The sequence below is a fragment of the Trichosurus vulpecula genome, chromosome 4, assembly GCF_011100635.1.
Source record: "Trichosurus vulpecula isolate mTriVul1 chromosome 4, mTriVul1.pri, whole genome shotgun sequence".
NCBI lineage: Eukaryota > Metazoa > Chordata > Mammalia > Diprotodontia > Phalangeridae > Trichosurus > Trichosurus vulpecula.
This window is the reverse complement of record NC_050576.1, coordinates 198,152,699-198,412,239: the sequence shown is the minus strand read 5'-3', so window position 1 is coordinate 198,412,239 and position 259,541 is coordinate 198,152,699. Positions and strand designations below refer to the sequence as shown.

The 259,541-nt window shown below is 40.8% G+C and overlaps 2 protein-coding genes across 3 annotated transcripts; both read right to left on the bottom strand.

Annotated features, from left to right (window-relative positions):
* Window positions 1-55,141: 55,141 nt before the first annotated feature.
* FOXJ1 (forkhead box J1) lies at window positions 55,142-59,112 on the bottom strand. The gene is made up of 2 exons (XM_036757549.1): window positions 58,627-59,112; window positions 55,142-56,335 (listed from the first exon to the last, which is right to left on the bottom strand). Exons 1-2 carry the CDS (start codon window positions 59,110-59,112, stop codon window positions 55,565-55,567), a joined length of 1,257 nt encoding a protein of 418 aa, XP_036613444.1. The 3' UTR covers window positions 55,142-55,564.
* A 4,478-nt stretch (window positions 59,113-63,590) lies between these two features.
* Window positions 63,591-213,194, bottom strand: RNF157 (ring finger protein 157). Of its 2 annotated transcripts, XM_036757343.1 has the most exons (20): window positions 212,799-213,194; window positions 160,947-161,065; window positions 102,311-102,399; window positions 87,765-87,911; window positions 87,229-87,346; window positions 84,265-84,331; window positions 83,896-83,939; window positions 82,463-82,510; window positions 80,603-80,674; window positions 79,016-79,175; window positions 78,672-78,784; window positions 77,616-77,854; window positions 76,411-76,519; window positions 75,643-75,754; window positions 74,605-74,792; window positions 73,908-73,973; window positions 72,875-72,923; window positions 70,745-70,855; window positions 66,320-66,360; window positions 63,591-64,153 (listed from the first exon to the last, which is right to left on the bottom strand). In XM_036757343.1, the coding sequence occupies exons 1-19, from the start codon at window positions 212,884-212,886 to the stop codon at window positions 66,320-66,322; spliced, it is 1,980 nt and encodes a 659-aa protein (XP_036613238.1). In that variant the 5' UTR covers window positions 212,887-213,194; the 3' UTR covers window positions 63,591-64,153. The 2 variants fall into 2 exon arrangements, with proteins under 2 accessions (XP_036613238.1, XP_036613237.1); XM_036757342.1 differs by lacking the exon at window positions 66,320-66,360 and having other exon boundaries at window positions 212,799-213,177.
* Between the last annotated feature and the right edge of the window lie 46,347 nt (window positions 213,195-259,541).

The following is a 259,541-nucleotide window of genomic DNA, read 5'->3' as shown; positions in this document are numbered from 1 at the left end:
AAAGACCCCTGATAAGGTTTTGATACCCAAGATCTCTTGGGAACTAACGCAAACCTAAATATACAGCGTGTGTCACCGTGGAAGCCGCTTTGGCTGGGGAGGACCTTCCCCCTCCCGACGGAAAGGGGCGGGACAATCTCTTGGCCGGTCCCTGCCTCTGCCCAGGTGGCTTCGGCTTGGGGATGGAGCCGTCTCCCGCCGGGTTCTCCGCTGGGGGTCCAGGTGTTTCTGAAGGTGGCGATTGTTTGGCCTCAGCCGCTTGAGTTCTCTTTAGGGGACCAGACTGCTGCAAGCATTGCCCTGCAGAGGCAAAATCAAAGTCTCAATGCAGTTTACAATCTTGTCTTTGGGACGTTAGCTTGTTCCTTTAAAATACAGATTATTAATAAAAAACCTAACAGTTCGCCAAGAGCCCATGCCACCTCTGATCACCAGACCAAAGGAGCTTCGGTTTATAAAAATCTACGTGTTGAGGTAGTCACCGAAGAATCTTTGATTTACGAAAATTGTGTATTCAGGTAGCTACTGCTGGTCCCCCCATTTGTACTCTGTCTGGATGGCATCAATATACCGATGATGCAATACAGAGCTTTAATGATGGAGCGTAAGCACAGAGAAAGGACATCTGAATAAGGAAGAAATTTAAAAAGAATGGCAATATATGTTTGGGTTTTTTTTTTTAAGTGGCTGTTAGCGTAGCTAGCACAAGGAGACAAAGTTGAGGAGAGAAAATTTAAACCTTTTGGCAGTTTCCCACCGTTCTTACAGGACTTTTTGGCTGCCTGGGTGCCTCTCTCCTCGATCCTTTGAGCATCCATCCCAATGGTCCTCTTCACAGGGAGAGCGGAGGGAGAATGTCAACATCTCCATTAATGGTCCCGCTCAGGTCTTTAAAGTCCCCTTTGGAGACCAGTTTCAACATCCCAGGTCAGCATTTTATTTTTGTTCAATCATGTTTTGTTTTGTTTTGTTTTGCTCTTTGTGACCCTGTTTGGGGTTTTCTTGGCAAAGATACTTTAGTGGTTTGCCATTTCCTTTTCCAGCTCATTTTACAGATGAGGAAACTGAGGCAAACAGGGTTAAGTGACTTGTCCAGGGTCACACAGCTAGTGTCTAAGGAAGAATTTGAACTCAGGTCCTGACTCCAGAGCCAACACTCTATCCACTTTACCACATAGGTGCTCAAAATTGTTGTTTGGTCAGTTTCAGGCCAGCATAACCCTGCCCAATTCAAACATATGGAACCTGACCCTTCACAAGTCGGGAAGGAAACTATCTCTATGAAACACTGAAACTGAGGGATTGGGGAAAGATTGGGGTGTTCTAATACACTTGGAGTTGTGAATTAGTCCAAGCATTCTGTTGGTATAGAATGCAAAAATATTCATAGCAGCACTTCTTGTAGTATTGAATGTAGCCATGGGGTCCTGGACTTGTAGCCCAGTTATCACTGCCACAGAGACAAGAGACTCAAGCATATGTTACCCAAGAGTTTACCAACTGCTGCTGTTTTTTGAACTTGGCTTTCTAGGACTTCATATGTTATGGAATTTTGGGAAAGAGAAGCTAGAAGAAGAGTTTATTTTCTATCTTATATGATGTGGGTGGGCAGAGTTGAGCAAAGTGGTGATGTCCTGATGCCCGCTCTCTTCCCCACTCTCCTACCTACCCCCTCCCCCATCTTCTGACACTTTGGTATGTGGATGTTGCTGTAGAGAGTGATTGGAATTGTAAATTCTCAAGAGCTAACAGTTAATAGTTGGTGAGGCAATGCAGGCATCACAAGGGACATCTCCCTATTCTCTTGTCTTTATTCCAGGTGAGAGATCGGTTTCCCATTAACTGCCAAATTCATCCAAGTTGCATCTCCTCCCTTCCTGTGAGGAAAAGCTGATTCTGCCTCTGCAGCTAACAGCCCAAGCCATTGACTTTTTCCTATCCGATGCATCATTCCCTTTCTTGTCTCTCCATCCCCGCATCCCCTTCATTGCTTAAAGTCCTTTCATCATGCTTACTTCCTCCCTAAGGAACTTTGGAACCATCCTGGACTCTAATTGGTGACTTTTCACCTTATATTTCCTGGAGCCAGGCTTCTACTCTACTTCTGGAAATTCACATGCCTCCCTGTGTTTCTTTACCCCAGCCCTTCATGCTTTCTAGCTCCCCTTTGTGATATCTTCCCCAGTTAGAATGTGCGCTTCCTGAAGGCAGGGGTTATTTTGCTTGTTTGTTTCTCCAGTGGTTTTAGCACAGTGAGCACATGGTAAGCCCCTTATAAGTGCTTTATCTCTATCTACGTATCTACCTATTAATTTCCCTTTTATATTAAAGACAATGGCCAGTAAATCCCTCTGTTATGATTAATGTAGGTGGGGGAGCAGAGCCAAGATGGCAGCTTGCAAACAGGGACTCACTTGAGCTCTCCCCCAAGTCACTCTAAGTACCTGTAAAAAATGACTCTAAACAAATTCTAGAGCTACAGAACCCACAAAATGACAGAGTGAAACAAATCTCCAGCCCAAGATGGCCTGGATGGTCGCTGGGAAGGGTCTATAGCACCCTGCTGGGAGCGGAGTGCAGCCCAGTGTGGGCCTTGCCAGGACAGACTGGGCCGGAGCAGATCGGGTAGAACAGGCCTCAGGGCCCTGAATCATGGAGCTGTGGCAGCTTCCAGACTTCTCAACCCACAAACGCCAAAAACAATGCAGCAGGTGAAAAGGAAAATTGTTGAACCTGTGTGAGAGAAGGGCATGATCTGGCCCCAGGCCTGGGGCAGTGGAGGTGGCTGTAGCTACAGCTGCTGCTTCTAGAGCTCCAGGCCCATGGATAATGGGGGGAATCAGGGGATCAGAGAGAGAGGGCAGGGATCGCTTTGCTGGCACTAAGGCAGCATTCTCTCGCTTTGCCCTGCTTGGATCTGGGTTGCAGTCCTGGTTGTCAGTCCTTAGGGGAGGAGGAGTTCTGGGGTGGCAGAGCTTGTGGTGGCTGTGGAGAGAGAGTCCTATTGGTAGTTATATGGCATAACTGACAGACCAGAGCACAGGCCAGGAGAGGAGTATCATACCACCTCAGAATAGAAGTAGCTCTGAAAACAGCTGCGCAAAACCCCTGAAGCTTGGGACAAAGCACTCTCCACTCTGAAAGCATTCATACCCTGACAAAGAGCTCAAAAGTTAAGTAATTGGCTGGGAAAATGAGCAGGCAGCGTAAAAGGACTCAGACTATAGAATCTTACTTTGGTGACAAAGAAGATCAAAACATACAGCCAGAAGAAGTCAACAAAGTCAAAGATCCTACATCAAAAGCCTCCAAGAAAAATATGAATTGGTCACAGGTCACAGAAGAGCTCAAAAAGGATTTGGAAAATCAAGTAAGAGAAGTAGAGGAAAAATTGGGAAGCGAAATGAGAGTGATGCAAGAAAATCAGGAAAAACGAGTCAACAGCTTGCCAAAGGAGATCCAAAAAATACTGAAGAAAATAACACCTTAAAAAATAGACTAACTCAAATGGCAAAAGAGGTCCAAAAAGCCAACGAGAAGAAGAATGCCTTAAAAGGTAGAATTAGCCAAATGGAAAAGGAGGTCCAAAAAATTAGAATTAAAAATTAGAATGGAGCAAGCAGCAGCTAGTGACTTTATGAGAAACCAAGAAATTACAAAACAGAACCAAAGGAATGAAAAAATGGAAGATAATGTGAAATATCTCATTGGAAAAAACCCACTGTCCAGGAGAATAGATCCAGGAGAGATAATTTAAAAACTATTGGGCTATAATTAATGCAGGTGAATATCAGATTAGGCAAGAGGTTTAGATTTCTTTAGAGGGCAACAGATACATTCCCCATTCACCTCAGTGGAGGTGTGAAAGGAGGAGACAATGACTTCATTTTAGTGAAGCACAAGTTTCCACAAATGGGAGAACCTTTAAGTAGAGAGAGAATAATGTGTGCCCATAGACCTAATAAAGGTAGGCCCTTTAGGCAAAAGTGAGCAAGCCCACGTGCTACTGAAAAGGCCACTGAGGTCCAGGGGATTACAAGCTCGTTGCTGCAACAGCCCTTGGTTCTGTGCAGGCCCTAAAGACTATATAGCCTGAAATCACATGACAAATATGTATGCCAAAACCTAGAGATGCAATATGGTGGTGGTGAAGCTTTTTAGGAAGCATATACTACATTTACATATTCTATTGATCAGCATAAAGAAAAGAAACCTCCTGACTTTAGAGTCAGAGTATATTCTCAATTACAGAGGATAATTTAGAGAAGTATGATAGTGTCTAAGAAAGAGGATAAGATTAGTCTGCAGTAACCAGAAAAAGGTAGTACGTAGCTCTGAGCTCTGTCTGCTTATCACTGGTATTGAGTCTTGGCTGCCACCACTATAGTGAACTGAGGTGAGGCAAATGCTAATAGATATGGAGGAATGTGGTACCTATGCAAAGCAGAGCTCAACTTTCATTGACCTAGGAATATCTTCTTGAATGTCAGTAGAAGCAAAGCCAGAAAGCTACTCTGCAAATGCAAAACCAAAAGCAGAAGACCACAGAAGATTTGGCAAGATATGGAAAAATGGACATTCTTCCTTAGAAAGATAAAGGACCAAGATAATGAAAGCCATGAAGAAGGCTTGATACAAGAATACCTCTATCAGGACATACCAAAGAATAAGACCTATTTTTTGTTACAGTTGTGGATTAGACAGCTAGATATATGTGGCATGGTTTTAGGGTCTAATCACACTCATGTTACCGTATTTATTCCCATCATCCCAGGTTTTTAGGTAACCCAGAGGTATGTTTGGATATCTCCTTTATAATTTCCCATTATTTCATTAGGCTGATTTGAGCCTCTACATTAGTTTACTAAATATTATTTATTTAATAATTAAATTAATTATTTAGTAATTCAAATAATTAAATGATGTAAATAGTTAATATTTAGTAAACTGGTGAGACTTATTTTCCCATAAGTCATTGTTCACATCTTTATAAGAACTGCTAATCTACTAGGTTTAAAATAATATCAGTTACTAAATATAGTTTAACAAGGTAACCATAACTAAACAAAGAAATAAAAAATTATTTGTAATATTTCAGCTGTGAGAAAGATCACATCCAGAATCACCTCTATTACTACTTTTCTTTGCTTCTCATTTTTGAAACATAATCCCATCATTCAATAACTCTAAGGATAATTGTACTATAAGAAATGATGAGCAGGTTGATTTCGGAAAAACCTGGAAAGACTTACTTGAACTGACACAAAGTGAAATGAGCAGAGCCAGAAAAATGTTGTACACAGTAACAGTAATATTGTATGATGATCAACTGTGAGTGATTTAGCTATTCTCAGCAATACAATGATCCAAGACAATTCTGAAGGTCTTATGATGAAAAATGCTGGCCACCTCCAGAGAAGGAACTCATGTAGTCTGAATGCAGATCAAAGCATATGGTTTTTCACTTTATTTTTTGTGGGTTTTTTTGTGTTCTGTGTTTTCTTTTATAACATGACTAATATGTAAACATGATCACACATAGGTAACCCATATCTAATTGCTTACCATCTCAGGGAAGGGCGAGGGGAGGGGGAAAGGGAGAGAATTTGGAACTCAAAATGAAAAAAATAATGTTAACAATTGTTTTTTACATGTAATTGGGAAAAATAATAAAATATTATTTTAAAAAATAACTCTCAGGACAGGAGTCAGCTTTTCTAGAATTTTCTTTGTCATGCTTTTTTACAAAGTCAGTCACTCAACATGGATTTCTCAAGCACTTACTATGTGCCAGGTGCTAACTAGTTCTCTCAGGAAATATTTTAATGACAGTCTCTGAAGAATCTATTGCCTCTAAAATATATAGTAAGTAACACAATACTTATAATTGTGGTAGAGGCTATTGAAGCTCACGTTATACATATATTAGATATGCTGGTGAAGATAATGCAAAAAAAGTTAAAATCTACACCACCATGGGAAAAAGGATAGGGGGTCAGGGAAAGAGTTCATACTGTGTGGGTCAGAAGACCGCCAACTCAAGTTAAAAAAAAAAAGGGGTTTCTCAAGGTAGGAAAAACAGAAGTTTTATTTGATCAAGTCTTGCGAGAGTTGGGCATCTCCTACTACCAGAGCCAAATGGCAGTGATGAGAGGCAGAGTACAGAAGGCAAGCAGAGAGTTATATACCCTTGTAAAAACAATTCTAAGAAATCCCACCCCAGAGGCTGGAACCCCGTCCCCATTGGCAGGACGTAGCCTCACAATCTAACCAGGAATAAAGAAATAAGTTTTTACCCAATACGAGCACAGAAACTACAGAATTACCTTATAGGGAGACTCCTGTTAAAGTGGCAGTTTGTGAAATAGGCAAAGGGAGGGGGAGAGGGGAATACCACCTGGTTTCCCTGAAATCATGTGATTTACAGGAAAACAAAACTTAGGCCTGGTGAGGTTCACAGCCTAATTAAATTTTTAAGTACTATCTCTATTTTGAATATTGCCTTGCCTGAGTTATTCATGGGGAAGCTTTCACAATCTTGTATTCCACTCAATAGTGAAGCCTGAGAACATATTGTTGAGTGAATCATTGATTCCTTATGGGTCTATTCCATCTGGACTCCTGGGATCTTGTGCAGAGATGATGGTGAAGACTGAGGATGTGGACAGTAATACTGGACTGGACAGTGATTCAATAGTCATCTTTAAACATGTGATTTTTAGATCTATATATCCAGTACTAATCTCTCTTTTGAGCTCTAGTCCTGCATTACCAAGTACATTTTATACATCTTGAACTAGGTGCCCCAGATTTGATGCTGAGGTATCTCAAACTCAGCACGTCCAAAACAGAATTCATCATCTTTTCCCCAGACCCTCTACTCTTTTCTTTACCACTGTCTTCCCAGTCGTGTAAGCTCTCCACCTCACCATCATTCTCAGCTTCTCACTTCCATTCCCTTTACGTATCAAATTTAATGTCATTTTATCCTTGTAGCATCTCTCATCTACATCCTCTTCTCTCCTTTGGCAATGCCGCCATTATGGTCCAGGTAATCACCTCTTGCCTGGATCATTGCTGAAGCTTTCTAACTCATCTCTCTCACTTAAGTCTTTCCTCATTCTAATCTATCTTCCACTGAGCTGCCAAAGTGCTCTGACCCTGTCACCTCCTTACTCAATAAACTGTAGTAACTCCCTATTACCTCTAGTATCAAACATAAAATCTGTTTGTCATTTAAAGATCTTTGCAACCTAGCCCAGGAAAAGTGGGAACCTTTCTAATCTTTTCATACTTTATTCCCCTCCACACACTCTGCTATCAAACTACAGACAGCTCTTGCTTTATATAAATGTAAATTTGCATTATGCAATTCAACTTTACAATAAGAATTCTGAAAAAACACAAAAAAGTACCAAAAAAAACACCCCACCTCTGTTAACTTTACTGTACAGTACTGTGCTCACTCTCTCTCCACTCCTGCCCCCTTGGTTCCATGCTCCAAAGCCTGTCACTCCCAACTCCCAACAACAACAAGAACAACAACAAAATGTTAAAAAAAAACCCAAGTGAAAGTAGAAGAGAGACTTGCCACTGCCCAATCTTGGAATTGGCTCCAGATCTCCAGTGCCCAGAGAGGAGACCTAGCATGTCCAGCCACCCTTGTCTGTTTTCCACCCTTTTGAGCTCAAGAACCTAAAGTCTGTCCCTGCCCCTGCGCATTCCTTCTCCTGCTCTTGATTCTCTGTTCCCAGCTCCCATGTATCCTTGAATTGTTTACCAGTCCCCTCCCTCCACTTGTGGGAGGCCCCCTTTCTGTCTCCTTCCCTCCTTCCTTCACCTCTGCAGGCAAATTACATAAAAATTGCTTTATGTAGAGGTCTATGGAATGCTGTGGAATGGTCCACTTATGTAAAGTGAGTGAGAACTGCCTTACCACTCCCCTACTTACCATCACACACACACACACACACACACACACACACACACACACACATACACACACACACACACACACACACACACACACACACTCCATCTCCTAACTCTGTGCCTTTTCACTGGTGGTCCCTCTGAAAGGCTCTCTTCTAACCTCAGCCTCTTAGCATCCCGGGCTTCTTTCACACTTCAGCTCACGTTCCAACCTCCACAGGAGGTGTCTTCCTTGCTCCCAGTCCCTTTTTTCTAAAATTCTCTTTTCCTTACCCAGTATATATCTCGTATCAACATAATTATTTTCATTTGGTCTCCCCCACCAGGATGTGTGCTCCTTGAGCTAAAGAACTATTTTTACCTTTTCTTTGTATTTCCAGCACCAGTAACTGGCATGGAATAAGTGTTTAATAAAAGCCTATTGACTGACTAGAGCTCAAATTACTGTCATATTCCAATAAATCTATGAGATACTTGAGGAAATTACTTTGCGCTTAGATTTGATGCACTGAATGCACTCATATCTGAGATACCTCCCAGTGAGCTTGAAATTCTCAACAGGCAGGTGGACATGATGGCTTTGGTGAATTTAGACCCAGAAACTTACACTGAAGGGTCAGCATGGGTTGAACCCAGTCCTACCCTATTTGAAATACTAACAGGATACTGAAAGCTGGCATCTAATACCCGTACATTTTTACCATTCATGTAACCTGTGCAGTGGCCTACAGGAAAACAGAGAAAAACTGTGGCGCTGTACATCATGACAACACTGGCTTTTAAAATTCAGGAATGGGGCCTGAGATATTTGACTTCAGTGTGGAAAGAACTAGAGATCAGTTGAATCAAAGGCTTAGCAAGATGACAGGTGTATCCTCCATGCATGAGTGGGTTGTAGGATGTGCTCACAGAACGACCCACAGAATCCACCTCACCCACTCCCAACTTTTCTAGAAATGATCCAGGAAGATACTCTTATATCTGATAGAAGACTTCAGAAACCACATGAAAGAGCTGCTGGTCAATGGATTTATCACAGAGTCTAGAAGCCCATAGGCATCATCTTAGAATACTGGTACCAAAGAAAAATGGAAATATGTAAATGATGGGGCATTGAATAAAGTGGGCTTGCCTACTATGTTACAGGTTTAAAATATGTGGACTATCTGGTAGGCAAATAGTAGACTTTCAGTCTTGGGTTTACCCAGTGGATGTTATCAGATTCCTATCCCTGGAAGCTATGTAGAACAATGGATAGAGTGTGCTGGGCCTGAAGTCAGGAAGACTCGATTTCAAATTTGACCTCAAGCACTTACTAGCTGTGTGAGCCTGGGCAAGTCACTTAACCCTGCTTGCCTCAGTTTCCTCATCTGTAAAATGAGCTGGAGAAGGAAATGGCAAACTACTCCAATATCTTTACCAAGAAAACCCCATGGCTTTTGGACATGAATGAAATGACTGAACAACAACAACAAAATGCCTGAGAAAGACAAAGAGAAAACTACCTTCACATGCCCAACTGGATTTTACTAACTGGAGCATGTGTCCCAAAGTATCTCAAGGGCACTTACCACTTTCCAACAACTGATGAAGAAAGTACGCCAAGATGTGATATGGAAGTTTTTGGTGGCTTCAGATGATGTTATTGTCTTTGGAAAGGCAGTAGAAGAACAGGAGAGATAATGAAAGTATTGTATGAAAGCTGATATAAAATTGTCAGTTGGGATGTGCCAGTACTTTTCTTAAGTATATGGGTCTCATAGTACCTTAAAACGATGAGTGAGCCAGAGAAAATGATTCAGACTACTGACAGAAACGTTGAGATTTAAAGACTACTCCATTATTTGAAGATTTATTATTGAAAATTTGTTCGGAATCAAACGCCTGTCCTGAAACCACTGAAAAGCTTAATTCATCCAAATATGACTGAAGAGACTCAGGAATAGAAGGAAAAAATGCCAAATTTCCCCAAGAACTACAGAGTCATTTGGAGATAAATGGACAGATAATTTGTAAGCAAGCTTTCAAAGACTTAATCATATGCTTTATTCGTGTACCTGGTATAGACCTATGCAGATCCAAGCAAATCTTTTGTCTTGCACACAGATACCAAGCTGGAGGACTTGGGAGCAGTCCTGTACTAAGACAGTGATGATCACTAAAAACCACTTACATTCACCAGGAGAGGTTTTTTTTCGTTGTTACTCACTTGTGTCCAACTCTTCATGACCCCATTTGGGGTTTTCTAGGCAAAGATACTGTAGTGCTTTGTCATTTCCTTCTCCAGCTCATTTTACAGATGAGGAAACTGAGGCAAACAGGTTTAGGTGACTTGCCCAGGGTCACACAGCTTGTAAGTGTCTGAGGCTAGATGTGGATTCAGGAGGATGAGTCTTCCTGACTCCAAACCTAGCACTCTATGCACTGTACCACCTAGCTGCCCCAGGAGAGGTTTGACTGACAGCAATAATCATATCCCATTCAAAAGCTGTAGTTTTTAGACTTGAAGCAGGCTGTAACTGAAAAGTTCAAAGGCTACATATAGAATAAAAATTCCAACTGTGCATTGACAGCAATCAGTGACATATTCTCACTATTCCTAAATTGTTAATTTAATTAATTAGTAAATTAGTTAATATTATCATCCAGCTATAAATTAAACTTTTCCTATAGGCCAGGGAAGACCAATGTGAATGCAGATGGTGTCCCAAAGACCATGTGACAATGAACCTACAGTGATGCTTGAAAAGTGGTATGAAAGCTGTATGTTCAACCCAAGGATTTGGATTCCACTTAAATGGAAGCACAGCTAAGAGCTTAGGACTAATACCAGCAGTAGGCTAGCAGTGTATATGATCTTTGTTTCAGTGAACCAATCTTGTTTGCCTCACTTATCTTTAAATGACTGGCAGTGATCACGGATAGCTGATGAAGGAGTAAGAGCAGTGATGCAAACTAAAAAGCAAAGAAGTGATGCTAAAGAACTCAAGTTCTAGTCGCTTGAAAGCATCATACCATTGGGACAATGGCAAGAGTTAGAGCTCTACCCTTATGGATTTAATGATCGTCTCTATGCAGATGAATTTCAGGTCTATTTATCTAATGCTAACTTAGGTGGCTCAATGAATAGAGCTCCAGATCTGGAGTCAGGAAGGCTCATCTTCCAGAGTTTAAATGTGACCTTGGACACTTACTAGCTGTGTGACCCTGGGCAAGTCACTTAACCCTGTTTGCCTCAGTTTCTCATCTGTAAAATGAGCTGAAGAAGGAAATGGCAAACCGCTCCATTATCTTTGCCAAGAAAACCCCAAATGGGGTCACAAAGAGTCAGATAGGACTGAAAATGACTGAACAACAAAACTTCTCTCTTGACCTCCACTCTCACATCTCCAATTGCCCATTGGACATCTCACATTAGATGTTTCATAGACATCTTAAACTCAACATTTCCAAATCTAAGCTCATTACCTTTTTCCTCAAGCTCTCCTTTCTTTCTAACTTTCCTAATTGTTGAGGGGTACCACCATTCTCCCAGTCACCCAGATTCACAACCTTGATGTCACCTTCAACTCCTCATTTTCTCTCACAGCGCCCCTCCCCTGCCAATCTGGTGCTGGATCTCGTTAATTTTGCTTTCATAGCATCTTCTTTCTGTCCCTTTCTCTCCTCTGCCCTGCCCCCACCCTAATCACCCTATGCCTGTACCATTGCAATAATAGCTGGCTGGTTGGTCTCCTTGCCCCAACATTCTCCCACTCCAGCCCATCCTCCATTTCGCTGTCAAAATGATCTTCCTAAAGCACAGGTATGACAGTATCCCTCCCCTATTTAAAAAACAAAACCAAAATGCTCCTTGTTAACATTAAATTCCTCCAGAATTAAAAACCCCTCATAACCTGGACCCTTCCTACCTTTTGAGTTTTCTTATACCTTACTCGTCTCCATGTACTCAACAATCCAGTGATTCTGGCATCCTTGCTGTTCCTTGAACAAGATGATTAATCCACTAGCTGCTCCCCATGCCTGGAATGCTCTCCCTCCTCATCTCTGCCTCCTGACTTCTTTCAAGTGTCAGCCAAAATCCCATCTTTTCCAGGAAGTCCTTTCCCAATTACTCTTAATTCCAGTGCCTTCCCTCGGTTGAATTATGTTGATTTATTTGGTTAATTTATTCTGTGTATATTTTATTTGTGCACAGTTGTTTTCATGCTGTCTCTCCCATTAGTTTGTGAGATCCTTGAGAAAGGGGATTGTTTTTGACCTTCTCTGTATTTCTAGCACTTAGCACATTGCCTGACATATGGCAGGTGTTTAATAAATGTTTATTGACTTGACCTGATTTGACTTGTGCTGGCCTAATGACCAGTCCCGTGCATGGTATCAGGATGCAGTTGGTGCTACCCAAAGTAAATCTCTATGGTCATGAAAACACTACATGATGACTTTGGATATATGAATCAATCCTTATTGGTAAAATGATGTGGAGAAGGAAATGTTAAACTGTTCTAGCATCTTTGCCAAGAAAACCCCAAATGGGGTCACTAAGAGTTGGACTCAACTAAACGATAACAATTGCCTTTAGGACAAAGTTTATAACCTAGCAGTAAAAGTCTTCTATAATCTGCTTCTTTCTTCCATCTCCTCCTCTAATTCCTTCTTTATCTCTAATCCCTACCTATTCTTTTAAGCTTATAGTCTTCTGTTTTTCAACTACTCTCTGAATGAATAAATAAGTGAATTAATGAAAAGTATTTATTAAGCACTTACTCTACACCAGACACTGGGGATTTAAGTATAAAAACTGAGTCAATCCCTGTCCTCAAGGAACTTATATTCTGTTGGGGGGGCACTCATATAGGGTAATAGTCATCATGGAGGGGTGTTTCAGTCTGGGAAATCACAGGTTTCATGAGTGGAGTTATAGGGCTTTTTTTAAAACACACATCTTTTCCAAGAATTGTAGCATGATTTGATTATTAATCCCAGAGGTGGAGGTGGAAAGAGTAGAGGTAGGAGGTTGAGAGGAGAAGATAGCATGAAAATAACTGGTGAGCAGCATGCTGGGTCTGGGTTGAGTTAGAAATAAGTAACAACAAAACAAGCAAACAAAAAAAAGAAATAAATAACAATCATTTGTCCCTGCAGGAGCTGGAGTAAGGGGTGAGAAGCTGAGGGTGGGTGAGGTGAGGTGGCGTGATCTATCAATGGCTGAAAAGCCTTTTTCTTACAGCAGTGCTTGGGGTTAAAAAGTATTTGACTGAGGAAAAGAACTAGCTACTCCTTCTTTCTCAGGGCCTTATTCTTGTGGCGGCTCTGCCACTCATTCCCATCTTTGACTTTCAGACATTACTATTAGGTTTGATGCTTCCCTATGTCAACCTCCTTACTTTGCTTCTCAGGAGGGATGAGGTCTTTTTAAACCTTGCTTGGGAGACAATGGAATGAAGAGAGGTTGCCTGAGTGCGCCGCTTCATAGTGGTCTCACTATTGTTCACATATCAAATCTGCCAGAGAAAATTGCTGCCTCCTCTTATGTCTCGGACAGTCTGGATTCACTTAATGGTCTCTGCTTTTGTGGAACTATAATAGTATGTATCAGTAAGACGTCTTTTGTGCAGCTCCAGCTCAGACAGAGAACCTATTTCTCTCTCTTTCTTTGTTTGCCTGACCAACAATAGCCTCCCTCTCACCTGCTGTTAATTCCCCAGAGACACAAATGATGACTGATGTCTTAGAGAAACTGGTTTCTTTTCTTTTTTTTTAAATCATATGGCAAATGTAGAAAGTAAACAGACTTTTAAAGAAATAAAGACTGAGTATATAGGCTTTGCGTCAGAGCCAAACCTGTGGGAAGGACTGGGAAGTAAGAACCTAAGCAATTTCATTCTTGGCATCAGGGACAGTGACACCCTCCATGCATCCACTCCCTGCTTATTCTGCACTGTTTAGTTAAAGTCTTTGTTCTTTGCATCTTGTTTCCAGTTTGGACAGCAGCAGCAGCAGCAGCAGCAGCGGTGGTGGTGGTAGTGGTAGTGGTGGTAGTGGTGGTAGTGATGGTGTGTTGGTAACCAAAAATGGGCTCCTTAGCACTTAGTTCAACAAGTGCCCTTGAATAGTTTGGCTTTTGTTCCCTTTGAGTAATTCATTGAGCCTTACTAGGTGCTAAGCCCCAGGCCCAAACTGCTATTAGGTATAAAACCTTAGTGGGTGTGGATTGGCAACTATGGTGGGGCCCAAGGTGGGGCTAACTCCAGGGAGGTCCTAGTTTATACGTCTGGGAGAGCAGAGGCTCTTAGACCACGTGGGTTTAAGTCTGCCTCTTTGTGACGATTCTAGGTCACGTAGGTGAGTCATATGTGTGACCCACCCCTGATGCTGAAAAAGATATAAAAACCAGGGGTTGGCTGTCTGTTCCTTGGAGCTCTCTTACTCACAGCAGTGGTGGCGTGAGTGACTCTGGGCCAGCCCTTGTTCTGAGCTTCTGGGCTGAACCTAGATGTTGGTAACTATGAATTGTATTGGGTCTGTCTGTTGATATTAATTTGTTTGTATTTTGCTCTGAAGTTCAGGGTGCTGGTTTTTTCCCCTGAACTAAGTGAATGCTATCTGTATGCTGGATTAAAGTAAACTTGTTAACCCCTTCACCTTGCTTTCCTTAGTTAAGCAGATCAAAAGAACCTGTGCTGTTGGCAGCTTTCCGGGCGCTGGCTGTGGGTGGATCTTACACCCCCACAGAAGCTGCTAGCCGGATTGTTGAAACAGATGGTAGTGGTGGTAGTGGTGGTGGTGGCAGCAGCAGTGATAGAGACCTCCCAGTGTGGTGGGCTTCCCTTATCACATGACCCCCTGGGCCTCTTGATGATTCCCACTCAGCATGCTTGCTCATATCTCAGTTTTGCTGAGATCTTGGTTCTCTCCCCTCCCACAGGACTGGGAGAGTGCCATCTTCTCAAGAGATTGTGGCTCTATGGCCCCCATGGATTCAAATGGATGGGCAGTGAGGAATTTCTGTCTTCCAAAAGACATTTATCTCCAATGATCCCCTAGGTATTGAGAACAAAACAAAATAAAACAAAACCAACAACTAAAAGCCTCCTTCCTGTTTTGGAAGGAAGGAAACAAGTATTTGTTAAAACACCCACTATGTGTCAGGCACTGTGCTAAGTCCTTTACAAATTATCTGATTTGCACTTCATAACAACTCTGGGAGGCAGGTGCAATTGCTATCCCCACTTTACAGCTGAGAAAAGTGAGACAAACAGAGGTTAAGTGACTTGCTTAGGGTCACAAAATAACAAGTATCTGAGGCCAGCTTTGAACTCAGATCTTCCTGGCTGCAGGTTCAGCCCTCTATCCACCGTACCACCCAACTACCCCTAGGTGCAGGAGACACCTAGGCCTATAGTAACCTAAGGATCACCTCTCAGTGTTTGGTTAACTATTTAAAAAGGACATTTCTTCTATTGAGCCAATCACTAGTTATGAATTCTTGGGGGAATAATGGATCTATCAACAAGCATTTACTAAGCACCTACTATGTGCCAGGTACTGTGTTAGGTTCTGGGGATACAGAGGCAAAAATGAAGCAGTGTCTACCCTCAAGGAGTTTACAGTCTATTGGGGAGAAACAACATGAACACACACAAGTACGCTTAATCAAACACTCAAGTGAATTTGTGATCCCATCCATTCAGGAGTTCCCTCTAGGATATAGATTGCAATTCATCCATGCCTATCTGTCCTTCTTCACTTTTGTCCTCATTCTCCCAAATGCTTACTACAGGGGGTCTACCCAAAGTGCTGGGGGCTTATTTTCACTATGCCTCTCCGTTTCCCTTTGTGTGATATTCACCTTTAATTCTCACTTGTTACCCTATGATATCTAGTAAAATGTTAGTATTTAAAAACTTGGCCTTTCCTTTCATAGGAAGCTTGGGGTCAGTAAAAGAGCTTAGCAATTTCCTTTTTTGGGTGGGGGATGGGGGAGAAGGAGAGGCCAGGTGGAAGAGACTGGGTCTCCCTATCCTGTCTAGGCTGGGAGTGCATTGACCCTTCATGGGCTGGATCCCATCACTGATTGCCATGGAAGCTTTGACCTCACTCTATTTCTGACTAGGACTAGTCTGCCTCTCCTTAGGCAGACTGGTGTTTTGCAATTTCCCAAAGACATTCCAGCCTTTTCTCCTCTTCCTTTTCTGCTCTGGGCCCAGCTCCCAATCCATCTGTACTATCTGCCCTAGATACACAAAATGTTGGGCAAGCTCTATAGGGCGCCCATCCAATTTCATATTGAAATCTAGGCAATAGATATTCTACTTGACCCTTCTAAAAGCCAAATTCCTTTGAGGGATTACAGATCTCTTCTAGGAGGTTCAAGCTGTGGGGCTTGGTGCAATCAACACAAATCGCATTTGATGGCCTTCATCATCCTCTGTGAATCCCTACTTGACCTGGACTTACATTAGATCTCTTCCATTACAATAGCAAATACCTTTGATGAGCAAAGACATCTTCCAGTTTATCATCAGAGGGTCATTAAACAGGGTTATTTCTGTTGTTACATGTATATGTACATATATTTGTATATACTTATATGTATATACATATGGTAGTAGGTAGCGCAATGGAGTGCCAAGCCTAGAATTAGGAGGACCTGAGTTCAAATGTGACCTCAGAGACTTATTAGTTGTGTGGCTATGGGCAAGTCACTTAGCCCTGTTTGCCTAGTTTCCTCATCTGTAAAATGAAGTGGGGAAGGAAATGGAAAACTACTCCTGTATCTTTTCCAGGAAAACCCCAAATGTGGTCATGAAGAGTCAGACACAACTTGAAACGACTCAACAACAACAAAAAGTCATTGCTGTTGTTAGTATTAATAAGATAATAAATCAAGCCCTGCTTTGTAGTATTTGCCAATTTCTAAGTTGTAAATGTTTGTGCTGAAAATTTAACAATCCACTCTTTTAAGCCATATGAGCAGGCTCCAACATACCCTTGTTTATGAATTTCAAAAGGTCAAAAGAGTGAACCAGTCAAGTCCAAAAGTCTGGAAGTTGGAGTTGGAGTCAATACCATTTATTTCAGCCAACCCAGCATCGATGTTCCACAGAGCAAGGACCTTAGGGATAGCTGAGATAAGAACTCTTCCCACAGCGATGTCATAGCTGGACGTGAATTTGGTGGGATCGGTGCTATCTAGGAATTGTGCTAAGCCCACCTACCTCAGATGAAGAAGGTATAGGAATATGTCCCAAGGGGCTAGGGAAAGGTTTATGCTTCTGTCATTTCTATATATCTTCTAAACATCCTTTTGTAAATATTAATTGATGTTAAATGGTTAAACAAACCTCTGACTTTAGTCAGTCACTGGCACCTAACATTGAATATTCTTCCAGCTATTTAATTTATTCTTTATTTTCTTGAGGAACGTCTTGTAATTGTATTGACACAAGTACTGAGTGCACGTGGGCAGATTGACTCCTGAATATTTTGTGCATTTTAGAGTTATTTTAAATGAGACTTCTCTATTATCGCCTCCTGGATTTTGGCATTAATTTATAAAGATTCTGGTATTGATACATATAGAAGCGGTATTGATTTTTGTGGGTTTGCTTTATAAGCTTGAAATTTTTCAGAAACTATTGTCTTGAGTAGTTTCATTGCCGATTCTTTAGTTTTTTAAGTAAATCATTAAGTCATTAGCAAATAAAAATAGTTTTGTCTCCTTTTTGCCGATCTTTGTGCCTTTAATTTACTTTCTATTTTACTATTGCTAGAACTGTTATAGAAATCTTATAGGATGTTATAGAAATGCTAGCTAACTAATCATGGAGAAGGAGGGCATCCTCGTTTGATATCTATTATAAAAGTTTCTAGTGCTTCTCTGCTAGCTTTTTCTTTAGATACTTTTTATCCTACTTTTGAAAATAATAGTTTCTCCCAATTACATGTAAAAGCAATTTTTAAAATTCATTTTTATTTCTTAAAATTTAATATTTTATTCCCCCAATTACATGTAAAAATAACTTCTTTACATTCATTTAAAATTTTTTTTTGAGTTTCAAATTCTCTCCCTCTCCCCTCTCCTCCTCCTTCATTGAGAAGGCTAGCAATTTGGTATAGGTTATATACGTGCAGTCATGCAAAACCTATTTCCATGTTAGCCATTATATTCATTTTTTAAAAAAAACTTTCAATTCCAAAGTCTCTCCCTCTCTCTCTTGTCCCCTCCGTGAGATGGTAAGCAATCTGATGTAAGTTATACATGTGCAATCATGTAAAACATTTCCATATTAGTTGTTTTATGGAATAAAACTCAAACCAAAAAAAGAAATAAAGGAAGAGCAAAATAATATGTTTCACTTTATATTCAGACTCCACCGGTTCTTTCTCTCTAGGTGGATAGCACTTTTCATCATGAGTCCTTTAGGATTGTCTTACGTCATCGTATTGCAGAGGATAGCTAAGTCATTCAGAGTTGTTCATTGTACAATATTACTGTTACTGTGTAATGTTCTCCTTTATGCCTATACTTCTAGCATCTGTGAGAGTTGTACTTCATCAAAGACTTTCTTTTTTTCTTTCTTTTTTTCCTAATGTTCCTTTCTTTCTTTTTTCCTAATGTTGAGTCATCCTTGCATCTCTGGTATTAATGCAACTTGATCATAGTTCTTGAAAATAAATTACTGCGATCTTTTTGTTGGGATTTTATTTAAAATTTTAAATAAATACGTAATAATATCGGTCTAAAATTCTCTTTCGTTGCTTTATTCTTCCTTAGTTTTGGAAATCACACTATATTTGTTTTATAAAAGGATTTTGGTGGAGAGTTTTCTTTTTCAGTTTTTGAGAATAATTTGTGTAGCCTGGGCATTAATTTTAAAAAGTTTGATGGAATTCTCTAAATACATTTGGATGAAGTTTTTTCTCCCCCTTTGATGGTTCCTTGTTTTAAGACTGAATTCTATTCCCTGGCCCTCCACATAATTATTTTCCTTCTCCTGCAGGGGTGGGGGACCTGTGTCTTTGAGACCACATGTGGTCTTCTAGATCCAAATTTTACAGAAAATTTGGATTCAGTCAAAAGGCCACACTTAAGGCTCTAGAAGGCCACAGCAGGTTCCCCACCTCTAAGCTATGACATCTCTTCTCTGGGTACATTGTTCTGGTTGTCAGCTGCTCCTAGGAGTTAGCTTTTTCCTTCTACTGGGAGCAGAATGTTACCTATGGAGACATAGTGCTCTTTTGTCAGAGAATTTGTTTTGCTTGACCATGTATATTTGTTACGAGGGCTTTAATTTTCTTTATTTCTTTAAAATTGGGGTTGAGAGAGAAAAAATGCTTGTTAATTGAAAAATATAATAAAATGGAAAAAAAAGAAAGTGGTCTCCCAGTGAGTCAATTCTGCCCAGATTAAATTCATTCTAGGGTCCCAATCTCTCATTGCATACATGCACTTTTTCTCTCAAGTGCTTTTCTTTGGGCTCCCTTCTACCTTCCTTTCATCCCCCCAATTTCAGTCCCTGCTTTTCTGCTGCCTCTCCCATTCTCCAGTAGCCTTTCTTCTTGTTGAGACATCAGAGGAGTCTTGTTTATTCACCCATGGACTTGATAAGGATATAGAATCCATTCCCAGATGTCTAAAACCTCAACTTTCCCCATTTATACATCCCCCCACTCTGCAATTGTGTCTGATAAAATGCCTTGGTTCATTTGAAGGGGGATTATAGGATTTAATTCTGTTCTTTCATTTTCACATCTATTTCTTTAAATTCCTCTTACATCTTTATCCCTTATGTGCTTTTTTATCTCTTAACAATTTTTTTATTGTTGTGGTGGTTGCTGTTGTTTTTTGTACCCAGGTCAGTCTTTCTCTCTATTAAAAATAAAATATGGTATAATTGATTTTATTATTTATTCTTTTCTTGGTAATTGCACTTATTTATCTTTCTTGTATTTCAGTTGTTTATTCTGTTTGCAAATTGAATCTCCTGTGCATCTGTCTTGGGGGACAGGAATCCCTCCAACATCTCTTATGTTGAACAACTGTCATTTTTTTGTTGACTAGGCTCAGGTTTGTTGGATGTCATTTGGAGCTGCAGCTTGAGCTCCTTGGCTTTTCAGGATACACTATTCCATTCTCTTCTGCAGTTTGTAGTAGATATGGAATAATCTTGTGATATCCAAATTTTCTTTATTTGTTTTTTGAACATGGATTGTGTGTGTGTGTGTGTGTGTGTGTGTGTGTGTGTACTGTATGCATTTACTGACATGAGATAAAAATCAGGGCTTCCATGCCAGGCTATATTGTTGCCCAACTTCACTTACAATCTGAACTCCAAGTTTGCCTTGACTCCACTCCAGGCCCTCCAGTCCCTGAAACTGAAGACAAACAACACAGAATAGAAACAGATAGCCCCAGACCCATTTCTTAGAGCTGGGGTAAGAGAGAGGGAGCAGAGTAAGGAGAATACTTCCTCTCTCACCAGTTTAATTCCTGCAATCCACTCTGGGTGCAACAGATAATTGATAAAAAGAGCAGCAGAAAGAGGATGTGGGAAAAGAAGGTAGCCAAAAAGGCTTGATTGACTTCATCTCACCAGTTTTAGAGATACAGCAGATGCTACCCCCACCCGTGTGGTAGAGGACAGTGTGGGCTCTGTGTTGGGCAAACTGGGCATGCTTCAAGGGTGGGCATGCCCAGAGAAGCCCAGTTTACACAGTCCTTTAAGGCAGTGCCTTAAGGTTTGCAAATCCCCTTACATGTGTAAAAAAAAAGCCTTCCCATACTCTGTGTTTGCTTGCTGTGCTGGTCATGTTATTTGGCGGGACTTTTGAAAGAGAAGATGTGGGACTTTGCAGAATTTGCTTTCTCTTTGACTGGTGGAGTGTGCCAATTTATCTATGGGAAGGAATGCAAAGAACACTGCACCTAGACTAAGCTGGGCAGGCACCTGTAGGGTAGCCTACCTACAGCTACCCTGTAGAAGCAGCTAACAGATTTGCCCTGCAGGCACCCGGGCACTGATGCCAGTCAATCACTCCAGAAACACAAAGAATGTCCAGCTAGCTGGAAAATGGTGAAGGACCTTTGACCAACTGAAACTGAGACTCCTTGATAGCATATTTCTACAAATTATCTTTGGGAATGCTTATTGTCATGGTAAAAGCCAGGGACAGAGTCGAAAGTGAAATCTTAGTAGGAGTGCTTTGCTCTGCTGCTTTGGAGTTTACGGTTACATTTTATTTTCATTTTTTATTATGGTAAATGCATTTAGCTAAAAGCTAAACGAATGATTCAAGTAGGTGGGGGATATGAGCCAAGAGAGTTATGAGTTATTTTTTGGAAGTAATCCATTCTCCTAGACCAATAGACCAATTTTACCAATTTCCTAGACCAATTTTACCAATATCCAATTGAACAGGTCCATAGCAAAGTGAGCTGACATAGTTCAAGCTTTGATCGCCCCCTAGTGGTTTGCATAGATACAACAGTCCTGATTCTCCAAGCCGCTTCAATCAACAACACCCACAGGGGACCCAAATGCTCCTATGTAGGAACCAAAGGATTCCACGTCCCCCCCCAGTGTGAAGCGTGGTGAGGAACAAGCATTGCACACATTGTAGTTCACCTGATCGCTCCAATAGTCACACGAGGGAAGTATCATAGGTTCTGTCGTTCAGTGGTTTCGGATTCTTCATGACCCCACTTGGGATTTTCATGGCAAACGTTCTGGAGTGGTTTGCCATTTCCTTCTCCAGTTCATTTTACCGATGAGATAGCTGAGGCAAACAGGATTAAGCGAGTTGCCCAGGGTCACACAGCTAGGAAGTGTCTGAGGTCAGATTTGAACCCGACTCCAGGCCTGGCACTCTATGCATTGTGCCTCCTGGCTGCCCCAGCACAACCTACACATGAGGAAACAACTAAGTAGCTTTGCCCATGATCGCAGTTAAGTGCCAGACACGGGAACTGAACCCAGGTCTCCTCCGACTCTCGGCCCAGGATTCTTTTCACTATGGCACACTGCCCCTCAATTCTTTGGAATTCAGGAGGCATTTTCCTTATAGCCACTTTACAAGGTGCTTAGTGTAAACAGTATTACCCTCATTTTACAGAGGAGGACACTAAGGCACATTGTTATACAGCTCGTAAGGGTCAGAACCTAGCTTTGAACCTTCATGTGGTTGACTTCAGGCCCAGTTCTCTTTCCATCATGCTACATGTTCTGTGTTAGCATCAAAAACATTTTTAAAAATTAAACAGTAGAGGCTGCATTAGGCCAAAGAAATGACTCTAAGGTGGAGAATTTGATTGGGGAGTGGTACGTGGGAAGATGTTGGTCCTCCTCGATCTGTATGAGGACTAGGTAGACCCTACTTTCAGTCCCCTCCCCGGAGGACAGGCACCAGAATTCTGCAGATGCAGCCCCCATAGAGCCACGAGGGGGCCTCAGGCACCATCCTAGAGCTCTCCAACGGGGCCCAAGGAGTTAAGACCTCAACAGAGCTTCCTAGACCTTTGGGATGACTCAGAATAGAGACAGACAAACTGACACAGTTGAGACAGAGTGAAGGTAGAAAGAAGAGGGAAAGGGAAGGAAAAAAACCTAAAGCAAAATACTAGAGCCAGTAGAAAGAGGGGAGAAAGTCATAGAGTGTAAGAGGCGGAAGAAGCCTTGGATATGTAGGTAGCCCAACCCTTTCCCTTTACAGATAGGAGGGAAGAAAGGATGGGGTAGAGGAGGGAGAGAAAGAAGGGAGAAAGAAGAGAAAAAGAAAGAAGGGAGGAAAGGACAGAAAGAGAAAGAAGGTGGGAAAGAGAGGCAGTGGGAAGAAGAAAAAAAAAGTATGTGTGTGGGAGAGGACAGAGAAGGGAGAAGAGAGGGAAGGTAGGAGGGAGAGGAGAGAAAAAAGGTAGAAGGCAAATGGGAGAAAGACAGAAGGTAATTGGGAAAACAGAAAGGCAAGAGGGAGAAGGAAGGAAAAAGAAGGGAGCGAGAGATAAACAGAGAAAAGAGGTGAGGTTAAGCAGGAAGACATGGGAAGTAAGAGAAATAAAGGGGACAAAAATGCAGAGAAAGTCATTGGGGAAGATAGGAAAAACTGGGAAGAGGTAAGGAGAGGAAAGAGGGTGTCTATGTGTGTGGAAGGGTATTATTTGGGGGAGGAGCTTCCTGTAAAACCAGACTGAAAACAGCTCTGCTTTGGACCAACTTAAAGGTGTTTGTTGCCCCGAGATTCCTTTCTTGTGCCTTCTGTAACATCCCTTTCCTTTCCCAACCTTCCTCAGTCCCATTTTCCTAAAATGATCCTGGAAATGAACATATGGTTCTCACCCTCCTCACATCCCTCATTGGTCAGAAAGGACTGGGGGTTCTGGGCAGAGAGTGCCAGGCAGAGGAGGTGGTCAGGACGGACCCACGATGATGTCATGCTGCTGGCACCAGCCACATTTTTGGTTCTAGGGCTCCTAGCAACCAAGAATGCTGCTTCCAGCAGGGAGCTGCCCTTTTCAGAGGACAATGTCTGGTCAGCGGTTACTTGGCCATCCGGCCCAGGCTTTGGTAGCTGTTGTTTGTAAAACTCCGAGAAGAGAGCTGGCTTAGCCAGCTTCAACCCTGCACTCCTCTCCAGCCACTAAGCAGCTGGCCTGCCTGCTCAGAGAGAGGGGACTTGGGCCCTGGGGAGGTGGGTGGTAGGTGGTGAGAAGTGCCATTGGGCAGGAAAGGGCAGAAAGAAAAGAAAAACCCTCCCATATCATAGTGCCCAAGGCTTGGGATCAGGTCAAGTTAGGCCTGTAGATTCCTGGTCCCAGGGCAGTAAGGAGCAGGAGATGAGCAAAGTCCACATCAAAATCTCACCCTGGTCTAGCTAGATAAGGGGGATGAATGACCAGGAAGCATCTTTGCCCCCTCCCTTCCCCTTCTTCCCCAGGTTCTTCTGCTCCTTCTGCAAAACCCTGAAATGAGGGAAGCCATGGGGATATCCGGCTCTGGGGAGCCTCAGGAACAATAAGTCAGCATTTTCCCGGAACATGCCTTGCCCATGGGACCTGTGGGGTTCTTTGCAGAGGGTTCCCTGGTGACTCCTGGAGGGTAGGGAGAAGGTGAGGGGCAGTAAGAGTAGAATAGAAAAAAATTCCTACAGTAACACTGATGGGGGGTTGTTGGGAGGGTCCCCAAAATACAGAACAAGGAACAAATAGTCTGCAAAGATCTCTGGGTTTGGTTCTTTTAAACCAACCTGTCCTTTCCTCATTTTGTCTATGCCCTGGTCTATGTTAAGGTTTGTCTATGCCCTAAGTACAAACCCCTCCTCTTGCCTGTTACTGTTAAGGGGGTTCTATCTGTTCTGCCCCTTCCTTAGACCCTACTTCTGGAAACTTCTATGTCTGAAACCTTTCAGTTTCATAGCTGGAGTGGTTCTCTCTTTGCTCAGACCTGGGAGATCAATCAGACTCTCCCTAGTGAGACTATAAAACACCTGAACTGACCTGAGCCTGGAGCATCTTGAGCTTCCCTGATGTATGGAGTGAAGATGGCTGAAGGAGTGCCTTTGGAAGGTTGGTGTAATGGTATGCCAAGTCCTGGGAGAAGCCTCCTGCAAGACCACTGGGGGCTCCCTTTTTATGAATCCATTCCCCATTCAGCCACTAAAGCAATTTTCCTAAAGTGCAGCTCTTACCATATCTCCCTCCCCCCCTCACTCAATAAACTCCAGTGGCTCCCTATTGTCTCTAGAATCAAATACAAAATACTCTGTCAAGGCTCTTCGTAACCTAGCCCCCTCCTCCCATTCCAGTCTTCTTACACCTTACTCCCCAATATGTATTCTTCGATCCAATGACACTGGCCTCCTGGCTGTTCCATGAACAAGACACTCCACCTCTTTGCTCTGGGCATTTTCTCTGGCTATTCCACATGCCTGAAACATTCTTTCTTCTCTGCACCGACTACTGACCTCCCCGGCTTCCTTTACGTCCCAATTAAAATCCTGTCTTACTGGAAGCCTTCCTTAACCTCTCTTAATCCCAGTGCCTTCCCTCTGTTAATCATTTCCTTTTTGTCTTATTCATAGCTTGCTCTCTATATATTTGCTTGCCCGTTGTCTTTCCCATGAAAGCTCCTTGGGGACAGGAACTGTCTTTGGCCTTTTTTTTTTTACATCTCCAGTCCTTAGCACAGTGCCTGGCACATAGTAGGCACTTAATAAATGTTTATTGATTTATTTGGCTTTTTATAAAATTCAGTTTTATTTTATTTTCAGTTCTAAATTCTGTCCTTCCTCCACCCAATCCTAGATATATATACATTATATATGTATATATATATATATATATATTAGTGTTGGCATGTCTATAGAGGGGTAGCTAATAGGTATAGTGGACAGAGTACAGAACTTGAAGTCGGAAAACTAGAGTTCAAATTCTACCTCACGCACTTAGAGACAGTGAATGTAGAACTTAGTAGCTATATGACCCTGGGCAGGTCACTTACCCTCTGCCTGCCTTGTTTTCCTCATCTCTAAAAAAACGAGGATCACGGTGGCCCTTCCCTTCCAGGATTGTTTCGAAGATCAAATGAGATCATATTTAAAAAGTGCTTGGCAAATTTTAAAGTACCATATACACGTTGGCTATTATTCCTATAATTATCATTAGTGAATTTCTAAAGGACAGTGACCGGCTTCTGTGATTTTCCTCGCTCGGTGTCCAATACCACGCAGCAGAAGTAGAGGCCTGGGGATCTAACGAAGCCGGCAGTGTAAGTGAATTTCATTAGTCTTTTAATTTTGTGTCGTTGTTCGGGCGTTTTCAGTCGTGTCCGACTCTCTGAGATCCCATTTAGGGTTTTCTTGGTAGAGATACTGGAGCGGTTTGCCATTTCCTTCTCCAGCTCATTTTACAGATGACGAAACTGAAGCAAACAGGGTTAAATGACTTGCCCAGGGTCACCCAGCTAGTTAAGTGACGAATTCTCCGGACTCCAGGCCTGGAGCTCTGTGCCCTATGGTGTCACCCAGCTGTTTTAATAAAGCTTATAAAAATAGTGATGACAATATGCGGAATAAACAAAGGGTTTATCACCCCCTTCCCTGGAAGGAGGCTCCCAGTTCAATGCGACCTGAAGCAATCTTTCCTTGATCTCCTGTAGGGGAGGGAAGACCTTCCCAAAAGCGGGTGGGGGTAGATTCCCCACTTGCTAGGCCACTTACCTGCACATGAATAGGTCACATTTCTCTAGTGTTTAGGGTCTACTGAGTAAAATTTCACTTATCGTAGAACACTGTGAGGTAAGTGGTAGAAGCATCATTATTCCAGTTTGATAGATCGGGAAACTGAGTCTCAGAGAAGTTCGGCGTTCTGTGTCACACAGTGTTGAGACAAAGCCAGGTTTCTCCTGACTCCAAGTTCAGCACGCTTTCTACCAGGTTGCCATTCTAACTGGAAGGGCATTTTCCCCCTTCTCATTGTGCAATATTTACTTTTTTTGTGGAGCAATTACTCTGCTCAAAGTCAACGCTTCATAAATGCTTGTTGACTGGCATGTTCTAACACTCTACTGTTACAAAAACTGCTCTGTAGTTTCCAAAGGGCTTGACCTACGTTATTGTATTTGATTTTTTTCCTTTTTAAATGTTTTATAGATGTAAATCAACAAGCATTAATTAAGTGCTTACTGTGTGACCTGACCCAGGCAAACTCCTGGGGTACAAAGAAGGGCAAAAACAGTCTCTGGCCCCAAGGATAGCCAAAGGTGGGGAACGACGGTTAAATGACTACATACAAACAAGGTGTACAGGATAAATTGGAGACGATCTCAGGGAGCAGGCAGCTATGGTGGGGTTCCTGCAGGGGAGATTTAGGCAGAGATCGAAGGAAGCTAGGAAAGGCAGAAGGTGGAGAGGCGGAGGGCCTTCCAGTCATGGAGGGCAAGTGGTGAAAAGGCATGGAGAGGGGGAGGGAGGGCAGCTAGGAGTTGAAGTACGTAGAGTGCAGGGTCTAGACTCAGGGAGACCTGAGTTTAAATCCAGCCTCAGACACTCACTAGCTGTGTAACCCTGGACAAGTCACTTAACCTGCTTGCCTCAGTTTCCTCATCTGTAAAATGAACCAGAGAAAGAAATGGCAAAGCACTCCAGTATCTTTGCCAAGAAAACCCCAAATGGGGTCATAAAGAATTAGATACGACTGAAACTACTCAACAGCAACCAGCGCCTACTGTATGTTAGGCACTGTGCTAAATTCCAGGGATACAAAAAGAGGGAAAAGACAGTCCCTGTCCTCAAGGAGCTTAGAATCTAATAAGGAAGACAACAAGCAAACAACAAAGTACAAACAAGCTACCTACAGGATAAATAGGAAATTACCTTACTAGGAGTCCAGTGTTGCTGGATCTTTGAATATGTGAAAGGGAGTAACGTTTAAGAAGACTAGGAAGGGTCCAGGTTCTGAAGAGATTTAAGAGCTAAATAGGGGATTTTATATTTGATCAGGGAGGTAATGGTGGAGCCCCTGGAGTTTGTTTATTTATCTATTTTGTTTCTAAATCAGCTTTATTTTTTTCTAATTTTGTGTTGTTTTAATTTCCCATAGAACCTTTGCAATGTCAAAAACAACAAAACAAATACATCGACGCAATCGGTTTAACATTTAAAGCATGAGCCTACATCCTACTGTATTATTTTGGATGGTCTTGACAAAAGGAATAAACCAGAGTAATAAGACAAAGTTGAAGCCGGATAGTTGGTTCTGTGTTTCTTCCCCAAGCGCCTTTTCACCATTTTGTGAAGAGATGTGACTGCCTAGAGAAGTCTGAATCATCTGAGGAGAAAGCTGATGGGCATACACACAGATATATGGAAGTACATATACATATGTACCTATATATGGAAATATACACATGTATATATATATGTGTGTGTGTGTGTGTGTATGTATTCATCTATTTTGAGTTCAATAAAACTGAAAACAAAATCCTTTTAATGCCTGAGATGTACTTTTGGAAATTATCTGTAATTGAAGAGCTATTTTAAAAAGTTCTCAGTTCTTCAATGCATAGTTTTAAATTGTTACAGGTTAATGATCACATGAATTTCCAGAGAGGATTTACTCCCCACTACACATTAAAACAAACCCTTGTTTGCATGGAACTCCTAAAGTATCCCAGTTTAATCAAAATTAAAACAGAAACTACTATGTACCTTCTTAAAGGAAGACCAGACTATATATAACATACACAGTAAAGCATAAGGTATTTAGATGAATGGCAACCAGGTTACAAGGAAATACATATAAAAATCCCCCAAAAGATCTATTGCATGTCTGTTGTAGTTATGAATTTACAAAAACTATTGCCTCTGGAGTTTATTGAGGGGTGGGTGACCTAGTGGGCTTATTCGCACCATTTGCTACCTTCATTCCTATTCAAGAGCTGTTGAACAGAACTGGAAAGAACCATGAAACCATGCTGACTGGATCCACTACAAATTTAAACGACATGATCTCAACTGGGCCCTCACTCCAGCAAGGCAATCTTTTGATACCTCCCTAATTGAGCCATCATCCTATTCACCAAACTCTGTCATCCCTCTTTAAATCTCCCATGGCTGGCTCCTCCTCCTTACTTCACTTCCCCCGTGTTAGTAGAAAGTAAAGCAATCCTCAACGCCACCAACCCTCTTGTGGAGATGAGAGGTCCGTAGTTTAGCACATTGCACATATATTTAGACTTTTTCAATGTATTAATCAATTACGCTGAATTTTTCATTTTTTCTTTTGTCTTTAAGAATACTATTTGTTATATGCTTATACTATATGTTAGATGTTTTCTGGGAGTGGTAAGGGGAAGAATACTGGGGAAAACTATGATGATAAAAAAGATATCAATAAAAACAAAATTAAAAATTAAAAAAATGTCGAGTAAAGCAAAGCACCTCTCAATAATTCTGTCTCCTGGTTCCCCAAAAGCACTTTCTAGGAAGAAGTTGTCTGCACTATCCTGAGGGAAAGGACACTTGCCAAATAAGGGGACCCTTAATCCTTTCTCCCAGGTGTAGAACCTTCTCAGGAGGGCAGTAATCCTCAAGATCTGGGTAATGGAATAAGGAAGGAATGGTGGTGGTCAAATGGGACTATGCCTAAAAGCTGTCTGTCCTTATCACATAAGTCTTCTGGAGGAGGGATCTAAAAACAAACAAACAAACAAAATCTCTGGATTGAAGCATCCTTCCTCCTCCCCTTCCCTCTTTCCTAGAGCAGTGCTAAATTGTCATAGACAGCTTCTGGTAGGTGGGGACATCTAAGCTATCGTTTCAATGGTCCATTCTAGCATTCAACAATGGCAGCTGCCTGAAAATGGTACCAGAAATGGAAAACCAGAAGAACCTGAAGGTGGCAATCTTAGATATCCTTCACAGTAAAATGGGTGCCCTCATCAGAGGGAGGTCTGTAAGGAAGAAGACTATGTTCTGTAAGAGCTTTGGTGTTGGCTGTTATGACCATGGACTTGACTGGCATGGTAGTGCTGTATCCAGAATAACTATCAATGCAGTAAAGGCAAGCTATCTGCCCTAAGATGGGGGAAGAGGGCCAATATAACCAATTTGCCAGTCCAAGGAGAATCAAGAATCATTTGGGTTCATATATGGTCCTGATCTTTCAGAGGCAGATGTTCTGGTTGGCATAATGAGCACCATTGAACCAAAGCAGCTGCTTTGTCCTTTGTCCTTAAGGGGATCACTTGGTCTCATGACCATCATAACATAGCATTACAGCCAGATCAGTTATAGCCCTCGATCTCTGCCATTTTCACAAAGGGCATCACACTGGTTATTCAGTTCAGTTTGAGAGGGCATATGTTGTTTCTGTGAGGCACTAATATGCCCCATAGACAGATGTATATGATGGGAAGCATTAGCAAAATTCTTCCACTGGTCCTATCCCCAAATGGGAGAACCTTTGATTGTCCAGTCCTGTTTTATTCAGGCCTCAGATTGCTCAGACAGACCCATGGTTACCACCTAGAATTCAGAACCCACTACTTTTGAGGTGGCTTATTCTACTTTTAGCCAGTTCTAAAGGTTAGGAAGTTTTCTTTGTGTTTAGAGCCCAGATTTGCCTCTTTGTAACTTCCACGCATGCCATATTGTCTTGCAATCTGGGACCAAATAGATCAAGTCTGAGCCTTCTTCCATGTGATAGTACCTCAAATATTTTGAGACGGCTATCATCTGTCTTCATCCATGAGTCTTCTCTAGACTAAACTCACCCAATTTCTTCAATCTGTCCTCAGATGTCATAGACTAACGACCCTTACCCATCTCGGTTGCCTTCCTCTGGACACTTTCCACCTTATCAACATTTTTTTGTTTAGATTGTGTTACCTCCGAATGGGGTATTGCAAGAACAGAATACAGTAGATCTGCCACCTCTCTGTTTCTGGAAGGTATGTCTCTTTAGATCGCATGAGCTCTTTTGGGCCTCCTCGTCATACTGGTGACTCATACTGAGTTTGCAATCCATTAAAATCCCTGGGTCTTTATCAGAACTGCTATGTATCTGTGCCTCTCCCATCTCATACCTGTGAAGCTGGTATTTTATACCCAAGTACAAGAATTTATATTTAACCTTATTGAATTTCATTCCCACGATATATTTACCTAGATTAGCTACTACAACTGTGACCCAGACAGGCGTCTGCTATCTGAGCAACGGTGTCCCTTCTCCTTATGGTATTACCCACCTCCCCCATAATGTCTACCCCAAGCATGTGAAGACTTCCCCCGCCAGAATGGGTGAATGAGAACAATTTATTCCAGTGGCCCTGGAGGCGACTAAAGCAGGCATTGCAGAGCGCTTAGAGCTTGGTCGGGCATCGAAGACGACGAGGTCATCCACTGCATCCCAGGCCATCACCAGTCCTCTTGACTTTTGTTCTGCCACTGGACTTTGATCACTCTGGAAGAGAGTAAGGTTGGCAACTTTATGAAACTCTGCCTCGCTTAAATCCAGTTCACAGAAAAGTCATTACCTGTGATGTCACTGGTCCTTTTTGAGAATTAAGGACGAATAGCAACAACAATTACACCCCGTAACTCCAGTGAAAACAAATGTACCCTTATGGACTCATTGAGGTCACTTGGTATAATAGTAATCTAGCTGCCAGTATCTAGCGTTCCTTCATATACATGGCAGCTCCTCCTCCTGTTTCCAAGACACCATGGCTTGGGCGTATAGAGTCTGGTCCTCTCATGGCCCTGAGTTCTGTGGGAATCTCAGCCTTTATCCTAGCATAATTTGTCCTAAGTCCCTCAAGAGTATATGCAAAAATGTGGGTGGTGCAGAGCAGCCAAATGAGGGTCTGGATGTCCTAAGTTTGAGTGAGGCAAAAGGCTCTTTCTTCTGTATAGTATGATAGTTTTACTCTCATCACACAGCACCCCCACAGACTGATTAATGATTAATCGTCTTTTTACCCCAACATTTCAAGAGCCACATCTGAAGTTCCTTAATAGAGAGGGTGTCTCTGTGCCTCCTCCCATCATCCCCAGAAGGCCTGTTTGTGTGGGCAGCCCTATTTGCCCAGATAGCTACTAGGGAACTCCCCTACTCAAATTTCTTCAGTTTATCACCCAGGCCCGTGCGGTGATGTGGTAATGGTGGAGGCCCATAGCTGTAAGCCTGAGGCAACTCAAAAGAGACTCTGCCCAATACAGAAGGGGAGTCTAACTTCTTCTGACACAGGCTGGTCACAGAGAATGGAGGCCGGTGGGTGGGGGGGTGAGGTGGGTCCAGTCTACCCAACCTATGTCTCTTAGGAATTTCATCCTTTCCTTCGCTGACCCTTACTGGGGAATTGGCTGCAAAAGGAATTCAGATTTATAAGGCTAGGTATGCAGAAAGAGGTGAAGAGCCCCGCCCCCCCCCCCCCAATCTGGAGCCACTAACTGATTTAACTAGGTTTTCAAAAGAAAACCTTTTGTGAATTTCCCAAGCCCACGGAGCTCTGGTTGGGAGAAGCTCCTCATTGGTCCCATTAGACTATACTCTCAGCAACCATTGTTCTAATGGCTAATTAGACTGCTATTTAAACTTCTGCAGCCTTCCAAGTTCCTTGGTGGTTAAAGCCCTCCTCCCCTCCAAACCCCCTGCGTCAGAAATCACCCCACAGGGGGTAGTAATAGGGTAAGCTAAAGCTCCTTACCACTAGCCAGGGTTCCCAGTTCTCATCCTCAAGCCTGCTCCCATTCTTTTCCCTGATAAAACCTAATATCAAGGGATTCATACCATTCTCCATCCAGACCTCTGGTTCAGAGGCCACACTTCCTATTTGCAGGCTGTTAGTACTTGCCCCCATCTGCATGGCCCTTTTCACCAGTGCTTTTACGAAGTTCAGAAATTGCCCCTCTGCCTTCAGGGCAGGGTCTTTAAAAGAAACTTCTTCCCTTTTGTCTGTAATTGCCAGAAGTATAAAGACAATTTATTTTCAAAGCCAGAAAAGCAACTTTCTAAAATCTTTAGCAACAGCCAATGAATACTAAGTGCCCTGATATGTTTGCTTTTTCTATCAAGTTCCTTAAGCACACTATTGGGCTAATCCTATAGGGTCTGTGGAGGGCCCTCTTCTTTTTCCATTGAGAAGGCTCCCAACATGTGATGAGAAGTAAGGCAGCCACAAGGTGCCAGATGACCATATTTGGCCATCTAGTCCCATTTAAGGAATATTAACTAGGAGAGCAACCACGATACCTATGCAGTCTTGCTAACACCAAATGTTCTGGGCCAGGCTAAACTAAGTCCAATGATTTAGACTTCAGATTTGGACATCAATGAAACTCTTGTGGGATCATAACATTTAGTAGGAATGCATTTACTTCCAATGCTGCTGCTGCTGTTCGGTCATCTCAGTCGTGTCTGACTCTTCGTGACCCCATTCGGGGTTTTCTTGGCAAAGATAGTAGAGTGGTCTGCCATTTTCTTCTCCAGCTCATTTTACAGATGAGGAAACTGAGGCAAACAAAGTTAAGTGACTTGCCCAGGGTCACGCAGCTAGGAAAAGTCTGAGGCCAGATTTAAACTCAAGAAGGTGATACTTCCTAACTCCAAGCTCAGCATTCTATCCACCATGCCACCTAGCTGCTCTTCCATATTGTTACTCCCAATAATGATTGCTAATTATTCATCCAAATAGACACTCTGCACAACCTGGGTTTTTAATACCTAGAGCAACAAGGAAGCCATGTCAATGATTCATATCCCAAGACTGGCCTTCTTGCTTCTTAAAGGGAAAACAGCCTGGCCTACATGAAACAGATTTTTCTCCTACCACACCAATAGATTAAAGTCACTTATCTCTGGTTCTATGGATCTGGGCCAAAAGCTAGTTGAATTAAAAGAGTAGGTTTAAACCCCCAAAGCATCTGCTGCTACCATTTCTTGGTGTCTCGGATCTAGCACCCCACCATCCCAAGCCTGTCCCTCTCCAACTCATCATGTATTCTAGTTCACCAGTGACCTTAACCCAGGTTCAATTAATCAAAAAAGCATTCAGAAGTATTCTACCCAGGGAATATCTTACAAGATTTCAAAAATCACTCTACCTGGCTAATATAGAGGGCATCCTCCTCTTTATATCACTTTGGTCTCTGTGGAGAGTGGGCTTTGACTAAAAGCGGGTTCTACGTGGTCCCAAATTCACAGACAAACATGGCATCACTCTTGGATGACTCCATGTGTTGGCTACAGCTAGGCTGGGTCGCAAAGGTTGAAGGTCACTTTAAAAAATTCAGATAATAAGGGTCAAAATAGGGTAGTGGGAAGGATAAAGAAGGGGACAGATCCATAAAACATTTCAAGAAAAGAAACTGTAAGACCCTACTGCGATGATTCCCCAGACAACCTTGCTTCAGTTTGACTACAAAACAGACTGACATTTTTCTCTCCAGGACATCCCCAATCAATTTGGAATTGCTTTAGCCAAGACCCAGGAGAAGGTTCATTTGTCTCAGGAATGCCTCTTCAGTAACAGGAGGCTTTTGATTCTCTATACTATTAAGAAGTGGTATAGAGGGAGAAGAGAAGAGAGTCCAGGTCAAAACCCTGTAGGACACCCATGGTTAGAAGGCATGATATGGGTGATGATCCAGCAAAGGAGACAGAAAGAACAGTTTGATAGGTAGGAGGAGAACCAGGAGAGAGTGATGCCCTGAAAACCTAGAGAGACAAGAGTATCTGGGAGGGAAGGTTGATTATTGGTGTCAAAGCTGCAGAAAGGTCAAGGAGAGTGAAAACTGAGAAAAGTCATTGAATTTGACAATTAAGAGATCATTGGTAACTTTAGAGGGAGAAATATTGGTAGAATAATGAGTTAGAAGTCAGATTGTGAAAAGAAAGTGGAGAACCTACTGTAGATGGCCTTTTCAAGGAGTTTAGTAACAAAGACAATAAGAGATATAGGATGAAAGCAAGATGATATTGTGCCCATCGAGCCCTGGAACACTTATTACTTAAAAGAACTTAACCATCCACACAGGAAAAATCAAAGTGGATGAAAAATGTTATGATGTGCACATTGGATGGACATCTTGTGACTCATTCTAACTATGGCACAAATTCCCTCTTTCCTTGAGTTATCAAAGTCCTTGAGTACATTGTGGTCTTTACCTGTTGACCTCACTTCTTGGCCATCTCCACACCGTGAGCCATGCGGTCTCTGTCAGTGTGTGTACACACACACATACACACACACACATTCTTGTATATATACGCAGATATATGTGATTATATGCACATGTGTATACACACATATGTGGGTGGTAGATCTCCCAAATATCCCAGGAACAGAAGAGAGATGGATTGGCAAGGGAGAGTAAGAGGCAGAGTATGAAGTCCTGGTATTTGTGATGGCAAACACAAGCCTTGCACAGGGACCTGGGAAGTCAGAGAAGGGTTTATTTGTACAGCTAGTACATAGGCATGGCATGGGGACAGAGTTGGAAGGCCTGGGTATATCTGTGGTTATTCTAGCCCAGCAGAAACCCCTCTCTGTTCCTGATGTCTCTGCTAGCAAGTGTTGCTCCTACTCCAATTCTTTCACTTACCTCCCATAGCTTCCTTGTGGCATTCTCCAAAACTATAGTGGGTGTTGGGGAGAGAAGAAAGAAGCTGGGTATCTGAAGGGGTTTGGGCCCACTGACAAGTCTAGCATGGCCCCTCACTGGTAGCGCCACCACCACCTCTGAGGTTTCAGCCTTAGTCCCAGGGCCATCTTTTTGGTACCAATATTTTTAAAATTTTATTTTTTATTTAATTCATTCTATTTATTATTCACAATTTATTTATTTAATTATTTTATTTTTTAAAATTAACATTCTCCCTCTCATTTACTTCTATACCCTCCAACCCCACACTGAATAAAAAAAATAAAATCTTCGTAATGCTAATATTCTTCTGCTGCTTTTGTGTAGTAGAGAGTCATGAATTACTCCAGTCTCTGATGATTTGAATTTGAGAATCATTCAAAGTGAGTCAGATGATGAGCATGAGCAGGATTCAACACATTGCAAAAGAGGAATTATACAGGGGAAGCCAGATAAAGGATAGCCATCAGAGAAATGTCCCCCCCACCAAAAAAAAAGATGGAACACATGATAAGAGCAAGGAATAGCTAATGGTCAGCCTGCATGCTTCATAGGTACTAAGGCCAATGAAAAGAACTAGAAATAGAATGAATCCCCTGCAGCAAATTCGTGGGAAGACCTGGACAAGAATCAAACAGGATGGACAGACATAGATGGTGTGATAAGACCCCTGACATGTTGACCAGGCTAAGGCTTTGTTTTTGTTTTTGTTTTTTCCTGCCTGAAAGACAAGGAAATTGTCCCTGAACTTGATTGGTCCAGAAGCCAAAGCTTAAGTTCTTGGGCTTCCTGGACACTTAACGGTGTAAGAAAGGACAGCCCACCAGCGGTCATCTCAGATTTGGTGGATGTTGCATTACTCTTGGAGTCACTGCACCCTGCTGACTACACCTGGCTCCATGGAAATGGGGGGTCAGGGGAGAGGGCCACTGAACCAGTGCTGTATCTTCTCTGAGTATCCTTTCCATACTACTGCTAAGTAAAGCTCCTTTTGCTAAACGTCACCTCGTCTATGACTATCCCGTTTTATTTCAGTCTCAAATTTGAACTACCAACCTAGCTTGAGTCAGTCTTGGCCTACAGTAGATGGGTTGTGAGCTGCATCATTGGAGGAAATGTATACATCGGTGAGATCACTGATACATTAGTGTTTTAAGGGTTTGCCTCACAAAACCCCCAGGAGGGGAGCTAAAAACATTGTTATCTCCACTCTACAGGTGAGGAAATGGAGGCTTGGAAAGACGTGCCCATGGTCATAGTATGGTAAGCTGGCACCTAGGTTAAGCTATGGTGTAGGTCAAGCTAATAAGGAACTTTTCTCAGATGGATGAATTGGGGTGCGGGTGCTTCTAGCCTTCCAAATAGCACATAAAAGCCCCTTGAGCTATCACTGTGGGGCCTTCTCAGACCTGAAGGAGGAAGCTGCTTTTACCTGAGCATCACCACCGGCTTCTTTACAAGGTAATGAGAAGACTGAGGAAGGTGTTGTTGAGTTGTTTCAGTCACGGTCTACTCTTCATCACCCCATTTGGGTTTTTTTTTGGTAAAGATACTGGAGTGGTTTGCCATTTCCTTCTCCAGCTCATTTTACAGATGAGGAAACTGAGGCAAACAGGGTTAAGTGACTTGCCCAGGGTCACACAGCTAGTAAGAGCCTGCGGTCAGATTTGAACTCAGGAAGATGAATCTTCCTCAATTCAGGCTCAGTACTTTATCAACTGTGCTACCTAGCTGCCCTTTTAAGGGCTGTATTCAACCTCAGTAAAACAACTGCTTGCTTGTGTACTCAAGCAGAGCGCTCCCTCGTGTCAGATCAGAATTCTGCCTAGAACATGTAGCTAGTAAGTATGTATTTGAGGGTAAAGAAGTGGTTCATCTTTGGACAGTTGATTCTTACTGCCACCGTCTGCCACTCCCCTACACACTGGGTTAATATAGTCACAAAAAGAAAATAGTACATATCAAAGGTAATGAGGTAGGAATATGTCAGTGAGGTATTAAACTTATTATTGCCTGTGACCCCTTAAGAAATGTGAAAATATTTCACTGAGTGAATTGGAAGGAAAGTTGGAGATTGGCTGGCTGAAAATTGCCCTCCCCCCAGGCTTTTAAATGACTACATCTGCCAACTTTGGAGTCATTTGACATGTATGTGTTTTGAGAGTTCTAGCAAGTACAGGTTCAGAAAAACTTTGTGGAGTGTGACACCTGTGTCTACACCCAAGGACAGAAGGGTCAATGAGGAGGGGAGCTTTTCTCCTCTTCCCATATCCATCATGGCTTCAAGTAGTAGTTTTTTGCTCAATAGGAGACGTTGCATCCAAGAACTAAGCAGAGACACTTAGTCTCTAGACAGAATTTGAAACAGAGAAGTAGTCGCTCATGGGAGGTGTCAGCTTCAAGGAGTATGACCCCTGGAAGCAGAGAAGAGAGTCAAGCATGGAACTGAGAGAGAACTAGTTTTGGCAATTGAGTCAATCTGTGGAGAAGACTCCCAAAGAAAAATACATGTAGAGTAGCTGGAAGTGAGTATCGTGATACAACCTTGGAAAGGTAGGCTGGGGTCCAACTGTAAAGGACTTTAAATGCCAAACTAAGTCAACAAGACAACATTAAAAAAAACAACAACAACAACAACTATATTTAGGGAGCAGCTAGGTGGCGCAGTGAGTAGAGCACCGTCCCTAGAGTCAGGAGGACCTGAGTTCAAATCCGGCCTCAGACACTTGACACACTTACTAGCTGTGTGACCTTGGGCAAGTCACTTAACCCCAATTGCCCTGCCTTCCCCCCTCAAAAAAAAAAGAAAAGAAAAAGAAGAGTACATGGAGAACAGTAGGTATTAAGACAGTTGGAAAGGTAAGAAGGGTCCAGGTTTATGAAGGTCTTTGAATGCCAAACAAGATTTTGTATTTGATTCTGGAGGTAAAAGGAAACCTCTGGAGTTTATTGAATTGAAATAGAAGTAAGATGGCCAGAACTGCATTTTAGGCAGAGCAATTTAACAGGTGAAGAGAGGGTAGATCAGAGTAGGAAAGCTTTGCAACAAGATCAATCAGCAGCCTATTGCAGTAGTCTAGGCCTGAGGTGATGAGAAGCCTTAACCAGGGTAGTGGCAGTGTTAGAGAAAAGAAGCAGGTTTATAGGAGAGATGTTGTAAAGTTAGAATCTACAGGACCTGGGAACTGTTTGAATACGATGGGTGAGAGAAAGTGAGTTGTTGAGGATGGCACCTAGTTTGTGAGCCTGGTGCGATTGGGAGCATGGTGGTACTTGGGCAGTAATAGCAAAGTTAGGAAGAAGGGAGGGTTGGGGCAGTCAGAGAGGGAACAGAGGGAAGGGGGAATGGTGGTGGTGAAGATGATGAGTTCAGTTTTGTCCATGTTCAGTTTAAGATGTCTAGTAGAAACTTTAAAACTTTTATTATTTATTCCTTTAAACCTTCTTTTCTTTTAAAATTTTGAGTATTCTCTCTTTTCCTTCCTCCCCTACTCACTGAGAAGGCAAGCAGTAGATCAGCTGTGAAATCATGTAAAACTTATTTCTGTATTAGCCATATTTCAAAAAAAGTAAGATGAACAAAGAAAGTGAGAAGATTATCCTTCAATCTGTCCTTGGAGTTCATCAGTTCTTTTTCTGGAGGTGAGCAGTATTTTTTCATCGTGAATCCTTTGGAATTGTCTTGGATCATGTACTGATCAGAATAGCCAAGTCTTTCACAGTTGATCATCATTACAACATTGCTATTACTGTGACAACGATCTCCTGATTCTTTTCACTTCACTTCGCATCAGTTCATATAGGTCTTACTATGTTTTTCTGAAACCACTTCCTCATTATTTCTTATAGCATAGTAGTATTCCATCACAACCATATGCCATAACTTGTCCAGCCATTTCTCAATAGATGAGTATCCCCTCAATTTCCAATTCTTTGCCACCACCAAAAAAAAGAGCTACTAGAAATGTTTTTGTACATATAGGTCCTTTTCCTTCTTCTTTGGTCTCTTTGAGATACAGACCTAGTAATGGTGTTGCTGGGTCAAAGGGTATGCACAGTTTTATAACCCTTTGGGCCTAATTCCAGATTGTTCTTCAGAATGGTGGAACCAGTTCAATACTCCACTAGCAGTTCATTGGCGTACCTATTTTTCCCTCGTCCTCTTTAGCATTTGTCATTTCTGATAGGTGTCAGGCGATGCCTCAGAATTATTTTAATTTTAATTTCTCTAATCAACAGTGATTTAGAGCTTTTTATATGACTATATATAGTTTTGATTCCTTCTTCTAAAAGCTACCTGTTTATATCCTTTGACCATTTATCAACTGGGGAATGAGTCTAATAGAATTTGAAATGTGAGAGTGGAGGTCGAGAGAAATTAGGGCTAGATAAATAGATCTGAGAATCACATGCATGGAGGTGATAGTTGAATCCTAGGGACCTGACGAGGTTACAAGAGGAGATAGTAAAGAGGGAGAAGAAAAGAGGGCCCATGACAGAGCAAGGGGGAACACACATGGTTGTTGGGTGCGACTGATGAAAATCCTGCAAAAGAAAGTGAGAAAGAGTGATCAAACAGGGAGGAAAACCAAGAGAGAACAGTGTTACAAAAACCAAGACAGAAGAGAGTATGAAAGAGAAAAGGGTGACTGATGATTTCAAAGGCTGCCAAGAGGTTGAGAAGGATCCGGACTGAGAAAAAGCCATTAGATCTGACAATTAAGAGAGTATTGCTAACTTTCAAAGAACAGTTTCAGTTGAATGAGGAGGTCCTATGGAGTTAAGAAGACAGTGTGAGGATAGTGTAAACAGCCTTTTAAAAAATATTGTTTTATTTATTTTTGTTACATTTTGAGTTCTAAGTTGTTTCTCCCCTTCCCTCCCAACCCTGCATTAGAGAAGGTCAACATTTGATACGAAGGTATATGTTGAACCATACAACACATACTTCCATATATTAGTTCTTTCTTTGGAGGTGGATTGCATCTTTCTTCATAGTTGATTTTAATGATCCTATTGCTAAGAATAGCTAAGTCATTCACAGTTACTCTTTGAACAATATTGCTGTTACTGTATATAGTATTCTCTTGGTTCTGCTCATTTTCACTCTCCATTATTTCTTGCAAGTCTTTCCATGTTCTTCTAAAATCAACCTGTTTGTCATTTCTTACAGCACAGTGGTATTCCACCACAACCGTAGACACAACTTATTTAGCCATTCCCCAATTGATGGTCATCCCCTCAATATCCAGTTTTTTGATAACACAAAGAGAGCTGCCATAAATATTTTAGAATATATAGGTTCTCTGACTACCCTGGGAAACAGACCTATTAGTGGTATTGCTGGTCAAAAGATATACACAGTTATATAACTCTTGGGACATAATTCCAGATTCCTCTCCAAAATGGTTGGATGAGTTCATGGTTCTATCAATAGTGTATTAGGGTCCCAGTTTTTGGAAGAGATATCCCTTTTGGGAGGGATGTCCCTTCCAACATTTGTCATTTTCTCCTATCATTTTAGACAATCTGATAGGCGTGAGATGGTACCTCAATGTTATTTCAATTTGCATTTATCTAATCAATAATGATTTAGAGTATTTTTTCATATGACTATAGATAGCTTTAATTTCTTCATCTGAAAACAGATTGTTCATATGCTTTGGTCATCAGTCAATTGGGGAATGACTCATATCCTTATAAATCTTATGGAGTTTTCTGTATATTTGAGATGAGATCTTTATCCAAGAAAATGTCCATAAAATTTCCCCCCAGTTTTCTGCTTCCCTTCTAATATTAGCTACATTGGTTTTATTTGTACAAAAACTTCTTAATTTAACGTAACCAAAATTATCCATTTTATATACCACAATGCTCACGATCTGCTGTTTATTCACAAATTCTTCTCTAATCCATAAATCTGTTAGGTAATGTGTCCTACATTCTTATAATTTACTTTTGATATCTCTCTTTATGTTGAGGTCATGTATCCATTTTGACCATATCTTGATAAATGGTATAAGATATTGGTTTATACCTAGTTTCTGCCAGACTGCTTCCTAGTTTTCCCAGTATTTTTTTAAATCAAAAAGTGAGTTCTTATCTCAAAGCTTAGATTTTTATATTTATCAAACATAAAGTTACTATAATATTTAGTACTGTGATTCACCATTTTATTTATTTCTTAGCCAGCACCAGATAATTTTGATAATTACCACTTTATAATACAGTTTAATATAATAATACTACTAGACATTTTTCCTTTACATTTTTAATTAATTCCTTTCATGTTATTGATCTTTTGTTCTTCCAAATTAACGTTATTATTTTTTTCTAGCTCAATGAAATAATTTTTGGTAGTTTATTTGGGATGGTACTGAATAAATAGATTAATTTAGGTAGAATTGTCATTTTTATTATATTGGCTCAGCCCACCCATGAACAATTATTTCTCTAATTATTTAAATGTGACTTTATTTGTACAAAAAGTATTTTACAATTATGTTCATATAATTCTTGTGTTTATCTTGGCAGGTATACTCCCAGGTATTTTATATTGTCTATGGTTGTTTTAAAAGAAATGTCTATTATTATCTCTCCTTGAAGGATTTTGTTGATATATAGAAATGCTGAAAATTTATGTGGGTTTATTTTATGTCCTGCTACTTCACTATAATTATTGTTTCAATTATTTTTTTAGTTTAATCTCCAAGATTTTCCAAGTACATAATCATATTGTCTATAGTTTTATTTCCTTACTGACCATTCTAATTCCTTCAATTTCTTTTTCTTATTTCTATTGCTAGCATTTTAGTACAATATTGAATAATATTGGTGATAATGAGTATTTTTTGTTTCACTCCTGATCTTACTGGGATGACTTCTAGCTTATCTCCATTATATATGATGCTTACTGATGATCTTAGGTACATGCTTCTTTTCATTTTAAGAAAAAATCTATTTATACCTATGTCTTCAAGTGTTTTTTAATAGGAACGTATATTGTATTTTGTCAATAGCTTTTTCTACGTCTATTGATATAACCTTATGACTTTTGTTATTGATACAATTACTTATGTTAAAAGCTTTCCTTATATTGAACCAATGCTGCATTCTCATTATAAATCCCACTTGGTCACAATGTCTAATCTTTGTAATATATTGCTGTAATCTCCTAGTTAGAATATTTTTTAGGATTTTTGCATCTATATTCATTAGTGAAATTGTTCTATAATTTCCTTTCTCTGTTTCTGCTCTTCCATTTAGGTATCAGCACTATATTTGTTTCATAAAAAGAATTTGGAAGGACTTATTTGCCTATTCCAAATAATTTATTTAATATTAAGATTAGTTGATCTTTAAATATTTGGTAGAATTCACTTTTAAATCCATGTGGTCCTGATGTTTTCTCTTAGGAAGCTCATTTATGGTTTGTACACAGCTTTCTTAAGGAGTTTACCCACAAAAGGGAGGAGAGATATAGGATGATGGCTGGTGAATATGTACAAAACAAGTGAAGGTTTTTGGAATGTGGGGGAGACATGGGTATGTTTATAGGTAGTAGGGAAGCAGCCTATAGAAAGGAAGAAATTTTAGAAAAGTTTGAGAATGGGGATGATAAAGGGGCAATCTTCTAGTGAAGATAGGATGGAAAGGGGTCACTTGCACATGCAGCGGGGTTTGTCTTGGCAAGGAGAAGGGCCACCTCTATGTGAGAGAAAGGGGCAAAGGAAGAGGGAATAGTAGAAGGCATCTGAGTGATGTGAGATCAGGAGGAAGGGGAAAGGGGCTCTTGGCAATCTTTTCATAGTTCAAGGTTCTCAGCTGAGAGGGTGGGGAAAGGGGAAACCATGAAGTTATGAAAAGAGATAAAAAGGTTTGGAAGAGCCATTGTGGGGAGTGGGATAAGGATTGCCTTGCAGCAGTGAGGGCCCGGTCGAGGTTAGGTAACAGATATGCTGCATGGCTTTGTAATTTCCTTCAGCTCTGTTCAGCAGCACCTGAGTAGGTAATGGGTAGTGGGAATAATTCAAGGCTGATGCATGGTGGGAGGAGATAAGACAAGGTGACAGGAATTTGAGAGAGGAGGACAATGTGGACTTGAGCCAGTTCACCAAGCAGTCAAAATGGGGAAGGGGGGGAATGGAGCCAGTGCAGGGGTGATGGCCTGGGAGAGAATTGAGGGATGGAGGAATTGGAGGCTGAAGAATAGGATTTGGGGCTGTGAAGCAGAGAGAAAGGTAAAATGATGACAGAGTATGATCAGATAAGGGAAATTATCTCTGGGGTTTGTCTTTTTTATCCTAAAAGCAATAGGAAGCCATTAAAGACTCTTACGCAGGAGAACAATGTGGTCACAGGCCTTAGCCTCCTGGAGATGTGGCTGTCTTTCTATATAGTGGTCTTTCAACCTCATCACTATCTTCAAGGTTTAGTTATTCCATAGTTCAGTCAATGGCTTTGGAGGGAGAGGGTGAGGCTGACACCTTTGTGTAGCGCTGCACAATCCAATTCATGCACAGGTCATTTAAATCCAATTCACGCACAAGTCAAGACATCGCCGGGGTGATGTCATGGTCCTCTTCGAAAACAAAGGACCAAGGACAACAACAATACAGCTCAGAAGTAGTGCTAGATTCCTACAAGAGCTAGGTGCCGGGCAGGTAGCTTCCTATATGAGAATATTCTGCCTGTCTTTGAAATCAGAGGACCTGGGTTAAAACCCCAGTTCATCTTATTACTATGTCTCTGACTTTGGGCAAGTTATTTACTCTCTCTCTCTCTAGACCTCAGTTTCTCCATCTTTAAAATGAGATTATACCAGCTGTTCCTTTCAGCTCTAAATTGATGTCCTAGGAGCCATTGACAGCAGGACTCAGATTCCTAAATTCTCCAAGTTATTCTTTAGAAAGAATATTTTGGCATCTGGGTGGAGGATGGGTTGGAGAGGGGGGGAAATGGAAGCAGGGGAGACACTGGAATGCCATTGTAAGAGGCCAGGCCAGAGGTAATGAGGGCCTGATCTAGGTTGGTGGCCACGTGAGTGGAAAGAGAAGGGAATGGATGTGAGAAGTGAGGGTGGTGGAAGAATCAACATGACTGGACAATTGATTGTGTACAGGGGGCGAGAGAGTGTGGCAAGTGGAGGACAACTTGAAGGTTTTAAGTTTGAATGGCTGGAAGGATGGTGTTGACCTCAACAGAAATACAAAAGTCCTGCAAAATTGGGAAAATCCAGAAAATATAGGGAAAATACAATACCCCGCGAAGCTGTCGTGAAGCTCAAATGCAATCATATACATGCAAGGGCTTTGTAGTACTATAGTTTACATGCAATGTTAAGCCTTTATCATTGTTATTTTGGAAAATAGACTAGTGGTCTTTAAAATATCACTTAGTGAGGACTAGGTCTGGCCACCAGCTGACTGGAACCTGACTAACAGAAAGACACAACATTAGCATTCTATGGTTCTATGATTCAAGGACTAGACGCCAAACCAAAGGTATTATCTCACCATGCCCCTATCCTCTAATCTCCTCCTTTCTCCATCCATTTATTCTTTTTTTCTTTTATAGTATTTTTTCCAATTACATGTAAAGATAGTTTTCAACATTCATTTTTGTTAACGTTTGCGTTAAATTTTTCTCCCTCCCCCCTCCCCAAGATAGCGAGCAATCTGATCTAGCTTATACATATACAAACATGTTAAACACATTTCCACATTAGTCATGCTGTGAAAGAGGAATCAGAACAAAAGGGGAAAACCATGAGAAAGAAAAAAAAACAAACCAAAAAGTGAAAATAGTTTGCTTCAACCTGCATTCAGACTCTGTAGTTCTTTCTCTGGATTCCACCTATTTATTCTTGCAGAAGCTTCATGGGGCAGAGGACAACAAAGCATGTCCCTGGGGAAGGGGGTTGCTCAGTGGTACTTTCTGTAGGAGGTGGGGCTAGTAGTGGCTTTAGTTCCTGGCCAGTCTACGTAGTGGCCTTAGCTTCCTGGGGACAGAGCTGTCTTCCTATATAGTGCTCTTTCCTCATCACCCTCTATCTTCAGGGTTTGGTTGCGTCATAGCTCAGCAATAGTGCTAGATTCCTACAAGAGCTGAGAGCTGGAGGCTGGGCAGGTAGCTTCCTGTATGAGAATATTCTGCCTGTCCTTGAAGTTAAAGGACCTGGGTTAAAATTTCAGTTCAGCTGTTTACTACCTCTGTGACCTTGGGCAAGTTACTTGCTCACTTCCTTTAGACCTCAGTTTCCCCATTTGTAAAAACAAGAGAGTTGAACCAGTTTACTTCTAACGTCCCTGTCAGCTCTAAATCTCTGCATCTATGAGCCAGGATAGTTGGACTCAGGTTCTTAGATTCTATGATTAGCATAAGATTCCCAGCACCAACCATCTCTACGAAATCTCCCCTTTACACAGTCCAACAAGGGGCATCCCTGGTGAGTGTGCCCGTCCACCCCCTCCCTCCATCAAAGGCCTTGACCTTGGGGTCCTGACAATATGAGACTGTGTGGGAACTGCGCCCAGCCCCCAACCCCCAGCCCCTGACTCCTTCAGACCAGACTCAGAGACACAGACAGTTCTTTATCCCCCTCCTCTCTTGCAGGGCCCTGTTTAATCTTTAGCCAAATGTCAGGAGCTGAGATTTCGCAGCTTGTTCACAAATCCCCTTTTCTGAAGCGCCTTACAACTTGGTCTGATGTTCCTAGACCAGCCAGGTTCTTCCTGGGACTAACTCTTCGCTGGGTCCTGTCTGTCTCAGCTGATCACAGTCTTGGAGCTTTAGGGTTAGAAGAGATCTTTGGGATCCTCTAGAATCCACCTACAGAGGAACCAGAGAAGTATAATGTCACACTGTGGGTCGCATACAGCTAGCATTCATATTACATTTAAAAATATCAGAAGCGTTCAACACCTACTGGGTCATTTGGTCCCCACAACATCTCTGTGAGGTAGGCCGTTATCCCCATTGTACCGATGAGGAAACTGAGGCCAACAAGGTTCTGTGACTTGCCCAGGGTCACGTAACTTATAAGTGTCCAAAGCAGGACTTGAACTCGGGTCTTCCTGACTCCAAGTCCACCATGTTACCTAACTACCTACCATACCACCTAGCTAACACCCTCAGAGTAATGGTGGAGCCAAGAATAAAATCAAGGTCTTCTGACTCTCCATTCCACATTCTCTCCACTTTACCAAGATTTTTGTTCTTGTCGCGTTATTAGTATACTTTATTATTTAGAGGATGAGAGGGGCATCTCTCCACTGCACTGCCATGATGGTAGCTGCACCAAGGCATTTTTTTTAGAATCACAGAATCTGAAAGTTTTAAGGAACCCTAGTGGCCCTCTACTCCCAATGATACCTAAAAGGGAAAACCTAATCTAAAAAGGGGCAGCTCAGTGATACAGGGGATAGAGTACCAGGCCTGGAGTCAGGAAGACTCATCTTCCTGAGTTCAAATCTGGCCTCAGACACTTACTAGCTGTGTGACCCTGGGCAAGTCACTTCACCCTGTTTGCCTCAGTTTCCTCATCTGTAAAATGAGCTGGAGAAGGAAATGGCAAACCTCCGCAGCATCTTTGCCAAGAAAACCCCACATGGGGTCATGAAGAGATGGACATGACTGAAAAATGACTGAATGAATCCAATAAATAGGACAAATGATCACGCAGGCTCTGCTCGAAGGCCTCTAGAGATAGAGAATGCATCCACCACCTCTTGGGATGGTCTGATTTACTTTTAGGCAGATCTGTAAGGAAGTTTTTCTTGACATTAAACCTCAGTTCATCTCTTTGAAACGTCCAATAGTCATTCCTGGTTCTGTCCTCTGGAGCCACACAGAACAAGGCTATTCCCTTTTCCAGGTGATAACCTCTCAGATTCTTGAAGACAGATCTTCTCTTCTCCAGATAATGTCCATTAACTCCATTGGCTCTGGAGGAGAAAGTAAGGCTGGTGACCTTGCACAGCCCTCCCTCACTCAAATAAAAGTCAACTGCAAGTCGTGTCATCATTTCCCTGATGTCATGGTCCTCTTTGAAAATGAAGGACAATCACAACCTGTGAAGAGTCCAAGCTGCCAAAATGGGAACCCAGCCAGTTGGGTAACTCAGCTAGTCCTCTCCCTCTCTTCCTTCTCCTCTCCATAGGAAGGTAAATTTTGATGGCCAGAAGCTCCCCAGTTAATTTGGGGTTTACTGGCTAGATTCTTGCCTTCCTTCCTTCCTTCCTCCTTCCTTCCTTCCTTCCTTCCTTCCTTCCTTCCTTCCTTCCTTCCTTCCTTCCGTCCTTCCTTTCTTTCTGTCTTTCTTTCTGTCTTTCTTTCTTTCTTTCTTTCTTTCTTTCTTTCTTTCTTTCTTTCTTTCCTTCTCTTTTCTCAAAGACCAAACCTTAAACCCATTTTGGTCTAAGCTCATAGGTTGGACCACAATAGGTCTCTGCCCAAGCGCCACTTAATGGCTGTATTTTGGGCCCTCCTGGCTCAGAGTGAATGTCAATGGTAACTGTTTCTCTTTTGACCATCAGCCCTGAGGGTTTGATTTTTTTCTTTTTTCTAATTAAAAGGTCCATCCCTTGACTCACTTCTTAAAGAGGCCTATTCACTGAGTGGGCCTTACCTCACTCTAAGTGAGTACATGAAAAGGCCTGAGCCTAAACTGGCCAGGGTCTCCCATTGCATCCTGGGCCACCTCCAATCATCCTGATGAATATCTGGCCACTGGACCCAGATGGCTCTGGAGGAGAAAGTGAGGCTGGTGACCCTGCACAGCCCTCCCTCACTCAAATCAAAGTCAACTCCAAGTCACATCATCATTTTCCTGATGCCACCGTCCTCTTCAAAAACGAAGGACAAACACAACCATTAACTCCAGTACCTTCAACCCATCCTTATTTAACACAGACTTAAATCCCTTCACCGTCCTCATTGCCCAATTCTATCCAAATCTAAGAGCGTAGCTTAGGAGCAGCTTTGTGAGCAATGAGGCATCAGTTGGTGATGGTACCTAAGACTAGGGGAGCTCACACCTCAGTGATGATGAGAGGGTAGGTCTTTGAAGGTTTTCACATATGTTATTTCATCTGATCCTCACAATGATACTCCGGAGGCAGGTGGGTGCTGTTAGTAACCCCATTATACAAATAAGGAAACTGAGGCTGGGAGAGTCTGAGTTGGCCAGGGTCACATAGCTAATGAGTGTCTCAGGCAGGATTAGAACTCATATTTTCTTGACTCCAAGTCCAGTGCTCTCTCCACAAATGTCCTCCCACCTTCCCCTCACCCCCCACCTCCAGTTAAGAAGCCTTCATGAATGCCAAGACAAAGTCCAACAATAACTGTCGCACTTTGGATGGGGAATTTCATACCTGGGTTGAGGTATGACATAATAAGCCAGTTATGAAACAATAAGCCAAAGGCACATGCTATACTGCTCTCTGTACCCCCAGCACACAGCACAATGCTCAATTCATGGTGTTTGACACCAAAGGTGATGATGAGTGGGAACAGGGAGAAGTAACTTCTAGGAACAAGGCAGAAGAGGAGAAAGGGTTTCAGAGAAGAGGCTTACAGTTGGTGGGTGGGAGCAGTGAGGACTGGCTAGGCAGGTAGGGGACAGGAAAAAAAATTGGTTGGTCCCTTTCTCAGTTTAAACATAATTCCTTGGGCAAACAGCAGCCCTGGAAGTCTGCCCAGCCCAGCCCAATACTGGAAGCTTCAGGTAGCTTCAAAGGACCTTGGGATTTGGGGGTGGGGGTGGGGTGGAAGTAAAGTCGGTGGGAATTATATGCCCCCCCTCTGATTCTTTCTTGATGTATTTCTTGTCTTCCTTAGGGATACAACTGTGGCTGCTTCTTGAAGTGCGTCTGGTTTGTCTGGGAGGAATAGCCTTGCCTCATTGCCATCCCTTCTCTCTGGATAGGGTTTCAAATCTAAAGTGAGAGAGCGAGGAGATAGCAGGGCCCTGCCCCCACCACCACTGAAGTATGAGGGCGCTGGGGAGGGGGCTGGGGGAGTTAGGTCCGGTCTGGGAGGCCAGGCTGACGCTGATAACCTGAGTAGCAATGACCTTCAGACTAAATCACATTCTTCTGGGTTAATGTGTGTCTATTGCATTCCCCCACCCCCAAAACTCCCTTCTATCCGGCTTAGGCCCTGTTAACTTGTATTTAACAGCATCCATTGAGCTCTTTCCCAAGACACATTCAGTTTCCCAAGGAAAACTCAGGGTCTGGCTCACCTGATACAGGACCACTAACCTGACCAACCTCGGGGCCCTGGAGCTAAGGAAGGGAAGAAACAATTCAGAGGGCCAACGTAGGAAGCTCACCAGTTTATTTTCAAGTCTGTGGATCAGATATGGCCATGCCTGTCTCTCTCCACTGCCCCTGAGACTGTTGCCTCTCTAGTTTCTGTCTATCCATCTCCCACTCCCATCCCCCACTCCCATCCCCAGCCTGCTGCCATCTAATTTTTCTTCTCTCTCCAGCAAGAATGTCTCAATGCGTCAGTCAGGCCGCTGGATCGCTGCTGCTGCCTCCTCCTTCTATTGTTAACGTAGATCTACTCTTCTCACCCACCCCCTACATCCTCACCCCCCATCTCAGGCAGGCCCAGGCTTGCCCCATGGGGTCAGTCTCACCCCCATTGTCATGGAGGCCACACACACCTGTTTACCTCCCTGTTTTAAAGGAAGGTACAGGTACTATCTGGGTAAGAATGTGTAAGAGGGAGGGGGTAAAATAAGGATCATTTTGACTCTATCCTCTTGACACTCCCCCCCAAAATACCTCCCCTGCTCCTGTGTCACATGCCTACTCAGGCTGAAAACAGTGATTTCATCAGCTCCAATGGGTTTAATTATCTCTATGCCAATGACTCCTAGATCTATAAATCCAGACCAGCTTTTCTCCTACCTTGGTCTCACATCATAAACTGCCTATTGGACATTTCGAACTGCATGTTCTGTGGGCTTATATCTGACTTGCTCATTGTGCCCAGTCCAGAACTCATTGTCTTTCTTCCCAAACCCACCCTTCTTCCGACCTCCCCTATTACTGTACCAGCCTCACCTTGGTTCAGGTTTACAGTCTCCTGTCATCTTTTTCTCTTTGCTCTCATTCACCCTATATATAAAACCAGTTGGCAAATCTGATTTCCATCCCCATCCCCCTCTCTCCCCTCTCATAGCCATCCTCTCTAGTATAAACCCTTATCACCTCTCAGCTGGACATCTTTCTAACTGGTCTTCCTGACTCGGTTCTTTCCCAACTCCAATCCATCCTCCACATGGTCAGTAAAGTGATGTCCAGTGTATGGAGTGTTCAGGGAGCACTAGCACCTCTGGTGTAGGCACTTGCTGAGCCTTTTTAGGGTTGCTCATTCATCTTCGGCAGTCACCTTCACCCAACTCTCACTTGTGGCTCCAAGAAGCTGTAGCATGTGCATTGACCACATCCCAGTAAAACTGTCTTGGCAGATGAGCTAACCTAGGTTGAAGGTAACCAACCAGGCCTCAAACCTGTCAATGAGTTAGGGGGATGTCTACCTCCCAGCATGTGAAGACTTTCCCTGGTGGAATGGGTAGATGAGAACAATTTGTTCCAATGGCCTCGAGGTAGCCGAAGTAGGTGCTGTGGAGTGCTTAGACCCTGGTCAAACATCAAGGATGTCAAAGTCATCCGCTGCATCCCAGGCCATTTGTCAGTTGGCTTGATTTTTGTCTTGACGACAGACTTTGATGACTCCAGAAGAGATAGGGAGGCTGACAGCTTGGCTCAACTCTGCCTCACTTAAATCCAATTTAAGTGCAAGTCAAGATGTCACTCATATTATGATGTCATTGGTCCTCTTTGAAAACGAAGGTCAGATAACACCAAAGTGATGTCCTCAGGTCAAGGTCTGGCCATGTCCCCTCTCCTTCCCGTAAACTCGAGTGGTTTCCTGTTACCTTTAGGATCAAATATCAACTCCTCTGTTTGGTGTTTAGGCTTCACCTTCTCCAAAAGTGACCAAGTAGTGAGCTAGCACATGTGGTCAAGGAATCAGAAAGGGCAGCTTCCAGCGTGCCCTGCTCAATCTCTATTACATTGCCTTATCAGTCTTGTTAAGTGTTATTCCCCTCTATACACTGAACAGATAAGTTGTACTGGCCCACTTATAATTGTTGCTTTTTTAGTCAATTAGGGTTAGGTGACTTGCCTAAGGTCACACAGCTAGTAAGTGTCTGAAGCCACGTTTGAACTTGGGGCCTCCTGATTCCCCCCTTGCTCTATCCACTGCACCACCTAGCTGACCCCTACTTTAATGTTGCATCTCTTGTCTCTCCTGTGTCTCTGCATAAGCCATGCCCTTTCTCTTAGAAACTCTGGCTTCCTTAAGAGGCCACCTTCTCCAAGGGTATTTTCTCTTCTGTTCCCTACCTCCCCAGCTGCTGGTGTAATATAATAATACAATCCCGCTAGGATAACCTTGTCAACTTGTATGTATTTGTATATGTACATGCTTTTCCCTCATTAGAATACAAGCTTCTTTTAGGTGGATACCCTTTTTTTTTTGCTTTTTCTTTGCAGGCCCAGATCAGTATAGGGCCCAGTAAAGTAAAAAAAAAAAAACCAAACAAAACCTTATTAAACCCCTGTTAGTGGTTGATTATATCCTTCTTGCCCAATGGGTAGCTATGTTTTAAGCTTTGGGGGTTGGTAACCAGTGACTCCTTCGTCATGGCCTCTTAATTCTGAACTGGGTCAGAAGGGTATCAGCAAGGCCATGCGAGGGGTTTGACCTTTATGACAAAGTGTAGGGGGAAAGCCTGTGGTGGGGGGAGAAGGGCAGGGGAGTAACCAGGCGGACTAGTATGGGGAAACAGGGGCTTTTAAAGATACATCTGAGATATCTAGAGCCATCAGCGATTCATTTAAAAGAACTGTACTTATAAGTACAGAGCCTAGGGGCTTTAGGATGAAGGGCTTGGGAAATGAGAATGATGGAAGGAAGAGGAAGAGATACCAGAAAAGGAAAGAACCAGTCTCAGCAATCCTGGCCTGCCTCCTCCTCACGAGTAGTCCAAATGCAGCCCTTGAATTCAGAGGCACCAGTGTGGCCCCTGAGGTCAAGGCCTTCCAGAAGAAGTCAAAACTGGGTAGCAAGCCAGGCATGGATTTGGAGGGGGCTCTCTGCAAATAGATGAGGCAGCTAGGTGGCACAGTGGATAGAGTGCTGGGCCTGAAGTCAGGAAGAATCATCTTCCGGAGTTCAAATCTGGCCTCAGACACTAGCTGTGTGACCCCGGGAGAGTCACTTGACCCTGCTTGCCTCAGTTTCCTCATATGTAAAAAGAACTAGAGAAGGAAATGGTAAACCACTTTAGTATCTTTGCTGGGAAAACCCTAAATGGGAGCACCAAGAGTCAGACAGAACAACAACTATGAGACAGAGAGGGAAGAGAAAGGACTATCCCAGATTGTATTTGGACAGGAATCTGGTCAAATCTGTGTTTACATTCTGTCTATACCACTTTTCCCTGGGAAGGAAGGTCCACTGTCACGGGGGTATTGGGTAAGTGGGGATCAGTTAGATCCCAGACAGAATATGGGCTGGAGCTGGTTTCTGTACCTAAGTGGTCTCAGACTTGGGAGTTCTACTTGGAGTTCTCCAGGAGATAAGAACAGTTAACATTTATAAAGCACTTACTATGTGCCAGAGGCAGCTAGGTGGCACAGTGGATAGATCGCTGGGCCTGGAGTCAGGAAGACCCAAATTCAAATCTGACCTCAGACGCTTACTAGCTGTGTGACCTTGGGCAAGTCACTTACCCCTGTTTGCCTCAGTATCTTCACCTGTAAAATGAGCTGGAGAAGGAAACGGCAAACCAGTCACTAGAGATTTTTGCTAAGAAAACCCTAAATTGGGTCATGAAGAGTCAGACACAACAACGTGTCTGACACTGTGCTAAGCACATCACAATTATCATCTCATTTAATCCTTACAGCAGTCCTGGGAGGTGGGTGTTAGTATCACCTCCACTTTATAGATGAGGAAACTGAGACAAACAGAGGTTAAGTGACTTGCCCCAGGTGAGCATCTGAGGCTGGATTTGAACTCTGATCTTCCTGAGTCCATGTGCCATCTAGCTACCCCCAGATTGTGGAAGGGGTGGCTTATCTCACTCAGTGTGGAAGAAGTGAGGGGTTGGCTTCCGTGTGACAAGTCCCGACCCACCTGGGAGTACCAGTGTTTGGAATGATTAGCCAGTGAGTTGAAGCAAGAGAGAGTAATAGCTAGACAGGCTGGCCTCCTGCCAAGGTGGAATGCAGAGAAAGGGATGTGTGTGTGTGTGTGTGTGTGTGTGTGTGTGTTCTTGCACAAGTATCATTGTGTACATGGGATCGGGATGCACAGGGATATCAATGTCATGGGCTCCCCATCTATGACACTTTGCAGTGCCCCTGGGTGGCCCTGGTGGCTGGGTGGGGAATGACTGTCATTGTGCATGCTTTAGTCTGAAGGGGAATGAATGGATTGGAAAGGGTTGATTGATAGCATCCCAACTCTTTTCCACGGAAGGATATTGGCCTGGGGTGGTCAGTGGGCACTCACTAGCAATGAGAGAGATAGGTTCTCCTCTATAAACTGCTGCATCTCTGGGAGGGAGGCTCTGTGGGGAATGGAGGGTGGGGGGGGCGGTGCGTGAAGGGCCAGAGCCTGACCTATTGATTCCCAGACTGGATGCCTTAGTCCTCTTTTTTCAATATGTTGGAGGAGGGGGATGGAGAGGCAGGCCTACCACTGAAGGACCAGGCCCAGGGCCTGACTGACTCTGCTGGGCAAGCCCAGGCAGGCCAGCTCAGCGGGGGAGTGGGGGTTCTGGCTACGACCTGGGCACACAGGAAGCCTTTGTATGCCAGTGGGAGGAGAAGACCATGGCAAGGCAGGGCAGGGCAGGGGAGCTCTTCTCTTCTCATCTTTCCTTGGGGGCCCTACTGTGCTGCTTTCCCTATGGGCTGCCATTGCAGTCCTCATCATTACCAAGATGGAGGGGCCACTTATATCTAGGCTCCTTTTCTTTTCTGGAGATGAGTTCATCAGCTCACCTGGCCTTGCAGGCAGTTCTGTATAAATCCCAGAGCTCAAGTCCTGCAGAGAGGCTTAGGAGGCGGAGGAGGGGAAGTTCTAGCCTGAGTACCCTGCTCCCTCCTCATTCTTCAAAACTCGGCGTTCCCCCGCAGGGAAATATGTGTGTGTGTGTGTGTGTGTGTGTGTGTGTGTGTGTGTGTGATTCTCTGCTCCCGAAGGCCCTAGAAAAAGCTCCCCAGCCCCACTGCAGGAAGGTCACTAGTAACAAGATGTGGGAAACCACTTTCCCAACAAAACCCTGGACCCCTCCCCTCCTTTACTACCCCTAAAGAAAGGAAAGGGCAATATCTGTTTTCAGTTCTTTTATTGTAAATAACTTTCCATGAAAAAGGTTAAATTGTCCCCGATGGGTGGGTGTGGGGCTGCAGTCCACGGGGACTCAGGCTGAGACAGGGCCCCTGCAACAGCCCCATCTCTGGGGCGCTGCAGAGACCCCACCCTCCCCCACACCCAATTCCCATACCCCAGCCCTCTGCTCCAGTTCCAGTGACTCCACTGAGTCAGGGGGTCCTATTCCCAGTTAAATCAGCCTACTCTTTCTTAGCTACAGCTACATTCACTACATTAGTCCGTTCCCCAGCCCTGCATCTCAGCTGCCCCCCACGCCCCACAGGAAGCGGGGACTTGCCTGTGAATTCCAAATGCCTCCTGGACCTAGGGTCAAGCCTCTGATTCAGAAAGTCTACAATCTGTACCCCCTGTTCTGCCTCAAGGGTTTGGGGCCCAAACTAAAAGGAGGCCACTGCTGGACCCCACTGGCCTCAGAGAGTATATATCTCCTTCCCCCTCAGCCCCAGAACCCCCTTCCCTTACTTCTGGCTCTGGTTTCATGGCTCCTCCCTGCATACTAGCCTTTCTCCTGCTCCTCCCCAGTCCTTGGCCAGGTCCCCATCCCCAGGAAGGCCTTTCGGGGAGAAGCCTCCAGGGATTTAATTTGCTTTCACCTAATTAGCATCTGTTGTACCTGGGAACTTTCCCTGGATAGAGACCTGGGGAAGAAAGAAAGAGACAGAGGCAGAGATGCCCACTGAGAAAGAGACAGAACTGGGCGGTCCAGACCTCAGGGCTTGCTTGCTGGAGGTAGTGGGGGTAGGAAGGAATATGGGGACAGCAACACTGTGTGTAAGGGGATTCCTGGTTCCTCCAGGTTCTCAGTTGGGATTGGGTCCCAGGGGCAATCTTGCCTAGGGGCAGCATGAGCCTGAAAGTTGTCCCATCCTCAGAAGACCTGCCTTAGCCCCTGCCTGGGAGGAGGAGGCATGTCCTTGAGGCTCCTGTTTTGGGGGCGTTCTGGGCCCTGATTCTGAGGCTTGTGTCCAGAGGTGTGGGGAGGGGAGGTCCCAGCCTTTTACAAGAAGGCACCCACACTGGCCCACTCATTTAGGTCAACAGCCAGGGTGGCATCGCCAGCCTCAAAGAGGGGCTCTGGGGGTAGGCAGCTCCCGTGGCTCTCATCCCAGGGATGCTGCAGGAAGGAGGTGGCCAAAAAGGTCTCATCGAAGTCCAGCCCATCCGTGGCTGGCTCGGTCGAGGGGCCCCAAGTGGCAGGGCAGTCGATGTGGTGACCATGTACTGTCAGGTCGACATTGCTGCGGTTGGCTGGGCTCAGCGGTGGGCTCAGATCCAGGGCCTCCAGGGTGCCCAGCTCCCCTCCTAGTGTGCCTGTGTCAAAAATGGCCTCCCAGTCGAAGTCTCCCTTCAGAGGCTCCAGCTCCCCCTGCTCCTCCTGGCTCAGCAGCGTGGTGCTGGTGGGCCGTGGCGCTTTGGCCACTCGCTTGGGCAGAGGCTGCTTGCGCTTGTGCCCGGCCCGGACCTCGCCTGCTCCCCAGCCCGTTTCACCGCCTGTGGCCTCCTCAAATTCTCGTAACAGCTGCTGGGCCTCGGGGTTTATGGCCAGGGGGGCTGCCCAGCTGCCTGTCTCAGGCTCTTGGGGGGTTTGGCGGGCAAAGGCTGGGTGGATGTGGACAGTGGGCAGCCGCCGCTTCTTGAAGGCGCCGCTCAGTAGCCGCTCTGCGTACTGGGGGTCAATGCGCCAGAAGCCACCCTTGCCTGGCTCATCCTTCTCCCGAGGCACTTTGATGAAGCATTTGTTCAGGGACAGGTTGTGGCGGATGGAATTCTAGGCAAAGAGAGAAGGGTCAAGGGTCAATGGGGGAAAGGTAAGCCACCAGACCAGTATGGACACAGGAAAGCAAGCAGAGGGAGAGGAGAGAGAGCAAGCACCCTTCTTTGTGCTATGGTCTCCATAAGGCAATAGATCCAAGCAAGGGGAGCCCTCTGGCCTGACTAGCTGGCTCCCCGCTCCCAGACCCCAGCTGTGGGACACTGGGAGCTGGGACACTGTTGGGGGCTTTTGTTTCCTGTTGCTGGGATATCTGCCTGCTCAGCCATCTGAGCTCTGAGCCACAGGGTGGCTCTGAGTGCCACCCGCCTCCAATCCCACTCCCTCCCTTTCTCCTGCCGTTTCCCGGCCCTTGGCCAAAACCCTCAGCTCCCCCAGGGCCTGGACCTGCTGTCACCCTCTGCCTACGGCTGGCAGGACCAGGCTGTTTGTGGAGCTTGGAGGCTGGGAGAATGAAGACATAGCTGCTCAACGGACTGTGTGTGTGTGTGTGTGTGTGTGTGTGTGTGCGCGCGCGCGCACACATATGTGTGGGGAAGGGTGGGGGGCAGGGCTGGGGACCCAGGAACTTTCACTATTTGCTAAGCCTGAGGCTGGCCCCGGTCCTTAGCCTCCAGAGCCCTCTTCCTCTCACCAGCCTCAGTTGATTATTATCCAACTAGAAACATAGCTCTCATTCCTGGTGCCCCAGCCTCTCCATGCAATAGGGTTGGGGCTCCGTCTCAACTCTCCCACCTCCCCCACCCTGTCTAAGCTCCAGTTCTTTAGATAACCATTGTCTGGAAGTCAGGGTTCAAACTTCAGCCAAGTGTGAATGGTTTGGGATGAGGAAGCTGTTGAATGCCCCTCACCCCGCTTACCTCCACCATCCACTTTCACCCAACCTCGGGAGTGTCAATATTGCTTTTGGGGAAGGCGATTGGAAGTGCCTTACAGAGACTATTGGGAAGACCCCCATACTAGCCTTGGTGGGGGAAGAGTTCTCTTGGGACCTTTGTTGCCTCTCGGGCCCTGATTCTTCTGCTGAGAGTCTGACCTCGACCCTGGTCTATCATCCTTCCTTTGTTTCTCCCTCCACAGAGCTCAGGTGCAGCGAAGCAGGACCCAGGCCTGCCTCTGTTAGAAGGTGGGGTGTTACACACTCACAGAGAACCTCAGAGGTGGAAGGGAACTCCAAGTCACCTATGTCCACAGGAGGCATGAGCCCCACCCCCCCCCACCCCTACCTCTGTAACATCCTAGACAAGCAGTTGGAATCATCAGGGAACTCACTACCCTTTACACCAGCTAATTCCATTTTCCAACAGTGAGTGAGCAGTGGCTGTCCTGGCAAGGCTGTTTACGCAGTGGCCTTGGCCCCTTGGCTGTGCTATGTCAAGTTCCAGAGCCTTGGAACAGTTAATAAGAGCCATAGGCAGATCCCCTGTGGGGAGCATCCGGCCCAGGTAATTGCCCCCCCAGGGAGAGTAGGAAGAGAGAAAGGGGAGGAGCTGAGTCAGGAAACTGGGGAGAGGCCTCCAGGGGGGGTCTACAAGCTACAGGAAGGGCACACATTCACACAGCCAGGAAGGGTGCATATATACACATCCCAGAAGGGAGTCATGGCTGTTTGTCACACCTCACCGTTTACTCCCTTGCCTGAACAAACACCCCCAAAAGTTCAGCTTGTCAATTTCAAAATGGGGCTTGGGGAAGATAGAGGCAAAAAAAAAGTGTTGGTTAGGACTGGAGATTCTTAAACCTCAGCCTTTAAGTTCTTGGAATGCTCAGACACTCATGTGACCTTGAAACAAGGTTCCAGGGCCTTGAATAAAACTTCTGCCCATTCTTGGAAGAGTGTCCCTGAGCAAACATACTGGCTCTTCCCAACTAAACACACCAAGTGACTTGGAGAATCTAAATGATGGCAAAGATTCCACCTCCCATGTTCTCTAAGGATGCATCTTCTTCTGGTCCAATTTTCCTACCACCAGGGGACCGTACTGCCCCAGTTCTGATCCAATTTCCAGATCAGAAATCTGGGCAACCCAACCTTCCAAACACCTGGAACAAAGATCCAAGGTCTCAGATATTGGAAGTTCTGCTCACTTAAAGGTGTCCTAACTAGGAGTAAGACGTGCCTGGTGACAGCTTTCCTATTCACCCTGGATTGGGGGAAGAGGAGAGAGGGAGAGAAGGAGGAAGGATGGATGTGGAGTTGGTACCACAAATGGGTTGGGTTTAGTCCCTAGCGTGGAGGGGAATTGGGGGGTGGGGGGAATGATCCCTGCCTGTGTGCCCTCCCCTACCTGCCATGTGGGGTCAGCATGGCGGAAGTAGCAGAAGTTATCTGTGATCCACTTGTAGATGGCGGAAAGCGTGATCTTGGTAGCTTTGCTGGCCTGCATGGCCATGCAAATGAGCGTGGCGTAGGAGTAGGGTGGCTTCACGTGGGGGTTGGTGGCATAGTCCACGTCGTCTGGGGGTGGGGCCTGCAGCCCAGCAGGAGCACTCCGAGAAGTACAGGAAGAGGTGGGCTTGCCTGGGGTATGTGGTTGTCCCAGGCAGGCGGGATCCGCAGCCAAGGGTGAGCCAGGGGCTGCTGAGCCTGGCACCTGGTGGTAGCCATGGGGGTCGGTCCCCCCAGGGGGCAGGGAGGGGGCCTTGGCGTTGAGGATGGAGAATTCCTGCAGCCACTGCAGGCTAGTCAGGCTGTCATCCAGACCGCTGGGTTCCTCCAGACCGCCCTCCTCCACCGCCCCGGCTCCGGAGAGACGCAGCCAATTCTCTGCCATGTCTGGGGGGCCTCCCCGCGGGTGAGCTCAACATCCAAGTGCTGAGCGCGGGGACGGTCCTCCTGCGTTCTCTGGCCCAGTGACCGCAGCTCCGCTTACAGGGCGTCCCGGGCGGCGGTGGCGGTGCTTAGATCCATCCCGGGGCTGCCTCCAGGAAGCAAGTCGGGCCAGTCAAGCCTGGGAAGTGGGTGGGTGGGTGGGACAGAGCTAAGACTGAAGGTACCCGGCAATCCCACAGGAGAGGCAGGAACCAAGCCCCGGGGAGGCGTGGGTTTTTGTTAAATAGCCTTGCCAGGGTGGGACGGAGGTGGGGGGAGGAGGAGCGGACAGGGGTAGAAGGGTTTCTCCAGTGTCTTGAGCTGGAATAAAGAAGGCGAGACACGGAACACGTCGGGACCGTCCGGGATGAGTCCAGCCCCAACTTCAGAAAGCCCACCCCGTTTTCCTCGCCTTCTCTTTCCTGCCCAGAAATGCGCTAGGGTGGACTTTCCTAGCCCAGAAAGTCCGGGGGCAGGTAGTCCAGGCCCCCGGAGCTTTCCCGCTTTCTTAGAAGAACGGGCATCCAGTGGGTTCGCCCCCAAACCACAGCAGAAATGGTGGAGAGGGGAGCAGGGAGCCAGCTATGCAGGGAGGGAGGGCGGAAAAATGAGAAGTCAAGATGAGAGAAGCCACAGGGACAGCTGGGGACTGGAGCAGAGGCAGGCAGGAGGACTTGGCCCCCCGAACCCGTGGGGGCGTCGGCCCCTAGGACGAGGAAGCCCGCTTAGGACTGGCTGCCCCCTCTGGCCCCTGCCCCAGTCCTCCCTCCCGCCTTCTACCCTCTTTATTTTTCCCTCCCCGCTCCCGCCCCTTACCTGGCTCAGAGCGCGGCCCCAGCCCGAGGAAGGTTCTGGAAGGAAAGGGCCCCCCCACCCCACCCCCCCCGCCACTCTCCGCCCCCAGCTCGTGGCCCCACCAGCGCCCCTCGTCCCACCCCCCCGTCCCGGCTGAGCTTCTCTGAGCACTGGCGGCCCTGGGACCGGCATTAAGTAGCTGCTCGGGAAGGCTTCTCTCGCTGCCATGGCGACGCCCCACCCCCATAAACAGCTTCTGCGGCGGCCATTGGTCCGCGCGTCTCCATGGAGACCGCGGGCACTTGCCACTCTCAACCCCACTACCTCGCTTCTAACTCCGCACTTCGTCTCGGTCCTCACCCCGCCCCCTTTGCTCCCGGCATTCCCGCGCCCAGCTCTGTGGGCCCCGCGCTGAGAGCTGGAGACCCGCGCAGCTCCCAGCTCCCCGCCTGTATTCCCGGGACGCGATTCTACCATTTCGCCGGTTGCCCCCTCTCCTCTCCCCACCTTGCTTGCCTGAGGGTTGATGAACTCAAAACTACGTGAAGCTCCCTGGGATTGAACTGCAGGCGCAGGCACGGGGCCTCCTCTGGGTTGTGCGGGACACACGATCAAGCTCCCGCAGCCTTTGCTGCTCTCTTGGTTCTCTTTCTGTCCCCCAGTCCCTGATCCCCAGGGTCGTCCAAGGTCGCTGGCATGTCTGTCTGTCCTGTGCCACCACCCAGGAACCAAGCAAATGAGGGAGCAGACCGAGAGCAGAGCTCAGGGACATTATCCTTTTTTGACCAGCCAGCTAGGGAAAACCACTTTTCACTAAGTACCACGGTACCCTCCCTCCACCCCCTCCCCTAATATATTAGTGGGAAGAGGGCACAAGACAGCAAACCTCAAAGAGCAAGGTTAGAGACTCCAATGTACCTGTAGTTTCTTAACCTTTGGCAAAAAGGAGCCCCCTCCCTTCCTCCTCCAGCCTCCCCCAAGTCACTAACGTTCCTGCTGTTTAATTATTGAAGGCCTCAGTGTGCTTAGAAGCTCTCCAGTTTGCCTTAGCAGAATCAAGGGCTGGGGAGAGGGGTTCCTCACATAGGCCTGTACAGGGAGAACTGGGGTCATCTGGGGGAGGGAAAGGGGAGCTGTTGCCCAGGAGGTTGGTGTCGAAGCTCTGGGAAAGGCATGTCAACTGCCACCAAGAAGCATTCCCTCCCCGCCCCCCCCCACCTTGACCTCTCTTACTCTTCCACATCTCCTACCTCCAGGGAACCTCTTTAGTAACTGCAGGATGTTTTGGGGAAATTGGTACAAAATCTCTGAGAAGCAGGCCAAATTCTCAGTCACCAGCTGCCCCTTCCTCTTGTAAACAGTTTTATTCACTTTTGAGAACCATGCAGCAATCCATAAACATTGCATTGTTGACGTGGCACCTGCAGCATACCTATGTGTGCACCCCAAAGGTCGCAGGGGATGCATACACTGTCACCAACAGCAAGCGCACGAATACACACACACAAAGTGTGCAAAGTCTCCGGGAAAACATGGTGCCACTTTTGCACCAGCCCCAGCGTTGCTTTGAAATAATCTTGGTTATGAAAGTGCTCCACGTGCACTAAAAGCTCCCAGAATGGTGGGGATTGCAGGTGGAATAAAACTGGGTTGGGTAATGGGAGGAAGAAGAAAATGTCTTGGTGAGCAAATCAGAACCATCCCATCCTAGGAAAAAAATAGGATGGGAAGAAAACGGAGGTGTGGCAAGGGAGCGATTTGCTGTTAAGCTCATCCTATTCTCCCACAGCTCCCACCAGACCTCTCTTCTTCCCCCACTGGATCCACTACAGAAGAGGGAGGTGGCCTCCCTCTGCTGGTACTGCTTGACCTGCCTTTTTCACTCTCCCTTTAGAAGTATTGTGGCATTATCCCTGATGTGTTTTCTTAGCCTGATAGGGTCAAAGCAGACCATGGTTGGTACTGTTGTTTGGGGGTGGGGTGGTCATTTCAAAGCCAGGCTGGCAAGTGCCTCATGTCTTAATAGGATGGGTTTTGTTACGTCCTGCTGAATGGGATAACTACCTGCCAAGTATCTAAATAGGACAAAAAAAAGAGGAACTATCTAGGGAAGAAGGGGCTAAAGGGCTGTTTCCCCCACATTTACATCTTTGTGGTGGGGGTGGGGAGACAGTTTTTAAACAAGGAAAGGATCACTACTGTCTTCCTTCAGGGACACAGCCTTGAGTTTCTTGTTGGCTACTTGAGGCAGAGGGATGAACTGTAGGTTCTGACACCTCAGCATCAAAAGACACAGGTAATCAGTAAAGGGAATGAGGATATTTATTTTGGTTTAAGGTTCCTGCTGCCCTGGCTACTGTTTAGCTGTTGTCTCCATTCACTCATCTCCTCCCCCAAGCATCCTGTTTAACACTACCCAGTGATTGCTAGAGGTAGGTCTGCAGGCTCCCTGATGCAACCACCCAGATTATGGACCCCCAAGAAAAGGGATCATTGCTTAACTATGCTTGTTTTAATTTTTGTTTTAGGAAAAAGTGATCGTGGGACAGGTAAGAGACCAACATGCCAGCCAATCCACTTCTACTGGGGTCTTTTGGAGGATGTTAAGAATTACTGATCCAGAACACTGCCTTAGTTATTAAGCCTTTGAGCTGTCAACCTATAACTAGGAATACTAGAGAAAAAACAAAAATAAGAAGTTGGTTTGGATCTACACCTGGATAGATTTCTTACACCTCAGGGAATTTACAGTTAGACCACTAGTTTGTACCCAGACCTCTCCTGGGGCAGAAAACCATGGGGAAAGGTAGAGGGGTGTTGTGGCTCTTCTCAGGGTTCCAGGTCTTTAATGGACGTGCATAGGCTTTCCAGTACAGGAGTACAGGAGAGCTCCCCCTGGAAAATAAATATTCCTCAAGGACTCCTGTGCCCCGTCACTGGAAGCTTCCCTTTTCCATACTCCCTGCCCATCCTCCCCCTACCACAGGAGCCTGTGATCTCCCTTTTAAATGCTATTAACTGAAAAGCATCCAGCACTTCTCCAAATAACCCTGATGGGGCAATAGGAATGATACCTGACTTAGAGGCTAACTTTTTTGGTTCAGGAATTTATTGTATGCACTTGTGTTTCAAAGCACCTCATTTGACCTAACTATATCGTAATCCATGTTCTATGTAGTAACAGTTCTGCTCCTCCATCGTACCTCTTACTTAGTATTAGCTAAGGCTAAGCAGGAAGGCATGAAAGGGGGAAGCCCTGGAGGTGGAGGAGGCCTGCTCACTCCCTTCATATAGCTCAGTGAGTTCACCAATGCCACATGCCTCCCCTCCCCTCCAGCTATCTGAGGCTCTGCTTCAGACCCTCATTCCTTTCCCCAGGGTTCCTGGTCACTCATGTGAGAAACATTGGTAAGTACTACACACATCTAGGAGGAGGATGGCAGACTTTCATTCATGTATATTGCCCAGGGCATAAACAAGGTTCCCCATAAAGGGAGTGGTCCTGTCTACAGGACAGAGAGCACAAAGAGGCAAAAGCGAGACTTTGATGGTAAGAAAGACTCACACATCCCACTGGATGCCTCTTTTCAGAGTAGGTGGAGAAACTGATTCAAGATAGCTTAGTACCAGAGGCCTAACCCAAAAGGAGAGTTGCCAAGGTAGTTTAATTGTGCTGGAGGTCCGATAATGTAACATGGATGAAGAGAAGTGAAGCAGCCAATTTTCTGAGCCTTTCTGCTGTAACCATAAGGAGAAGAAAAGGAGGCAAGGCAGTCAGCACATAGTCAGCTGTTCTACCTAAGAGGAGAGACGGGGCAGAAGTCTGTGAAAAGGCAATGATGAACCACAGTTCATCAACTTGACTTTAGCTCCAGGTAGAGGGACTTCCAGTCTGTTCCAAGCGGAGATCCAGGGAGGAGGAGAGGCCAGGCCAGGTGTAAAATGACCTCCACATCCAGTTTTACACACAAATATAAAAAGTCAGCACAGGTCTTAGTGGGAATACCCAGGAGGTCGGCAGTCCAGTGGGGGACACGCTGGAATGTGAGGATGGAAAAAGGGCCCTGTGACAGGGGCTAGGACTCTTCAGACAGCCATGGAGCCCCTTACACAAGGCTCGTTCTCAGGGTCCTCCAGGCTGCTTGATGACGAGTGCCAGCACTGGCTGTTCCTGCCACTGACAGCATTGTTGTCCACCTGCCAGGTGCCTGGGGGAGAGAAAAGGAAGGTTACTGGAGCCAAGCCTTTGGCTGGGTCCACAGGGCTTCTCCAACATGGGCAGCACAGGAGTACAGCACTGAGGGGAAACAGGGCATTACCTGAAACTCCAATGGTTGGAACAGTGGAGGTGGAGGTGTGCCAAAGAGAGGTGGGGAAAATCAGGAGTAAGGAAGAAGACAGGTGTCAGGCTTGCTCCCTATGGGAATGGTCTCTGCTACTGTCATGGAGGAAGAAGCTTACGGGAATATAGAAAATCCTCTAAGTTTGGTACATTTAACCCCAGATCCCCTGGAATAACAACAATCTGTTATCTAAAAGACATCTACTTCTTGCGGGCCAGGGGAATGAAACTCTGGGAGCCGAGATTTCCATTCAGGGCAGGAAGGATGAGAGCACAGTGAGATGGATATGTTAATTTGGGCCTGAGGTGCTACTGTTTGCAAAGAAGGCACATGTGGGGAAGGAAGTGAGAAGTAGCCATGGAGGGTGTCAGAGACAGGATGGTGTCAGTAAGTTCTTGCAGGAAGACAGCTTAATGGCTTCCAGTGTTCCCACTGACATGGCTTTGCTTCACACCACTCTGATAGCAAACCAGAGCCTGCTGTTCACGGCATGGTGTACTCCCTACCTCTCCACTGATGCAGCTCTGGGGACACCAGCCTACTAAACCTAGTTAAGTAGAGGGACACTGGTGTGGGGCTTATGTGAGCACAGAAAACCTGAGACAGAAGGAACACCGGGCTTAGGAAGATGGCCTCTTTAAGCTCTGGCTCTGACACTAGCACTGTGACCACAGGCAGGTCCCTTAATCTCTGTGAGCCTCATGGATTTTGTTTGTTTGGACTGGACCTGTGACTTCATTCCTCCCAGTGAGGAAACTCCCTCCACCAATGCAAATCCATATCTGCTTTCAATTTTTCCCCCTAACTTTTTACAGAGTTGAGGTGTGGGGGGTGGGGTGGAAGTCAAGGCACAGAAAGGCTGTGACAGGTTCAGGATCACAAGGAGTGTGTGTCAAAGGCAGAACCTAAAACACAGATTTTTTTTAACCCTAGGGCCATGTCTTTAGCTGCCACACCAAGCTGCTTTTCCTTCATGTTTCTCCATGTTGTATATTTAGCATGCATATAGTTATTTATGAGTTGTCTCCCCCATAGAATATAAGTTCCTTGAGGGCAGGGACTTTTCCCCCTTTGTATCCCTTAGTACAATATCTGGCACACAGTAAGTGCTAAATAAATGCTTGTTTATTGACTGACTGAAGCTACCTCAGTTTACTTATCTGTAAAAAGCAAGGGAGAGGGAGAATACCTCATCTACCTCACAGGGTTGTAAGGACAAATTGAGATCATGTATGGGAAAGGGCTTTGTAAATGTCAGCTGCTATCAGTGGAACTGAATCTAAAAGGGACCTGCTATGTCTGACTTTCAGGGATATGCCAAAAAATTCAGGCAAGTCCTCAAGGTCACTATGTGACCCTAAACGAGGAAGTTTTCTTAGCCAAAGAACATCGGGATGGAGCTGTAGACTTTTAGGGGCAGCTGTGATCCATTTCAACCCAAGAGGAAAATGGTTTTATTTCCCACAAAGGCAGTGTTGTACAGTAGACACTGAGCTGGCTTCAGAGCTAGGAAGGTTCACTGATCCACACTGGCTCGGTGACCCTGGACAAGTCACAGCCTTTCAGCACTTTAGGCAATGCTACAAGGCTTTTAGTTTGACCTGCTTAAAGAGCTTCCTCATTCAGGAGTTCCCTATATTAATGAAATCACATTTCTAGTTCCATTTCCCACAGAATTCCCTAGATCAATGCTGATTCTAAAGTGTTCTATGGTTTAGGCTGGTGCATCCCATGGGAAGAAAGATAGGAAGCAAAGGAAATCCTTAAGGACTCTTCACAGCTGGATTTGGGGATCTTTGTTCCCTGGGGGATGAAAGACAGGGAGTCAAGGATGTGCATGTGTGTGTGTGCATGTGTATGTGTGCGTATGTGTATGTGCATGTGTGTGTGCGTGCATGTGTGTGTGTGTGTCCCTAGTTAGGTGGCAGGACAAGAATAGGACCATACTGCCTTTTGAGAAACTTAAAAGCCCAACAATGAGTTAGTTATTAGTTATGCTTGTTCAGTTATATAACTTGGTGGATTTCATACCTATTCCTCAATGTTTATGGGGCAGGATTCCGGAACCTCGGCTGTTCAGTAGGAAAGACCAAAAGCAAATGGTAAACAAGAGAGAAGACACACAAGCATGCACAAAATAAAAAATACCAGCAGTAACACCACCATCACACTATGAGGCTTGGGCTCAGAGGCTACTGAGGAAGAGACCATTTAGTTGTGACTGGGCATCTTCACGAGCCTTAGGGACAAATTTCACTCTTTGAATAGGCCCTTAAAAAACCATACCTGTGGTTTTCCTAGGAAAAGGATGAGAAAAGGGGGTAGGCAAGATTTTTATAGTGGTTTTAAAGGATTAGGGTTGAAAATTATGATGTCTGTTTTCCCCAGCCCCTCATTATACCCTTAATATGAGGAGGAAAGATTTATTGGGACCAGTGCACCAGTAATTTCCCCAGTGACTTTCTCTGTAAACTCACTTAGATGGAGGGACACCTACAGAAATTAAATCTGGAAGGCTGATAAAAAACTTTCTCAAGAAAGGGAGTGGCCATTTTTGTCTGGCTGACATTCATTTCCTTTAGACCACCACAGACTGGGAAGAATGGGGGAACAGGGCTGCTTGCCATCCACCTTCTGTTTTCTGAATTAGAAGTGGGAGGACGAAGTGACCTCTAGAGTTGAACTTGGGAAGTACACTTACGGGAGTAAACTCCATTGATTCATTTTCTTCACACACAAATATAAGCTTTTAAAACTTTGACCTCCACAAATCCACAACTTAAGTTGTAGGGCTACAGGAATATATGGGTCCAGGGCTTGGATTCCAGCATACATATGATTCTTTTTGTATAGCTTTTCCCAAAAGAAAAACAAAACAGCACAGATTTCCTGATAAGATCTGATATGATTGTAGTCTCCAGGGATGGGAGCCCAAAAAGTAGCCGGCATACAGTAGGCATTTACTAAATGCTCATTGATTAGTTAAGAATGGTTTCTTTCAGTTCTTTCTGCTCTTCTCTAAATCTGTAGCACAGTTTTATTAAAAATATCTGTGCATTTCCACCAACAGACCCAAGTTTGCCTCCATCTCTTTCTGTAAAGATACTGCCCCCAAATTCTGGTTCACAGCTGGATTCTAGGTAGGCTGTCAGCTGTCACCTGACCTCTAACCTGCTGCCTATTTAATTATCCATCAAATCCCTCAGCACCACACCTAGCTAGTATAATCTTACTGTTCTAACCCTCTCACCATTCATGCCTCTTCCACTTAGACTTTTGCCCAGAGCTACTTTCAGGCAAAACCTCAGAATATATGCCCAAAGCCACCCTCAGTGAGAGTCAGCATCCAAGAACAGGGTTCAAGTTCTTCTGTCAAGAGAGGGCTTAGAATGGATGCAGGCTACTGAAAAGTTACCCAAAAAAGTACAGGAGAGGTGACTGATATTGGAACCAGGGCATCTTTTTTCATGAGTTCATCTCCCCTAGAGCAGAGGTTAACTCACAGCCCTCTCAAAACTCCCCATGCTACAACAGAACCAGATTAAAATATAACTAGGAAATGTTTAGCAAAGTAAACAAAATACAATATAATGTTAATTTGTGATTTTTCTAAATTAAGATGAAGCCCACAAGGATGTCTTTCTATGTGAATTTGATACCACTGACCTAGAGCACCTGTGCTTGGGAAAGGATGGTTGAGTATCCCCTTCTGACAGAACATGTCTTCTGACAGAAGGTCTTACTCTTCATCTGCCCTCCGTGAAAAAAGCAGCATCTGCTTTAAGGTGGGAGAATAGACTTGAACAGACAATGGAATGCCTAGGGAGCAGGTGCTGCATTGACAGAGGAGATGCCCTGTCTGTCACTGGGCTTACAAACAGCCAAGCCATCAAACATATGACCCAACCATAAGTAGGAGGGCTTATCTTATACCTGGTCATGAAGAGGTCCAATTTATTCCACACTGATTTCCCCTGAGAATAGCTTCTCCAGTCAATCCAGCCACAAGGCATACCTAGCACTCTAGACATGTCCCTGGCACTTCTGGGCAGAATAACTGTAGAAGGGCTGGTCCTTCTCTCCTCTACATCTCCCATAATGGTTCAGGGGAATCTTTGGTTGGGACTCCACAGACTTTTCAAGAACTGAGCATACAATTTTTAAGCGGTCTGACCAAACCCCTTCCTATTGACTGATTGTGATTTGACTTTATGTCTTTCTTAAACTGTGGGACTTGCTTAATCCTAAAGTGTATCCTCTGACTATAGCCCTCATCATAAGGGGCTCTGGGAGTAAATGGCTTCTTTTTGAGAAGCTTTGTGTCTGACCACCTCCACTAATCCCACAAGTGGAATAAATGTCAACAAATGCAGGTTGGCTGGGAAAGGGTTGGGAGGTGGGGAGGAAGCCCTGGGAAAAGCTCAATTTGCACCAGAGTTGTTGGCTAAGAAACTCCCCTTCAAAAATGGAAAGTTAAACTGCATCTCCTGAAGGGAAGCAAGACTCTCCATCTTGATCCTGATTCCCATCAGGTATGGAGTTGCCAAAGACTTCAGTGGAAAGCCAGGCAGGATGGTCAGTGCTTGCTTTACAAACTGGCTGACCAAAGAATGCAATAGAGAACAAGCTTCCTCACTGTATGAAGTTATCACAAATGAACTACTTACTTCTATTAAATTGTTCTCTATAAAAGCTCAACAGGAATGGAGTTAGCTGACCCCAAATATTTCTCTTGGGGGTAGGGAGAGATGGCCTCAAATTCAACATAAGCTTTGGCCAATCAAATATTAAAACCCCTTGTATGGCTTTGTATAGCAAGGGAGCACCAATAAATCTGTGCATATCCAGCAACCCTGGTGTAAGGGACTGAGCACAGCCAAAAAGGACAGTGTTGGCACAGAGTGAACATGAACTTCATTCCGACTGAATCCAGGTAAAATAAATGTTTTAAAATAAACAAACCAGACAGACAGATCAGAACTTGGCAAAAAGACACAAAAACAAATGGACAGACAGAAGCAAGTTAATAAGTGGAAAGGCAGGAGGTGTATTTTGGGCCCCTCATAGCACCAGTTCCAAATTAACTGAGGGATTTGCCACTTAATTCAATATTCCTCCATAATGTCCTTCTTTTAGCAGATGCCTCCCAAGTCTAGTGCAGGAGAAGCAGGTGAAATGATGTTATCTCAACTGGCCTCACTGAAGATTAAGAGGCCTTGGTGAATAATGGGCTAAACTCAACAGGAAATTACTTAAAAGCTTTTTGGAAAGCCTGGTGAATGTTTCTGCTGGGAGATCTTTTCTCCTCTGTGTACATGGCTGCATGAGGCTAGAATGTCTTTCTAACCATTTTTTCTCCTAGAGTTTGATGGCGAGTGGCAATCCACTGGAAGGATTTCCTTTCCTACTACTCCAGTTGCTCCACAGAGTAACTGAAGCACCGGACCCATGAGGATATCCCAGTAACTTGAACAGATAAACGCATCCCAGGACTCTGTAGCTTGAAAGAATATTTATAGCAGGAGTACACATATGTCACAAAGAATAGTGCAGTTGAAGGGGCAACCTCTGGGGAAAAGCAGACAGGTTGAGCACATGGACCATCTAGGGAGGGGAAGTGTTTGCCAAGACTGCTTGGGCAATCCCTAGCTCTAAAGAGATGGTCCAAGGAACGTTTAAACAGCTTTGCAGGGCAGGCGGAGGTCCGGCCTGAAAACATGGTTGGAGCAGCTCCCGTATGAACAATTACTCTACTCTCAGTGAATTATCTCCAGAAGGAAGGTACAACAAATCGATCAAATTTCTGGGACTCCAAGTTAAGGTCCCAGGGGATGCAGTCAACTTTTGCTTCTCAAATTCCTTCTTAAGGATTTACGGGTTGATTTTTTTTGGAGGGGGGAAGGGAGGGTAATTGGGGTTAAGTGACTTGCCCAAGGTCACATAGCTAGTACATGTGTCAAGTGTCTGAGGTCGGATTTGAACTCAGTTCCTCCTGACTCCAGGGCCGGTGCTCTACTCACTACCCACCTAGCTGCCTCTACAGGTTCATTTTTAAAGGGCCTGGGCTGGCTTTTGGCAACCCAGCTAGGATAGAAGGTCACTGCTTCAAGTTTCTTGCTACTGTTAGATTAAAAATCCCATGGGTCCCTGACAGAGCACTTATGAGGTCCTAAAATAAGGGGTCATAGGTACAAACAGAGAAATTCTGCCCCTTTTTTCTTCTACCTAGGGGTGGGTACCTTTTACTTAAAAGAGAGGTTGTTCTTTGTCAAAGGTTCAAGGACTCTCCTGGGCCTCATCTCTGCCTCGCCTGTTCCCAGTATCTTAGTGCACACCCCATGCCTTCTTTTCCAGGAAGCTGCAGGATAGGAGATGGGTGTGTAAAGGGGTGAGAGCAAGGGTGAAGAGCAGGGGGGATTCTCCTCCCAAGTTCATGTTCAGCAGACTGCCACTCACCGGGTAAGCAGACCTCAGAGCACAGCTTATTGTCGAGTGTTTTCACGACTGCGATGTCAATGTCATTGTTATTGTCACACTCCATACCTAGGAATGCGCAAGTCCTCTGGCCTGTAATGGAGTTAATGCAGTTAGAGAGGCGTTTTTCTTTGCTTTACTTTGCTTTACTGTCTTTTAAAACGAAAATCTTAAAGATGGAGACAAAAAATCAAATTATATATCAAAAAAAGACGATAACTAAGTGGGTAAAGAGTGGACAATAAAGGAGTCACATTGTGTAGTGGTGTGAGTGTCTCTGTTCTCAAAGCTATCCTTCTCTGAACTCCTGACCAGCTTCTTCTCAATTCTTGTTCAGTCACTTTTCAGATCGCTGAGGAGGAGGGCAAAGGAATACACAGGGATTTTGAAGAGAACAACTAGGAAGTGCAGTAAATGTGCAGGTAAAAGGCAGACAAAAGAGTAGCTGGGAAAAGCTAAAGAAAGCAACTGGGAAAGTTACCCCCTGCTCATGCTTGTGCCTGTCTCTGGTCCGTGTCAGGTGCGTTTATGACCATAGGGGAGTGGGCTCTGCAAAATGAGTAAATGATAAAAGCAAAAATTAAAGATTCCAGGTTCCATTATTTGCATGTCAAATCCAAATTGCCACATTAACAAAATTAAGATTTTGCTGATGAATATTTGTTTTGTTGTTTGGAGCATCATTTAAATGACTGACCAGAAATCTACAGACATGTAAGGGGGTGAGGGGAGTTATAGAAATCATTCTTTAAAGCTCCCCTGTTCCTTGGTGAAAAGGAGAAAGGAAAGCAGGAGTTTGCCAAATGAGCTATAGGACATCAGGAAGAAACACAACCCTGCACTTTAAAGGAACAACCAGGAATCTGGCAACCCTGCATTGTCGAGGAAGAAGACAAATTTGTGAAAGCTAAGATTTTAAAGCAAGCGTGTTTTGGAATGAGCAAGCAATTACTTGGGTAACCTGAGGTCCTACCAACATGGCTTGAGTTCATGGTTTGTCTATCTAGCTGGTGTGCAAGGGGTGATGAGAGGCACAGCTCTAAGCAGCGGTCACCAGTCTGCCTGGGAGGCTCTTGGGCTGGGCTGGCCGTGTGCATGCACACCCTGTGAAGTTTTCCAAGCAGTGGCCAGCACTCAAGCAAAAGCAACCAGGATGATCGCAGCTGAGCGGTCTATAGCCAGGCTGGGGGTGGGGGCTGGCTTAGGCCTGGCATGTGCTTTGACCTATCCCCTTTTACATGACATGTCTCATGGAGCAAATAGATTCTCAACTCCAGGACACTTAGTGTCTATATTTTCCCTAGATCCTTCCCATCTGGACTAGTCTTTTACTAACCACTAAGCTAATTTTTAGTGGGGAGAGGGGAGAGAGGAAAGAATGCCCTTTCCATTCCAAGAAGAGAGCATTAAAGTCTCAAATGTTGACAATGAATGTCATTGCAACAATTTGCAGACACATGCCTACATGGTATCGTTAAGGAAAACTTGTGTCTCTACTTTCTTGACAATTCTCTTAATGTATCAGCTGTAACTTCTCAAGGTCTTTCTTTTATAGGAATGACAGCAATCTTCTGAATTAAGGTGAATCAAACCAAGGCCCTCTCCCTGGGGTACAGAAATTATTGTAAAGCACTGTTGCTGTTTGTACCACAGAAGGGCAGCCTGAACAGCCCTGTGGCACTTGGCTGAGGAGCTAATGGGAGGGAAACAAAGCGATCAGACAACTGTCCAGCAACGTCTGGAGGTTACAACAACATGATCTGTTTTAAGTAGAGTCCTTAGCCTGGCACTTAGCACAATGCCTGCCACATAGTAGGAACTTAACCAATCTCTCTCTCTCTCTCTCTCTCTCTCTCTCTCTCTCTCTCTCTCTCTCTCCTTCTCTCTCTCTCTTTCCTTTCTTCCTTCCTTCCTCTTCTCCCAGAAAAGTCGGGAAGATACACTAGGATTCTCTTGCCCCCCCCCACTATCTGGAATACATTATATTAATAACTTTCTTTTCATCAATCACACAACTAAATAATGCCACCAAGCCAACTCCTTCCTTTGCCTTGACATCACCACCCTGGAAAGAAAATGTAAGTAAAAGAAGGCGAAGGGCCAGTCTGTTACCATCTTCCTGTGTAGGCGATCCATCCTCTTCTTCCAACACATCGTTCCCCTAGGACACAGCGAAGAGGCTATGAATGTCGACAGAACAAGCCATGACCCCAGACCAACACAAACATCTACAAATCCCTGCACCATGCACTTACCATAATGAAGACAGAGCTGGAAAAAACCAAGGAGCTCCCATACTATTGGTATGGCTGGGGTTGCAATGCCCCCTTTAGCTTAACCTGGTTAGACTCTGATTCCACTCTCACCAGGTATTTTGCTAACTACCACATGGAAGCTAGTCTAAACACCATTCTCTGTTCTCACTAGATAGCATCCCTAAATACCCAATCGACTGCTACCCCTTGTGAAAGGTTCAGTACCAATAGGCTCCCTCACACTCTATCTACCTGCTCCGTGTAACGCCTTGACAGTGGAAATATCCCTCAGGAATTTCTCTCACTCTGCTCAAGGCTCCTCAAGTACCCCATTCTGGCTCAGCACCCCATCATGTCCCATTCTTCCTGTTATGCTAACTAGGGAAATTCTGCTTGGTTAGTCTATAGGGGTCTGGGTCTGATTAGTTTTACACCAATGTGCTCTATGGAGAGGGGATGTTTTGTTGGGAGTGCCTTGGATTAGTCTTTTTTTCTCTCTCGGATTGAAATCACAAGACTAATAAATGAGACACCAAGATGAACAAGTGTACACGAAAATATCTGGCTTGGGAATCTCTAGAGGGCTTTCATCCTAACTAGAGTCTTAAGACTGAAGATCTGGCTCAATGGAAAGGTCTACAAGGATCCTCCCTCTTTAATGGGATTCTGCACCAAAGTCACCTCTGTGGAGTCTCACCCCATTAAACATTTGTGAGGGTACAAAGATGAGCAGTTTCCTGGATAACATGACTTCATCACATCTCTCCTCTGCACTGAGTATGAACAGAGCAACGTTGCCTTGAAGCAGCAGCTCCACAAACTGGCCTGAGATCCATCCTAAAAGCCTTAGATAGCGATAGGAAAGGGCACACTGCTGTTCAGGACGTTACCTCTGCATCCTGCTCTTCTGCAGGGACACCAACAAAGTCAGTATCAGGGGACTCGCCGGGCATCAACTGCAAAATAACAAAATGGGTAAGTGACAAGTTCACCAACCTCTTCTTGCTCTATTCGAAAAACTGTGGAAAACTCAAGGCCCAAGTGTGCTTCCATTATAAAGTGGGAGACATAAGACAAAGGCCAGAGAAACTTCAGAGAGAGAGGACAGTAACATATGAGGGGCCCTTGAAATGAAACTACTTATAGCTTTGCTCCTCCGTGGCATTTTTCCCAAGGAATTCACAGGGTTCTGTAGTGTCATGCCTCAGCCCCTGTCTCATCTTCCTCTCTCTCTCCATCCAAATCTGCATCTTGGAATCCCTAGCTCCCTTTAAGGCACAGCTAAGTGCCACTTCCCACATGAGGCTTTTCCTGGTCTCCTGAGGTGTTAACTGTCCCCTGAGTCCCCTAGCGAAATTACTTTGTATTTATTTCATATACATGCAATTATCCCTGTAGAATGTAAGGGGTTTATTGTTGTCCTTGCATTACCAGTGCCTATATACTTAAAAGGCACTTAATAAAAGCTTATTGAACTGAGTTGTTGAATCTTTCTTGGGGGGAGACCAGACCCCACTTATCTCAAGCTGCTTTTCCAAGTGTGTTTAGTTTGAGGAGCCATGATGATTCTGGCAGCTTTCTCCCTACCTCGCCTTCTTCTGATGGGGCTCCACTGGCGGCAAGCGGGGAAGGGAGAGCATCTCCCTCTTCTTCAGTGCCAGGGGCAATATAGGAACCAGACATAGAGGAGACTGTGTCAGTGCTGATCTGGGAGTTCTGGCTTTGCGAGGAGGCTATAGACATGACAGATTGCGCCAGGCTGCTGCTGACAGGGTCTGCAGGGAGAACAGATGAGAGAGGCTCAGCCACCTTAGTTATAGTGAACACTGGAGAGGAAAGAAATGGACCTCAACAGTTAAAAAAATAAAAGGAAATCTTCCCTATTTCCCCAGGCAGCAAACACCACACAACCTTTCCTTTTGCTCAACTAAAAAAGTGCTGGAACTGGGCTACTGAGCTTTTGCCTTATTTAAGGGCTAGAGCTCAGAATTTAGTCTCAGGGACTAAAGAGAGAAGACTAGAAGAAAAGGAGGTGATCGATTACTAAACCAGATCCTTGTTCATGGAGGGGTGGTTAGGGTACTGGACTTGGGAGTCAGGAAGTCCAGAGTGTAAATCCTGCCTCAGATACTTACTAGTTGTGTGACCATGGGGAAGTCACTTAATATTTCTGTGCTTCATTTTCCTCATTTGTAAAATGAAGGGGTTTGGACTTGGTGATCTCTAACAGCCCTTTCAGTTCTAAATCTACATATAATCCTATGAACTAGTATTAAGGTTTTTGGTTTTTTTTTCTTAAAGAGAGGGACTTTTCCTCAAGACTTAGAATGAAGCTAGCTTTAAGGTTAAAAACCCCAAACCAGAAGCTCTCCTTGTTCCCTCAGAGATGGAAGTCAGAAGAGGCTAATGGAAATGAGCTCCCTGGCCCAGGAGACAATGCAGGTACTGTCACTAAGTATTCTCTTCACAGTGGAGGTGGAAGTCTCCTGCCCACCCCTCAACCAGGGATTACATTTACCATGCTTGGGTATTAACTGATTACAGCCTTAAGGAAAAATTTGAGTCCCTATGACCTAAGCTGGAGAAAAGGTCCAGAGCAACTGGGAGTCCTATTCTCTTAAGTACCTTCTGGGGAAGAAATAGTGGAAGAGAGTGGGGTCCCTGTGCAAGATGACTGGCCAATGGCTCCTGATGAAGATAAAGTGAGGTTCTCACTCTCTGGAGTTGCACCACACTCCTGGAAAAGCAACAAAGGGAAGGCAGAGTGAGCTCAAAGCAGACAGGATTGGTAGCAGTACAGAGGGAAGGAAATCCAAGGGAAAGGAAAGGAAGAGAGTGTGTGTGTGTGTGTGTGTGTGTGTGTGTGTGTGTGTGCACGCGCGCTCGAACACAAGCACGCATGTAGGAAAGGGGAAACCAGCAGCTCAGAAGCTGAGTCTGTGTGTCCTCAGAAAAGGGAGGTAACAGGTAATACTAGTGCTAGTGTCTCTTTTGTCATCACTTCTCTTCAACCTTAGCCTGGAATGACAACTCCCTCTCAAGGGAGGAGGGAAAACTCCGATCATCTTGGCCTGCCCAGGGCACAGCACCTGCTAGGATTGTACACAGCAATGGCTCAAGTGACACAGGTCACCTAGCAGCTGTTCCATGGGAAAATCCTTGGCACTCTTGACTATGGATAAGTTCTTCCATTCTGAAGTCAGGAGTCTAAGTCTGCATGACAGGCACGGGGTAGGCAGCTCTGCTCCACCAAAGTGCCTCTGTCATGAGCCCCAAAGAGCAATGAAGCTGGAAGGAAAGGGTGCGTTCTCAGGGTGGGGGCAGGAGGGCAGGAGGTACTTAGAAGCAGGGTCCTGCGTCCCAAGAGAGGAGAGGGAGCAGAGTGCCCGTCACCTCTTCAAGCTGATGAGGAGCCTGCCTGTGGGAGAGGTGCATTTCGGACTCGCTGTAGGACTGCTCATCATCTTCTTTGTGCAACATGGATGAATTCTGGGAGATAGACCTGGGTAAGTTTAAAGGAAATACTTGTCACTCAAATATACGCTTGAAGAAACAAACCCTGTCTGCATTCAAATCAACCAAATTCCATACACAGAAGAGAAGTGAGTGAGAAAGATCTGTTAGAAGCAATTCTTGGGTAAGGAACAAGGCTGTGGCCTGAGAACTACACCATGTGTTCACAGTTTTGCTTTGGCTCCTCTGATGATCTGTTTGTGGTCTTGAGTGCTTCTATATACACAAACTCTCTTGGGGCTCCAGTATATACACCAAAAAATGCCATGTCCCCTACTCTACCAGAAACATCTTGTGAACACTAATGACTAGTATACTTTTTTTAAAAAAAATTGTTACACAATTAAAGTGTGTCATTATTATTCTGATCTAGACTCCCTCGGAGCATCGATACTACCTATTGCTTAGGTCTGGAAGCATCACGTTGTCAGAAGAGTGTGCAGGGTGCCCTCCAGCATACATTTTTCATTTCCAAAGACTACTACTACCACCTTAGGCTGCTGTGTCTGAATCTCACACAATCAATGGTAGTGCATTAGTCCTTTCTTTAATGTTCTGAAGGCACCTCAGGTGTTTGGTGGGATTGTTAAATTCTAGAAAAGTCTCAGATCACTGGGCAGGTGAGAAAAGCATTGGAAGAGCTTGGATCAATGTGATGATTAATTCTGGCTCCATGGAGCTGATGGGGAAACATATTAACCCCTCTCTTCAGTATAGAGGTGGCAGAATGATGGCTGTGCTGTCAGACAGGGTCCTTGTGGCAATCTGTGTGGTCTAACTGTACGTCCTTGTTACTAAGGAGGGTTCGAATCCTGCTTGGGACATTTACTTTCTGTGTGACTCTGGGTAAGTCATTTAACCCCAGTCTGCCTCAGATTATTCATCTGTAAAATGTAGATAATGACAGCACTGACCTCACAAGATTGTTATAAGGATTAACTGAGATGACATAAGTTCTTTGAAATCCTTAAAGTGCCACAGAACGCTATTATTATGATTGTAAAAATAAAAAAGGGAAAGAATGATGGAAACCGCCATCACTCCCAGTATTTGAGAGACATGATGATCAAGCAGTGGATACTCACTTGGAGAGACTGTCTTTGAGCTTGAGTTCTTGGCTGCTGCAGTCAGAGAGGCAATCGAGAGGGGAGACCGTTCTGCCTGGGGGCAGGTGTCCGTCACTGCCGTAAGAAGGCAACATCCCTGACAAGTGGGTGTCTCCAAGCACGTGAAGCGGGGGAGCAGCTGGGGATGGAGTGAGGGGCCCATTTAGGGCCTCCAGCAGAGATACCACTTCGTAACCCAAGGGAATGTTCTCTGAGGACTAGGAGAACCAGAGACAGGTTGTTAAACTCTAAAAATGGCAGGCGTCTATAGCAGGTGACTAGGCGTACTCATTTCCAAGTAAACTCTAGTTTCATGACACAATCTTATTTCTGGCTCCATGTGAGAAGTTCCTTCCAGATTTACTTTGAGAGTTTAGTAAAAATAATTTCAATACTAGTGATGGAGGAGAGATTCATATACCACACAGCTTCAGAAAAGGAAGGCTGTATCTATATAGTAACTCCACCTGGAGCCTGACAATGGGTTAATTTTAAGAGAGACAGTGTCCAAGTGAAAAAGGAAGAGCTGAAAAGTTGGGGACTGTCCCTAAACCTCTGTCTTCCATTGTGAAACTGTGTTAGATTAATTTGTCTTTCTGGACTTTGTTATTATACCCAGCTATGAAATGGGAGAAAGAACAGCACTCAACTTTCAGAGGACTGATAAATAGCACTGAATTACAGATTATTTAATAATATAATATAATAATAAGTTATCTGCCCCTCCCATGGTTAATTCTAGAGTTAGGGCCCTATGAAGTGGCATTTGCCATCAAAAATTAGAAAATAGGTATCCAGGAAGGAAAGTGGCTTTATTTACTATGGGACTCAAATGTTGATTTTGCTGGCCTCAAAACAACTTAATTTTGGTGGGCTTATTCAAAAGATACATAAGACATATCAGGGTATAATTTAAGTGCTATAGTGTCAGGGTGGTAAAGAAAAGGACAGTGGAAATCAGAAGTCAGTAGGGATCCTCTAAAGCATCTGTTCCCCAGTCTGAGGGTTCCTGTTTTAGACTGTGGCCCAACTTACCGAGTGCTCTTCAGAGTCCGATGTTTGGGAAGAGATGATGGGGTTAAAGTTGGTTGGGGACAAGGGGCCCAATTTCTTCCTCATGGCCCGGATCTGAAGCAGAGCTCGAAATGCTATGAAAAGGAAAGATGACTAGATAGGATATCTTGATAGAGGGGAGAGGGTATGTGGGAGGGAGTAGATGCCCAAATATCCAGAGAAGACAAAGATTCCCCTTGCCCTTTTCCCAGAGGCCCTGTGTGTTTGCTACATCCTAGACACAGCATGGACTTTGGTGAGTCATACATCAGATTCTTTTGCCCCCACTTCCTGATGGTGGCTTTCCCTCCATTCCTGGGACTTACGCAGTCGGCAGATGGGGCAGTTGTTGGCTTGGTAGCGAAGGGTGTCTGCACAGGTGTTACAGAGGCAGAGGTGACGGCAGGGTAAAATCAAGGTATCCCGGACATCCGAGAGACACACCACACACTCAGCACTGTTATCATTTACTTCATCCTCAGCCACCTGGCCAAGGGGGATAAAACCGCTGAACTGAGAGCACGAGAACCTTGATCTCACATACCTCATTGATAAGACTGTAAGGGAGGGGGAGTAGGTGATTCCACCCCCACCACCCCTCCCCAAAATAATACAATCACATGTAAACACAAGAAGATTTTAAATATGTAAACAAGAGGAGCTGATGCGGCTTGTGATCACTTTATGAGTCATGAAGAAAACAACCCGACTGGCTAACCAGACAAGATGACCGTGCATATGGGGACCTCAGAAGAACTCCAGCATCTGGCCAGTCTAGCAGAAGGAGAGATTCAGTTTAGAGTTTGAACCAGAAGTGGAGGAAAAAACAGTCCCCTGAGAGGGAGCTGCTCTGTGAAGGTGGAGGGACTTGAGGATTTTCCCCAATCCTTCCCTTTTCCCTTTCCTCCACACCACCACTGACTGTGTCATCAGAGGGAATGAACTAGTAAGAAAAAATGCATATAGCCGTGAGAAGAGAAATATATCAAGGACAGATACGGATCCTGACACAAAAAGAGAGTCATCCGAGAGAAGAAATAGCTTCAAAGAATGTGACTTCATGCACCAGAGAAGAATGCCAGCAATGGACTAAAGAAAGGACTTCTAGCTCATAAAGTGCCAGTAGGTTGTCCTTTGCTGCACACGTAGAGTGCATATGTGTCTCACTAGCACTGTCTATTAAGCATCCCATGAATGCTGTGTATATATGTGGGACAGTGAACTCCAGGTATTGGGGGAAAATGTTTTGTACCAACTGTTTTTACTCTACCAAGTTAGTAAAATGTCTTTGCTAAAAGCTAATTAAGTCTGCTGACTGCTTGTTAATGGGGAGAATATCAGTGGGGGCTCTTGAGGTATAATGTTAGAAGTATAGCCCAACAGGATTACTCTTAGAACTTGTGGTAGCAGTTGTGCCTCAGGAGATGGAACCTTTGGGTACGAGTTAAAGTTGGAAGGAATAGCCCCAGAGGGTATTACAAGATGATTAAGCAAAAGGATTGAGCCTTGTTACTTCATGAAACTGTTAGCTAAACATCTTACTTGGCCTAGAACTGTTAGCTAAACGTCTTACTTGGCTTAGGAGACTGAAGGGGACAGAAGTGAGCAAAACCAGAGCTACTGCAGGGAACTAGTATGTAAAATAGGGAAGAACATTAAACTATGTGGCTGGAGGAAAATTTGCCACAGAGTACAGTAAGAGAATAATACAAGGCACCCATTCTCTTTCAACTCCCTTTTTCAGTGAAGATAAAGCTAAAATTATACAAACAAATTTAAAGTTGGCATAAAGGCAAACATGAAAACATAAAAGGAGAAAATGTCATCCCCAGGCCCAAGTTCTTAGTTTGGGCTGTTAAGCTCCTACCTCTATCTGGGAAATGTGCCTTCTGCTCTTAGGCATTAAGCTTTACCTTAGAATCCTGTGTGTTGTACTTGTTTTCAATCCCATAGATTTCTTGAAGGAGGTAACTGACCCCATCCACCTGGAAACCATAAGGAGAAAAATTCAAAGAGACAATATTTGTGAACAATGGATGGGTTCTACTACACAGAAGAAAAAGCTTTTATTCTACCAAAAATCACTGATCCACAGGGGGTGGGGGTGGGGGGGAATCCGGAGACTCTACAAATTAATTCAGTGGAGTTTTTCTTTTGGTGAAATTATCTGATTCCCCTATATTCAAGAGGGAAAATAAAGCCTATTTTAAAGCAGACTCCAGTACAGCCAGTTAAAGAAGACTTGCCTAGAAGGAAAGAAAAAAGCAGGGAAGCAGAAAAGACGATGACGGGGAGAAAGAAACCGACATCAGCAAAGGCCGAGGAAGAAGTTTAAAAATCTTGTACTATTTTCCTTTCACGAGGTCACTGTAAATACTGCTCTTATCGCTTCTGTATCAGACAGATACTGATTTTATATATGTATATGGATTTTAAGTTTACAGTATCTATCATGTATTATTACTATAATCTAATCATAAGGAAATTTGTGATTGGAATCATTGTGATGTGGTAATAGTTGAGTATTTGTTAAATACTAATTGAATAAATTCAAAATACCCATGAAGTCTCTGCTCCCCTCAGTCTAAACTAGTTATGATCCATCCTCTCATCTAATATTTGGCCAAAACCCGAGGCCCCTTCTTAAAATCTCAACTACAAAGGATGGCCAGTGACAAACACCATCGACAAAGTGGTCCTACTTCCTATCACTATGATGCTGACTAGTAATTCATGCCTGCCCCCTTAATTCTCTATAACCCAAGAGGCTGGCCTTCCACTTTGGCTGGCCTTAGGCAAACCTATGAACTAGAGTGATGGTATACTAGCAAGATTATCAGACTTGTAGGCAGGAGATACTGGTCATAATCTTTGCTCTGCCACTTATAAAAATATAGTCACGCAAGTCACCCTTCTCTGAGTCTGCTTCCTCGTGTAAAATGAGGTTATTATCATCTGCCTAGAATCTTGAATATATGCCTGGCATTCAAGGCTTTTTGTGATATGTCTTCTACTCACCATTCCCAAAACATCTCATACTACTGCCCCACAGCAACAGCTCTAGCCAAACTGGCCATGCCTACTGCATTCAGTGCAGATCAATTCAACACATCCTCTTCCAAATTTGATCTTAGTTGTCCTCTTAGAAAGGATCTCAAACTAAGTCATACTAAAATGTTTTTAACTAACTAAGCCTCAAAGTGTTTCATTCCCAGAAGTATTTGCATTTTTATCCAGGGAAAATGCTTAATTCAAAGAGAAGAATCTCCCTAATAATTTAGTTTCAGATTACTAGACCTACAGGAGAATAAGAGGTTGGGGCTTCTTTCTCTTTCAGATGTATATAGGGTTGCATTTGTTGAGCTTAATGGTAAGGGATCTTGGTACGCAACAAACATTTCATTTTTGAACACTTGTATTAAGCTGGGGAAAAACTCCCAGGTCGACAGTTCCCAGCCTCTGTTCTACAGAGGAATTTTCCTCACTTGCTGAAACTGCCCTCTAGTCTCTGGACTCGGCTTGAGGGTTTGCACCTCTCTCCCTTCCCACACATAGCCCCTTGGTGCCAAAAGCCTAAAGCAGAAAGCTCTTCCAATCTTTTCATTCTCTGAATTTGTTGTGTCAGACCCAATAATTCTGAGCCCATAAAGATGCTAAAAACCAGAATCTCTTGCGCCAGTCTCGACATCCAAAAACCTGAGCCCCGCCCCCCCCCTTTTTGTTCCTATTTGGTGAAGAGAGCTAACAAGAGGTCCTGGCCTTCAAACACTTACCACCTGTTTTTGTTTCAGGGGCTTTACGCAGAAAGTGCCATCTGTGTGCTGAAATGAAAAGATCATTGTCATGACAGGGAAGAAAAGGCAAGAAGAGGTCAATCAACGTAGCATTTAAATAAAGGCTTGTGATGTGTCAGGGACTGTGATGGGTGCTGGGGACACAAAGACAAAGGAGATGCCATGCTCTTATGTAAGTATACCAAGAATAAACAGAAGGACAGACTAGTCTTGTGATTTCTTTGGTCCTGGCAATCATCAGCACCTTTTCTGAAATTTAAAGTCTTAAAGAGTTGCCTGAAGCTTTGAGAGCTTAAATGACTGGCTTGGGATCACTTAGCCAGTCTGTGTAAGAGGCAGGACTGGAACCCAGGTCTTCCTGGCTTCAAGGTCAGCTTTTATCTACTACAACACTTGTACGGATTAAATATGTACAGAATAAATAGAAAACAAACACTACTGAATTTATAAACGCAAAGTAGGCAGGGTTTTTTGGGGGGTACTAGCAGATGTTTATTTACTCTTACATATTCAATCTTACACATTTGATTCAATACATATTTATGAAGGCTACAAAAATATAATGGAAATTCATCATAAGGAAATAAGAATATAAAGAATCCAGAGAAACATGGAAAGACCTAGATCAGGAGTAGGGAACCTGTGTTCTTGAGGCCACAAGTGGCCCTCTAGGTCCTCAAGTGAGGCCCTTTGACTGAATCCAAACTTCACAGAACAAATGTTTTGATTTTGTTTGATTTTGACTTGTATGTAAAGTTTGGATTCAGTCATAGGGTCTCACTTGAGGACCTAGAGGGCCACATGTGGCCTCGAGGCCCCAGGTTCCCCACCCCTGACCTAGATGAACCGATACAGAATGAGGTAAACAGTATAGGAGAACGAAATGACTAGTCATATGTACTACAATGTAAATGGAAAGAACAAAAAAACCCTAAACTGAAAGCTCTGTAATTAAAATGACCAAGTTTGGCCCTGGAAAAGAGCTGAGAAAATGTCCCACCCTCCTTCTTTGCAGAGGAGCCCTGGATGGGAAAAACAGCAAATACTCTTAGACATGATGTGCTGACCGGTTCTGCTGAACTGCTTTTCTTCTTACCCTCCTTTCTTTTAAAATCTTTGTTATAAAACTTGGGGTGGGGAGGAAGAATATACTCAGAAATAAAAGTGGTATATAAACCAAATATATAAATAAAATGAGTCTAAAAGCCCAACTACTGTCCCAAGCACTCAAGACATAAGGATAAAAATGAAACAGTCAACACAACACAGAAAACAACACAGCCAGCCCCAGAGTTAGGTCTACTGGAGCTCAGAGAGCCTGGACACTGGCCTTCTTTGGGGAGGGGCAGGGAAATGGGTTATTAATACTTAGCTCAATCCAAGAAGAGGAGAGGTCTTGCTGGTTTACTTACCTTTTCAAATGTGGCGAGCAGTACATGGCAGTGTCCAAAATGCTCTGCAAGACACAAAGACATTAGGTGAAGAAAGAAAAGCCAGATTCCACACACAGGCATCCCCATCTCACTAATGATGCTCCCAACCCAGAACCTGCCAAGCGATCACAGCGTGGTAGGGTGGGGGAGAGACTAATATATGACAATACAAGTCACATCAGTCCGAGGACCTTTAAAATTCTGACAGTTGAGGGTGAAGAAAACCCTGTTTGATCTTATGACTTACAAAAGGCATGCTACCCTGGGGCAGCAGCAGCTGTGGCGGGCAGCACCCACCACAAGAGAGCACTCACTATACAGAGAAAGAGAGTCCACATCCCATCGTACCATCGCCTTCATCCACTACAGCATGGACAACCATTGGGTAGACTTCTCGGTCCAGGTCAAAACCCAGCTGCAGAGTGAGCAGAGCAAACGGATGCACAGAATGAGGAGCTGAGACACTTAAATATACTAGTCATATGTGACATGTGGCCAAACACTCTTATGATAGGTCATAAAGGGACATCCCCATCTAGAAGCCTTAAGTGTCATCATTCAGAACAAGTCCCTGTTCTCCATTTAGCTATTTCCAAGAAAGCTCTTTTTAAAATTCCTTTCTGATTTTAAGCCCCGCCCCGACTCCCTCCAGCATTGCTATTTTAAAGAATTTTAAAACATGCTGATCAAAAGATTACGCTGCAGAGAAAAAGATACATCAATCAATCAATCAACAAACATGTATTAAGTACCTACTGTGTGCCAAGCACTGTGTTAGGCACCAGAGATACCAAGAGAGAGGTGCAATAGGCCTTGCCCTCACAGATCTTACCAAGTGAGACCACATGCACATATAAGGATATACAAAATCGTATAAAAGGTAAATCTTTAGGAGGGACGAAGGGCACTATCAGGTGGAGGGAATCAGGGAAGACTTCATTTAGAAGACGGTGCTTGAGAAGAGTCTTGAAATAAATAAGGCTTCTCAGAGGCAGAGGTGAAGTGGGAGAGCATTCCAGGCATGGGGGAGATTCAGTATAAACACGTAGAGATGGGAAATGACATGAGGAACAGCAAAGTCTGTTTGGCCATTATTCAGTCAATAAACATTTATTAAGCACCTATTGTGTGCCTAGCTCCTCATGGAGCTTACAATCTAATGCACCACCAAGTCCATGGGTCTAAAGTAATACATAATAATGTTGGAAAGGTAGGTTGGGGCCAGGTTGTAAAGGCCTTATGAATTAAATAAAAGTGCTTGTATTTGACCAGAGAAGAAATAGGGAACCAATGGAGTTGGATTTTGATCATGGTCAGATCTGCATTTTATGAAGTATGGACTGGAAAGGGGATGAGCTTGAGGCAAAGAGATCAATTAAGAGAGCACTGCAATAGCAGAGGTGAGAAGTGATAAGTAGAAAGAAGAGGTTACCTGTGAAATATGTTCTGGAAGTGGAAAGAACAAGATTTAGCGACTGATATGTGGAGTGACAGAGAGTGAGGAGTTAACTGTAACACACTGTGATTGCCAACCTGGGGGACTGGAAGAAGAGTGGTGCTCTAGACAGGGAAGTTTGACAGAGGAGTGGGTTTGGGGGAAAAGCTACATTAATTTGTTTCTGGACATGCTGAGTTTGAGGTGCTTAGGGGAAATCCAGTTTGAAATATTCACCATGCATTCTACCAACCTAGAATTTAGGAGACTAGGATTGAGTAGAGATATGGAAATCACTGGCTTAGAGAAGATAATTAAACCAATGGCAGCTGATGTGGGTCACTGAATCAGATAACATAGAGAGAGAGAAGACGACTTTGAACAGAAACTTGAACAGAGCTGTGAGAATATAGCCAGAATTAGGGGGTGTGGTATGAATGATAATCCAGCAAAAGGGACAGAAAACATGGTCAGATAGAGAGGAGGAGAACCGAGAGAGAGCAATTTCACAAAGACCCAGTGGGTCTCTAGAAAGTATCTAGAAGGAGAGAATGTCAAATGCTACAAAGAGGACTGAGAAAAGATCATACATAACATTGGGCAATTAAGAGATTATTGGTAATTCTGGAAAGTCGTTTCAGTTGAGTGGTGAGACTGGAAGCTAGACTGCAGAGATTTGCAAAATGAGTGAGAGGAGAGGAAATTGAGATAACATGTATAGGAAGAGAGATTTTTCTAGAAGTTTGGCTAAGAAATGGAAGAAAAATCTAATATGATGGTTTGAGGAGATGGAAAGGTCTAGTGAGGGATTTTCCAGGCTTGGAAAAAGATATGGCTGTGTTTGTAGGTAGTAAGGAGAGTAGGTAGATATGGAGAGATTTAAGATCTGAAAAGGGATAATTGTTCGGGGCAATTTACTGGAGAAGATGGAATGGGATGAAGGATATATGTAAAGAGGTTGGCCTTGGAGAAGAAAAGTCACCTCTTCATCAGAAATAGAGGAAAGGAGGGAAGAATGAGGAATGATTCTAGGGATTTTAAAATGTAGAGAAGGAGAGAAGAGAGGTTCACTGCAAAGTCTTTTTTCTCAGTAAAAGAGAGAACAGCATGGGAAACTTGAGGAGAAAGGAGGTTTGGAACAGCCTTTGTAGGAATGTGAAAGAGAATTAATCAGGGAGAAATGAAAGGATTGTCTTGCTGTGGAGAGGGCCCAAATGAGATTAGATCACTTAAATCTGTGGTGGATCCGGTTGGTTTGGTTGCCTAATTTCCTCTAGCTCCATTCAACAACACATGATTAGGAGTGGGGGCAAGTAGACAGTGGGAGTTATCCAAGGTCTGGAAAAGCAAAAGTGGTGATATCACAAGGGATTTGAGAACAGTGGACAGGCTGGAGTTGAACTGGTTAACTACAGGTTTGAGATAAAGAAAGAAGAAAGTGAAGTTAGAGTATGGGTGATGGCCCAGAAAGGTAATGAAGGATGGAGAGTTTGAAGATTGTGAGGATTCCAAATAGGTGGAAAAGAGGTAAGAAAGATATAGGGAAACTCTGTGAAGGGGAGGGAAAGGGATATGGGGAAAAATTTTGGTTATGTAAAAAATAAAAGTTTTATTCTATCTTTTAAAAGGAAAGGCATAAAGAGAGATGGAATGATAGGATGTTATGATACAATAAAAGGATATGATATATATATATCTTTGGGTGTGTAAGTGGTGTGACATAATCCAACACATCCAAAAACACAATATGCCTTACTTGCAGAAGCCAATGCTCAAGTTTGCTCTTGGGAGCTCATGAGTCTCCATCAGGAAATGCTAGCCTTATATTCTCCCCTGTGGCTCATGTCCCCAAGACACTTAGACAAGAGACAACTTACCTCCTCTTCAGCCCACTCAGATGGGTCAACAGTATGGGAGGGCAGGCAGAACTGCTGACACACTCCTCGCTTATAGTGCACAGTCTCTGACTGAAGGCTGCTGTCTTTTGGGATGTAGCTATAGATCAGAGGAGGGGGTCAAGTCAGCATCTTGTCCAGATATATTTGACATTTCCCTCTCTTTCATTCTGCTTCTTAGTGATGTTCAGTCCCAACCCATGGAAAATAAAAGAGAGAACCTGTTTTATCACAAGCTTCCTTTGCCTTTGGCTGGTTATGTCATTAGAATTCCTCTACTCAACCTATGTGCCCTCAGAAAGAATGATTAAGTCTGTTACATCATCTAGATGACATAAGGAGCCATACTGCTACCTTGCACTGAACCAAGATGGTACTGAAAAAGAGCAGGTCTGTCAGCTCAGGAAGTAGATTTTAGTCAGGAGGGAAAATGTCCTACTGGTAGTAGTTTAAGACTTGGGCTATATCTAATTTACCTCTAGAGGAAGGGGCTCATTTGGTTTTCATCCCTTTTTTACCTGGCTATGCCATTCTGGAACTCTTCCGTGGCCTGATAATAGATGGTGATTGCCACCCGGGCATCGGTGTCAAATGTGAACTCTACATTGTAGTGGACTTTGGCTTTGCTGACCTCTTCTCCAGGGGTTTTCACTTCCTCGGTGCACCTAGAAGACCTCAGAGAATGAGAACTTACTGTGTTCCCCAGACCCTAGAAAATCCTGTGCTACATGCTTCCTAAATTGTAGGCCAGGGCTCATAGAACATCTGGACACTCGGATTCTCTCTTTATCAGTTCAGCAAATAAGTCATGTGCAACTAGAAAAACAACCAAAATCATTTAAAATGAAATTCAACGGCGATAAACATAAAGTCCTACTTTAAGGATCCCTGATTTGTTAGTGTAGCTGTTGCCACTATGACTAGACTCTAGGCTTTCACAGACGGGCTGGTGAGTTGTTGGGGCTAAACAATGTATCACTCTGAACCTCTCCAAACTCAGAGAAGCTGACCTTTTGACAAAAGGCATACAGTCTACTGCTATATCCATACTGGATGTCTTTCTAGTTGGGCAGAAGTCATGGAGAGCATCGTCTCTAAAAACCTAGAGTTACCCTTATACAACGATGAAGAATCTCAATGAAATGCTGAAGCAAATGTAAAGCTCAACACACAGGTTCAAAAAATCAACTCAGAAGTATAGGGTTGAGGGAGAAGAGGTTAAACAATAGAATTAATTTGATTTTTACTGTAATCAAAGGAGTTAATAGTGGGCCATGACAGCCAAAAGCAGTAATCAGATCTTAACTTGCACTGACATAAGCCCAATGCCCAACACAAGGAAGATGACGGTTCTATGTATTCTGGCCAGGTTAGGCCGCATCTGGAGCACTGTTTTTGGTTGTGGGAACAATATTTTATTTAAAACTTCTTTAATTATAAAAGTAACAATCCATGGAAAAAATGAATACACATATAAAACAAGGAACAAAAATTTACATCATTCTCCTTCACCCCCAGCCTTTAATGAGGAAGAATCCAAAGAATGAACAATCAACCAGCCAGCAAATAACATGCTTTTGTTCTGTGTTCCAGGCCTGCCTAAAATTCAGCTGCTTCCTTCTTTTCTTTTCTTTTTCTTATGTAGTTTTAGAAAATGTTTGGTCCTGCTGATTTCATACTACAACAACCTTATATGAAAGAACTAGATACATATTTCCCTAGAGAATTAATTTTTATTATTTTATGGCACTTTAATATTCTACTATATTCATATACTGTGATTTAGGTCCAGGGCAGGAAACTGCCTCAGGAGTAGAAAATGCCTTCTTCTCACCTCCACACCTCTACCCCTACCTTGTCTGGATAGAAGTTATAGTATTCAGTCCTCTCCCTTTGACTCCTTAAAAGAACATCCCTGGGGGCTACAAGGAGCCTTCTACCAACTCCTTGCCCCTAGGATGCCAGAGTTTCAGAAGAAACTCTTTCTTTTAGGTTGCAAACCCAGCCTTCCACCCTCCCCCCAAAAAATAAAGAGCAGCTGGTAGCCAAAGTACAAATTCCTGCCCCACCACAAAAAAACAAAGCAATTCATCTCACACTTAATGTTAGGGTGATAATGTGAAGGGGTACAGAAGAACCCAATTCTCCCATAGACACTCCAGCGAATGTCTAAAAATCATCCCAAACAGAATAGAGAAAATCAAAGAGAAACACAAGAAAGTCCCTCCATCCAATTCAGAACTTCACAAAAAGACAACCAGAAGCAGCAGTGGCTAAGAGAGGAGTTATACAAGGAATGTCAGGCCCAAACCCAAATGGACCTGAAGCCTACAAGTGCTGGGGGCGAGACTGCAGCCAAGAAAATGTGAGTAAACAGAAGAATATATCAAACAAAATCAATAAATATGATGGGCTAAAGGAAGTCTAAAAGGTAAGTAGAAGAGAGTTAACTCTACAAGAAGCACAAATAGTGCCACAGAGGGGAAAAAGGACAAGAATGGTAGAAAAATGAAATAATAGATAAAAATTAAATTAGAATTGAAATAAGAGCTCTGGGGAGTGGAGCCAAGATTGGGGCTGGAAAGCAGGGACTAGTGTGAGCTCCCCACCGAGTCCCTCCAAAAAACTATAAAAAATGGCTCTGAACCAATTCTAGAACTGCAGAACCCACAAAATAGCAGAGGGAAGCAGGGCTCCAGCCCAGGACGGTGTCTGGGTGAGGTCTATCCCACACAGAGCTGGGAGCGGAGGGGAGCCGAGGGGAGCCGAGCCCAGTGTGGGCAGCGCGGACCAACCAAACCAGGAGCCAGGCGGAGTGTGCCCTAGCGCCCTGAATCAGTGAGCTGTGGCAGTTACCAGACTTCTCAACCCACAAACACCAAAGACAACAGAGAAGGTTAGTGGAAAAAGCTGCTGGGGACAGAGTGAAAAAAGGAGTTCGGGGTTCAGCCACTGCCCCAGGGGCAGCGGAGGTAGGACAGCTACAGAACTACAGGTGCAGTTGCTTCTGGCCAAAGGCCCACCTGGTGGGAGGAATTAAGTGGCAGATCAGAGCAGGAGTGAAGAGCCTGCTGAAGATCTAAGTCCAGTCTGTGTTGGGGGCTCTTGGGAAAGGAGGAATGCTGGAGTGGCAGAGCTGGTGCATCCCCCCAAGCTTGGAACATAGTTCTCTTAATTCTACAAGCAGTCATACCCCGTTGAAAAACTCAAGGGTCAAGTTAGTTGGTTGGGAATATGGTCAGGCAGCGAAAACGCACCCAGATTCAGTCTCAGACTTTGGAATCTTTCCTTGGTGACAAAGAAGACCAAAACATACAGCCAGAAGAAGTCAACAAAGTCAAAGAGCCTACAACAAAAGCCTCCAAGAAAAACATGAACTGGTCTCAGGCCATGGAAGAGCTCAAAAAGGATTTGGAAAAGCAAGTTAGAGAAGTAGAGGAAAAATTCGGAAGAGAAATGAAAAGGATGTGAGAAAACCATGAAAAACAAGTCAATGACTTGCTAAAGGAGACCCAAAAAAATACTGAAAAATATACTGATGAAAACAACACCTTAAAAAATAGACTAACTCAAATGGCAAAAGAGCTCCAAAAAGCGAATGAGGAGAAGAATGCCTTGAAAGGCAGAATTAGCCAAATGGAAAAGGAGGTCCAAGAGACCACTGAAGAAAATACTACCTTAAACATGAGATTGGAGCAAGTGGAAGCTAGTGACTTGATGAGAAATCAAGATATTATAAAACAGAACCAAAGGAATGAAAAAATGGAAGACAATGTGAAATATCTCACTGGAAAAACCACTGACCTAGAAAATAGATCCAGGAGAGATAATTTAAAAATTATTGGACTACCTGAAAGCCATGATCAAAAAAGGATCCTAGATATCATCTTTCAAGAAATTATCAAGGAGAACTGCCCTGATATTCTAGAGCCACAGGGCAAAATAGAAATGGAAAGAATCCACAAATCGCCTCCTCAAATAGATCCCAAAAAGAAATCTCCTAGGAATATTGTCACCAAATTCCAGAGCTCCCAGATCAAGGAGAAAATACTTCAAGCAGCCAGAAAGAAACAATTTGAGTATTGTGGAAACACAATCAGAATAACACAAGATCTAGCAGCTTCTACATTAAGAGATCGAAGGGCTTGGAATATGATATTCCGGAGGTCAATGGAGCTAGGATTAAAACCAAGAATCACCTACCCAGCAAAACTGGGTATCATGCTCCAAGGCAAAATATGGACTTTCAAGCTTTCTCAGTGAAAAGACCAGAGCTGAATAGAAAATTTGACTTTCAAACACAAGAATCAAGAGAAGCATGAAAAGGCAATCAAGAAAAAGAACAAGAAAAAGAAATTACAAGGGACTTACTAAAGTTGAACTGTTTTATTTACATCCCTACATGGAAAGATGATGTGTATGATTCATGAGACCTCAGTATTAGGGTAGGTGAAGGGAATATGCATATATATATACACATATGTTTATGTATATATATGTGGGTGTGTATGTATATATGTATGTGTGTGTGTGTGTGTGTATATATATGTGTATATATATATATATATATACACACATACATATATATGGAGAGAGAGAGAGAGAGAGAGAGAGAGAGAGGGCACAGGGTGAGTTGAAGATGAAGGGAAGATATCTAAAAGAAATAAAATCGAATTAAGGGATGAGAGAGGAATATATTGAGAGAGGGAGAGAGGGAGAGATAGAATGGGGTAAATTATCTCACATAAAAGTGGCAAGAAAAAGCAGTTCTGTAGGAAGAGAAGAGAAGGCAGGGAAGAGGGGAATGACTGAATCTTGCTCTCATCAGATTTGACCTGAGGAGGGAATACCATACGTACTCAATTGGGTATCTTACCCCACAGGAAAGAAGGAGGAAGAAGATAAAAAAGGGGGGATGATAGAAGGGAGGGCAGATGGGGGTGGAGGTAATCAAAAACAAACACTTTCGAAAGGGGACAGGGTCAAGGGAGAAAAATCAATAAAGGGGGATAGGTTAGGAAGGAGCAAAATATAGTTAGTCTTTCACAACATGAGTATTGTGGAAGGGTTATACATAACGAAACACATGTGGCCTATGTTGAATTGCTTGACTTGTTAGGGAGGGTGGGTGGGAAAGGAAGAGGGGAGAGAATTTGGAACTCGAAGTTTTAAAAACAGATGTTCAAAAACAAAAAAAAAAGGTTTTTGCATGCAACTAGAAAATAAGATACACAGGCAGTGGGGCGTAGAAATTTATCTTGCCCTACAAGAAAAGAAGGGAAAAGGGGATGGGAGGGGAGTAGGATGACAGAAGGGAGGGCTGACTGGGGAACAGGGCAACCAGAATATATGCTGTCTTGCAGTGGGAGGGGGAGGCTAGAAATGGGGAGAAAATTTGTAATTCAAAATCTTGTGAAAATCAATGCTGAAAACTAAATATATTAAATTAAGAAAAAAAGAAATAAGAGCTCTGAAGGAAAAAGTTGTAGGAGAATTGCTTAAAACAGAAGGGAGAAAACTTTACCCAAGTAACACCTTGAAAAACAGAATAGTGTAATCAGAACTCATTGATTCCATTACATAATAAGAAATATTAAGAAACAAAGTGAAAAGATTGAAAAAATAGAAGAAAATATAAGTCATCTACTATCAAAAACAACTGACATGTAAAACTGGTCAAGGAGAGATAATAACTTAAGAATCACTGAACTCCCTAAATAAAAGAAGGAAACAAAAAATTTGAAGAAATCATAAAAGTAAACTTCCCAGATCTATTAAAACCAGGAGACAACATGAAAAAAGAAAGAATCCACTGATACCCTCCTGAAAGAAAACCCAAACTGAAAATATCCAGGAATGTCATAGCTAAAATCTAGAGATTTCTGGTCAAACAAAAAGAACAATTAATTCCAACATTTTAAAAATCATGTGCAAAAATAGGGAGAGAAGAGATCCTACCACAATACTTTTATAAGACAAACATCATCCTGAAACCTAACCAGGAAGAGATAAAGCAGAGAAAGAAAACAATAGTACACTATCTTTAATGAATATAAACGCAAAAATAATGAATAAAGTATTAGCAAAAGACTAGATCTAAAGTTAGAAAATCATCACCAAACATGAGCATTTCCACATTTAAAGAAGACTATAAAGAGGATTATATATGAAATAATGAATCTATCACAATTCTTTAGAAAAAGATGTGTTAAATTTCAACAGGCTGTACTAATACCCTTTCTTGTCTGCACTTCCAGTCTCCTGTATTTTATAAATGTTTCATTGACCTTTTTTTCTTTTTTTAACATCACTATTGCTACCTCTCCACTCTTCTCTACAACTTCTTCCCACCCTTTCCCAATAAAGCATATCTTTGCAGCAAATATGTGCAATAAAGCAAAAAAAATTAATCTCTCTCTCTCATTTGAAAATGCATGTCTCATTATTGTAACAACAATATTGCTAGCAGCTGTTGTGCAGGTGAAAGACCAACAACGAGCACACAGGAAGGGCTGCTAGCACACGTTCTTTGATCTGCTTTTCTAAGGAAAGCAACTTTAAGGGGTTTACAATCTCACTTTAATCAAACATACATATATCATTCACTTAGTTCAGGGGGAAAAGCCAGCACTCTGAACTTCAGAACAAATACAAACAGAAATTACAAGCATACATTATATAAATAGAGCAAATACACACAGTTATCCACAGACAGGCCTCTAGCTGCCTGACCAGGGAATTACATAGTTATCAGAGAGAGAGGCACCAACATCTTGGTTTTCAAGCTGAGCGGCTCCTTAATGGTTACCCAGAGTCTTGACTGGTCAAATCACAAGACACTCTTCCAGTGAATGACAGCCCCAAGCAAAACACTAACCTCTGAGTTTACATACCCTGTTCAGGGTCAAAGGGCATCGCAACCATGGGACTCAAACCTATGTGAAGTAGGCTTTCCCTTGATGTAAGCAGATCATCAAAGACTCCGGATTTAATCAAAGACACAAAGGCCAGACTCATCAAATGCACTTGACTACCTAAGTGTTCCAAAAGAAAAAACAGTAAAAAAAAGCCCCACCTCAATTACCACAATAATTATGCACCTACTGTCTACTCTTGCACCTCTCCACCAGACAGCTGGAAGCATACTTTAATGCTGGTCTTTTGAAATCATGACTGGACATCCTAAGTTTTTCAAAGGTCTTATCCTTTACAATGTTGTCATTAAATGAAGTTTTCCTGAGTCTGCAGTTAGATGGCACTATAAATAGAGCACTGGGCTTGGAATCAGGAAGACACATCCTCATGAGTTCAAATCTGGGTTCAACTTACTAGCTGTGTGATCCTGGGTAAGTCACTTAATCCTGTTTGCCTCAGTTCCTCATCTATAAAATGATCTAGAGAAGGAACCACCCTAATATCTCTGCCATGAAAACCCCAATTGGGGTCACAAAGAGTCAGATATGACTAAAACAACTCAGCAACAACAACAAAACAATCTCTTGAACCTCTACTCTGAGGCAGCTAGGTGGTGCAGTGGATAGAAATGGATAGAAACCTGGGCCTGAAGTCAGGAAGACCTGAGTTCAAATTCAGCCTCAGATACCTACTACCTTGGGCAAGTCACTTAACCTCTGTTTGCCTCAGTTTCCTCAACTGAAAAATGGGGATAATAATAGTACCTACCTCACAGAGTTCTTGTGAGAATCAGATGAGATAATATTTGGAAAGTGCTTAGCACAGTGCCTAGAACTATAGCATTATACAGAACTAGCACTATAAATGCTTATTCCCTTCTTTGCTTCCTCTATTCACTTCACTTTGTATGAGTTCATTCAAATCTTTCCAGATTTTTCTGAAACTGTACCTTCTGTCATTTTTTACAGCACAATAATACGCCATTACATTCATATTCAATAATGTATTCATCTATTTCCCAATCATCGGTCACTCAGTTTGTTTCCAATGCTTTGCCACAACAAAAAGTGTTGCTATGCTATCAGTATTTTGTATATATGGGTTCTTTCATCTTTTTGGGATTATATATGCCTAGTAGCTATATTATTGAATAAAAGGATTGGTCAGAAGACCAATCATGATCCCAGAGCACCAATGATGAATGAGACATACATTTTCAGATATGGATAATATGGATATTTATTTTGCTTAATTATGCATATTTGTTATAAGGATTTTTTTTTCTTTTTGAAATCTGGGGGGAATAAAAGGTTGGCAAAAAATAGAAATAAAAAGAAAAGAAAAAGGGTCATTAAAACTTTTTAAAATGCAAGGAAAACAAAAGGAAAACCAAAAGGAAGAAATAAAGCAGGACTGCTTTGAAAGTTATAGTCAAATTTTTTATATACCCTAAAAAGAAAAGCTGTACATTTTTTAAAATTTTTATTATTTTTTTTTATTTTTAGTTACAACACTAGGTTCTATATAAATTTGATTTTCTTACCTCCCTCCCCCCCTCCCTCCCCAAGATGGCATGGAATCCGATATATCTTCCACGTATAACTTTGCATTGAATTAATTTACACACTAGTCAAGTTGTGGAGAAGAATTATGACCAATGGAAAGAATCATGAGAAAGAAGAAAGAGAACCAAAAAAAAAACCCAAAAACAAAAACAAAAGAGATAAAAAAAGGGGGGGAAAGGTGAGCATAAAGTGTGCCTCCATCTGCATTCATACTTCATAGTTCTTTCTCTGGATGTAGATAGCATTCTCCAACGTGAGCCCTTTGGGGTTGTCTTTGCACCTTGTGTTACTGAGAAGAGCAAAGTCTGACAGGGTTAGTCATCAGATAATCTATATATCTGTGGTTGTGTATAATGTTTTCCTGGTTCTGCTCCGCTCACTCAGCATTATGTCGTGTAGGTTTTTCCAGGTTGTTATGAAGTCCGTATCATCCCCATTTCTTATAGCACAATAGTATCCCATTACCTTCATATACCGCAGCTTGTTCAGCCATTCCCCAATTGATGGGCATTCCTTTGATTTCCAATTCCTAGCTACCACAAAAAGAGCTGCTATAAATATTTTTGTACATATGGGTCCTTTTCCCACTTGTTTGATCTCTTTGGGATACAAACCTAGAAGTGGTATTGCTGGGTCAAAGGGTATGAACATTTTTATAGCCCTTTGGGCATAGTTCCAAATTGCTCTCCAAAATGGCTGGATCAGTTCACAACTCCACCAGCAATGTAACAATGTTCCAATTTTCCCACATCCTCTCCAGCATTTATCATTTTCCTGTTTTGTCATTTTAGCCAATCTGACAGGAAAGATGTGGTACCTAAGAGTTGTTTTGATTTGCATTTCTCTAATCAGTAGTGATTTCAAGCATTTTTTCATATGCCTATAGATATCTTTAATTTCTTCCTCTGAAAACTGCCTGTTCATATCTTTTGACCATTTCTCAATTAGGGAATGACTGGTATTCCTATATATTTGGCTCAGTTCCCTGTATATTTTAGAAATGAGGCCTTTATCAGAGACACTAGTTGTAAAGATTTTCTCCCAATTTTCTCCTTCCCTCCTAATCTTTGTTGCATTGGAAAGGCCGTACATTTTAGAGATTTTCAGTTTCAAGTATGATACCCTTATTCTGTCCACTTTGTATATGTAAATGCTCTCTCTCTTTTTTATTTATTTATTTTTTTGCAGGGAGAGTGTTAATTTCAACCTCCTCCTAATTCCCCAAGTCACAATTTAGAGAATTCTGATATAGTTGCAAATTGGATGACTGGATCATTTTAGAGTGCCAGAAAAAAATACTGCTTCCCATACTCACCCCAACAATTATAATTTTCCTTTTCTGTCATCTTTGCCAATATAATTGGTGTGAAGTGGAACCTCATATTGCTACAACAAATTAAAAAAGATCATACATATCCTCTCACAAGATTGGATTTATAACAAGATTTCAAAGTTGGTTCACTAATGAGAAAAACTTTAAACATAACAGATCATATTAATAAGAAGAAAAATACGATATCAATAGATGCACAAAAAACTTTTGACAAAATATAAAACCAATTTGTGATAAAAATATAGGAATAAAATGAACATTGCTTAATAGGATAAATAGCATTTGTTTGAAACCAAGAGCAAACATTATCAATACAATAAAGGAACAATATAGAGTCCTTTCCAACAAGATCAGATGTAAAGATGTCCACTACTATTACTTTATATAGTTTTAGAAATGCTAGCTATAAATTACCTCCAGAAAGAGAACTGATGGAATCTGAGGGCAGACTGAAGCATAATTTTTTAATTTTTCTTGTTTTTTTTTGCAACATGGCTAATATGGAAAGACGTTTTACATGATTTCATATGTATATCTAATATCACATTTCTTGCCTTCTCAATGGGTGGGGAGGAGAATGAGGAAGTGAGAAAATTCTGAACTCAAAATTAAAAAAAAAAGAATGTTAAAAATAAATAAAAGATTTTTGTTTTTGTTTTACAAGGCAATTGGGGTTAAGTAACTTGCCCAGGGTCACACAGCTAGTGTCAAGTGTCTAAGGCCAGATTTGAACTCTGGTCCTTCCAACTCCAGGGCCAGTGCTCTATCCACTGTATCACCTAGAGGCCTTTAATAGATTTGTTTTTTTTTTAAAGAAATGCTTGTTATAGTAATAAAATAAAGAAACCGAGGGAATAAGAATGGGCAAAGAGAAAATGAAATAATCACTTTTGCAGATGACATGCTTTACTTATAGAATTCTAAACATTCAACTAAAATTAAACGAAGCAATAACTTCAGTAAAGGAGCATAATATCAACATACAAAAATCATCAGCCTTTCTGCGTATTCAACAAAACCCAGCAGGAACAGATAGAAAGAAAAAATCCTTCCTAAATAGTTACAGAATGTGTAAAATATCTGGAAAACCCCCGACCAGTATACACATAGGAATTATATGAATACAACTACAAAACACTCTTTCCAGAAACAAAGACATGTAAATAATTGAAAAGATATTAATTATTCATGGTTAGGCTGTGCTAGTAATAATAAAAATAAGAGTACTACCTAAATTAACTTTCATCAGACTACTTTGTAGAACTAGAAAAAATAATAATGAAATTTGTTTGGAAAAAAAAAAGATCAAGAATCTCAAGGGAAATAATTGAAAAAATGTTGGAAGGAAGGGGCTTAGCGCCTTACCAAATCTTCAACTTTATTACAAAGCAGTGATCACCAAAACAATCACGGTATTGGTTAAAACACATAGAAAAGGTAAACACTGGACAGATTAATTTAAGACCCAGAGGCAATTGAGCATAGTGTTTATTAAATCCAAGGACTGAAACTACTGGGGTAAGCACTCAGTATCTAACAAAAACTGCTGGGAAAACTGGAAAGCAATAGGGGAGAAATTAGGCTTTGACCAACATTTCATACCACATATCACAATGAACTTCAAATTAATACATTACCTAAATTTAAAAGGACATATAATAAGTGAAACAGAGGGGCAGAAAAAGAGACACTTTCATAACTACAGACAGGGAAAGTTACATGTTTGGCCAAACAATGAATAAAGAAGATCAGAGATGATAAAATGGAAAATTTCGATTAAAAATTTTTAAAGTGCACAAATAAAATAGATGCAGTGATAATTAGAAGGGAAATAGTAAACTTGGAAAACAAACTTCGCAGTACATTTTTCTTTAAAAGTTCTGATATGTAAGTTATCAAGATATTAGACAACTCTAAGACTACATACAGAGAAGGTACGGATCTGCAGTGTAAGAGAGTTTTTTCACCCAGGAGTTCCCTATACCAAAATATGTAAAGAACTGATGCAAATATATTGGAACAAGAACCATTCCCAAACAGACAAATAGTCAAAGGCAGTTCTCAAAAGACTATAAAAAACTGGCAGTTCTCAAGAAACTATCAAAAACTATCAAAGTTATCAAAGACCACATGAAAAATTCTCCAAATCATTAATTTAAAAAATGCAAATTAAAACAACCCAAGAGTTCTACCTCATGCCTAACATTTTGGCAAAGTTGATGGAAGAAAGAAAAGTAATATTTGTTGGAAACAATATAGGAGGGCGGAGACATTAAAATATTGTTGGTGGAGCTGAGAATTAATCCTACCATTATGGAAAGCCATTTGGAACTATTCCCCCAAAGTCACTAAATTGTGCAAGATCTTTGATCCAGAAGCATTACTACTATGGATATACCCCAAAGAGACCAAAAGGGAAAGAACTCATGTGTACAAGAATTTTTATAATAATACTTTTTTATTGCAGTAAAAAAAACTGGAAACAAAGCAAATACCCATCAATTAAGGAATGGCTGAACAAATATAGTATATGAATGTGATGGAGTATTATTATGCTTTAAGAAATGACAAAAGGGACAGTTTCAGAGAAACCTGAGAAAACTTATGTAGGAACTGATGCAGAGTCAATTTAGCAAAACCAGAGGAACAAGATATATGACTCGACACTGTAAAGGAAAACAACTGTGAAAGACTTTAGAACTATCATCAATGCAATCATAATGCAACGCAATCAATGCATCATAATTCTAGATGACTAGTGATGATTCCAGCTTCCTGACTTTTGGCAGAGAGGTGTTGGGCTAGAGGGGCAGAATGAGGTATACATTTTCAGCATGTGGATTTTCAGTTTTCAGTGGCCAGAGTGTTAATTCATTTTGTTTAACTGTACTTATTTGTTACAAGAGAGGACCCTTGCGGGGAGGGAGAAGAGTTAAAAGAGGACTTGGAATGTCATGATAGTGACTAAAAAAGAAAAAGAAAACAGCATCAATGACACATTAAAAATGCTGAACAAAGAGCAGAAGGGGACAGAGACAATCAGAGCAGTGTTAGAAATAACAAGTCAAATTTAATATATACCTTTTCATGGTATCGTATATATTCCACTTTTTCTGTTCTTCATTTTGCAAGGAAATATTCATGTTTATTAATGTTTGTCAAGTTCATAATAACAATAACAAAATGTGTCATGATATACTGACCTAGAAATATCAGCACTAGGTCTATATCCTAAAAGAGATAAAAACAATTAAGAAAAGGACCTATATGTACAAAAATACTTATAGCAGCTCTTTTCTGGTGGCAAAAAATTGGAAACTAAGGGGTTGCCCATCAACTGGAGAATGGCTAAACAAGTTGAGGTATATGATTGTGATGGAATACTATTGTGCCATGAGAAATGATGAGCTGGATGCTCTCAGAAATACCTGGGAAGACTTACATGAACTGATGCAAAGTGAAGTGAGAAGAACATTGTACACAGTAACAGCAATACTGTGAGATGATCAGCTGTGAATGACTTCGCTCTTCTAATCAATTCAGTGATCCAAAAGAACTCTGAAGGTCTTATGATGAAAAATGCTCTCCATCTCCAGAGACAGAACAGATGGAGTCTAACACAGATCGAAGCATACTTTTTTACTTTATTTTTCTTGGGTTTTTATTTTGGTCTGTTTTCTTTTACAGCATGACTAATATGGAAATCTGTTTTGTATGACTACATATGTATAACTTATATAAAACTGCTTGCCTTCTCAATAGTGGGGAGAAGAAAGGAATTTAAAACTCAGTTTTAAAAAATGAATGCTGAAAATTGTTTTTACGTGTAATTGGGGAAAAAGAAAATACTAAAAAAAAAAAGAAAAACATATCATGATGTATTCAGTCACTCTCTAATTGCCAAAATTTTGCCATTACCAATAGAACAACTCTGAACAATTTAGTACAGAAGTCCTTTCTTCTTTATATTTTGGGGGTGTAATGTTTTAGAAAGGGCATTGAAAAGCACAGAGAAGAGTAATCTAGATGATGATGAGAACTCAAAACCATGTAATAATTGAAAGAATTGGGCATATTTAGCCTGGAGAAGAGAAAACAGAGTTGAGGACCAGAATGGTTTTCTTAGAGTACTTTTTAAAAAAGAGATTAGATGCGAAAAACTTCCAGGTTAGAGCTGTCCCAAAGGGGGACAGGTAGAATTCTCCACTACCAGAGGGCTTTACTTAGAAGCTTGTCAGGCATGCTATAGAGCTAATATGCTGCCCAGGAATGGGTTGGACAAGATGATCTGTAAGGTCCCTTCCAACTCTGTGATTCTATCATTCTATAAACTGAGTAGCTGATAGCTGGTAGGCTCCTGAGGCTTTATTATATATCTCAGCTCAGCCTGTTCCTGCAACTAACTCCCCTGTGTACTTTGGAAGCCCTGATGCAGTTTGTTCTGAAGCATGGCCTTGGCTCCTTCATCCCTGGAGTTGGCCCTAGGGATGGAACTGAGAGAGATCTAAAGATAGAGAAGCAGCTAGCAATATGCTTAAGGATGAAATATTTTCCTCAAAGAGGTAAAAAGAAATACATCTACCTCATGATAATGAGGGTGACCACTATTCTGATCAGGAAGTTCTGATAATTCTGTATTTGCTGTCACCAAATGATAATCGCCAAGGAAGGAGTGAGGCAGAGCTGGCCCTGTGGTGGCCCAGCCACAGCATACAAGATGCACCGGGAGCAGTTTCACTTTAGCAATGTGCTCCCGTGGACATCAAAGTGAAAGCAATTAAATGATAATATGAATGAGGATGCTGATGATTTAAATAGCCTACATAGAACATCAGTTTTCTCAGAGGAAGAACATATACAATAAAAGAAAATCTCATATGTATACATTAAGATAAAAACTAAAAACTTAGAGCTTCAAGCTCTCATTTCCACCTCTCTGTGAGGGCCCTGAACAAGCCACCTAACTCAGTTTTCTCACCTGTAAAATGGGATGACACTGACCTACTTTTAGGAGCGTAGGAAGGTATTAATTTATCAGTAAATCTCTGTGAAGTTCTTTATAAAAACGAAATACTGCAAATGTCAGTTACAAAGGTGCCTGATCACAATATTAAATGGCTGCTGTTTGTACCAGGGATAGAACATACTTGTGAAGACAGAATGAAGCACCTTCCTAAATCTTCTGTGTGAACCATCAATCCCCATTTTGTGACTTTGACCTCCAACCCTATCACATTATCTTAGAACTTACTTTACTAGCCTTAGGGTATCTTTGCGGATGTTGATTAGGCTTCTCAGTGTCTTCACAGGTTCTTGGGGAGGTGGGGCTGCGTAAGGAAACTGGATTGAAGACAAAACAAGAGAGAAAAGTTTGGTTACAAAGCTTATCTGGGTCACTGCGCATTAGTTCAAAACTTGGAGAATCAATCAAAACAGTCGCCTGAAGTTCCAAATGCCTTAGTGAAGCACCATGGCTAGGTTAATCATGAAAGGCTTTTCAATCTGACCTTAGATGTCAGAGAGCCAGACATGCATGTCTTTTCCTTCAGAGATGCCACATGGTGCCTTAGGAATTCAAGAACTGCAAATAAAGGGAACTGTATCATGTGTACAAAGCTGGGGCTTTCAAATAGTGAAGTAAAGGTTTGGCCTCAGCTGACCGTAAAAAAGCTATGTTCTTCAAAAATGTGGGCCAGTAGCTATTTTTGGAGAAGGCAAAGGTTTGTGGTGATCTTCATCATCTCCCTTCACTATTCCCTTAACTATCTATCTTCTGCTGGCCTCTACCTCTGATGTGGATTAGTGACAGTAGGGGAAAAACAAGAAAGGAAAATGTGAAGCAAAAATGATAAATTGATTTAAAACTGAATACAAAAGTATGTCAATATTCATAGCTGTGCATGTGTTAAGTAGCATTCCTAAGTTTAGTAAATCATACTCCCTCCATAACCACTGATATTATGGAACATGTTTTATATCCATCTTTTATTCATTTTAGGGGAGAGGTAAACCATAGGGTATTCAAATCTAATAAAATTCTGTAAAAAAAAAATTTGCATCTACTATATTTCATTAGTGACCCTAGAGAAAATCCTAATGGATACCCCTGATAATCAATTCTCAATTATCTTGGCTTTTTCACTTTGTGGGTTATATGACAATCTTTTAAGCCTAAATCTAAATTCACAGTAATATCCCTGAGAATAGATATTTTCTCAATTTCCCAGTGTTCTAACAATGATAATATTAGCTTAAGCATGACTAAGCGGGTAAAACATAATACCATACTAAAAACATCATACACTGAAGCCACGGGAATAATTTTTGTATTATCCTTTTCGGGTGAGGGCAGCAGAGAGTGATTGACATTCACCTTCCAATCGCTATTTTAACACAGTTTAATCGGGAGTATGCTGTAAAAGAAATATTTGTGTGCAATTGCTACTTGAGTTTTTAAACAAAATTAAGGGAGAAAGAAAAGAATTTAAAAATCCTTCCCCTAGCCCAAAGCCAGGTTTCTTTTTCCCTTTTGAGGATAAGATCTGAAGTGATAAGTAACTGACAGGGTCTCTCAAGTTACTCACTTCCTCAGGAAGAGCATAAATATGATGGATAATTTCTACTAGAATCCCATAAAATTTAAATATACTTTCAAAAAAGTGATTCTAGGCCCCAGAACAAAATAAAAATAGGTTCTCAGCTGAGAATCTGCTCAAAATTCTCTGATCCTGTCTGCCACCTTTCGGGGGGTGGGGCTTCGGAGGGGCAAGATCTTCTCCTTATGTGACTATAAAGGAGATTACTAGATTATAAAACCCTAACAGAAGAGATCTTGTCTTACACATACTTCTACATCCTCCCCAGTGCTTAGCACAATGTGCTATATGTCTATAGCAGATATCTTGCCTAAATGAATCAATGTTGAATAAAATTTCTTCACTTCTCCACATCTAATTAAGCATATGACCATCACTCGAATGCCCTACTGCTTCTCACTGAACCTGTCCACTTTTCTCAAATGTTCTTGACAAAGATCATTAGGCTAGACATGGAGCTATCCAAGGCTGAAAAATGAATTGAAACACCTATTTCTCCATTCGCTGTCTACGCTGTCACTAGAAGGACAGCTTCCAGAAGCAGGACAACTGGTAGGAGGGAATGCAGCCAGCTGTAGACTCAAGAGAGAGCTCTCAGCAAAGGCTTTTATCAAGATGAGGCGGTTTAGAACAGAGGCTATAATGCATTTCCAACCATAATCCTCCACAAAAACACACAGCACCTATAGGAATAGTGAGCACAAGGGATTAAAGTAGTAGTCAGGAAGACATAAAGGTAATACATATGGCACTGCCCCATTGGGACACTGGCAAGGCCCCAGTGTCCTTTCTCCCTTCATTAAGTCCTCACCCAGGTCCACCCTGGATGTAGCATCTGCGCTCAGCAGGGTGCTCACCGAGACTCCCATGTTATGCTCCTCTCTAAAGTTCTATTCTAGATAGCCAGGGCGAGCTCTCTCAAGCGAGCTCTATCCTCTGGAGCTGGCGGAACGGTTCCTGAAAGCTGCTGTCTCCTTCTAGTGACAAAGCAGATGGTAAGTGAAGTGTACCTCACAGTAAATGCCTCCTGGCTGACTGTTAACTAGAAACACCTTGGTGGCAGTTTATAAACTCCAGTTTTAGGAGTAGCTAGTCAGGATACCCAAGAAACTGTCATAGTAGTAACTTTCTTGTGGGGAGGAAGCCCAGGGGGAGTACTATATAGTCATTCCCCTACTAGAGACAACATTTAATAAACGTTATTTCCTCAACCCATGTTCACAGATTTTTCTTTTTTCATTTTTACAGTTTAGACATGATGATTTCACCAGTCCTAAGCGTACAGAGTAAGGGAATAGGTAGTAATGAGTTAAAACAAATATAAACTCTCTTTCTGGTGCTAGCATAGATGTCTTAGATCTAGGTTAGTAATGGGGAAGCATTCCTCTTCTCTTACTCCTTTACAAAACATACCATTATGCCCACAGATGAGTCCAAAGAACCCAGGAAAAGAGAGGGACAAGTCTTCTATAAGATAGGCCCTAATCTCTCACAATCAGCTGTATGAAGATTTATAGGATGCCTTCTGCTTCATATGCATCTGGCTGGAGGTGAATAAGCTATAAGAATGTTGCAAGAAACAAAGTATATACAGCTTCTGGAGTTCTTCAGTGGTAACCTCATTTTTCATAATAAGGGCAGGCTTTATGTAAAGACTACTGAACAAAATGGATGAAATCCACTGCTCAGTGGCTTGTGGACCAAATCCTTTGGTCGGTACCTTCATTTTTGAGAGACACTTGGGTCATTCTAATCAGTCCCATTTTATAGACCCAAGAGCAGGAAAAAGAGTCAAAGGTAGTCCTGTTGGCTTAGTGGCTAAGGCCTGCCAGTGCCTATCTGTGAAAACCAAAAACCTCTGCTCCTTTAGAGAAAATAAACAGAAAGCCTCACCAGATTGCTGCAGAGATCTTACAGGAGGTTCTGACCACAGGTGGTATTCTAAGAAACAGCATGGTAGGAAGACATAGTGTTCAACTACTTGTATGACTTGAATCACCCGAGAAAAACTTGGTTCAGTTTCTGAAGTCTCTGAAAGTCCTTAGGTATCCTTAACCTTTTCTGTGATTAAATGGACCATATGCAATTGCAAAACTAGAGTTAAGGTTCCAGAACCATTCTGACTCAAATAACCACTTCCAGCTGCAGCTACAATTGTTCTGATAACAGCACACAGTAAAATCTTTCTTTTTCCCTCCACACATTTGTGCAGGAGAGAATGACTGACTTAGTCATCTAACACATCCACCTGATTTTCTCTGTACTTAACCACTAGGGTCCACTAACTAGCAACTGCAAAGAAGAAACAAATGCACTTCTAGTTTTTTTGGGGGGGGGGGGCGGGGCACAGATATATCAAGAGAACAACTGCTAGCAGGGGCAAAGAGAGTTGATGTGCTGCTAATTGTGGTTCAAACTCTGCCAAAGATGCTCCAATCTTTTTATGGATAGATGTTTCTAGGTCTCCCAGGTTATCTCTACTACTTCATTTTCAAAGTACAAGTGGGATCTCTTAGTTCTACTTAGAAAGGGAAGTCAGGGTTATAGTAGAGAACTCGGCATCTAGTCAATAGCATGTTTCAGTACAGCTCTCTCCTGGGACTACAGGGCAGTGTCCATACTGGCAAAAAGCCCAACCCAGTCCAGATCCCAGAGACAGCGGCTTTCAGGTAGGCCCAAGCCAGTATATTACTTAGTCCAAAGAAGCGCATTTTGACTGACTCATGAGAGCCATCTAGTGCCTAAAAGTATAAATGCAGGTCTACAATTCATCATCATTATCATCATCATAATAGCGACCCACATTTATATAGCATTTAAATTAAGCGCCTACTACGTGCCAGGAACTAAGCAAATACAAAGTCCACAAGTCAACAAGCATTTGTTAAACACTCGCTGGGTGTCAGACTGAGGATACAAAGAAAGGCAAACAACAGCAAAACAAAAAACGAAAGCAGTCTCTGCTCTCACAGAGTGCACAGTCTAATGGGGGAGACAACATACAAACACAATCTATTACAAGATAAATGCAAGATGATCCACAAAGGGGAGGGACTATGATTAAAGAGCACTAGCGAAGCTTCTTGCAGAACGTGAGACTTTAGCTGGAACCTGAAGGAAGCCAAGGAAGCCAGAAGGTGAAGAAGAGGAGGAGAGGAGGAAGAGAACTGCGGGCATGGGGAACAGCCAGTGAAAATGTCTGATGAGTCTCTTCTTTGAGAAACAGCAAGGAAATCAGTGTCACTAGATTGAAAAGTACATGAGGAATAGTAAGGGGTAAGAAGACTACAGAGGTAGAAGGGGGCCAGGTTATGAAGGGCTTTAGAAGTCAAATAGAGGGTTTTACATTTGATACTTAAGGTAACAGAGATCCACTGGAGGTCAGGAAGATCAACCTGACAGCTGAGTGGAAAGTAGACTGGAGTGAGGAGACAGCCTTGAGTCAGAGAGACCAAGCAGTAGGCTATTGCAATAGTCCACAGGTGAAGTGATGAAGGCCTGTACCAGAGTGGCAGTGGTGTCAGGAGAAAAGGGTGTGTGTGTGTGTGTGTGATCTAAAGGACTGGGCGACAGATAGGAAAAGAGGGGAGGGAGGAAAGACGGTGAGTAGTTGAGGATGGTACCTAGGTGGCAAGCCTGGGCGACTGAGGGAACTGCTACCTTTGATAGTAATAGGAAAGTTAGAAAAGGAGAGGGTTTGCGGGGGAAAGACACTGAGTTCAGTTTTTGACATGCTGAGTTTAAGATGTCTGTAAGACATCTAGTTCAAGATGTCTAACAGGCAGCTGGAGATGTGAGACTGAAGGACAGAAGGGAAGTTAGGAGTGGACAAACATTTGAGAATCATCTGTATAGAGAAAAATAGTCCCTACCCTCAAGGAGCCCAGAGTTGAAGGAGGAGACAACATGCAAAGAACTACAAACAAATGAGATAGGTACATGATAAACTGGAGATAATCACAGAGGGAAGGCACTAGCATTAAAGGGGATCAGGAAAGGCTTCTTGAAAAAGGTGAGTTTTTAGCTGAAACTTGAAAGAAGCCAGGAAACCCAGGAGGAGTAGATGAAGAGAGAGAGAGCCCCAGGCATGGGGGAGAGCCAGTGAAAATAACCAGTTGCTTTTGGGGGGCCATTTTTATCTCCTGTGTCCAGAGGGTGAAAAGCACAGTTCATACATACACAGCATAAATGATAAGAAGCGAATTGGTGAGGGGAAGGAAGTACTTCCTTCCTCTGCTCTCCCTCTTTTACTCCAGTTATGAGGAATGGCCCTGGGGGTGTTTGTTTCTGTTCTATGTTATTTGTGTTCTTCAGTTTCAGGTTATGGGGGTAATCACCACAAGACCCAGAAGTTCAAGCCATGATGACAATGTTGGAGTGAGGACTGCAGGAGGAATGGGGGCAGTCAGGTGGTCTGACATGGAAACCCTGAGAAGCCTAACTTGAGCTCAAGGGGGAGTTTTGGACTTGGAATTGGGACTATGATCTATAGGAACTGATCTAAGCTATGAATTCAATCCCCTCTCCCTCTCCAGAGACTGAGGTGGCGTAACATGGAGGGGCAGGGATGGAGATTAAGCCTCCCACCTGTTGGGGGAGTAAATTTGTATGTTGTAAATAAATATTTCTGTGAGAAAGGGAGGGAGGGAGGGAGGGAGAGGGGAAGGAGGCAGGGAGGAAGGAAGAAAAAAAATAAAGCAAGCCTGGAGTCAGGAAATGGAGCAGGATAGAGGAGAAGCAGCAAGGAGGCCAGTGTCAGAACACTTTACATGCATCATCTCATCTGAGCTTCACAAAAACTGAGGTATCACCATTTCACAGATGAGAAAACTGCGCCTCAGGTTATGTGACTTGCCTAGAATCTTATTCCATGTCCAGTGTGTTATCCCCTATATCACACTGCCTCTCAAAAGTACAAGGAGTTGGTTTTTGGGGTTATACTACAGTCCTTGATCTTGCTGATACGTGTATTCCATCACCAATGCCTATCACGAATCATTTACTCATGCCTTCTCATACTTTGCAATACTTGTCCATGTCCTTCCATAAATTCTTCACAGAAGATCTACCCAATACACAGGAAACTTTCCTCTAAATCTCTTAATATTTCGTAGCTATTAAGGCTGTTCACCTATCACTCCTCTCTTACTACAAAGCTGACCATGCCTCTTTTCAGTCACATCTGTCCTTGATGATGTCTCTTAAAAGCAGAGGCTGTCCCTACCTGACGAGTCTGCCCTTTACTCAGCACATAAACTCTGGGAAAATCCAAGTGCCACACTGTGGCAAACGCTCAGCAGAGTCTGATATGGATTTGAAAGAAGCATTCTAGTTTCTTTGGGAAAGACAGAAAGAATCCTGAAGACAAGCCATTGAACAGCCAAAGAAGTAGGCCTCTACCATGTAATCCAAATAGAGTAAGAAGCATCTTTTTCTCCCTTGCCCTTTCAAGTTTCCATCTTTCCTCTCCCCTCTCCCCCAAAGAGATGTGAACCCTGGTTTTCTAACAGCCCTGCAAAGACTATGACAAGTGACACAAACCTTTGCCCCTTCAGCCATGAAGGAAGGAAGAAGTATCCAATGGCACACAGGGCTACACCCTAATACTCCATGGGATTTGATATGATTCTCTAACCTTCTAACCCCAATCCTATCATCTAATATGAATAAGTACCAGGGTAATTAAAGAGGTGGGAAAGAAAGTAATTTTTCTATTCTATCTGTACTCACATATACTAGCTACGAAGGGGTCCCCTCTAATAAAACCTGAGGGCGTTGTGTACATCTATCACTATTATGTGGCACAAAGTTCTGGGTAGTACATAAGTCACCCTAACCATGAAGAACAGAGGGCAAGTTTTACTCAAAAGTTAATCCTTAATAGCAGAATTTTAAGGCATAAGTGGAAGACATGAAGGAGAGATTTTTAGGTCAGAAACCTCTTCCAGAAACACTCAAATTAGATCAGGCTGACCCTAAAAGACAGCCTTGTCAACGGCCCAACTTGTCCAGTAAAGAACAGACCTATTTAGTCCTGACCTTCAGCCTTACCCAAGGGTAGAGGCACCAGCTTTCTTACATAGCAACAGTTGTACAGGTATTGGGGTATACTGAGGAAAGGGCTGGAATCTGTCCCCAGCACCAGGAGTTGGCAATTTTATCAATGTAGGTTATGCTTCAGTGGTACAGACAATAACTCATCCACACCTTGTCCTGTTCCACTCCTATCTGTGACTTCCCTTAAATCCTTCATATTACGTCCACCCAACATGTCAGGGTCCAGATCTCTCAACATTACATGCATATAAAAAAAATTTGTAAAGGCTTTTTTGGGAATGGCAAAGAACTGGAACAAAGTATGAATATGAATGGAATAAAACACTATTATATTATGAGAAATGGTCAAGGAGATGGTTTCAGAGAAACCTGGGAATACTTGTATGAACTGATGTAATGTTAGCAGAACCAGGAGAACAATTTATATAACAAAAATACTATAAAAACAAACAATTTTTGGACTTCCAGGGGTGGAGCTAAGATGGCGGCTGGAAAGCAGGGATCTGCGTGAGCTCCCCACCATGTCCCTCCAAAAACCTATAAAAAATGGCTCTGAACAAATTCTAGAACTGCAGAACCCACAAAATAGCAGAGGGGACTTCCAGGGGTGGAGCCAAGATGGCGGCTGGAAAGCAGGGACTTGCATGAGCTCCCCACCACATCCCTCCAAAAGCCTATAAAAAATGGCTCTGAACAAATTCTAGAACTGCAGAACCCACAAAATAGCAAAGGGAAGCAGGGATCCAGTCCAGGACAGCCTGGATGGTTGCTGGATGAGGTCTATCGCGCACGGAGTGGAGGGCAGTGGAGCTCAGCTTGGGAGGCATCAGGACCAGCCAGACCAGGAGCTGGGCAGAACAGGCCCTAGCACCCTGAATCAGTGAGCTGTGGCAGTTACCAGACTTCTCAACCCACAAACACCAAAGACAACCGAGTAGGTTAGTGGGAAAAGATGCGGGGGACAGAGTTTGCGGTTTGGCCACTGCCCCAGGGGCAGCAGGGGAGGTGTAGCTACAGAACTACAGCTGCAGTTACTTCTGGCACCAGGCCCACGTTGTGGGAGGAATTAAGTGGCAGATCAGAGGAGGAGTGAAGAGCCTGCTGAAGATTTGCGTCAGGCCCGGGTTGGTGGTTCTTGAGGAAGGAGGAGTGCTGGTGTGGCAGAGCTGGCTATACAGAAATAGCTCTGAAATCAACGCTGCATCCCCTCAAGCTTGGAACAAAGTACTCTTTGCTCTACAAGCAGTCATACCCCGACGAAAAACTCAAGGGTCAAATAAGTTGGCTGGGAACACGGCCAGGCAACGAAAACGCACCCAGATTCAGTCTCAGACTTTGGAATCTTTCTTTGGTGACAAAGAAGACCAAAACATACAGCCAGAAGAAGTCAACAAAGTCAAAGAGCCTACACCAAAAGCCTCCAAGAAAAACATGAACTGGTCTCAGGACATGGAAGAGCTCAAAAAGGATTTGGAAAAGCAAGTTAGAGAAGTAGAGGAAAAATTGGGAAGGGAAATGAAAAGGATGTGAGAAAACCATGAAAAACAAGTCAATGACTTGCTAAAGAAGACCCCAAAAAACACTGAAAAAAATATTGAAGAAAACAACACTTTAAAAAATAGACTAACTCAAATGGCAAAAGAGCTCCAAAAAGCCAATGAGGAGAAGAATGCCTTGAAAGGCAGAATTAGCCAAATGGAAAAGGAGGTCCAAAAGACCACTGAAGAAAATACTACCTTAAAAATGAGATTGGAGTAAGTGGAAGCTAGTGACTTGATGAGAAATCAAGATATTATAAAACAGAACCAAAGGAATGAAAAAATGGAAGACAATGTGAAATATCTCACTGGAAAAACCACTGACCTAGAAAATAGATCCAGGAGAGATAATTTAAAAATTATTGGACTACCTGAAAGCCATGATCAAAAAAGGATCCTAGATATCATCTTTCAAGAAATTATCAAGGAGAACTGCCCTGATATTCTAGAGCCAGAGGGTAAAATAGAAATTGAAAGAATCCACAGATCGCTTCCTCAAATAGATCCCAAAAAGAAAACTCTGAGGAACATTGTCGCCAAATTCCAGAGCTCCCAGGTCAAGGAGAAAATACTCCAAGCAGCTAGAAAGAAACAATTTGAATACTGTGGAAAAACAATCAGGATAACACAGGATCTGGCAGCTTTCACATTAAGGAACCGAAGGGCTTGGAATACGATATTCCGGAGGTCAATGGAGCTAGGATTAAAACCAAGAATCACGTACCCAGCAAAACTGAGTATCATGCTCCAAGGCAAAATATGGACTTTCAGTAAAATAGAGGACTTTCAAGCTTTCTCAGTGAAAAGACCAGAGCTGAATAGAAAATTTGACTTTCAAACACAACAATCAAGAGAAGCATGAAAAGGTAAATAAGAAAGAGAAATCACAAGGGACTTACTAAAGTTGAACTGTTTTGTTTACATTCCTACACAGAAAGATGATGTGCATGATTCATGAGACCTCAATATCATAGTAGCTGAAAGAAATATGCATACATATATGTGTATACATATATATACATATGTGTGTGTCTATGTATGTATATATGTAGGTATATATATATATGTATACACACACACACACACACACAAAGGGCACAGGGTGAGTTGAATATGAAGGGATGATATCTAAAAAAATAAAACCAACTTAAGGGATAAGACAGGAATATATTGAGAGAGAGGGAGAAAGGGAAAGATAGAATGGGGTAAACTATCTCGCATAAAAGTGGCAAGGGAAAGTGGTTCTGTAGGAAGGGAAGAGGGGGCAGGTGAGGGGGAATGAGTAAATCTTGCTCTCATTGGATTTGACCTGATGAGGGAATACCATACACACTCAATTGGGTATCTTACCCCACAGGAAAGAAGGAGGAAGAAGACAAAAAAGGGGGGATGATAGAAGGGAGGGCAGACCGGGGGAAGAGGTAATCAAAAACATACACTTTCGAAAAGGGACAGGATCAAGGGAGAAAATTCAATAAAGGGGGATAGGTTAGGAAGAAGCAAAACATAGTTAATCTTTCACAACATGAGTATTGTGGAAGGGTTTTGCATAATGATACACATGTGGCCTATGTTGAATTGCTTGCCTTCTTAGGGCGGGTGGGCGGGGACGGAAGAGGGGAGAGAATTTGGAACTCAAAGTATTAAAAACAGACTTTCAAAAACAACAACAAAAAAAGTTTTTTCATGCAACTAGGAAATAAGATACACAGGCAATGGGGTGTAGAAATTTATCTTGCCCTACAAGAGAAGAAGGGAAAGAGGGATGGGAGGGGAGTGGGGTGACAGATGGGAGGGCTGACTGGGGAACGGGGCAACCAGAATACATGCCATCTTGGGGTGGGGGGAGGGTAGAAATGGGGAAAAAATCTGTAATTCAAACTTTTGTGAAAATCAATGCTGAAAACTAAATATATTAAATAATTTTTAAAAAAAAAAGAAAAATAGGGAAAAAAAAACAAAAAACAAACAATTTTGAAATACTGAAGAGCACTGATCAATGCACTGACCAACCATGATTCCAGAGGACTCATGATTTGAGTTACAAATTTTGTAGTTCTGTAGCTGCACCAACCCTGCTGCCCCTGGGGCGGTGGCCGAACCTCGAACTCTGTCCCCCGCAGCTTTTCCCACTAATCTTCTCTGTTGTCTTTGGTGTTTGTGGGTTGAGAAGTCTGGTAACTGCCACAGCTCACTGATTCAGGGCTCTGGGGCCTGTTCCACCCGGCTCCTGGTCTGGTTGGTCCTGCCCCTGCCCATGCTGAGCTCCACACCCCTCCACTCCATGTGCGATAGACCTTCTCCAGCGACCATCCAGGTTGTCCTTGACTGAATCCCTGCTTCCCTCTGCTATTTTGTGGGTTCTGCAGTTCTAGAATTTGTTCAGAGCCATTTTTTACAGGTTTTTGGAGGGACCTGGCGGGGAGCTCATGCAAGTCCCTGCTTTCCAACCACCATCTTGGCTCCATTCCCTCCCAGAGGACTCATGATGAAACATGTTCTCTACCTCCTAAAAGAGGTGATGCACTTAGGGTGCATACAAGATGCATTTTTTTAGATAGGGCCAATGTGGAATTGTTTTTGTCTGACTCTGCATATTTGTTTCAATGGAATGGCAGGAGGCGGGAGGGAGATATAGATCTATATCAATTGGAAAAAAAATTAATTGCAAAAGAATGACATTAGTACAAATGGAGCACAGGGATACAAGTTAGGATTACAAAAGCCAAAATGGGTAACGAGAGCCCGAATTAAAATTGTGGCAATGTGAATGGCAAGGACAGATGGGTGGGAATGATATGGTAGAGATAGGCCTTGGCAACCAAATGGATGTGGATGGTGCAGGAGGAGGGAGAATTAAAGATGTCTTCAATTTTTTTACCCTGGATAACAGTGAAGATGCTAATGTCTTCAATAATAAGTCTGAAGGAAAGGCAGGTTTGAAAAGGAAAGGGGGGAGGTTTGGTCTTGGGTACCTTGAGTCTGAGGTCCTGGAAAGACAACCAGATGGAGATAACACTGTTTGTTAATTCTATTTTGTGGTATAGTACCATATATTTAAAACTCATATATTTAAAACTACCCCAGGAAAAGTTATATTTTCCTTGCCAGGTCTATTCTACATAAAGTGTTACTATATTTAGATGGCATTAATTAGCACTTATAGAGACTCATTTTCTTTTTTTTTAAAGGATTTTTTAAAAATACTAAATTTATCTAAGGCTATTATTATTAATCTGGTTCTAGGATTTAGATAATGCTAAACATGATGAAAACCATCAAGATGGGGCACCAAGAAGGAAAGTCGCTATTAGTTCATGATTTCATAAGTGAAACAGCACTTTTTCCTGTCTGTCCGTGGCTTACCTGCTTAACCTTACACTGCATTTACACATAGCTCATTAATGCTCACACAAATTCACAGGCGTCTGAGCCTCTAAACTGGAACAATCATCCACCTTAAAGTAGGGTTGGGGATGGGATAGGGTGGAGGAAGGCAGCAGAAGAAAACTGCAAAATACATTTGTGCAATTTTACTCACAAAAAGTAAAAAAAAAAAAAAAAAGTTCTGTTGCCAATAGGACGTGAAGCCTTTTGGTACAGCACATATAACTAAAACAGAAAAGATCTAATTTTATTATTTTCACAGGTGCATAGTATTTGCACCAAGGAACCAATTCACTGTTGCTGTGGAAACCAATATTTAGGGTTATGCAAAGACCAGCATTTATAGTACTACCTAAATTTAAATTTTTTGCATATAATTTCTGGTTCATTCTGATGCCTGGATAAAACCCCAGATTCTTTTTTCTCTTTTTCCATTCTCAGACGTGCAATGCAACCAGGGGCCTAATAGTGGATATTTTTAGATTGTTGATGCTTCAGAACATTTTCTCAGATCAGTATCAGGGGAGAAGAGCTATTCTCTGCCTGGCTGCTATGGAATGAATACAAATTTGCTTATTTAACCAGCTGCAGTCTTGAGATAGCCTGGATTATGCTTATTGTATACCAGAACCTCCATCATCTCCATGGAACAACACTGAAGCCCTTTCCCATTGATTTTCCATCTAATTCTCCCCATGGGTGAGTGAAGCAGGCAGGGATGGTTTCAAACAACCAAAGGAGACAAGAAAACGGCTGACAAGATAACATGACATTCCCTTTTCACCTGTGATCAAAGCTGTGAAGGATGCGCTGAGATGGTGTCTTAAGATGACCTTGAAAACAAAAGTGCTGTGTTTTCAGGGTGAAACCTGAAATGTTGCCTTCATAAGAGACTTCAAAAAAAGACAAAGCAACAACTTTTGATTCAATCAGTGTAGGGGAATCCCAGTATGGAAACTCCGCTAATGCAGGTTGATAGACTCAGCTGCTCAGCTGTGCAGTGACGGAGGTCAAGTCTGGAACCTCTCAGTGCAAGGCTTAGAGAGGTTAATGACATTGCCCAAGTCCTCACACAGCTAGTCAATGTTAGAAGCAGAACTGGGAAGCAGGTCCTCCTGATTGCAAGGCCAAACTTCTATTTCCCTTATCAGGCTGCCTGCCTCTAACTGTTGGAATTAGAGCATTTGGAATTTAAAAAAATAAAAATCATGCTATGAGCCTGCCTAGCCACTGAGTTTCACTGGGGAAAGGCACGTCATGCAAGTGGTCAGTGGCTATTCCTGGGGAGCGTGAAGCCCAACCTAGCACCGACTGGCTGGGTGACCACAAGGGAGTCAGTTCATTTCTCATTTTCCTCATGTGTAAAATAGGGATAACATCCACAGGACTTACTGTTGTGAGGTTCAAATGAGATAATTTATGAAAAGAGCTTCATCAACCTTAAGAGTATTTTACAGATGCTGGCAATTATTATTACTGCATTATCTCTCACATACATCTGACCACACGGCAGCTGGCAGCACTGGCAGCATTAGAGATGAGCCTGGAGTGAGGAACATCGGGAGTTCAAATATTCTGCCTCACACACTTACCAGCTGTATGACCCCGAGCAAGTCATTTAACTGCTGTCTGACTCAGTTTGCCCAACTGTAGACTGAGGATAATAACAGCACCCACCTGTCAGGGTTATTACGTGCTGGTCCCTTTCCCCTCCCCCCATTACCTTTTTATTTATTTTATAGGTATACTTATATATGCACATGTTGTCTACCTGAAAGAATGTTAGCTTTTTGAGGGTAAGGACTGCTTTATTTTTTGTCTCTGTATCCAGAGTGTCTGGTATATAATAGATGCTTAACAAATGCTTGGTGATTGAAAAACAAAACTTTCCACATAGTTACATACTGCCTGGACTTCCATTTGAATCCATTTGATTTTAGGTCTTCAATTCAAGAATACTCAAACTATGTTAAACTGCTGTTTCCCCACCCCCATCAGGATTAAATCAATAAACCAATGAACATCTATTAAACACCTACTATGTGCCAGATACTGTGCTAAGCACAGGGGATACAAAGAGATCAAAGACAGTCTCTGCCCTCAAGGAATTTACAGTCTAATGGGGGAAATATGCAAACAAATATATACAAAGCAACATATACAGAATAAACAGGAAATAACAGAAGAAAGGTACTGGAATTAAGAGGAGTTGGGGAAGGCTTCCTATAGAAACTGGGATTTTAGTTGGGACTTAAAGGAAGCCAGGGAGGTCACTACTCAGAATAGAGGAGGGAGAGCATTCCAGGCCTAGGGGACAGCCAGAGAGAAGGCCCTGAGTTGAGAGATTGAATGTCTCATTCATCGAACAGCCAGGAGGCCAGCATCACTGGATGGAAGAATATGTGTCAGGGAGTAAGGTAAGTAAGTAAAGTAAGAGACTGGAAACATAGGAAGGGTCTAGGTTATGAAGGGTTTTGAATCCCAAACAGAGCATTTTGGATTTGCTCCTGGAGGCGATAGGAGGCCACTGGAGTTTGCTGAGTGTGGCAATGACATGATCAGACCCGAGCTTTAGGAAAATCACTTTGGTGGCTGACTGGAAGATAGACTAGAATGGGGAGAGAGACTGAGGCAGGCAGATCCACCATCAGGCAGTAACTGAGGCATGAATTGAGGAGGGCCTGCATTAGAATGGTGGCAGGACTGGGAGGACAGCATTTGTTTCTTCATTAATAGGAAAGGATAGGGGAGGTTTAGGGAGAAAGAGAATGAGTTCTTTTTTGGACATGTTGAGTTTAAGGTGTACCGAACATCTGGTTCAAGATGTCCGAAAGGCACTTGGAGATGTGAGACTGGAGCTCAGCAGAGAGACTGGGATAGGTAGATTATAGAGTAATCAGCACAGAAGACACCATATTTTCAAAATCTGTGCTGCCTAAAATAAAAGTGACTTGGATCACAGAAGGTCTTGTCCGATGTCAGATACTTCTGAAGAAGATAAAATAAATAGTAGTGCTTTTAGTAAAGGAGAAATAGTCTTTTCCTCTAGCAAGTGAGTAAATCATAAGCAAGGCTACAAAAATTATTTCCTTTCAGACAAACTCCACATTCTACAATTTAGACTTTCTGGCTTCATCTGGTCACGAGAATCATTGCTGCGGATCTAGAAATAAGGCCCTGCTTTTGTGCTATTTTGGGATTCCTGCTGGCTGTTATGTGAAGGGAAGGCTCATCTTTGCAAATACCAATTATCATGTTAGATACGTACCATTAAGTATCCAATATAGCCTTTTTCCAAGGAAGCATTTTGTCTGTGCTGATGCCACTGAGAAGTGAAGGCCTTTAAGTTGGAGATGGTTTTATCAGGATACATGGAATGACAAGGAGGCAACAAGAAAATCTAGAGTCTAAGAGCAAACCAATCCTCCCCACTCAATTTGCAAAACTAAAAGTTTAACAGCAATATCAAATTGAGAATCCCAACATGTGAGTGGTTTTTTTGTATCCCATTGGAGCCATAGCCAGTCATCTTGACTTTTGTCCTGACACTGGACTTTGATGACTGGAAGAGAGAATGAGACTGATAAGTTTGCACAATTCTGTGTCACTTAAATACAACTCACTTTTGAGTCAAGACATCATTGGTGACTATCATTGTTCCGCTTCGACAATGAAGGACAAAGAACAACAACAACAAAAGGCGCGTGCCAACTTTCCTCTTTCTTTTTTATGTGGAACACCAAACAGAATGTAGATCTACATCTGCATAGTAGAGCCAAAGAGGATTATGCATGAAAGTGTGGATCTCTATTATGTGTAACTTGCTCTTCTTTTAAAGCATAGAAGATGTTCAACCTGTTAATTTTCAAAGCTGTCTTGCTTGTCTGAGCTTCTTTCTGGCCTTCCATTCCCTTCTCTACATTAAATACACACACACACACACATACATATACACATAAGGTGTATAAAATTTGTTGTTGTTCAGTCATTTTTAGTCACGTCTGACTCTTCATGACCCACTTTGGGGTTTTCTTGGCAAAGATACAGAGTGATTTGCCATTTCCTTCTGCTCATTTTGCAGATAAATAACAGGATTAAGTGACTTGCCCAGGGTCACACAGCTAGTAAATGCCTCATATACATGCATACACTCACAAATAAACATATCTGTATCTATCCATGTATATATGTGCCTCAACGAACCTCTTTTCTTTTAACTTTTGTTTTTACTATTCTCATTCACCTTCCTATCCCCACCCCTGTCATTAGAGAAGAAAAACAAAGCTCTTGTAAAAAAATATACATAATCAAGCAAGACAAATTCCCACATTGGCTATGTCCCAAAATGCACATCTCATTCCACATCTTGAGTCCATCATCCTTCTTTTAAGAGGTGGGAGGCACGCATCATCATCAGTCATGTGGAATCATAGTGGCCAACTTTACTTCTAAAACTATCCAAATGGACAAGCTCCAGTATTAATTATGAGTGGTTTCCTATGGATAAAGGAAGAGTTTCTGACCAAACAAGAGATAGAGAGGTCACAGTATCACAGACTTAGAGCTAGAAGGGACTTTAGAGTCCATTGAGTCCAACCTCTTCATTTTGCAGATGAAGAAACTGAGGCAGTGTAACAGCAATGTTACCTGTAGCTACTGTGGCTATGTAAGGCCAATAACACCAGCACATAGGAGGGCTGCTAGCACAGGTTCTTTGATCTGCTTTTCTAAGGAAAGCAACTTTAAGGGGTTTACAATCTCACTTTAATTAAACATACACATATAATTCACTTAGTTCAGGGGGAAAAGTCAACACCCTGAACTTCAGAGAAAACACAAACAGAAATTACAAGCAGAAATTATATAAACAGAGCAAATAACACAAATCAACAGACAGGCTTCTAGCTGTCTGACCAAAGCTATACATACATAATTACCAAAGAGAGAAGCACCAACATCTGGGTTTTCAAAGCCGGGGGGCTCCTTAATGGCTACCCAGAGTCTCCACACCAACACTCTTTCAATGAGTGAGCCCTAAACAAAATGCTAACCTCAGAGCATATATGTCCTGTTTAGGGCTCTGAGGCTTCACACCTACACCTCTCGTGACCTAATTAGGAAAAGTTTGTGGGCCTTCCTACAAACAAAGGCAAGACTCAATCAAAGGCACTTGATTGCCTTAGTGCTGAGATGCACTCCAAAACAAAAGACAACAAAAAGTCCCACTTTGTTTGCCATTACAGGCAGAAAGAAGTTGAGTGATTTGCCCAGGATCACACAGCTACTCTCAGTCAGTCAACAAGCACTTATTGAGTACTTACTACATGCCAGGCACTATACTAAGTGCTGGAAAAGCAAAAATAAAAGTGGTCCCTAATCTTAGGGAGCTGACATTCTAATGTGGGGAGACACCACCTTAGAGGAAGCGGGAAGGCAGGAACATACTCAGATGGGCGTGATAGAGAATTCTGGGGTGCAACCTGATGAGAAATGAAGAGACAGCTGGCCTGAGAGTCTTCCTTAAATGGAGGTTCTGGGAGAAGCCATCGTCAGAAGAGTGAAGGATTTAAATTCAGGTGTTCCTGACTCCAAATTCAGTGCTCTATCTACCTAGCTATCTCTACATAAAGATAAAATGGACAATTGTGATGAAATAAAATTGAAAACGAGGCAGCATGGTATAGTGAACAGACAGCTGGCCTCAGAACCAGGAAGGCCTGGGGTTTAAGTTTCACTTCTAACATATACTGGTTCTGTGACCCTCACTAAGACCTCTCAATATTCTAGGCATCTGAGACTCTAAGCTGCAGAAAAGGTACAGACTCGAATTGCTAGAGGAAGTTCCTCACCAGAGTGACATGTCCAATTTCTGTCTAATCCTAAAATTGAATGGTTTTTGCACAAATAAATACAGTTAGAATTATAAAAAAGCAGTTAATTTGGGGGAAAAAAACTTTGCAACAAGTATCTCTGATAAAGATCTAATATCCCCCCTCCCCATGTATGTATATATGTATGTATGTGTGTGCATATACATCTATATGCACAAACATGCACACATACATGTATGTATATATATGTATAAATAAAAGTCTTTCTCCAACAGATAAATGGTCAAAGGATAGGAACAGGCAAGTTCTCTTAGGAAGAAATCAAAGCTATCAACAATCATATGAAAAAAACGTTCCTTAAATCACTAATGAGAAAAATGCAAATGAAAACCACTCTAAAGTTCTACTTCACACCCAACAGAGTGACAAAGATGACAAAAAAGGAAAATGACAATTGTTGCAAAGGCTGTGGGAGGACAGGCATACTAACACAACTATGAATTGGTCCAATAAGCCCAGAAAGCAATTTGAAATTACATTTTTTAAAGAATCCCTAGATCAATGATAGAGGAAAAATACCTGTATGTACAAAAATATTCATGGAAGCACTTTTTTGTAGTAGAAAAGAACTTGAAACTAAGAGGATATTATTGAGCCACAAGAAATGATGAGAGGAAAAGTTTCAAAAAACCTGGGAAGACTTGTATGAATTATGCATAATGAAGTGAGCAGAAGAACCAGGATAACTATTTATATAATAACTACAGAACTGTCAGGGAAAATAACTTTGAAAAACTCAAGAATGCTGATTAACAACTCTGGAAGAGTGATGATGAAGTGTGCCTCCCACCACTTAGTGAAGAAGTGATGGAATGCAGATGCTTAGAAAGACATTTTCAGACATGACCAATACTATACAAGTTTGTTTTGATTTACTATGTTTATTTACAACAAGGAAGAGCTTTTGGGAAGTGGTGCAATGGGGGTGGAAGAGATAGTGATGCAAAAAGAGAGAGAGAAGAAAGAAGAGAATGTCAATAAAATATTTAGAAACACAAAGCAGAGAGCAGAAGGAAGTCCATCAGAGGGGACACAGATAAGCAAAGCAATGTTGGTAGTTTTTGCGTGCGTGCGTGTGTGTGTGTGTGTGTGTGTGTGTGTGTGTGTGTGTGTGTGTAGACACATTTTAAAAGCTATAACAGATTCATGGTTTCATACACATTCTTTTTTTGGTTCCTTTTTATACGGAATTGCTCCTGTTTGTTGATTTTCTAGTTCATAATAAATGCAATTTTAAACTATGCCTTGTCTCTTAGAGCAATTCCTCTCACATCCCTGGAAGCAAAACCAGACCAAAAAAATTCTAGCTTTCTGCTGAACTATGACTCTCACCTCTGGTGAGAGTGAGAAAACTGCTATAGGTTAGACTCCAGCGCACTGAGCTCATGAAGTAATCAAATGTGAACAAGGTCACATTAAAAAAAATCAGTTCGCAGATACACTTAGCCCTTAAGAAAAAAGTTTAATAAATCATTAACTATAAGGGGCTTTTGTTCTTTTAAATGAATCATGAGAAATAAATTGAAACTCTGCCCAGCTATTCATTTCACTTAGAACAAAATGGTATAAAGCAAAATCCTGTGGCATGTGACTGGCATTTCCAATTTCCAAGCTATTAATATTAAGATCTCCGAAAACCCTGATGGGGTGGGATGCTATTATGCAGTTAATTTAACAAGGCAATTGGACATCTGTTCCACTCTGCACTGCTCAGCTTCCAAGAAGCTTGGAGAGCTGGTTTATGCCTGAGTCACTATACAACAGCAATGGGGAGCCAATGTTATATAAACCAATCTGAATAAGTGTCCTGCTTCTGAAGAAATTTAAATTCATAGTTCCAATTTCAACAAGGTCTGAACAAAGATGATGCAACAGAATACAACAGAAAAATAATATAACCTGCAGAAAACAATACTGGGGTTACTTCCTCACTCAAACATACTTCAATTGCCTTCTACTGTCTCAACTCTATCAACTTTTTTAACATGCAGGTTCTTTGAACTGTTACAAATAAATCATCGACAGTAAAATGGTAAAGAATTCAATGGGAAGTAAAGTACAGAGGGGAAATAGGGTGAGCTTAAGTAATCTCTCTTTTAAAAAATTATGTATTTTGTGATCTGGATTAGCAAAAGATATCAAATTATTGTATCTACCAGTGATATTTAAAAAATCAATTTTTTCACAGCCTTTAACATTTCAGAACTTTTCATAGAAGAGACAGCTAGAACTTCCATTTTGATCTGAAATTGTGGGAATTTTTTAACAATAAAATTTACATTTTACTGACTTTACTTTTTAGTGATGTACTAATATCTGAAAATGGGGCATATGAGCATTAATACCACGGCCTAGTGGACTTTCTACTCCTACTTCCCAAAGGTAAGTAAATCTTCTCCATGCAGCCCTAATTCTCCTAACAATGGGGGTCAAAATTTCCCCTAACTGGCTCTGGTAAAATAATTTTAGAAAATGAAATGAGTGTGAGGAGTTTGAAGATACAATTTGCATATAGATGAGAATAAAAAATCTGACAAATGTTCTAACCTTTGAATGGTTTTTTGCAGAAATATTTTCAACAGAACTGGCCGCTGTGCATCTCTTTGAAGGCTGAGAAAGTTAACCAAATTTCCTCTTGATATATGCCACTAATAAGTATATCCTTCCCGTAAGCCCAGGGGTGTACAATGACAACAGGAAACTGAGAGTCGAATGTGTGAACCTTTGGTTTCAATACATTTCAAAGAATTTTCTAGGAAATTCTTATAGCATAGGGGTTCTTTGGCTTAACTATAAGCAAAGCAGTGACAGAAAGCTACTAAGAAAGAGCATTTAATAACTATGTGAACATTTTCAGTAAGCTAGAAGTTCAGGAGATGAGTGACATACACCACAAGAACCTGTATGACATATAAAATAAGCAACATTATGGTCCAGTGGAGAAGAGGCCCAGGCTTTCCACCAGGAAGACCTAGCTAGGCTTAACTCCAGCCTCTTGAGACATAATTGTTGTGGCTTAACCTCTGAGTAACCCAGAAAAGTCTCTAAGGTTACAAGATGAAGACCATCTGCACTAGTAGAGGGGGTTTCCTCACCAGGAGGTTTTTTTATACCTATGAGATTATTAATCCAGACAAACTGTCTACCCAACTACAACCAACTGGTAGTTGGGCAACATGGCCACTAAATCAGCCAACGAGCACTTAAGTACCTGTTCTTCTTCTGGGTACTTGGAAGAGAAGTACAAAAATAAGACAGACCTTGCCCTCCAGCTTACATTCCACTAGAGGGATATTAACATGTAGGCACAAAAACAATACCCAGTGACTGGGAAAGGCACCAACAACTGGAATAAGGGAGGCCCATTGTGGGAGGCAGCACACAGGCCGAGCCCTAAAGAGAACCAGGAGTTCTAAAAGGCAGAGGTGAGACGGGACAGTAGTGAAAACCTATAGAGACAGGAAATGAAATACTGTATGGGCAACAGCCAATGGGCCAGTCTGGCTGGAGCATTATATGTATGATGTATAATCAGCCTGGAATAATAACCCAAATTCTCAAGATATTACCTTCTTTTAATGGGGGAGGGGGGAGAGCAAGTGGAACAGTGGTATTATTAGAAGCTGCTGAGATGTAATGGAAAACATGCGGTTTCAGACCCAGAAGACATGAGTTCTCCTTTTGCCTCCTACCCCAAATGGCCCAACAGTGTTGATTCTGGTCAAGTCAATTAAGGACGTGTATATGCTCCCTCATCTGTAAAATGGGTATAACAGCACTACTGGACTATAAACTCCACAAAGGCAGGGAACCTGTCTTATCCACACTTTCTAAAATCCTGGGCCTAGTACAGGACACCCAGTAGATTCTTAATAAACATTCTCTTAATTGTCAGGAGCTAAGAATCCCTGGCCAAGCCAATGAACTATTTGTGAAAGAAAATGTAAGACAGGACATGGTGGCACACACCTTTAATCTCTGCTCCTGGAGAGGCTGAGGCTAGCAGACTGCTAGAGCTTGGGGGTTCTGAGGTGCAGAGGGCTAGGCGGACTAGGTGTTGACACTAAGGCAGATACCAATATGGTAAGACCCCAGGAGCAGGAGGTGACCAACCTGCCTGTTAAGAAACAAGGTAGCCCAGGTTGGAAATGGAGCAGGTCAAAGTTCCCCTAATGATCAGTAAGGGAACTGGGCCAGCCTGAGCAACATAATGAGGGGAAAGGGAGGGAGGAAGGAAGGAAGGAAGGAAGGAAGGAAGGAAGGAAGGAAGGAAGGAAGGAAGGAAGGAAGGAAGGAAGGAAAGGGGAGGGGAGGGGAGGGGAGGGGAGGGAAGGAAGATGTAACCTTTGTGCCATAGTGCCTTTTCTTGAAACAAAGGGAATTCTATAACTCCTTAGAATACTAGATAGAAAGCCTATAAATGTAATCTTAGCACTTAATTAAGCAGCTATTATCTGAAAATTTTCAAAGCACTAGATAGTAATAACAACTGGTACAAGTCTTACTTTGTTGAGTCACATGATATGTTACTGTAAATCTACTACAGAGTCATTTGGAATTTAATCTCTCTCTAAACAGCAAACCTCACATGGTAGCTTGTGTTCCTGCTATGGTGACTGGGAATGTAGCCTAAAAACTTTATGTTTAGAGAAGTAGATGTCATGGGTCTGGATTAGTATACAGCTAAGCAAGCTTTCCTTTCGTCTGCTGTGACCCTGGTGGTCTAGTGCCAACACAAATATGCCTCTAAGAGGACAGGAAGGCAGCAGAATGTAATGTAGGGGTCCTTAAACTTTTTATGTCATAAACCCCTTTGGGGGCATTCTGGTAAAGCTTGTGGACCCCTCCTAAGATTAATGTTTTCAAGTGCATACTTTTTTTAAAAAAAAAAATCAGATTACAAAGGAAAACAAACATATTGAAATGCCATTATTAATACTGAAAATTAAACATTAAAACAAGAGTTCACAGACATTAGGTTGAAGACCTTGATAATGGAAAGAATATGGTATTTGTATTCAGAGGTTCAAATTTTGGTTCTGGTTTTTTATTCAAGGGCAGCTAGATGGTGCAGTGGATAGAGTGCAGGGTCAGGAGTCAGGAAGACTGTCTTCCTCAAAGACTTATATGCTTCATATACCTAATACCTGTGTGACCTTTGGCAATTCACTTAATCCTCTTTGCCTCAGTTTCCTCATCTTTAAGTGAGCTGGAGAAGGAAATGGCAAACCACTACAGTATCTTTGAAAAGAAAACCCCAAATGGGGTCACAAAGAATCTAACACAACTGAACAGCTTCTTACCTATGTGATCTTGGGCAAGTCACTCTCCCCTCTTTGTGGCTTGGTTTTCCCCTCTCTAAAATGGCTTCCTTGACAACCCTCATACCAAAATATTCATCAAAGTATTTTTTGTGGTGGCAGTGGAAACAATGGGTACTCACTGATAAAAGAATAATGGAAAAAATTTTGGTATATTAATGTAATGTAATATTATTGTATCAACTTGGGTAGACTTGTACGAATTGATATAGGGTAAATAAAATAATTAAGATAACAATATGCATAATGGCCACAATAATGTAAAGAAAAACAATAGTAAGAGACATAAGAATTTAGATTAATGTAATGTCCAATTCCTGAGGGATGCTGATGAAACATTTCCCTTCTATATGTGTAGAATGCTACATAAACTATATGATGAGGTCAATGCGTCCTTTGGTTTTGCTTAACTGTTTCTCTTATTATATGGCAGAGTTCTATGTAGGAGAAGGATGGTTATTGGGAAGTGACAAAGACATAACACAAAGAATATCAATAAAACATAAAAATTAAAAAAACACTAAAGAGGTTGGATTAGACGATCTCTAAGATCTCTGGCATTTCTATATCCTATGGACTAATTGGTATCATGGCCTGTGATCTTTGCTAATCAGATCATAAGTCTGTATTCATTCAGGCCAGTGGCTAAAGTTCACAAATCCAAAGTGACCAGTTTCCTGCTGAGTTAACTTGGACTGAATGAGATTAAACTGTAGCTAGACAGCGGAGATGCGTGCTGATGGTTGCATGAGCAATGTAGATCTGGAAACCCCTCCCACTGCCACATCCACAGTGTGGGCAGAGCAACATCTGGCTGACATTTCTATCACCTCTCACAGTGATAGAAATCAGCTTTCTTATTGAGACTATACCGTCAGTAAAATAGCAGGACACAAAATAAACTCACAAAACCCAATAGTATTTCTATATAGCAATAACAATATCTAGGAGGAAATAAAAAAAAGTCCCATGCAAAATAACTTAAAAGATGCCTAAAATATCTAGGAGACAATCTACTAAGGCACACTCAAGACACACTACCTAAACCTTCCATCTCTCTCTGAAAATTTTAATCAAACCAACATTACCACTGCTTCTAGAAAGGGCTTACCAGTCTACTGCCCTATTGTTCTAGTACTTATTCCTATAACTTTCTAGATTAAAACACTCTTTCCTGGCCACCACTCCCTTAGATATATTGTCTTCTATTAGAATGGAATCTCCCTGAGGGCTTAGGTTGTCTTCCTTTTATATTTGTATCCCTATACCCTTAGCATAGAGTCTATCTGGCACATAAATACTTAAAACGTTTCCCCCACTTATTCATTCATTCAGTCAAAAGCAAATGAACTAAAAAACCCAAGAACACAAATCACTTGAGAGAGAAAAGCAGTCTGTCAGAAATGAGGTTTATTCAAACTTCTTACATCACATATAATAAACTCAAAGCAGGTAAATGGCCTGAATATCAAACGTCATACCATTAAAACAAATTAGAAGAGAACCCTATCAGGTACCACTCACATCACAGCTATGGCTAGGGAAGGGTGAGTTCTTAATTAATATACAAGGGATAGAAGTGGTAACAAAAGATAGAATGCATATCTCAATTACATGAATTTTGAAAAGCTTTTGCACAAACAAAATTAATAAAACTTAGACAAAAAGAGTAGTTGACTTAAATTAAAAAAATTTTCTATCAAATATCTCTAATAAGCATCTGATATCCAAGATACATAGGCAATTAACAGAAATAAATAAGACCAAAAATCATTCACTAATAGATAAGCAGACAAAAAGATATGAAGAAACAATTCTCCAAATAACTGCAAACTATCAGCCATATGAAACATTACTCTGAAACACTATTAATAAGAGAAATGCAATTCAAAACAACCCTAAGGTTTTATGAAGCCCAGAAAATTGGTACAGATGACAAAAGATGGGAATAGTCAATGTTGGAGGGGATGTTGAGTGGCAAAGAAGATAATATGTGAATTGGTTCAACCATTCCAGAAAGCAGTTTGGAATTATGTTAAGAAAGTGACTAAAATGTCTAAACCCTTTAAACCCAGAGATAACATTGCTGTTATATACTCCAAGGAGGTTAGTGATAAAAAGAAAGGTATCTCATATACCAAAATATTTATAGCAGCACTTTTTGTAGTAGCAAAGAAATGGAAACAAGGTAGATGGTCATTGGGAAATGCAGAAACAAATTGGGACACATGAATGCACTGGCATAGGAAACAATGTATATGATGAATACAGAGAAGTATGGGAAGACCTATAAAAACTGATGCAAAGTGGAATAACCAGAACCAGGAAAACAACATACACAATGACCACAACAATATAAATGGAAACAACAACAAAACAATGGAAACTGAATGCTTAAAAATTATAGTGACCAAGCTTGGTTCCAAAAAAGACACCTCCCCTGGTTTCTCTGTAGAAATGAGGGCTATGGAATACTACATATGTGAGACTTTTTTTAATATGTTGATTAGTTCTACTGCACTGTTTTTTTTCTCTCCAAAACTTCCAATTATCTCTTCTTAAAAATGGAAATATTTTAGTTTTTATATGACTTAGGTTTTTTTCCTGAATCCCCTCAGCTACCCCCTCCCAGAGGGCCATTTCTTATAACAATTTTTTTAAAGAAAGAAAAATGTAAAAAGATTTAAAAACTGAGCAAATCCAATCAATATATGGGGAAAAAGTCTGATATTTGCAATATTACACATCCACAGGCACCCCTCAACTCTGAAAAGGAGTAGGGGAGGTGGGACCAAGACTGTGTCTTTGAAATTCCATAACCTTTGTTTTCTATTGTATTGTAGTTATTGATCTTTCCATTTACATTGCTGTAATCATTATGTATATTGTTTTCCTCTTTCTGCCTATTTCACTTTGCATTGGTTCATGCAAATTTTTCTATGCTTTTCTGCATTCATCATTTCTTAAAGCATAGTAATATTCCATTACATCCATGCCCCACTATTTAGCCATTCTCTAACTGATGGGCATAAGCTCTGTTTCCATTTCTTTACTACCACAAAAAGTGCTGTTATAGGTCTTTGGGTATATACCCAAAGCCTTTCCTTTTGTCAGTGGCCTCCTTGGGTTATGTACCACCAGTGATCTCTTAAATGGTCTTTTCTCAGCCCTAATAATCATCCTTGGCCTATTACATTTGATATTGTTCACCTGAATCTCTCTCCTTTCTGGGCTTTTGTGAGACTACTCTCTTGGTTGTCCTATCTAACTGCTCTTTCTCAGTCTCCCTTGTTGGTTCATCCATCCATATCACAACCCATAATTCTGAGTGATGCCGAAGTAGACTATCTTCTCGTCTCTATACTCTCCCTTGGTGACTTCATCAGCTCCCATGGACTTATTTATCTCTGTGGTAATGACTCCTAGACATACATATCCAAACTCCGTTTCTTTCCTGAGCCTCAGTCCCACATCACCAAATGCCTATTAGACATCTCAAACTCAACGTGTCCAGAATTCATTATTTTCCCCCAAATCCATTCTACTTCCAAATTTCCCTATTCCTATCAAAGGCACCATCTTTCTAATAGTCTCTTAGGTTTGTAAATTCAATATTATCTTGGAATCCCCACTCTTTCTCATTCTACATATCTAATTAGTTGACAAATCTGACCATTTCTACCTTTATATCACTTCTCATTTCCAACAGCTTCTCCTCAAATAGGCCAAGTCCTCATCATCTTTCACCAAGATTGCTACGACAGTCTACTAACTGGGCAACCTGTCTGAAGTGTCTCCAATCCATTCTATATACTACTAGCAAAGTAATTTTCCTTAAACATATCTCACCATATTACTCCCCTACTCAATAAACTGTAGTGGCCTCCTATTGCCTATAAGATAAAATGCAAACTCCTCTGTTTAGCTTTTGAAGTCCCACCTGCTGCCAACCTTTCTCTCCACCTCACTGGATATTACTCCCCCGCCTCAAACTGTGATTCAGCCAAACTGTCCTCTCTGCTCCTTACACTGTACACTCCATATCACTTCTCATACCTTTGTGTTGGGTGTCTCACATGACTGGAAAGCACTCCCTCCTTGCTGCTGCCTCATAGAGACCCTTTCTTCCTTTAAGACACAGTTCAATCACCATCTTCTATATGAAGCCTTTCACGATTCCCTCAATCACTGCAGCCCTCCTTCCCAAACTACTTTGTATATAACTACTTTGTATATATTTGTATTTATTAGCTTTACATTTATACAATATATCTTTTTACTTTTAGAAGTATGAGAAGGCATTTCTTTCACCCACTGGTCTCCATTCTGGGTGGAATGGCAGCATTATAACAACAGACTTTTGCAATGTGTTAGTAAATTTTGCTGAACTGTTTTTTTCTTCTTCAATTTTTTTTTAAATAGTGATGGATCTGGGGGCAGGGAGAGGAGAGAGATATGGGGCAAGTATAGGCAATGTAAAAATAAAAGACAGCAACAGAAAGAAAAACAAAAAGAAATGAGCCCTTGAAGAAAGCAGTAGTGTTTCCATTAACCTCACCTTTTGGTTCCCAAGACTCTCTACTTTTTTTCAAACAATGCTTGACTAAAGGAACCCAGGACTCCTAACATTTATAATACAAACAGGGCTTGTTGATTCAAATTCTATGGAACACAGGGAGCTCAGCTGCAACAAAATCCTTTTTCATCTCTTAGGACTACACATGGCTTTCTCTGTAATTGCCCTAGCAGAGGCAATAAGTTTAGAAAAAAATAGCTCTATAGTGTTATAAAGTATTGTTGATAATTAAACTGATCTAAGATTGATTTCAAGCTCCACTGAAAGCACTCAGGTACTTAAGTCAAAAGTTTTAAAATTTTAATAAAAGTTAAGCTACTGCCTGAACTCAAAGACAAAGAATTTATGCTTTATATCCTCACAATGGAAATACTTTCCCATCACTCCATATCATTATCATCATTAACAAGGCATTTATTGAATATCTACGTGTTAGGCACTATGCTAGGTATTGGGGACACAAAGATAAAGTCAAACAAACAGTCCTGCCCTCAAGGATCTTGCATTTTATCAGGGAAAACAACATAACCCAGTCTTAAGAGCCCTTCCCACAAAGACGATGGATATTGTTAGTGTATCTTAAAAAGGAAATCAAATTTTGAGAAAGTAGACATTTAACTTCATTCTGGAAATGGTTAACTGTCAAAGCTGGAGAAAGACTATGTGAGGTACATAGAGAAAAAATGAAGAGAACTTTTTCCTGAGAGAGTGAGGGAAGTAATTATCATTTCTAAGAAAGACTAAAGAAATACTTCTTGAGAGAACTGGATTTAATTCTTATGCTGTGGAAAAGATAGCCTAAAAAGACTTCTTAAGAGGCTTTGACAGCCATCCTGAAAATGCTGAATGGTTGGACTGTATTTCCAGAATTGAGAAGCCAGCAGGTGCTGCTGATGGTAAGAGGCGACTATGATCTTCTTCTACTTCAACAGATCATTGCGACATTTAGATATCTTTTTATTTTTTGTTACATTAACATACTCCCATTTCACGATTCCCTATAGAAGTGATTCGAATGCCCTGTTGCAATTGTTCAAACACCTTGTTCTCTGTCCTCCACTCCCTTTTTCTTATCTCCCTCAATCCAGTTCCAACAAGGTCCTACTCCGCAGCTATCCACCTCTTCCACTGTGTTTCCTGAAATATATTTTCCATAAGGAAATGAACTAGTTTTCATCTGAAACCTTTTCCTTTCTCAATCCCTCCAACTTCTTACACTCCCTGAGACTTGGGATTATGATAACAATTCCCCAGTCACCCTTTCTAGCACTGATTATGCTTTCGCTCACTCCCCTAGACTCAGTGGTGGTCCTGGTGAGGCAGTCTGAATACTCCTTGCTCCTAACGGACACTTCCAGGATCTCCTGCTAGCACAATCACTAGGTGACCTCTCCTTCTCTGAGGTTCTTTTAGACCATATTTTTCGCCTAATCAAGATTCTGGTGGTGGTTGTCCACCAATCTCTAGGACATTCTACTTCTTTCCTGAATGACTTCAGGGCCTGGCTCACAGTCTTCCCTCCCCAACTCCTGCCTAAATACAGAAGAGACTTCAACAAACATATTGCTATTTGTCCAAATGCCTTAACCTCCTGGTTTCTGAACTTATTTATTTCCCATGAACTAGTCCTCCACCCCACTTCAGATACACATAAAAATGGTCATGCCCTTGACCTTGCCATGTGACCCACCAATGCACCACTTCTATGTTAGTGAACTTTGAAATTCCTTTATTTGATCACAATCCATTGTCATTCTAACTCTTGCTCTGCTTTGCAACCCTAAACTTTGTTCTTGGTCTACAATGTGACCTTTACCCACCCCCCGTTCTTTCTCAGACTATTACCCCTATACTGGCTACACTCTACCTCCCTTCCCCATCTTAATCCTTTGGAAAAACAGTTCAACTCCCTTCTCCTATCACTGATCTTGCTCCTTCAAGCCTCAGCTTTAGGTCATTTTCACCATCTACTGTTTCACTCTTACTTAATGATGAGCAAAGCTGGAGAAAAAGCACAAAACTATGTTGACTACAAATTTATACTACATAATCTGAACTGGGCCCTCACTGAAGTAAGGCAATCCTTTCACAGCTCCCTAATTGACTCACTATGCCACTCACCATAAAAGCTTTTCAAACCTTTTCATTCCCCTTCAAACCTCCCCTTTCCCCTCTCAGCTAAGAACCCTGCCTCACATTTCCCTGGGGAAAAAAAAATAAGGCCATTGGTAAAGAGCTTCCTCTTTTCCCATTCTCCTCACCTCACATCACTCAGTTGCCTTCCACTACATCTCCTCCTTCACCCCTGTCTCATACGAAGAGGTGATCTTTCTCCTTGATGAAGCTAAGCCCTATAAATGCAGAAATGAGTCCAATCCATCCTTGTCTTCTACAGCAAACTACTTACAATATGTGCTTGAGGACAGTAGACTAGTTGGAAATTTTGCAAAAATTCAGCAGGAGGGTAGAAAAACTTGGGATAAATGTTATCTCACATTTCCCTGGCTACTCTACCTCTCAATCTGTGTGAGACCCAGAAGAAAAAGTAGACAGAACACCTCTACCTAGCACATAGTCAGAATTTAATTAATAAATTCATGTTGACTTGTGATCTCTTTCAGGTCTCTGTCTAACACTCCTTTTCCAATTAAATCTCAGGGAGCATGTAATCTCAGGCAATCGTGTGTCAAGAAATATGCGAAGAAGAAAGAGATAAAATAAATAAATCATGGAAATATTGAGGGGATAAGAATATAATAACATTTTATTTTACTCTAAAATTTAATACTATTGACAAAAGTATTGACTTTCTAATGTGCTTTTTTTACATTTAATTTTTATTATTTTCTCAGTTATATGTAAACAAAAATTTTTAAATCCATTTTTTAAAATTTTGAGTTTCAAATTCTCTCCTACGGTTCCTTCTCTACCCCCTTCTTGAGAAGGTGAGAAATTTGAAATAGATTATTACATGTGCAGTCACACAAAATATTTTTTGTTCTGTAAAACCTTAATACTCCCTGAAAATAGGTGTTCAATTCCCACATTAAATCCAGACCCCTCTCCCATGCTGTTAAAGATATAATTTACCAAATCTTGACTGGACATATGAAAACTAAACAAGAATCCAATACCTTTACCAAAGATTAACAAGAATCAATTCCCTACACTGAAATTGCAAAGGGTGAGGGTTGGTTTCTAAGCTCCCTTCCAGCTCTAACATTCAATGGCTCTATAGACACACATATAGTTAGGGGCTTTTGGACATTAAGTAAAATAATTGAATTCAATTTAATTCAACCACTATTATAAAGCACCTGCTATGTTCTCTAGCACTGACAATCTTAGGACCTGAAAATCTTCTAGAGAAAATGAAAGAAGCCTATCATTTCCATATTTAATGTGGGAAAATAGAAAAGCTGAGAAATTAAATACCTATTTAAGGTCTCAAGACCATTCAGGAATAAAAATTTTAATTTTTAGACTTAGGAGGATGCTGATTAATGTAATAATGAATCATGACTTCAAAGAATAACTTCTTGACAGCCTGTCACCTAACTAACCCTTCACATATGCTACTATCCAGCTAAATTGGATTACTCACTATCCCTGAGACATCCCCCTGAAAGTGCATTTTCCTACTGCCTACATACATGTCTGCTCACTCCTCCACCTGCTGAATTCCTCCCCAACCTCTGAAGTCCAGTTCAGAATGACCACTACTCTCCAAGAAAGATTCCTGGATCACCTCAAGAAGAACTCTTTCACTTCAGGGCCTCACATGCAAGCATTGTATGTATCTCTTTTGTATGCTTACAGATTATAATTATTTAGTTACATATTGCATCCCCCTCCCCTAATATCTGAGGGATAGCAGTAAAACATGATGTGCTGCCATAATCATCTCATATGATATTTCTAACTCCTCCAAGGATCAAACACAGTACTTTGCACACAAGTGAGACTTAATAAATGTTTGATTTGAATTCACATTAAATGGGCACAGTCTATCTGGAATTAGATTTCTAAATATAACCCGGCTAACTTAATTCCTCCTAGTTTGGTGGAGTTGCAGGATCCCTAACAATTACACATAGCCTTAATAGAACAATCTAAGGACATTTCCATGGGGTAATCCAGACAGGCTAAGCAGATTGGTTTACCACAGTCAGGATAAAAAACAACCCAGGAACTTGATAAACCTAACCCAGCAGGAAAGAGGTTAAGCTAGTTCAAGTCCCCACAGGAAGCAGCCCATCTAATCTCAATGGGCTTTTCAGAAGAAATGCTAAAGAGAGACTTTAAAATAGGGAACACTGATGCTAATTTTTTATGTTCTGCTGTTCTTTATGTTCTCAATGAGGAAAATTTCTTTCCCTCTTGCTTCAAAAAAGGACTTTACTTTGGGGCACTTCATTTTTTAAAACCTCAAAAGCCCCACTGGAATGCTTTCCATTGATTTTTTTTTTTTAGATTCCAAATTTATTATTTATTTTTTAGCATTAATTTAAATCTTTTTTTGAGTTCTGAATTGTCTCCCTCCTTCCCAACCCTCCCCACCCATTGTAAAGGCAAGAAATGTGCTATCAATTATGCATGTGAAATTATGCAAAATTTCCTCATTGATTATCAGTTGATATCAATTAGACAGCCAGGCTTCCTTAGCTTTTGGAAATGGCTATTTACTAAGGTGGTATAGTAAGGATAACCAGTATAAAACACTGTCCCCAAAACAAGGGGAACACTCTTCCAAGAGTCCATACAAAGTCCAGAGGAATGTAGGGATGAGCGTAAAGCACAGGATGTGGTAAAGTGTGTCAAGCTCCTGGATGACCTTTTGCTGGCATCTTCATTCTCCTTGGCATGGAGTCACTTTCTGCTAGCCTCCACGTAGAGTTGTGAGGCTGCCTTTCCTCAGTGTGCCTCAGTTAACCTTGGCTCCTGATGCAGACACTGCTGTCAGCCGTTCAGGGACACTACGAGGACCTCGATGAAAACTATACAAGTTCCGATACTCCCACAGCCCCGACCCCTGTTTTCCCCAGGGGATTCCTTCCCTCTCTGGGACTTGGCTGGAACTCTAAACTGCCAGACACTTGAATGCCTGGGTTCCAAGCTGGCTTGCTCTTATTTTGTGCAAAACCTATAGGATAGGACTATTAGGACTGAGTCAAAGAGGTATTTTCATCAATAAGGTATCAGGGTTAGAATTATTTACACTCTCATATGCTCTTCTGCTTTTACCTCTTGGGCATCTCTTAACCCACAGTATTCTTTATTATGTCACAGTTGTTTTCTTCTCTCTCCTCATTTCTTTATTCTTCTCTAGCTTCTTAGATGGAGTCTTTGTGCTAATTCCAGGCTCCATTTCTGCTTGCACTTTCAGATTGAGTGGTGAGACCAGGTTGGTTCTGTCCCCAGTTTCCAGTTCTGTCAATGGCTTCTACCTTTTCTGGTTTGCCTGCACTCAGGGTGATGACAGGTTTCAAGCCCTGCTAAAACATGCTCAGTCACAGTGCAGGCTCTGGGACCCTGTGGGACATCTCTGATCAGGGTACTGACAGGTTTCAGGGCTCAATAGTTTCTATGATTGTCTCTCTCCCCTCCTGCCCTCCCCACCCCCCACTACACGTCAAGCAGGCTTCTGGCTTCCATTTTGTGCAGCCTGGGACAAGATCACAGGGCTTTGGAATTTTTTATCATTATTCAATCTGGTACCCTTTTGAGATCTTTGGGAATATATGTGGATGAGAGAGGCTCTTCTCTGACTTTTTGTGTCATCATCTTAACCACGTTCCAGACACTTAACCTTTTATTAAGCTTTTATGAGGCCTTTTATTGGTTGCATTCTGCCAATGCAACAACCTTAACTGTAGAGAAGATAACACTTTGTGACTATTTTTGAATAAATAAATCCCTGCAGTATTAGAAACATAGTATAAAGAATAATTTTTTAAAAAAAAAGCTGTATTTCTGAGGGTTTCTTCTGTTTGTAATACAAAAAACTTGAGAAAACAACTCATTCCAATTGCTCTCCCTATCTCTACTCCTCAATATGTGATGATAAAGAATACTTTAAATTGTGGTAGAATTTGAAGAGATCTAATCAGTATGACTGAATACATTACACACAGTGACACCCCCCCCCCACCGCCAAAGGAAATTCACCTGAAAACAATTCCTAATAGACAGATCCAATTCCAGATAAATTTCCTAGAATGTAAGTTTTTTAAAAAGTCTAATTTTAAGGTACCACCTTATACCCACTGAATTGGTAAAAATAATTAAAAGTAACACGACTCGATGGCGGGACTCATTCATTGCTTGGAAATGCAAATCTGTGAATTATTTTTGAAGAGCAATTTGGCAAAATATGAAAAGAATTACAAAAATAACTACACTCCAATATATCTCTTTTCTCTTCTCTCCCCAGAGAATAATAAAAAGTTAAAAGGGGAAGGGGGTAGTTATAAAATAGTTCACAAAAACCAACCAGCACATCAATGGAGCTTGACAGTTTGTGAAATGTTCCACATTCTGACCTCTGCAAAGAACAGAGAGAGGTGTATTTTCTTTCTTATTTGAGGCTAAACTTTGAAATTATAATTACAGAAAGTCCTTTATGAGATAAAACAAAAAGAAAAAAAGCACAACTAGAAGCAGCATAACTAACTACAATCATAAAAGGAAAAACGAATGACAATAAACTAAAAAAGAATCCTGATGGAGGGCTAAAGTGACTGTAAAATTATTTTATACAGTGAAATCTGCTAAATGTAAATAGTTACTAAATAAATTTGATTAGTGTTATTCAACATATAATAAATAATTTCAAAAATCCCTGTTAAGGCCAAATGTCAAATATTAAAACCTCTCCCACTCACCCACATTTTCTCATAAGTCTGCAACTATTTTATTCTTTTTGTTCCTCATTTTCCAAAGGTGCACTGAATGTTATTTCAACTAGAATGCATCATGTTTTGTGTATTCTCACATCCTGAAAGAAATCAGTCCTCTAATTCTTGCAAACTGTGGTGCAGTTGCAGGGTGAGGTGGCACACACCTGTAATTCCTGCTACTGGAGAAGATGAGTTCTGGAGTTCTGAGCTACAGCAGGCTAAACTGACCTGTCAGGCTAGCCCGCGGGATGGGGGTGGGGTGTGAGGAGAAGCTAGGCTGACTAAGGAAAAGCAAATCTGATCAGGTTAGAAACAGAGCAAGTCAAAGCTCCCATCCTCTACCCTACCTCCATCAGTAGTAGGATTGGATCCAAGAGTTGTCACTGTACTTTCAGCTTGGGTGAATAGGAAAACCCAGTATTAAAAAAATGTGAACAAGTTTTCAATGCTATTCAGGGATGAAAAAACAGTTTATGGGGTCAGATTCTGCACTTTAGTCACATATTCGTTTCTATTTATAGAAATAATTATGTAATTGTACTGTTATCCAGATATTGTGAAAGAGCTTCTGTTTATATATTTGGGATTTATTTACACATTTCTGGCAATTAAGTGTCAGGAAACCACTTTCTCAAGGAGAAAATCATTTAAAATTTTCTTCCTCTTCTTTGGAAAGGACAAAAGGTAAAACAAATGGAATGGAGAATGTCTCTCCAGTCCGGTTTTTCTGTATGTTCAAAAAAGCACAGCCAAAAATAAGAAGTTAAATTTCAAATATGAAGACCAAAAAATGTCATTTGCATGCTATAAAAAACCCAAATAGTTTCTTTCACCCTGTGCTCCAAACACAGATAATCACAGATGACAGTTTTTTTAGACCATACTTATGAAGTCATCAGCATAGAAAGTTCCCAGTGAAGACCTTCTACCTGTGCAGTCTGACATTTGCTCTGCCACTTAGAGCATTATCTCACACACTTGTCTGTGGAACTGAGAGGTTAAGTGCCTTGCCCAAGGTCACAAAGTCAGGATGCACTGAAGGTAGGACTTGAACCTAGGTCTTCCCAACTCCAAGATCACTCTTTATCCTTGACAACACATTGCATCTCATACATACAACAGCTTTGATCTGTGTAAAGTTGCTTATAAATATAATACGCATAATCCAAATGTAATGCAATAGGAGAGCTAGTATTTAAAAAGAACTAGCTTGTCAACGGAACCTCCTGTAAAACACGACATTCTTTTTAAGTCTGAGCACTTGCCTCCCATTTTCTGTTTTACAAGTCTGGAGTTTTCCATACAGGGTTTAAAAAAATCAGTCACTGAACCTAATAAAAAGGAAATACTTACAGTTGGCATCATAAAAGGCAGATCAAGATGCCTTTCTGTTACACAACTCTCTACCGCTATCTACAAATGGATTCATTGACAGGCTCCTTTAAATAATAGCTCCCCATTTCACACATGTACACAATGGCTCTCTCTCTTTTTATAATTATTTATTTATTGAATATTTTTAGTTTTCATCACTGATTTTCACAAGAGTTTGAATTACAAATTTTCTCCCAATTTCTACCCTCCCCCCACTCCAAGATGGCATATATTCTAGTTGCCCCATTCCCCAGTCAGCCCTCCCTTCTGTCACCCCACTCCCCGCCATCCCCTTTTCCCTTACTTTCCTGTAGGGCAAGATAGATTTCTATGCCCCATTTCCTGTATATCTTATTTCCTAATTGCATGCAAAAACTTTTTTTTGAACATGTTTTTAAAACTTTGAGTTCCAAATTCTCTCCCTTCTTCCCACATATGTATCATTATGTAAAATCCTTCCACGATACTCATGTTGTGAAAAGACTAACTATATTTTGCTCCTTCCTATCCTATCCCCCTTCATTCAATTTTCTCTCTTGACCCTGTCCCTTTTCAAAAGTGTTTGCTTTTGATTACCTCCTCCCCTTATCTGCCCTCCCTTCTATTGTCCCCCCCTTTTTATCTCCTTCCTCCTTCTTTCCTGTGGGGTAAGATACCCAATTGAGTGTATATGTTATTCCCTCCTCAGGACAAATCTGATGAGAACAAGATTCACTCATTCCCCCTCACCTGCCCCCTCTTCAGTCCCAACAGAACTGCTTTTTCTTGCCACCTTTATGCGAGATAATTTACCCCGTTCTATCTCTCCCTTTCTCCCTCTCTCAATATATTCCTCTCTCATCCCTTAATTTGATTTCTTTTTAGATATCATCCCTTCATATTCAACTCACCCTGTGCCCTCTATTTATATATATATATATATGTATATATATATATGTGTGTGTGTGTGTGTGTGTGTGTGTGTGTGTGTGTGTGTGTGTGTATGTGTGTGTGTGTGTGTATTCCCTTCAGCTATCCTGATACTGAGGTTTCATGAATTATATGCACCATTTTTCCATGTAGGAAGTAAACAAAACAGTTCAACTTCAGTAAGTCCCTTATGATTTCTTTTTCTTGTTTACCTTCTCATGCTTCTCTTGATTCTTGTGTTTGAAAGTCAAATTTTCTATTTAGCTCTGGTCTTTTCACTGAGAAAGCTTGGAAGTCCTCCATTTTATTGAAAATCCATATTTTTCCTTGGAGCATGATACTCAGTTTTGCTGGGTAGGTGACTCTTGGTTTTAATCCTAGCTCCACTGACCTCCAGAATTCCAAGCCCTTTGATCCCTTACTTAGAAGCTGCCAGATCTTGTGTTATCCTAACTGTGTTTCCACAATACTCAAATTGTTTCTTTCTGGCTGCCTGTAGTATTTTCTCCTTGATCTGGGAGCTCTGGAATTTGGCAACAATATTCCTAGGAGTTTTCTTTTTGGGATCTCTGTCAGGAGGCGATCAGTGGATTCCTTCAATTTCTGTTTTACCCTCTAGTTCTAGAATATCCGGGCAGTTCTTCATAATTTCTTGAAAGATGATATCTAGGCTCTTTTTTTGATCATGGATTTCAGGTAGTCCAACAATTTTTAAATTCTCTCTCCTGGATCTATTTTCCACGTCAGTGGTTTTTCCAATGAGATATCTCACATTGTCTTCCATTTTTTCATTTCTTTGGCTCTGTTTTATAGTTTCTTGATTTCTCATCAAGTCACTAGCTTCTACTTGCTCCAATCTCATTTTTAAAGTAGTATTTTCTTCAGTAGTCTTTTTGGACCTCCTTTTCCATTTGGCTAATTCTGCCTTTCAAGGCATTCTTCTCCTCATTGGCTTTTTGGAGCTCTTTTGCCATTTAAGTTAGTCTATTTTTTAAGGTGTTATTTTCTTCATTATTTTTTGGGTCTCCTTTAGCAAGTCACTGACTTGTTTTTCATGATTTTCTTGCATCACTCTCATTTCCCTTCCCAATTTTTCCTCTACTTCTCTAACTTGCTTTTCCAAATCCTTTTTTAAGCTCTTCCATGGCCTGAGACCAGTTCATGTTTTTCTTGGAGGCTTTTGATGTAGGTTCTTTGACTTTGTTGACTTCTTCTGGCTGCTTGGTCATGTTCCGAGCCAACTACTTGACCCTTGAGTTTTTTGTCAGGGTATGACTGCTTGTAGAGAGTACTTTGTCCCAAGCTTGAGGGGCTGCGCTGTTGTTTTCAGAACTATTTCTACACAGCAAGCTCTGCCACACCAACGCTCCTCCTCCCCCAAGAACCGCCAACCCGGGCCGGACTCAGATCTAAGTTGGCTCTGCACTCCAGCTCAGATTTGCCACTTAATTCCTCCCACCAGGTGGGCCTGAGGCTGGAAGCAACTGCAGCTATAGCTCTGTAAGCAGCCTCAGAGCTGCACCACCTCTGCTGCCCCTGGGATGGTGGCTGAACCATGAACTCCTTTCACTCTGTCCCAGAAGCTTTTCCCACTAACCTTCTCTGATGTCTTTGGTGTTTGTGGGTTGAGAAGTCTGGTAACTGTCACAGCTCACTGATTCAGGGTGCTAGGGCCTGTTCCACCCAGCTCCTGGTCTGGTTGGTCTGGGTGCAGCTCACACTGGGCTCTCCTCCGTTCTGCTCCCAGTTCCGTGCAATAGACCTTACCCCACAACCATCCAGGTTGTCCTGGGCTGGAGCCCTGCTTCCCTCTGCTATTTCATGGATTCTGCAGTTCTAGAATTTGTTCAGAGCCATTTTTATATGGGTTTGGAGGGACCTGGGGGGGAGCTCATGCAAGTCCCTGCTTTCCAGCCGCCATCTTCACTCTACTCCTTGGCTCTCTTTTTTAAAAAAATGAATTTACACAACTTTTCAAGAACATATTTATTCAGAAAGCAACATTTTCCTCTATTCGTCTTAATTGTGACCAGCAGCATCACTGCTACATTAGCTCTACCCAGGGACATGAGAAAAATGGACAGCTTGCTAATGGTACCTGGTTATAGAAGAAGGCCCCTAGCTGGTAATGTAAGCCAGAAGGCTCTAGGATCGAGTTCAACAACTTTCCCTTTGTGACCAGGGGAAAGGTTGGAATGCATCACCATGAAAGGCATGTGGCCAAGGAGGCAGCTGGCGCTGTCAATCCTCAGTCTACTAAACCTAAAGAAACCATAAACCTCAGTATTAATTTACACCAACATAACAAATAATCCAAATATATCAAAAGCAAAAGGCAACAGCAGATCCTGTGCCACCTGGAAAGAAGGGCAGGGCATCTGTTTAAAGTTATTAAAGATATTCAGATTATTTATAAATGTTACTGTTCCCCCTCCTAAGACTTATAGCATCAGGAATACTAAAAAACTGTGTCTCTGGGAGCATAAACCCTCTGATACCCATTTACACACTGAGGATCCTGAAGGGCATGACAAAAGCAACCTAAATTTATAAGGGAAGGGTAGCATCAGAGATAACTCTGATGCCACTTAAATTAGGAGAGACTTTATTGGCAACGAAAACTTTGACCATTTATAAGGCAACTGTGAAGAGGTTGAATTGCAAACAGGTGCATGACCCGCTCAAAGCTGCCAGCAGCTGCAAGAACAACCAGCTTGGAATATTAATGGTCAGCAGCCAACATCACTCTGTGTTTCTTTTATCCAACAATCTCAAGGCACTTTCCAAGAATTACGGCCTCACATTCCTATAAAGTCAGTGATATCCCCACTTTACAAATGGGCAATTTGAGAAGTAGAATGATTGTCCAAGGTTACACTTTTTATAAGTGGATCATTAAACTCCTAAGTCTTGACCTTCAATACTCAACCATCTACCTCATTCTATACATTCCACCAGCTTTTAGGACAGGGTAATGTATTTACCTAATTTTGATATTACTCATGAAAAACGAAAAGCTGAATGACAGCTTAGTCAAGTGACCTTCTCTTGGTCTCAACACTCAACAGCAACCATTAAAGAGCCAAGAGCCAAGAGGCCTACCGCACTTCTGTTTTAAGAAGGCAAATTTATTACCAAACCTACTCCAAATGTTTACTGGGTCAGATTTCCCTAGGCACATTTGTCAATCTTGCTCCAATACTGTATGAAATCTGTCATCACTGCCTTCCCTTCCACATGACAGCCACCAACTGACACCAGATATGGTTCTTCAGAGATTAAGCAGCGTGTTCACCTTTAATTTCAGCTTCTTCCACCAAACAAGTACAAGGTCGAGTAAGGGGATGACCCAGGGGACGGACGGTTCAGTAGCGTGGAATTACACAACCAAGATTAATTCACTGAAGAGATACTCCAAGATGTCATATCCTTGCTGTTTGTCTTCAGTTGAGTATATTTACTCCTATCTCACAACCAGCATTTAAGGACATACACCACCAATCCTTGGATAGGAGGCAGGAGGACTGCCTGATTACATTTACCCTTATTGCAGAAAAGGAACATGGGAGGTAGGCAAGGAAGATGAGCCAAAAAGTCTTCCCCTAACATGATTCTTTAACTGCTCTAATGAATTCCATGATGTCTGATCTGACACTCCTATTAACGATGCAAATAAGGATGCATTTGCTCTTTAGGATTTTTGTAATTGCAAGTGCCAACTTTCTTCTATAAACAAAAATGAAATTATACAGCTTGAGGTTTGCTGTAAGAGTTGGTATACTAGCTAAACTGCTGGGAAAAGCCTTTTCCTTTTTAATATCCTTGCAAACACTCATGAAAATTTTCCCTCATCTCCTATCTAGGTCAGTATTTATATATAGAATCCAAGGGGAAAGCTGAGATTCCTTAAAGCAGGGGTTCCCAACCTTTTCAGTCTCCATAGCTCTGGGTTTTTAGTAAATTTTCCCATACCTCGATTCAATATAAAAGAAAATAAATTCTAGAGTTCACCAATAATATGCACACAAGAAATAAGAATTTAATATTAATCAACAGTGACTTATCAAATATTCCCCTGCCTCTTTGGATAAGCTTCTTATACCCCACTAGGGACACACACACACACACACACACACACACACACACACACACACACAACCACACACACCCCTTAGGTTAGGAACCACCACCACCCCTCCACGCTCTGCCTTAATGCAGGGACTATTTGTTCTCCCTAGAGAAGGAGGCTTAAAGCCTTTCTCCCTGACATAAGGAAAAGCTTCTTAGAACATTGTGACTATTATCCATTCATCTATGCAACTTTCCTATTTTACCTTATATCTCTAAATTGCTAGGAAGAGCTATCTCCATTTCCAAAATTGTAATAATGCCCAACTCAGCCCAAGTTTCTTTCTAACAGTCTAATTCTTGTAGATAATAGATTTCCTATTGTAAGCAGAGATAAGAAGGATAAGCCTGCAATCCATTCACTCAATCATTGTCCTAGAATCTCTGGGAACTAGAAAAACTGTAACATATCTAATGTATCAGAAGTGGGACTCTTTTTGGATGTAAAGGGAAAGCCTAAATTTTAAGCAATACTGGGGGGATCTTTTGAACTGTTTCCCAACTTCCTCTCCCCACCTAACCCAACACACACACACACACACACACACACACACACACACACACACACACGCTGATAATTTAAGACAGCAGGCCTCTGTATTACTTAGATAGCTGGTGGAAGGCCATTCCTGGTCTGAAACTCTCTCTCTGAGACCCCTGGGGTGTTACTATCTACCTCATCTCCACTAACTTCTCAGGGAGCTACTGCCCTTTCCCTTCTCCTGCCCCTTTTATCCTCTACTGGCCACAAACCTTTGTGGTCTCCGACAGCTGGCAGAGACTCAAGACTTTAAGATGAAGACCTGAGGAGCATCACATCTCATGAAATTTGTACTATCTGCAGAAGAGTATAATTTAATATATCTCTAAGTTTATGTGTGTCCTGTTTCTCTCTCCCCTGAGAACAGTGATTAATTTATCACAAATCACTTATTTAGAAGGCAACTGCCACTAAATGTGGGAAGAATCTGATCGGTCCTCCTTTTAACTGTTTTCTAAAAACCCTAAGAGTAACTCTATCTCATTTGGAAAAGGTAGGGTACTAAAACACAACAACCCTCACTAGTATTCTAATTATTTGACAATATAAATTAATTTAGCAGTAATGCAACTGGAATTCTGGACATAAATAACTTTCATTTTCATCACAACCTACCTTATTTCTGAAAAACAATCTATCACCAATATAATTTACCCAAATCCAGATTATGGTGTCTGTTCTATACCAGCCCTCAAATCATTCTCTCTTTACTCAAAGAGTTCAACTCTTGGCTCAGTGTCTTCCTCTCTGATCCAACTCCTGCCTTCATACTGAGAGACCTCCACAGCCATAGTGCTGCTGCTCCCTCCAATTCCTTACGTTCCCAATTCCTCAGTCTTTTTATATCCCACAGTTTACTCCTTTACCTCACCTCAGCCACACACAGGGATGGTCACTCACACGATGGATCTCATCATTACCCACAGTATTCTTTCTACTTCTTTAATAAAAAAAAAAAGACACCGAGATTCCTGTCTAACCATAAATTCTCATCCTTGCCTCTCTCCCTATCCTTCACTTTTCCTAAATCCATTTTTCAAGAATTCCAATTCCTTTACCCCACATTAATTCTTCTGGTCATTGCCTCTAATCAGACCTCATTCACTTCCTTCTGTCTCAAATGATGCCTCTATGATTAGCCAATTCAACTCAACATTGTCTACTTTCTAGTTCTTTGCCTCCAGTAATATTGCTGCTTTTCTCTTGCAAAACATCAGCCTTGGCGTACCTCCCACCATCTGCTTCCTTTGTTCTTACTCACCTTTGCTTAACCAAGCTGAAGGAAGTCAGAAACCATGCTTAGCAGGGGGAAAGAGAAGGAAGGGAATAAACATTTATATAGCACCTACTATGTGCCAGGCATTGTATTAAGTGCTTTACAAATATTATTTCATTTGATCCTCACAGTAGCCCTGCAAGGTAGGGTGCTGTTATTATCCACATTTTACAGTTGAGGAAACTGAAGCAAACAGAGGTTAAATGACTTGCCCATGACACATAACTACTGTCTGAAGCTGGATTTATGTTATCCAATTTTGACTGAACCCTCACTACAGCAAGGCAATACTTAGGATTTTTCTTAATCATTACTATCACTCTCTAGAAAAGCTTTTCTAAACCTCTTCTTCTGTCAAGCTCCCAACACCTCCCCTCACCATTCTGTCTCACTGAAGGACCTTGACTCTTACTGAAAAAGTGGATGCCATTAGACATGGGGTTCTTCTTATCCCCTTTTCTAAATTTCAAATTCCCTTAACATCATTGCCCACTTTCTCTTCCTTTTCCCTAGCCTCCAACAGTGAAGTGGACTTCTCCTGGCCAAGGCCAAACCCTGTACATGTGCCCTTAATCCTATCACCTCCTGCCTTCTCCAGCTGATTACAACTTTAATCATTACCTCTCCTCTTAAACCCCCTCCCTTTTTGAACTTTTAACGTTTCCCTCCCTACTGGTTCCATCTCTTCAAACACATCCATCTCCTCCCATCCTTAAACTTTCATTAGACCCTATCATTCCCCGAAGATGTCATCCTATATCTCGCCTCCCTTTTTCAGCCAAACTTCTGGGAAGATCCGTTCTGGTCTACATTCTCTGCCTTCATTTCCTCTCCTCTCACTCACTCCTCAGCCATTTGCCATCTGGCTTCCAACATCATCACTTGACTGAATCCACTCTCTCTAAAGTTACCAATGATCTCTTGTCAAATCTGATGATCTGTTTCAGTCCTGATCCTTATCAATTTATCTGCTGTATTGAACACTGTTGACCATTCTCTTCTTCTTAATACTTAGTCCTCTTTGGGTTTTCATGAAACTACTATCTCCTAGTTCTCCTGCTGCCACCTGTCTAACCACTCTTTCTCAGTTTCCTTTGTTGGTTCACCCTCCAAATCTTGACCCCAACTGTAGGTGATCTCCAGGGCTCTGCCCCTATTCTCTCCTCTCTCTACACATACTTGTAACATCTCTACACTGATCACTCCCTTCATTATATACCCAGTCCCAGTCTCTCCTCTGAACTTCAATCCTGCATTCCCAATTGACTATTGGACATTTCAAACTGGGATGTCCAGACAACATCTCAAAATGAACATTTCCAAAACAGAATCTATTATCTATCCCTTAAGACCTATTCCTCTTCCAAACTTCAATACTTCTGTTGAAGGTAGCACCATTATTCCACTCATCCAGGTTTGCAAGCCTAAGGTTATCTCTGACTTCTCAGTCTTACCTCTTTTTTTTATCATGGCTTTCAGGTTGTCCAGTAATTCTTAAGTTATTTCTCCTCCATCTATTTTCTAGATTAGTTGTTTTTACTATATTTCACATTTTCTTCTGGTTGGTTTTTTTTTCATTCTTGTAACTTTGTTCTATTGTTTCTTGATGTCTTGTGCAATTATTCATTTCCACTTGAGTAATTTTGATTTTTAAGGAGTTATTTTCTTCCATTTTTTACCATTTGGCCAATTTTGTTTTACTATTTTTTTTCATAATTCTCTTGCATTGCTCTCATTTTTTCCCCAAATTTTTCCTCTACTACTCTTACTTGATTTTAAAAATAGGCTTTTGATCTTTTTTTAAAAAAAGTAGGTTTTTGCTCTTTTAGGATTTCTTGTTGGGCCTGTGTCCAATTTGCATTTTTCTCTGGGGGGGAAGGGAAGGTTGCTTGTAGATGTTTTTAAATCATTCTCTAATGAGCTTGTGTCTTGAGTTTCCCCATCACTATAGCAGCTTTTTATGGTCAGTTTCTTTTTTGTTGTTTGTTCATTTTTCCAGCCTATTTTTTATTCTGGATTTTATATTAATAGAGTTGGGCTCTGCTTACCTGGCTAAGGATGGGGAGGGATGTGACTATCCCAAGCTTCAGGTTTTTATGTCCTGTTGTTTTCACAGCTAGCTCTTGAGGCCCATAAGTTTTTGATGTTTCCAAGGTGGTGTGATATGGAGGGGACAACTGCTCTCCTGGTCTCCACTTTGGTCCTTATCCAATTAAGGCCTTTTCTCTCTTGCAACCACAGCTCCTCTCTGTCTTGGAACTACAACCCAGAACTCAGTAATAAGCAATGGACTTGCCAAATGGTACACGGTCCTATGCCCAGTGTTAGCACCAGGGTCCCCTGCAATCTCTTTCTGACCAGGTGTTCAATCCCCTCATACTCTCCAGAAATTAAGCTCTCCCAGTAACACTTGCCGCTGCTACCACCTTTTCCAAAGTCCACAGTTGGAGTAGCTTCCAGCAGGCTGCAATCTTGGCCAGCCCTCACCCCAGTGCTACAGACCTCTCTTTCTGTCCTAAGCCATCCTAGGCTGGAAAAATGACTTTTTGTTGGTTATGTAACTGAGAATTTGATTTGATGCACTTTTTAAAACTTGTTCAGAGGGGACTGTTGGGAAAGCTTGGGAAAATGGCTCCACCCCTCAACCTAGCTTTTAAACATTCATATCCTTCCACTGATATTCTACAGCTATGATGAACAGAGTATCAGCCTCTACAGAAAGAAGCTAGCTAGCATTTATTAAGAGCTGTAAGTAAAGAATTTCACGTGTGTTATCTCATTTAATCTTCACAACCAACTTTACGAGGTCGGTGCTGTTATTAATCTCATTTTACAGAGATAAAGTGACTGGCCCAGGGTCATACAGTAGTGTCTGAGGCTGAGTGTGAACTCACATCTTCTTGATTCCAAGCACAGCACTATCTTCTTTATTTACAAAACAAGATGTGGAAATATATGACAGGCCATTAAATTTTGCAGACGGGCACAAAATCCAAAGCAAAATGGCACAGCGGGAGCATGAACCTTAAGTTGAACTGCAGGGCAGCAGAAGGAATATTTGGAGTCCAAGGACTTAGGTTCAAATACAGTTCCATGGCTACTTACCATCTGTGTGACCTCTCTGGGTCTCAGTTTCTTCGTATATAAAATGAAGGAGTTAATTAAATGATCTCTGAGGTCCTTCCCAGTTCTAAATCTATGATTCTAACTGGATAATTTACTTTTTTTAAAGTGGTCTTTACTGCCTAAAATGAATAGAACAGATTTAAAGGAGTATGTAAGCTATTTTGACACTAAAGGCAGGAAAACAGGGGATTCAAGTAAATGTTATATCTATGTTAGAAGAAAAAGAGCAGAAAACATTGAGCACTGTGTTGTGCCCCTTTTGTTGCTCTGAAGTAGCAGGGACATTTCAAAAGCATGAAGTATTCTGAAATTAATATAACTGCAATAAGCTTCAAGAGTAGGTACTTTCAAGGAGAAGGGGAGAGAACAATGGATAAAAAGAGAATTCAGAAAAAAAAAACCTTAAGGTAGAAGACAGAGTACAACTTAACCTTATGCAAACAGCTGAAGCTTCTTGAGGCAGCTGGGTGGTAGAGTGGAGAAAGTGAGAAACTTGGAGTTAGGAAGACCTGAGTTCCTTCACACTCTCCTGAAGTGCTTTTGTGCAATTGAACCCACACTATTTGAAATTATAATTGTGTAAAATATGGTCATTGGTTCCAGTGGAAACACAAAGAGCAAATTTAAATAATGTGACCATTTGAGGGGTTCTTTATTTACACCAATAGGGATCTAACCGTAATTTTTCAGATACTAGAAGACAGCTATATCATGTACTGCTTCCAGCCAACCAAGATGCCCCCTCTTCTTCCTTCCACATATACCCCTCTTTCTCTTCTTCAGGCTAAATATTCCCAATTTCTTCAATCACTCCTCACATGGCATAGTTTAGAGTGTCCCTTACCACTTGGGTCATCCTCCTTTGGACGAACTGCAGTTATTCCATGTTCTTTCTAAAATGTGGTTTCCAGAATCCAATATTTTAGAGATATGTCAATCAATCAAATGAATTGTACCCTAATGGATCTTTCCATTTGCCCTGTAGCTATATCCCACTATATGTCATCTCCCTTTATTAGAATGTATGCTCCTTGAGAACAAGGGATTGTGTTGCCTTTTTATCGGTATTCCCAGTACATAGCATAGTGTTTGGCACACAGTAAATACCTAACAAATGCTTTTCATTTATTCATTCATCATTGGCTTATGGGATACCAAGCCTTGAATTCCAACCACAGGAAAGTTACACAGGATTGTATCTAAGTGTTAAATTTTCAGCATGAAAATTTATACCTCAGAAATTGGCAAATGCTACAAATCAAGGCTTGATTTGTTGTTTTGTTTATTGTCTAGAATGAAAAAAAAAAGAGTAAGGGAGAAAATGTTAATAATGCACCTTAAACTTAAAAGTGTGGTGAGCTTTTTTTGACAGACAGTTGTTAAATATTTACCCACATGCTCCTGTTTATATGTAGTAACGGTATCTCCTGGTTAAAGAGTATGTGCAATTTAGTGACTTTTGGAGGTATAGTTCCAAATTGATTTCTGGAATGACAGGACCAATTCACAATTTAAACGACGGTGGATTAATGTGCCTCTCCTTCTATAGCACTTCTAACAGTTCTAATTGTCTTTTTTGGGTCCTCTTTGCTGAGAGGTGTTAAGGTAGAACCTCAGAGTTGTTTTAATTTCCTTTTCTCTTATTATTAGTGATTTCTTTTTTCACATGGTGGCAGATGTTATTGTTCAGTCATTTCAGTCATGTTTAACTCTTCATGGCCCCATTTGGGGTTTTCTTGGCAAAGATACTGAAGTAGTTTGCCATTTCCCTCTCCAGCTCATTTTGAAGATAAAGGAGGAAACTGAGGCAAACAGGGTTAAGTGATATGCCCAGGGTCGTATAGCTAGTAAGTATCTGAGGCATAATTTGAACTCAGGTCTTCCTGACTCTAGGCCTAGTGCTTGATCCACTCTACCACCTAGCTGCCCACGGAGGCAGGCAGCTTGCATTTTTGCTTTTGGGTTTCTTCTCAATCTTCATCATTCTTGACTTCCCTGTATTATTTCACTCTTTTTTTTAATTCCATACTTTATTATTTAATATTTTTTAGTTTTTAGCATTGATTTCCACAATATTTCAAATTATAAATTTTCTCCCCATTTCTACCCTCCCCCCCCACTCCAAGATGGCATACATTCTGATTGCCCCATTCCCCAGTCAGCCTTCCCTTCTATCCTCCCACTCCCCCTCTTCCCCATCCCTTTTCCCCTTACTTTCTTGTCGGGCAAGATAGATTTCTATGCCCCATTGCCTGTATATCTTATTTCCCAATTGCATGCAAAAACAACTTTTTTTTTGAGCATCTGCTTTTAAAACTTTGAGTTCCAAATTCTCTCCCCTCTTCCCTCCCCAACCACTCTCCCTAAGAAGGCAAGCAATTCAAAATAGGCCACATATGTATCATTATGTAAAACCCTCCACAATACTCATGTTGTGAAAAGACTAACTATATTTTGCTCCTTCCTATCCTATCCCTCTTTATTCAATTTTCTCCGTTGACCTTGTCCCTTTTCAAAAGTGCTTTTGATTACTTCTTCCCCCTGTCTGCCCTCCCTTCTATAGTCCCACCTTTCTTATGCCAGTCCCCCTACTTTCATGTGGGGTAAGATACCCAATTGAGTGTGTATGTTATTCCCTCCTCAAGACACATCTGATAAGAGCAAGATTCACTCATTCCCCCTCACCTGCCCCCTCTTCCCTTCCAATGAACTGCTTTTTCTTGCCACTTTTATATGAGATAATTGACCCCATTCTATCTCTCCCTTTCTCCCTCTCTCACTATATTCCTCTCTTATCCCTTAATTTTTTTAGATATCATCCTTTCATATTCAACTCACCCTGTGCCCTCTGTCTCTCTATATATGTATACTCCCTTCAACTACCCTAATACAGAGAAAGGTCTCATGAATTACACACATCATCTTTCCATGTAGGAACGTAAGCAAAACAGTTCAACTTTAGTAAGTCCCTTATGATTTCTTTTTCTTGTTTACCTTTTCATGCTTCTTTTGATTCTTGTCTTTGAAAGTCAGATTTCCTATTCAGCTCTGGTCTTTTCACTGAGAAAGCTTGAAAGTCCATATTTTGCCTTGGAGCATGATACTTAGTTTTGCTGGGTAGGTGATTCTTGGTTTTAATCCTAGCTCCTTTGACCTTCAGAATATCATATTCTAAGCCCTTCGATCCCTTAATGTGGAAGCTGCTAGATCTTGTATTATCCTGATTGTGTTTCCACAATACTCAAATTGCTTCTTTCTGGCTGCTTGCAGTATTTTCTCCTTGACCTGGGAGGTCTGTAATTTGGCAACAATATTCCTAGTTGTTTTCTTTTGGGGATTTTTTCAAAAGATGATTGGTGGATTCTTTCAATTTCTATTTTACCCTCTGGCTCTAGAATATCAGGGCAGTTCTCCTTGATAATTTCTTGAAAGATGACATCTAGGCTCTCTTTCTGACCATGGCTTTCAGGTAGTCCAGCAATTTTTAAATTATCTCTCCTGGATCTATTTTCCAGGTCAGTGGTTTTCCCAATGAGATATTTCACACTGTCTTCCATTTTTTCATTCCTTTGGTTCTGTTTTATAATATCCTGATTTCTCATCAAGTCACTAGCTTCCACTTGCTCCAATCTCATTTTTAAAGTAGTATTTTCTTCAGTAGTCTTTTTGGACCTCCTTTTCCATTTGGCTAATTCTGCCTTTCAAGGCATTCTTCTCCTCATTGGCTTTTTGGAGATCTTTTGCCATTTGAGTTAGTCTATTTTTTAAGGTGTTGTTTTCTTCAGTGTATTTTTCAGTATTTTTTGGGTCTCCTTTAGCAAGTCATTGACTTGTTTTTCATGATTTTCTTGCACCACTCTCATTTCTCTTCCCAATTTTTCCTCTACTTCTCTTACTTGCTTTTCCAAATCCTTTTTGAGCTCTTCCATGGCCTGAGACCAATTCATATTTTTCTTGGAGGCTTTTGATGCAGGCTCTTTGACTTTGTTGACTTCTTCTGGCTGTATGTTTTGGTCTTCTTTGTTCAAAGTCTGACTCTCAATCTGAGTCCATTTTCACTGCCTATTCATGTACCCAGACAACTACTTGACCCTTGAGCTTTTTGTCAGCTTATGACTGCTTGTAGAGTAGAGAGTACTTTGTCCCAAGCTTGAGGGGTTGCGCTGTTGTTTTCAGAGCTATTTCTACACAGCAAACTCTGCCACACCAGCGCTCCTCCTCCCCCAAGAACCGCCAACCTGGACCGCAACAAACGTCTGAGCAGGCTCTGCACTCCTGCTCTGATCCACCACTTAATTCCTCCCACAGGGTGGGCCTGGGGCCAGAAGCAACCTTAGCTGGAGCTCTGGAAGCAGCCCCAGAGCTGCACCACTTCTGCACCCCCAGAGTTAGGGCCGACCATGCACTCCTTTCACTCTAGCAGTTTTTCCACTAATCTTCTCTGCTGTCTTTGTCTGGTAACTGCCACAGCTCAATGATTTGAGGCGCTAGGGCCTGTCCTGCCTGGCTCCTGGTCTGGTTGGTCCTGGTGTGGCCCACTCTGGGCTGTGCTCCACTCTGCTCCGAGCTCCATGTGACAGACCCTTCCCAGCGACCATCCAGGCTTTCCTGGGCTGCAGCCCTACTTCCCTCTGCTATTTCATGGGTTCTGCAGCTCTATACTTTGTTCAGAGTCATTTTTTACAGGTGTTTCGAGGGACCTGGGGGAGAGCTTAAGCAAGTCCCTGCTTTCCAGCCTCCATCTCGGCTCTGCCCCCCTCTATTTCACTCTTTTAACCACCTTCTCCTCCTGGACATTTTCTCTTCCTTGAGTTTTTCATGACTGCTCTCTCTTTGGTTTTTCTCCCACCCGTCTAACTGCTCCTTTGGCTGATTTTACCTGGGTGTGTATGTGTGTGTATATATTTTATATATATATATATATAATATACACACACATATGTGTGTATACATATATATATAAATCTTTATCTATATCTATATTTCATGCCCACTAACAACCGTGGGTATCCCCAAGTCTCTGTCCTAGTCCCTCTTTATTTTTCTCTCCATAGTCTCACTCAGTACTCTCATCAGCTCCCATGAATTTAATTAGTGTCTATGCATATGACTCCTTCTATAGTCTCTCTCTTGAACTCGAGTCTGATCTCATCATCTGCCAACTTTAAACTGGATGTCTTATAGGCATCTTTAACTCAATATGTCTGAAATAAGACTCATTAGCTCCCCCCACCCAACCATTCTACCCCTGCTCAACACTCTTGTGTTAAAATTTTCTATTATCTTAAAGGTCACAATCATTTTTCCAGCCCGATTTATTAATCATATCCTTGTTTTTATATATTTGAATCAATTTCCTATCTATCTTAGATATTAGACCTTTATCAGAGAAGTCTGCTGCAAAGACTTTTTCCCAGTTAACTCATTTCCCTCTAATTAATTCTAACTGCATTAATTCTGACAACTACTACTTTGTATTACAGTTTGAGATCTGGTACACTCCTTCCTTTCTAATTTTTTTTTCATTTTGCATTGTTTCTCTTGATATTTTCTTGACCTCTGTTCTTCTAGACCTTGACTTTTTGTTCTTTTAGATAAACTTTGTTATTATTCTTTCCTAATTCTATAAAATAATCCTTTGGTAGTTTGATTGGCAGGCACTGACTTTATAAATTAATATATAAGATAATGCCATTTTTATTAGATTGGGCTAACCCAATCATGATCAACTAATAGCTCTCTAATTATTTAAGTATGTCATAATTTCTGTAAAGAGTATTTTGTAGTTGTATTCCTCTCATTCCCATATGTCTTAGTAAATGGACTTCAAGATATTTTTACACTCCATAGTCATTCTGAATGGAATTTTTTTCTTTTCCTGCTGGGCTTTGTTGGTAATAGAAAAGCTGATGAATTTTGTAGGCTTACATTTTGTTATTGTTGTCCAGTTGTTTCAGTCGTGTCTGACTTTTCATGACCCCATTTGAGATTTTCTTGGAAAAGATACTGGAAGAGTTTGCCATTTACTTTTCATTTTACAGATGAAGGGACTGAGGCAAACAGAGGTAAGTGACTTTCCCAAGGTCATACAGCTACAAGTGTCTGAGGCTGGATTTGAACTTAGGTCTATCTGATTCCAGGTCCTGCACTCTATTCATTGTGCCATCTACCCATCAAGTTTATATAGAACTACTTCTTAGAGGTTATTGTTTCACCTAATCTTTCAGTTGAGATGGCTCAGTGGCTAAGTGCTGGTCCTGGAGTCAGGAAGACCTGAGTTCAAATTTGAACTCAGATACTTACTAGCTGTGTGACCCTGGGCATGTGTGCCTTAATCCACTGGAGAAGGAAATATTCCAGTATCTTTGCCGATGGTTGTATGGTTCATAGGGTCACAAAGAGTTGGATATGACTGAATGACTAAACAGTAACATCTATGAAAAAGTGATAATTTTGTTTCTTCTTTGCATATGCTAATTCACTCAATTTCTTCTTCTTTTCTTATTGCTATAGCTAGTATTTACAGAACAACATAATAGTGGTGACAACGGACATCCTTGCTTTTTCCCTAATCCTTGATCATATCGAAATACTAGGGGCCTTAGCATTTCTCCACTACAGATAATGCCAGCTCTTGTCTGAGAGAAGTGCACTTACATTTATTCCAATGCCTTTTAATTTAAAAAATTATTTTGGAAAAAGATCTACATGTGCAAAAATATTTATAGCAGCCCTTTTCAAAGAATTGGAAATTGAGGGGATGTCCACCAACTGGGAAATGGCTAAAGAAGTTGTTGTATATGATTGTAATGCAATACTATTGATCTATAAGAAATGATAATCAGGATGCTCTCAGAAAACCTGGAAAGACCTACATGAACTGATGCAAAGTGAAATGATCAGAACCAAGACAACACTGTATACAGTAATAGCAATATTGTATAATGATCAACTGTGAATAAATTAGCTATTCTCAGCAATGCTGCGATCCAAGACAATTCTGAAGGCTTTATGATGAAAAATTATATCCATCTTCAGAGAAAGAACTGATGGACTCTGAATGCTGATCAAAGCATACTTGTTCTTTACTATATTATTCTTGGGGGTTTTTGCCTGTTTTCATCCATAACATGACTAACATGGGAATATGTTTTGCATGACTGTACATGTATAACCTATATCAAATTGTTTGCCTTCTCAATGAGGGATTGGGGGAAGAAGAGGGAAGGAAAGAGAGAACGTAAACTCAAAAATAAAAGAAAAGAACGTTAGAAATTGTTTTTATGTGTAATTGGGGAAAAAATAAAATATTAAATTAAAAAAACAAAAACTATTAAAAAATTTATTTTGGTGCTTAGTTTTTGTTGTTTGATCAGTTGCTTTTCTAGTTGTTTTTTTTTTAGTTGTATGCCCAATTCATTGATTTGTTTTCTCTTTCTCTTTTGCTGATTAAAGTGTTTAGAGATACAAAATTTACTGTAAAGGATCACTTTGGCTGCATCCCAAAAGTTTTTGGTTTGTTATCTCATTAATTTCATTAAAGAAAATGAAAAGATCTGTTATTCCTTTTATTTTTCCTCAGCAATTCTTTAGGATTGAATTACTTAGTTTCCAATTAATTTAAACTCTTTCTTCAAAAGGCTGTGGTTAATTATAATATTTTTGCACTGTGGTCAAAGAAGTGTTTAATATATCTGCTCTTTCTCATCTGATTCTTTTATCTGACCTAACACATGGTCAATTTTTGCACAAGTGCCATCATGCCTGGATATTCCTTTGTATTTCCATTCATTAATTTCCAGACATCTACCATATCTTTTTTTTAATTCATTTCTTAAATTCTATTCAGGTCTCTTCTTTCTTGCTTTTTCTTAGGCTTCTCTAGTTCTGAAAAGAGCATCCTGAGGTTTCCAGCTATCAAGAGTTTTGTGAAATATTTCTTCCCTATAGCTTGTTTGGTTTTTCCCTTAAACACTTACAGGCTATGCCATTCAGTATGTATGCGTTAAGTATTAATATTACTTCCTTACTGATGGTGTGTTTAATGTATATTTTCTCTGTATATCTCTTTTAACCACCACCACTATTTTTACTGGTGTCTTGTCTACGATAAAGATTGCTATTCTTGCTTTTGCTTTAACTCTATGTGGTTTTGTTGTTTGTTTCTAAAATGTGTTTCCTGTTAATGACATATGGTTGGATTCTGCTTTCTAATCCAGCATGCTTCCCTTCTTCATTTTATGGGTGGATTCATCTCATTCACATTCATTTTTATGATTGTTAGGGGTGGAAAAGAAGGAACAGAATGGATGCTAGTAATCTACAGTTGAAGTAGTGTGATCCCACCTCTCTGAGCACCTACTCTTCATCCAGACCAAAGCCAAATCACTGAGTCTCACCCTTTGTTTCTCTTTTTAATTCCCTTTTTATGACATACCCTCCATAAGTGAATTTCCTTTGCTTATGACTATTGTCTCCCAATTCTATCCTCCCTCTTAAACCCCAGTCTCTCAGCTTCCTCTTCCTGCCTATTCTCCAACTAAGTTAAGTCTATCTACATCAAATTGTGTGTGTGTGTGTGTGTGTGTGTGTGTGTGTGTGTGTGTTAAATCCTCCTTTGTTTGGTTCAGAAAAAAAGAGACATTCATGAGTTGCCCCTTTCTCCACATTTGTATACTGTTCTAGCATAACCCAAACGTTAGAAAGAGTAAGTTCCTCTTCCTTCCTTCTCATTTTTTCTCTAGCATATCCTTTTCCTTTCCCCTTTCTTCCTTCTCTTAAGAAAAAAACCACACACACACCACTCTCTGGTGTAGCATTTGCCTTTTTTTTTAAACTCCCTGTATGGCCCTTGAGAACAATGGGATTATGAAAGAACAGGACTCTTTTCTTCCTATTAGAAGGTAGGCATTTGCTCCTGATTTAGCTACTTAAAATCACTCAAATATATATTTGACTTTCTAGGTTTTTCTTGTCTCTTGTGTTTGCATTTCAAAAATTCTACTCAGCTTTCATCTTTTCATTGGGAATAGCTGAAAGTCCTCTATTCTATTAAAGATGTATTTTTCCCCCAGTAGGATTATTCTCATTTTTGTAGGATAAGTTATTTTTTGGTTTTAAAGCTTTTTCCTTTTTTGCCTTTTGACGCGCTCTGTTCTAAGATTTCCTCTCCTTCACAGTTGTTGCAATATGATCTTGTGTCAGCCTAATTGATCTCCTTGGTACTTCAACTCTATTTCTTTGTTCTACTTGCAGTATTTTTCTCTAACTTCGAAGCTCTGGATTTTGGCTATAACATTCTGGGGTATTTTCAATTCAGTTTCTCTCTGAAGTTTTTCTAGTTTTACTTTATCATCTTCTTCTAATAGAGCTTAAACAGTTTTTAGTATGATTTATTCAAATACTGCATTCAGATTTTTAGTTTGGTCATAGTTTTCAGAGTGTCTAATAATTTTTAAAATATCTCTCGACCTCTTTTCTAGGTCAGTTGTTTCTGGTAGCAGATACCTCACATGTTCTTCTAATTTTCTGGTCTTTTGATTTTTAAAAAATATTTCTTATTTTCTCTTAGAATCATAATTACTTTGCTCCATTCTGTTTTCCAGGGTGCAATGTTCTTCACTTCCATTTCTAAGCTATTTATTCTTTTTCTAATTTTTTTCTCAAGGGCTTTAATTTTGTTTCCTCCATCAGCTCTCCGAAGCCATTCTTTTTTCAGAGGATCTACTTGTACTTACTGTGGAATTATTTTCTCCTTCCAAGTTTACCTCTTGCATTTCTCTTAACCCAAAGTATTTCTTCATTGTATCAGAAGCATTTTTCTTTCTACTCATGTCTACAGCCTCAATAACTATACCTAGACTCTGTATTGGGGCCAGGTTCCACTACTTCTTACACTGCTGAATTGGGTAGATGGGCATTAGTCCTGTCTCCTCTGCAGTCTGGATGTATTGCAACTGTCCTGCCAAATTTATGGATAAAGATATCTAGTCCCTAGTCCTTTTCTCTGCCCTTTTCTGCAATCTTTGCCCAGAACAAGAAGGTAGGCCTAGAGCTGAGAGTAGGTACTGTCTTCTGACTCAATCCAGGGCTTATGCCTTCCTTTCCCGGTGACCCAAAGCAGGCATGAGCCTTAATCCATCTCATTCTCCTTCTTTTGCAATCAGCAACAGGGTTTTGGCTTTGTCTCCTGTTGGGCACCTGACAGACTTACCAAATATCAGAAATGGTAATGGCTTCAGACTTCCTGGAGGGCCCCAATGCTCTCTACTTCATCTTCATCTTCTTGATCCCACAGTGGAACCAGGAAATATAAAAAATGGCAATGGTTTTAGGTCTCTTGGAGGAGCCCCTGTTATGGGCTGCCTCATCACTTCTGTCCCACCTCTGTTTCCCTGAGCAATCCCTGACTAAAATCCGGCTTTGTCCCTTCAGACTCTCAAGAGGGCCCCAGAGTTGGCACACAGTGCCCAGGTACCTCTGCCTCCTCTCTGTCTCCTTGGTCAGATACTTCTAGGAAGCTTGCTTTGTCTCTTGCTACAGTTCTGTGAATCCAAGGCCAAGATCCTCTGGACACATCCCCCATCACAGCCCCATCACTGGTTTCTGGATGATGTTTATGCAGTCCTGGATTGAATGGAGGGATTTACTCTTATTACTCCTTGTTCTCTTACTCCTTGATTTTATGGACCACTGCTTCCTCTGCCACCCTTTGCTGGGCAGTTTCTTAGGGATCTTGTGTTGTTGTGTTTGTCCTTCGTTCTCAAAGAGGACCATGACATCACTGAACTGTCTACTGAACTAAACTGAAATGATGACATGACTTGCCATTCATTTTGATTTGAGGGAGGGAGGGAGGGCTGCGCAAGGTCTCCAGCCTCATTTTGTCCTCCAGAGCCATCAGGATCCAGTGGCCTGATATCCACCAGGATGACTGGAGATGGCCCAGGATGCTTTGGGAGACCCTGGCCCTTTCAGGCTAAGGTCTTTTCAGGTTCTCACTTTGAGTGAGGTAATGCCCATTCAGTGAATAGGCCTCTTTAAGAAGTTAATCAAGGGCTGTCCCCTTTAGTCAAAACTCAAAAAAAAAATCAAACTGGAAGGGAAAGACCCTCAGGGTTCCTGGACAAAAGAGAAACAGTTACTATTTGGTATTTACAATCACTCTGTGCTAGGAGGGCAGGGACCTACTGTTGTCCAATCTATGAGCTCCAGAGTGAGTTGGGTTTAAGGCTGGGTTTTTGAGAAAGAAATGTAAACAGTAAATCCAAAGTTAAGGAGGTAGCCTTCAGCCATGGAAATGGACCATGGAGAGGAGGCAGAGGCTGAGATGGAGGCAGAGGCAGATCTAGGCTGAGTTTAGATCATCTTTCATGTCATCTTTGGGAAGTCATCCTTCAAAGCTTGCTTTAAGTCCCACTCTGCTCATACTGGAGCAGCTCCTTCATCTCTCCATCCTCTGCACTCTTTCGTTGTTTGATCATATGCTATCTTCTACTTCAAAACTTCAAGGGTCTTCAGTATGGATGCTCCCTCCACCGAGATAGGTCACAATTCCTCCATTCTTAAGTACACCATTTAATGAAATGAATGAAAAAATATCACCTCATGAGCAGCCTTATGGTGATGAGTCCCTCTACACTTAACTAGGTTGTCTCCACTGCAGATCACATATGATGATACCTTCTGCTGTCTTCTAGAGTTAATTCACTACTGAAAACCTTCAAAAAGCCAGGGCTTTCTCTATACCAAGATGAGGCATCAGGGCATGTCTTGAATGTAAATATTACTTGTTATTACTATTTTTAAATGTTACATATTATTTGGTTTGTTTCTCCAGCTGAACTATAGATTTCTTGAGGGTAGAAGGGTATATGATACACATCATCTATATCCTTAGCAAAGCCTAGCACAGTAATATTGCTGTGTAGTATATAGTAGCCACTCAATAGTTATTTGTTGAATAAATGAATGGAAGCTGAAAAACATGAATTCAAAAGGGGAAAAGATTATAGGAATATTAAAGAGTCTCATGTGATCTAGTAAAAAAGCTTTTATTTGTGGTATTTGCTTTTTATCCCAACACATTCATCAGTGAATGAAAGTCAGACAAAAAAGACTTAGATACACAGCAAAATGTCTGGTTGTTTCAGCTTTGCGTCAAACTATAAAAAAAAGTAGAGACTAAGCTCTGCAATCTCAGTAATATAAATGACTATACTGGTCACTGAAACACCCAACAAAAGTGAATTAAATCTGGGTAACATACCGCTACTGGCCTGTTCCCCAGGAAGTTCAAATCACTGTTCTCTCCAAAAAGATATCCTTCAGGGTGAGTTGAGTCGAACTTTTCTCCTCCCATGATGAAGTGGCTAGCAAAATAGCTTCCTAAATAGAGACAAACATTTAAAAGAAAAAAGTCAAGCTGAGGCAAACTGCTGATTTAAAAAAAAATCACAGCAAATTCCAACCAGAGAAACTTTTTTCTTTCCTACCTTAGCAAAACAGCACAAAATGAGGAAAATCAGTAAATGGCGGGCCCTCACCTACCCCACTCCTATCCCAACAAGCTAGAAGACCAGATATTTCCAACAGACACTGCAATGATCAAAAGAATGAAAACAGAGCTCAGAATTGTCAGGAACGCTGTTCAGATAAGCCAGGAAACACTGCCAGACTGTGATGGCTCAGAAAAGATAAAGGGATACTTCAAAGTCACAAAAGGATACTGAAAAAACAACTGAGAATCCCAGGGTATTGTTTCTTTCAGTTTAAAAAGCTGAATGCCAATTACCACTAAGTTTCTATGAACAGCTAACTCAGGAAATGCAGAGTTCCCATTCAAATGCCTTTACCCTTACCACTATTCAGTCAGACTTACTTCCCAAACCTCAAACTAAGAAAAAGATTACAAATGATTAGGGGGAAGAAGAAGCTGGGCTGTGTCAAGGTGACCACAGTGTTATGAAAGGCATTTTCCAATTCACAAAAATATATTGACCATCTACAATGTGGCAATATCCCAAGCGTCATATTAGGTGCAGATGACACAAAGAGAAAAATGAAACAGTCCTTTCCCTCAAAGGAGCTTAGATTCTAATGAGTAAGACAACATATACATGTATATATCTGTACAAGACACACACAAAGTAGGTACAAGACAGTCTTTGAGAAGAAGACACCAGCAGCTAATGGAACCAGAAAAGGCCTCATCCCAAAGACGGTACTCAACTGAATCATAAAGAAAACCAAGGATTCCAAGAGGTAAAAGGTCATATTCGAGGTATGGGGGCCAGCTGGTGCTACGGTTCAGATAAGGCAGGGGTAAAGTGTCCATTGTGGGGAACATCAAGGATGCTGGTATGACTAAACTGTACAGTTCATGGAAGGGAATAATATATAAGAATGTTGAAAAAAGAGGATGGGGCCGGGTTGCAATGAGCATTAAACAACAGAGTGGTTTATATTTGGTCCTAGAGGTAACAGGGAAGGCGCTAGTTAGGCAACATAGTCAATCAATCATTTAATCAATAAGCATTTATTAAGGTTCATTATGTACTAGGCATTGTGCTAAGCCTGAGGATACAAAAGAAAAGCAAAAAACACTATCCCTGGCCACAAGAAACATACATTTTAAAGGGGAAAATATGACCTTATCTAGGGCAGCAATTCTTAACATTTTTGGTCTAAGGGCCCCTTTATATCTTAAAAATTACTGAGGACACTGAAGAGCTTTTCTTTATGTGGATCATGTTTATCAATATTTACCATATTAGAAATTCAAAGTGACTGTTCATTTCAAAATAACAATAATAAACTCATTTTTATATTTTTATTCATACTTTTATGAAAAACATATTCTCCAAAATAAAAAAAACTTTAGTGAGGAATGGCACTGTTTTACATATTTCTGCAAATCTCTTTGACAGCTGGATCAATAAAAGACAGCTGAATTCTCATATCTACCTCTCCATTCAATGTTGTAATATGTCATTTTGGTTGAAGAAAATTCAGCCTTACATAGATACATAGTTAGAAAGGGGAGGAGTATTTTAACAGACAAATAACATCTTCAAATTATTACAAAAAGTTTCAACCTCACAAATCCCCTGAAAGAGTCTTGGAAACCAGAGGCAGGGAGGTGGTACAGTGGATACATCCCTGGGCCTTAAGTCAGGAAGATCTGAATTAAAATCCAGACTCAGATATTTACTAGCTGTGTGGCCCTGGGCAAGTCATTTAACCTCTATTTGCCTCAGTTTCCTCAACTGTAAGATGAGGATAATAAAAGGACCTACCTTGCAGGGTTATTGTGAGGATCAAATATGACAATATATTATAGCACTTAGCACAATGCCTGGCATATAGCAGGCTGTATAAAAATGCTTCTCCTTCCCTCCACTCTATTCCCAACCTCCAAAGATCTCCGGACCACACTTTTGACAACAGCTGCCCTAGGCTAACGTGCTATCCCTTAAAGTGTAAAATCAGTCTTTTCCCTCAAGGAGTTTATATTCTGAAGTGGGACAGAGCACGTAGACATATAAGTATATGCATCATATATATGCATACGTGTGCATATACATTCATATTATGAATACAAAATGTTTATGGGAGGGAGAATACTAGAAGCTAGAGGAATTAGGAAAGGTTTAAATAGAAGGTAGTACTTGAGTTGAATCTTGAAGTAAACTAGGGATTCTAAGAGATGAAAGTGAGAGCAGTATTCCAGGTATGGGAGCACAGCTGGTGCCAAGGCATGGGTGAGAAACGAGATGGAGCATCGTGTATAAGAAAGAGCAAGTAGGCTAGTATAGATGGACCATAAAGTACATGGAGAAAAGCTATGTATAAGAAGACTTCAGGAGGCAGCTAGGGGGCACAGTGAGTACAGCACCGGCCCTGAAGTCAGGAGGACCTGAGTTCAAATTCGACCTCAGACACTTGACACATGTACTAGCTGTGTGACCTTGGGCAAGTCACTTAACCCCAAATGCCCTGCCAAAAACAAAAACAACAACAACAAAAAAACCCAGAAGACTGCAGTGGTAGGAAGGTTCTGGGTTGTGAAGGGTTGTTTTGGGGTTTTTTTTTTTGCTTTTTTGGGGGCAGGGCAATTGGGGTTAAGTGACTTGCCCAAGATCACACAGCTAGTACATGTGTCAAGTGGCTGAAGCTGGATTTGACCTCAGGTCCTCCCAACTCCAGGGCCGGTGCTCTACTCACTGTGCCACCTAGCTGCCCCGTGAAGGGTTTTAAATACAAGAAAGAAGAGTATGTATGTGATTTTAGGCCTATAGAGAGTAGCCGCAAAGAAGGAAGGAGAGCAGTTGATATTCCCAGAAATTCACAGTAGACAAAATTTAAGAAAGGAGCCAGTAGTAAAACCCATAGCCTCAAATGTCCATATTCAAATGCTCAAAGTTTAGGCAACAAACAAGAGGAATAAGAAATTTTAATTCAAGGGGGCATATTTGACCTCATAGGTATCACTGAGACTTGGTGGGATGAAACCTACTACTGGACTATGGTTCTGGATGTTTAAATCTTCTTCGATACAAACAGGACATTAAAAATATATCAGGGTATATGAAGAAATCCAGGAACTACAAGAAGGAAGAGTTACGGAGAACATTTAGGTGAGGATCAAAGGATGGAGACACAGAAGCTATTTTGTCACTGAAATATACTACAGACTACCTGGACAGAAAGAGAGGATAGATGGGGATCTGGACAGGCACAGAAGTATGATATAGTCATGATGGGGAACTTCAATTATCTGGCCATCTTCTAGAGGTCTCCCTCTCTGCTAAAAGCAGAGCAGCTATTAACTTCTTGATTTGACTCATCCTTCAAAAGACAGAGGAACCAACAAAGGGAAATTCTATTCTGAATCTGATTTTCACTAAGAGAGGATCTCGGTGGGCTAGAAATGATGGGAAACTTAAGGGGAGATGACCACTCTATGTAGAGTTTATGATAAAGAAGTAGGGGATATGAGGACATGCACACGAGATTTTAAGAACAGAGATTTCAAAGAGTTCAGAGGAAAGGCAGGTAGGATCCCATGTATTGAAATGCTTTAAGGGAAGTTTGCCCAGGAGAGATGGGCAGTGTTCAATAATAACATTCTGAAAACCTAAAAAGAAACAATTTCAACCAAGAAGGAAAAAAGTGCCACAAGATACATCCAAGACACAAATGTGGATAGACAAGGAACTCACCTACCACTTTAGGTTTTTTTTTTTTTTTTTTTTGGTCAGGGCAGTTGGGGTTAAGTGACTTGCCCAAGGTCACACAGCTAGTACATGTGTCAAGTGTCTGAGGCCGGATTTGAACTCAGGTCCTTCTGACTCCAGGGCCGGTGCTCTACTGACTGCGCCACCTAGCTGCCCCTACTTTAGGTTTTTTAAAAAAGAAATATACAATGGAGGCAAAACCAGGTAACAGAAGATGAATATAAATGCATGGCAAAGTCCTGTAAAAAGTGTCAGGAATGTTAGAGCTCTGACTGAGCTGAGTCTAGAGAGGAGAAGTAAAATATAAGAAGAATTTTGTTAGCTTGCTTGTTTGTTTTGTTTTGTTTTGTTTTTAAGACATGCTAGAAGGAAAAGGAGGATCCAAGAATAGACAGAAGAACCTTGGCTGGGGACAGACGGGACAATGACAACTGACAAAAGAGCTATCCAATTCTTGCTATGTTTCTGCTTTCTTTGAAAAGTATTTTATATAGGGAATGACAGCAGAAAATGACCAACAGAAAATTTATGCCCAAGATAAGTAAGGAGAGCCCAAGAGATCACCTACCTAGCCTAGATGAATTCAACCTTCTTGGCCCAAGTATAGTTGCTGAGCCACTGTCAATGATACCTCAAAGATCATGGGAAACGGGAGAGATGCCACAAGAGTTTTTTGTTGTTGTTCAGTCATTTTTAGTCATATCTGACTCTTTGTGACACCATTTGGGATCTTCTTTTAGAGATACTGGAGTGGTTTGCCATTTCCTTCTCCAGTTCATTTTACAAATAAAGAAACTAAGGCAAACAGGGTTAAGTGACTTGCCCAGGGTTACACAGCTAGTAACTGTCCGAGGCCAGATGTGAACTCAGGTCTTCCTGACTCCAGGCCTGGAACTCTATCCTCTGTACCACCAGGAGACCTAACCACAAGCTTAGAGAAGGGCAAATGCTGTCTTGATTTTCAAAAAAAGGAAAAAGAAGAGAGTCTGCAAACTAAAAGCCAGTGAGTTTAAGTTAAATCCTGGGAAAATCCCAGAAAGGATAATATATAGAGATGGCTGGCAAACAGTTAGAAGGAAAAGCAGTGGGTTTCATCAATTGAGCAAGTCACACCTGATTAACCTCTTTTCTACAAGATCAATATTAGTAGGCTTTTCACATGATTAAATTAATAGATGAGGGACATGCTATTGATATAGTTACCTAGGTTAACTTTTGATAAAGAACCTCATACTATTCTTGTGGAGAAGATGGAGGGATACAGAATTGATGCCAGTACAATCATAAGGATTCAGAACTGTTTCAAACTCCAAGGGTAGTGGCTGATGGGTCAGTATCAATATGGCAATAGGTCTCCAATGGGGTACCCAAGATGCTTGGTCCTATGCTATTTCACATTTTTATGAAACACTTGGATAAAGGCATAGATTATGTGTTTAACAAGTCTACAGATGACACAAAATTAGAAGATATAGTTAATATGGTCAACAACGGGATTCAGGATACAATAGTATGTTGAATAGGTTAGATCACTGGACTGAAGAGAATAAGATGAAATTCAATAGGGATAAATAGAAAGTCTCACTCTTGGTACAAGAAAAAAAAATCAACTTTACGAGATGGGACAGGCATGAAGAGACAATATTTGTTCTGGAAAAGACTGGAGGGTTTTAGTAGACTGTAAGTTCGACATGAGTCAGCAGTGTAACACGTCTGCCAAAAAAGCTGAGGCTATCTTGGGCCGCATTAAGAGGAGCACAGTTTCCAGGAATAGAGAGTCCCACTGTACTCTGCCCTCATCAGATGTCATCTGGAGTAGTATGTTCTGTTCTGGGGACCAGAGTTTTAAACGGGCATTGATAAGCTAGAGAGTGTCTAGGAAGACAACCAGGGTGGTGAAGGGTCTTGAATCCATGACATGAGGAGTGGTTGAAGGAACTGGGTATGTTCAGACTCAGTTGACATCATAGCTGCATACAAGTATTTGAAGGACTTCCATGTAAAGGAAAGATTAGACTTGTTCTGTTTACCTCCAGGGGGCAGAAAGGGTAAAAGTTGCAAGAGGCAAACAAGTTTAGGCTCCAAGTCAGGGTAAACTTCCTAACCAAGGGGTAGGGATCCTGTGGTCTCGTGGCCACACATGGCCTTCTAGGTCCTTGGCTGTGGCCTTTTGACCAAGTCCAAGTTTCTTTGTTCCGTGAAATTTGGATTCAGTCAAAGGGTTACACTTGAGGATCTAGAGGACCTTGAGGCCACAGGTTCCCTACCCCTGTCCTAACCCCTGGAGCTGTCCAAAAATGGAATAAGCTGCTTCAAAAGGTGGTGGGTAGCCCCTCCTCACAGGTACTGAAACAGAGGCTAGACAACACTTGACCAGTATGTTATAGTAGAGAATCTTTTTGTATAGAGGTTAGACTAGATGGCCAACTCTTAAATTCTGTGATTCTAATAGGAGAGTGACAATATATACATAAATAGGTATATACCAGATATATAAAAAATAGATATATCTACCTTAGAGGAAAAGGAATTAACTGCTGTTGAAACTTGAAAAGGATGTTTGCAAGTAGTTCTTGAACTAAGCCTTGAAGGAAGGCAGGCATTCTAGGAGGCAGAGATGAGGAGAGAAAGCATTTCATAACAAAGGGGACAGCCGGTGGGAAAGCACCAAGATGGAAAATGGAGTATTACGCATGAGGAACAATAGGCCAGCACAGCTTAATCATAGAATGGGTGGGAGGGAACAATGTGTAAGAGGACTACAAACATAAGAAGGCACCAGGCTGTAAAGAGCTTTAAATGCCAATGAGAGGTTAAAGAGGGAATAATCTGTTTCAGTAAGATATTTTTTCCAGGGGTACACCAGGATTAACATTATTATTCTGTTTAAGTTAATTCAAAAACCTAAATTTAACTCTATCTTTTATTTTTATTTTGCTGTGGAATTTTAATTTTTGTTTCATGGTTACTGTAAAATATAAGTGGACAAAGTCTGGACCAGAGAGAAATTCCAAGTAGCTGAGGGAACTTTTCTCATTTGGGAAAATTCCCTTCAAGCAGGAATGCTTGTATATTAATAAACTCTCTCTGACAAACTTTGGCTAAAATACAGATTACAGTATTTTTCTTCTACGGGTGGGTAAGAGAGAAGGTGCAATCAGTACTGGAAAGGATAGTCTGAAACGTAATTTTATCTGAGGGGAACCAGGTTTCAATAAGTACTAAAAGATGGAAGAAGCAAGAACAAGAGGTGTAAAATGAAAGAAAGTTTATTAATTACTGAGTAGGAGTTCCAGAGAGGCAGTGGAAGGGGAAGATAGATTTGTGCTTTAGGAAAAATCACTTCGGCAGCTGTGTGGTATATGTTTTGGAATGGGGAGAGAATAGAGATAGAGATTCATCGAGTCCAGGAAAGAGGTAACGAGGACCTGAAATGGGCAGTAGAAGTGTGTTACAGACTTTTGGATGCAGGGTGCACCAACTATTCTTAGAGTACTACCTTAGTAAAAATCCCTTTCTAAAAGCTACTTAAGATTAGCTGACTAAAATGATTCTCTACTGATAATCTTGGGGTGGGGAGAAGCACATCAGTGGAAGCTTGACAATGGCATTAGAGAATCATCCCTGACTCCACAGAGGTTAACTCATACTCTAAGGGGAAATTATAGCTAGCCATGAACTGGGGAGCTCAAACTCATCTGTAAGAGTAGAAGGTGGGATAAGCATACTCAGAGCTTATACATAATGCTTTCAAGTTTTCAAAGCTGTTCTTATTCAATAGGGAATTCTTTCCCTAAGTAATTTATTTCCTCAGGTTTATCATATGCTGGAAAGCAGTTTGGCAGAAATTAGGTTAGACCAACATCTTATACTACATACCATGATAAGTTCAAAATGTTTAATGACCTGAAAATAAAAGATCACATAGTTTTTTTTAAATAGAAGAAAAGTGAGATCAGATAACTTTGAGGGCAATGGCTAGAAGGAGAATTCTTAACCAAACAAGGGATAGTGTTTTAACAAAAGATAAAATAAACAATTTTGTTATATGAAACTGAAAAACTTTTTCATGAATAAAATCACCATGGTAGTAAATAAAAGCAATGACTGAGGAAAATATTTGCAATACAAATATGTGGTATCAGGAAATTAATGCAAATACATATGACAAAAAGCCACTCCCCAATGGATAAGTGGTCAAAGGATATGAAAAAACAGTTCCCAAAAGAATTACGAATGAATAATAACCATATGAAAGATAGCTTCAAATTAATAATAAGAGAAATGCAATCAAAACCATTCTGAGGTTTTATCTCATACCCAGCAAATTAGCAAAGATGACAAAAGATAGAAATAATCATTATTGGAAGAGTTGAGAATAGGAATCTTAATATATACACTACTGGTAAAGCTATAAATTGGTCCAACATTTCTGGATAGAAATTTGGAATTATGCTGAAAGAAATGATTAAAACATTTGTATTCTTTGATCCAGACATCCCCTTATTAAGCATAAACCCCAACAAGGCCAAAGAAAGAAAGGTCTATTTGTACCAAAATGTTCACAGCAAAGAAAAAGTAGGAAACAAAAGTAGGTGCTCAATCACTAAGGAAAAACAGATTTCATATATGAATGTAATGGGATATTACTGCGCCATAATAAACAATATGAAGAATCCAGAGACACTTGGAAAGATCTATATGTGAATACACAAAGACTACAACATTGTAAGTAGAAAAAAATGAAACTAGACACATTATACTAACCAAACTTGGTCCAAGAGAAGGGGTAAGAAAATGCACTTGCCTCCCCTCTTTGCTTAGGTGTGAGACGATGGATGAGAGATATTGCATATACTATCAGACATGGTTAATTTACTAGTTGGTTTTGCTAAACTTTCTACCCCCTCTTTTTAAATCTTTGTTAAAAAGAGATGGCTCTGACACACTGGGTTGGAGAGGTGGGATGTATTCAGAGATGAAGGTTATATAAAACCAGAATCAATAAAAGGTAGATTTTTTAAAAAGGGAATAATTAATGCAACAAAACACAAATTAAACATTTTTTAAGTGAAGGTAAACTGTAAAGTACTATATAAAAATGGCTTAATAAGAAGGAAATACACACTTTTGGACACGGCCAATATGGGTATGTGTTTTGCTTGACTAAACACATTTGTTATTTTAAAAAAAGGTTTGATTTTTCTTTTTTTTTCTCAATGGAGGGAGGGAGGTGAGAAAATCAAGGCTTATTAACTGAAAAAGATTTGAGTTTAACAGAAAGGAACTATTATCTTGTGCAAAAAGCACATGTAGTACTGTCGTTAAAATGTCAATTCCCTTCTTTTTAAATATCCCTCAAAAATAAATATTTGACAGTAGTTTTGGCTAACAGTTACTCCCTGGAAGACCCACACCACCCATTCTCATTTATAATCCATTGAGCCCACACCACCCATGCTCCAGACTATTTTTCCACCTAGTCCCAGACAGGGTGCCTTCCTTCCCTACCTCACCCCTCCACTTTCCAGCTCTCTTTTATATGTCTTCCTTCCTTGGAATGTAAGCTCCTTGAAGGCAAGGACTCTTTCTTTTTGCTTATGTCTTCACAGTGCTGAGCACACTGCCTTGAACACTTAAATTTAATAAATGCTTTATCTCATCTAATCTAACTGCCAAAACCAAAAGATTCACCCAGCAAAATCTGAATTGTACAACACAACTTGTAAACATAAAGAACAGAAATCTTCAGTGATACAAAAATACAATTCATCATCTTCAAACTTATGGTTATTAATCATGAATGACTTATCACTTCACCAGTCCTATTTTCCATGTGCATAATTTATAGGGAACATAGTTCTGTCTAGAAGCCTTGAGTGAAAGCAGCTATTTGAAAGAACAGTAGTGAGCTACCAACAGACCTCAATAAAAATGATTCACCACATATACTTAAATTGTATGACAAATAAAACCATTTACATGTTTCACCTTTATAGAGGGATTGACTTTTTTTCTGAAGAGTAACTAACAACAGTAAACTAAACCTGCAATTATGATTTCCTGTTGCACCAAAAAGCAAATGAAAAGGTGGACTTAAATACTGTATTTTAATTAATGTACAAGTTTTGTTTTGCCATTTGCTATGTGTATGACATATTTCCTTTTCTGCTTTCACACTGCATCCTGACTGGGGAGAGAAAATTAAGATACATGAAACAATTAGAAAACAATTTAAGCTCAAATAATGACATCTGGAATATAAGTACAAGAGGAATTCAGAAAAAAAGGAGAAACCTCAACACAAAGTGATCTACCTATCTAATTCTTATTTACAACATGACTAATGTGAAAACACATTTAATATGAATGTATATGGGGGCAGAGCCAAGATGGCGGCTGGAAAGCGGGACTTGCATGAGCTCCCCCCCCAGGTCCCTCCGAAAACCTATAAAAAATGGCTCTGAACAAATTCTAGAGCTGCAGAACCCATGGAATAGCAGAGGGAAGCAGGGCTCCAGCCCAGGACAACCTGGATGGTCACAGGGTAAGGTCTATTGTGGAGCTGGTAGCGGAACAGAGCACAGCCCAGCATGAGCCGCACCAGCACCAACCAGACCAGGAGCCAGGCCAAACAGAACCTAGTGCCCTGAATCAGTGAGCTGTGGCAGTTACCAGACTTCTCAACCCACAAACACAAAAGACAACAGAGAAGGTTAGTGGGAAAAGCTTCTGGGACAGAGTGAAAGGAGTTCATGGTTCACGTGGCCAGTGGAGAGGTGGAATGTATTCAGAGCAGCTCTGGGGACAGAACTACAGCTGCAGTTGTTTCCAGCCCCAGGCCCACCTGGTGGGAGGAACTAAGTGGCGGATCTGAGCTGGAGTGCAGAGCCAGCTTAGATCTGAGTCTGGCCCGGGTTGGCGGTTCTTGGGGGAGGAAGAGTGCTGGTGTGGCAGAGCTTGCTGTGTAGACATAGCTCTGAAAACAACAGCGCAGCCCCTCAAGCTTGGGACAAAGTACTCTTTACTCTACAAGCTGTCATACCCTGACAAAAAACTCAAGGGTCAAGTAGTTGGCTGGGAACATGACCAGGCAGTGAAAATGGACTCAGATTCAGACTCAGACTTTGGAATCTTTCTTTGGTGACAAAGAAGACCAAAACATACAGCCAGAAGAAGTCAATGAAATCAAAGAGCCTACATCAAAAGCCTCCAAGAAAAACATGAACTGGTCTCAGGCTATGAAAGAGCAGGTTAGAAAAGTAGAGGAAAAATTGGGAAGGGAAATGAGAGTGATGCAAGAAAACCATGAAAAACAAGTCAATGACTGGGTAAAGGAGACACAAAAAAAATACTGATGAAAATAACACCTTAAAAAATAGACTAATTCAAATGGCAATAGAGCTCCAAAAAGCCAATGAGGAGAAGAATGCCTTGAAAGGCAGAATTAGCCAAATGGAAAAGGAGGTCCAAAAGTCCACTGAAGAAAATACTACCTTAAAAATGAGATTGGAGCAAGTGGAAGCTAGTGACTTGATGAGAAATCAAGATGTTATAAAACAGAACCAAAGGAATGAAAAAATTGAAGACAATGTGAAATATCTCACTGGAAAAACCACTGACCTAGAAAATCGATCCAGGAGAGATAATTTAAAAATTACTGGACTACCTGAAAGCCATGATCAAAAAAAGAGCCTAGATATCATCTTTCAAGAAATTACCAAGGAGAACTGCCCTGATATTCTAGAGCCAGATGGTAAAATAGAAATTGAAAGACTCCACCAATCGTCTTTTGAAAAAGATCCCAAAAAGAAAACTCCTAGGAATATTGTCACCAAATTCCAGAGCCCCCAGATCAAAGAGAAAATACTACAAGCGGCCAGAAAGAAAGAATTTGAGTACTGTGGAAACACAGTCAGGATAACACAAGATCTAGCAGCTTCTACGTTAAGGGATCAAAGGGCTTGGAATATGATATTGCGGAGGTCAATGGAGCTAGGATTAAAACCAAGAATCACCTACCCAGCAAAACTGAGTATCATGCTCCAAGGCAAAATATGGACTTTCAATAAAATAGAGGACTTTCAAGCTTTCTCAGTGAAAAGACCAGAGCTGAATAGAAAATTTGACTTTCAACCACAAGAATGAAGAGAAGCATGAAAAGGTAATCAAGAAAGAGAAATCATAAGGGACTTACTAAACTGTTTTGTTTACATTCCTACATGGAAAGATAATGTGTATAATTCATGAGACCTCAGTATTAGGGTAGCTGAAGGGAATAGACATATATATATATATATGTATGTATACACACACACACACACACACACACACACACACATATAGACAGAGGGCACAGGGTGAGTTGAATATGGAGGGATAATATCTAAAAAAATAAAATTAAATTAAGGGATGACAGAGGAATATATTGAGAGAGGGAGAAAGGAAGAGATAGAATGGGGTATATTATCTCACATAAAAGTGGCAAGAAAAATGGGAGGGAAGAGGGGGCAATTTAGGGGGAATGAGTGAATCTTGCTCTCATCAGATTTGACCTGAAGAGGGAATAGCATACACACTCAATTGGGTATCTTACCCCACAAGAAAGGAGGAGGAAGGAGATAAAAAAGAGGGGATGATAGAAGGGTGGGCAGATAGGGGGAGGAGGTAATCAAAAGCAAACACTTTTGAAAAGGGATAAGGTCAAGGGAGAAAATTGGATAAAGGAGGGATAGGATGAGAAGGAGCAAAATATAGTTAGTCTTTCACAACATGAGTATTGTGGAAGGGTTTTACATAATGTTACACATGTGGTCTATGTTGAATTGTTTGCCTTCTTAGGGAGGGTGGGTGGGGAGGGAAGAGGGGAGAAAATTTGGAACTCAAAGTTTTGAAAGCAGATGTTCAAAAAAAAAGTTTTTGCATGCAACTGGGAAATAAGATATACAGGCAATGGGACACAGAAATCTACCTTGCCCTACAAGAAAGTAAGGGAAAAGGGGATGGGGGGAGTGGGGTGACAAAAGGTGAGGGTTGACTGGGGAAAGGGGCAATCAGAATATATGCCATCCTGGAGTGGGGGGGTAGGGTAGAAATGGGGAGAAAATTTGTAATTCAAACTCTTGTGAAAATTAATGCTGAAAACTAAAAATATTAAATAAATAAATAATGAAAAAAATATGAATGTATATGCAGAGCCTTTATCAGATTGTATACCATCTTGGGGAGAGGGGAGGGAAGAAGGAGGGGGAGAAAATTTAGAACTCAAAAATCTTCTGGAAGTGAATGTCAAAAACTAAAAATTAATTAATTGATTAGAAAGAAAGAAACTATTACCAAAAAAAAAAAAAGTGATCTACCTAAAAAAAACAACACACAGCTTTACTCAACTGTGAACCCCACCCATTATCACAGTGCTGAATAATTCTAACACAGAGTGCTGAAGAACAGCATTATGTCTCTGTGTTGGAGTTAGGCAAAGAAAGTTACCTAGCATCAATGCATAATATTCTTGGCTTGGGTCTTTATTTATAGTGTTCTCTGTATGTATACTACAAATGTATATGTATATTTCTATATACACATATGTAGAGAAAGAGAATAATGATACATAGTGTACATATATATACATATATATACACAGTAATTTAACTCTATATGTATTAATATCCAACACGTATATAATGCTTTAAGGTTTGCAGAGCACTTTATAAATACTATCTCATTTGATCCTCACAATAATCTTGGGAGCTATATGCTATTATAATCCTTATTTTACAGATGGTAGAAATGAAGCAGACAGAAGTTAAGTGACTTGCCTTGTGTCACATAGTACACGGTGTTCCTAAAGTCTGGACACATAGGCAATTGATGGCAATGTGGAGTTATTGCATCGAGTTTATGCGAATCTTGCAAAGCGCATCAACCTTTGCATCACAAATGAACTGAAGATGTTATTTGTTAATATTTCAATTAAATAAAATGTTGTTGAAAATTTCATTCATTTCATTTCTTGAAAATATGCATTTTTGCCTATGTGTACAGACTTTAGGAACACCCTGTAGTACGGATTTGAGGCTGGATCTGAACTCACGTTTTCCTGACTCCTAACTGCCCACACACACACACACACACACACTTATATATATAAACATAAACATATACATGTGTATATGGGTCTAATAGCTTAAATAATCTTAATAAATAATATAAATAAATAATAAAACATCATTTCTATTTTTCAGACAAGATCAGATATAAAATAACACAAAGTTGACTTTCCCAAGAATCACAGAATTTCAGAGCTGGAAGGAAACTCATTAGCCATCTAGTCTAACTCACATCAATGAAAAATGTTTACTCCAAGCACACTCAACAAATTATCATCTAGTTTTTGCTTGAAGACCTCCAACTGGGGAGTCCGGGAGGGGGAAATAAACTCACTGCCAAGGCATCTCATTCTACTTTTTATTGTTTTTAGATATTTTATTTTTTCCAATTACATGTAAAAACAATTTTTAGCATTCTTTTTTAGAAATCTGAGTTCTAAATTCTCTCCCTTCTTTCCCTCCCCCCTCACCAAAAAGACAAGCAATTTGATATAGATTGTACATGTGCAGTCATGCAAAACATATTTCCACATCAGCCTCCCTTCCTCTCCCCGAGAAAAACCACAAGAGAAATAAAGTTCTAAAAAGTTTTTTTTTTAAAAGCATGCTTCTATCTGTATTCAGACTATCAGTTCTATCTGTGAAGATGGATAGCATTTTTCATCGTAAGTCTTTCAGAATTGTCTTGGATCTTTGTATTGCTGAGAATAGCTAAGTCATTCATAGTTCATCGTCACACAATATTACTGCTAACATGTACAATGTTCTCCTATTTCTGCTTGCTTCACTTTGCATCAGTTCACTGAAGTTTTCCGTATGTTTCTGAAAGCATCCTGCTCATCATTTCTTATAATACAATAGTATTCCATCACAATCATGTACCACAACTTGTTTAGCCATTCCCCAATTGATGAGCACCCCCTCAATTGCCAATTCTTTGCCACCATAAAAAGAGCTGCTATAAATATTTTTGTACATATAAGTCCTTTTTCTGATTTTTTTAACCTCTTAGGGTACAGACCTAGTAGAGGTGTTGCTGGGTCAAAGGGTATGCACAGTTCGATTATCCTTTGGGCACAGTTCCAAACTGCTCTCCAGAATGGTTGGATCAATTCACAACTCCACCAATAGAGCATTAGTGTTCCAATTTCCCACATTCCAACATTTGTCATTTTCCTTTTCTGTCATATTAGCCAATCTGATAGCCCTGTAGTGGTACTGAAGAGTTGTTTTAATTTGCATTTCTCTGATCAAAAGTGATGCAGTGCTTCTAAAATGGTGTGCCGTGACTGCATATGGGTTGCTGAAGGGGTCAAGAGTGGTTTCAGAAGCCCTGATTTAGAGCATTTTTTCATATGACTATAGATAGCTTTGATTTCCTCATCTGAAAACTGTCTGTTCATACCTTCTGACTACTTATCAATTGGGGAATGTCTTGTAGTTTTATAAATTTGAGGTCTCTATTATTTGAGAAATGAGGACTTTTTATCAAAGAAACTTGCTGTAAACATTTTCTCCCAGTTTTCTGCTTTCTTTCTAATTTTGGCTGTATTGGCTCCATTCTATTTTTAGATAAAGCTAATTGTTAGAAAGTTTTTTATTGCATCAAGCCTAACTGTGTCTCTTTCCAACTTCTACCTACTGCTCCTACTTATACCCTCTTAGGCTAAATATAGTAAATTTAGAAAGAAAAATTCCACTCAAAATAACTACAGAATATATAAAATATTTGGGAGTCCAGTTACTAAGACACATACACAGGAAAACTATGAATCACTTTTTATAAGAATAAGGACAGACCTAAATAATAGAAATATATCAATTGTCCATGGTTGGTATCAATATAATGAAAATGACAATGCTACATAAATCAATTAATTTATTTTGTGCCATACTGATCAAATTACCAAAGAATTATTTTATAGTTAGAAAAGAATAATAAAATTCATCTGAAACAAAACATCAAGAATCTCAAAGGAAATAATGAAAAAAAAATGTTGAAAGGAAGGGGGCCTAATTGTACCAGATTGGAAAACTGATACTTATTTAAAAAACAAAGACAAGAAAAGTTGTCCAGTGGGACAAATTAGGAAAACAAGATCCAAAAGTAAACATAGTAATATGGCACATAATAACAATAAATACTTGTTGACTTGTAAACATTTATTGTTGTTTGGTTGCTTCAGTTGTGTCCCACTCTTTGTGACCTCATTTGGGGTTTCCTTGGCAAAGATATTTGAATGGTTTGCCATTTCTTCTCCAGCTCATTTTACAGATAAGAAAACTGAGGCAAACAGGGTTAAGTGACTTGACCAAGGTCACACAGCTAGTAGTCTGTAGTCTGAGGCTTCATTTGAACTCAGGTCCTCTTGACTCTAGGTCCAGTGTTCTATCCACTGCACCACCAGCTGTTCATAGATGTGATGCTTGATAAACCCAATGATCTCCAACTATTGGGTTAAAAACTCTCTATTTAACAAAAACTTCTGGAAAAATTGGAAAGAAGTCCGGCAGAAAATAGGTTTTGACTATCTTTTACACCATACACCACAATAAGTTTCAAATAGACACATAACATAGATATTAAAAAGTCATATTATAAATTAGAAGAGTGGGAAAAGTGATACCTTTCACAACTATGAATAATGGAAGATGTCTTGATCAAACAAGGGATAGAGAGGATTACAATAAGGAAAAAAATGAACAATTTTAATTAGATAAAATTAAAAGTTTTCGAACTTGCAAAATTAGGGATAGGGACTAGAAATGTGATTTCATTAATACAGAAAACTCCCAGGGAAGGAAACTCCATCCATTAACATAGGTAGGTACTTCCTCTATGACTAAGAGTCCTAGAGGTCTGCAGAGAGCACTAAGAAGTGTTTTGATAAGGCTCACAGAGACCATATGTGTCAGAGGCAGCACTTGAACTTTGTCCTTATTCCCTGACTCTGAGGCCAGCTCCCTATACATAGTGTTATGCTGCCTCTCAATAAAATCATTATGTTTAAAATAAGAAGAGCATAAATAGCTAACTGAAGAAAAAAATCTTTGCAGAAAATTTCTCTGATGAAGATTTGACATTGAAAATATTTAGGGAATTGATCCAAATATATAAGAACAAGTGCCATTCCCCAATAAATAAAGGCTATGAAGAACCATTTCTCAAAAGAGGAAATATAGGCTACTAATAAACATACAAAAAATGCTCCAAAGAATTAATAACAGAAATGCAAATTAAAACAACTTGGAGGTTCTGTGTCATATTCATCATATTGGCAAAGATGAAAAAAATGGAAAATGATTATTGTTAGAACATTGTGGAAAGATAGGCAAACTGATCCACTGTTGGTGGAGCCATTCTAAAAAGCAATTTGAAACTATATTCCACAATCACTAAACTGTACATACACTTTGACCCAGCAATACATCTTCTAGGCATATATTTCAAAGAGATCTAAGGACGGAAAGACCCATATGTGCAAAAATATTCATATCAGCACTTTTTATCATCACAAAGAACTAGAAAACAAGAGAGTACCCATAAACTGGGGAATGGGTGGACAGAATATAGTATGTAAATATGATGGAGTATCATACAGCATGGTAAGAAATGACAAAAGGTAGAGATTCAGAGAAAATTGAAAAGACTCATATGAAATAATACAGAAGTGAGAAGAGCCAGGAGCACAATTTATACAATGACTATAACATTGTAAAGGAAAACAACTTCGATGATTTTTTTTGTAAATAGTATTTTATTTTTTCCACTTACATGTAAGGGTAGTTTTTAACATTCGTTTTATAAGATTTTGATTTCCAAATTTTTCTTCCTCCCTCCCTTCCACCCCTACTGTCCAAGATGGCAAGCAATTTGATATAGGTTATATATGTGCAATCATGGAAACATATTTCCACATTAGTCATATTGTGAAAGAAGAAACAAAAGAAGAAAGCCATAATAAACAAAAACCAAAAAAAGTGAAAAGAATATGCTTCAATCTGCACTCAGACTCCATAGTTCTTTCTCTGGATGTGGATAGCATCTTGTTATGAGTCTTTTAGAACTACCTTGGATCACTGCATTGCTGAGAAGAACTAAGTCAATCATAGCTCATCACTGTACCATGTTACTGTTGCTGTGTACAATGTTCTACTGGTTCTGCTCACCTCACTCAGCATCAATTCATGTAAGTCTTTCCAGGTTTTTCTGAAATCCACCTGCTCATCAATACTATTACATGCATGATAGTATTCCATTACATTCATATACCATAACTTGTTCAGTCATTCCTCAATTGATGGGCATTCCCTCAATTTCTAATTCTTTGCCACCACAAAAAAGACCTGCTACAAGTATTTTGTACATATGGGTCCTTTTCTCTTTTTTATGATCTCTTTGGGATACAGACCTAACAGTGGTATTGCTGGATCAAAGGATATGCACAGTTCAATTGTCCTTTGGGCATAGTTCCAGATTGTTCTCCAAAATGGTTGGATCAGTTCACAATTCCATCAATAGTGCATTAGTGTCCCAATTTTCCCACATCTTCTCCAATATTTATCATTTTCCTTTTCTATCATATTAGCCAATCTGATAGGTATGAGGTGGTACCTCAGAGTTGTTTTAATTTTCATTCCTCTGGTCAATGGTGATTTAGAGCATTTTTTTTCACATTACTATAGATAGCTTTAATTTCTTCATCTGAAAACTGCCTACTCCTATCCTTTGACCATTTATCATGCCATGTTGGATTTCCAAAGCAGAGTGCAAATTGCAGAGTTTCCCTATGTATTCTGAGCTTCTTCAGCTACTGCTATTTGCAGATGACATTTGCAGGCTAATATCTCAAGTGGACTTGTGGCTTCCAGTGGTGGATGCTTTTACTAGTAGCCTACCAGCTCTCTTTGACTGTCAGGAAAGCTTTTCTCTTTTTTTTCCTAGTTCATATCCTGTGGTCTCATTTCTCCTATGCACTCAGTTCTATTTCCTTCCTAAGAGACAATACCAGCTTTCAGGCAGAGGCAATACCAGGTCATGCAACATTGCAGAGATTCCCAAATGAGATCTGTAATCAATCAAAAAAGTAACTTTGACAATCTTCTGAAAGAATTCTGATCAATGCAATAATTAGCCCTATCTCCAGAGGATCAATAACAAAGCACGCTTCCCACCTCTTGACAAAGAGGTACAAAAAGAGTCATACTTTCAGATATGGTCAATGGATTTATTTTGCTTGACTATGCTAACTTGTTACAAGAGGAGAAGGTTGTTTTTTTAATTTTGAGGGTAGTGGTAGGAGGGGTAGAATTGGGAAGGAGAAGCAGGCTAGTTATGTTGATCTTAAAAAAGAAGAAAAAGAATTATCAGTTAAGCATTTTTTAAAATGAACAGAAAAGAAGTTACAAAGGAAACAGACAAATGAGGCAGCTTTGGAACTAGCAGCTGAATTTAGATTGTTTTTTCTAAACAAGCTTTATATAGAGAAATCAGTTATTTCATACATAGTTCTTTTTTATGTTCTTTGTGTATGAAAATGTTCATTTTTTTGCATTTGTCAATTTCAGTATAACAAATTTTTTTTAAATGAACGATTTGGACTAAATAATTTCTAAGGGTTCTTCTAAGTCCTAACATGCTATGAATCTCTGACATTATAAATATTTACCTTACTTATGGCAAATAAAATACAATAAAACCTGAATTTACATAAAATTAAATCTGGAGATGATTCTTTGCTTGACGCCTAACTTTATAACAGGTTTCACAATAAGCCTCTGTGAGGGAGGGTATTAAATCTCCCCAATCCCCCTTCACCACTAAGTTGATGAAGTCACAGGATTAGTCACAGATGACAAGGTTTTAAGGCTAACATAGTGTTAAACTAACTGCAAAATTCAGCCACACACTACCAAGATCCCTTTATTAAGTGTGAATCCTTTTCACTGACAGAATTAAAGAGGGCAACCTTACTGGTGGGAAAAAAAAAAGGGCCATGCCTTTACAGGATTTTAAATATCTAAACCCTGGATGAATTCCAGTATTCAAGGGAATAGAGGTTCAGCAAGGCTTTGTAGATGAGATCCCCTGAAGGATTGGAGATTCCTCTCCTCTCCATATCCACATTGATCATGATGTCTAGCAGAAATCTGCCCAGTGGAAGATACTCCAATCAGAAGTTCAAGAGTTTGTCAGTTTTATAAAGTTCAAGGTATAACTGAAGGGGTAGAAACATAGACTCCAGACAGACAAGGATAAAGAAAGGCAATAACCCCAGAAAGGAAGCAGCTTCAAGAAACAGAACACCTAACAGCAAAGAAGGGAGCTGGCTATGAACTCAGTGAGAGCTGAGGTATGAAGAAAAAAAGCCCTGGGAAACAAAAAGGAGCTGCGCTAAGAATCTATAAAGAAAGTATTTCTAGTCCCCGAAGTACCAGGAGTTATGAGGTGCTAATTCTCACATATATAATGTGTGTGTGTCTCACTACCATTTTACTTTAAGTTTGAGCCCACTCTTCCCATGAAAGCTATATTTGTGGGACAGTGCACCCCAGTTTTATGGAGGGAAATGTTACTGATCTTTTAAGCCATTTTAGAGCTAAATGTGTCTGATGGTTAATGAGAAGCATAACAATAGAAGCCAAGAGAAATAATGTTAAAAGTAGAGACCCAAGAACCCAAGGTAACAGCCCCTTTTTTAAGTGCAAGTGAAATTTAGGGCAGTAGCCCAGGGAGGATACCACACTTCTTTTAAATAGCAAACTCCTTATATGCATTTAATACATAGTTTAAATTACCAATATTGAATTTATACATAATTTTTAGCAACAAATCCATCATATAAAGTCAAGCAGAAGTATGATAAGAGATATTACCTGTCTCGTATAAAATACTCAATTTCTTTAGCCCCTTGAGACATTAGCAAACAATGAGAAAAATGCCCCAAAGAAATGGCTTTACCTTTAGATATGAATCTTAGATGTGATGGGGGTGCTTGTGCTTGGACCCTAATTCTAACATCACATTTCTCCTTAGCCTCTGTTTGGGTGCCTGTGCCTGGACCCCAATTCTAAAACCACATCCAGTTCTAAAATCACATCTCTCCCTAGCCTCAAAATACTATCTAAGGCAGTTCCTCTCCAGTTCAAGGGCAGTATGCCCTAGCAAAATACTTATCTCTCCTCCTGACACAGTAGCCAGCTGCATCGACCTATAGCATTTATTGGTCCAACTCCCTGTGTACATGCTAAATTGGCTGTGCACTGGGCCATAACGATATTTACTACTTACTGACCTTACTGATATGTATCCTAGACACAGTCAAATTTGTGCTCCCTTACATTCATCTCATCTAACAAGACATTGATGGGAGCAACCTGGATATTGCCAGTAAGCCCTGACCACTAGTTGACTTAGTGATGTTTCAGACCTAGAACACACCTCCACATAGCCCCCCGCCTTGGGCTATTTCCCAGTGAACTCCGGGTAAAACGTCTGCGCAGTAGATAGTAATTGTGCATGTTCCTTTAAGAACTAACCACTCCCTAATCTCACCCCAAAACAATTAACACACTTGGCACATGTTTCACCCCAAAATGTCCCATATAAGATATACTTGTATCCCCTTTTAGATTGCAGGTTCCCTAAGAATTCTTGCCCACTATAAAGTATAACAATAAATTTTTGCCAACTTGGCTTAAATATTGCTTGGGTCAACGAACCCATTCCAGGCAACCTTGCTCTGGGACTAGTTTCGGGATTCCTGAATCCCTGGGTTTTCTCCCTCAACATTTTGATGAGAATGTTCCCTCAACTTTAATAGAACCAGACTGATTCTACCTAGTCAGGGCTCTTAATAAAGGCCTAGAAGATGCCACCCTGGAAGCACCCTGACCAGACAGCCCTGAGTTGTCCAAAACCAATGGCCTCAGCGAATAGGACAACACTGCCAGAGCAATGGCTTCATATTACTGACAAATAATAATATAACAAAACATCAACCCTATATATGAGTCTTCTTGATCAGCCTGTCTACTCATGTTGCCTCTGCTTCCTTTCCTCTCACTCCTCAACCCTTTGAGATCTGAATTCTAACTTCGTCACTCAACTGAAACTTCTCTTTCCAAAGTTATGGACAGAGGATGATCAATTATATAAAATATTGCACATCTAATGTTTAATACCTAGCCCCAGATTCCTCATGTATTAAATAAAAGATTTGGACTAGATCATCTCTAGGGTCCCTTCTAATTCTAACATTTTATGAAAGGTATCTTGGCATAGTGGACACCTGGGGCCTTGGAGTCAGGAAGGGCCTGGATTCAAATCCTGCTTCTAACATATACTGGCTGTGTGATCCTGGGAAATACAACTTCTCAACACTTCAAGTAACTCTCTTAAGGCTTAAAGCTGAAGAATAGTTGGTCATTTACACTGGCATAGGGAATTCCCTATACTAATGAAATCACAAGTCCAGACCAAAAATTACTATGATGCCATGTCTCTAGATTGCTGTCAACTGGAATGAGTTTTTCTCAACATTTCACACATCACCGATAAAGGTATCAGTTTCTAATAAAGCTAACATCTCTCCCAGGGATGGGGAACCTGAGGCCTTGAGGCTGCAGGTTCCCCACCCCTGGTTATTATTCAATCTCTCAGTTAATTCTATGTCACTATTCATCTTTAAAAGAAAGGGAAAGACATTAAAAGTAGAAAACTTTATGAGTTAAAACAAAGGGTTACTCAAACAGTTGAGACAAATAAGTTTAAGACAGAGAGAACTTTATTTTTCCTTTCATAATGAAGTCAATGGCTTGATTAGTTTACCCCCTAATAACTTTCCTTTAACTGAACAAGGGAGAAAAATAAAATTACTTGTTTCCAACTTGAATAAAGCTCACTGACAATGCCCCTCCCCCCAAAACTCTTTAAGGAGGCTGAAATAAATGCCATCAACAGGATCAAAGTAAGTTATGTATACTGCTACCCCATATCAATAGCACCTGATACTAGAAGCTTTAATTATTCATATAACAGATGCCTCCATTGCCAATTTATATACTTAAATATTTATATAATGTTCCCATTATTCATCTCCACAACATGAACTGCATTGTAAGAAGAGAGGAGAGGAAAAGAGAGAAAGAAAAGAGGAAGGGAGGAGGGAAAGGGGAGAAAAAAAGAGAGACAGAGGGCGGAGAAGAACAGAAAGGAGAGAGGGAGAGAAAGGAGAGAAAAAGAAAAGAGGGAGGGGGGAACAGGGAAGAAAATCTGAAAAAAAAATTTTTGCTCGACTATTAGAAAGAAAACATCACTGGCAAAAACAGCAAGGCTCTTATTATTGGTTAACTGTATACCTTTAAACAGTATTCACATTCATAATATTAAATAAAACTCTTACAGTCTCTTATGGAGACACAAACACATGGGTTAAAAAAAATCATTCAAAACAGCATTTGGAACACATTTTTCTGTTTCATTTATTTTTCAGATTCTAAAAGTGTAACCAAAGCCAAACTGCCTCTGGACTCAAGTAAAAAAACTTTAAATATGCAGTTCATTAAATATGCACACACACACACACAATAACTGTATAACATCCAAAACACAATCAGAAAGAGAGGCAGTTTGGTTTAGGGGTGGAAAGAGCAATAAATTTGGTATCAGGAAAACTGGGTTAAATCCAGGCTCTTTGCCAAGACTGCAACTGGGCCAAGGCTGAGATGAAATCGTGACCTGGAACATTTATTTGACTCACCTGACTTCATCAAAGGAGCTGCTCCTATCTGCTAATTCTCTGCCTAGCCTCATTCCCCAATGGTCAGTCAACTCCCAACCCCTTTTATTCTGCCACTCACAGTGATACTGAATCTCCAACTCCCTATTCTCATTCTCTCATCTGTATCTATGTCAACCCTACCCCTCAACGCGCCACTCAGATTTGCCTGCCCCTTCCACTGTACTTTATCTTTCCATATTTTTCTGAATCTACCAGCTCATCATTTCCTACACCACAACAATATTCTGAATTAGTAACACTGTATCTGGGAGATTTGTCTATGAGAGTTTTTACCCCAATTTTTCTGCATTCCCTCTATTCTTGGCTACATGTTTTATTTATACAGGAAAATTTTAATTCAAAGTAATCAAAATTATCTGTTTTACATTTCAACATTGCTCTCACATTATAATATAGTTTAAAGTCTGATACTACTGAATCTATTTCCTCCATATCTTTTTCCCCTGCTTTCCTTGGAGTTCCTGACCCTCTGCTCTTCCAAATGAAACCTGTTATCATTTTTTCTGACTCAGTAAGATAATTTTTTAGCAATTTAATTGGAATGGTATAACATAAATAGGTAAAATTGTCATTTAAAAATTATATATTCACTTTACTTACCCATGCACAATAAATATTACTTCAATTACTTAGATCTAGCTTTGTGTAAAAGGTGCTTTGTATTTATATTTGTATAGTTCCTGTGTCTGTTTGGCAGGTATACTCTCATATTTTTATTCTGTATAGTTACTTTATATGGTCTAAAACTATTAACATGGCTGATACATAGTGTAGTTTCCCTTTTTTTCCTCTTTTTAGTAAATCTTATTTTAGCTTTAATCTTATCTGAGATCATGATTACTATCTTTCCTTTTTTACATAATAAATTCTACTCCTGACCTTTATTTTATTTCTGTGTGTATCTTTCATTTATATAGCATTTCCTAAAAGCAACGTATTGTTGAATTCAAATTTTTAATCTGCTATCAGTTTCCATTTATGGTTAAATTTATCCTATTCACATTCTAAGCTATAATTACCTGTTATGTATTTGCCTCCTTCCTATTTTTCTTCCCTACTCCTATCCCTCTTCACTCCTCTGCTTTACTTCTACTCACTATCTTGCCCTCCTATTCCTTAACCTACCCCCACCTTACTCTCCCCCCTCCCTTTCCCCGTGTCCTCTTACTTCTTTCTGAATTTAGAAGACTTTTGTACCCTTCTAAGTACATATGTATCATTCCTTCTTTAATCTATTCCCAATGAGAGTAGGGTTCCAGAACTACCTGACTTCACCCCCCCCCATCTAATTTCTTCTGTATCAGTTCTTCCTCTTTCACTTCATTTGTATGTGATACTCGTTTTTACCTTTTCCTACATCATTTTGCTTTTTAGAATCACATCATACTCAGCTCTACCCCACTCTTTCTAACTACCCAATTACTAATGATAATCTTAGACATACGGTTTACATTGCCATGTATAAAAAAGTAAATGATTTGTCTTTACTGGGACAATTGTAATTAGTATTTAATGTTTACCTTATATTTCTCTTGGATCTTGTACGTCAAACTTTCTATTTAGTTCTGGTCTTTTTGCAATAAAATCCTGAAAGTTTGTCAATTCACTGAGTATTCATGTTTTTTTTCTATTCAGGATTATACTTAACTTTGCTGGGTATGATATTTTTGGCCACAACCCCAGTTCTTTTGCTCTTTGATATATAGTGTTCCAAGACCTGCAGTCTTTTAGTGTAGTCACTGCTAGGTCTTGTGTAATTCTAATTGTGGCTCTGCCATATTTGAATTATTTTTTCTTGTTACTTGTAATATTTTTTCCTTAACCTGGGGGTTTTGGAATTTGGCTACGATATTCCTGTAGGTTTTCCTTTGAGGATCTCTTTCAGGTGGTGATCAAGGGATTTTTTCTATTTCTACTTTCCCCTCTTGTTCTAACAGTTCAGGACAATTTTCTTTAATTATTTCTTTTATTAATGTATCAAGATTCTTTTTTTGATCATAGCTTTTGGGCAATCCTATTATTCTTGATCTGTTCTCCAGCTTAGTTGTTTTTCTTACAAGATGTTTCACATTCTATTTTTTCATTCTTTATATAATAACTTTATTATTTCTTGGTCTCATAACTTCGCTGGCTTTGCCTTGTCCAATTCTAATTTTCAAGGAGTCATTTTCTTCCTTAAGATTCTGGATCTCCTTTTCCAGTTGGTTGACTTTCTTTTAATAATCTTCTTATTTTTATTGAACTGTTCTTACTTTTTTAAAAAAAAATTCCATCAATCTCTCTTATTTGATTTTTGAAGTCTTTTTTTTGGAGTTCTATTAATTCTTTTTGGGCAGGTGACCATTTGTTGTTACTCTTTGGGGTAGAAGAGACTTTTTTTGCTAAAGTATCCTCCTCTGAAGATGAACCCCAGTCTTCTCTATTCCCATAGTAACTGTCTATGGTTGGGTTCTTTCTCCTTTGCCTGCTCATTTAAAAATTTTTAGCAGCTTGTTATTATAATCACTTCTAATCCTGGGATGTGGGAGATGGTTCCTCTGGCCTCAGGTCCTTCTTACTGTTATTTTTTTTGAGCTTTGTCCTCGGCCCAACCTCTGCACTACTTTCCCTCTCCAAGCCACTGCTAGGGCCCCCCAGCACACTATGCTGGAAATGCTCTTGCTCCCTGAGAACCTTCCAGTGGCCATGACCTTCAGTTTTTCCCTCTGGCCTGGAACTGAGACCAAGAACTCAGCTCTCTTGTAAGTGCCCACAGCCAGCAGCATCCATCCCCACCCTTCTGCACTCACCAGGCATGCGTGGGTTCCTTCTCGTCCAGGACTGCATCTCAGCAGCACTGCTGGGCTTGGTATCTCTTGTCAGCAGAGGCTCCCTCAATCTTCCCCCACTCAGACACCTGACTCCCCACACTGTCTGGGAAGTGAAAATTCCTGTGACAGAGGCTACCTCCCAATCCAGCTGCCACCAAGGCTCTGTGCTTGCTGTTTCATCAGAGTTAGCCTGGAGGTGTTTATACTTCACTCAGGCTAAACCCCCCTCCTGGGATTTTTCTTCAGATTTTCTCTGGTTGTCCCAGGAGGACCACTGTTCTGCCTCAACTCTTGTTTGCTTTTGTCCTGCTACACTGACCTTGAGGTGCTATTTTGTCTTCTTTGTGGAAGAAATCTAAAGAGCTTGTAATTTTCTGACCTACACTGCCATCTTTCCAGAATCCTCTTCCCCTCCACCCTCAAACCCCCACTGTACTCTGAAACTCCTGTTCCATAACCAACAAACTCCCTTTCTTTTTAAACCTCTTCTCATGCTCCTTCCATCTTCTGGCACTCACAGATACAGTCCCCCTACTGCCCCCTTACCCCACCCCTTTACATTTCATCTTGTCTATTATTAGTTATACCTTTCATGTCTCCTGATTCACTGGTCCTAGAAGGGTAGTCCAAATATTTTTCACTTTCCATTGCCACCATCATTTAGCAATTTAACTTCTTGAACTTCATGCTATCCAAATTCTTTGTATAAGCCAGACCTTGGTATCTATTATTTTCTCAATGAATTCAGTGCCTACCTCACAATATTCCTTTCTAATCTAGGAGTTTAACATTTATGTTGGTATTCCCTCAATCCTTAATGGCAAAAAAATTGACATTTGATGGAATAGAGGATTTTCAAATATTCCTGATGAAAAGACCAGAGTTGAAGAGAAAATCTGATTTTTAAATACAAGACTCAAGAGACTCATAAAAAAGTAAACAGGAAAAAGAAATCATAAGAGATTTAATAAGGTAAAACTGTTTATATTCCTGCATAGGAAGATGTATTTGTTCAAAGGAGACACATAGAGGGCATGGATGTAAGTTGACTATGATGGGATGATATCCAAAAAAACAAAATTGAGGGGTGAGAAAAAGGGATGCACTGGGAGAAGAAAAAAGGAAAAGGTAGAATGGAGTAAATTATCTCTCACAAAAGAGGTGTGAAAGAGCTTTTATAAAAGAGGGAAAGATGGGAGGTGGGCAAGACCTGAGCTTTACTCTCACTGAAATTAGCTTAAAAAGTGAGTAACATATACATTCAATTGAGTATAGAAATCTATTCTACCCTACAGGGAAGTAACAGGGGAGGGGGATAAGATAAGGGCATGGTGTTAACAGAAGGGAAGGCAGATTGGGGGAGGTAGTGGTCAGAAGCAAAACATTTTTGAGAAAGAACAAGGTGAAAGGAGAGAGAGAGAGAGAGAGAGAGAGAGAGAGAGAGAGAGAGAGAGAGAGAGAGAGAGAGAGGGAGAGAGAGAGTGAGAGAGTGAGAGAGAGAGTGAGAGAGAGAGAGAGAGAGAGAGAGAGAGAGAGAGAGAGAGAGAGAGAGAGAGAGAAGGATAAATAGGATGAAGGGGGAAACATAGTAATCATAACTGTGAATGTGAATAAAATGGAAGTGGATAGCAGAGTGGATTCAAAACAGAATCCTTCAATACGTTGTTTACAAGAAACACACTTGTAACAGAGAGACAAGCATGGAATAAAAGTAAGGAGATGGAGTAGAATTTATTTTGCTTCAGTTGAAGGGGTAGCAATCGTGATCTCAGACAAAGCAAAAACAGAAATAGATCTAATTAAAAGAGATAAGCAAGGAAACTACATCTTCCTAAAAAGGTACCATAGACAATGAAGTAATATTAATACTAAACATATATACGTACCAAAAGGTATAGCATCCCAATTCTTAAAGAAAAAGTTAAATGAGTTACAGGAGGAAATAGGTAGTAAAACTATACTAGTAGGAGACCTCAATTTTCCCATCTTAGAAATGGATAAATATAACCAAAACATTAACATGAAAGAAGTTAAGATAAATAGAACTTTAGAAAAATTAAATATGATAGACCTCTGGAGAAAGCCAAATGGGATAGAAAGGATTTTTTTTTCTCAGCAGTACATGGCACCTACACAAAAACTGGCCATGTATTGAGACATTAAAAACCTCACAACTAAATAAAAGCAGAAATATTAAATGTATCCTTTTCAGATCATAATGCAATAAAAATTATATTAATGGGCCATGGAAAACTTATTAAAATTAATTGTAAACTAATTAATTTAATCTTAAAGAATGAGTGGATCAAAGAACAAATCATAGAAACAATCAATAATTTCATTAACAAGAATGACAACAATGAAACAATATACCAAAATTTATGGGATGCAGTCAAAGCAGGATTTAGGGGAAAAATTTATATCTCTAAACACATCAATAAAATAGAGATAGAGCAGAGCGATGAATTTGGCATGCAACTAAAAGAAAAACTAGAAAAAGAACAAATTAAAAATTTCCAATTAAACACCAAATTGGAAATCCTGAAAATCAAAGGAGAGATTAATAAAACTGAAAGAAAACAATTGAATAAATTAAACTTGGAGCTGGTTTTATGAAAAAAACAATAAAATAAATAAATCACTGGTTAATTTGATTTTAAAAAATAAAGAAGAAAACTAAATTATCAGTATCAAAAATGAAAAGGGTAAATTCACCACCAATTAAAATGAAATTAAAGGAATTATTAGGAGCCCCGTTATAGCCCAAGAAATCTGACAATCTAAGTGAAATGAATGAATATTTACAAAAATGTAAATTGTCCAGATTAACAAAAGAGGAAATAATTTTTTTTCTTTTTTTTAAATTTTACCAGAACACAAATACAGAACAGGGGAAAGAAACAAAAACATATCATAAACTTAAATATTGAAACTTAAATACAAAGTTAGAAAGAAAAAAGCATGTCATGTCCATAGCAGAACATGAGAGGATTCAAAATATGTAACAATAAATTTTCATTTCAAGAAAGCCTGTATGATAAATAATACACTCTGTGTTGAGAATTGTCCATCTTTTCTTTGCTTTCTTGTGTTTTCTTTTGTTCTCTGATGTGCACTTTTTAACTCTGTTCTTTTTCCCTTTCCCCCCAACCCTCCACACCCTTCCCCCAGAGGCTACAATATAGTTTAGATTATGTTTCTCATCTATACATACACATACAGGTATATACATACTTATACATATATACATGAGTATATAGACATATACTTTTTCTTGTTTCCTATCCCTCCTGCCTCCTCTACTTTACTTCTACCCACTACCTTGCCTTCCTACTACTTGCCTACACCCCTCCTCTACCAACTACCTTGCCCTCCTATTACTTGCCTTCCCCCCTCCAAGGATCCCTCCCCTATCCTCCCATTCCCATTAACCTAATTACCCTTATATACCCCCTTTTATCTATTCCCTCATTCTCCCCTCTAAAGATCCCTCCCTTGTCCTCTCCCCCCTTTCTATGGCCCTACCATTTTATTTCTTCTAAATTTAGAAGACTTCTATACTCTTCTAACTATATATGTATTGTTCCCTCTTAAACCCACTCCCGATGAAAGTAGGTTACCAGAACTACCAGCCCTTCTCCCCCAACTAATTCCTCTGTATTCTTTCTTCCTCTTGCATATAAAATAGTTACTCTGTTTAGCTGTTCTTAAATGGTTTTACTTTTTTAAATTTATATCATAGGTTTAACCCAATCTTTCTTTTGAGCTCGCCAGCTATTAATAAGAATCTTAGACACACATTTTACATTATATAAAAGGTAAACAGTATGTCCTCATGAATCCCTTATAATTAATCTTTGGTATATACCTTATGTTTCTCTTGGTTCTTGTATGTCGAATCTTCTATTAAGTTGAGGATTTTTTTTACAAAGTCTTAAAGTCTGAAAGTTTATCAAATGTCCATCTTTTTTTTTTCATTGAAAATAATACTTAACTTTGCAGGGTATGATATTTTCGGCCAGAGCCCCAGGTCTTTTGCTCTTCAATATACTGCGTTCAAGACCTGCAGTTCTTTAATGTTTCTGCTGCTAGGTCTTGTGTAATTCTGATTGTGGCACTGCCATATTTAAATTGTTTTAATTTTGATGCTGAGCAGGGGGTTTCGGAATTTGACTATGCTATTCCTATGAGTTTTCCTCTTTTAAGTGGTGATGGATGGATTTTTTCTACTTCTACTTCCCTGCCTTGTTCTAATGCTTCAGGACAATTTTCTTCAATTATTTCTTGTATTATTGTATCAAGATTCTTTTCTTGATCATAACTTTCAGTTAGTCCAATTATTTTTATATTTTCTCTTCTTGATCTATTCTACCAAATCTGTTGTTTTTCTTTTAAGATGTTTGTAGTAGCAATTTAGATTTGAAGATCTTTCCCACCCGTTAATAGGCCATGTGACCTGCTTCCATCACAGGAAGCCTAAGTCAAGTGTGGTAGGAGGAGCTTCCTGACAGGAAAAGGAAGTTATGTCACAGGAAATGGAGAGAGAGAGCAGTTATGGCTGCTAATGGCTGCTCATGGCCATCATGATAGTTAGAGCTGAACAGACTGTGACTTAGCTGTACTGTGAGTTTGTTTTTGGGAAGACCCCAGCAGGGGGTCTGAGAGGTTTAGGGATGATGAGGCTCCATGTTATGCTCATGTTTTAAGTTCCTTGCTATTATGATAAAGTGGGCTAACTGGCTGTTGGAGCTGAACATTTGGTTATGGGATATGATCCTCTGGTGTCTGAATAAATGGTTTACTTCTTCTACCTTCTATGTGGAGAGTATACAGAACCACATAGGCATTTTGACAATTATCATCTACACTGTTATTACTGCCTTTCTGATACAATGTTTTACTTTCTCTTCTATTTTTTCATTATTTATGTTTTGTTTAATTATTACTTGATCTCTTCTAATTTGGCTGGCTTCACTTTGCCCAATCCTAATTTTCAAGGTGTCATTTTCTTCCTTAAGATTCTGGATCAGTTAACTTTCCTTTCACAATCTTCTTGTTTTTCTTGGATTATTCTTTTTTTTTTTAAGTTTTTCCTCCATCTCTGTCATTTGATCTTTAAAGTCTTTTTTAAGACCTTCTATAAATTCTTTTTGGGCAGGTGATCATTTGACATTACTATTTGGGGGTTTCTTTACTTCAATGTCCTCCTCTTAAGATGAACCTGGTCATCTCTATTCCCATAACAGATTTCTATGGTTGGATTCTTTCTCCTTTGCCTGTGCATTTTTTGTGGTAATAGCTTGATTTTTGTAATCACCTCTAGCCCTGGGGTATGGGAAATGGTGTCTCTTGCCCCAGATCTTCAGCTCTCCCCTCTAGCCTGGAATCAAAGCCAAACCTCCAACCTCTTGTAAGTGCTCACAGCCACGGGTTTTCTGCCCAACTGCTTCTGTACTAATCCAGCCCGTGGTGGTTCCTTCTCACCCCCACTGGTCTTCAAAGCACAGCTGGGTCTGGTGTTCCTCATCAGCTGAGGTTCCCTCAATCTTCCTGGGCTCAAACGCCCAATTCCCCTCACTACCCCGGGGTGAAAAGTTCCTGTGGCTGGAGCCAAGGCAGCCTCTTAAATCCACTAGCCCCAGGACTAGCTGCTTGTTGTTTAAGGGGCTTGCGCTTATTGTTAAAATGGAACCTAGCCTGGAGGTGTTTACTCTAAGCCTGACCAAACCTCTTCCTGGGATTTTTTTTCAGATCTTCTCAAATTGTGCCCCAATTCTTCTTTGTCTCCACCCATACTTTGTTCTCCCTAAGGTGCTATTTTAACTCTTTTGTGGGGGAAAATCTTGAGAGCTTGGAATTTTCTGACCTACTCCTCTATCTTCCCAGAATCCTCTCTGAGGACACAGAATATTCAAATAACCTCATCCTAGAAAAAGAAATTGGATGAGCCATCAATGAGCTCCCTAAGAAAAAAATCCCCAGGGACCAGATGGCTTCACAAATGAATTGTAACAAACATTCAAAGAACAATGAATTCCAATAACATATAAACTATTTAGAAAAATAGGCAAGAAGGAGTCCTACCAAATTCCTTTTATGACACAAACATGGTAGCTAAAATATGGTACTTAAACCAGAAAGAGCAAAAACAGAAAAAGAAAACTATAGGCCAATTTCCTTAATTAATATTGATGCAAAAATTGTAAATAAAATACTAACAAGAAGACTATAGTAATGTGTCACAAAGCTCGTACACTGTGACCAGATGGGATTTATATCAAAAAATACATCCACATAATTGAATTTATCAATAATAAAACCAAGAGAAATCATATGACTATCCCAACAGTTACAAAAAAGCTTTTGACAAAATACAAAACTCATTCCTATTAAAAACACCAGAAAGCATAGGAATAAATTGAGCTTTCCTTAAAATAAATACTATTTGTCTAAATCCATCAGCAAGTATTATCTGTAATAGGGATGCCTTCTCATTAAGATCAGGAGTAACACAAGGATGCCCATTATCAGCACTATTATTTAACATTGTGCCATAAATGCCAGCTATAGCAATAAGGCAAAAAAAAAAATAAACTGAAGAAATTAGAATAGGCAATGAGGAAACAAAGGCCTAGCCCTACCAGATCTCCAATTGTATTACAAAGCCGTAATCATTAAAACACAACTTGGTACTGGCTAAGACATAGAGTGGTAGAATGACTATAGTAATTTAGTGTTTGATAAATGCAAAGATTCCAACTTTTGGGACAAGAACTCACTATCTGACAAAAACTGCTGGGAAAACTGGAAAGCAGTTTAACAAAAACTAGGTAGAGACCAACATCTCACACCATATACCAAGATAAGGTGAAAATGGGTACATGATTTCAACATAGTGATATTCTAAACAAACTAGAGGAGCATAGAATAGTTTACCTGTCAGATCTATGGATAAGGGAAGAATTTATGACCAAACAAGGGACAGAGAGCACTATGGGATGCAAAATGGACAGTTTCAATTACATTAAATTGAAAAGGTTTTTGCAGAAACAAAACGAATGCAGCCAAAACTGGGAGGAAATTGTATAGCAAGTTTCTCTGATAAAAAGGCCTTATTTCTCAAATATATAGGAAACATTCAAATTTATAACAATACAATTTCCCAATTGATAAATGATCAAAGGATATGAAGAGGCAGTTTTCAGATGAAGAAATCAAAGCTATCTATAGTCATATGGAAAAATGCTCTAACTCACTATTGATTAGAGAAATGCAAATTAAAATCACTCTGAGGTACCACTTCATACCTATCAGCTTGGCTAGTATGACAGAAAAGGAAAATGACAAATGTTGGTAGGGATGTGGGAAAATTGGGATGCTAATGCACTGTTGGTGAAATTGTGAGACCAATTTGGAACTATGACCAAAGGGCTATAAAACTGGATATTGACCTAGCAATACCACTACCAGTTCCATATCCCAAAGAGCCCCCCCAGAAAAGGAAAAATACCAATACGTACAAAAACATTTATAGCAGCTCTTTTTGTGGTGGCAAAGAATTGGAAATTGAGGATATGCTCATCAGTTGGGGAATGGTTAAACAAGTTGTGGTATCATTGTGATGGAATACTATTGTGCTACAAGAAACGACGAGCAGGGTGCTTTTAGAAGCGTGTACAAAGACTTACATGAACTGATGCAAAGTGAAGTGAACAGAACCAGGAAAACCTTGGAACTCCAAATTTTAAAAAATGAATGTTAAAAATTGTTTTTACATGTAACTGGAAAAACTAAAATATTTTAAAACAAAAATAAAGCGACAAGATTGACTTCTAAAAAAATGAACACTGCTCCATTCGATGCCAATTTTTAGTATAGCAAGTATATATTCATTATGAATTCCAGAATCCATTTTTAGTCATAGTATCCCAACAACTTCTACTGCCCTTTTTTATGCCTAATTGGACTAGTCTGTAACACTGGCTTGCCAGACTACTGGCTCTGCAGATGGGAAACTTGGGCATATTTCACTAGTTTGGTAATATCTCTTAATCTGAATTTGAAGATTTCTGGGAAGAAGACACCAGAAGAGCTGATTCTTCAGATTGGTCATAGGAAAGGAAGGGTCACTTGTAGGGTCTCTGATTTCTAACTGCCGGGTCCCCTCTCCTCCTTTTTCTCCTCCTCCTCCTCTTCCTTCCCTTCCAGGATTCTGGCAGAATGGTGGCACATGAAACTGATGTGATACTTGCTATTGGCCTTACCTGGCTTCCTGCTCAGATAGAGAAAGAAGAAATGGAAGGAGAGAAAGAGGTCTAGTGTCTGGCTGCAGCCAAAGCACCAGTGCTCATTTATCCTGTTTGTCTTATGATCCGGTCTACACACATACACACACACACAAACACACATTATCACACATATCCTGTGTTCATTTATAAATGGAGAAAAGCTGGCAGCTGCCAAATCCAGGGCTGGTAAGATTAATGATGGCAGCAGGAAGAGATTTGGGAAGTGGTTTTGATCCTTTTAGAAAGATATGAAAAACATCCCAGCTTCACATTGGGCTGAGATGCCAGGGGTGAGTAGTATATTCTTATTCCATCTGGAAGTCCTACATGCAAGAGATGTATTAATATCATTAAGAGATAAGGATAAGTCTCACCCTCCCCCCAACGAGGAGAGTCTATCAGCAGAGATATAATTGCATCTATAATATCTATTTCAAAAGCCATCTCCTACAAAGACTATAGTTACAGTTAATGTAGCTTAAAGAACTAAATAGAATATTTAATATTTGGCAGTTTTTGAGAAAAAAGAAAAGAATTAATAGAGGTTGAGAGAAATTATGAAAAAAGAGAGAAAGAGGTTCAGGAAAAATTTTTCTTCAAAGAAGTGTTCTAGCTGTTATTTTATGAAGAAATACTATAAAGAGAAATTTATGAAGAGTGAGACTGGAGAGTGTTAAGAGCAATGGCTTAAAAGAAGCTGAAGAAATTATTTTCCTGTCATGGCTGGAGATAAGCTGAAAAAGAAAAAAAAGAAGGGGGATTTTTCTTTACTGCAACCCATAACTCGTGAAGAGATTTTTGTGATCCTGAATTAAGTGAATGGGATGTGACAATGTATGTGTGTGGTGGAGGGGAGGGGGAGATCTGATCAAAAAGTAAGCAAAATTAGTAAGGGGTTTTGATCTCTGTCTTTTCTTCTGTCTTACAAAGTAATGGTTTGAAGTGATTCTGGCTCTGATCTCTCATAGCTAAAACACTGTAAATAATTATTTTGTCTATGCCATTATTTGATCTCATTGTTAATAAACTGCATATTCATTAACTTAACATTTATTTAATCCTAGATTACTAAGTTCGATATAGAGAGAAATGAGTAACTACCTATGGGGATGGAATTTTCTCCAGTTTATTAAGTTAAAAATGGGTACAGGTAAAATGACAAGCTGAGGGGTAACCTTTAAGGGTGACCTCAACTTTTGACCCTGTGTAACCTTGGTCCAAATGGGGGGCTTGTCCTCATAAATCTGCTGTCTCTCTCTTTTTCCTCCCCTCTACCCCACCACATACATGTAGGCCATCTAAGTGGCTCAGTGGATAGAATGCCCAGGCCTGAAGTCAGGAAGATTCATTTTCCTGAGTTCAAATCTGTCCTCAGACAGACACTTACTAACTCTGTGTCCCTGGGAAAGTCACTTAACCCTATTTGTCTCAGTTTCCTCATCTGTAAAATGACCTGAAAAAGGAAATGGCAAACCACTCCAGTATCTTTGCCCGGAAAACCTCAAATGGAGTCACAAAGAATTGGACATGACTGAACAACCCAAAATATATGTGTATATAGATATACGTATGTATACATGTATGTGTACATATATACCATCTATATATACACATCAATATGCATTATCTATGTACTTATTGTCTATATCAATATATGCATTAATAGCTATGTAGATGATCTAGATAAAGATATCTACACAAACTCCTAGAACTAGAAGCCCTTGAAGACATCAGTAGCTGATCCTGGAGAGGAACAGATTTCTAGGAGGGATTTTCTATTGTGCTCTACAGAACTGGGGCTTCCGTTCATACTCCTTTTACAAGTATGACACTTTCCTACACATGGCTATGATACATGTGTGACGCCCACTCCCACATTTAACTTTTTCTCTTTGAGACTTGGTTTATCTGTCATACCCAGGTTAGCAACTCAGGGGCCTGATCCCAGTACTGACTTGCCCAAAAACTCTGACCTGTTCTGTTTCATGCCAGGGCTGGTTCCCCTTGACTAAGGCAGCCTGGTGCCTCCCTCCTATGCCCCTCCTCTCTGAGGCTTACCTTATTGATGCCAGACTTAGCATGGACCTCCCCTTCAAGTTTAACCCTATTGTAGTTCAAGGGATGCACCAGCCTCAGCCTCAACAATACCAGGGATTAGAGGAGTATGCCCCTATGCTGACCTTTCCAAATCTTTTTCTGCTTTGCCCTCCTCTACATTCTCTACTATTTAGTGATAAAGGCATTCTTTTTTTAATTTTTATTAATTTATTCTTAGTTTTCAAAATTCATTTTCCACAAGATTTTGAGTACCAAATTTTCTCCCCGTCTCTCCTTTCTCCCCACCCCAAAATGGTGTGCATGATACAGGCATTCTTGATGTTCCTACACAAAACACTCCATCTCTCAATTATTCAGCCATCTCCTATGGACAGAGAGGATGGCCTCCTTACCTCCATCTTCTGGCTTACTTTGCTTTCTCCAAAACTCAGTGCTACTCCCACTTTCTGTCAGAAGCCTTTCCGGGTATCTTTCCCTCCCCCCATAACCAGAGCCTTCCTTCTGAGGTTACCTCCCATTTACACTGCATATAAATATTTTGTATGAATATTGTTTGCCAGTATTGGGGATACCCAATCAACTTTGGCCCTCCTGCAGCTCAAGACTGAGCTCAAGATTTCTACAAGCTCCAAACTCCTCCAGGCACAGGGCTCACAAGCAGGCTTCACCACACAGCACATCCCACTCCTTTAAAAGTTAAGAAATTAGGATTTCACCACTGGGAATTAATTTTTGAAAGATCATTTTTTTCTTTTTTCTTGTTCTTTCTTTCCTACTGAGACTTATGTTTAATTATTTATAAAAATTCTCTTAATCCTCTCATGATTGAGATTTTTAGTGACCATCTTGAGTTTCAAGCTTTATTCTTAATGCTGGTCAGAAGAAATTGTTTCATTCACTTTCATTGTCATTTTATGTCTCAGCTGTTTAATTTTTAATATCTTTGTGCTTATTGATTTTTTCCTAGTATGACATGTTAAATACTCTTTTAGTTTTTGTCTTGTTTCTTTTGGTTTCGCCTCTATTGGGATTTCACCTCCCAACTCCAGGAATTTATTTTTGTCTTATTTTTTCAATTGTGAGCAGGCTATTGCTAATCCAGCTCCTTTTAAATGCAATTCTGGTTTTCTTTTCTTTTTTGAGGTGTATATTTTGTACACTTTCTGATACTGTAATTTTTATAGGTTTGTGACAAGAAAGCCCTGCTTTTCTTTCCAATTTCATATTCAATTTTATTGGGTGTTGTCCTCATCTTCTTAGAAACATTTCTCAATTCCCATGACCTATCTGGTGCAAACACAAAAATATTGTTATGCAAAATGTTCTACTGCTACAATTAATCGATACACTATATTGATGAGGCACCATGTTTATGTGGCTATGAGCATGAAGTGCTTTCCTGCATGCTATATGGCTATGTGCTCTATACCGGTATGTGAAAAAATTATTGATATTGTTTTTTTCATGATCTGAAGTTTATTTCTGATGCAATGATAACAATCTTTATTCATTGCACATAGCCCTTCTTCCTATGTTATCATAGTATGCCTTTGCATTTTTACTGACTTTGCTGAATGTCTTAAACATGGAGCAATCTCTCAAAGAGATAGGTGCTGAAGTGGTTAAAATGTGTGGTTACATTATATGTATTGAAAGTCATAGAGGCCTCCTAACATTAGAAGCTGCAGAAAATAAGACTAAAGATACTATATTAAAGTATTGTAAAGAAATGTGAAATATTTGAAGGATTGCTGAGTAATTAACTTAAAGTAGTATAAAGCCAGACAAGGTCACTCTGGAAGTGCTCTGTGAATTACCTGAAACATTTGGACATTCAGACACTCATGAAGTAATGATAATAGGAAATAATACGTGGTAACCAATCTATAGGCCAACCTCCAAGGATAAGGATCTAGACTGAACACTGGGAGTTCTCCTGAGATAAGGTATTTGCTAATGCTTTAGGGTTTGAGGTTCTTTTGGATCCTTACTTTTAGATCCACTGTGTTAGCTATTCTTCTCAGCTTTGTGTCATCTGTAAATAGGAAGAGCATACTATCTCTGCCTTTATCTGAGGAATAGACAAAAATGTTGATAAAAATGTTAAAACAGCACAGGGCCCAGCACAGATCCCAGGGGCACTCCAACAAGCCTTTCTTCCATGCTGACACTGAACCAATAACAACTGCTCTTTGAATTCAGCCATCCAACCAGTTCTAAATCCATCTGATTGTATTATTGTCTAGTCCTTATCTCTCCACCTTTTCCACAAAAATAACATGAGATGCTTTAGGAAAAGCTTTGTTAAAATCTAGGTAAACTATATAAATAGTTTTCCCTTGTCTACTGGTTTAGTAATCCTACCAAAAAAAAGGGAAATGAAGTTAATTTAGCATGATCTGTTCTTGATGAAGCCATGCTGGCTCTTTAGAGTAGACTGTCACTGAAAAGGTGAAGGACTTTGTGTATAGAACAAAACCCCAAGTGTGGATCGACAACAACCCATCCTTTACATTCAGACTAGTGCCCAACGGATGCTGCATGCCAGATATAGGTAGCAGCACCAACCAGTTAGGAATTCAGCATATGCCACAGGCCAGGGAAGACTAATATGGATGCAAATGCTCTGTTTCGAAGGCCATATGACAATAAAGTTGCAGTAACAGCAAAAGCAGATATAAAAGTTATATGGAATACCCAGGAACCAGGGCTAAAATGAAGTGGAAGTGTAACTGAGAGCTGGGGTTTTCTACCTGATGGCATGGCAGCAGCATAGGTGGCCCTTATTTCCATTAAGTAACTTTCTTTGTTCCAGTTATCTGTGAATGATTGGCAGTATGTACAGATGGATGGTAACAGACTGACAGAAACCATAGAAGCCAAGGAACAAAGAAGTGATGCTAGAACACTCTAGTTCTAGTCACTGGGAGGCAACTTACTGTTGAGACAACAGCAGAAACTGGAGCTCTACAATGGAATGTTGTATTGAACTGTGACTAATCCAACGTATGGTATGAGAAAGCAGTTGCTGCCACACAAAGCATAACGCTCTATAGCCATGAAAGCACTGCATGATGACTTCAAACATATGAGTCAAGAGAAGACCCTAGAGCTAGAAAAAAACAGATTTTACTTACTCAAGATGGCAACAGATGTCACTAAGAAGTGTGAAACTTGGGCAATGTGTACAAAGAAGAACACTGCTAAATTATGCTCCATGTTTGGATAATAAAATCACTAGCAAACCTTGGGAATCTGTCTGTACTGACTCTTTTAAAAAATAGTATTTTATTTTCCCCAGTTATATATTAAAAACAATTTTAACTTTTTTTCAGATTTTGAGTTCCAAATTCTCTCCCTCCCTTTCTCTCCTCCCACTGAGAAGGCAAGCAGTTTGACACAGGTTATACATGTGCTGTCATACAAAACATATTTCCATGTAAGTCATGCTGTGAAAGAAAATACAGACAAAAAAAAGCCAAGAAAAATAAAGTAAAGAAAAAGTATGCTTCAATCAGAATTCAGACTTCATCAGTTCTTTCTCTGGAAATGGACAGCACTTTTCATAATTCCTTCAGAAATGTCTTAGATCGTTGTATTGCTAAGAATAGCTAATTTATTTGCAGTTGATCATCATGTAATATAGCTGCTTCTATATACAATGTTCTACTGGTTCTGCTCATTTCACTTTGCATCGGTTCACATAAGTCTTCTGTACTGACTTTTTATCTTTAGAAGGAGATAGTAAACATAAGTCCTATCTTAGACCTGAATGAACATTTCACCAGGTGTGTAAAAATATGCCCAATTAAAAACAAGAAATATTCTATGATTGCCAAAATATTGTGGAAGAAGCATTCCTCAACGTATGGATTCCCTCCTAGGATCCATTCTGACCAAGGTAAAGATTTTAAAAGCCAAGTTGTCCAAGGAAATGTTACCTTCGAAGACATCAAGAAGTCTGGAACTATACCTTCCCATCCACAGGAGACCAACAGCCTAAATGGTTCAATCATGCACTTATAAATACATAGGGAACTCTAAAACCAGAACAAAAATCTCAACAGAGTCAGCATTCTACTACATGTATTTAACTCTGCCAGGAATGAATGCACAGGCTTTTCACCATCCGTGGTGATGCTTGGGTGAGAGTCACACCTGTCTAATGACTTATGCTTCCTGGCATTTCTAAGAATGAAGATGATACAAATACACAAAACAAGTACATCTCTCAGCCAAGAGAGAAGGTGAAAGAAGCTTATCCACCAGCTCCAACTGAAACAAACACCAGTTTGATGCCCAAGACTCCTGGTCTGTTAAGACCTCCGACAAAGAGTTTTGTTAAGAAAATATGGAAATCAAGGGAAACAGAAGTTATAAAATCAATGGAAACTAAGCCATACAAGGTTGCTGAGAAAATGAATAACCTATTGGCAGAATTGCTTCAGAAAACGGAGGGGGCCCTGTGAAATACAACTGCTTGCAAGCACTTACTGCAAAGAAAAGTTAGTCGGACAGTCTAATGAGCAGGTGGAGAGAACAAATGCTTAGCTCAGCAGACTGGGAAAGGAAGACCACCTATCAATTATACAAAAACTATCTGAAACAGGTACTGGCTCTAAAAGTGAAATGTCTAGTAAAGGAGACATCACGTATTCTTAATCAACAACTTTATCTCAAACTGAAGGGACCCGGAGTTCAGACTGAACGAGATGACTGAACCCAAAGGCAATTCCTTTCTTGCTTAAAATTTTAGCTCTATAGAGAAGGGATCAGCAAACTGCAGTCCATGGGCCCCATGCAGTCCACCATATGTTTTGTTTAAACAAACAAACAAAAAATACTATTTGCTTGAGCACTGTGGATACACATATAATCTAAAGATATGCATGCAATACATCCTATGTGTAATTTAGATATGTAGTCACTTAAGTATTATACAATGCTTTTTATTGTACTGTGTTTATTTCATGTATTTTATTTTTAATTTTTATTTTCAGTTCCAAATTCTCTCTCTCCCTTTATCCTCTCCCCCCACCCATTGAGAAGGCAAGAAATACTATGTCCATCATACATATGTATGATGTAAAATCATGGTTAGCTGGGTGGTACAGTGGGCCTGGAGTCAAGGAAACTCGTGTTCTCGAGTTCAAATCTGGCCTCAGACACTTCCTACCCATGTGACCCCAGGCAAGTCACTTAACCCTGTCTGCCTCAGTTCCTCATCTGTAAAATAAGCTGAAGAAGGAAACATCAAACCACTCCAGGATCTTTGCCCCAAATGGAGTCATGAAGAGTTGGACGTGACTGCAAATGGCTGACCGACAACAACAACCATACACATGTAGTCATGCAAAACATATTTCCATATTAACCACGTTCCAGGTTGCTGTTGTGTCTGTCCTTCCTTCTCGAAGAGGAACATGACATCAGGGAGGTGACGACGTGACTTGCAGTTGACTTTGATTTGAGGGAGGGAGGGCCGTGCAGGGTCACCAGCCGCACGTTCTCCTCCACAGCCATGTGGGTCCAGTGGCCTGATATTCACCAGGACGACTGGAGATGGCCCAGGGTGCACTGGGAGGACCATGGCCCTTTTAGGCCAAGGTATTTTCAGGTGCTCACTGTAAGTGAAGTAATGCCCATTCAGTGAATAGGCCTCTTTAAGAAGTTAATCAAGGGATGGTCCCTTTAATCAAAAACTCAAAAAAAAAAATCAAACTGGGAGGAGAAGACCCTCAGGGTTCCTGGCCAAAAGAGAACCAGTCACCATTTAGTATTTACATTCACTCTGCTAGGAGGGCAAGGACCAGTTGTCCAATCTATGAGCTCCAGAGTGAGGTGGATTTAAGGCTTGGTTTCTGAAAAAGAAATCTCACCATGTTGCAGAAAGGTAGGTGGGGGAGGAGGAGGAGAAACAAGAAAAACAAAGTGGGAAAAAGATGCTTTAATATTCATTCAGAGGTCATCAGTTCTCTCTGGAGCTGGACAGCATTTTTCATCGTTGGTCCTTTGGAGTTGTTGAGGATCACTGTACTGATTAGAGCAGCTAAATCTTTCCTAGTTGATTATCGTTACAATATTGCTGCTGCTGTATGTGTTGTTCTCCCAGTTCTGCTTACTTTATTTAGCATCGGCTCATATAAGTCTTGGCGAGTTTTTTTTCTGAAACCACGCTCTTTGTCATTTCTTCCATCACAATCATATACTTCAACTTGTTTAAACCATTACCAAATTAATGGGCATCCGCTCAGTTCCCAAATCTTTGCCACCACGAAAAGACCTGCTATAAATATTTTTGTACATACAGGTCCTTTTTCTTTAATTTCTTTGGGGATACAGACCTAATACCAGTGTTGCTGGGTCAAAGGGTATGTTGCATGTATTGTTAATGAACATTTGTTGCATTTGTTCCATGAACCATGGAATGATTACCTGAGACACTAGGAAAATTATCCTTGTTATTTTAAAATACTGGTATTTGTTTTTATGCTTATGTTATATAATTGCAGATTTCAAGTATACCCTGGCTCATTTTTTTTTTTAACAAGGGACTTCAAGATTCCTGACCAGAGGGAGGAATGTAACTCTAGCTTCTTGGGCTCCCTGCCCAGATAGAGTTGCTATGGAGATAGGAGGCTCAAACAGATGCTTTTCCAGAATTCATTAGTTTGGTGACATTTCTTTGAACTTGGCTTTAGACGCTTCAGGGAAGAAAGAGAAAGCAACAGGAGTTCATTCTTCATCTTGTGCCTTGTAGGAAGAAGTGCCACTGACAGGTAAAGTTGTGTCTGATTTCTAAACGCTGTCTCCCCAACCCCACTCCTCCAGGGCTCTGGCAGGATGCAAAAGGAGGATGGAGGTCCCCAAAACTGACAGAATACCATACTTGCTACTTGGCTCTAACTTGCTCCTGGCTCAGTTAGAGAAGGAAGAGATAAGGAAACAGAGGTCTAACTCCTGGATGCAACCAAAGCATCCAGTGCTCATTTGTGCCATTTACCTGCCGATTATGTCCTCCTCAAAACACACACACACACACACACACACACACACACACTCTCTCTCTCTCTCTCTCTCTCTCTCTCTCTCTCTCTCTCTCTCTCTCTCTCTTTCTCTCTCTCTGTCTTTCTCTCTCATCCTGTGTCTGATCATAAACAAAAAAAGTTTGGCAGCCACCAAAGCTTAGTCTGGTGTGAATGGTGACAGCAGTGGGTACAACAGACATCTGCGAAGAAGTTTTGATCCCTTTACCAAATAAAAGACACGTATCTGCTTCAGAGCCGGCTGATTGCTGCTGAGGAGGGGGGAGTAGACAATTATCTCATTTGGAAGCCAAACATGCAAGAAGCACATTTGTTCCATGTACCATGGAATCATTACCAGGGATGCTAGGACAATCACCTTTGTTATTTTAGTATCATAACCCTAGGTAAGCACAAGTTCCTATCCCACATCTGTATTTCATATAACTAAGTTGTAGTCTTACACACTTAAATCTTGTATAAAATTAGTACCTTGTATTCTCCAATAAACAAAAGATGAGTAGCCTCAAGGGTATAGAGAGAAAAGCACTACCTTTCTTTAAACTGAGAATTAAAACACATTTTAAGTGTCCTTGTGGTCTATCCTCCCAATTCTTCCTAGGTAGAAATAACATGACCTGATAATCTTTCACCATCCAGATTCTCTTATCAAAGTGGGACACACCTGAGTAAAAGGAGCCACCTCAGCAAAGCCACGACTTTGTTAAAGTGCATATGTGCACTTAGCAACAGAGGACCCACAGAATGTACTTCAATGATAAAACAAAGCAAAGGTAACTAGCTATAACGCTATCAATAGGCTTCAAGGTCAAAAATAAAGAGAGCCACAGCCAAACAGAATAGAATAATGCTATAGTCTGCTTTCTGTGTTATCCTAGAAATGCTGAAGAAACTAACTCCCACCATCCCTTCTGTTTCTTCAAAAATTATTTTCATGTACTTCTTAGCAAAGATTAAAAATGTATGTAAGTAAACATATCTATTTAAATTTAAACTACTTCACTGCCAAATTCTCCCTGCCATGGACTGACTTTTTTTTACATCTGTGTAATTAAAAATCCTAAATCTATGCATCGAGCCTTAGCTTTCTCCCGAGCACCAATCCTGTATTACTGTTGTTGCTTTTTTCAGTCATTTCAGTCAGGTCCAGCTCTCCATGGCCCCATTTAGGGTATTATTGGCAAAGATACTGGAGCGGTTTGCCATTTCCTTCTCCAGCTCATTTTACAGATGAAGAAGCTGAGGCAGACAAGGTTAAGTGACTTGCCCAGGGTCACACAGTGACTGAGGCCAGATTGGAACTCAGAAACATAAGTCTTTCTGACTTCAGGCGCAGCGCTCTATCCACATAACCAACTGCCTATTACACATTTCAAAGTGGAAGTTCTATAGTCATCTCAAACTTAAACCCCTCCCATAAAACCCACCTCTCTATATTCCTGTTGAAGGTACCAACATTCTTCGAGTCACCCATATTCGTAATCTCTGGGTCAAACTTGATACCTCAGGTTCACTCATACTATATATACGTTCAACAAGTTGTCAAATCTTGTTACTTCTCTCTCTACCTCTCTAGCATGTCTCCCCTTCATTCACACAGTCAATACCCAGTTCAGGTCCTCATCACTTGTTACCTTGGCAATTGCAATGACCTCCTAGTTGATCTCCTTGCCTTGGTCCTCTCCCCTCTACAATCCACCCTCCACACAGCTACCTAGGTAATTTTCCTAAAGTTCCTATCTGACCATGTCATCCCTCTCCAAAATAAACTCCAGGGGCTCCCTATTACTTACAGGACCAAACATAAACTCTTCTGTCTGGCATTTTAAACTCTTCACAAACTGGACCCTTTCTACTTTTGTAGTATTTTTACATATTACTTCCCTCTATGGATCAATCACACTCATCTTCTTGCTATTCCTCCCAAAGGACACTCCATCTCTTATCTCCCTGGTGCTTTTGCACTGACTATCTCCCAGGCCTGCAATGTTATGCCCCCCTTCTGCCTTTTGGAATCCCAAAATGCCAGTCAACTTAAGAAAAGTTCACCCATTCTACTTTCAAGTATAGAATGAAAAGACATCATGAGGACTATAGGTCAGACTCTTCAACAAGCCAAAATGACTCCAAGTTTTGCCTGAATTTGGCCACAGATTTTACCATTTCCCAAGTCCTGCATGATTCATTAGTATAATTTCCTTCATTCAACAAAGATCTGTCTCAGCCAACTATGGGCAACAGAGTGTGATGAAGTTCAACTAAAGATGAAACTTTTTTAAATTTTACAAAGACAGGTCAAAACTCAAGCTGGAGACAGAGAGTCATGCTAATCAGCAAAAGATAAGCAACGGGTTTGATACCAGGCCGAAAATAGTAAAAAAATATGAATATATATTCACACAAATATATACATATATATACACAAACAGATGTGAATATATATATACACCTACTTGACACAAGAAATTCAGCTTTATCAGTCTATTTCTGTACATAATTATAGCTACTTGTCTAATTATAAAGCCTGCCCCTCAAATGCCTCCTGCAATTAAGTGAACCCAAAAAGGCTAAGAGAGTCAGAGGCAGAACCAAATAACAAGTCTCACAGAAGTCACATACAATAAGGTTCCCACCATATAAGCTAAATTACTTTTCCCCCTAAAAAGAAGTGAAACTGTCCTTGAGGTGTAATTGCTCATTGAACTAAGTAAACCCTCAGGTATTGACATTCCTGATAGCTCAAGTAAAAAAGCTAGAGCAGAAGTCAGGTGTTTCTCAGCAGCCTGACACACCGTTTTGGCCAGTGCACCCAACATGGCCAACACAGAAGCAGGGATGCTGTGCCCAAACGAACTGATGCTGTATCCTTTGACTATTCTTTCCATGCTATGGCTAAATAAACTTCCTTTTGTTAACTGCTAGGTAGTCTATGAGTGTCTCATTTCATTCTGAATCTGAACCTGAACCATCAAACTGGCCTGAGTCAGGCATTTGGAAATAGTGGGAGAAGTGTGACTCAGAGGAAGGGGAGCCATGGGTAATTAGAGGCCATTATACAAAAGCCCTGCACCCTGTGGCTGCCATGGTTTAGGCTTTGTTTCTATGTGCTGGTCATATTCCATGAGGCCTACCCCACCGACCTGGGGGAATGAGAGAGTAAATTGTCTGTAGGTATTCAACAACTAGAGACAAACGTGAATGTGCTCTGAATCTTTACCATACCCCGAAGATGATTCATGTTGTAAACTGTTGTTAATTGAATTTCTCTATTTTATTTTTATTTGGGAGTGTTAGTGATATCCAGACCCAAATGTTGTGGTAAGCCTGGACTCTCTCTAAAGACTAGAGAGTTTGAGAATTGTGTAAGAACTGTGCTGAATGAGTAGTTTGGGACTTTTTGTATAGTAATTGGGAGGCCACTGGGAATTATGCCACATGTACTCTGTTGGAATTCTATGGCACAAGGCACTGGGGGAGACACTTGAAAAAATAGTGCCTAATCTTCCTCTGAACCTCGAGGACCTTTCCAAAATTGGGGATAGGGACAAAAGTGCTTTGCACCAAAGCTAGTGAACCGAGGACTGGGGGTAGACACATCAGTTTAAAAGGAGAGACAACTATGCTTTCTAGATCCTGTGAAATGTAGCAGCTCCCTTTCTCCTTGGGAAGTCAAGTGAGGAATGGGTAAGGGACCCCTGCTCAGTGAGCCCCAGTGCAGGCCCAGGAACACCCTTCTCCCACTCCCGTAAAAATTACTGCTTGCACATAGCAACTAGAAGACACGTGCTGGCCTAGAGGAGCTTCTGTCTTATTTGATTTGCGTCTCTTTCTCTGAGCGCAGGTGAGCAATCCTGAGATGGAAATTCCTAGCCTTGGTGACAACACCAAGATATCAACAACAAGATATCAAGATATCAACAGCTCCTGGAGCTTTTACTAAGAGCTAACTAATGAAAAAAAAAATTTGTTCATTCATTCAGTCATCTATTCCTTCTGCTGCCAGAAAGGATAACCACTAACAGAGAAAAGGAGCACAAGCCCTGGTCTGGCTGGCTAGAATCCCTTGAAGCAGCCTGAGCCATTCTGTGTAGCTATTCCTAATCTCACCAAAGTGGTAGACCATCCAGCAGCAGTAACACTCAGTTTATGGAACTGGGAGCTGGTAGGGCAGCCCCAGCATAAGGGTGAAACACTTGGCCCAATGGAGGAGAAATGGTGCCCATTGTGGCATGGAGATCCCTGCACTGGGTATTTCTAGGCCCTTACCCAGAAGAACAGAGACAGTTCCCATGGTAGCACTCAGATCCTGGTACAGGAGAGACAGTACTCAGAACCTGACACATACAGGCAGCAGCCCTACAAAGCTCTCGGGCCCCAGAATAAATAAGACAGGCCCCAGAATAAATAAGAATAAGAATAAATAAATAAATAAATTAGCCAAAGCACAATGGGCAATGGAGAGGTCCCCAGAGCAGGCAAGCCCACTGAATCCTGTTGTTTACTGTAATCTGAAATTAATAAGACCCTTCCATTTTGCTGCCAATATAGTATCCAGTAGTGAATGAACAACTCCTTCTCAGGAAGAGCTTTGAAGACCAAGGGGTAAGATTGCTGTGAGGTGCATTTCTTTCTGACAAAAAAGGGGAAAGATAAAAGTGTATAGCAGAGATTTCTAAAGTAGAGGTTAGCAGATTGCAGCCCGTGGGCCACATCTGGCCCACGGGCCATAATTTACTGACTCCTGGTCTAAAAGGACAAAGATTTGGTAACTTTCCCCTCTGGAATCCCAGGGAGGTAGAGTTAGTGGGCTGGAAGACACTGAAGGGGGAGGAGAGTGGTGGTGAAGATAAGGGTTGTAGGAATGACACCTGTTTATGCAGGCTGAAATGATGCTTTAGGGGGGCAGGGAGGTCATTTGGCTTACTTGCCACCTAAGGTATAAAAGGTTCCGCCAATGGGTACTTAGCATCAGAAGTCTTAGTTGAATACCCAGTGTACTGCAAGAATATCTTCCTGACCTCGTGTGGCCATTTCCCCATATGGAGAATGCAAATGCATGGTGTGTATGGTAGGGGAGGGGAGAAGACGAATAGCCATTTTCTCTGAATTACCATCTTTTTAACCTTAGGAATTATGTCCTTTGCTATTAGTAAAGTATTGCATTTTATGGTCTACAAGTCTATCATTATATTCTAGCCCTGAGACTAAATCACTCCACTAGCCTCCTTTGGGCCTGGCCCAGAATAACAGTGAGTTTTGGTATTGACTCTCACACTGCAATAGGCTAACTGCAAGAGTACAAATGATCCTGACCCATGATATGGATTGGTGACTGTGCCAAAAACATCATCTAAGCTATGGCCCTGATATTCTTGGTGCTTCTCTTGCCACTGTCTCATCGAGAGCCCCACTGTGAGTTGTACAGATTTAGTATTACCTACCTACCACATGTACCAGATCCAGGACTCTGTCCTAAAGAGGGGAGGTGAAATTTGGACTTCTGGTCTTCGATCTCCTTCCATACTATGTCACTCTTTCAAGGGGCTATTACATTGCTGTTAATCTTTCCACTCTCTCTTGTTTTTCTTTTCTTTTCTTCATCGTCATTTCCTTCCCTGAAGTTGTAGTTTTCAATAAAGATCCTATGATCATTTAAGTGGTGGAAAGGTCTCCTGGAATACTTTCAGGATCTTCCTACCAAGGGGTGACACACAGTAGGAGTAAAAATCTAAAATCTCCATTACATAGGCTAAGTTAGTTTTCCCCTAAAAGGTAATGAAACTGTCCTCAGTATTTAATTAGCCTAAGGCTCCAGTCACTGACATAGTTCCTAGCGGGCTAAGTACGAAAGCCAGAGGAGAAGTCATAAGCTCTTTCCTCAGACTTGCCACACACTTCTAACTAGTACGTCTGCAGGGCCAGCACAGAGATAGGGACATTGCACTGAAATGAAATGATGCTACATACTTGCTGAATGTCTTTTCCGTGCTGTTGCTAAATAAACTTCCTACTGTTAAATGTTAGGATGTCTATGAGTGATTCCTTTTATTCCACTCCTGAACCTGAACCTCTTAACTGTCCTGAGTCAATCTGATCCGTAACAGGTAAAATATCCTTTTTCATATTACCACCTCAACATTAGTATTTATATTTATATTGTTCAAGACATATGTACTCAGAAACTACTTTAACTCCCAAATAATGATAACAACAGCAGTTTACATGTATGTTCTGCTTTCAAGGCCTTATACAGATATAAGATAATATCATTTAATCCTCCCATATGTAACTCAGTGAGTGACTTTCCCTTGAGAAAAGTTCAGCAAATCGTTTCTAGCAATAGAAGTGAACTGAAAAAATTCACAGGTGTTTCAACACACAAAATCCAGCTGTTCTGTCCAAAGAAAAAAATGTGCCTTTAAATCTTCTAAAAGCCACATTTCTTTATAAAAGTAATTAGGCAGAAGTTTGTTAGCGTGTCAATGACCTACAGTTCCACCTTGACTAAAACAGCTCTCTGCTAACAATATTCATCTCTGCAAGGATTCTCTGGCACAAAAGCAGAGAGGATTAGAGCTTTGCCAAAACGCTCCACAGGGATGCAGGTTCATTGTCTGGTTCCTGCCCTCACCAGGCAGAAACTGGACATATTGCTGAGAAACTGGCTTGTCCGTGACTTTAATTCAATATGTCTCTATTCAACCGAAAAGGGGAACGTCTTGGACTATGACTAGCACTAAGAGTCCTAGCTAGTCCTGAGCCAAAAGAAAGTGGTAGCAATCTTGGCCCCTTGAAGATTATGGGGCCCAGAGCTAGTAAAGTATTGTCTTCATAGAGCCAGGGGGATCTCTTATGATCCTCTCAGGCCTCTACCTCCTATACTTAAAATATTATCAGTTGACTACTTGCCTCATGGAACAAATACAGTACTTGAATTTGTACAATTTGCATGCTTACTGGCCACTCCCTCCTTTTTACTACAAAGGTGACCACACTGGGTAAAGCCACTCATAGTGGCTTTGATGTCCATGGACAGGGCAAATGATTTTAGGAACTAAGATTTCTGCTTGCTTGTCCTAACAAACCGACTCTGGAAAATGCTTTGGCTTGCAAATCGTGTCCCATCTCTCTCCTTCAGCAGGCAGGGAGATTTTTCAGAATAAAGCTAGCCCGAACCTGTGCCACTTCAGTAATCGCTGAGGAGCCTGTACGTAGACACCGACTTGCATAGCACTGGGTAGCCGCTGTCTACACTGAGGAATGCAGTGCCTTAAACCCATCAAAAGAAATAGGGAACGGAGGGGATGGTGAGGGGCCTGAGGTAGGGGGAGACACGGGACTGGAAGGCAGGCATATGCTCATCGTCCCATTCGATGCCGGGTGACAACCTCGATGCAGCTGGTTCTTCCTTCACTAAAACCAACTGCACCGACCCGGCTCCAGTTTCTGGAAATCATCATCATTCAGTGACACTGACAGGCAGATGACCCTGACCAGGACCCCACCTCCTCCCTGAGGGACTCACCATCCTGAACCCCGCTGGAAGGGCTCTGCCCCTTCCCCGTGTCTCGGTCACCCCATCTTGGGAAGAGACTGACAGCCGGGTGGTCCAGCATCCCCAAAGTCCGGGCCCTCGTTCCCTCCCCCACCCAGGACCCCGGCCCTAGAACTCCCTCCCCGCGCCCCTCCCTTGCCCCCAGCTGCCTGCAGAGGTCACGCCCAGCTCCGCCCCGGCCCCCGCCCGGTCCCCACTCCCCTCAGCTCTCACCGGACTTGGGCGGGTAGCGGTACACGGAATTGGACGGGATGTCCACCTCCTCCACGCCCGCGTGCTGCCTGCTGGTCAGGGCCCCCATAGCCGCGGGCGTCTCCGCTCGGGGCCCCGGGCCCGGTCCCCCCCTACCCCAGGCGCCCGCGCTGCCCGCCCAACCTCAGCCTCGGCCCCTCAGACGGAGCCCAGTGCAGCAGGGGCGGCTGCCCGTGGCTGCAGGCTGTGCCGGGGAGCTGCGGCTCTGGCGGCTGGGAGCCTCCGGGGCTCCTCGCACCATCCTCCGCTCGGCACCGCGGAGGGGCCTCAGCCGAGCCCGAGGGGCTGCGGAAAGGAAGGGGGCGCCGCCGCCGCCGCCACGGCCAGGTTCGGCGTGATGTCAGCGGCTGCTTGCGCGGAGAGGACCGCGGCAGCTCCAGCCAATGGGGAGCCGGGGAGGGAGCGCCCGGACTCCAGCAGCCAATGGGAGGGCGGATGCAGCAGGGGAGCCGGCGGCGCGTGCCACCAGGCAGGCAGTCTTGGTCCCTGCCCCCCCACTCCTACCCCGGGCTGGGGCGGGGGTGGGAGGCCCGGGAGGTCCTCGGGGGCCACGTGCAGATGAGGAGGAGGAGGACCGGGAAGGAGGAAGAGGAGGAAGACAGGAGGGAGGAAAAGGGGGAGTGAAGAGGGGGTGGAGGAGGACTGAGCAGGTGGGAGGAGGGACAGAGATGCTCAGGTCCTGAGCCAAGAAGGTGTATAATTTAAGTGGGGCGGAGATAGGAAAAGGGCAACCGGGAGACAACGAGAGAGCAAACGAAGAGGTAGATGGCGAGAAGAGGAGGCGAGGATGGAGAGGTTGGAGATGGGAAAGAAGAGTCGATAAAAGGAGAAAGGTGACGGGAATGACAGACGCTGTATTGTGCCAGGGTTTCCATGAAAGGGGGGGGGGGGGGTTGGTTCCAGTAACTTCAGAAAACTGGTAGAGATATCAGTAGGACAGAATCCTCTGCAGGGATGGAAGTGAGAAAGGTGGGAAGACCATTCCCTTTTTACCGCAGTTTCTCTCCTTCCCCCCCTCCCCGCCCCGGAAGCCTTGGCGTCCTGCCTACAAAACCCATCACCTGGCCGATTGTTTAAATTTCAGTACAATTCAGAATGACACTTTCCATGAAAAGTGCTGCACTCGCCTTGCCTGTAGTTTACAAACTGGGTCTTAAAGAATTCTTTCCCCGGCGGTTTTCAGACGTCCTAATGACTTTCCCCACGCTCAACGAATTCTCAGGGTTTTCATAAGTAAATCACTGGGGACAAACACAGTGCCAAACCACAGCAGCCATTAAATCAGAAATTTCACTAGAGAGGAGAGGTGGGAGAAGGGGACAAGCATATACTGTCCGAACAGTCCTGATCTTCCCAAGTGTTGTTTCAGTAGTTCCAGATTGGAGTAGGGTGGGGGAGTCAGGGAGCTGAGGGTTCCTTGGTATTACCATCTCATTCTCTAGTGCCTTAACCATCATAGGATGCCTAAATGCTTTATAAGTCACATCTCCCAGGGGCTAGGAATATTAATTATTTAATGTTTGTGATATGCTTGGAAGATGGAAAACACAGCATTATTACTGTCATATAGCACCTTTTATCCCAGAGGACTTCCAGGACAGCTGTAGATCAATTCAGGATTAGAATAAAGTGTTTTGGTTTTGCGTTTACTCCCAAGTAACTGTCAAGTGTTCATTTAAAAAGAAAGGGAAAATAGAGAAAAATTAATAATAAAACCCACACAGAGAAAGATTCACTAAGTGCCTGATATGTTTGTGTGTATGTGCTAGGTGCTTGGGGAAATACAAAGATTATAAATCTGACCCTGCCCTCATGAAACTTAAAGTCTAGGGAGGGGGTTATGCTATTTGAACACAGTACTATATAATAATATACAAGTATATATACTTATATTCATAATAATATATAATAAGGTAATTCTAGTGCAGAACAAATGAAATAAAAGCATAAGAAAGATAAAATAACATAAAAGTTAATATAAGATATAGGTAGAATAGTGCTGTGGCTCTGGAGTAAGAAGGACCTGATATCAAATTTGATTTCAGACACTTACTGGCTGCTGACCTTGGGCGAGTCACTTAACCTCTGCCTGCCATAGTTTCCTTATCTGTTAAATGGGGATCATAATAAAATTTATGTTCAAAGTTATTGTGAGAATAAAATAAGATAATATTTGTAAAGCACCTTGCAAACCTCAAAGGGCTATATAAATTCTAGCAATGATGATGATGAGAGATTGAAAGAAGAAAAAACCATTTCCTACTGGGGTATCAGGGAAGATTTCATAGAGAAAGCAGCATCCAAGTTGAGCCTTGAAGCATGGATATGATTTCAAAAGTAGAGAAGGCTGGAGAAGGAAGGTATTACAGCAATAAGGAATGATGTGACCAAAGATAAAAATGTAGAAAAAGCATTGGTTATATACAAGATATGATGGTGGTTCAATTTGGCAGGAGAAAATCAGTATGAAATAAGACTGAAAAGTTGGAGGTACCAGGTTATAAAGGTCCTTAAATGCCAGCTGAAACAATTTTTACTTTATTCATAGGCAATAGGAAGCCATTGGAAACTGTGATTTATAAAGTACTTTAGGACTCTGGGTTTAAGGTACCAGGGAATGAAAAATTTTAATACTAAGAAATCTTCTGCTACTGTACAACATTTGGAACTGCTTTAAGGCAAAAGCCTGTGATTTGCACTTTATTTACAGTAACAATAAATCAGAAAAACGCTGAACCATCCATTTATTTAAAATGTTATAATATGACCCCTGTCCTCTTCAACTTTTCTTTTTAAATGAGCTAGTATTATTTGCAATAGAGGAACACTGGAAGCTTTCCCAGTAAATGTAGTGATAAAGCAAGTATGCTCCCTCCCCACTACTATTTTATTTAGTTCTAGTTTAGTTTAAGAGAGGGAAAGAAAAGTACAAATACTGGTAAGGAAAAGACCAACTTAGATCTTTTTTACAAGTGACATAACGTTTAATTTAGAAAATTCCAGAGAAGAAAATTCCAGGTAAGATAGTAGTAGCATGAAAGAATCAAACTCTTCCCCATATACTCCAGCAATTATCTAAAAATAGCCCCAGTCTAAAAAATGGAAGAAATCCAAAGAGAAAAATTAGTTAGCTCCTTTTCTTAGACCAGGACTGCACAAAAATGCATCCAAAATCCATGGTACTAGAAGGGATTCCACTAGGAAATCCAACACAAACTCAGGTAAACAGGCAGAAAGACTACAGCAATACTCCAACCATGGGGTCCAAGGTCCATGGGGAATGGAAGACCATACCATTACTCTGATTGAAGATAGCCAGTCTCAGAGCTCTCGCCTTTTACACTGAAGTCTATTTGCACTGTGAGCCCAGATACATGGGAGGTGAAACAGCGGGAGCCCAGGAAATTGAGATCAGGAGGAAACAGAGCTGACTACCGCATCAGAGAGTGTGGGACAGGGAAGACTATGGTCTAAAAAAGTCTAAAATAAAAAACTGAAGCTAGAGATATGAGCAGAGAGGAGAAGACAATGAACCCTTTGGAAAAAAAATAGATCAAAGCATTCCAGAGGAAAACTGAGAAGAAGAGAATAACTCCACAAGTAGAAGTAGACCCTCAAGGGAAAAAATAGCTTGGGCAAAAGGACTATAAGAGTACCTAGGAGAAATGAAGCAAAAGAAAAAAAGTGAAGTAAGAGTTCTGGAAGAAGAGGAAGAAGAAGAAGAAGAAGAAGAAGAAGAAGAAGAAGAAGAAGAAGTTATCCAAGTAGTGAACTTCCTATAAAGTAGAATAGACTAAACAGAGCTTAAACAAAATCAAAATATTGAACAAATAGAAGAAAATGTAAGGTATCTACTATCCGAAACAACTGACCTGTAAAAAATAAAGTTCAAGAACACTTTCAGAATTATCAGACTCCATAAACCTATGATTTAAAAAAAAAAAGGTTTGATACTATATTCCAAGAAGTAATAAATGAAAATGCCCCGCTTTATTAGAACCAGAGGGCAAAGTAAAAATAGAAAGAACCCACTTGTCACTTCCTGTAAGAAAAGCCAGAGTGAAAAAATCTTAAAAATGTCATAGCTAAAATCCAGAATTTCAAGGCCAAAGAAAAAATACTGCAAGCAGCCAGAAAGATTGAATTCAAGTACCAAGGAACCATTCCCAGAATGATTCAAGACTAGGCAACAATATCGTAATGCACTATATTGTAATGCAATATTATAAAAAGCAAAAGACTAAGGTTTACAATCAAGAATAAGTTATCCTGGGGCAGCTAGGTGATGCAGTGAGTAGAGCACCGGCCCTGGAGTCAGGAGGACCTGAGTTCAAATGTGGCCTCAGACACTTGATACACTTACTAGCTCTGTGACCTTGGGCAAGTCACTTAACCCCAATTGCCCTGCCTTCCCTCCTTTTTTTTAAATAAAAAAGAATAAGTCATCCTGCAAGACTGAATATAATCACACAGGAAAAACATTGGACCATTAAAGGAATGGAAGACTTTCAATCATCCCTAATGAAAGTCCCAGAGCTGAATAGAAATTATGAAGTGCAAACATAGTAATCAAGAGAAACCTAGATAGGTAAATATATTTGAGCAACCAGAAGGGGTTAAACAATGATCAAATCCTTACATTCTAAGAGGGGAAGAAAAGACAAGTAACTGTTCAGACTCACAATGTCTTCAAGAATCATAGAGGGAATCAAATAAGTCATACAGAATAAGGTGGTTTTGTTCTGTTTTGATGGTTTTAAGCAAAGAAAAAAAAGGAAGGGAAAAGGAACATAAGAAAGGAGGCAGAATTTACTACGTCTCACAATCGGGGTCTATGGGAAGAAGAGGACACAAACATGGAGAAAGGAGTGGAGAAAATGGTATTACATGAAGCTCACTCTTGCCTAAACTGGAAAAAGAAGAGTTGAAGACATGCACACATATAATTTGACACAGTAATACATTTAATTCAACAGTTAATAGGCAGGGATAGGGAAAGGAAAGAGAAAAGTTTAAGAGAGAAGAATAGCCAAAAAGTAAAACAAACTTCAACTCCAGATCGTAATAAGGGAATGAAAAAGAAAAATATAAATTTTATGAACCACAGATCTGGGTCTGAAACTGAGCAAGAGAAAGAAAGAAAGAATAGTTGAGTAGAAACAGATTGTTTCAATTGCAGATCACCAGTGATGATCGTATTCCTTCAGCTTCACCACCTTTTTCTTCTATCTAAAGACAGGAAATGAGAAAGGATATGCAAAAGTATAAGAGGATATTAAAGAGGGAAATACATAACTAACCATAACTGTGGACATAAATAGGATTAACTCACTCATAAAATGGAAAAGGATAGTAGAAAAGTTTGGAAAGCAGAATCCAAGAAGTTATTTACCAAAAACACACTTGAAATTTATCACACAGAATTAAAATGAGGGCTTAGAGCAAAATATTTATGCTTCAGATGAATTCAAAATAGTAGGAGAAACAATCATGAGCTTAAACAAGGCAAAAGTAAAAATTGTTGTTCAGTCATTTTAGTCGTGTCTGATTCTTCGTGGTCTCATTTGGGGTTTTCTTGGCAAAGATATTAGAGTGGTTTGCCATTTCCTTCTTGAACTTATTTTATAGATGAGGAAACTGAGGCAAATAGGGTTAAGTGACTTGCCCAGGGTCACACGGATAGTAAGCATCCGAGGCCAGATTTGAACTCAGGAAGAGGAGTCTTTGTAACGGCAAGCAAAGTGATATTTTTTTTGCTATTTTTCTGTTCGTACTATTCAGTTTCTCAACCTCAGTTTTACAAGCCTCTGTGCTGAGCCAATCAGACATGTGCAAGTGGGCTCTAGCCAATCAGACATGTACATATGGGCTCTAGCCAATCAGATGCTAAGAAGAACTGTATAGAAAGAGAGCCAGTGTTAAGAAAGCAGACATTAAGAGAGCCAGTCTTGAAGGCGTGAGCTGCTGTTGAAAAGAAGAGAATGCAGAGAGGAGACCTCTGATGGCAAAGACTTGCTGAAGGAGCCTCTGAACTTTGAAAGGGAATAGAGCTGTAGGGCAGAAACCTGCCCATGGGAAGGAGGCTTAGCTTAAGCCTCTTTTAAGAGCTGTTAAAGTGAACTGAGCTGTTATCACAGAGCCTCTGGACTTTGAAAGTGAATTGAGATGACAGTGCTGGTAGTGTGTGTGTCAATATTGTTCTTGTTGCCCCGTTAAGCTTTGTTTTCCCAGAGGCAGAAGCTGAGGGCAGGGAGCCTGTTGTCAGACAGGAGCAGGGAGAGCTTGGAGTGGAGCAGTCTCCATGACCTGAGACATGGAGAAGGAGTAGAGAGCTACCTATGTGTGAATCCAGGTGAGAATCAGGGAGGTGTCAGCCCACAGAGGAACAGCCATGGGACTTGGAAGTGAACCCCAAGTTAAGATGAAAGAGGACTTTACTTGGACACTTGGTATTGATTTAGGAGATTGTTCTTACTGTGACCTAGGGGTGGATGGTATATTTTCTGCTATCCCTTAAGGATGTGTTGTGCTAGGGAAGACCCTGGCCTAGGACCCCCTGATTTTGGGGATGCAATGATATATGCTGTGTAATGTGTTGTGCTAGGGAAGACCCTAGCCTGGGACCTCTTTATTGTGTAAACAGTATTTTGGGGAATGCTACTGAGTACAATGATATATGCTATATGACATATGACATACTGAGTGTTATAAGATATAGATATATATGAGAGAGAGAGAGAGGGAGAATGAAATGTTCTGCTTAAGGATGTTACCATGAATGTTATGCTTTAGTTTATTGAATAATGTTTAGTTCTGAATAGAGAGCTCATTATACTATGCGATTAGACCCTTGAAATTACTCACAGTAACAGTCCTCAGGTGTGCTGCCATGATTGGCGTTACAGTCTTCCTGACTCTGGGCCCAGCACTCTATCCACTGTGCTATCTAGATGCCCCAAAGTTAAAATAAAGATGGTTAAATAAGATAAATAAGAAAGCTACATTGCTTAAAGCTACCATAAAAAATAAAATAGTACAAATATTTAACATATTTGTGCACTGAGTGGCATAGCATCTAAATAAAGGAAAAGATATTGAATGATAGGGAGAAACAAACAACCAATTATAATGGTTGAGGACCTTAATGTACCACTTTCAGACCTACACAAATGTAACAAGAACTAAACAAGAAGTTAAGGACCTGAATAGGACTTTAGAAATGCTAGATAGTCTAGATCTCTAGCAATTACTGAATGGGAACAAAATGGAATATACATATTGCTAAAATGTGAGTGGCATATTTGCAAAATTTAGCTATATGCTAGAGCACAAGAACTCTTAAACAATGGCAGAAAAACAGATATGTTAAACACATCCTTTGCTGATCACAACACAATGTAAATTATCCTAGTAAGAGGCCTTTTAAGAAAGGATTCAATCTTAAATGAAAACCAAAATTTTAATCCTTAAAATACCCAAATTAACAGGATAAGAAGTAGAGAATTGCAGAAAAAGGAACAGAACAACTCATAAATGAGCTCCCAAAGAAAACAGCTCCATAAAAAAATGATTGTACATGTGAATTATGTCAAACATTCAAATATAATTGATTGCAATGTTATATAAATTAAGTAGAGATAAAGTAGAAGCTATAAACCAATATGTCTGAAGAATATTGATACAAAAACACTTAATGAAATATTAATAGAGTACAGCAATATATTTAAAAGATCAAGCAGTCTAACCAAGTTTTAGTTATTCCAGTAATCCAAGATAAGTTTAATAGCAGGAAAATTAATAAAATTATGTGATTATGTCAACAAAAGCAGAAAAAGCTTTGGACAAAATATGGCAACCATTCTCTGTTTTAAAAAATTTAAGAGGCAACTGGGTGGTGTGGTGAGTAGACACCAGCCCTGGAGTCAGGAGGACCTGAGTTCAAATATGACCCCAGACACTTGACATACTTACTAGCTGTATGACCTTGGGCAAATCACTGAACCCCAATTGCCCTGCCTTCCCCCCTAAAAAAATTTTTAAAAGAATAAGAATAAATAAACCTTTCTTTAATATGGCAAATAGCAGCTAGGTAGTGCAGTGGATAGAGTGGCAGGCCTGAAGTCAAGAAAACTCATCTTCTTCAATTCAAATCCGGCCTCAGAATCTTACTAGCTGCATGACCTGGGACAAGTAACTTAACCCTGTTGGCCTCAGTTTCCTCATCTATAAACTGAGCTGGAGGAGGAGATAGCAAACTACTCCAATATCTTTGCCAAGAAAACCCCAAATGGAGTCATGAAGAGTTGGACACGACTAAAAAATGAACAACAACAGCAAAAGTAATAACCAGCATTACGTAGGGAGAGAAAGATTAAAGTTCAGTAAGATAAAGGCTAAAACAAAGCTATTCATTATTGCCACCATTTATTGATGTACTTCTAGAAATGCTAGCTATACCAATAAGACAAGAAAAAGAAATTGAGAGAATGAATATAAGCAAAGAGGAAACATAATTATTGTTCTTTGCAGATAATAGCATGATTTACTTTAAAAACTCTAGAAATAAATGAAAAACTAATTAAAACAATAACTTTGGTAAAGTAGCAAAATATAAATAAACTCACATGTATCATTAACCTATTTGTATATTACCACAAAACCCAGCAAGATGAATTCAAAAGATAAATTTCATTCAAAACAATTACAGAATTTATAAATTATTTGAGACTCAGAAAAAGAGAATTATATGAATACAGAAATAAAGACAGACCAAAACAATTGAAGAGGTATTAATTGGACAGGGTAGGACATTACCAATGAGACAAAATGGCAATATTGCCCAAAAAAGCTTACCTATTCAGTGCCATAATAGTTTACCAAAGTGGTTTTTTTTTTTAGTTTAGCTAGAAAAAATAACAAGATTCATCTGGTGGGGAAAAAAGATTAAGAATCTCAAAGGAATAATTTTTTAAAAGTGGAAAAGAAGGCGGCCTAGCAGTACCAGATCTCAGGCTATACTACAAAGCAATAATCTTTAAAACTCTTTGGTACTGGTTAATAAAATAGAAAAGTTGCTCAGTAAGACAGATTAAAAATAAAATACTTTGAAGTAAAGAAACAATAGTATAGTGCAAGGGTGGGGAACCTGTGGCCTCAAGGTCACCTGTGGCCCTCTAGGTCCTCAAGTGCAGCCCTTTGACTAAATCCAACCCTCACAGAACAAATCCCCTTAAAACAATTTGTTCTGTAAAACCTGGACTCAGTAAAAAGGCCTCACCCAAGGACCTAGAAGGCTACATGTAGCCTCGAGGCCGCAGGTTCTATGCAAGTTCCCCACCCCTGGTGTAGTGTTTGCTAAATATAAGGACTCTAATTACAGGGATAAAAACTAATTATCAACAATAATCATGGAGAAAATTGAAAAAAAATCTGTCAAAAACCATTTTAGACCAATATCTCATACCATATGCTACAATAAGTTCCAAGCGGATATATGACTTACAAACAGCTAGATGGAATAATTTATAGGGACCTAGAGTCAGGAAGACCTGAGTTCAAATCCTGTCTCAGACACTTACTAGCTGTGTGATCTTGGGCAAGTCACTTAACTTCTGTCTTCTTCAATTTTCTTAGCTGCAAAATGGGGATAATAATAGCACCCACCTCACAGAGTAGTTATGAGGACAAAATGTTTAACAGAGCGTCTGGCATATAGTAGATGCCTGATAAAAGATTATTTTTGTAGGGGCAGAGCCAAGATGGTGGCTGGAAAGCAGGAACTTGCCTAGGGCTCTCCCCCAGGACCCTCCAAACACCCATAAAAAATGGCTCTGAACAACTTCTAGAACTGCAGAAACCACAGAATAGCAGAGGGAAGCAGGGATCCAGCCCAGGACAACCTGGATGGTTGCTGGGTAAGGTCCGTCGTGGAGCTGGGAGCAGAACGGAGCAGAGCCCAGCACAGGCTGCGCCTGGACCAACCAGACCAGGAGCCGGGTGGAACAGGCCCTAGTGCCCTGAATCAGTGAGCTATGGCAGTTACCAGACTTCTCAACCCACAAACACCAAAGACAGCAGAGAAGGTTACTGGGAAAAAACTGTGGGACGGAGTGAAAGGAGTTCGTAGTTCGACCACCTCCCCAGGGGCAGCGGAGGTGGTGTAGCTACAGAACTACAGCTGCAGTTGCTTCTGGCCCCAGGCCCACCCTGTGGGAGGAATTAAGTGGTGGATCTGAACGGGAGTGCAGAGCCTGCTCAGATCTGAGTCGCAAGAACCAAGTGGTTCTTGGGGAAGGAGGAGCACTGGTGTGGCAGAGCTTGCTGTGTAGAAATAGCTCTGAAAACAACAGCGCAGCCCCTCAAGCTTGGGACAAAGTATTCTTTACTCTACAAGCAGTCATACCCTGACAAAAAACTCAAGGGCTGGGAACATGGCCAGGTGTCAAAAACAGAATCAGATTCAGACTCAGACTTTGGAATCTTTCTTTGGTGACAAAGAAGACCAAAACATACAGCCAGAAGAAGTCAACAGAGTCAAAGAACCTACATCAAAAGTCTCCGAGAAAAACATGAACTGGCCTCAGGCCATGGAAGAGCTCAAAAAGGATTTGGAAAGTGCAAGTTAGAGAAGTAGAGGAAAAATTGGGAAGAGAAATAAGAGTGATGCAAGAAAACCATGAAAAACAAGTCAATGACTGGCCAAAAGAGACCCCAAAAAATACTGACGAAAATAACATCTTAAAAAACAGACTAACTCAAATGGCAAAAGAGCTCCAAAAAGCCAAAGAGGAGAAGAATGCCTTGAAAGGCAGAATAAGCCAAATGGAAAAGAAGGTCCAAAAGACCACTGAAGAAAATACTAACTTAAAAATTAGGTTGGAGCAAGTGGAAGCTAGTGACTTTATGAGAAATCAAGATGTTATAAAACAGAGCCAAAGGAATGAAAAAATGGAAGACAATGTGAAATATCTCATTGGAAAAACCACTGACCTGGAAAATAGATCCAGGAGAGATGATTTAAAAATTATTGGACTACCTGAAAGCCGTGATCAAAAAAAGAGCCTAGATATCATCTTTCAAGAAATTATCAAGGAGAACTGCCCTGATATTCTAGAGCCAGAGGGTAAAATAGATATTGAAAGAATCTACCCATCACTTCCTGAAAAAAATCCCAAAAAGAAGACTCCTAGGAATATTGTCGCCAAATTCCAGAGCTCCCAGATCAAGGAGAAAATACTGCAAGCAGTCAGAAAGAAACAATTTGAGTATTGTGAAAACACAATCAGGATAGCACAAGATCTAGAAGCTTCTGCATTGAGGGATCGAAGAGCTTGGAATATGACATTCTGGAGGTCAATGGAGCTAGGATTAAAACCAAGAATCACCTACCCAGCAAAACTGAGTATCATGCTCCAAGGCAAAATATGGATTTTCAATAAAATAGAGGACTTTCAAGCTTTCTCAGTGAAAAGACCAGAGCTAAATAGAAAATTTGACTTTCAACCACAAGAATGAAGAGAAGCATGAAAAGGTAAACAAGAAAGAGAAATCATAAAGGACTTACTAAAGGTGGAACTGTTTTGTTTACGTTCCTACATGGAAAGATGATGTGTATAATTCATGAGACCTCAGTATTAGGGTAGCTGAAGGGAATATACATACACACACATACACACACACACACACACATATGTATATAAAAATATATATTTTATATATATATATATATGTATATATATATGTATATATATATATGTAGACAGAGGATACAGGGTGAGTTGAATATGAGAGGATAATACCTAAAAAAATAAAATTAATTTAAGGGATGACAGAGGAATATATTGAGAGAGGGAGAAAGGGAGAGATAGAATGGGGTAAGTTATCTCATGTAAAAGTGGCAAGAAAAAGCAGTTCTGTTGGAAGGGAAGAGGAGGCAGGTGAGCGAGAATGAGTGAATCTTGCTCTCATCAGATTTGACCTGAGGAGGGAATAACATACACACTCAGTTGGGTATCTTACCCCACAGGAAAGAAGGAGGAAGGAGATAAAACAGGGGGGACGATAGAAGGGATGGCAGATAGGGGGAGGAGGTAATCAAAAGCAATGGGGGATAGGATAGGAAGGAGCAACATGAGTATTGTGGAAGGGTTTTACATAATGATACACATGTGGCCTATGTTGAATTTCGAGCCTTCTTAGGGAGGGTGGGTGGGGAGGGAAGAGGGGAGAGAATTTGGAACTCAAAGTTTTAAAAGCAGATGTTAAAAAAAAAGTTTTTGCATGCAACTAGGAAATAAGATATACAGGCAATGGGGCATAGAAATCTATCTTGCCCTACAAGAAAGTAAGGGAAAAGGGGATGGGGGGAGAGGGTGACAGAAGGGAGGGCTGACTGGGGAACAGGACAATCAGAATATATGCTATCTTGGAGTGGGGGAGGGTAGAAATGGGGAGAAAACTTGTAATTCAAACTCTTGTGAAAATCAATGCTGAAAACTAAAAATATCAAATAAATAAATAAATAATAAATGAGTGAATGAATGAATAAATAAATAAAAACAAAAAAAAGATTATTTTCTTACTCCTTCCTTCCCTTCCTTTCTTTCTTCCTTTCCTTCCTTTTTTCCTAGATATATAAGGTCACATCATAAGCAAATTAGAAGAAAAATGGAAGGAAATAGCTTTTGCAACTTAGGTAGGAGACTTGATCAAACAAGGGATAGAAAGGATCATCAGAGATAACATGAGCAATTTTGAATACATAAGATTAAGAAAGTTTTCACAAATAAAAATCAGTACAGCCAAAGTCAGAAAATAAACAGCTACTGAAAAGGTTTTTGTACTGTTTGTCTGATAAAGGTCGGCTATCCAAAATATATATAGAATTGACATAAATATATGGGAATAGGAGCCTTTCTCAATGGTTATGAACTGGCAATTTTCAAAGAATATGAATAGGCAGTTCTAAAAGAAGACAGGCATACTATCAACTATCATATGGAACAATGTTCAGAATCACAAATGATGGTTCTTTCTTGTGCCCATCAGAACAGATGGCAAAAAGGGAAGATGACAGTTGTTGGAGGGGTTATAGGAAAATAGGCACACTTATGTATTTTTCTTGGCACTAAGAAGTGGTCTGGTCATTCTGGAAAGCAATTTGGAAGTATACTCCAATAGTCACTAAATTTTGCATAGCCTTTGAGCCAGAAATGCTGCTACTAGGCATATACCTCAGAGAGATAAAAGAAAGTGGAAGAAGATATGTACAAAAATGTTCAAAGAAGCACTTTTTGTTGCAGCAAAAAGCTAGAAATGAAATGGATGCCCATCAGTTGGAAAATACCTGAACATATTATGTTATATGAACATAATGGAATATTATTGTACCATAACAAATGATGAAAGAGATCAGTTCAGAAAAAGCTATGGAGACTTGTATGAACTAATGTGGAATGAAGGGAGCAAAGTGTAAAGAAAAATTGATACAAAGACTACAACATATTAAAGAAAAATGACTTCAAAAGATCTAAGAACTCTGATCAATGCAATGTCCAACTATAACCCTGAAGGAATGAGCATGAAGCATGTTTCCCATCTCTCAGCAGAAAGGTGATATACTAGAGTTGCAGAATGAGCCGTACCTTTCTGGACATGGCCAAACGTATATCTGCTTTCCCTGACTATGCTATTTTGTTACAAGAGTAGGTGTTTTTTATTGAGGTAGTGGGGAGGAGGGCCAGAGAAAATGATGCAAAAATGAAAAATAAAGAAATGAGCTTCAAAGAATTATTTTTTAAAAATGAACCAAAGAGAACAGGAGGTTTAGAGGGAATTGGAGACAAGAGAGAAACCTCTAGGAATTAATTTAGTATGTGCTTTAAAACAAACAAATACACCAAGAGTTTTGTGATTTCATATTGTAGAAGCCATCTAAAGCCTCCTCCCACCCACCCTGAATTTTGGAAATATATTTTTAGAAGTCTTAAAATTATTCTAGTTTAAAGCCAAACAATTTTCTCTTAGTAAAGTGTGTAAAAGGTTAAGAATGAAAGCTAAGGTCAGAGAAAATAGATTAAGGGTGTTAACCAGATTTAGAACTGGGAAACACCTAAATCTAGTTAAGGTCATTGCCTACCCTGAAAGGAGTGACACAATAATCAGGATTACTGTGATTAATAGAAGTATCTCTTCCTTATTTCATCTTGTTGACCAGTTGGAAAGAGGAATTCTTAAAGTGTGCGGTCAGAGAGAGGCTGAATGGTTTTAAGAAAACTATCTTCCTATAATGTACCTAAATTAAAGTGACTATTGCTCAGTTTGATTAAGCAAATTGTTAAACTCTATAACCACAAATAGAAAGCAGTTTGGCAGGAATTAGGCTTAGATTGACATTTTATACCATATTCTAAAATAAATTCAAAACAGATATATGACCTGAATATTAAAAATCATACCATAAAAAAAGGAAAAGAAAAAAAAACAAGTAGATCATATACCTTTTACAGCTATGGGTAAAGGATGAATTCTTAACTAAACAAGGGAATAGAGGCCATTATAAAAAAAATAGATAATTTTGATTACAATAAATTAAAAAGCTTTTGTGCAAACAAAAGTAACACATGTAGGATAAGAAGGGAAGCAGCCAACTGTGGGATGGGGAGTGGGGGGAGGCATTACAACAAATAGGTCTAAAAAGGGTTCAATGTCCAAGATACATATACAATCTATAGAACTATGTAATACTAAAAGCCATTCCCCAATAGATAAGTGGTGGAAATATATAGTTCTCAAAAGAAGAATCAAAAATTATAAACAGCCATATGAAAGAATGTTCCAAATCTTTAATAAGAGGAATATAAATCAAAACAATACTCAGATTACACCTCATACCCAGGAAATTGGCAAAAAAAAAAAAACAACAGGGAATAGTCAGTGTTGGAGGAGTTGTGGACAGATAAGCTCATGGATGAATTAATTGTTGGGGAAACTGTGAATTGGTATAAACATTCTAGAAGGCAATTTGGAATTTGCAAATAAAATGAGCCTATCTTTTGACCCAGAAATTCCACCTCTAGGCACATACGCCCAGGAAGTAAAAATTAAGTCTCAATATATACCAGAATATTTATAGCTATACCTTTGTGGCAGCAAAGACCCAGAAACAAAATGCATGCCAGTTGTTTGGGGAATGGCTAAACAAAATGTAAACTGCCTAAATATAAATATATGAATTATACAATATAAGACTATTTAAATTAATCTACAGATTTAATGCTATATCAATCAAATTACTAAGGGATACTCTATAGAATTAAACAAACATGACAAAATTCATCCAGAGGAACAAAAGGTCTAAAATTTCAAAGGTTCATAGCATCATACATTTAGAACTAGAAAGGACCTCAGAGGCCATCGAGTCCAACCCTCATAGGCTGCAGATAAAGATACTGAGAGAAGAATTCCTTTTTTGACAAGAACTACTAGGAAAACTAGAAAGCAGCTTGGCAGAAATTAGGTTTATATCAATTACCTACACTTACCTCCAAATGAATGCATGACTTGAATCTAAACCCATAACTGTGTCTTAGAGGAGAATGCCAAACAAGGCATTGAAGAGATAATAAAAGGGTAAAATAGAAATTTTCAAATGCACAAAGTTAAAATGTTTTGCACAAATAAAATCAATGAAGATAGAATAAAAAAAGAAACTCTAGAATGGGTGGAAGGGCATTTGCATCCAATATCACTGGTAAGTCTGATACCTAGGATATATAGGAACAGAGGCTAGACCTTTGATTTCACTTTTACAGGAAATGTCTTCTACCAACATAGGTTGACAGTTTCTCTTCAACTTACTTTCTTAGAGATTTGTCTGAGGCAATAAGAGGTTAGATGACTTATCCCAGAGTTGCATTGTCAATATGTGTTAGAGGTGGGTCTGGAACTCAGGTCTTCCTTGCTTGGAGGCCAGCTTTCTATCCATTATGCCATATGTAACATCAAGAGCCATTCCTCAACAGATAAGTGATAGAAGTATGTGCTATCCTTTAGAAATTTCTAATTCAAAAGTCCAAAGTTGGCCTCATGGTAGGCCAAATTGGCCTACTTACTATTTCCTGTCTAGGAGTAGTTGGGCATAGAAGGAGAAAGGCTGCAGAGCAGTGGTCCCTCTAGTCTGGCCCCCATCTTTGTGTGGGTGGGGCACCTTGTTTCCAACCTCTCCCCTTAGGCATGACTTGCTCTCTAGTCATGGTCCTCAGAATACAACTTTCTAGGACTAATCTCCTTTCAAATTTTCAGAGGGAAGGAACAAGAAGAAAGGGCAGAAATGTCTGAGGTACAACCTAACTCAGCCTCTCCTACCCTACACACCCTTGCCCCTAAATAAAGCTTCTATTACTTTCATTTGTCCACAACAACCCTGCATTTTCTTCTTTTATTTTTAAATTACATTGAATTTTATTTTATTTTTCAGTCAGCAAAAATTCTCCTTCTCTCCCTTGTACCTCTTCCCCCTGACTCCCAATTGAGAAAGAAAGAAAAACAAAACTCCTTTTACAAACCTGTATAGTCAAGCAAAATAAATTTTTACATCAGTGGTGTCCGTTAAAATATGCCTCATTTTGTATTCTGAGTCTTTTACCTCTCTATCATGTGGTAAGTAGCACATTTTATCATTAGTCCTCTGAAATTGTGGTTGGCTATTACAATGATCAGAGTTCCTAAGTTTTTCAAAATTGACTTTACAATATTGTTATCTTTGCATGAATTGTTCTCTTAGTTCAGCTCACTTCACTCTGCATGAGTTCATACAATTCTTCCCAGTTTTCTCCCAAAACCATCCTTTTCATCAATAGTACAATAGTATTCACTCACATTCACACACCTTAACTTGTTCAGCCATTCACCAACTGATGAATATTTGCTGTTTCCAATTCTATGCCACTGCAAAAAAGAAGCATAAATATTTTTGTACATCTTTAGTTTGAGTTTATTTTCCTTAGGACTAATCCTTCCCTTAACATATCTTCTCTCTAATGCTATTTCCTCTTTCTCTCCAATTCCAGGTTAGCTGAAATGTATTTCTCTACCCAACTCTGTGTATATATTCTTCCCTCCTTTGACCAGATCACATGAGAGTTAGGCTGTTCCCCTGTGATCCCTTCCTCCTTGCTTATATAGACTTCTGCTTATGAACTCTGATTATATGAGATAACTTCCCCTAAATTTCCTCTCCCTTCCCCCATTTTAATGTATTCCTCTTTCCCTCCCTCCTTTTCCATTTTTTTGGGGGGTGGGGCAGGGCAATTGCAGTTAAGTGACTTGCCCAAGGTCACACAGCTAGTACACGTGTCAAGTATCTGAGGCCAGATTTGAACTCAGATCCTGCTGACTCCAAGGCCGGTGCTCTACTCACTGAGCCACCTAGCTGCCCCTCATTTTTTTTAAGAAATAAAAAGACATAAAACAATTATTTCCAGGGCTTCCATCTAATTAGACTACCTTTATAACTCATAATGACGATAGGGTTCAGAGTAGAAACATGTATCATCTCACTATATTATATAATGTAAGCAATTTATCCTAGTTTAGTCCCTTATGTTTGTTTATTTATGTTTACCACTTTTTGTCTTCATTGATTCCTGTGTTTATAATTTGAAATTTCTACATTGCTCTGGTCTTTTGATAAGGAATACTTGGAAGCCCTCTATTTCATTAAAAATACATTTTTCTGCCTGTAGGATTATACGTACTTACATTTACTTGCTTACTTACTATACTGTACTTAGTTTTATATTTATTTTACACTTACTTAGTATTATACTTATACTTAGTTTTGCTGGGTAAGCTATTTTTGATTGTGAGCCCATATCCTTTGCCTTCTGAAAAATCAGATTGGTTTAGAAGTTGGAAATGAGACCCTGCTCTGCTCCTGGGGTCTGAGTCATACAGCTGCTACCTGCTTCTGAATCTGTTCAATTCATTCAAGACATAGCTTTGGGTGTCTTCTATATATCTGATTTGCACATACTTATTTGCATGTTGTCTCACTTGTTAGATTGTGAGTTTGTTGAAGGTGGGGATTGTTTCTGCCTTTCTTTTTACCCCTAGGGCTTAGCACAGTGTCTAGCACATAATTGATGCTTAATAAATTCTTGTCTATATGCACTTGGTCTTTCTCTCTTCAGGGGAAGCTACAAAATATGAATCAATAAAACCTTTTTATCACTCTAAGTCCCCTAAGCCCAGGTGCTAGGGCTCCCAGAAGTAATAAAACCTGTCACTCTCTTCTTCTTGGGTGTCTTATCACCCATTTGCCCTCCCTTTATCAGTGGCAATTACTCTGAGGACATGCACAAACCGATGATTCCATAAATAACCATTTTGTCTTATAGAAAACAGTTCCATTCCAGGTAAATGGAAAATCAGAAAGCAAACAAACTCTTAATAAGTGTTGATACATCAGACTCATCTCTCTCTAGAGAGACTGTGGGGAAAGGCAGAGGCTGGAAGAGAAGAATTCTGTGAATTGTTTCCCTAGCACTCAGAGTTTAGTACTCTACATCAGGTCTTTCTGTCAACCCCTGGTTGCACAATCTTGATAGTGGTTGGAGTCCCTGCATTCTCCCCACCATTATGGTTTTGCTTTTCCTCCCTGTCTGGTGCAGTGACAGGGTCTAAGTTCTGACATTCTCCCTTTAGACACTAAGGTTTCTCCTTGAATCTGTCCTGTCTGAGGAACTCACAAGTCTGACAAGCCAGAGAGTGGCTTGGGTTTTCTTACCCCTTTCAGCTTAAAATTCTCTTGGTTGTAGTCATCTTCTCCTCAGAGGAATCATCGCCAAAATCACCTCCTGTTGAGTGACCAGATCCCAGCTTCTTCAACTCACAGGGTTACTGACAGGACTGGAAATATCCATTTCTCAGGTTGAGACATTAAACAAGGACCAGTCTTCCATTCATCTAGGCAAGCCCATGTTTTTATTTCTATGTGCATGCAGTCACGATTGCTGCCCAGGGAAAGGGAGATGAAAACCTTTCTCTTCCCTCATGAAAGTCCAAGGGAGAATTGGTATTGGCTGTGTCCTCAAAAAGTGGCTACCTCAAAAGAAACCAAAATGTATTACAGCTCACTCCTTTGGACCCACACTCCTTGGTCACAAACCAACACAAACTCTAGTCCTCATAGGGACAAGCAAGGCTCAACAAGGAACTTTTGGTCATGCATTCTTGTTAGCAAGGATCCATAGCCATGCTCCATGAGATGGAAGCCACTGCAATAGCAAAGAACTGGAAACATAGTGGATGCTCATTGATTGGAGATGGGATTTAAAAAAACCCACTATATTAGAGGAATATAAGGGAATATTATTGTGCAGTAAGAAACAAAAACCATATACTTTAGAAAAACAAGAAGTTTATGTGAACTGATGCAAACTGAAATAAAGCAGAATGAGAACAATATACGCAAAGATATAAATGAAAAGGTCACTAAAAGGAAACTGAAATTCTGAATAACTAAAAACCCAGGGGCAGTTGTAGTAGAGAACAGATAATGAAGCCTATTCTCTCCCCGCCCCAATCACCCCACCCCCCACCATTCCCCAGTAAAGAGAGACAGGAACTACTATGATAGAATATATTGTCATATGCTGTCACTGTATCAAATGTTTTTGCTTAATCGTTTTTTTTTGTTCCATCTGGAGTGATGTAATGACAAAAAGCATCAATAAAATATGGTCATTGTCATTTTTTAAGAAAGAAAAAAATGTATTTGCTTCTTAGTTTGGTTCTTCTGAGGGCTGTTTTTAAGTGACCCCAGCAGAAGGGAAGATCCAAATATCTTAAGTCTCTCAGGTCAGACTTCTCCTAAACCTCTGGGAACCATAAAGGTTGTGAAGGGGTGGGGAGGGGAAGGAACTGTGACAAATGATTTTTAAAGACAATTCTTCCCTTTCAGTACTTTAACATTTTTTTTAAAAATTGGCTGCTCTGATTTCACCACAGATGTGCATTTTTGTCCCCTGTAACACATTCCATTTGGATTTTAAGAGTCAGCCCCAGATCCCTTTAACAGAAAAGAGTGATATGAGCCAGCAGGTGTAAAGCTGACAGACTGTTTGCCTACAGCACAGCATTCTGGGAAACAGAGGGATCAGGCAAGAGCAGCTAAAAGCTCAGATGACCTAGATGGAGATGTGACAGTTCTCTTCCTGACTGCCTGGCTGACATTCCTGAGCTCTTCTACAAGGACAGGGAAACCAGAACCCTGGATGTTCTAAACAGGATGGGGGGAGGGGAGAGGAGGGAGAGAGGATTAAAAGATAGGTGCCAGGTCTCTCTCCACCCTCTCAGTTGTTTCTGTGCTTTAAGCCTAAAACTACCACTAGAGAATTTTCTTTTCCTCTATGGACTTGGCTGCAAAATTAGTGAAATGACCTACAACTTTGGTCCCTAGACAGTGGAACCCAGAACATAGCAAACCACAGCAAGGCGCAAATTGATAGACAAGTTTTTATTATGGTCATAGGATGTGCCAAGCATTAGGGATGGGAAAACAAAAAGGAAAGCTTTGCCCTCGAGGAGCTTATTTTCTATTAGAAAAACAAAATATAAGGAAATATAAAATATTTTTTAAAAACACAACAATTATGGTGGGATACTACTGTGCTAAAAGAAATGGTGATCTGGTTGATTTTAGAAAAACATAAAAAGACTTGCATGAAATAACGAAGAGTGAAATGAGCAGAACCAAGAAAATATTGTGTACAGTAAGAGCAATACTGTCTGAAGAACAACTGTGAATAATTAAGTTATTTTGAGTATTACCAATACTCAAGTCAACTACAAAGAACTTATTAGGAAGATGCTATCTACCTCCAGAGAAAGAACTGATAAATAGAAGTATGCATTGTAATCCTTTACTCAAAACTTGCCTTAATTTCTACTTTCCCATGGAGTTTATATTAATATGTCTCCTTCAAATCTATGTTGTCTTTTCTATTTTCAATCAAGAACCAATGATATCTTATATATATATGTATATATATATATATGTGTGTGTGTGTGTATACATACAATGCATATGCATATATGTGTATGTGTGTATACATGGACATACACACATATATGTAATCTGTGTCAAGTGGTGGCCTTCTCTAGTGCAGGGTGGGGAGAGAGGGATACAGATCAGAACTTAAAATGTTAAAAAAATAAGTAAATTTAGTTAAAAAAACAAATACATTGCATTTTACGGGGGTTGAGTGGGAGACCCTGTATTTTACAGTAGGAATCAGGAAGTAACTAATGTAGGAGGTGCTACGTGATCTGAGTTTTGAAGGAAACTAGAAATTTTAAGAGCAAGGTAAGGAGAGGTGAGAAAAAGGAACAATGTTCTTGCTCTTCTCAATCTGCATCTCTAATCTTAAATGCACAAAGTCGCTCAGTGATTTAGCAGTAGCAACATTGTTGGTTTTTTTTTATTCTGAATTTAAATACCATATAAAATGAACATTTCTAAATGCATAGCAGAACAGAGAGGATTATGCACTGGCAAATACTAGAAAAATTCTCAGGTCTGGAAGATTTGTTCAGTATGGGCAAGTCAAGAGTGCTTCTATCTTCTCTGGCTCAGTGCTCATATCTTTGTACCTACATATTTGACATAAATTCTTCAAAGCTACTACCATAGCCATCTCCCTCTGACCTACCTAATATTGTCATCAGGGTCTCCTCACATTCAAAAACAGTGATATAACACAGGGATGGGGAACTTGAGGCCTCAAGGCCACATGTGGCCTTCTAGGTCCTTGGGTGTGGCTTTTTGACTGATTCCAAATTGTTCTGTGGAGTTTGGTTTCAAAGGGTCACACTTGAGGACCTAGAGGGCCACATGTGGCCTTGAGGCCACAGGTTCCCTACCCCTGATATAATCAAACTAGACCAATACTTCTCTCACTACTGCCTTTACCAGGCTCTAGGAAATAACAGGTGCCTTTTAGATGCATTGGTTAAAAAAAAAAAAAACTGGCAAAATCCAGTTGAGCAAATGAAATCAAACTTTTCCATGTCCTCTTCCTCTGCCATAACAATCTAGGATGTAGCCACTAGGTAAGTCCAACACTAAAAACTGCTGGCTGCTTATTCTGGAGGGCAATTTGGAACTGTGCCCAAAGGGCTATAAAAATGTGCCTACCCTTTGACCCAGCAATACCACTTCTAGGGCTGTATCCCAAAGAGGTCACACAAGTGGGAAATGGACCGGTATGTACAAAAATATTTATAGCAGCTCTTTTGGTAGTGGCAAAGAATTGGAAATCAAGGGGATGCCCATCAATTGGGGAATGGCTAAACAAATTGTGGTATATGAATGTAATGGAATACTATTGAGCTCTAAGAAATGAGGAGTGGATGGACTTCATTACAACCTGGAACGGAAAGACTTATATGAACTGATGCTGAGTGAGGGGAGCAGAACAAGGAAATCATCATACACAATTACAGACACACAGATTACAGACACACAGTATCTGTAAGGACTCACTTTGATAGGCTTGGCTCCTCTCATCAACGCAAGGTTCAAAGACAGCTCCAAAAGACGCATGATGGAAAAAGCTATGCATATCCAGAGAAAGAATTATGGAGTCTGAATGCTGGTTGAGGCAAACTATTTTCTCTCTTTTTTTTCCCTTCTTTTTTGATTTCATTTCTTCTTTCTCATGATTCATTCCATTGGTTATAATTCTTCTTTACGACTGGACTATTATGTAAATAAGTTCAACGTGAAGATATATGTAGAACCTACATTGGATTACACGCTGTCTTGGGGGGAAGTGGGGAGGAGAGGAAGGGAGAGAAAATTTGGAACCAAAAAACTTGTGGAACTGAATGTTGTAAACTAAAAACAAAAAACAAATTTATTTTAAAAAAAAATCCTGCTGGCTGCTTAATAGACAATCCAGAACATCTTGATCTCTTGGCATAGGGTGTTGTTCCATTTTGTTCCTTATTCAAAGTCTAGTAGTCTACACAAACATCCTTTCCCATTCTTCTGCCATACCACCACTATAAATAATGCCTATATGATTTCAATTTTTCCCCTCTACTTTAGGAGCTTAGATGTTTTCTTAAATCTTTCTTACCACATCTTTTCAAGCAGAATTTCCCAGCATTATTGTTACATGCATCAGAGATACTTACACTACAAAATTTTTGATTTTCATTTTAAACATTTTTCATCACTTGTACTCTTCCTGTTATTCAACTTTTTCTTTAATTGTTTGAGTTTAGAGTCAAATTTAGCTCACTGGTTTTGCTATTACTTGGAAGATTTGTTGCCTATTGAATTTTACAATTTTGACTCACAATTTTGTTTTCTTTTGAAGTATACTTTTATTCTATTATTTTTCTCTTACTAAAGTTTTCAGTATGATTTTTTTTGTGTTTTAAACCCTGTCTGTATTTTTCTTTTGTTTTTCTGCTATTTTTGTTTTGTACTTGTTGCGTTTTGTATATGTTGCATTTGTATACATAAGACTGCTATATAATGGTGCTAACTGGAACAGTAGTAATTATTTATTTGCTTGTCAGCATGCAAATGGAATGGTATTGTTGCTGCTGCTAATTTGCATTTTTGCTTTACTTGCTAAGGGTCATTTAGAAAAAGCATTGCTTTTGAATTGTGTCATAATATTGCACATCCACTTTATTTCTCTGTTAGGAATTTGATGAGTATGGTCGTTAGGGATCAATCTACTGACCAAATACTATATATCTGAAAAGTATTGTGATTTTTTTTATTTGGAAACTCATGATGATCCTCTGATTTTAGAGCTGGACCCAGAGCATAAGATCATTACAAGGCAACATAAAAGAGAGGTTTTCAAAGAATTAGGAGACTGCAGTGTAATTCATAGCAAGGGCAGGGCAAGGGAGACCTCTGGGTTTGTAGTCTGTGAGTCACCCTGATCTTTCGGAGCATCTGAAAATACCAAATATGATGATAGTAGGAAATGGCACCCAGGAATTTATCTACACACCCTCTTGGGGAGGAGTTTGTAAAAAATACTGAGGCTTTAATGAGCAGAGAGAGATAAAGAGGAAAGGGGCTGAAGAGAAGGGAATATTTGGAACAAAAAGGGACAGTTCACCAGGGAGAAGAGCCTAGTCTCATCAATTCCACCTCTTTTGCATTTTATTTCATCAATGTTTCTTGAATTAATTTGTTCCAATTCCCCTCTCTGTAACAGGCATACGTCACCATCCTTCTGAACTACTGCAATAGCTTCCTAATTGGTCTCTTCTACAATGTCTTCTATTCTCTAATTGAGCATTCATACATAAGGTTGCCTGATTAATCTTTCTTGTACATGGGAATACACCACTTCCATAAGGATCCGATTTTGTCCCTGTGGGAGCTCCCACCACTGAGGCAGAGAGGCAGATTGCCCTTAGTCTCAAAGAATTGCCTGGATCTCATAGAAGTTGCTAATAATAGTAATAACAGCAACAGTAATAATAAATAGTTTTTAAGTTTTGCAAAGCACTTTATTCATTATCTCATTTAATCTTCACAACAACCCTATAAGGCAAGTGCTGTTATTATGTCTGTCCATCATTCCATGTTCCCTCTCAGCACATGGCAGGTGCTCAGTAAGTATGAATCAACTGAGTATTAACATTTGAAGTCATAAATTACCCAAAAAGGTTCAATAAGAAAAGCAGCGCTCCTCAAACATACGGATGATAAGCAAGACTGAGAGATGGTTATCTTATCTCATCTTCTCTGCCTTCTCAGTCCTGTCTTTTATACTTCTGCAAAGGGGGGGTGGGACTAGGCTTTTCCACTCTCCTGTTGCCCCTGCCCTAGCTCTGGCAGGAGCACACTCCATTGGAGCATGCGTGGCACTAAGCAGGGCTCCCCCGAGCCACTTTCCATGCTTTGCATGGGCTCTGGCTACTACCTCTATTTTTTAAAGGGGGAGTGGATGGGATTTGGGAGTTCTCGAGTTGGTTCCTTGGTTGCAGCTGCACTGAGGGAAGTACTTCCTGCAGCTACTACAAAGGGTTTTTTGAAGACAATATGGGATAAGCCCAAGCCCTAGCTTGGCCTGCTAGAAGCCATGAACCTTAAACACGCACACACGCGCGCGCGTACACACACACACACACACACACACACACACATATATATGTTTGATTAAAGTGAGATTGTAAACCTCTTAAAGTTGCTTTCCTTAGAAAAGCAGATCAAAGAACCTGTGCTAGCAGCCCTCCTGTGCACTGGTGTCATTGGCCTCACACCTCCACAGTAGCCGCAAGTAACGTTGTTTACGTTATACAAGTTATTCTCGTTCTACTCACTTCACTCTACATGAGTTCATACACGTCTTTCAGGGTTTCACTAAAATAATCCCTTCCATAAATTTTTGTGATACAATAATATCCCATTACATTCATGTACCATGATAAGTTCAGCAATTCCCCAATGGATGGACGTCTCCTTAGTTTCTGGTTCTTGCTAATACAAAAGGATCTGCTACAAATATTTTAATCCATCTGGGCCCCTTTTCTCTTTCTTTGAACTCTTTTGCATGTAACCCTTGTGGTGGTATCACTGGATCAAAGGATATGCACAGTTTAGGAACTTTAGCTGCATTTTAGTTCCAAACCACTTTCCAGAATGGTTATGGCGGTTCACACCATGCTTAATGCTTTAAGTTATCAGCCTCCTGGAGAAGCATAATAATACAAGTAATTGGTTTCTATATCCTGTTTTAAATCTTCATCAATCCATAGTTGGGGCACCTAGATGATAGAATAGATAGAGTGTCAGGCCCGAAGTCAGGAAGACATCTTTCTGAGTTCAAATCTGACCTCAGACACTTACTAGCTGTGTGACCTTGGGCATGTCACTTAACACTGTTTATCTCAGTTTCCTCATCTGTAAAATGATCTGGAAAAGGAAACAGCAAACCACTCCAGTATCTTTGCCAAGAAAACACCAAATTGGGTCATGAAGAGTCAGACACGACTGAAGGGACTGACCAATAAGTTGATGACATATGAGTTATGACTGTCACAGGTATATAATAGTTGTCCTGCCTTTCCACCATAGACCAAAAAAAGTGCAAGCCTGATGATTTGAATATAAAGATGTGATTTAAAATATTCATTTTATTATGAGCCAAGAGGTGATTCACAGGCAATGTAATAATTACAGCTGGCATTTTAAGGTTTACAAGCAACGTTACATGCACAATATAATTTGATGCTTATGACAACCTTAGAAGCAGCTAGGTGGTGCAGTGGATAGAGTGCCAGACTTGGAGTCAGAAAGACTCATCTTCCTGAGTTCAAATCTGGCCTCAGACACTAATTAGGTATGTGACCCTGGGTAAGTCACTTATCCCTGTTTACCTCAGTTTCCTCATCTGTAAAACAAACTGGAGAAGGAAGTGGAAAACCACTGCAGTATCTTTCCCAAGAAAACCCCAAACAGGGTGGCAAAGAGTCAGACACCCCTGAAAAAATGACTGAAGAACAAGAATGCATAGTTATTAGTTAAGCTTTTCTCTTTTTAGTGGAGGAAATAAATAGCTCTCCTATACCTAATGCACACTGAAAAGATTTTGAAAAGGAAGCTAAACTCCGAATAATGATAAAAATCAATGAAGGTTCTAGAAAAGAGCTAATGAAACATGCCTCACAACAGAGAGGAGGGGGACTATAGGGGAAAATGTTGACTATATTGTCAGACAAGGGTATCAGATAGATGTTTTTCCGTTATCATTTTTTCTTGTCACAGAAATGTCAGTGGGTGGGAGTGGGAGGAAATAACTGATATAAAGACAAAAAGGTATCAGTCAAACAAGTTAAACATAAGACTACTGTAAAACTGAGAGGTCTTTTGTCATAATGGATAGGTGGCTGGCCTTGGAGTTAGGAAGACATGGGCTCAAGTCTGCCTTGCTATCTGACCAAGGTCAGGTCACTTAGCCTCTCAGTTATTCTCAGCAACTCTCCAAAACTATATATTGCAGATGAATTGCTCATTGGCATCACTAGAGGGAATTTCTTTACATCAATACTTTAAGTGCCTGTGATTTCAGGTGTAGTACTCCCTCCACAAACACAAAACCCCTCTATTACATAAGAAATGATTTTCAATTTTTTTAAGGGTCTGTAGGCAACCTGGGGATAAACCTCTATGAACTTAGCAAGGGCAGTCTTTAAGTGACAAAACTAATTTAGTCCTTCCTCAAAGCCTTTTAAAAATTGATTCAGCTGCCTTCAAATACAATTGCCTTCTAGGGGAGTTAAATAGTTCTGAGCGAGGGGAGAGGGACGGGGAGGTGGTAGCATTTAAATATTTTCTGTTTTCTGTTTCTATTTATATATTCTTGTGAGTGTTTTGCATCTCCTTGCGTTTTCCGTAGGGTGAAATACAACAAGCATTTCGTGTTTTTGAGTGCTTGAATGGGAGCTGGGGCTTTTCTTTTGCCCACATTTAGGGAAAGCTAGATACAAGTTATACTTAGGCTATGCTGGGAGATTTTTTTTTCTAGAGAAAATGTCTGATGAGAGACAATGAGCCAAAGAGAGAGAAAATGGACTTCTTGGTTCAGCACCAAGGATCAGACCTGGTCTGTTGACCCCAGGGTCATTAGGACCCTGGGTCTTGGGTTACATAGGCATAGTGCTCCCTGTGGGTTACTCCCCCAATTTGCACTCACAGCTTGGGTACCTGAGGGGATGACCACCTCGGGTTCCATGTATTGTTTGGGTCCATACCCCTAAACTATAGCTTATGAGCCCCCATCACCATATTCACTTACAATGGTCAGCCAGCTGATGCAATTAACTCAAAGCAAAGACATTTACTATAATGGCATAGCATCAGCAGAAGTAACAAACATCCATTCCCCCCATAAACCTTGTAGCACACTCTCTCAAAAATACATATAATATCAGTGGAAGAGTGCACATTCACATAGAGTAAACAAGGATAGAGACACAGACACAGAGGACCCATGTGACTAAAGCAACTCATACTGCTGGCATTGTAGAACACAGATATCTTTTCTCATGCTACTCCACCTCTGTGCAGCATCTCTGCTGAGAGGACTGCTCCTCTAGGCTCACTGGGCCTTTTCCCTTCAGCTCACCCCTCTGAGCCTGTTCTCTGTTAAGAAAGGAGTCTTCTACAGTTATATGCTTCTGCTTAGAGACACCACTGGCAATGAGGAGAAAGAGGCAGAAATCTCATCCCTGTATACCATTGTACCCTGGAGGAGATATAAGGGAAAAGGTAAAGAATACTTCCCTCTTATGAGCTGGGTTTTTCTCCATAGTTTATTCTCTTCTTGACTGTCAGAGATGACTGGCCCCACAGAGTTTGTTCTTGCTTTTTAAGGAAGGCACGGGCATAGCGATCCTTCAGTCAGGCAGTAGACAGCTAACCCATAATTCTATCAGGTTGATCAAGGAACTTTTTCACACTTTCTTAACAGTAGCAGAAATTATGAAATGGATATATCACTTACAAGGTGCAGATGGGCTATTTTGAAATCTGAAAGGAGTGAACCCTTATATCTATGTTACCTGCCCCTAAGGAGTAATGTATGATAAAACTGGAAATGTATATTGGAGTCAGGTAGCAAAGGAGTTTAAATGTCAAATGAAAGAGTTTATATTTGAAAGAGGTTATATACTATATAGTCAGGTACTTTAAGAGAATCACTTTGGCAGATGTGTGGAAGATGGATTGGAAAGGGGAAGACTTAAGGAAAGGAAACCAATTAGGAGGCCTTTGCCTACTGCAGGTAACACAGCTTCCACTTAAAATGGAGACATAAAAAGTCATAGTAAACACCAGCTTTCCCACATAAACCCAAGCAAATATCTGAAAAGGGACCCTAGAAAGAATAATCATAAAGAAAATTTAAAAAGAAACAAATAAATCCCTCAATAAAATCCAGAATTGATCAAAAAGAGGTCCAAAAGAAAACTGGAAATTTGCAGAGAGATCAAATCAGGGAAGCCAACATAACGTTTCACAAATGGACCCGAAAAGAAGAGGATTTGCCCAGATGTAGAGCAGTGAAAGCTGAAAGAGGAGCAATTATCAAAGAAGTGGCTGAGTCTCCTGCAGATCTTCCAATGGACCAATGGACCAATCACATCAAAGCTTGCAGCCTAGAGTTGCAAATTTTCCTCACTCCTGTGCTTTCTTATCAGGTACATTTGTGGGACAGTGTGAACCATGTTTGGTGAAGAGTGAGATAAATTTATTATTCCTGAATTTTGATACAATATTATTTCTTTTGTTTTATTTATAAGTGAATGGTTGTATTAAAAATCTAGAAGTGTCATCACTGTGAGTGACTGGTTTGTGCAAATGGAAAGAAACAAGTGGGGGCTTAAGAATTAAAGAGGTAAGGTATTCACTCATACACGTACACACCACAAGGTTACTCCTAAGACCCTGAGATAGTTTGAGTGTAGCTGCGTGGTAGTGGTCCTTCTCTGGGATACTAGATCTGCCAATATAAAGGCAGATTGGAGATCAGTTATCCAGCCCAGAGAGCGAGAATGGGTATACTTTTGCTGTGTGAGAGAGGTTAAGTATGGTTACCTCACATACCTGAGTTTTTTTTTTCAAAAAAGCCCGTAGTTTTCCTAAGACATGTATCAAAAAAAAAAAGATAATTTCCCAATATGTGTCAAAACTAATGATTTCTTCCCACTTTTGGTAATTCACATAAGCACAAATGGTTCTACCACAAGGAACCTAAGAAGCTTTTCTAAATATTATAGTCTTGGGCAAGAACCAAACAAACAGTGGTGGCATTTTCCTTAATGCTGATCATTGAAACTAAGGGATGCTAAGAAAAAAAAATGGATTTAATAAGTAAACAGCTGTCTAAGAAGATGTCTGAGAATAAGATTTGTATTTCTGGACTATGGCTTAAAATATAGAAACAAGACGCTCTAGATCAGGAATTTGTGTCATTTGCTGATTTCTGCATGCTCACACTGAAAATTTTCCAATTAGTTCTCACCAGCCAGTAAGAGCCGGTTGCAGCACACCCCTGAGCCAGAACAGAGGCTTATGGGACACCCCTGGTTACCAGGTATGGACTGGATGAAGATCTAAGAAAGTAGGCTGAGAAGGAGTGGTCAGATAGGTAGGAAGAGAACCAGGAGAGAGACATGTCAAGGAAAGTATCAGATACATATATTCATGACATAGTTATTTTTTCCCCATGTAGATAATTTGAAGATTCTTCAACTGAACTAATGCTATTAGTTTGATGGCAACAAATTGTTTTATATTTTAACTGCTCAAAAGATTATTTTATATTAGTGCTATATTTATAAGTTCCTTGCACTGTAATTTTTTTTGAAAATATTATGGAGCAATGCTGTTTATATTTGGGATTCATATCGAGAGTGTGATGCATATATAGCATTAGGAGGTTGGATCATCTTAGATCTGGACTCTATAATTGATTTATGGCTTAGAGCTGTCACATGATAGAAAAATTTGTCCAGGAGACATGTTGATTTTTCTCCAGTTAATTATTTTCTAAGTATCTAATACTTAGTACTTGACATACAGTTTATCTGGCTTTGGTCAACACTACAGTAGACTTTGAAAAGTTGTAAATGCTATCAGAGTCTAGCTTTAAAATAGGGCAGTTTCAAGGACCAAAAATATTTGGAATGCAATTAAAATGTGAAATGAGCTGTCTAAATAATATTTAAATGACAGATTTGGTGATGGTTCCATGGAAATCTGGACCTATATTTCTGTAACTTATTCAAAAGAGTATCGTTTTCTTTGTGAAGTTGCAGAATGACAAATTTTGAGAGTTGGAAGGGATCTTTTATCGGCCATCAAGTCCAACCCAAACCCAAAAGGAAATTCCTACTATCACAATCATCCAATTTCTGCATGAAGACCTCCAAGACGGGAGAACCCGCCACCTCTCAGGCAGCCCATTCCACTACTGGACAACTCTTAATTGTTAGAAAGGTTTTCCTGCCAACAAACTTAAATTTTCTTCTTTGTAAAGGCCAATCAATGCTCCTGATTCTGCCCTCTAGGAACAAATAGAACAAGCTTAATCCCTCTTTCACACAACAGCCCTTCAAATACTTGAGGAACACAGCTTTCTTGTCTCTCCAGTCTTCTCTTCTCCAAGCTAAACAACCGCAGTTTTTTTGAACTGACCTTGATATGTCATAGGCTCAAGTAGTGCCTTTAACCATCATGCCTTCCATCGAGTGGACACTCTCTTGGTTATCAATGTCTTCCTTAAGTTGTAGCACCAAGGGGCAGTTAGGTGGTGCAGTGGATAGAGTACCAGCCCAAGAGTCAGGAGGATATGAGTTCAAATCCAACCTCAGATACTTACTAGTTGTGTGACTCTGGGCAAATCACTTAGCCCTGATTGCCCACCAAAAAAAAACTGTAAACAGAATACTCCCAATGAGATCTGACAAGAGTGAAATGGGGACTCCCTACTTCTGGATACCGTGCCTTTCTTAATGAACCTCAAGATCTTGTTGTTGGTTACTCATTTTTCAGTCAGGTCTGACTCTTTGTGATCCCATTTGGGGTTTTCTTGGCAAAGATACTGGAGTGGTTTGCCATTTCCTTCTCCAGCTCATTTTACAAATGAGGAAACTGAGGCAAACAGGGTTAAGTGACTTGCCCAGGGTCACACAGATAGTAAGTGTCTGAGACCAGTCAGGTCTTCCTCACTTCTGTCCTGGCATTCTATCCACTGTGCCACCTAGCAGCCTACTTCAAGATGACATTAGTTTATTTGGCTGCCGCATCACATTGTAGCAGACTCTCACTGAGCTTGCAATCACTAAACACTCCTCCCCTTCTCGCCCACATTTTTCAGAAGTTTTTTGTTGTTGTCGTTCACTCGTTTCATTTGGGTCCGACTCTTTGTGACCCCATTTGGTGTTTTCTTGGCAAAGATACTGAAGCGGTTTGCCTTTTCTGTCTCCAGCTTATTTTACAGGTGGGGAAACTGAGGCAAACAGGGTTAAGTGACTTGTCTAGGGTCACACAGCCAGTAAGTGTCTCAGGGCAGATTTGAATTCAGGAAGATGAGTTTTCCTGGCTCCAGGCCCAGCGCTCTATTCATTGCATTACTACTATTGTCTGAACATGCCTCCCTCATCTTGCACTTATAAAGTGGATTTTTTTTTGTACACAAGTGAATCTCATCTTATTAGAATCAGCTCTGTGTTCCATACTGGCAAGATCTTTTTGGACTCTGAATCTTTTTTGTCCATTGTGTTAGCTATCTCTTCTAGCTTTGTGTCATTGGCAAATTTGATGAGAATGCTCTCTATCCCTTTCCTAAGACATTGATTAAAAACATTAAGTAGCACATAGCCCTTCACAGATTCCTGGAGTGTTCCACTTGAGGCTTCCTGTCACGCTTCCAGTAAACCACTGATGACTACTCTTGAGTCTAACAATCCAATTAGTCAGAATCCATTTGATTTTTTTTTGGTCTAGTACACATCTTTCCATCTTGTTCAGAAGAATAGTGATGATTTACATTATCAAAAACTTTGCTAAAATCTGATTAAACCACTCCTGTAATATCATCTAAACTTTTAATATTGATAATTTGCTTCATCTATGTTTTGAGAAAGGGCCTACTCTAGCCCCAGGCAATTGCCTACAGACCCCTCTCATGGATACAAAACCCCTCAGTAACTAGCGTACTAAATAGAAGGTCCTGAGTAAATTTAAGTCTATTTATTGTGCCTACAAGATTTAGAGAAAAGAAACTGCTTTAAGAGAAAAAGGAGTTAATAAAAATTCCAAAATTTAAACTTTAAAATCCTTTTGTTTCTGTATCATTCATGATGCCTGTATGGGAGAATTTCTAAGAAGCCCAGTCTAAGGTTATCCTCCTGGAAAAGGCCAGGTAGTTTAAAGTCAGAAAGCTTAGGCAGACTCCACTGACAAGGCCTTTTTCTTTTTTACTCTGTGATAGGGGCAAGTCTGTGCAGACTAGGCTAGTTTATCTTAAAAGGTACTAAAACTATCCTCAAGACTTAATTAGTCTAGGGGGATAAACCACTGACAGGGTTTCCTGGTGACATTAGTATAAAAGCCATCTCATAAGGAGTCAGGAGGTCTTCATTTAGGATTGGCACAAATTTCTAGCCAGTGTAGCAGCATGGCCAACACAAATACAGGGAAACTATGCTCACCCAAATCAATGATGTTCCTTGCCAAAATCCTTTCCATCCTATGGCTAAGTAAACCTCCTTTTGTTAACTATTAGATGATCTATGAGTGACCCATTTTCTCTCAATCCCAAACCAGAGCCAACAGACCAGCCTGAGTCAGGCCTGGCTTCCCATTGTAGTACCATGTCTTCAGCAATAGTTGGCAGGATTGGATTAGAATGACCTTGAAGTGAGAGATGAGCAGTACAAATGGTGTACAGAATGACTCCTAGGAGCCCCGATATTCAATTGCCTATATATCTCTGGACCTGGCCTCTCTCTGCCCACAAGGGACAGGAAGACAGATGCCATTCCATCACCATATGGATCTCCATGCCTGACATCTTGTGTGCACGTACACACACACACACACACACACACACACACACACACGCCATTTCCTCCAACACCAGTCTCCTAGCCTGGCCTCTTCCAGCCTGCAATGGTCCTTTTCTGCCTGCAGGGGACAGAAAGACACCATTCCATTGGGCATGGGTCCAATAACCTGGCCTCTTCTGGACTGCAAGGGACAAAGGAAACATCATTCCAGCAACCCACTGCATAAGCTGCCTAATGCCCTGAAAGGACTTCACTATGAATCCAAACTCCAAGACATGTTAATAATCTACCAGAACTCATTCCTCAATGATTAAGAAACTCCCACCCGCTTTCACCCTCCCCAGCATGGTGATTCTGAACCCGTTGGCTATCATGGGGTTTGGTAGGCAACTAGGCAACACAGTGTATGGAGGGCTGAACCTGGACTCAGGAAGACGTGAATTCAAATTCGACCTTAGACACCTTCTAGCTGTATGACCCTAGCCAAATCACAATATTTTTTGCCTCAGTTTCAACTGTGAAATAGGGATAAGATGGGGATAATACCTAATGCCCGGGGTTGTTGTGATGATCAAATGAGATAAAATTTATAAAGCACTTAGCAGTGTTTGGTATGTAGTAGGTGCTTAATGCTTGTTTCCTTCCTCCCTTCCCACTCTCTATGTTCCACTACCCACTCTCTTATCCCACTATTCTCAACCCAACTCCTTCAATATGCCTCTCTAAAGTTACTGGGCTCTCTGGAAAACTTGACCATAGGTAATAAACCTGCTTACCTGCTTTCATTTTAAATCTTTTCCTTTCCTATTCCTTCCACCTTCTGGCTCTCACCGACATCTAGCTCCCTCTTGATGACACTTCCAGCACTGGTTGCACTTTCACTCATGCCCCCAACTCACTGGTTGAGGCAAGGGACTTGGAATACCTCTTGCTCCCCATTACCACTTCCAAGTTCTACCACCATCATTCAGTAACTTATCCTACTTCAAAGTTATTTATCACCCAATCAAAATTTTGGTAGTTGTCTACCGATCTTGAAGATATTACTTTCTTTTTTCTCAATTTATTTAGTGCCTCTCTTACATTCTTGCTCTCCTTCCCAACTCCTGCCCTCATCATAGTGGGTTTCAACATATGTATTGATACTCCCTCAAACACGCTCATCTCCCAGTTCCTGAACTTATTAATTTCCCCATGATCTCCTACATCCTGCCTTAGCTACATACGGACATAGTCATCTTGCCATCACCCACCACTCTAGCACTTGTATATTCATGAACTCTGGCATTCCCTTATCTAACCACAATCTGTTGTTGTTCTACCTCTCCTAGGCCTTGTAACTCTAAGCCCTGTTCTTCATCTTCCTCTAAGGTTGCCATCATGACTTCTCTTCTCTTGAACCCCTTAGTCCTTTCTGAGGCCACCACTCGTGAACTGGATATGTTCTCCCCTTGCCATCTTGATCTCTTGGTGAACCAGTTCAACACTACACTGTCCTCTTCTCTCAAGCCCTTTGCCTCCTTTTCTTATTGCTGATTTTACCCTGCCAAGACTCAGCCTTGGATTTTTCCCATCGTTTACTGTGTAATCATATAGTATTGAGAAAATAACAAAATTATGCTGCCTGAGTCAACTACAAATGTATGTTATATCAACTCAACTGGGTCTTCACCGCAGCAAGGCAATCTTTTGTGTCTCCCTAATTAACTTACTATCCCTCTTAACACAGTGGCTCTTCCATACCTTTTCATCCCTCCTCAAGCCTGCCATGTCTCTCCCTCTATCTACTCTCTCAGTTGAGAACATATTTTACTGAAAAAAAAATTGTGACCATTTACATAAAGCTCTTTCTTCTTCTTTCTGCCTCTTCCTCATCTCACATCACCATGATACCTACTGCCACCATCTTCTCCTTCACAGCTGTCTTACATGATGAGGTGGCCCTCCTCCTTGCCAAGGCAAACCCCTCTAAATGCACAAGTGATCCCATTCTCTCCTGTCTCTTCCAGCAGACTGTCCCCTCTCTCATCCCTACTTTCACTTATATTCAATCTCTGTCTATTGGCTACTTACCTGCTTTTATAAACAAGCCAACCTCTCCACTATCCTCAAAAAACATGCACTTGATCAACCCATCCATGTTAGCTATCATCCCATATGTCTCCTCCTTTTTGTGGCTAAACTCCTTGAGAAGGCATTCTACAATCTGATGCCTCTAATTCCTTTCCTGTCACTCTCTTCTTAACTCTCTACAGTCTGGCTGCGCACCCCATCATTCAACTAAAATTGCTCTCTCCAGAGTTACCAGTGATCTTCTTCACTAATTTGTTTATTTACTTATTTAATTTTTAACTTGGAGAATAAAACAAGCATTTCCATAACATAGCATAATAAAAAAGATGATTGCACATGAAACTGCAAATCTGTTACGTACAACTTAATATTCCTTTTAAATATATAATAAAGTTATCATGTTAATTTCTTTTTTTTTCTTTTTTATTCCCTCCCCCCTGAGATGGCTACCATTAGACACAATAAGTATACATACACACACACATATACCTATTTATTCTATACATAGTTCTATTTATCAGTTCTTTCTCTGGATGAAGAAAGCATCTTTCTTCATATGTCTTTTATTTTTAATTTTTGTATTTGTAACAGTTAAAATGACTTAGTCACTCAAAGTCATTCTTAAAATAATATTGCTGTTACTGTATATACAATGTTCTCTTGGTTCTGCTCCCTTCACTCTTCACTATTTCATGGAAGTCTGTCTATACTTTTCTAAGATCACTGAGCTCATCATTTCTTATAGCACAGTAGTATTCTATCACAACCAAACACCACAACTTGATCTTCTAACTGACAAATCTTTTTCTCAGTCTTCATCTTTCTTGACTTCTTTTCAGCCTTTGATAGTCAGTTCCCTTCTTCCCCTTGATACTTTCTTCTATCTACAATCCTATGACACTAGTCTCCAGTTCTCCTGCCTTCACTCTGTTAATTATCTCCAATTGGTCCAAGAGATATCTTTTGGGTAGATAGTTGCTTTCATGCTGTCTCCTCCATTAGACTAGGAGCTCTTTGAGAGCAGGGTCTATCTTTTTGCCTTTTACAAGGGTGCCTGGAACGTAGTAAGCACTTACTAAATGCTTGTTGACCAAGCCCACTGTTAGAGGAGCCTTGCACCCTCTAGCCTCTATGATTCTTAATGTGGCACTTCTGGCTATGGCAACATACCATGAAACAGCCCTAAATGAACAATGGTAGGATTAGAATGTAAAGTGTATGGAATTAATGGAAGAGATAGAGACAGGAATGTGCTCTGTATCTTTAAGAACCACACCCTGAAGAGAGTTGATTCTGAGAGTGATAGTGATCTCCAGGCCCAGAAGCAGTGGTAAACCTGGGCCATTCCTAAAGACTGGAATTTGGGGATTGGGTAAGGGCTATGCTAAATTAACTTCTTGGGACTTTTTATATGTCATTTAGGAGGCCATTAGGAACTGTGTCATGTGAGCTTTTCAGGAACTCTTTGGTGTAAGGCACTATAGGAGGCATTTTAAAAATTTTATGTGTAAAAGCAATTTTTAACATTTGTTTTTTAAAATTTTGAGTTCCAAGTTCTCTCCTTCCCTCCTCTCTCGTCTCTTTGAGAACTCAAGCAATTTGATATAAGTTATACATGTGCAGTCATGCAAAACATATTTCCATATTAGTCATGTTGTGCAAGAAAACACAGACCAAAAAAAAAAACCAATCCAAGAAAAATAAAGTTAAAAAAAACAACTATGCTTCCATCTGCATTGAGACTCCATCAATTCTTTTTCTGAGGTGGAGAGCATTTTTCATCATAAATCTTTTGGAATTGAATTAGATCGTTGTATTGCTGAGATAAGCTAAGTCATTCAGAGGTGATGATCATACAATATCGCTGTTGCTGTGTACAATGTTTTCCTAGTTCTGCTCGCTTCACTTTGCATCAGTTCATGTAAGTCTTTCCATCCTGCTTGTCATTTCTTTTAGTATTATTCCATCGCAATCATACACCACTTGTTCAGTCATTCTAATATAGGAGGCGTTTGAAAAGATATTAAATAGTTGATCTTCTCCAGTAGCCTAGAGACAAATGTCTCAAATGAACTGCAGTTGATTTGTGGAGAAATGGAAGAGATGCATCAATTCTGTGAACTGTAACTCTTTTTCAATAAGATTTCCATTGACAAGCACCTGTAGAGTGGGCCCTAGCACATGCTCCTGGACCTCTCTTTTCTTAATGACTGCTTGGCATTAATGGCAGCTAAAACTTGGGTATTTGCTTAAAGGAGTCTCTGGCTGCTTCTTTCACTTTTTGTCTCTTTTCTTGAGGATTGGTAAGAGATCCTGAGATGGACAGTCCTAGCATTGATGGAAGTCTTATAATTTCAAGATGTTGAGAGCTCCTGGTCCCTCAGTCAAAGCTAACCAGCAGCAGTAATTTTATGCATTGGATGAAATGATCACTAACACAAGAGGGGACCTAAGTCCTAGCCTAACTGACCTCCTAGAGTTGTCTGACCCTTCCCGTGTGGTCATTCCTGACTACATGAATGTTGTGGACCAGCCAACAGCAGTGACACCCTGGCCTATGGCAGGGTCAGTGGGTGGCATAGCTCTGGCACAGGGGAACTTCACTAGGCTCCAGTATTGTTGAGGCAGCATCGATACCTCAGGCAGAGGAAAGTATTGCTAGTCAGAGTGGTGGTCAGTCCCAGGCACAAAGGGACATCAGTAGGCCTGTACACAAGGGAGCAACAATCAGACCCTGCTACTGAAAGGTTATTGGAGGGTAATGGTCAGGGTCTTGAACAACAGGTTCCAAAGCAATGCCTGTGGGCCTTGGCACAGGGCAGGGAGAAGGGAGGAAGGGGGAGGGGGAGGAGTGTTTAGCCCTTGCATAGCAGTGAGTTTTATTGTGGGCCCAATGACAGAGGAGTGACTGAGCCTGGACCCATAGTGAAAGTGGCCCACAGCATAGGGAGAAATGAAACTACCTACCCAGACCCTATAGAAGAAAGAGGGCAATCTTTTAGCAGAGGCATAGATTTGGCGTGCTTCCCCCGCCTCCCCCCTACATGGTTCTCAGGGATGGGGAAGTCCTGATTGATGGGCTAGGCAATATTGAGTAGAGGCATTACAGGGTGAGGTTCATTAGTCAGTCAATAAATGGCAAACCACTCCAGTATCTTTGCCAAGAAAACCCCAAATGGGGTCAGGGAGACTCAGTCTGAAACAACTGAACAACAAAAAAGTACCTACTCTGTGCCAGGCACTGTGCACTGGGGATACAAAAAAGAAAAACACAATCCCTTCCTTCAAGGAGCTTACACTATACATACATACATACATACATATATATACATATATACATATTTGTATTTCTTAATTTCAGTTTTAAAATTTTTAAACATTCATTTTTTAAATTTTGAGTTCCAAATTCTCTCCTTCCCTCCTGCTCTTCCCCCACCACTTGAGAAGACAAGCGATACGATTTCGATTGTACGGATGAAGTGATACAAAACATATTTCTATATTAGCCATATGGCGAAAGAAAACATGCACAAAAAACCGAATAAAGTAAAGTGAAAAAAGTATGCTTCAATCTGTACTCAGAGTTCATCAGTTCTCCCTCTAGAGGTGAACAGCATTTTCACCATGAATCTTTTGGAATTGTCTTGGATCGATGTCTTAATCAGACTAGCTAAGTCTTTCACAGTATTCACAATATTGCTGTTCCTGTACACAGTATTCTGGTTCTGCTCACTTTACTTTGCTACAATTCATGTAAATCCTCCCAGGTTTTTCTGAAACCATCTTGCTTGTCATTTCTTATAGCACAGAATACCATCACAACCATATAAACGACAAAAAGAGCTGCTAGAAATGTTTTTATACAAATAGATCTTTTTGGATATGCAGGCGATTTTCAGATGAAGAAATCAAAACTATCTATAGTTATATTTTTTAAAATGCTCTAATCACATTGATTAGAGAAATACAAATTAAAACAACTCTGAGGTACTACTTCATACCTACCAGATTAGCTAATATGACAGAAAAAGAAAATGACAAATGTTGGAGGGAATATGAGAAAATTGGAGCACTAATGCACTATTGGTGAAGTTGGTGAAGATCCAACCATTCTGGAGAGCAAATTGGAACTATGCCCAAAGGGCTATAAAAATGCAGGTATCCTTTGACCCAACAATACCACTAATAGGTTTGTAGCACAAAGAAATTTTTTTTAAAATTAAAAAAAAAGGATCTATGTATTCAAAAATATTTACAGTAGCTCTTTTTGCGGTGGCAAAAGACTGGAAATTGGGAGGATGCCCAACAATCAGGAAATGGAGGAACAAGTTGATAGTGGTGGAATCCTACTGTGCTGTAAGACATGAGCGGGATGCTTTCAGAAAAACCTGGGAAGATGGACACGAACTTATGCAAAGTGAAGTGAGCAGAACCAGGAGAACGCTGTACACAGTAACAGTGATATTGTACGATGATCCACTGTGGGTGACTTAGCCTTTCTCAGCAATACAATGATCTAAGACAATTCCAAAGGACTTATGATAAAAATGCTCTCCACCTCCAGAAAAAGAACTGATAGAGTCTGAATGCAGATAGAAGCATACTTTTTTTTGTTAAACTTTCTTTATTTTTCTTAGTTTTCTTTTTTGGAAGGAGGGTCTGTATTTTTTTCACAACATGACTAATATGGAAATATATTCTGCATGATTGCACATGTATAAGCTATATCAAATTGTTTGAGTTCTCAGTGAGAAGGGAGGAGAAGGAGGGAGAGAATTTGGAACTCAAAATTTTGAAAATGTTAAAAATTGTTTTTGCATGTAATTGGGGAAAAAGTAATTTTAAAAAAACCCAAATAGGTCTTTCCTTCCTTTTCTTTGATTTCTTTGATGTCTTTGGGATACTGATGTAATAGTAGTATTGCTGAGTCAAAAGGTATGCACAGTTTTATAGCCCTTTGGGCATAGCACCAAATTATTCAAAGAGCTTACTATCTAATGAGGGAAAACAATACACAAAAGGAAGCTAAAGTGGAAGGGGCATGCCAGAGGGTACCTGGCACAGGGGCATGATGTTTTTGGAGTCAAAACCAAGTAGAGAAGTTATTAGGAAATAAAAAGGGAGACTTTGGAAGGATTTTTTTTTTGCTCCACCCTCCAGCTTTCCAGTCAGAGGGGAGAGGCAGCTGAGTGTAGAAGAGGTATTGAGTACCAAAAGTGAAGCAATCTCTACGATGATTCAGATTTCTAGTGATGAGCTTGTTCTGAGGGAAAGCATGACATCCATGGAGTCAGTACTGTATTGACTTTAGCACCAGGGTGGGCCACATTCAAGAGGGTAAGATTCTCTTAGATCCCTAACTACGGAAGACACTAACCCAAGGTTACTATGCTGAAAGTGCCATCATCTTTGCTGTGGCTGTGATGTTGCTGGTACTGATCCTGTTCATTGTCACCGTTTCACATAATGATACCCCCTGTGAACTACAAAGATTTGGCATGACTCACCAACTCACCACTTGGACTAGATTGTTAAGAACCATGATTTGGTTACTTCGAAAGGGGGAGGGGAAACCTCAGATTTCTGATCTTTGTTCTCCTCCATATTCTGTCACTTATCACTCCTTCAGGAGCTGTTAAATTGTTTGTCTTTTTGTGATCTTTGGGGTTTTTTTGTTTGTTTGTTTCCTCCTCCAGTTCTGCCTGTGCCAAATGTCTCACAACCTGATGTCAGGGTCATCTAATAACAGATCGAAGGCCATTTAAATGGTGGAGAATCCTTTCCCTTTAGGGTCTTGCTACTAAATGGTGGTATGTGGTAGGAACAACAAATACCTTACACAGGCTAAGCTAGTTTTTTTTCCTTAAAAGGTGTTTAAACTTTCCTTAAGACTTAATTGGTCTAGGGGTTAAGGTTGGAACCATTGACGCAACTTCAAGGTGGCCTAGGTACAAAACCTAGCCCACAAGGAGTCAAGAGCTGCTCCCTCAGGCTTGACACAAAGAAAGAAAGAAAAAAGAAAAGGACCTATGTCTACAAAACATATAGTCTGTCTTCTACCATGGAGGGTGTGCACATTCTCATAGGGCATAGCTTCTTCCCTCTGGAGTTCTGATATGGATATATCATTGACTCAGTTAAGCACAGTTTCCCTGCCTCTAAAAACAGAATCAATGCTGTATTCTCACTGAATATCCTTTCCATAATATGGCTTAGTAAATCTCCTTTTGTTAACTGGTTGGAAGATCTATGAGTGCCTCATTTCATCCCAGTCCAAAACCTGAAACCACCTGTCCAGCCTGAGTAAAGCCTGGCCTACAACATACCACCAAAGTAAAATAATTTTAGCTCTCTTTTACTCTTTCTCAGCTTTAATTGGACAGTGTAGGAGACCTTTCTCTTCTATAGAACCAGTACCTTAATGCTCCCATTGTGTTTTGGGACTTGTCAAAGTGAACAAAATTGACCATGTTGCTAAAAACGGTCGAAGTGGTGGAACTACATCAACTGCAAACAACTGAACAAACTGTTGCAAGAACTTGTAACCAGTTAATAATCACCAATACCACTCCTGAAAGCCAGGGTGATCAATCCTGAGTTTATGTATTGTCTCGAAAAGAACTTTTGCTCCTACAGAGTTCAAGGCCAAAGGACAGGGCTTCTGTGCTAGTAACTTCTCTTCCCAAAGAAGAGGATTTGCCACTCCAGAGGAAAGAGGCTGTGCCCTATGGGAGTGTGCACCTCCTCCATGACAGAAGAGAGACTATACATTTAGCCTTTAAGGCTAGCCTGATAAGGGACTTTTAGAGGGAATTGGGAAAAGCTTAGCCGGGCAATGCCGTTGTTGCTCAGGTTTAGTGGTTGTTGTTGATGGTGGTTTTTTGGAGGGAGTTAAGTGACTTACCCAAGGTCACACAGCTAGTAAGCGTGTCAAGTGTCTGAGGCTGGATTTGAACTCAGGTCCTCCTGACTCAAGGGCTGGTACTCTATTCACTGCGCCACCTAGCTGCCCCTGTTGCTAGGATTTTGGAGTAGCTATCTGTCCTCACTATTATATGCCTTTGTCTACCACTTCCTATTTCACTGGCCACAGATGTGTTCTTGAAGAAAGGATTGGATATGAGCGCATACTATTATATGGGATGTTTATAATAACTGATGCACAAATTGTTACCAATGGTGACCATAATGGTCTTTGTAATGATATCTCTTCATTTTTTTTTATAAATTTCTTTATTTATTTTTAGTTTACCACACACGGTTCTACATAGTTTTGAGTTCCAGTTTTTCTCCCCTCCCTCCCCCCTCCCTCCCCAAGACGGCATGAAGTCTCATATAACTGTCATGTATAACTTCGCATTGAATTAATTTATGCACTAGTCAAGTCGTGGAGAAGAATTTTGACCAATGGAATGAATCATGAGAAAGAAGAAACAGAACCAAAAAAAAAAAAAACCCCAAAAACAAAAACAAAAGAGAAGCAGAAAAGGCGAGCATGTAGTGTGCCTCAGTCTGTATTCAAACTTCGCAGTTCTTTGTCTCCATGAAGATAGCATTCTCCATCGTGAGTCCCCTGGAGTTGTCCTTGCCCCTTAGGTTGCTGAGAAAAGCGCAGTATGTCAGGGTTGGTCCTCACGGAATCCACATATCTGTGGCTGTGCACAACGTTCTCCTGGCTCTGCTCCGCTCACTCAGCATTATGTCGTGTGGGTTTTTCCAGGTTGTTATGAAGTCTGCATCATCCCCATTTCTTATGGCACAATAGTATTCCATCACCTTCATATACCACAGCTTGTTCATCCATTCCCCAATTGATGGGCATCCCTTAGATTTCCAATTCTTGGCTACCACAAAGAGAGCTGCTATAAATATTCTTGTACATATGGGTCCTTTTCCCACTTGCGTGATTTCTTTGGGATACAACCCTAGAAGTGGTATTGCTGGGTCAAAAGTTGCAGGATATAAAATAAACCCACATAAATCCTCAGCATTCCTATACATTACTGACAAAGCCCAAGAGCAAGAGATAGAAAGAGAAATTCCATTCAAAGTTACTGAAGGCACTATAAAATATTTGGGAGTCTATTTGCCAAGAGAAACCCAGGGCCTATATGAACATAACTATGAAACACTTTTCACGCGAATAAAATCAGATCTAAATAAATGGAGAAATATCAGTTGCTCATGGTTAGGCCGAGCTAATATAATAAAAATGACAATTCTACCTAAATTAATCTATCTATTCAGTGCCATACCAATCGAACTACCAAAAAATTTTTTTACTGAACTGGACAAAATAATAACAAAATTCATTTGGAAAAACAAGAGGTCTAGAGTATCTAGGATATTAATGAAAAGACATGCTAGAGATGGTGGCTTAGCCACACCAGATATTAAACTGTACTACACAGCAGCAGTCATCAAAACTGCCTGGTACTGGTTAAGAAACAGGGGTGTGGATCAGTGGAATAGGATAGGTACACAAATAGGTGAAATCAACAAGTTTAGCAATCTACTCTTTGATAAACCCAAAGAGGCCAGTTTCTGGGCTAATAATTCACTATTTCACAAAAACTGTTGGGAAAATTGGAAAATGGTAGGGCAAAAACTGGGCATAGACCAATATCTTACACCATATACCAAAATAAAGTCAAAATGGGTTCATGATTTAGGAGTAAAAGTTGATATCTCTTCATTTTGTAAGGGAATAGATATCAAAATGGTTCCAGTCACTGGCAATTTGAATGGAATTGGATCCTATTGCTATCTCATCAAAGAATCAAAAACTGGGGAAGAAGACGGATAGTGGTAAATGGTAAGTAAGGAGTTATTAAAAAAAATTACTCTTTCTTTAACAATTAATTGCTCTTTAATACTCTCATTGATTCCAGGGGACAGCCACTTGATTGGTACATCTTAGAGCCTTGATTGGCACCTTAATATATTAACAACTAGGAGAAGTAAACAGTAATTCACTGGACACCTTTAGGATGGATCAGACTCTGAAGGCAAAGAAAGGGACTACTTTTTGTCGTTTTTGTTCTTGAGTTGTTTCAGTGGTTTCCAACTATCTGTGACCCCATTTGGGGGTTTTCTTGGTAATCATACTGGTATGATGCGCCATTTCCTTCTCCAGCTCATTTTAGAGATGAAGAAACTAAGGTAAACACAGTTATATGACTTTCCCAGGGTCACACAGCTATTAAGTGTCTGATAACAAATTTTACTCCAGGACTAGAGCTCTATCTTAGCTGCCCTAAGGGGCTACTAGTTTGTACACTTAGAACAAAGCCATCGCCCTTAGGATGGGAGCCCAGCTGAATCATCTCCCCATTGGCTTTGGAGAACTCTCCCAATTTTTTCACTGAACATTAAATAGAACACCGCTATTTAATGAGTGAGATTGGCAAACAGCTGAGTCATTCTAATAGGACAGAGAACATTCTGAGGCCCAGGGTTTCTTGAACAACAAGCCTTGGGTTCACAATGACTTCACTTATCAATGCTAGCCTCAGAGTTTACTTAATGAATCATAAATCCCTTCTGACCTATGGTTATAGCTTTATGCCTGAAGATTTTCAGGTTGGGAGCTATGTGGCATAGTGCATAGTGTTGTTGGACTTAGGAGTCAGAAAGATCCAAGCTGGAATCTGGCCTCAGATGCTCTTTGTATAGGCGAGTCACTTGATATCAGCCTCAATTTCCTCATTGTAAAGTGGAAGTGATAATAGTACCTGCCTCACGGGATTGTTGGGAGGCTCAAATGATATATTGTAGAGCATCTCACAAATTCCAAAACCCTATATAAATGTTGGCTATAATTTTTATTAGAATATACCCGCTCACTTTCTATGCCTATGTCCCCATTAAGGGAGTCTGGTCCCCAATCTAGACTGTGAGAGGGGAACGTGTGGGATTGAGTTATTCTTTCGTGTATGAGAGATCAAGCCCTTGAGAGAACCTCATTAATTTATAATATAGCTCTTGAATAATACCAGATATTTGGTATAGAAAAGGGAATTAGTAGACGTTTTTGGTCTTTGCAACCACTCCCAACTACAGTGTATGCAAAAGTCAGATATGTAGAATGTGGATGTAAAAAGATCAAATACAGGAATATGAGCCCCTGGAGAGGAGAAACTGTCTTGCTTTTCTATTTGTAACCCTACTACTTAGCCCAATGCTTTAAACATAGTGAGGGCTTAATAAATGCTTCATTCATTCATTTATAATACATAAGATTTGTTGCATTGAAAAAAGAGTAGGAAGTACATTCTCCCTTTGAAACAATCAGTGTAAAGATTCCGAATATTAATCTTAAAAGCAGTGACTATTAATAGATAGTAGTCAGTTAAGCCAGCAGAATAATGTTACTTTTAAGTTCCATTTGCCCTTTAATTGGAGCGCCCTAAACCCGGATACCTTCTCTAAGTTTCATAGCCTTCTGGCCACCATTCAGAAGACCGAAGAACTGGAGACTCCAGTAAACTTGAATATTGAGCTATAGTTTCCATTCACTCAACCAAGTTTTCTGTATGTTTCCACTTCAACAAGTATAGCCTGTATCCAAGACACTGTTCCAACCTTCAAGCAAATTGGGATTTGTTGAAGCTTTCTCACAGAAGCAGGAAATGCAGATAAATATAGCACTTGGGCCTTTGCTGTATCATAAAAATCAAGAACTAATATTTTAACAGTGTCCTGGTCTAAAGTCTTTGGCCTCACTTGAATGAAAGACCTAATCAGTTTTTTTTAAATAGAAGAGGTGGTCAAACTAACTGTGGGAATAGCTTTTTGTTAATCTCATTAAGAGAGGTATACCTTTTGTTTACTGTTGGCCACACTGAACCGGAAGTTGTCAAGAGGGAGTGATTAACAGTACTGTTGGTCTATTTTGTAAATCAAAAACTTTACATTTGAACTAAGCACCTTATTTTTTTTAAATTTATTTTTATTTTTAGTTTACAACAGATGGTTCCACACCATTTTGAGTTCCAGATCTTCTCCCCTCCCTCC

What these genes read in the sequence shown, in the direction of transcription:
- FOXJ1 (XM_036757549.1), bottom strand. Translation starts at nt 59,112, where the DNA reads ATGGCAGAGAATTGGCTGCGTCTCTCCGGAGCCGGGGCGGTGGAGGAG. An exon ending in ATGCTGACCCCACATGGCAG is followed by an intron (nt 56,336 to 58,626) that starts GTAGGGGAGGGC and finishes CTCTTTGCCTAG; the next exon opens with AATTCCATCCGCCACAACCT.
- RNF157 (XM_036757342.1), bottom strand. Translation starts at nt 212,886, where the DNA reads ATGGGGGCCCTGACCAGCAGGCAGCACGCGGGCGTGGAGGAGGTGGAC. An exon ending in CAGAAGAGCAGGATGCAGAG is followed by an intron (nt 72,924 to 73,907) that starts GTAACGTCCTGA and finishes GCTGTGTCCTAG; the next exon opens with GGGAACGATGTGTTGGAAGA. An exon ending in CTCTGAGGTCTGCTTACCCG is followed by an intron (nt 64,154 to 70,744) that starts GTGAGTGGCAGT and finishes TCTCTCCCCCAG; the next exon opens with GCACCTGGCAGGTGGACAAC.